The 288,358-nt window shown below is 47.5% G+C and overlaps 1 long non-coding RNA gene across 2 annotated transcripts; it reads right to left on the bottom strand.

The window, feature by feature from the left end:
- Positions 1-90,435: 90,435 nt before the first annotated feature.
- Positions 90,436-243,312, bottom strand: LOC119969653. 2 transcript variants are annotated; one of them, XR_005461439.1, is made up of 6 exons: positions 243,119-243,312; positions 242,094-242,273; positions 175,212-175,468; positions 172,444-172,606; positions 170,857-171,022; positions 90,436-91,759 (listed from the first exon to the last, which is right to left on the bottom strand). It is a non-coding gene; the product is annotated as an uncharacterized LOC119969653 (long non-coding RNA). The 2 variants fall into 2 exon arrangements; XR_005461438.1 differs by lacking the exon at positions 90,436-91,759 and adding an exon at positions 164,835-165,566.
- Positions 243,313-288,358: the final 45,046 nt, after the last annotated feature.

Below are 288,358 nucleotides of genomic sequence, written 5' to 3'. Positions count from 1 at the left end.
CGCCCATATGCTGAGGATGTCAGAGTCCCGACTGCCGAAGCAAATCTTCTTCACCCCACTCAAGGAACGATCCCAAACAAGAGGAGGACAAAGGAAGCTCTTCAAAGACACCTTGAAGGCTTACCTCAAGATATGGAACATAGACATCAATGCTGGGAGGCCCTTGCTCATAAGAGACCTACTTGGAGGAACATCTTGATTGAGGAGGCACAATTCTTCGAGAACACCCGACGGCAAGAGGAGGCCTGGAAAAGGAGCATCAGAAAGTAATACCCGTAACCTACAGTCCAAGGACCGATCCCACCTTTTGGAAAACTTGCCAAGTGAGTGATTGAAGAAGCGGCTCCAGGATCGTGCTCATCAGCCACGCAAGGACCCACAGTACGCATGACCAGTAACACAAAGGTATCTCAGGTGGACGATCATACCCGTTAGTGAGTGATGACCGAAGATTACATACACGTCAACCCTATTCTATCCATTACAGTTCCGTTAATGGAATTAGCATCCTCATGACAGACCAAAGCTTAAACATTTTTTATTTCATTTTCTGTGTCTCCAAACTCACTTTATACAGTAAAGTACCTTTTTAATGGATTTAACAGCCTTCATGACAAATCAAATTTTTAACAAAATAAAAAATATCTTCCTTTCACTTTATGTGCATAGGGGCTGGTTTAGCACACTGGGCTAAATCGCTGGCTTTGTAAGCAGACCAAGGCAGGCCAGCAGCACGGTTCAATTCCCGTACCAGCCTCCCCGAACAGGCGCCGGAATGTGGCGACTAGGGGCTTTTCACAGTAACTTCATTGAAGCCTACTTGTGACAATAAGCAATTTTAATTTTTAATTTTAAACAGATTTATAAACGCTAATCACTAATAAATTAAAGCATTAACCCACCAGACAAATGGCTCCTGATGTCTCCTGCCTCTGCTCGATGATTCTGGACCAAGAAAAAAAGCCCAAATTTTAAAGAACTCATCATCATCGGGGCAAGCCAGCCAAGTTTACGCTGTCCCTGGATTTTTCATTTGTCCGTTCAGTGCGTCGGTGGAAGGAAAGCAGGTGAACAAAATTGCACTGGGAGTTTAAACGTGATGCGCTTCCAGCGCGTATGCCCGTGCGTTTACACTACCGGCTGGTTGTGCCGTGCATGCGCGGCGAAAAATCAACTTATGTCCGAAAGCGGACAGGAGGCTAGGGACCTGATCTCAGGATTAGGGGTAGGCCATTTAAGACTGAGATGAGGAGGAATTTCTTCACTCAGAGGGTAGTGAATCTATAGAATTCTCCACCCCGGAGGACTTCGGAAGCTCAATTGTTGAGCATGTTCAAGACGGGAATTGAGAGGTTTCTCGAGACATATTACATCAGAAGATTTAAAGATAGTGCAGGAAAGTGGCACTGAGCGAATTCAACAGCAGAGTGGAACAACGGGCTGAATGGCCTACTCCTTTTCCTCTGTTCCTCCAAAATAGATATTTTGCAAGGTGAGCGAATGTTGTGCGCATTATGAAGATTTTGAATGAGGTAGTGATTGTAACTTTGCCATGCCGAGCGTCTCCATGTGAGGCAGTGAGTGCGTCTGCTCCAATATTCACAGGACAGGCAATGGTAGTCTGGTATAGTGGTTGTGGTACAAGACGAGAAACCCAGAGGTCGTAAGTTTAAATTGTGAAATTTAATTCGATAAATCTATTAATCTGTCGATTTGCACCAGAGGAAAAATGATCATAAAGCTGCCGGGTTGTTGTAAAAATCTAATTGGTTCACTAACATCTTTCACAGAAAGGAATATGCCATCCTAACCTCAGTTTAGTGACTCAAGTCCGGACTTGAGAAGGGAAAGCTGAATAATACAGGGCTACTGGATTAACTGCTCCTGATTGCCTTCTATCCATTATTAACATGGTCCAATTTGAGTCTGACTTTTCCCCATGGTGCAGGAAGTTAAAGCATAGATGCCCTTAATGAAAAGCTATTAATATGACTTAAGGTGTGTAAAAAAAGAATGCTTTCAGAACTGATTCCATAACTTGGCTACTGCTCCTCCCAATTCAGGAATACTTGTGTATTTCACCATTGATTCTTGAGTTACAATTTCATATTTTAAATGGGGGGGGACGGGGGGGGGGGGGGGACGCCGAGGCAGCCGAGGCTTCATATTTAAATGCCAGCCAGATCTCTCGACCTGCTACTGTGGCTTCCTGATACCCCAATGCACCAACTGGTATTTTAAAGGTGTTAATTGAATGTAAGTTAATGGTGCTATTTTGAAAATATAGATACGCACACTCGCTCTGATTTTTGAAGTTAACTCGAAATTGTACCATTGCTATTGTGAGACAGCACAGGCATTTCAGCACAAATGAGACACCAGTGCTCAATGTAATGTCCAATTGTTTAATTGTTCTGTGTTTGGCTATGTGAGTCTGGTAACTGATCTATGCTCACTATGCTTGATTAGGTATGCCTGGGTGTGGACTCAGAGCAAAGTAAATTGACACCATGGAAGCAACTAAAAACTGAAGCTGGGATAAGCATGGCGCAGGCATTTTTGTGATTGTGATTGCAGACATATTTTAAAACTCTTGCAAATAAACCTGTCAGACAGGAGAAATTAATGTCATCTCTGCGTAACTCTGACGAAGAGATATATAAAAGACACAACACTTAATGTGCCACTGATGCTGACTTTCTCTGTGTAAAAACAGCATAACAAACTGGATGCTGATGGTTCTCAATGTGGCCATGTACTATTGCTTCGATAATCAAATCCCAGTGGTTAGTGAAGCCTGCTTCTGTGGGTTCTCTCATTAAAAGAAGTGGCGGACAATCATGAGACCTCGGTGAGGCCTAACACTGTGTCTCTTATACAATCCTCTAATAAAAAAGCTGAGTTAGTGACAGGGCTGATGGTAAGTGCCATCCCTGCAGGCGTCATACTCAGACTGAAATGGATTCTCAGCAACTCAATTCAACTCCTAATGGACACAGCTTTGCACTTGAAAACTCCGCTGAATTTGTAAATATGCAGCTTAATTTATGACCCTCAGTTTATCAGAGAGAGAAGAGGGTGAGAAATAAATGTCACATTGGCTTCAATGGAGGGGGCTTTGAGTCTTCAGAGGTCACGTTTGAGTGCATTACTATGCTTTGCATTATTTCTGAGGACTAGGGGGGAATGTATTTCATTTCCCAGACTTCTGAGGCTTCGCACAAATGAGCAGTAAAACCGCATTCCCAGGTTGTTTTGTTGTTTGTTTATTTTACTAAGTAAAAGTCTGCCACGGTCGGCCACTTCTCAGAGAAATAATACTCCAGTAAATCAGTGATTTTACTGTCAACTAATTTCTTCATTTGTATTCCTCCTTTCAAAGATAAAGTGAGCAACTTAACGCCCCCCCCCCCCCCCCCCCCCCCCCAAAAAAAAGAGTCCAGTTTTGGACAGGTAGACTGGGACGTTTCTCGGCCGCTGCCGCCGACATATTTAAATGAGCCTAATGGTTCACTTAAATATGCAAATCTGGATCTCGCGAGCTCGCCGAGTCTCGTTGCGTCATCGAGTCGGGTGCAATGAGTGTTGCTCGATCGTGCCCAACGTGTGCCCGGTTTTTAACTCCGTCTGAACTGCCTGGACCGTCAGATCAGTCAGACTCCAATTCAGAATGAGTTGCCGTTAAATAAGTCAACGCCTGCTTGAATAAATGCAGGGGGCACAGCAGCAACTGTGCATTTTGTATGCCTGCGTTGCCACTATTTCCGAGGTGCCATTTGCATTGGGAAGTCTTTTTTAATTGACTTTCTTTAAAGTGTGCAGTTGATTAATGTTCGCAGTGCTAGCGTCTAAATAATTCAGCATGAACTTAACTGGGAGTATCGAAGTGGCAAATTTAGCAGGTTCTGACTTTCAGTTCAACACAACGTTAATTTGAAAGTCTCATTTGTTTTTTCTGGGAAATACAAAATTGATTTTGTTCTACTCAGCCTGTAAAAACGGAAAGCGAAACCTAACTTCAGTGCTTGCACAACCATGTTTCTTTCTAATCTTGGTTGTGTGATTCCGAGTAATTGTTATTGAGTAGAGGTGCGATGTCCTGCAAAGCCGAGGTTTTACAACTCCTGTTCCAAAACAGAGGAAATGATAAACTTTATTTACAGCTGCACAGGTTCATTTGGGGCCAATGACAGGCCGATATTTGCTGGCAGTGCCCAGGCCGTTATTCATACCAACCCTGACAGCTCCAGTACACACCTGAAAGTAATTAGCAAGAGCACATTTTCCTCACATTTCTATGCAGTGACCCGGAGCTGTGCACCATTATACTGGACACTTCATCATTCCCCTGTCATAACTGCTGTTTCAAACACTTCCCAGACTCGAGGCAAAACCAAACAAGCAAACAAGGGGCTGGGAACTTGCCTTGTGGTTTCAGTTCTAATTTGCTGCATTTTCTGCCTCTGTTTTGGTGGCTGGTACAGCACAGGCCACTTCAGAAATTATCTGAGTTCACGTTGCTTCATTCTTTTAGTCCTCGCCCTTTGAGAATGCAGTTGTTCTTTCCAATCTTGAAACAAAAATGCTTTTGATTCTTTTCAATGCAGCCCGAAGAAGAGAAAAACAACTTATAGTTTTTGACTTCCTTTGTAAATGAGCCGCCGGGCTTCCGGTCACAATTTAAAGAAGTTCCTTCGTGGGTGTTAATTCCAATGAATAAGGGCAGCTCGGTGGCCCAGTGCTGTCTCACGGCGCTGAGATCCCAGGTTTGATCCCGGCTCTGGGTCATTGTCCATGCGGAGCTTGCACATTCTCCCCGGGTTTGAGTGGGTTATGCCCCCACAACCAAAAGATGTGCAGGGTAGATGGATTGGCTATGCTAAATTGCCCCTTGATTGGAAAAAATGAATTGGATTCATTCTGATGAATACATATTATAGAAGAGCGAATCCAACACTAGGCTTTACCATATTTAGGTTTATTTTCAAACACTCCCAATTCATTCTCCTCCAAAAACACCAGGCAGGACAATCCTGGCTAACTCTTCCTTATGTACAGTTACAAATTAACATCAAGCACCTTGTTACCTTCAAGTACTGAGTGTTTGACATCCATTAAATAGATCCTCAGTAGATCCTATTCGATTCTAATTACTGAATGTGAGCAGGGGAGACATTGGACACAGGAGAGACCCAGAGCCATGCTCTGGGGGCCCAGGTTCAAATCCCACCCTGGCAGATGGTGAAATTTGAATTCAATAAGAACCATTGGCAATTGTCGTAAAAACCCATCTGGTTCACTAATGCCCTTTGGGAAAGGATCTGTCGTCCTTTCCTGGTCTGGCCTACATGTGACTCCAGATCCATAGCAGTGGTTGACTCTTAAGGGCCCTTAGGGGTGGGCAATAAATGTTGGCCCAGCCAGTAATGCCCACATCCCATGACTGAATAAAAAAAAGTGCTTCCATTTTAACAACAACCTGCATTTAGTAGTGCCTAAATTACCCAGGCCTGCCATCGCTACCAGTGAGAATGGCACCCCGCCAAAACTCTATTCGCTATAACGGGACTGGAGAAGGAATCCCACTGGCATGAACAGACAGAGAATTCCGGCCAAGATGCCCTGAGATGCTTCTCGGGAGTGTCACTGAATGATGAATTAACACTGAGCCATGAAAAGAGATATTGGGAGAGTGACCCAAAATGCAGTGAAAGAGGTAGGTTTAAAGAAGGAGTTTACAGAAAATATCTTTTTCTCCAACATGTTCCTTCCCTCCGCCCTTAGTTGGCACCCTTTCTTGACACGTTGGAGGCTAATTTTGTGATGTTCCCACAATACCTGGTCAATTATAGCGAACTTGAGATGATGTTTCATAAAAGTCGTCTTGCAGACATTCCCCAGCAACTCACTCAGACAATCTCTGCAATTGGGAATCTTGACACCCTGCTTCACCCGAGCCAGCTTCAAGTCGTGCATAGTACCCACCGTCACAATGATGTCTTTCTATCTTCACAAGAACCTATCCTTCTCTTAACTTACTTTGATCATTTCGAAAATTCTCATCCATGCCTGTCAACCTCACCAATGCCTCCCATACCAGTCACCAAGGTTCATCCAAAATAAACTTCAATTTATCCAAACTGGATAAACTGAACTGAACTGCTCCCTTATTAACCTCAGCTCTTGCGAACCACCATTGATTTCCCATTCTTCAACACATTGAATTTGAAATTCATGTTGCTGTTTTTATTTTTATTTATTGTTTCAGGGGATGTCAGGAACGGCCAGCATTTGGTGTCCATCCTTAATTGCCCTCAAGTAAGTGGCTTCTAGACCCTATCAGAGGGTAGTTAAGAGTCAAACACATTGCTCTGGCTCTGGAGAAACATGTTGGATTAATGAGCGAGGGAAAGTAGAATTCCTTCTCCAAAGGACGTTAGTGAATGAGATGGATTTTTACAACAATTGAAGATAATTTCATGGTCACCATAACTGAGGTGAAATTGTGGCTATTCACAAAGATGGACATCCCCTCCAATATTGCAAAATAGCATAAGAGGCCAAAGTTCACACCTGCTACTTTAGCAGGAGTGGGAATGGGAGTGGGTCAGCATGTGTGCATGTGTATTTCGCAGTGGCAACTGTCTGTGTAAAACAGCAGCAGACTCCAGTCATGTCTGATTTTGGTGAGCTAAGAGTGGGAAACATGATATGTACAGATTAGACTTGCTGGGAGCATAATAAGTGTATGAAATTGTTGAAACTATCAAAAACAACAGTCAAAAGTGTCAAAAGCAAATGTTAAGCTGTCAAGGCATTTAAAACCTCGGCACTTAAAGAACTGTTTGGAGTGTGAAATTTTTTTTAAAAATTGTTATTTCACTCTGTCTGTTAACATACGTGAGGAACATCATTGCTGGAGTAGTGCTGCATGACTGATTTCACAACCTTCTATTATCGCAGTGTGGTGCTGCTGTTTCATAGTTCGACTGCCAGCTGCAAATGGTATAGACACTTTTAAGTGGGACTATGAATGAAAATCAGAAAATACGAGAAAATCTCAGCAGATCTGGCAGCATCTGTGGAGCGAGAAACAACGTTGACACTTCAAGCCCGTATGACTTTTCTGAAGAGCCATAAAGACTAAAAACGTTAACCTCAATTTCTGCCTCCACAGATGCCGCCAGACCTGAGTTTTCCCTAGTATTTTCTGTTTTTTATTCAGATTTCCAGTATCCCTGATATTTTGCTGTTATTCTATGGATCCCAATATTTGCTTTTATAAGGGATTACGCACTTGAAACACATCATTGTATTTATAAGGGATTATGTAGTTGAAGAAAAATAAATGCAATGAATGGAGTTTTATGATTGTTTTGTTTTAATTAAAGCCTGTGAAAGACACTTACAACTTTATTTATTTAAATCCCAGAATGGATCTTGAGGTCTGCTCATGGTGGGTACTGCATTAGCTGTCATGGTAGGTGTAATGGTGGGTGAGGGGGCAAGGGTTGGCATTGTTTTGTACCTTTGACATAGGGGCTAAAAAGGACAATAGAGCAATGGATCATGGGCATTGGTTAGCATAGGGACAACAAAAGGTCATGGGGGTCCATACAGAGGCATAGGTTGGCATGGGGGCATGAGGGCTGTGTGGAGTGTGAGGGTCTTAAGGGTTTCTGTTGGTTTTAGTGCTCTTTTGAAAATCTTGGACAACATGTTGGTGCAATGAGACAGGCATTCCGCCCTACCAGCATCCGCACCTGACAGCTTCAACACTGTTTCCAGAATTGACCGCTATGGCTCCCATTTTCACCCAGTCACCTGGACAGGGCTGTTTCTCTTGGTTCACATTTGCAGTGCAAAGAATTGCCCTGATCCGGCACTCCTGACACGGGGCAAACTTTCGGCCTGGCTTTCAATTCCAGGTTTTATTAATAGAATTTAAATTCTGCACTGGGATTTGAATCCATTCTCCCAGAGGATTGGGCTGCACCTCTGGATCACTAGCCCAGTGGCTTTAAAATTACCCCACCATCACCCCCTAATCCTGTGTCACCCTTTCCCTACTTCTGCAAACTCCTTCAGCACTGCATTCCTCAAGCACCTTGCATTATTCTCACTCTGGTCTCTTTTGCACCCTCACCAATTGTGCACTTCATTTGGTAACTGAGGCTAGAATTTTCCAGCCCTTCACGCTGGCGGGATTTTCCAGTCCTGAATGTGTTCGCAGAAAGGTCGGCCAGCCATTGAAATCTCCGGTTACATCATAAGAATAATAATCTTAATTAGTGCCACGAGTAGGCTTACATTAACACTGCAATGAAGTTACTATGAAAATCCCCTAGTCGCCACATTCCGGCGCCTGTTCGGGTACACTGAGGGAAAATTCAGAATGTCCAATTCACCTAACAGCACATCTTTCAGGACATGTGGGAGGAAACCGAAATACCCAGAGGAAACCCACGCCGACACGGCGAGAACATGCAGACTCCACACAGACAGTGACCCAAGCCGGGAAGCGAACCCGGGACCCTGGCTAGCAACAGTGCTACCCATTGTGCTACCGTGCTGCCCAGCAGGATGCATGTAGTGCTGGAAAATTCCAGTTCAGTCTTTTGGTTATCTTGGGTGCGATTCTCTGGTCTCCCCTCTGCGTGATTCTCTGCAGTGGGAGGTGGCCTGCTGTTGCCCAGCGTCGGGATCTTCTGATAGGTTTTCCCATCGAATCCACCCCATACTGCCGGAAAACCTACAGCGGGGCTGCGGTGTCAGTGGAATCAGAAGACCCCGCTGGCGTGAGCAGCCAGGAGATCTCACCCGTCTCACGGTTCAATTCCTGTACCAGCCACCCGAACAGGCGCCGGAATGTGGCGACTAGGGGCTTTTCACAGTAACTTCATTGAAGCCGACTCGTGACAATAAGCGATTTTCATTTCATTCATTTCTTCAGCATTTCGCCTTACTGCTTTACTCCCTTACTTCTAAAACCTTCACAAGCCTTAACTCTTTCAACTTGCCCTTGGCTCCCTTCACTAATCCTTGCCGTCCCATTGCCCCTCACCAACCTCTGCAGCTGAGAAGTGACTTGGGATGTTTTACTATGTTATGAAAAGCAATAAAATGTTCCAGGTCGCTCCAACGAGACAAGCTGTTGTTGATATTTTTTGAGTGCAATCCAATCCATTGACAAGAAACATGAGGATTGAAATGATGTGCAGTATTAGTAATCTAGATCTTACTGTACTTGCGTGACATTCCTCCATTATAATAAATGGCTTGGTTAAAATAGCAGGGAAAGGAATTTCACATGAATGGGTCAATGGGATCATAGCTAATATTTTACAGTGCAATTACAACTCCAGAATTTGCATTAGTGGGCTGCTAAAGGTCAGGAATTCAGGGCTAAACGTATTTAAAGGATATTGCTTTGTAGGTTTAACAAAATTTGAGGCTGTCGGAGTATATTTAGGAAATTTCTCTTCTGACAAAAGGTTTTGCCGGCCAAAAATGCACACTGAGAATTTGAGTGTGTGGCCTCCCAATTTTCTGCACAATTGGATGAAAAATGGTCAAGCCGTGCACTCGAATCACTAATATGTAATCCTAGTGGGCGAGTCTGTGTGTCAGGGGTACCATTGTATAAAACTACCTCATATGTGTCTCTTGCCCCTTTCATGTGATTTAAGAGACTGCAGATCCTAACTTATAAATAACAGTTTAAGTTTCGGGTGTATTGAGAACAGCTTCTGACACAACATGGGCGGCATTCTCCCCTACCCGGCGTGACGGAGGGTCCCGGAGTAGGGGAGTGGCGCCAACCACTCAGGGGTCGGGCCTCCCCAAAGGGAATTCTCCCCACCTTTGGGGGCCAGCCCCGCGCCGGAGCGGTTGCCACCAGAAGACCGGCGCAAAAAACCGGCGCCCCCGGCAGCGGGGCTGGCAGAAAGGCTTTCGCCAGTCCGCGCATGCGCCGGCAGTGACGTCAGCGGCAGCTGGCCGCTGACGTCACTGTCGGCGCATGCGCAATAGAACATAGAACAGTACAGCACAGAACAGGCCCTTAGGCCCTCGATTTTGTGCCGAGCAATTATCACCCTGCTCAAACCCACGTATCCACCCTATACCCGTAACCCAACAACCCCCCCCCCCCCCCCAACCTTACTTTTAAGGACACTACGGGCAATTTAGCATGGCCAATCCACCTAACCCGCACATCTTTGGACTGTGGGAGGAAACCGGAGCGCCCGGAGGAAACCCACACACACACGGGGAGGACGTGCAGACTCCACACAGACAGTGACCCAGCCGGGAACCGAACCTGGGACCCTGGAGCTGTGAAGCATTTATGCTAACCACCATGCTACCGTGCTGCCAATGTGGGGTTCTCTTCCGCCTCCGCCATGGCGGAGGCCGCGGCGGATGCGGAAGAAAATAGAGCAGCCAGGGCACTGGCCCGGACTCTGAGGGGGGCCCCGATCGCGGGCCAGGCCGCCGTGGGGGCACCCCCCGGGGTTCGATCGCCCCCCGCCCCCCCAGGACCCCGGGGGCCTGCTCGCGCCGCTGAGCCTGCCGTTCCAGAGGTGGTTTAAACCTCGGCGGCGGGAGAGGCCTCCCAGCAGCGGGACTTCGGCCCATCCGGGCCGGAGAATCGCCGCAGGGGCCTCTCCGATCGGAGTGGTAAGATTCCTGCCCCCGCCACTTCCCGGGTGGCGATGAATCTCTGCCACGGCGGGGGCGGAATTTTAGGCGCCCCCAGGCGATTCTCCGACCCTGCTGGGAGTCGGAGAATTTCGCCCCTTATTCAAAAGGAAAGAGGAAAGAAAAACACTGGGATTTATAAAAATGTCCCAGATCTTCTGGCCTCTGGATCATCGGAGAATTGACATACTAAGCAAGATGCTTATCAAGAGCCTGTGCACGTCCTGGCACAGTGTCTCTGTGTGAGCTCCCCAGGAAGTCTGATCTTCTCTTGAGCAACTCTGCTGCTCCCTGCAGCTCCCTGGACCCATGTCAAGCGCAACACAATCACTGAATCGCATCCTAGGGTCCCAATTCTGATCGGAATTATCTTAAAGAGGCCTCTAAGAAATGTTGGCAATTATTCAACCCATAATAAATTACAGTTACAGTAGCTGTCGTTACGTGACTGTGGCAGGCATTTTGTGTGGTGAAAGACATGACAATCAGCATTGAAATAAATGATCCGTAAACTGTTTTTTGGTGATCTTAGCTGGGACAGCAGTGAGAACCCATTGTTCTTTTTCAACTGGTGACATGGGATTCGCATCTTCAAATTGGGATGTTACCCTTGGCTTGAACTGCTGGAACATATGTTTAAAGTCTGTGGAAGTCAATTGGAATCATTTATTTATCACCTTGGCCAGCGCCTATTCTTGGAGTACTGTTAATCTGCATTATATTTAAAGGGCTGGAAATACCTCGCTTTTGTTATTGCTGGAACATCACATTCACGCAGTGGGCAGAATTTCTACTCCCGGGGCGGAGAGCTGAAGTCGGGAAATCTCATGACTGGCAGACCTTCCACAGTTTAAATGGTCCTGTACGCCCTAATTTTCACTGCAGGGAAGAGTCTAGCTTACCGACCCAGAAGCAGACCTGAGTTAGCCACAGGGGCAGGCGACTGTCGCCTTGGGCTGGTTAGAAGGTCAGCTCAGTTCTCAGGGACGTCACCTCAGTTGTCTTCGAACCATTTGGGATCTCTAGTCCGACACCGCATCACACACCCATGCATCTTCATAGACCCTCCATGCCAATTAATTCCCCAACCCACCCCCAATGCTCGTTCATACACCCCACGCCACCCCCATAGCTATTCAACCAGTGCCCGAGCGCTGCCCCTGGAACACTGGCAGTGCCAACCTGGGACCCTGTCATTCTGCAGGGGTGGGCCAGGTTAACACAGCCCGGGCGTCAAGGGACATGCCCATGTGCCAAGGGGCACTACCAGGGTGCCAAGGGGCACTGTCAAGGGACAAGTCCTGAGGGTGCCATGTCCATGAAAGGGGGGTTGAAAGGGGTTATGTAGAGTAGGGAGGGTGATGGGTGGGATCAAGCGGGGATATGAATGGTGGAGGGTGGAGACAGCTGAAAGGGGGGTAACTGAAAGGGGGCCCTTAAGGTTGGAGGCCGTCAGAGACCCCATAGTGGGGTAAGTCCATTTGGGGCCGAGGTGATGCCCTCCGATGATGGGTGGTCGTGGGGCTGGGTTACCCTCATGTCTGGGTGTGGGGGGGGGGGGGGGGGGGGGGGGAGAGCGTGATGCGGATCTTTAGTGATGGGGGGTGGTAGTCGCTCCAGTGTCAAGGGGATGGGGTTCCCATGTCTGCGGGGAGGGGTCATGATGTCCATGGGTGGGGAGTGTGGGGGGCCCTCAACCTAACTTGAAGATGCGGGCACCCTTCAAAAAGGGGCTCTGATTTCTGAGGAGCTGGCCTTGCCAGCGCCTTTAGTTCCCCATTACAGAAAAAATATATAGGGGCGCGATTCTCGCAAAGGGGAATCCTCTAGTGCAGGGGTGGGCAAACTTTTCCGTGCAAGGGCCACATTCAGAAATTCACAATTTTAAAGGGCCGAATAGTATATTAAGTAAAATAATTACTTCACCCGGTTATGATTCTGGGCACCTCATATAGAACATAGAACATAGAACAGTACAGCACAGAACAGGCCCTTCGTCCCTCGATGTTGTGCCGGGCAATGATCACCCTACTCAAGTCAACGTATCCACCCTATACCAGTAAGTAACCCAACAGCCCCCCCCCCCCCCCCCCTCATAAAAAATTAAAAAAAATTTTTTTTTTTAAAGTCTTGGTGGGCCGCATAAAGACCTTTGGCGGGCCGAATGCGGCCCGCGGGCCGTAGTTTGCCCACCCCTGCTCTAGTGAGAGCGTTTACTCGTGTGTTTCCCAGCACTTGCTTGGAAAGGACCTGAATGGGGAACGCGTGGCCGAGGCCACACACAGCCCAGTCTTGAACTGTGGGGAGCTCTGCTCGCCAGAACTCCCCATTGTAGCGAGAGATTGGGGGGGGGGGGTATATTTAAATGGTGTCCCAATCTCTGAGGCCCTCGAAACAATCCCTGACCTCTCCAAACACAATATGGGAGGGCCCCCACCGCTCCCTATCCTTCCCAACACCCTCGCCAGGCAACCCCCGCCTCATCATGCATGAAACGAAAATAGCAGCCTGGCAGCGCCAACCTGGCAGCGCCAATTCCAGCTGGCACCAAGGCGGCACTGCCAGGGTGCCAGGCTGGCACTGCCAGGGTACCCAGGTGGCACCAGAAGTGCCAGGACACCACTCTGCCCAAAGGGTATGCAGTTGGTGGCCCCCGATCCCCGGGGCGATCCCCATGAGTGCCGATCCATCTGGTCCCAGTTTCTGGGAACCAGTGCTGAACGGCGCTTACCCCAGGTCTCTGAGGCAACAAGGTTAAATCTCAAAGCCTCAGGTACCTCAGGAATCTGCACATAAGAGTGAGGCTAGCTGCCTCACTCTAATATGCGGATTTGCTAAAAAGTGATTCCACCCATTGTCACATCACAACGTCTCACAAGCTTGTGTTGAATCTCGCGAGGCGTTGTGAGCCATGTAGATCCCGGGAGCGAGGACTCCTGGCTTTCAATAGCTATGCTGCACCGCAGCGAGCTGCTTTTCCGGCAGGAGCAGCACGGTAGCATAATGGTTAGCACAGTTGCTTCACAGCGCAAGGGTCCCAAGTTCGATACCCGGTTTGGGTCATTGTCTGTGTGGAGTCTGCACATTCTCCCCATGTCTGCGTGGGTTTCTTCCGGTTTCCTCCCACAAATCCCGAAAGACATGGGGCGGGAGTATCCCCGGGGGTCGGTGTGAATCCCACCCCGCCGCTCTGACACCGGCTGCCGTATTCTCCGGCGCCAGTTTTCGGGCGGGGATCACGCCATGCCACTAGAGGGCTGTTAGCAGCGGGCCCCACGGCAATTCTCCGGGCCCCGATGGGCCGAGCGGCCGTCGGTTTCTGGCCAGTCCCGCTGGCGTGGATTGGACAAGGTCCCACGGGGACCTGGCAGTTAAGTTGGCAGGTGCGGTCCACCGGGGGGGCGGGGGGATCCAACCCCGGGGGGGGGGGGCCCAAGGTGGCCTGGCCCGCGATCGGGGCCCACTGATCTGCACTTCTTCCTTCCGCGCCGGCCCCTGTAGGGCTCTTCAATGGCCGGCGGGGAGTAGACACTCCCCCCTGCGCATGTGCCAGAATACGCCTGCTGGTCTGCGCATGCGCTGATCCATGCGACAGTTCTGCGCATGTGCTAACTCACGTAGTCCCTTCGGCGCCAGCTGGCGTGGCGCCAACCCCTCAGTCGCTGGCCTAGCCCTCGGAAGTGCGGAGAATTCCGCAACTTCTGGTCGGCCCGACGCGGAGTAGTTCACGCCATTTTTTACGCAGGCGTCGGGCTATCGCGCCGGAATGGGAGATTCCGCTTATGCTGTTAGTTAATTTGGACATTCTGAATCCTCTCTCCATGTACCCGAACAGGCACCGGAATGTGGCGACGAGGGGATTTTCACAGTGACTTCATTGCACTGTTAATGTAAGCCTTCCTGTCACAATAAAGATTATTATTATGGCTGTTGGGTCACACCCTTGGTGTGTGATCTTTCTGTGAGAAACTCCCCAAGCTACAAAAACATGATTGAGGGGCTGAATATACATCTGGATTTTGCAAACACCAGGCGGAAATCACCCCGCAAAACCCACCCAAAATTACATTTAATCATTTTTTGGGTGAATTGCGCCTGGGTTTTGGGTTTTTTGGGTGAACTCTCACTGACAGTTGTCTTTTCTTAAGTTTAAAGAACAGGGGTTTTTAACAAAAACTTTAGATCATGACATTTAAACATGCCTTATCCACCCTCCGGGCATTTATATTCACTCCGTCAATTCGTGACTTCCACATTGAGGATTACATCCCTTGGAACAGGTAAAATGTGATCTGTTTGAACTCAGCACTAAGTTCAAATGTCCTGCTGATTTTGAGTTTACCATCGATGTGATCCATGGGCTGGGATTCTCCGACCCGTGTCGGCTTCCCCATTCTCTGGTGCCATTTTTCGGGCTCCCGCGGGATTCTCGCATTGCGGGTCGGGGGCTGTTGACAGCGGCCCCCTCGGCGATTCTCCGGGCCCTGATGGGCAAAGTGGCTGACGAGTTTGGCCGAGTCCTGCCGGCGTTGATTACTCAGCTCCCACACGGCGGGAAGAAGGGAACCCCTGCGCAGAAATACGCCGGCCGTGCCGCGCATGCGCGAACTCACGCGGGCCGGTCCGCGCCGGCTGGAGCTGCGGGGACCTCTCCGGTGCCAACCTAACTTCCTAGAGAGGGGAGAATTCATCACTTTCGGGGGCCATTGGCGCCGGTTTTCACACCGGCATGGGGACATAGCCCCATTATTGGGGCCTCACGGTAGCATGGTGGTTAGCATCAATGCTTCACAGCTCCAGGGTCCCAGGTTCGATTCTCGGCTGGGTCACTGTCTGTGTGGAGTCTGCACGTCCTCCCCGTGTGCGCGTGGGTTTCCTCCGGGTGCTCCGGTTTCCTCCCACAGTCCAAAGATGTGCGGGTTAGGTGGATTGGCCATGCTAAATTGCCCATAGTGTAAGGTTAATGGGGGGATTGTTGGGATACGGGTTACGTGGGTTTAAGTGGGGTGATCATTGTTCGGCACAACATCGAGGGCCGAAGGGCCTGTTCTGTGCTGTACTGTTCTATGTTCTATGTTCTAATCCTGCCCATGTTTTATCCCTTCCCCTTGCTGGCCAAAATGGTATCTGTTAGGAATGAGGTGGGACTTTGGCATCCAGGTCCTACTCACAATTTTAAAGGTTTGTGGTGGCTTCCTGATTCTGTCAATATCCTGCCGAATATCACCATGACCTTCATTAGCAAAGCAAATCCTCTTATAACTAACACATAATGAGACAGTTTGTAATCGTACAGTTGTCTTTATGCACTTCATGTACACTCTGCTAATCTTGCCAATTTAAAATAGGATTAAGCCGACAGGGTTCTAACCTGCCAGGAAGGGATCCCTTGAAGTTGTTTGTTAGTTGCTTTGCTGATATTCAATCGGGATTTCCTTCAGTGCTCCACTCTTAATGGATTTAATAAATGATGAAGACAAAGAGGAACGCATGGGGATAGCAGTGATGACAAATGGGTTCAGAATAGAACCACCTCTACTTTGCAGCAAGGAAAGAATGACATTGATGTGCCATCGGCTTTAAGCAAACCAACAGTGAAACACTGGGAGTGATTGGTTCAGTTGGCTGGGCAGTCAGTGTGGATCAAATTGGTGTCAACAGCATAGGGCTCAATTCCTGTTTTGCCAGGGGTGGAGAAACTCTATCCAAGGGGTTAATAATTGTGACAATGATACCATGACCCCCAAAGCTTTTGCTTCCGATGCATTTTAGGCTAGATTTGGCAGTATTTGCAATATCACCCGATGTTCTATCCATGGATCTATCCACCATCCGGTAGGACCAATAACCTTTCCCACTGAGGTGGACCAGTAGCATAGCAGGTCTTACCACTTAGACCCATACATACACATGGCATCTTGAAGCAGCATCACTAATATTTGGGAGGATTAGGAAGCACCTTAGAGGGCAGCCAAATTATCAGCGTCTTTCTGACCATCGGCATCTGAAACTTGCTCCATGACTTTGGAGCACAGAAGGGCCGAATTGGAGAGGAGAAATCCAACTAACAATCTTGCAATTAATGAGCAGAAGGAAAGCTGCAGCTGCCTCTACATCTGCATGGGGCACTGGTTTAGCATAGGCCGACGTCTGACCCTGGCTCCGGTGGAGCTACCAATCAATCTGGAATTGATTCAAAGGATTTTAAGTAACCTGGTGCTGCTCTGTCCACTGCCAGAACAAGGTTAGGCATGGTATTCTCTTAGTGCAGAATTATGCATTGATCCTAAGGCCTTCTCACCCACTTTCTGAGCTCTGCTCATCCAATCCACATCAGTATCATTGGTATCTCGCTAGAGGTCTGTCGGGTCAAATCTGATTTTGTGGTTGAGTGTATGCCTGTGAGTCACTAAGTAATTGGGAGTGAGGAAGGTGAAGGGGAAGATATGACAAGAACAGAATGGTACAGGCCTTCAACTTCACTCTTCCCCACATCCTTATTAGCTGCTAATGATTTGATCTTCAAAGGGATAAAGAGGTTAAAGCTATTTGCCCTTGTCTATTTTGTACCTCTTGTTTATTAGGCGCCACTTTACCCTTAATGCTAAATACCTTTGAGATGTTCAGGGTTTGGCAATATGCGCACATCCAAATTTCACTCTGTTCTACGTGTCACAATGACCTGCAATATGCAGCTTATTGTTCGGTTCTCCACCCACAGGCATGTCTGACCTACAGTGCCACCACCTCAGGTTGTGCAAAGAGGTAGGTCCTGAATGCACCCCGACCAGAACAGGGATGGACGCCCATGCTTTTGGCACCAATCTGATCCACAGTGGCTACTTAGCTAACTGAGTCAACCACTCCCAGAGTTTGAGTTGCTGTGGAAACACAGGGCGAGGTTTTCTTGGAAATCGGCAAAGGTCGATGGCGGGAAAAGAAAAGCAGCGTTCAAGGCGCCGACGGCCATGACGGATTCTCCACTGTATAGTGCAGTACTTGGATAAGGAATCTTCAAGGATTGTGTCACACAGTGTATCACTGGCAGGACAGGCTCTGATTTGCCCACCTTGCCAGCAACTCAAAAATAAGAGGATTGGGGCGCCATTTTTACCCCAGCGCACAACGACCAAACCAGTTAATGCTGGAAACCCCCTGGCAGCCCCTGGGCTGCCCCCGGCAATGTCCACTAGTACTCAGACATGACCCCTTGAGTGCTATACTCACCATGCTCCACTGGGAGGTCTGCTGGCCACGTGCACCCCTTTGGAGACCAGTCGAGCATTTATATGAGCACTTGAAATGCAATAGCATACAAGATTAGAATTAGAATAGAGAGGATCTCTGTCATGGCTGATGTGGATACGATGGGCCAAAGGGCCTCTTTTTGTGCTGTCAAACTCTATGACTCTATGATACCGCTCTGCCATCACACCAATATGGATGGATGTTTTGATGGTGGGAAGCATGGGTGAATCCAATATGATAGTGACATGTCAATTTATTACCATATTGTTCCTGCCGTTCACCCCCCATGAGTGATGAGCCGAGAGGACAATCATTCCATACATTTATGCCAATGCAAAGTGTGACTTTGTGCTCCTGGTGATATTTCCCACCCTCATCACCAAACTAGCCCAAACTGAACTGGAGCAGAAAATTCCGGCCAAACATTTTTATACGCATGTTGTAGCCTGGAGCGATGGATATTGATGGTAGAGGCTCCAATTTATTTCCATCGCATGGCTGAGCAGGAGTCGTTCCCGTTCTTACCAGCTGCCATTGGCGTGTGTTGGGAGGATTTACAAGTTGGGAATCAACCTGTTTGGCTCCATTCTGAATGCACCTTCCTTGGCCCCCAAGTCCCGCAGTGGGACTTGAACACAGAACGCCTGCTCAGAGGTAGGAACACTAACACTAACACTGCACCGCAAGATCTCCTGTCACGTACCTAACTTGCTTGAAGGACTTTCGATATGAAGTCCCCATAAGATATTAATATGAGTGCAGCTTGTGCTACACTGTGTTATCTGTTATATCTGTTATATGTGTTATATCTGTTCATGTTAAGTAGTGAAGGTTATCTCAATGATTTGTTTGAGGCATATGACGAAGAATAAGAGATTATGAGGAAACACCTTTTGGAAAACATCATTAAGAAAGCTACTCAAAACATTGAGGAATGTTACCTTTCGGTAAATATTTTCAAATCTGTCTTTCTTTTGAAATTGGTCTGTTGGGTGTTACTGATAGTGTTCACATTGTTGTGTATCGTTGCCAGTTCGTTGCACCAATCTGTTCTTTGTCAGTGCCATTTATTGCCAAGGTAGATAAGATTCCATGAGTGAACTCCAACAGCAGAAGGAGGGAGCTCCTGGTATGTTATAAAAAAAAGTCTACCTTTTATTCATGGGCTAGAAGCCTGAATTTTGAATAATAGCTGCTTTTGAGATCAAATTGATGCCAAGGCAGCTCTGGTCAGCTCGCTGGGTGGCTCAAATTGAATAGTTAAAATATGAGTTTGAGAGCAGATACACACAAGAATGGAGTCAGCAGAAAGCATTGCACCATATTCATACTCATGGCTTCATTGAGGTCTGCAGAACAGAAAAGGCCCTTCAGCCAATCGTGTATTCGATGGTCAAAAACAACCACCTAACTATTTTAATCCCATTTTCCAGCACTTCACCCATAGTCTTGAATGCCTTGGCATTGCAAGTGCACATCTAAAGACTTCTTCAATGTTATGTGGGTTTCCGCCCCCAGTAAGCTTTCAGGCAGTGGGTTTGAGACTCCCATCACCCTCTGGGTGAAAAGGTTTTTCATAGAATCATAGAATCCCTACAGTGCAGAAGAAGGCCATTCGGCCCATCGAGTCTGCACCGACCCTTGGAAATAGCAAGGCCCACAACCCCACCCTATCCTCGTAACCCAGTAAACCCACTTAACCTTTATGGACATTAAGGGACAATTAGAATGGCCAATCCTCCTGATCTGAACATCTTTGGACTGTGGGAGGAAGCCAGATCACCCGGAGGAAACCCTTGCAGTGACCCAAGGCCAGAATAAAGCATATAAGGAAGAATAAGAGATTATGACACAGACAGTGACCCAAGGTCAGAATTGAACATAGGTCACTGGCGCTGGTAGGCAGCAATGCCAACCACTGAGCCACCGTACTGCCCCTCATTCCCTCCAAACCTCCAGCCCTTACCTTAAATCTATGCCCCCCTCGTCATTGATCCCTCCACCAAGGGGAATGTTTCTTCCTGTCTACTCTCTCTATGCCCCTCATAATTTTATACATCTCAATCATATCCCCCCTAAGTCTCCTTTGCTCCAAGGAAAACAACCCCAGTCTATCCTCTGGTGATGTGCATCACTGTAGATACACAAGGGGTTAATGTAAATACATGTAGACTAGCTAGACACTAGAGAGAGCACCAGAGACATCACACACACACACTCAACCAATAGATTAGTTAGATAGGACACGACCAATGGGCATTCACGATACACACAGAGGTGACACGACCACAGGAGGGCATTACACCAACCCATATATAAAGGACATCACACACATGATCTGCCTCTTTCCAGTGGAGACAATCAGTGAGTACAGACACAGGGTTGATTGAACATCACACCCACCACGTGGATTGTAGCAGACTGGTTAGTCAGTCTGGGTAGCTACAGTAGGATTAACAGTAGTGTCGAACCCGAGTAATAGAAGTGTAAATAGTTTAAGAAACGTGTTGAAGTTATCTCCATGTCTGAACCTTCCTTTGTCAGAGTGCACCACAAGGAAGCCGCTTATGCTACACCTAGAGCATAACAAGACATATCCAAATTATCTTAGCTAAAACTCCCCAGCCCAGGCAACATCCTGGTAAATCTCCTCTGCACCCTTTCCAGTGCGATCACGTCCCTCCTGTAATGTGGATTCCAGAACTGCACACAATACTCTAGCTGTGGCCTAACCAACTATATTTATACTTCATCCCACCTGCAGCAGAGTTATCTTATATCCACATTTTTTAAACAGCACAACAGACAAATATATTTGCAACAGGAAGATTAATGAACACAAAGTCGGTGGATTATTTCCTCAGAAATGTGATTCCCTCATCACCTGATTATTCTTCCAGATATTTTTCAGATATTCCAGATTGCAAGACTCCACCTTTCAAAACTAAAACCCAAATAAAGGTTTGTAAAGTAGACAATTTTCTTTGAAAAGACCCGTTTGAAAGAAAGTGCTTGATCGGAGTTTATCCTCTCAGCATATTCAACTCTTCTTTCCAGGTTTTGTGCTTCCCTATTTCCAAACTCTATCTTTCTGAAATGAAAATGAAAATCGCTTATTGTCACGAGTAGGCTTCAATGAAGTTACTGTGAAAAGCCCCTCGTTGCCACATTCCGGCGCCTGTTCGGGGAGGCTGGTACAAGGCTGCTGGCCTGCCGTGGTCTTCTTTAAAAACCAGCGATTTAGCCCAGTGTGCTAAACCAGCCTCAGCACTCGGGCCTTCTGTCCATTTTCCTCAATCGGCTTCCTTCTTTTTCATCACAGCACTAAACTATTAATTGGAAATGGGTTGTTGTTGGCCAAAATAAGAGGCCAAGGTGCATCATACGAGCACTGCCATGCTAAGTCACCCAGCCTCCCCTTGTCTGATCAGTAATTCTCTGACTGTTCCAACTCTCTCATTCCCAGTGCTGAAAACGCCGTTTCTGAATGTGTTTCTGATTGTAGACTTTAATAATAATGTGGCCTGTACAAATACCTTCTTTGACTACTTCTGAAAAATCTATAATTCTAAAATTATAGGATTCTGAAAAGTATTAGTAGTATTTCCCGGGATATATGATAAGAGGACGGTAACTAAGGGAAACATTTTCTCATAAGTGTTCCTGAAAATTGCTGTATCCCTTTTCCTGGATCTCTTGTTATCAGCCTATTTGCAAATCTGTGGCACAACAAAAAAGCTTTCAGATTTTCCGTTAATTAATATCTTTTGGCTTTTCTTTTGAGGGCTTATCTCATATTTTGGTTTTTTGTTCATTTCCGCCCCAATTATTAATGATTTTCTTGCCTTGCAGAATTCCCAGCCATCGAGGCAGACAATCCTGCGGTCTCTGTCCTCTGTAATGCCACATCTGTATCCAACCTCCATTGGGAAATGTCGGAGATGGATTGTGATAGATTTTCTCTCCGATTTTTCCTCCTGACCTGTGGGAATTGGGGAATTGACTTGACGGGACAGCTGGAATTGTGAACCTGTTGTGCATTATAAAACACTTGATCCATTACTTGGGCACAATCAGCACACAGTGTCACACGGTACTGTTCTATTGATTATCCAGAGCTGAACAAATATTTCTGATCTAAACTGCTGCAGTCATATGAAGTTCTTATTTAGCTCTTACCCATCCTTCTGTAATGGAATCTCAACCCGTGCTAAAGGTTACGTTTGCTGCAATGAGATGTCTGCAATAATGAGTTTGCTCTGAAAGTAACCTTAGAATCAACAATGTCACTAACAATAAAATAAAGCAGAATATCTATTTGAGCAGGATTTTTTCCAATTCCTGTCGCTGGTGCTGTGTCACCTTAATGCCTGACCATATCTTCTTCCTGATTGTAAGATTGTCCCCTAGCTGCACCGAATATTTCAATACACTACCAGTGCCCACAACGCGTGATATTGATCTTTCTCTTTCTACGGGCTTGATGCATGAAATCATGAAAGGAGGTGGGAAGAGCAAGCAAAGGAGCCCCTGAAACATTGATACCAGGAAGCTTGTCAATTTCACGGCACCAATCCCGACAGCTGGAAGCAGGGGACAGGAAACCTGCTCTCCTCCCAATTGAGATCAGTGAAACTTGTTAAAGGCTTGTTTAGAGCATGTTAAAGTGAAAGGGTGGGATATTTCAAGGAACACAAGAGGTTTTGGAAGCTGTTAGTTTCAGAACAGATGAGGGGACTTGGGTACAGAATGGGGAGTCAACCTAGTCGGCTCCAAATGGGGCATCATCCCAACTCCATAAGAGGGTCAATGGAGGAATTGGGTTCTGGGCATTTGGTAATTGTATCAATTGAGGATGCTTATATACAGGTGGAACGCATTGATTCAATGTTACTTTTTTTTAAAATTTAGAGTACCCAATTATTTTTTCCAATTAAGGGGCAATTTAGAATGGCCAATCCACCTATCCTGCACATCTTTTGGGTTGTGGGGGTGAAACCCACGCAGACAGGGGGAGAATGTGCAAACTCCACACGGACAGTGACCCAGGGCCGGGATTCGAACCCGGGTCCTCAGCGCCGTAGGCAGTAATGCTAACCACTGTGCCACCGTGCTGCCCTGATTCAATGTTACTTGAGCACATATAAAGACTTACAAACGCAGGTTCTTCCTTCACCAACTTGATATTGTACAGGCAGTGAGAGTAGGCACTCACACCCAGGCTTTGAGTGGGGTCAACAGCCCCCTACTGACATCACGGTCACAGAAGAGCAGGAGACAAGATTACTAAGGAGAATAGAGCAGCCACAGAAAGACGGCTCTAGCTGACAATGGTGCATGACTGTCAGAATTTGGTACCTTGTGGAGGCAAGGGACAACACCTTTTCCAGGAAAGGCAGAACCACAGGCACCAAGAGGGCAAAGGAGGGAAAAGAAGAGCAGGAAGGCGACCAAAGCCAAATGCTCAATACGGAATCGACCACTAAATAGGGAACTACCTGGAGGGACTTTTGACAGTAACTTCATTTGAAGCCTACTTGTGACATTTCATGACTGACAGCCTTCAAAGCTGGGGTGGAAGGAGGGATAGATTCATAGAAGGGCCAGCATCAGAGCAAAGTGTGTAGAGCTGGATGATGTTGCAGAAAAAGGGAAGGAGAAGGGCATGAAAATATTTAAACATGGAGGTAAGAATGTTAATAGAATAGTACTGTATCAGTAACTTGAAGAATATGCTAGAGTTCCGAGGGGCAGCAATGTAGATATGACGTTCGTTGTTACTGAATGCAAGTGAGGTGGAATGCTACATACATCACACTCCCCCTGCCCCTCACCCCTTTCATCCCCCCCCCCCTCCCAGGGTTAGCTGGCAGGCTTAGGGTGCATACAATTGCATTCAATAACAGGGCTACTGTGCCCACCGCCTACTCATCTCAGTGTTTTACCAGCGGTGGAGCAGGTTTGCTTGGCCCATCTCCCCTTCCGGCCAATTGACACTCTTAAGTGGCTCTGCTGGTATCTTACCAGCAGTTGGAGTGCACCCACACCATATTCCTGATGGAAAGGCCACTCCTTCTTGAAGAATTCCTCCCTGACTCCTAGAATTCCACCTCACCCCCACCATCCCCTCCCAATCCTCCTTGCTGGGAACTGCCTGATTGGTCCTATTGTGTCTGCCCCACTGCGTACTTCTTCAGACTTCATTAATGCTCCTGATTATGGATTGGTTACACTTGCAGCATTGACCACCATGTCAGGTGACGCTGTCGGGGCTGAAACGTTATTGACTGACAGCTGGCGGCTCTGGGAGAGGGAGCATCCTGCCTCATGGAGGCAGAAGTCATGATTTCCAGCCGGCTAATTGCCTGAACCTGAAATTCAGTCATGGTTTCCAGGGCTGACGAAGGTGGGCACACCTCTGACTTTCCAGATGACGGGCAGAATCATCAAGTGCTAGGGCAGTAAAAAAGGGCATGTTTTAATTTGTTTTTATTCCCAGCCTCAAGCCACTGGATGGGAGATACAAATGAATCGAAGTATCATGTAGACATCAGCCTGAGTTAAAAAGAAAAATACACACTGTATGAATTGCCAAGGTTTTTGGGCCTAGTTAGGGGAGGCTGAACCATACTTGAAGATGTGTTCATATTGAAACAATTGTGAAGCTTAAACAATATTCTTTTTTTCCCTCTAATTTAGAGTACCCAATTCATTTTTCCAATTAAGGGGCAATTTAGCGTGGCCAATCCACCTACGCTGCACATCTTTGGGTTGTGGGGGCGAAACCCACGCAAACACGGGGAGAATGTGCAAACTCCACACGGACAGTGACCCAGAGCTGGGATTGAACCTGGGACCTCGGCGCCATGAGACTGCAGTGCTACCACTGCGCCACCATGCTGCCCTATAAACAATACTCTTAGCACTCAAAGAACATTGAAGTTTTAAGATTTGAAAATCCTGACTCAACAGGAAAAAACAAACCCATTTATATCCAACTCTATGGCTGTGAGGATGAAGTTAGTGAACATGAGAATAATATTAATGCTGGAAATGGAATGTTTCTTCACCTTTTGCTACGCATGTCAGCATTAAGTGCTCCCAGGTTCGTATCTAAGAAGGATTAGATGAAGAGCGTAGCTTCTTGTACTCTAGCCCCATAATGTGTCCTAACCCCAATCTCACAGGGGATTCCCTGCTGTACCAATACTACATTTAATTTCCTATGCAGCAATCCTGGGGCCTCCAGGCTGCAATATTAGTACAAAAATATGAGGAATGTTGTGTTGTGGACTTACTTCCCTCCAGGAGACTGTTCCAGCTCAATGGAGATGGGAGGGGGGGGGGGGGGGGGGGGGGGGGGGGAGAAAGAACTGAAAGTTTTGGAGAATTGAGAAGAAAAAGAAACTCCAGAAAATGAACAGTGACCCCATCGGTATCTGAAGAAGAAAACACAGCCTCAGGTCGGACCTGTTTGCTTACAGTCAGCAGTAAAATGTGACTTTATCTTATCCGAATGACCTAGGTTGGAATCTTGCCCAGGAGTGAAAGGTCATTGTTATAATGAAAAATAGCCTAGAAATAAGTTTTAATTATATTGGGTTATAAATGTTCACCTAAAATAAATAAGGTAACGCTTCTATCAAGAGAGGCGAGAGCGAAATGCCGTATAATACATTACATTCATGGGAACATAATTCACACACTGTCGATTGAGAAATGAGTAGTATTAACAGGCACGTGTGTCTGATATTCCCTTTTACAGGAAATGATCCCACACAGAGCAATGAAATGGGTATTCAAATACCAGAATTGGCATTCACTGCAGCACCGTGACTTATATGGAAATCTGGTGCAATTAGAAATTGTAATGAATTTTAAATAGGGTTAGCACCACTCCCCCCCTCACCCCCCCCACCCCCCCCCCCCCCCCCCACCCCCCCACCGCCCGCAACCAACTCCAATTGAGTACCCCCGCCTTTTCCTGTGCACAAATTATCATCAGAAGTGTTCTATTCCTGTTATTGCTATTTGATTGCTTAAAATTAGGACGCCAATTTCATGAGACAGTGTAACTGGCGTTGTTTCACTTCCCCCTGAGTCAGGCAATTTGAAAAAAAACTTCCCAAGGAGGTTCGATAGTGACGCAGTGAATCTCACAGCTTTGCATCATTTCATTATAAAAGAGGTGATTGCGTAAAGTTGTGGCAAATCTCAAATTATAGATTCAGTTTTGTTTTACTAGCATCACCCATCAGGGAATATGCTATTCCAATTTTTGGTGTTCTCCACTGTTTTGTTGTTGAACATAGGAACAGGTGAAGGCCATTCAACCTGCTGTGCCATCCAGTTAGAATATGGTAGGGCAGCACGATGGCGCAACGGTTAGCATTGCTGCCTCACGGCACCGAGGTCCCAGGTTCGATCCCGGCTCTGGGTCACTGTTTGTGTGTAGTTTGCACATTCTCCCCGTATTTGCTTGGGTATCACCCCCACAACCCAAAGATGTGCAGGGTAGGTGGATTGGCCACGCTATATTGCCCCTTAATTGGAAAAAATGAATTGGGTCCACTAACTTTTCCTCCTCATCTCAGACTTAAATGTCCTACCCTTTATCCTGAGACTGTGTCCCCTGATTTTACACTCACCAACCAGGGAAACACCTTATTTAAATCAACCCCATCACACCATTATGTGTTTCAATGATGGCATCACTCATTCATCAAAACTGTAGGGAATACAGACCCAATCTCTTCAATCTCTCCTCATAAAACAATCCCACCAGCCCAGGTATTAATCTGGTGAACTTCCATTGCATTGTCTCCATGGAAAGTATATTCTTCCTTCAATAAGAGGAATAAAACTGCACAATATTCCAGGTGGCATCTCACCTAGGCTTTATATAACTGTAACGGCTCAAGTCTTCTCAACCTTGCCCCTCGCGTGAGGTGTGGTGATCCTCAGGTTAAATCACCACCAGTCAATCCTTCCCCCCCTCAAAGGGGAAAACAGCCTATGGTCATCTGGGACTACGGCAACTTTACTAACATAAGTGTAGCAAGACATCCTTACTTCTGTGTGCAAATCCCGTAAAGACGAAGGGCAATATACCATTTGTCACTTGAATTCCTTGCTGCGGCTGCATGCTAACGTTGAGTGACTTATGAACAATGATACCCAGGTGTGTTTGGACACCTGCACTTCTCAACCTTTCACCATCGGAGAAATATTCTGCCTTTCTGTTTTTTCTACCAGAGTAAAAACAATGCCTTGCCCCCTCCTCCAAGCCTGGCCACATAGAGCACAGGGCAAAGGTCAATGGTCGAACCATTCAGAGCAACGTACACATGAGGAACTGGAGTCAGCCATTCAGACCCTAATACTGTTGCACCATTTAATTCCATCACGGCTGATTTGCATCTCAACTCCATTTCCCTCACTTTTCACAATGTCCTTTGGTACCCTTACTGAAAAAAATAAACCCCCCCCCCCCCGCAAACTGCTCTGCTACATTCTGATGCATTTTTGTTCTTTTGACAAAGAGTCATCTGCACTCAATGTTAGCTCTTTTCTCTCCCTACAGATGCTGCCAGACCTGCTGAGATTTTCCAGCATTTTCTCTTTCCTTTTTGTTCTATGATGTGAGAGGATAGGCAATCATTAAAATGGATAAGATTCCCTTCACTAGAAAGTGGGAGAAATTAAGGAAATGTCTCTCCCTTTGCCTCCTCCAATCCTGCATAATCTGTCAGCTTTATCTTCCATTTCCTGAAATAAAGGGTTGGATTTTCGCTGAAGCGGGATGAATTGAGTGCCTTCAAAGTAGTGGTCTGTCCTGATTTCAGGATTCCTGACCCCATTCCTGGGGTTCACCTTGCTGGGAGTGCAGTTAAAGGGCATGGGCTGATTCAAGTTACAATGTGTGGGCTCTCAACCAAGAGTACAGAATTTTTTTAAAAATGTTTTCCAATTAAGGGGCAATTTAGCAAGGCCAATCCACCTACCCAGTACATGGGTTGTGGGGGTGAGACCCTCGCAGATATGGGGAGAATGTGCAAACTCCACATGGACAGTGGCCCAGGGCCGGGATCAAACCCGGGTCCTTGGCACCATGAGGCAGCAGTGCTAACCACTGCTCCACCGTGCCGCCGACCAAGAATACAGAATAAGGCTTGGTTGAGAGCTCAGCAATCCATTAACCTTTTGAAACTCTTGAACCCCAGAGTAAACACTGCTTGATTGCTAACTCTGGCTCTCTGATCTATGCTGTCAATTTTACAAAGATTATTTAAAGAGGTAAAGGGGTTTTAAATGCTTGCAGTTTCAGCTTTTGATACATTAAAGTGTTTGGATGATTAACACTTTTATTGGCCTGTAGCAAAAAGGTCTTAAGAAAGTCAAGAAAGTCAAAAGGCAGTTAGCAATGAATAACAAAAGCAATATACTGTGGTTGGTTCCATATAATGTATAATGGGTAAATGGGCATGGAAGTGCCAGAGCCTGGCATGGGGCGCGTGCATATGGGAATACCTTGGCCTGGAGGTGATGTGGGGATGCAGGGGTTTGTGTGCCGGTAGAGGCAAAGATTGGCATGGTGAGGTATGGGGAGTGTGCAGAAGCTGAATGGGTGTGAGAATTTTTTTATTATAACTGGGACAGGTCCAGTGCATTACTGTAGGTCTTTTAAACAGTTTGCCTTGGCATCTGGATGAGCTGCAGCTGTCTCCAAACATTTTCACAGGCCGGGCTGGTCTGACTGCAGCTGCATCCACTCCCCCAACCTCACGCCCACCCCCACACCCACATCTCCCATGTCTACGCTGCCCCACCCCCACACTCCTCAATCCCCCTGCTCCCCCACCCCCACACTCCCCCATTCCCTCACCCTCCACACTTCCCAACACCACCTGCACACTCCCCACCTCCACATTCTCCCTCACCCAAACTCCCCCACCACCACCCCCACACTACCCCACCCCACCCCTCCACCCCTCCACCCCCCCCCCCCCCCTGCCCTCTGCCCCCCCCCCCCCCGCCTCACCAAATCCCCAGCGAGTTGCCAAGTTGAAAATCACCCTCATCGAGTTTATGGGAAATACTAGTTGATGAATGGAGGTAGGAAACAAATGCTCAATGAAGTTTCCAAATATAACTGGTTAACATTTAACAAACTGATTAATATCTGTTCCGTGTGGTGCTCCATAAGGCTTTCTGCCATAACCTCTATATTATAATCTGCCATGCTTTCTATGAATGCCCCCGTACTCAACACTGACATCCCATCCAAGAACTTGGCAGCTACCCTATCCAGCCGATTCTACCATCCTTCGCCAAGTTGTTAACCCGCAATTTCCTCTTCACTGGTGGATTGTTACCCTGTAGCCACTGACCTTTGTTTCCATTTTATAGCCCCTGTCTCGGCTCACCTTCCCCAATCAGGTCAGGTGAGACAGGAACGGTGAAGTAGCACCAGGGCTCCAGCAGTGAGGTTAATGGTTGGGGTGGCGGTGGGGGGGAATTGTCGTGGGGTCCTCTGAGGGGTCTGGGGTGATGGCGGTGTGGGGGCTCCCCTGGGTGGGCGGAATCAGGGATTGGGGATGTTGTCCCATGCAGGCTTGGTCTGGGTCTTTAAAATAGTTTCTCTGAAGTTAGAAATGCTTTTGTTCCTTCTAACGCTTTCAGAGTTACTGTGAATGTCGAACTGGCAGAACCATCTCAATATGCAATTTAATTTGCTTTGTCAGATGATTACCAGCCCAATGCAGTTGTCCAGGCAAGGTTAGCCCTCCTGGGCAATTGATGGGTAAACCGTTACGTGGGAACTCACAAGAGGGATTCCCCAGTGCATCATTAGGGCAGCCCCCAGGCACAATGCTGGGGAGCCAGGAAATGTAATATTGTTTTCTAATGTGACTAACATGCTGTGCTGTGTCTCACAGTGTGCACAGTGAGTAGACTTGTGTATTTCCTTGCCAACCAAAGTTCCTCCATCTCTTCCTCTTAGTCAGTCCCTCGGGATTGTTGTTTCTATTCCGGTTTGATGGATTCTGTGATGGCTGATAGCTCACATGTGTGGTCTACAGATTCTGCTACAGGCAGAGCCAATGGTGCTTGAAGGATCAAGCAGACAAGGGCCAGGATTCTCCAAAATCCTGACCAAGTGTTGATGCCGGCGTAAACACCACAGTGTTTCATGCCAGCATCAACAGGTCTCCTGGCCCAGCGATTCAGGGGGCCAGCACGGCGGCAGAGAGCTACGTGCTGCTCCGGCACCGATACGCAGCCCTGGACTGCCGGTGCGGGCCCGCGCATGCGCGTGGTGGCCGTTTCCACGCCGGAGCCGCACAACATGGCGGAGCCACACAGCGGGCCTGCGCGGAAGGAGGTAGGCCCCCTCCAGATCATGCACGCCCGCCGATCGTTAGCCCCCGATCGTGGGCCTGGTCGTCGTGCAAGACCCCCCCGTAGTCTGATCCCCCCAGTCCCTCCCACCAGGACGGCCGCTGCGGCTGCAGGTCCGAGCTCCTGCCGGGTGGTACCAGGTTGGAACCACGCCGGCGGAACTCGGCGTGAACTCGTGAGGTTGACCGCGGAGAATCGCCGCAGGGACTGTTTTCAACGGCCCCCAACTGGCGCCGCATCAATGGGGCGCACGTGACTGCCACCGATTCTCACGTCCTGGCGTCGGAGCGGAGTGACAGGAATTTCCGGCGTGACCGCCGATTCTCCGAGTTGACGCGAGCTCGGAGAATCCCGGCCAAGGTCTGGCTCTCTCTAATGCCTCTACCTTTCCTCAGAGTGCTCCTTACATCTTACACCTTCCTGGAAATGTCTTCTCCATTTTGGTTAATCCAGAGGCTCCCATGAGTCAGTGCGGTGTTTGATTACTTCAGAGATGCTCTGAAGACAATCCCAAAGTATTTCCACTGCCCCCCTGGGAGTTCCCTGCCACAACTGAGTTCCAAGTACAACAACCACTTTGGGGGGGGTCAATGACAGGCATACGAACAACAAGTCTAGTGCAGCGGAACGGTTTAGAGTGATTAGTGCCTTGATGCTGGGCATGTTGGGTAAATTGAGAATGTTATCATTCTGCCACCTGTACCATGTAATAATAATAATCTTTATTATTGTCATAAGTAGGCTTACATTAACACTGCAATGAAGTTACTGTGAAAGTCCCCTCGACGCCACACTCCGGTGCCTGTTCGCAAGAGGGAGAAAACAGAACGTCCAATTCACCTAACACGCACATCGGGACTTGTATTGGCCTCAGCAGATGGTGTTAACCTCCATCTGGTGCTTCTACTTCCCGTCAGAAAGCTAATTGATTTTTAATTTACTTAAGAACTATGTCGAGAACTTGTTGTCCACTAGTTTGTGCATTTTCTGATTAAAAAAATGAAAGTCATAAATATTTATGCGGCGCTATAAAAGCTTTTCTTCTGAATACCAGCTCACTTAAGATATGGAATCTGTTTGTGATTAGGATGGCAAATTCCAAAGGTCACAGAGAGGAAAGGACATCTTTCCAGCACCCATTGCGTCATAAATGGGCTGCGCTTTGAAGTACAATATAGGTGCGGGCTTTTCGCAGTAACTTCATTGAAGCCTACTATTGATAATAAGTTATTATTATTATTAACAGAAGCAGTGTACAGAAGCATCACAGTTGTTCAATGATCATCCCTAATGATATTTGAGCTTTGCTGCTGGTAAAACACTGGGTTCTTGTTCCTTTATCTCCTTTTTGTGTTACTAAGGTGCTGATTCTTGCTTTTCCTGTGCGCAGTTGGTGCCAACTGCACTCCAGTGCCTTAGCTGAATGCATATCTGGATAGGCAGTGTGACTTGGAAAGCTATTTATCTGCAGGGAAATAGGCAACAATCTTCCGTTGATGGAGCAGAATTTGTAAGGAGCATCCAGGAGAATATTTTTAGAGCAGTATGTAAATAGTCCAACTCGGGAGGGGGCCGTACTGGACCTGGTATTGGGGAATGATCCCGGCCAGGTGGTTGACGTTTCAGTCGGTGATTACTTTGGGAATAGCGATCACAATTCCGTAAGTTTTAGAATACTCATGGACAAAGACGAGAGTGGTCCTAAAGGAAGAGTGCTAAATTGGGGAAAGGCCAAGTATTACAAAATTCGGCAGGAGCTAGGGAATGTGGATTGGGAGCAGCTATTTAAGGATAAATCCACATTTGAAATGTGGGAGTCTTTTGAGGAAAGGTTGATTGGAGTGCAGGACAGACATGTCCCTGAGAAAATGAGGGATAGAAATGGCAAGATTAGGGAACCATGGATGACGGGTGGAATTGTGAGACTAGCTAAGATGAAAAAGGAAGCAGACATAAGATCTAGGCGACTTAAAACTGATGAAGCTTTGGAGGAATATCGGGAAAGTAGGATAAATCTCAAACGCGCAACAAAGAGGGCTAAAAGGGGTCATGAAATATCTTTGCTAAAGGTTAAGGAAAATCCCAAAGCCTTTTATTCGTATATAAGGAGCAAGAGGGTAACTAGAGAAAGGATTGGCCCACTCAAAGACAAAAGAGGGAATTTAAGCGTGGAGTCAGAGGAAATGGGTGAGATTCTTAATGAGTACTTTGCATCGGTATTCACCAAGGAGAGGGACATGATGGATGTTGAGGCTAGGGATGGATGTTTAAATACTCTAGGACAAGTTGGCATAAGGAAGGGGGAAGTTTTGGGTATTCTAAAAGGCATTAAGGTGGACAAGTCCCCAGGTCCAGATGGGATCTATCCCAGGTTACTGAGGGAAGCGAGGGACGAAATAGTTGGGGCCTTAACAGATATCTTCGCAGCATCCTTGAGCACAGGTGAGGTCCCAGAGGACTGGAGAATTGCTAATGTTGTCCCTTGTTTAAGAAGGGTAGCAGGGATAATCCAGGGAATTATAGACCTGTGAGCTTGACGTCAGTGGTAGGAAAACTGTTGGAGAAGATACTGAGGAATAGGATCTATTCACATTTGGATGAAAATAGACTTATCAGTGATAGGCAGCATGGTTTTGTGCAGGGAAGGTCATGTCTTACAAACCTAATTGAATTCTTTGAGGAAGTGACAAAGTTTATTGATGAGGGAAGGGCAGTAGATATCATATACATGGACTTCAATAAGGCGCTTGATAAAGTTTCCGATGGCAGGTTGATGGAAAAGGTGAAGTCGTATGGGGTTCAGGGTGTACTAGCTAGATGGATAAAGAACTGGCTGGGCAACAGGAGACAGAGAGTAGTGGTGGAAGGGAGTGTCTGAAAATGGAGAAAGGTGACTAGTGGTGTTCCACAGGGATCCGTGCTCGGACCACTGTTGTTTGTGATATACATAAATGATCTGGAAGAAGGTATAGGTGGTCTGATTAGCAAGTTTGCAGATGATACTAAGATTGGTGGAGTTGCAGATAGCGAGGAGGACTGTCTGAGAATACAGCAAAATATAAATAGATTGGAGAGCTGGGCAGAGAAATGGCAGATGGAGTTCAATCCAGGCAAATGCGAGGTGATAGATTTGGGAAGATCTCATTCAAGAGCGGGCTATACGGTCAATGGAAGAGTCCTGGGGAAAATTGATATACAGAGAGATCTTGGAGTTCAGGTCCATTGTACCCTGAAGGTGGCAACGCAGGTCGATAGAGTGGTCAAGAAGGCATACAGCATGCTTGCCTTCATTGGATGGGGTATTGAGTACAAGAGTCAGCAGATCATGGTACAGTTGTATATGACTTTGGTTAGGCCAAATTTGGAATATTACGTGCAGTTCTGGTCGCCACATTACCAGAAGGATGTGGATGAGGTAGAGAGGGTGCAGAGGCGGTTCACCAGGATGTTGCCTGGTATGGAGGGCGCTAGCTATGAAGAAAGGTTGAGTAGATTAGGATTGGTTTCGTTGGAAAGACGGAGGTTGAGGGGGAACCTGATTGATGTCTACAAAATTATGCCCCTCCTATCAACCAGGAGTGTTGAGTCGAATTGTCGTACACCTAATGCTGTTCCAACTAATATCAACTGATACAGGACTAAACTGAGGTCTACGCAGCTCTTTGCCATGATAGTCGACAAGCAAGTTTTATGTTAACCAGCTGGATTCCACTTGAACGCACCATATTGTGAAGTAGTGGTTAGGGAGAGAACGTACGACTGTGCAGAGAAAACAAATAGAGGTTAAAATTGTTTCAGTCAGCACTCTGAATGGTTTCTCCAATCCTCATTTTTAAAAAATGGATCATCAATTGCACCCTGGAAAATGATCAGCACCGGCTTTCCCAGGCCGGGATTTCCTTCCGCGGGGAAGACGGGCAGCAAGCCAAAAGTCCATTGACCTCTAGTAAGACCAGTTGATCACAGTGGCGGATAGGCCCAGGATGTCCTGCCCCCAGTCTTTCATCTAAAAGGACTATTTTCATCTGCCTTCTGAACAACACTGCCTTTCAATTTCTTTCCTTGAATCGATCCTTTGTTCCCTTTTCTCCTCAATTTTCTTTTAGCCTGCCCCCACTTTTCCTGATCCACTCGTCTGGCTTTGCTCCATTCCCACTGGCTAGTCCCTTTGCATCATTACCTTTTGTGCATACCCTTCATCCTTTCCCCCTATCCACGTGTTTGTATGTAATTTACCGTACTCTGTTCATCTGATTCTTTTTCTCAGTGACTGAAAGCTTTATTCATGCAAGTGTAAATCATCTGAAAATAACGACGGTCTTGTCACATCCAATTTCAGAAAGATACGTATTTGGTGTTATTGCGATTGGGTGAGGAGGGGGCAAGTGTCTCCTCCCTTTGCCCTTTTTTCATTTGACTGCAACAAGTTTGTTTTGTTTGAAGAGGATATATTTAACCATTTACACGCTGTGAGCATGGAAGGACCAATCAGACAGGTTTTCTTCAGTTTAACAAAGAAAGAGGCTAGCTTTATTATATTTAAACTAACCTAATGATGTGTTGGGTATGCTGGGTCTGTGATGACTGCGTTTGCCAGAGCAGCAGAAGAGACAGGCTACCAACACTTGTGGAAGTACAACTCTATTTTATTTAACTATGAGCTGTTGAACATACTTGCACTGTGGGTCGACACTATGTTAGGTTGACTGAAGACCTATGGCTAACCTGACCAGACTATACTGCTAGCACATGGCAGATGTTCGTGCTACTGATTATGGGCTCTGGCTGTCTCAGAGGCTGCATCCCGAATGAGCGGGAAAACTAGTGCCCTCTGGCTTTATAGTGACCACGCCCTTTCTGGTGATTTGCTGCTGTGTTCTGTGTGTTGATTGGTCTTACAGTGTGTCAGTCAGTGTGTGTCTATGCACCATCATATACTTGTGTGTATATTATGACACCTAAGTAACATAATAAAATGTGCGCTGACTTACACACATGCATATAAAATGGGGAAGCACAGGTTGGAAAAATTAAAGCAAAAATGAATTCACAGCCTGTAGTTTAGTGAGTTGGCCGGCTTCAGGCTGAATCCAGTGGTCTTCCTGCTTTCAGTCGGCGGTCTTTGCTTTCTCGTCTGGAGACACAGTTGAGTTCGGTGGAGGCTCGAGACATACACTGGCGTCTTCCAGGAGTTACCATGAAAGGCAAAGGCAGTTAAGTAACAAGGACAGAACTTTACAACAGGTCTTAACTCTTCGGCTCCCTGGTCCAAAGCACCCGGGGTCCTGCTTCCATGGTCCCACGCAAATTCCCCAATGGCGGGGGTTCACATGCTCCCGTGCGATTGGCCCTGAGCCTGTCACATGGCCTGTGGAGCCTGCCCCCTCTTAAAGGGGCCACAATACCACAAGTTCTTTTGTTGAAATCTTTGTCTGCTGCACATGGAGCGAGACATAACATAGCAGCGAGGGCCCAAAAACGTGACTGGTGAGAGAGAGGGAGCCGGAGAGAAAAAGAGAGAATCTCTCTCAGCTACTGGGCTTCACATCCTTCGTTTAGCTGAGAAAATAAGTGCTTGATACAGACAAAGTATTGGCTTGTATACGGCCTTGACAATTGAAGACGTGGCTGCCAATGACCAATATTTAGGGCAACAACAAGGAAAGGAGTTCACAGGCTTTCCTTCACTTCATATGAATACAATTTAAGTCAAGAAATCTTTAACATTTAATTCAACAAATATTCTGGGACATGTTCAAAAAAGGTAATCTTGTAGTTTCTTGCAATGCAACCTGATACATACTCACTGTTTACTGTCCTCCCAATGCATCACCTTTTATTGGACAGGCACTGAGTTTGGCTAATCTAGCCAATCTGAGTGGATAGACTAACCCAAGTACTACGAGTCCTTACTAATCAGCTAAAGGGGGAGTTTTTGCAGGAATAAATCCATGTGAAGATTTATATCACTTCCAAATCTAAACAAGGTTAACTAGATGCTGGAGCTTTCCAACTTCTGGCGCTATTTTACTGACAGATTGTTGTCCAGGGTATCATTATGCAGAATTTGAAATGAGTAGGTAGAGGTTTGTGAAATTAGACAATAAATATGCCAGCATTCAGTAATCATCAAGATAGCCATCTCTATTCTAGTGTTTAACAAGATTCCATATAACTGGATACCTGGGACAAGCTTGTAACGTAAACTAATGATTATTATAGAATAATAAAACTGAGTGCAGCTTCAGCACTTTGTGGAACAATGGGCAAAACGTTATGCTCCCTCCGATGTGGGTTCTGAGGTGGGGGGAAGGGCGGATTTGCCCCTGGGAACCTGCCCACCCCCAACCCAGATTCAATGGCACACTTATGCGGGCATGGCCTCAGGCAAGGAACCTGCCCATTGACCTATTAAGGCCCTTAAGTGCCTTATCCCACCCAGCCTAAATATTTAGGCAGGCGGGTGTGGGTGAGGTGGGAAAATAACATTTAAACGTTTCCATATCTCAGGCGGGAAAGGAGGGGGGCACGGCACTCTGAAGGCCCCCTTAGGGTCGGGGAGCCAAAACCCTGGGACGTTGGATTTCTGGAGCCCCCTACACCACCCGCCCAGCCTACACCCCAACTCAGCAATCGCTCCCCCCCTTCCAATCCTCCCCTACCCCCGGATGTCCCTATCCTCCTATCTTCAGGACCCCTGGAACTTAACTTTTCAAAGGTCCCCGGGACTTAGTTCCAGGCAGCACGGTAGCATTGTGGATAGCACAAATGCTTCACAGCTCCAGGGTCCCAGGTTTGATTCCGGCTTGGGTCACTGTCTGTGAGGAGTCTGCACATCCTTCCTGTGTGTGCGTGGGTTTCCTCCGGGTGCTCTGGTTCCCTCCCACAGTCCAAAGATGTGCAGGTTAGGTGGATTGGTCATGATAAATTGCCCTTAGTGTCCAAAATTGCCCTTAGTGTTGGGTGGGGTTACTGGGTTATGTGAATAGGGTGGAGGTGTTGACCTTGGATAGGGTGCTCTTTCCAAGAGCCGGTGCAGACTCGATGGGCTGAATGGCCTCCTTTTGCACTGTAAATTCTATGAAATCTATGAAGAGCACTTCATCTGGCTCGGATGAAGAGCTGTCAGCCAATCTCACGGACAGGACATCCTTCCAAAGGTGGACAGATGTTCCGTCCACTGCTAATCAACATACAAGTGAGTGTTAACTGCAGTGGGAGCTCGAGATTCGGCGGCTGCACATTAGGTGTCGATTCTCGGGATAGTGAGTGGAATGATTTTTAGAGACCCAAGGAGCTCCATTTGAATCCTGACATACAGGGACAAGAACCCGCTCCTTCTCTTCTCTCCTCTCTCTCCAGAAAGGCTGTGAGTTGAGGTTTTCCTTAACCTACAGAGACCTGAATGAATCTACAGTGAAAACCTCAAACTGAAAGCAAAGCTTGAAGAGGGAAAAGGTGATAGACCCAACCACCTGAAACAAAGACTCTTTTTTTCCTTTTACTTATGATTGTCACCCATCTCCTCCCCTCTGTGTTTGTCTGTCTTGTGTGTAGAGGGTGGGGGGCAAGTTAAAGTAGGGGATTAGGAATTAGATAATAGTTAACCAGTTGTATTTCTTCTGTGACAATGTTTGCTGCTGCACTCTTGTTTGTACGCTCTATCCCTTCATGTCGCACTCTGAATACCAATACCTGGGCGGTACAATGTTAGCATGTTGCCTCACAGCTCCAGAGTCCCAGGTTCGATTCCCGGCTTGGGTTACTGTCTGTGTGGAGTCTGCACGTTCTCCCCGTGTCTGCGTGGATTTTCTCCGGGTGCTCCGGTTTCCTCCCACAGGTTCCGAACGAGGTGCTGTTAGGTAATTTGGACATTCTGAATTCTCCCTCTGTGTACCCGAATAGGCACTGGAATGAGGCAACGAGGGGCTTTTACAGTAACTTGCAGTGTTAATGTAAGCCTACTTGTGACAATAAAGGTTATTATACTATATTTTTCATTATAGTTCCTGTTATAAATAAGAAATAATTGTGTTTAAATTTACAAACCCAGTGACTGTAATTATTTATTGGGACCAAGGATGACTTTCTTCCTGGGGTTGTGGGTCCTGAGCTGACTGAATAATCCAATGCTGGATCTGCACACTTTGCCACAGGTGGGCAGATAATGTTTGATGAGGGTGGGTGGGAAATTTGGATTTTGGTACTTTTCTCCAGCTTGGCCAGTCTCGAACAAGAGACCTGCACAGATTGGTGGGGATTTTGCATTTTTCAAGGATGTCCCTGAAACGTTTCCTCTGCCCTCTTGGTCACTGCTTGGCATGATAAAGATCGAAGGAGAGAGGTTTTTTTGGAGTATTGTGTCAGGAATGTGGATGGTGTGTGATATGGTCGCCCAACACAGCTGATTGACCATAACCAATGCCTCAATGTTGGAGATATTGGCCTGAGAGTGGATTCTGATAAAATAGAGACTTCTGATAAAACCTTCCGTTTGAATTTGCTGGATTTTGCAGAGGCAATCCTGGTGATATTTCCCCAGCGATTTAAGATGTGTGCTATGTATGGCTAACATCTCTGGCCCATACAAGAAGCCAGGTTGAACTGCAGCCCTGTAGACCATGAGCTTGGTGGTGGGTGTGAGATCCTTGTCATAACATACTCTTTTCCTCAGATGGTTTAAGTCTGCACTGGCACATTGGAGGTGAAGTCTTTGATGTCTGCCTTTACTGAGAGGAGCCTCCTAAAGTAGAAAAAGTGATCCACATTTTCCAATGATTCGTGTGGATGTTGGTAGTTGGGTGGTGGGTGTTGGGGGTGTCAGGGAAGATGGGGCTGGCAACATATGGGGCAGTGTTCTGCAGCGGGTGTTGGCTGGTAGAGGACCTTTAGTGGAGTAGACTGCCTATTGGCATGATGGCAGCACTTTTTATATTTCAGCGCTTGCAACCACCCTTTTGTGTGTTAATTAACTAAAGTATGCATGGATGGTATGTTGAAGCAGGCGATGTTTGTGTATTCGTACTGTATAACAATGTATGGTGTGTTATGATGTATATTGCATTATAATGGGCAATGTATCACCGCCAATGTATCACCGCCAATGATGTGCAAAATGCATATAGGCCTACAGTATGATATGTTGTGGTAGATATTCATTTAGGAGCTGCTGACTGATGGTGACTGAATCTTTCTGCCTCGTTCTTTTTACGGATATTAATAACATTGAATGGATTCATCTGACACTTGAATCTCTGTCAGTCTAATTGTTCAGGTAACATGTTGGCATCACTGATGCCGATTTATCTTTGGAGAAGCCAGTGTGAAATCAGATTTGTAATTGCTTCTGCACAGAATGCGCAAGTTCATCGTAAGAGCCCTCAGATGCATACGCGAGCTGCAGAGCGATAGGTTTTAGAAGGAGACTGAGGCGGTACAACAGTGAAAGGAACAGAGAGGGGTTTAAGCAGACATAGTCTTGAAGGTGGCAGCACAAGTTAATAAGGCTCTTAAAAATTCATATTGATTCTTATTATATTCAGTTCTGGTCATCACACTTTAAGAAGGATGTGCTGGCCCTTGAGCGGACGCAGAGGTAGTATCAACCTTCCAGGATTGGCCAGAAGTCTCCTGAAGTTGAAAATCACTTTCCAGGGCACTGCTCTGCACGACCCTGGAGAAAAATCATCACGAGATTAAAAATTGTTTTTTTTTGTCATGTTCTTGGAACATTCCCTGTTTGTCATGTTCTTGGAACCAAATATAAAGTTCTTGGGGGATGGAGAAATGGTTTACAGTCAAGCATCACCCAATTGTGTAATAAACTTGCTCTTCAAAATGATGGTGTAGGAAGGCAGTGCGTCACAATAATGGGTGTATTGGCCAACAAATGGTAAGAGCGTGGGGACAAACCATGTGACAAAACCTCCAGGAATACGTTCAGTCACAGTTGGCAACCTATTGCAGCAGGGAATTAACAGAATGGTTCTAGGGATGAGGGACTTTAGTTACAAGGTTAGGTTGGAGAAGCTGAGGCTGTTCCCCATGGAGCAAAGGAGGTTGAGGTGACATTTGTTTGAGATGAACATGACTACATATGAGGCAGACAAAGAAAAGCTATTCCCATTTGCTCATGGCACAAGGCCCAGAGACACAGATTTGGATGAGAGACACAGCGGAGGTGTGAGGAAAATCTTTTTGATGGGGTGAATGGTAATGAGCTGGAACTCGCTGCCTATGAGAGTGGGAGAAGCTGCGAAGAGGATCGGTGACTTCAAAAAGAAATGGGATTGAGGAAAATAAACTTGTCTGGCTGTGGGACTGAGCCTGTATGGACAGATCCTTCGAGTTCAAAAATAAGGACGGCATGCCAAATTTTCACAAACATAGTTTCCAAAGGTGGGGCAATGAATGAAGGAAAGCACAAGAGGCTGGAGACAGATGGATGGTGAGTTTGTGGGACAGTGATTGGAGAGCATTGCAGGATGGTTGACTTTCAATATGAGATTCTGCATTTTAAATTTGAGGTGTTGAGGTGGGGCGGAGGGAGGGTGCGTTGGGGCACAGGATGGTATACCAGAAGCCAGGTTACATCGGGGAGCGTAGGAGTGACAGACGTGTAGGATTTGATTTGTACAGGTTTATATTTGGAAGTAAGGGATTTGTAGTTCAGTTTGCAATTGAATAAGATGCTAAGGTTACAAAGCCATTGAGAACATAGCGAGGAAGAAGGTGGTGTGGTGACAAACAGAATGTTGCTTGTGGTAGGAGGACAAAGACATGGGTTTGGTCTTCCCTATCTTCGCCAGATTGACTTGAGCCTCCATCCAACACTGGCAGCTGAGAAAGCAGTCTGAATTAGCACAGAGGACATTTAAGGATGTACTGGCGCTGGAGGGTGTGCAGAGGAGATTCACTAGGTTAATCCCAGAGTTGAGGGGGTTGGATTACGTGGAGAGGTTGAGTAGACTGGGACTGTACTCATTGGAATTTAGAAGGATGCGGGGGTATCTTATAGAAACATATAAAATTATGAAGGAAATAGATAGGATAGATGTGGAGAGGTTGTTTCCAGTGGCGGGCGAAAGCAGAACGAGGGGGCATAGCCTCAAAATAAGGGGAAATAGATTTAGGACTGAGTTTAGGAGAAACTTCTTCACCCAAAGGGTTGTGAATCTATGGAATTCCTTGCCCAGTGAAGCAGTTGAGGCTCCTTCATGAAATGTTTTAAAGATAAAGATAGATGGTTTTTTGAAGAATAAAAGAATAAAGGATTATGGTGTTTGGGCAGGAAAGTGGAGCTGAGTCCACAAAGGCTGGTTTAGCTCACTGGGCTAAATCTCTGGCTTTTAAAGCAGGCCAGCAGCATGGTTCAATTCCCGTACCAGCCTCCCCGGACAGGTGCCGGAATGTGGCGACTAGGGGCTTTTCACAGTAACTTCATTGAAGCTTACTCGTGACAATAAGCGATTTTCATTTTCATTTCATTTCACAAAAGATCAGCCATGATCTCACTGAATTGCGGAGCAGGCTTGAAGGGCCAGATGGCCTACTCATGCTCCTAGTTCTTATGTTCTTATGTTTTTATGAGGACATTTGAGGATTCCAGGGCTAAGAGGAAGCTGGGCATATAATCAGCCTATATGTAGAAATTAATGGTGGGTCTTTGAAAGCTGCCACCGGCGTGAAATTGAGGAAGACAAAGAGAACAAAGATGGATGTTTTTTGGAGACCTCTTGACATAATGGTGTGGGCAGTGGGAAAGGAGTCTTTATTATGGATGCACTGGCTACAATTGGAGCAAGGATGAAATGAAGCAAAGACAATTAAATTAGGCTGGACAACAGCGGAGAAGCATTGGAGGGTTATCTGGCGAGAAAGGCCAGCGCTATAGCCTGCGAGCAGCAGGCCGGTGTTCTCGCCTCAGTGCGCACTCTGTGCAGAAAATGGAAAATTCATCTTCCCTTCATCATTTAGCACAAGTCTAACTTCTTATGGCTGTCTAAAGATTTCTGGAACAATGCAACCAATTTTCTCATTCATAAACTTTAGTCACCCACTTTTACATCTCATGTGGCTCGGCGTGGGTTTTATCCTACATCAGTGCTTTACTATTGTGCTTACTGTATTTTTTTCTTATTCCTTGGAAATCCAGCAGTCAGATGTGGGAGAGTCATTTCTTCCATGAATACTTGTTCCAAGAGTTCCACAAATTCTTTAATATCCAGAAACACATCGCTACTGATACCGTTCGAAGTCCAAACTAAAGTAAATTACATACTCCTGATGTAATTATAGAATTATTTTAAATCTTTTTGCAAGTTTCCTCCAATTCTGATCCCATTGCTTTCTCTGTTACGTGCATTTGTGGAGCTTGTACTTCTCTGGATTCCAGTTAATACACTAATTCTGAGTCAGACTTGGGGACACCTTCCAATGGCCATGATCCGGAATGGAGAAGTTACGCCAGCAGAAGTTTAGTCATGGGTCTGACAATACAGCTATCCAATGGAGATGGCAGACCAGAATTAGAAGAAACATCAAGAGCTGGGTGTTACAAGGGGTGAGGATTTGGAGGGGTGAGGGCAATGCTGGTGGTGGGTGGGCAGAGTGCCTGCCACAACCCCCCGTTGCAGGAGTCGATGACAGCTGCTGCATTTTTTTAAAAAGCCCACCCTGCAGCCACCTAGCAAAGAGTGAGACCTACGCACCCCCCCCCCCCCCCCCCACCCCAGTGGGAGAAAGTCCCACCCTTGACAGCTGCAGACCCAACTGTTCCAGCAGCGCCAGAGCTCAGCAGTGGGCGTTGCCGGGACTGCAGGCAGGCCCACGTAGAAGGCAGCCAAGGCTTTGAGATGCAGTTGTGCTTAGAATCCATAGAACCCCTACAGTGCAGAAAGAGGCCATTTAGCCCATTGAGTCTGTGCCGAGCCGCTGAAAGAGCATCACTCCCCCGCTCTATCCCTGTAAATCCTGAACCCCACCTAACCTACACATCTTTGGACACTAAGGGGTGATCTTGGCATGACCAATCCACATAACCTGCGCATCTTTGGAACGTGGGAGGAAACTGGAGCACCCGGAAGAAACCCACGCTGACACGGGGAGAGCTTTGCAAACTCCACACAGACAGGCACCCCAAGGTTGGAATTGAACCCGGATCCCTGGGAGGCAGCAGTGCTATCCACTGTGCCACCCAGGTTGGGGGTCTTGTGGGAAGGGATCGGACAGAACAAAAGGTGGGGTGGGGAGTGTGCACGAATGGGCGATGGCAAGGTGGTTGGAGGGTGGAATTTGGAAGTCAGAATTTGGAGGGAAAATAGAGGGGTAATATCTTGTGGCAGTCGGTGGAGGTGAGGGGTGGGGGGATGCTCCCGATGCACAAAGGGTACTCTCCAAAGGATATGCACACCTTCCCGTCTTTACATAATTCTTTTTAAAGACAGCCTGCCCCACACTTGTCCGCTTTCTCAAGCCAATCATATTATGACATGGGCAGTGTATTGTCTGATCAATTGGCTCATTAACAAGTTCAACTGACTCCTACTTAATGTTTAAAAATGGGCGGGGGGGGGGGGGGGGGGGGGGTGGTGGGATGGAGTGCCGATTCTGGCACCCTGTCTGCCTACCATGATATGGGGAAACAGTTTGGTGGTGGTGTGGGGGGGGGGGGGGGGGGGGGGGGATGTTGGGCTTTCCATTCCTCATTCCGAATGGGATTACAATTGGGAATCCCCTCAGTCTTGTTGGCAATGCAAATCAGCCTGAAAGCTGTGACTAACAGTCTGTTCTGATCAACTGTTCTACATTCTATTCATGATATTGGTATGTATGAAAGCAGTTCTTGTTAAAAGCTTTGGCAACATCTGTCCATTGGTTTAAGAAGCCACAATGCTAACAATTTGAACAGTCTAAGTCTGAGTGTTCCACGTTCAAAGAAGTTTTATGCACTGTAGGGTGTGCAGAGAAAATGGTTACGGTGAGTTACGAACGTGAAGTTCACTATTCCTTAGATGGAAGAATTTTGGTTGAGGAATTATCCAGATTTTTTAAATGGTTCAGGTGCAGTTTATTTAACTTATACTATAAGTGTGGACCTAAATATATAGCAACAAGCCTGAACCGATAGTATTTCCTAGAATCCCTGCCGTGTAGAAGGAGGTCATTCGGCCCATTGAGTCTGCACCGACCCACCCGTGCCCCACCTTATCCCGTCACCCAGTAACCCCGCCTAACCTTTTGGACATTTTACCACGGCTGTTCCACCTCGTTTTGGACTGTGGAGGAAAACAGAGCACCCAGAGGAAACCCACGCAGACACGGGAGAATGTGCAAACGCCACACAGTCACCCAAGGCTGGAATTGAACCCGGGTCCCTGGCGCTGCGAGGCAGCAGCGCTCAGCACTGGCTGTGGTTCTTGAGATTTCGTGCTCTCTCAGAGAAGGGTTGTAGCTCTGGACACCGGGACTAAGGAGTTAATGCCGTGTGAATTGGTACATTGAAATGAAGCATTCTACAGGAGCAAATGGCTGGACTGTGGGGAGTGGTACAAATCAGATAGCTCTTTCAAAGAGCTGGCACAGGACGTATGAGCCAAATGGCCACCTGCGCTGTATGCTTCCAAAGCTGGATAATTATCTGCTGAGGAAAAGTTATGGGGTTGGAAGTATAAGTGAAAGAGATAATCAAATCTGTACGGGATCACTGGAGATGTCACATCAAGGACAGGTACAAGGCTGGAATGTATAATATAGGACAATAAGGTTAGATGAGGATCTACCTAGGGAGGCAGGAGAAAAACTACAGAATTTTTTTAGGGCGATTAAATGGTAAGTGTAAAATTCATCATAAATCAAATCATAAAAGGGGCAGGTTTGACATCGAGCACATTTTATCAGATATGTTTTCTACAGTGCTATTTTCCAGGACACGGTCAAGCAATTAAAAAAAGAGAAAAGCCAAGACAACACCAGAAACAATGCATGGCTAAAAGCTGAGCTGCAGCAGGTATCATATCTACCAGGACCTGATTTTGCCCTGGGGCCATCAAATGAGATGGATTGTTTTCAGTCACATTTTGGAATACATTAAGTGAATAATTTGAGAAATGAAAAGTCATAAGTGCAGTGATATGCTTGGGGGTGGCGAGCGACATGTGACTTTGGTCCTAGAGGGCTGATCTCCAAGTATGTATAGGTTTTGCGTCGTGTCAGAGGTTTAAATGCTGAAGTTTGGAACATGAACCAAACAAACGTCCTCACTTAAAAATGTTCATGGAATTGGGATGAGGGGTCGTGGCCGAACTATTCATAATAATAAAATATTATAATGAGGCCGTGTGGCTTTATTTTCAGAGTAATTCTATTTTTCATCATGGGGGGGCTGGATTTCATAGAATCATAGAATTTACAGTGCAGAATTTACAGTTACAGGCCATTCGGCCCATCGATTCTGCAGCGGCCCTTGGAAAGAGCACTCAACCACACTATCCCTGTAACCCAATCCACACCTAACGGGCGAAATTCTCCGCCCCCCACGACGGGTGGGAGAATAGCGGGAGGGCCTTCCCGACATTTTTGCCGCCCTCCCGCTATTCTCCACCCCCCCCCCCCGCCGAAGTCCCGACCCGAATCGCTGCCGCCGTTTTTTTTACGGCCGGCAGCAATTCTCAGCTGTTAGATGGCCGAAGTCCCAGCCCTTTCCGCCGTTTTTACGAACGGCAAACACACCTGGTCTTGCCGTTCGTAAAAACGGCGTCACAAACTCGCTATTAATAACCATGGCACCGATTGGCACGGCCGTACCCGGCCGTGCCAAGGGTGCCATGGGCCCGCGATCGGTGGGCACCGATCACGGGCAGCTGGGCCCGATGCCCGCGCACTACTTGTCCTTCCGCCGCCCCGCAGTATCCATTCGCGGGGCGGCTGAGGGGCAACCCGGCCCGCGCATGCGCGGGTTTCGCGCAAAACGCGATGACGTCACCCGCGCATGCGCGGGTTGGAGTCTTCCAAACTGCGCATGCGCGGCTGACGTCATATGACGCGTCAGCCGGCGCTAACTCCGGCAAGCGGGCTTAACGATTTTCGTTAAGCCCGTCTTGCCGGAGCCTACGGTCTCGGGCTGCTAGCCCCGACCGGGGACCAGAATCGGTCCCCGGTCGGAAAGGGGCGCGCTGCCGTAAAACCCGCCCGGGTTTTACGGCAGCTTTACGATTTCTCCAGTTTTGGGAGAATCTCGCCCAACCTTTTTGGATACAAAGGTCAATTTACCATGGCCAATCCACCTAACCTGCGCCACTTTGGACTGTGGGAGGAAACCGGAGCATCCAGAGGAAACCCATGCAGACACGGGGAGAACGTGCAGACTCCGCACAGACAGTGACCCAAGCTGGGAATCGAACCTGGGAGCCTGACGCTGTGAAGCAACTGTGCCAACCACTGTGCTCCCGTGCTGCCCGGGCGTCGGGCTAATTGGCAACTTAATGGAGGAGGGAAGGGCTGAATCCATGAGCAAGTGGCTTCACAACACCGTTTCTGGGCCAGGAAGAATACGTGTGCTTTCTCAAGTATAAAAAATGACCAAGCAAAACACCTCGATCTCAATCTCTCTGATTCCCCCCCAACCCTCCTGATCGCCATCTGCACCCCTGACAACAATCGGACCTCCCATTAAGTAACATCCATATGCCCCCACCATCATTGGTTGCCCCCACTCTCCTCTGCCCACTGTCTGACTTCCCCAGGACCACCAGACTCTACCCCCCACAATCAGAATCAGCCGAACTACCATCGCAACTGTAACTACCCCCAGCGATTTGGATTCCAACCATCCCCCCCTCAGAGTTGGTTGGGAACACATCCCTACCAAATGCTACCATGGCAGCTGGGGAGTTTAAATTTAATTAAATAAGCAGGGGACGAAAAGCTGACATCAGTAATGGTGACCATGAAACTACTGGATTCTCATTAAATAAAACCCCATCTGCTTCACTGAAGTCCTTTAGGGCAGGGAATCTGCCATCCTTACACAGTCTGACCTACATGTGACTCCAGAGTCACTGTGAAGCAATTGGCTCTTCATTGCCCAGCAGTTGTATTCAACAAGGTGACTAAACACCACCTTCCCAAGGGCATTTGGGGATGGACAGCAGTAGCATTGGTCGACTACATACAGCATCGCACCTAAGCGATGTACTGACTTCACACAGCATGAACAAATGCACACTTTCTAACATTTAATTGTCATTAAACAACAATCAAGAACAGAAATTAAAGCTCCTTTTGTTCAGAGCAATAAAGGCAAAATACTGGAAATCCAAACTAAAAACTAAAAGAGCTGAAAAATCTCAACAGGTCTGCTAGTATTTGTGGAGAACGAAATGGAGTTGACGTTTCCAGTCCCTATAACTCTTCTGCCTCCCTTAGCAACCCCCTTTTAACATTGGGCACTCCCCCTGTAAGGTCTGGTCGCTGCAGGTCCTTCTTTCCCCTCCCCCACTCTCCCCCTCCCCCACCACCCTTGCTGGCCTCTGCACTGATATCCCAATACCTCCTCTCTCGACCCCCGCCTCCCCGAGCATCACCTACCTACCCCACCTTAAGACCATAAGATATAGAAGCAGAATTAGGCCATTTGGCCCATTGAAACTGTTTCCACATTGTATTCCATCTGCCACTTATTTGCCCACTCTACTAGCCTGTCCAAGTCTTTCTGAAGTCTGCCTGCTTTCTCAATACTACCTGCTCCTCTGCATATCTTTGTATAATCTGCAAATTTAGCAACAGTGCCCTCAGTTCCTTCTTCCAGACCATTAATGTATATTGTGAAAAGTTGAGGTGTCTATGCCGACTTCTGAGGCACACCACTAATCACTGGCTGACAACCTGAGATAGACCGCTTTATCCCCACTTTGTGCCTTCTGCCAATCAGCCAATTTCTATCCATGTCAGTACCTCACCATTAACACCGTGGGCTCTTAACTTATTTGACCGTTTCCTATGCGGCACCTTGTCAAAGGCCTTCTGGAAATCTAAATAGATCACATCCACTGGTTCTCCTTTGTCTAATTTTGTAACCTCCTCAAAGTTATGCGATTTTCCAGGACTCTGGTCCCAGCTTGATTCAGGTGAAGTCCATCCCATCGGAACAGGTCCCCCCCTTCTCCAGTGCTGGTGCCAATGTCCCATGAATTCAAACCCATTTTTCCCACACCGATCTTTGAGCCACAAAATGCCCACATTTTGCCTGGCCACTGCATGGACAGAATGGCCAATCAGATTGTTGGGCAGCTACCTGAAGTGGGGCTTCCTCACAAGTGAGGGGCGGAAGTCCCGCCGCCAGCCAATGAGTGCTCATTGAAGAGCTAAATGGCTGCAGGGGATGTGAACAAATACGTATGGAGGCAGATCACAGGTTTGAGCCACGTTCTGGGCTGAATCAACTGTGCGCAGCAGCACATTAGCTTCAGTGCCTCTGAGTTCATAGCCCCTATGCCAAATTCATGTTAACGCATGCCAACCCATGACCCCCACCCACAATCCCTTCCTCTTACCCCCATCATGCCAGCTCACCTGGTATTCTTTGACAGCTTTGACAGTTTCAATTAGTTTTTAACAAAATAAATTTAGAGTACCCAATTCATGTTTTGTTCCAATTAAGGGACAATTTAGTGTGGCCAATCCACCTACTCTGCACATCTTTGGGTTGTGGGGGTGAGACCCACGCAGACGCGGGGAGAATGTGCAAACGTCACACAGTCAGTGATCCGGGGCCGGGATCGAACCTGGGACCTCGTGCTGTGAGGCATCCGTGCTGGCCACTGCGCCATCGTGCCGCCCCAGTTTCAATGAGTTGATGCATTTTTTTATGCACAATCCTGTTTACTTTTAACATTCCCAAAGGATGCCTTACCTGTTTCAGAGAATACCTTATCTCTCCCAAAGATATCTCAGGACTATATCCAAAGGGGTACTTATCTCTCCAAAGGGGTGCGCTGGCCATCCAAGCGAATTCACCTGGTTTAGACGACTTCTCACCTGCACATTTCGCGTTTCACGCGGCTGACCTACCAAAATCACCGTCGTCAAGATTCAAATGGAGATTCAAATGGCCCTCTGCCGTTGTAAACCGCGTGTGCTCAAACGACAGCCCCACTTAAATCAGTCCCCTCCCCCACCATGAAAATAAGAAGCACTGAGGCTCTCCATCGCGGTGAAAATTAGGGCCTTGGTTTCAAGTTGAAATTTCAACAAAGAAATGAGGAATTGTTGCATAGCCAGAGGTGCTGAATTTCGAAGTGATTCAGCAGATCGTTAAAAATCCCATGGAACTATTCAAAGAAGAGCAGGAATTTGTCCCAGTGTCCTGGATAATAATCATCCCTCAACCACCACCACCACCATAAAGAAATTGAACTGTCATTCATCTTATTGTTTGTGGGAGCCGACTGTGTGCAAAATGGTTGTCATGTTAGCCATAATAACAGTCACTACATTTCAAAGTGACTCATTACGGGGTGAAGTGCTTTGAGGGATTTCTGAGAGACCCAATAAGATGCAATTTAAATGCAAGTGCTTTCTACTTTTTGGTACAGCTCAGCTCTTCACTGAACAGTTTTTGAGCTATCAAGAGAGCTTTCCATTTTCCCTTCTATAAATATTTCATATTAAAATAAAACAGTCACTGAACACCCTGTTGCTCATTCCTTTGTGTATAAAGACAATTTAGGAAATGACAATATATGTTTAAGCGAGGTAGCTGGCACGGGGAGAAAAGTGATGAGAATACTAAAATGTTTTCTCCTGACGTTGGACAGCTCCAGGTCACTTGATCGAAAATGGTGACATTCTCCCCCCCCCCCCACTGATGTGAATAACACCACTCCAGGACGCTCCTCTCCACTGGGGAAGTCACCAGCAGAGCTCTAGCTGCAGTCTTTTTAAAGGTAACATTGCCGTTGAATAAAAAGCATGTTCCACGGCCACTTCTTTTCACCTCGGAACATATACCTAGTGAAGTTCTGTGGCGATTTTGCTTACTTCCCAGGAAAGATCGAAGACAGGCTGGTGATACTGTTTCTCCAAGGTTTTCACAGCTTGTCCTTTAACATCAAAGCGGTCATGTAGGCAGTGGCACGGCGGAGCAGTTGTTAGCACTGCTGCCTCACGGCGCCGAGGACCCGGGGTCGAGCCCAGCCCCGGGTCACCGTCCATGTGGAGTTTGCACATTCTCCCCGTATCTCCGTGGGTCTCACCCCCACAACCCAAAGATGTGCAGGGTAGGTGGATGGGCCACGCTAAATTGCCCGTAATTGGAAAAATATTTTAAATAAATAAATGCGGCCATGCAAGAAAATTCTGGTGAAAGCTCTCCTCCCTTGTAGCTTTTATGCCTGTGAAGGGGCCATTCAACCTAGCATTGCGGTGGCAGATAAGAGGGAGTTTCAAAATGGAACTGGCTCTTATACACTGGAGGGCTTAAAACTGGCAACGAGGAGGAATAAAAGCTATTGAGCACCTCGGAATGTCTTCAGATCAACACAAAGTGCTTCGCAACCCATAAACATCTCAGGCGGGATTCTCCGACCCCCCGCCGGGTGGGAGAATCGCCGGGGGTTGGTGCGAATCCCGCCCCCGCCGTCCTCCCAATTCTCCCGCTCCCCCCCAAAAACCGACCCGGCTTGAGTCGCCCCGACCGCCTCGGAGAATGGCAGGGTCCGGCGCGACTCAATAGGCCCCGGGGCTGTCCGGATTCTCCGGCCCATGATGGGCCGAAGTCCCGCCCGTTCTATGCCAGTTCCGCCGGCGTAAATTAGAGTTGGTCCCTTCCCGGCGGGACCTGTCAGCATGGGCGGGCTCCGGAGTTCTTGGGGGTGTCGTGGGGGGATCTGGCCCCGGGAGGTGCCCCCACAGTGGCCTGGCCCACGGTTGGGGCCCACCAATCCGCAGGCGGGCCTGTGTCATTGGTGCACTCTATGCCTTTCGCGCCGGAGGCCGTGGTCATCCGCCATTCCCGGTGCGGAAGTGAATCCCTCTGCGCATGCGCGGGGATGATGCCAGCACACGCTGGCGCTCCCGCGCATGCACCAACTCGCGCTGTCCGGCGGAGGCCCCCCCGCCCCGAAGGGTACGGGAGAATCCCGCCCCTCGTTTTTGAAGTGGAATCACAATGAAACACAACAAAAGCTTTTGTGGGAGATAATAGGAATGTTGGACAGTGTAAATTGGGAGATATCAGATTGGCCAATGTTATAAATGTTTTCCGATTTTCACCTACAATGAAGAGAATGAGAATTAAGAGAGTTCTATAACGAGTGGTTGATCCAACATCGCCCATTTAATGTTTTCATCTCAAGTCCAAATTACCCCACTCTCTTCATGGAATAGAATCATATCATATTACAGTGCAGAAGAAGGCCATTCAGCCCATCGAGTCTGCACCAACCTTCTGACAGAGCATCCTACCCAGGCCCACTCCCCCACCCTATTTCTGTACCCCCACCTAACTTTTAGACACTAAGGGGCAATTTAGCATAGCCAATCCACCTAACCTGTACATATTTGAACTGTGGGAGGAAACTGGAGAACTCCGAGGAAACGGGGGGGAATGTGCAGAATCCCCACAGACAGTCACCCAAGGTCAGAATTGAACCCGGGTCCCTGGTGCTGTGAGGCGGCAGTGCTAACCACTGTGCCAACACGCTGCCACCTTCAATGTCTCATAAACAGTAAATGAGGTGATCAGTTAATTTTCCTCTGGTGATGTGTGTTAAGGGAGGAATGTTGGTCAAGGCACCTTTTAACTCATCGCATAACCTGTACCACTGGAAGAAATTGGCAGCACGGTAGAATTGTGGATAGCACAATGGCTTCACAGCTCCAGGGTCCCAGGTTCAATTCCGGCTTGGGTCACTGTCTGTGTGGAGTCTGCACATCCTCCCCGTGTGTGCGTGGGTTTCCTCCGGGTGCTCCGGTTTCCTCCCACAGTCCAAAGATGTGCAGGTTAGGTGGATTGGCCATGATAAATTGCCCTTAGTGTCCAAAATTGCCCTGAGTGTTGGGTGGGGTTACTGAGTTATAGGGATAGGGTGGAGGTGTTGACCTTGGGTAGGGTGCTCTTTCCAAGAGCCGGTGCAGACTCGATGGGCCGAATGGCCTCCTTCTGCACTGTAAATTCTATCTATAAATGGACAGGAACTTAGCTTACTCAAAAGGTGGCACTGAAAAACAATACAATACATCTGCCAAAGCCACACCTTTCTGTCTCCAGGGCAAGGTAAACCTAGATAGAAACCTATTTCCTGCTCAAGATCTTACATTGAGTAGAAAGCACTCCCCTCCTCAAAAACAAAGCTACATAGTCAAAACTTCCCAATTTAGTGCAGTGGTGAATACTTACCAAATCATTACAGAAATAGATTATCTGTCCCATCACATCTGTGTGCAACATTTGTACCTAAAAGAATCTGAATTTGGAAATGAGATGAAATGTCGATAATAAAGACTTGGATGATATAAACAGCAATTCAATTGAAAGATCTAAATTTGAATTGTCGATCCATCCTCTGTCTTTGGTTTCCCAGTAATTGCTTACTTTTTATATATTTGTTTAATTTGGTGACAATTGAACGACAGAAGCAGGAAAAGGATATTAGCCTCTTGAGCTACTGTTCAACGAGATCATGGTCGATCTGTACCTGAATTACGTACTCGACCTGTCCCCCTATTCTTTAATATCCTTTCCAAACAAAAATTTATCACTTTCAGCTTTGAAAATTTCAGCTGGGACCCAGCTTCCTTGGGAAAGAACATTCCAGTCTTCCAGTGTATTTTGTGTGAAGGCAGGCTTCAACATCCCTGGATGGGCCTAGCTCTGATTTAAGGTTATGTCCCCTCACTCTGGACCTGGGGTATGAATAAATAGCACAGGTTTGTTCTTTCATAATCAGCGATGCTCCTGTCAGTCCAAACATGAGTAGTGTCCAGTATGGGATGCCATACCGTATGGACGGGAGATGGGATATGGAAGTCTTTTTCAACCAATCAGTGTTTTCCTTATAGCTCTTCAGAGTGAATTATTTATCTTTGTTTTTGTCTTTGAAGTGTTGACAGATTGCTGATCAAAACCAAGAAGTACGTCAAAGCTATAACCCATCGGGCAAGCAGCCACTGGAGTATAGACATTAAAGGGAGCTGCGGCTACCCTTTTCTGCTAAAGCCTAGCCTCTGGGCCTTGTTTCTTTTCATTTCCTGTGGTTTCTTTTCCACAACCAGTTGTCACTACCTTTCTTTACTGCAAGGCCATGGTACGACATCGTCAGATTCCCTGTTTCCCTTGGCTCGTTTGATAAGTTGGGATCAAGGGTCGCTCAGTAGGAGATTTGAAAGATTGGAGGCTCATGGCACAAACTTTATTACTTTTTTCCTACACATTCCATTTTTGGAGATGCACTACTTGTCCCAGTGGAGATCTGCTATTGTCAGGTAACTGAGGTTTAATATAACATTTGACAGGGCTATTTTTCACAAAAATATGCATTAATTAGCCCCGCGCAAGTGAATACATCATGATATAATTTCTCTCTTGTCCCTGTTACAGCTACCATCCCAACATAGAGACAGCAGAAAATGAAACTTCCTACTTTCAGTGCCAGTGTGTGCAGACAACCTTCCTGTAGGGGTTCTGCTCTCTTTTGTTCAGAGTGCTTGTCAGTTTAATTAAGTATAAATGCATTCCTTCACTTTGTTTGCCTCCTCGTGATTATGTAAAAAAAAAAGGTTCTCTCAGCGAATGTTCATTTTTAATCAAGGATGCGCTGCACAGTGATTCGATGCACTAGCTCTTCCAACTTTTAATCCCATTCTGAGAAATGGTGCTTCTTTTTTTTCCCCTCAATGAATTATTTATTGTTCTGCTTCTCCTATTTTTAATGGAGCACTTTTAGCCACAAGTAATTTTAAATATGTCAGTTTATAAGTGGATCACTGTTTGGCAGTCCATTTAATGCATGCAGAGTGTAAATGACTGGGGAAAAGAGGTTTAGATTGATTAGAAAGTTAGAACCTGGAGCTTGATCACGCATGCATGCCAACTCCGACACACTGGGTGTTAAAGTAAAAGTGAGGCCATTAGTCTAACACAAAATATATTAGAAGTGAAATCTATTACTTTTTTTTGCAGAGAGGGCAAGCTAAAATGTGAGCAATGTCTTTGTAGTTTTTTACACCGAGGCAATGTATCATCGCCCACTGCATTTTAATATTTTTATTTAAGGTATTGATTTGCAGCATGTAAGCACCGCATGCCCCAGTTCATTATACACGTGCACCTCACATCGTAGCCCGACACTCTGCTTAGCGACTCCAGGAATGCAGTAAAACAGTCGTCTATGAAATCTTCTACAGAGGGGTCAGCGAAGTACTTTCTAGGTTCATTGAGAGGAGGCGTCATGGGATGAGGTGACTGAATAGTTACATTTTCATTGAGCATTAAAATATGCATCCCCTGCACTTTAGACTTGCATTTTTTGTAAGATACAAGATTAGGTTTTGTGACCTGCTCTGCTAACTCTCACTGCAGACACGGCAGAATGGAATGTTCTCTCTTCTCCTTCATCTTTTGTCATGAAGACAGCAGCAATGAAGAAGAAGATCGCTTATTGTCACGAGTAGGCTTCAATGAAGTTACTCTGAAAAGCCCCTAGTCGCCATATTCCAGCACCTGGCCGGGGAGGCTGGTACGGGAATCGAACCGTGCTGCTGGCCTGCAAATGGCAAAACAAGACAGCATCTCAGACTAAAGGGACGATCCTTTAACACTGAGATGAGGAGGAATTTCTTCAGCCAGAGGGTGGTGAATCTTTGGAACTCTTTACCGCGGAAGACTGTGGAGGCCAAATCATTGAGTGTCTTTAAGACAGAGTAAGAAGTCTTACAACACCAGGTTAAAGTCCAACAGATATGTTTCAAACACGAGCTTTCAGAGCGCAGCTCCTTCCTCAGGTGAGGAATCACTGTCCTTCACCTGAGGAAGGAGCTGCGCTCCGAAAGCGCGTGTTTGAAACAAACCTGTTGGACTTTAACCTGGTGTTGTAAGACTTCTTACTGTGTTCACCCCAGTCCAACGCCGGCATCTCCACATCATGGCTTTAAGACAGAGTTAGATAGGTTTTTGATTAATAAGGGGATCAGTGGTTATGGGGAGAAGGCAGGAGAATGGGGATGAGAAAATATCAGCCATGATTGAATGGCGGAGCAGATTCGATGGGCCGAGTGGCCAAATTCTGCTCCTCTGTTTTATGGTCTTATGGTCTTATGAATATGTGCGATCGAATCCAGTGAAAATGAACGATTCGTCCTTATTTATTCATTCTTATGGGGCTGAAACTGATGCAAAGGAGCGTTGAAAGTCTTCTCCTTGTGGGCTTATGTTGAGTATCGCTCAATCTAATTATAAGGCAAGATATTGATCACCAGCAGTGGATGAATCTGCGGAACTAAACTGGTCCAATCCTATGACTCAGTTCAATAGTACGAGCTCTGAAAGTATAATGGAAATAGAAATATAATTAAATGGGCAGCATGGTGGCAGAGTCATTGGCACTGCTGCCTCACAGCTCCAGGGCCCCGGGTTCAATTCCCGCCTCGGGTGACTGTCTGTGTGGCGTTTGCACTTTCTCCCTGTGTCTGCGTGGGTTTCCTCCGGATGCTACGGTTTCCTCCGACTGTCCAAAACGACGTGCAGGTTAGGTGGATAGGCCATGCTAAATTGTGCCTCAGTGTCCAAAAGGTTAGGTGGGGTTACTGGGTTATGGGGATAGGATGGAGGCGTGGGCTTGGGTAGGGTAGGGTGCTGGAGAAGAGAGAGGTTTTCTGCAAAGGAAAAGTGTTGTGGATAAGTTTATCAAGGTTTTTAATCACAGTTAACAGCCATTTTGCCCTGATCCTGCTGATGACTCACTAAGTTGTGGTGATCTTCGTGTTGCTTATTTCAGGATGGTTGGCGTAGTGTTCAGAAAGACCACAGAATAGCTTTTACATTAACCAATGCTATGATTTTATTTGCACTACTAAACTGGGATTCGACACTTAGTCCTTAAGAATACACAACTGATCAATAACATCTAACTATGCTAATCTCACTACTGGTATAAACTATAATCTAACCTTGCTCACACTATCTGCTCTTATGACCTTCTCTAGCTATCTCCTGCATAAATATCTCCCCTAAGGTCTAGCATCACTGCCTTATAGAGTTGTATTTATCGCTCCCTCTAGTGGCTACTCTCAACACTACATTAACCCTTGAAATGCTGATAGTTATTATATTACCAAATAGGTGATTGTACTATTTGCTACATTACTGAGCTATACAGTGAGTATAACACCTGGTCAGAGTTGAAATAACCGATCTCGGTCTGGATGGGCTCTGGCCTGCTGTCGCATGGTTCCTTTGTCAGAACATAGAACATGCAGTGCAGAAGGAAGCCATTTGGCCCATCGAGTCTGCACCGACCCACTTAAGCCCTCACCTCCCCCCTATCCCCGTAACCCAATAATCCCTCCTAACCTTTTTGGTCACAAGGGCAATTTATCATGGCCAATCCACCTAACCTGCATGTTTTTGGACTGTGGGAGGAAACCGGAGCACCTGGAGGAAACCCACGCAGACACGGGGAGAACGTGCAGACTCCGTGCAGACAGTGATCCAGCGGGGAATTGAACCTGGGACCCTGTGGCCGCTGTGAAGCCACAGTGCTAACCACTTGTGCAACCGTGAAGTCAGCTAAGCTTGGATATCAGACATAGGGCAGGATTCTCCGACCCCCCGCCGGGGGTCGGCGTGAATCCCGCCCCCGCTATCCGCCGAATTCTGTGGCCATCCACAAATCAACCCGGCGTGAGTCGCGCCGCCCGCCCCAGAGAATGACAGGGACCGGAGCGACTCAATGGGCCCCGGGGCTGCCCGAAGTCTCCGGCCCACGATGGTCCGAAGGCCCGCTGGTTTTTTGCGACTCCCGCCGGCGAGGATCAGACTAGGTCCCTTACCGGCGTGACCTGGCGGCGTGAGTGGGCTCCGAGGTCCTGGGGGGGGGCGCAGGGCAATCTGGCCCCGGGTGTGCCCCCACGGTGGCCTGGCCTGCGATCGGGGCCCACCGATCCGCGAGCGAGCCTGTGCCATGGGGGCACTCTTTTCCGACACGTCGTCTGTGTCAGCCTCCGCGATGGCCGACGCGTAGGAGAACCCCCCCCCCCCCGCATGCGCGGGGATGGCGTCAGCAGCCGCTGACGCACCTGCGCGGACTGTCGCCGGCCAGCGGAGTCCCTTCGGCCCCGGTTGGCGTGGCGCCAAAGGCCTTCTACGCCGGCCTGCAGGGTTAAAACCACTCCGGCGCTGGCCTAGCCCCTGCAGGTGCGGAGGATTCCGCACCTTTGGGGCGGGCCGACGCCGGAGTGGTTCACGCCACTCCGTCCCGCTAGGACCCCCCGCCCTACCGGGTACGGAAGAATCCCGCCCATAGTTCTGATGCACACTTGGAGAATAGTCAAACAACTTTGCTCAACAATAAAGAACACCCGGTTGACTGAGGTACTGGACAGATGGCACCCCTTCCTGAGCTCCATCCCAATATCACTGACTATAGGCTCAGAAGAAAGGGGAAATTAACGGGTGAAGCAATCTTGCCATTTCAAAAGCAGAGGGAAAATAGGTGAGTCACAGAACCAGAAGGTTTTGCTTTCAAGAAAAACAGTTGGAAAAATAACAAGACATTCTGAATAGAGTCATCATTAATCTACTGCAGATCTGACATTTCATTTAATACGGATTTTAAAATCAGAGTTAACTGCAAAAAAATTTGTAAATGTCCGTGGAAAAAATGAATGCCTGTACATTTAGTACGGGACTTGGTCAGTAATAGGCAGACACCGCAGCCTTTTCAAGAGGAAATTAAAGCCACAATGCATCGTTGTAAATCATCATATTGCCGGATTACATTTTTGATATCCTTATTTCATCCATAAATGTTGCATTAGAAACACAAAAATGCATAATTTTCCTGGGGGAAAGGTTCTGAACATTACAGTCCTATGTCCAGGGACATCCGGGGCTGGATTCTCCGCACCCCAAAATCGCATTCGGCGATGGGGCGGAGAATCGGGACTGGCGGCGGTTCCGCGATTCTCCGCCTCCAAAAAGTGGCGTACGGGGAGTACGCCGCGGCGTGTATCCACCGTCTCAGGCGATAGCCTGAGGCCCACCCCATTATTCTCCATCCCCGACCGGCCAAATTCCCGGCTGCAAATTTCTTTTAAAATTTTGTTTTTAGAGTATCCAATTCATTTTTTCCAATTAAGGGGCAATTTAGTGTGGCCAATCCACTTACTCTGCACATCTTATCTTATAGAAATTGCAGTGCAGAAGGAGCCTATTTGTCCCATCAAGTCTGCATCGGCCCTTAGGAAAGAGCACCCTACTACAGCCCACGCCTCCACCCTATCCCCATAACCCCATTTGGACACTTGGGGCAATTAATCATGGCAAATCCACCTAACCTGCACATCTTTGGACTGTGGGAGGAAATCGGAGCACCCGGAGGAAACCCATCCACACACGGGGAGAACGCGCAGACTCCGCACAGACAGTGACCCATGCCGGGAATTGAACCTGGGACCCTGGAGCTTTGAAGCAACTGTGCTAACCAGTGTGCTACTGTGCTGTCCAAGAGGAAGAGCTGAGTGGTGGTGACCAACCTGAGGGGTTAACACATCTCAGGCGATGAGCAAGGTTGAGAAGACAGGCCTTCATGAATAATTTCAGCCAGTACGGGAATGAACCTGCGTTGTTGGCCTCTCTCTGCGCAGACCAGTTGTCCAGCTAACGCAGCTGAACCGGCCCAACTGAGCTAAACCGGGTTGTGGGGCTGAAACCCACGCAAACATGGGGAAAATGCCATGAGGCAGCAGTGCTATCCACTGTGCCACCGTGCTGCCCCCTATGGCGTATTTCTAATGTGTTCCTGCCGTTCGGGAAACTCTCAAGGCGGCTGCGGACTCAGTCTGAGTCTGCCAGTCGGGCCGATCAGAGGGCAGAGGGGTCCTCATTCAGGACTGGGGCTATGTGTGCGGGCAGTCCGGGGCGGGGCATGCGGCCGACCGGGGGCACTATTTCGGCGGTCCAGGTCCGTGGGCTGAGTCCGTCATGGAGCATGGCTCTACCACTGGAGGCCACAGCTGTGCACCTGCGCAGCCTCTGAATCGGACGTGTGGGGGGCCGTTTCGGCAGCTGGAGCTCCACAGCAGCTGCCTGTTAGCCCCCAGCAAGACGGTGAATCTGTGGCCTTTTGACGCCAGTTTTCCTGTCGTAAGAGACCACAGTTTTCACGATGATGTGGGGACACGGTCCAAAAAACGGAGAATCCAGCCCTTGAGGGGTGTCAGAATTGTGTGAATAAAAGAACTTGGGATGGACTTTTGGTTCTCGGTCCGGGGTGCAGAATTGGGACATTTCCCCACTCCGTAAACCCAAACCAACAAAAAGCGGCCTGGAAGTTAGGATTTCCGCTGTCAGGTGACGGGGTTCCCTGGGAGTCAGACCAGCTGCTCCTGGTATGGGTGTGGAAGCTGCCAGGTGCGGAGGCAGACTGGGTGGACGGCCTGTCATTGCGCTCCGGCATTGTTTCCAAAATTTTGAAAAGAGCAATCTAGTAAAAAAAAAAGACCTCCAGCCCTCACCTCCACAACCTCCATAGATGCCCATGCTCCATGCATCCCAATCCATGCCGCTCATACGCCTCACCCCCATGGCTCCTCAAAACCTCCATGCAAATCTATGCCCCTCCATCCGCTCCACATGACCCCTCGTATCCTCCATGCTGACCAATGCCTCCACACCTACCCCATCATGCTGACCTGTGCATCCATCCCCACCCTCCTCAATGTCCCTTTCTAGCCCTATATGACAACTTTGTGCCAGCTCAGAATGAACTCATGGTACTCAACAAAATATGCCCCACCCATCACCCGTTGCCCTTGCACCAACTAAGGCAACCAGCCCAGCATCCACTGTGGGCAGACCTCAGGATCCATGCTGAGATAACATAAAATAAATGCCCGCTTTACAAAAAAAAACTCTCATACATAAAACCCTATTTATTACGGGCGCAATTTAACGGGAAATAAATAGACCCGTTTTGGGTGCATTTACCGAGATGTTTTTCTGCGCCTGCAGTGCCATGAATGACCCCGCTATCAAATAGGACTCTTTTTTTATGGCTTTGGCGAGGCCTCACTTACCTTCATCTCCTGCATTGACGAGCTTCAATTTAAAATGGCGGCTCCGATCTCTGAATCCACCGACACCGCAGTCTCCAGTCACCTCCAATGCCCCAATGTAAATGTTACACCCCCCTCACCGCATCTCAAAAGGGCAGGGCACCCCCGGGCCTGATCCCTGGCAGTGCCACCCTGGCATCTTGGGAACTTGGCACTGCCAGCCTGGCACACTGGCAATGCCCTTGGCCGTTCGATTGAGCCCTTTATTTACATCCCTTCAACTACATTTTTATAAAAACAAGCACATCGCCAATCCTTTTAAAAACAGACATTGCAAGTCCCTATAGACTTCAAAGAGCCTACAGTCACTTGGAGCTGTCAATCAAACTGTGAAATGGAAGGCATCCTACTGTGATAACGGAAGGTTGTGAACTCAGTCATGCAGCACTAATCCAGCATTGGCAGCCCTCAAGGTTATGTCAACGTACAGTAAAATACAAAAAAATAATTTTCAAACATTTTGTTTGGGGTTTTCACATCACGTTGCACCTGATGCTGATCGCACTATTCCTGTTGAATAGTGGGAGAGGCCAAAAATGTTTCTTGTGGCAGGTGCTGACCCGAGTGCGATGTACCCGACCTGCTATACCCGATGTGATCTGGAGTATGCCCTTGTTGGGCGTGATCCAGATCAGCATATTTAAGGCCCAGGAGTTTTAAATGTCTTGACAGCTTGATAATTGCCTTTGACTGTTCATTTTGACACTTTGACATTTCCAATGAGTATAACTGTTAATAAGTTTCTGCATTTTTACCCACATTCATGCCTACTTTGAACAATCCCAAGCAGCATCTTACTTCTCTCAAGGAGCATGTTATCTCTCCCAAAGATGTCTAGGGATCATATCCAAAGAGGTACCCTACCTCTCCAAAAGGGTACTTCACCTTTCGAAAGGACTCCACAAAGTTCCGACCTGCTTCTCCCCCCATCTGATGCGCCCAGGCTTAACTAATGAAAAAAATTTAATTTAGGTCGGCTGCTGGGTTAACATTCAGCAGCAAGAGTCAGCACCTCGAGAAGAGGAGGAAAGAAATTTGGAAGAAAAATCATAGGACCCTATGAGTCAATTTACAGTGAAGTCTTGGAATACAGTCAGAAATATGTGAGCTTCAAGCTCCACTTATAATCTTACCCAATATTTTGGAGGTTAAAAGAGTAAATTACCACAAAGAAACATTAAATTGAAGTCCTCATCACAGCATAGCATTTTCAAAGAAACCAAAGCTTTATGCAACCACTAATCCAAGTTCTATTTTACACGATACAGAGAACAGATGTCTTAAATTACTGAGTCAATAGATACACCTTGTGCTGGAAAACAGAACAAGTCGAAACAAACTCATGCTGTTTATGTAATACTTTAGGAAAACAATTTCTGGTAGGTTACAAGTGAAAAGGAAAGCTGAGAACAGAGATCTTTGAAACACCTTTCGTTATTATAAGAATTTTAGAAGCATACTTTGATCTTGTGGCACTGCCTTGTTACTACTGCAGCCTGTTAAGTGATAATATATATAATTAGAAAAGATAAAATTGGTAACAAATTGCCCCTCTGTTAACAATTGGAAAAAATACCCATGTTCGTGGTTCCATTGTCTGCTGAACACTGTTGAAAAAGACTTGCATTAATTATTATTTCATGTTCTCAGCATATCCCAAAATGCTTCACAGCCAACAATGCATTGTTAAAGCACATTCACTGTTGTAACATAGACAATGTGGCAGTCAATGATTGCACGCAGCAAGGCCCCATGATGCAATAACGACCAGAACATTTGCTTTTAGGTGTAGGTTGGGGGGGGGGGGGGGGGGGTAAAGACAGGGCCTTGGTTTTACATTTCAAGCAAAAGATAACACCTCGGGTGGTGTAACGCGCTCTCAGTCACTAGATTTTGTACGCAAGTCCCTGCAGTGAGTTTTGAATGCACAACCTCCTGACTCAGAGGCAAGAAGGCTGTCAACTGAGTCACAAGTGACACACTCCTGGATGCAGACAGTATACAGATACAGTTCTGATGAAAGGTCATCGAACGGAAGAAAGCCATAGTCCATAGAATCCCCACAGTACAGAAGGAGGCCATTTGGCCCATCGAGTGTGCGTCGATTCTCTGAAAGAGCATCCTTCCTTGACCCACTCCCCCATCCTATCCCCGTAACCCCACCTACCCTGCACATCTTTGGATACTAAGGGGCATTTTTAGCATGGCCAATCCACCTAACCTGCACATCTTTGGAATGTGGAAGGAAGCTGGAGCACCGGAGGTAACCCACGCAGACATGTGCAAATTTCACACAAACGGTCTCCCAAGTCACTGGCGTTGTGAGGCAGCAATGCTAACCACTGTGCCACAGTACCACCTTTCCTCTTTCCACAGATGGTGCCAGATCTGCTTAGTTTTTCCAGCATTTTCAGTTTTTATTTTATTACATAGATACACATCTGGGTATGCTAGTAATGACAATAACTTTGGAACTTATTAAACAGGAGCAAACCACAGGTTGGATCACAGTTGCAATTCTTCATCGATTCCACTTTTGTCTCCTTGCTCAATTCCCTTAATCCTTAAAATCCATTGACCTCAGTTTGGAATATACTCAACAACTGACTGTCCACATCCCTCGAGGGTGGAGATTTTCAAAGGTTCACAACACTTTGAATGAAGAAATTCCGTCACCTCAGTCCTAAATGGTGGACACCTATTCTGAGGCTGTGCCCCTAATTCTAGGAGAAACAACCGCTGAGTCTCTGCCTTGTCAAGCTCCGAAAAATGTCATGGCCGGGATTCTCCCTTCTGGGGACTAAGTTCCCATGCCAGCGGTAAAACCGGCATCAATGACTCCACCGTCAATGGGCCCCCAAGGTGAGGAATTCTCACCTGTCTCGGGGCTAGGTGGACGCCAGAGGAGTTGGCGCCGCTCCAGCCGGTGCCGAAGGGACTGCGTGAGTTTGCGCATGCGCAGAACCACTGTCATGATTCCGCGCATGCACAGACCGGCCTTCGTATTTTGCCGTATGCACAGGGGGTTCTCTTCTCCGCAACGGCCATGGTGAAGCCCTACAGGGGCTGGCACAGAAGGAAGAAGTGCCCCCACGGAACAGGCCCGCCAGGTTTCAGGGGTGGGGCGGGGGAGGTTGGTGTCTGCACACTCATGCTGCCCAGTTTAGGTCATGAACCTTCTTGCTGCACTGGAGGCCAGTCCTCCTGGTCATACTCCCGGAGCTCATCACCTCGTCCCAGGCAGCACTGGCTACCTTTGCCTAACCCTCCCGGACTCTTGGGGGACCAGGACATCCCTCCCGGCCTCCACTATGTCTACCAGCCTCCCCGGGTCAGCATCCCCAAATCTTGGGGCTGGTCTCCTTGGCGCCATTATTGCAAGCTGGCTGGGGTTGGCTCAGCAATTGCTGCTCAAGTGCTGCCCGACCTTGTTAGCGGGGGGGCTGGCGAGCGTGATGCCAGTGAATCAGCTGGTGAGCCTTCACTTGCGGCGAGAAGCCTGTGAGGCCTCATTTCGAGGACCAATTAACATTGAATAATGTTGCCGGCCTCGCTGGGCCGAGCGCCGTGAAGCTTACGGCAATTCCCGTTCCCTAACACACTTAGAAATCTTTCCAGACGATTGCGCCCTGTGAGTGACACATAATGCCACATTTGTTTGCCAGTAACGCAAATGCTTGTAGTCTTGTGAAATAATCTTTGTTGTATCTGCTATTCCATGTGAAACTTACAGTTTGCACCAACTGTAATTTGCCTGTTAATTCATTTTATTTAATATTGATTCTGCTTTCTGTTGAAGTAAAAATTGCAAAAAGTAAATCATGTTGCCAATTTCATCATTTGGGGGGCCATTTGGTAAATTTGGTTATTTTGGTTCACAGTTCCCTATGGCATTTATACCAGGATATTCAGAAGCTAGGGGAATCCAAAAAGTGATAGCTAGAATTCTATGTCAGTAAGGGTTAGAAGATGTATTTTGGTTTAAAAAAGCAGCAGTGATAATTGATAGAATTGGTGCTGATAAAGAACAGAGAGATTTGGTTCTTGACGCATCTCATCGACACGGTGACAGTCAGAATGTATCCTTTCAAAACTGCTGAGTTCCCTTTAACAACATACCTGAGTGTCATTGCTGACAATGCAGTAGCCAAATATTTTCCTTATCCAATCTGGATAGTAGCTCTTCAGATAAAATCATTGCATCTCATCCGTTTTGGAACACTTATCATGTTGTAATCCATCATAATTTATGCATTGGAAGACTAAACATGCATCTTTAGTTGCCAGAATAAACATCTATATGAAGAGAATTTACTTCACCCTGGGGTCAAAATTCTTAATAATGAAAAAATAGTTGATGACAAACGTAGCATTAGTCAAATAGCCAATTTACTGTGGTTGGTTAATCTGAGATCATGAGGTTTTATAAACAACTTAATATATAAAAACATATTTAATGAAGTAAACCTTTTAAGGGACTAATTCTTAAAGAAAATCAGTGCATGTCATGTATTAGAAGCAAAGTTTAGGGAAGTGGCCAAGACATTGTTTAAGATAGTTCATTGAATTCATAGAATTTACAATGCAGAAGGAGGCAATTGAGCCCATCGAGTCTGCACTGGACCTTAGAAGGACCACCCTACTTAAGCTCATGCCTCAACTCTAACCCCTTAACCCAGTAACCCCACCTGAGCCTTTGGGGCAATTTAGCATGGCCAATCCACCTAACCTGCACAACTTTGGATTGTGGGAGGAAACTGGAGCACCCGGAGGAAACCCACGCAGGCACGGAGAGAACGTGCAAACTCCACACAGACAGGAAGGCTGGAATTGAACCCGGGTCCCTAGAGCTGTGAGGTAGCAGTGCTAAACACTGTGCCACTGTGCCGTCCAAAACTGTGCTGGCTCAAAGCACATCAATTACTGGGCCGTGGGCTTCATTAACACTGAACTAGCATGTTGTGGCCACCTAATATAATTCCCATTCAGCTCGCCGGGGAAGAGGCCCTGAAGATCATTTCACTGCATTTTCACCATGGTGGCATTTATCCTTACAGGAGATTATGACAGTGAGTTGATTAGGCAAGGTAGTGATCAAGGACGGAAGTGATTGGGAAATGGGGAAATTGGAAGGGGGAGCGATCAGGAGATTGCGATGATTGGGAATGAGAACAATCTGGAAGGGGGATAGCGTTGATTGGAAGAGTGGACGCCGCGATAGATGGGAGTCTCTGACTGTTCCGCCATTTGTGGTTGGACCTTTAGTTACATAGGTGCCATGCTCTGGAATTCCTCCTGGCTCCCCATCCCACACTATTCCATCTCCCTAGCTTGGATTCCTCCTTTAAGCCACTTCTTAAAACCTTTGACCAAGCTTGGTCATGTGACCTAATATCTCCTTATGCGTCATACTTTGTTTTGTAGTACTCTTGTGAAGCACCTTCAGATGTTTCATTAGGTTGATGGTGCTATATGTATATCAGTTGATGTTGTTTGCTACGATCAGGGAAGGTGAGTGAGTGGAGTGCGTAGCGGCTGCCTGTAGCTCAGTCCTTCAATATTGGTCTGACTTCTGTTCAATGCACAGGTGAGGGCATTAGTCTCACGAACCATGGGCGGGATTCTCCCCTACCCAGCGGGGCGGGGAGTCCCGGCGCCGAGGAGTGGCATGAACTACTATGGTGTCGGGCCGCCCCAAAGGTGCGGAATCCTCCGCACCACGCCAACCGGCGCCGAAGGGCCTCTGCCAGCCGGGGCTAGTTGCCACATGCGCGGGAGCGCCAGCGTGTGCTGGTGTCATCCCAGCGCATGTGCAGGGGGCCATCGTGGAGGTCCACAGCAGCCGACGCGGAGGAGTAGAGTGCCCCCACGGCATAGGCCCGCTCGCAGATCGGTGGGTCCCGATTGCGGGCCAGGCCACCGTAGGGACACCTCCAGGGGCCAGATCCCTCCGCACCCCCACAAGGACCCCGGAGGCCGCCCGCGCCACCAGGTCCCGCCACTAAGTACCTATTCTAATTTACGCCAGCGAGACCAGCCGAAAACGGGCGGCCACTCGGCCCATCATGGGCCGGAGAATCGCCGGGGGGGGCCGGCTGCCAGCGTCGCGATTCCCGCCCCTGCCAAATCCTCGGCGGCGGAGAATTCGGCAGCCAGCGGGGGCGGGATTCATTCTGCCCCCCGACGATTCTCCAACCCAGCGGGGGGTCGGAGAATCCCGCCCCACATTCCTTTTTTATTCTTTTCAAATCAAAAGTAGATTAAAGGCTTTGAATTCTGTGGTGAGTAACCCATCTCCTGACTCCCCAAAGCCTGTCACAGAATTCCTCCAGTGCAGAAGGCGGCAATTCGGCCCATTGAGTCAGCACCCACCCTTCGAAAGAGCAGTCTAACCATGTCCATTCACCCCGTCCACCACGCGCTATCCCTGTAACCCCAGAACAAAACCCTAGACACTAAGAGGCATAACCACCCAAACCAAACATCTTTGGACTGTGGGAGGAAACTGCAGCAGTCGGAGGAAACCCCGCCGACATGGGGAGAACGTACAAACTCCACACAGAAAGTTACCCAAGACCGGATTAACCTGGGTCCCTAGCGCTGTGACACAGCAGTGCTAACCACTGTGCCACCATGCTGCCCTGTCCAACATCTACAAGGCACAAATCAGGAGAGTGATAGAACATTATTCACTTGCCTGGATGAGTGCAACTCCGACAACACTCAAGGTGCATGACACTGTCCAGGATGAAGCAGCCCACTTGAAGTGTACCCCATTCACCCACTTAAGCATTCACTCCCTCTACTGCAGGCACACAGTGGCCACAGTGGCAGCAGGGGGTAAAATGTCCTGCAGCAACTCACCAACGCTCTTTCAACAGCACCTTCAAAGTTCATAACCTCTATCTAGAAGGACAAGGGCAGAAGATGCCTGGGAACACTTGCAAGTTCCCCTTGAAGCCACACACCATCCTGCTCCTTCGCTGTTGCTTGGTCAAAAACCTGGAACTTCCTTACTAACTGCACTCTGTGTGTACGTACACCAGATAGACTCCCTACAGTTCAAGCAAGTGGCTCAATATCGCTTTCTCAAGGGAGTAATTAGGGTTGGACAATAAATGCTGAGCTAGCCAGCGACACCCCGTATCCAATGCTAGAACAATAAAAGAATCTGTCCACTGTTAACTTTACCCCTCAATACATCTTAACTCTCCAAAAATACATCTTGTTGGCTCCTTAAACTGACTCACTCCAATTACATATGGCAGATGGGGAATAGATCTATTTTGTTTTTTGGTCAATTGTCCCTTTAAATCATGTGAGAATTTAAAACTCCAGCCTTGCCTGCATTGCTGCACGTGTTGCAAAATTTGTACTTATTGTTCTGTGAGTAACAGGCTGGAGAAGTGTGACACATGACCACAGATAAATACATCCCAAGGGACTTGTCATGCCTGAGTGCCGACTCACAGTGGAAGGGTGCACATTGCATGTGTGGCCACATTAAGATGATTCAGGCCTGCAGTCAGCACGCTAGTCAATGTCAGTGAGTCTGTTTGGGTCCTGCATCCTCAATAGTGGCATACTTTCCCTCAGCTAGGTTGTGGCTTCAAGTCCCATCTGTCCCTTGTCATACTGCATTGATGGAGGTGTCTTTCATAATGAGGCCATCTCAAGGCGGGTGTGAATCATACTGTGGCAACTATTTGAGGCAACTATCCCCAATGAATATTTATCCCTCAACCAATGTCAAATAAAACAGATTATCTGGTCCTTGCTTCATTGCTGTTTGCAGCAGTTTGCTGTGTCAAAATTGGCTGCTCCTACATGAGAACAGTGGCTGCATTTCAAAATTGCTTAATTCTTTCTGTAAAATGTCTACCAGTCCTGAAAAGCTTCTTTGGATTGAAGGATTTGTCCTTTATTTGAACATGAAACCTCTTGTTCTATTTCAACACAGCTATTAACCTACTTATTTTGAAGAGCGACAAACACCACACACACGGGAAATTAAGCTCCGGCGTGGTTCGTACCTTTCATGTTATGTTGCAACTTGGATTGAAACTTTTACGAAGATCATGAAATTGGTGTTTGATGACCACCTGTTTTCCATAATTTCAATTCAAAGTGATCAACCTTGCCTCAGTTCAGCTTGATCCTTGTTTTCCAATTCAGCTCCTAAGTGCCTCAAACCACATGGATCCCAGAAGTCTGTACTGAGCCCTGTCGGCATCATTGGAAAACCAGATGTTTCTGATTGCTCATCCCAGCCCACTGGAGCTTGCGTGTACGTCCCAGGAATTACAGTAATTCTGGGGCCGTGGCTGCTTCATACTGCATTTGCAACTGAAGTGAGTAGGAAGCAAGGACAGGAGAGCATTGGAACCCCTGCTGCTTCTGCACAGGCCAAGAGTTCTTTCTTGGCCAGCTGCTATTATTATTTCTATTATTCAGAATAATTTATTGGTTTTAATAAACTGAATACATAAGAAGACGATCCAGCCAGAATGAGAACATAATACTGGCTTAATTTAAAACAGAAAACTTGAAAAGCCTGTTGTTTTGACATGCACATTGAAGATAGTTCAGTGGGTTAGTAGCCGTGGCGAAGTGTTCTCAACTCTCAGTCAGGAGGTTGTGGGTTCAGCTAAGTTCATTAACAAAGCTAACATTTATTCACACTACTTAATTAAAGCTCAACCACTTACTCCTTTAGTAAACAATAATCTAATAATCTACAATCTACAATCAACCAACACTAGTCTCTACACTCTATCTATAACTGTTCTCTCTAGCTCTTCTCCAGCTCTCTCCCAGAAGTTTCATAGAATTTACAGTGCAGAAGGAGGCTATTCGGCCCATCGAGAATGCACCAGCTCTTGGAAAGAACACCCTACCCAAGGTCAACACCTCCACTCTATCCCCATAACCCAGTAACCCCACCCAACACTAAGGGCAATTTTGGACACTAAGGGCAATTTATCATGGCCAATCCACCTAACCTGCACATCTTTGGATTGTGGGAGGAAACCGGAGCACCCGGAGGAAACCCACGCACACACGGGGAGGATGTGCAGACTCCGCACAGACAGTGATTCAAGCCGGAATCGAACTTGGGACCCTGGAGCTGTGAAGCAATTGTGCTATCCACAATGCTACCATGCTGCCCAAGTTTGTGAGTCAATGCTTTATATAGTTCTGCATCTAGCTCCATCTAGTGGTTAATTAAGATATGACATTAACCCTTTGTATTCTGAACATTTCCCATAATGTCACAGTCATTTCCTACATGTTTGTGGAAGCTTGCTGTGCACAACATGGCTGCTGCATCTCTTACAATACAACACTTCAAAAGTACTTCATTGGTTGGTAAGTCCTCCTATCATAAAAGGTACTATATCAATGCAGGGTTTTCTTGGTTTTAATTTACAAATTCTGCCTTCCTGATAGAGCCAGTGTGTGGCATGAAGAGTGGTCTGAACCAACCCTGTACCAAATTGGCAATGTTTTTTTCCCCCCTATTCATTCATGGGATGTTGGCGTCACTGGCTGGGTCAGCATTTATTGCCCATCCTGAAGGCATTTAAGAGTCAGCCAAATTACTGTGGGTCTGGAGTCACATGTAGGCCAGACCAGCCCAGGTAAGGTCGACAGATTTCCTTCCCTAAAGTGAGCGAGGTGGGTTTTTGCATTACAATCACTAATGGTTTAATGGTCATCATTGGACTCTTAATCCCAGATTTTTATTGGATTCATTTTTCCCCATCTGCTGTGGCGGGATTTGAACCCAGCTCCCAGAGCATTACCCTGGACTCTGGATTAGCAGTCCAGCGACAATAATAATAATAATGATAATACTCCTCCTCCTCCTCCAATAAAAATAGGGAAAGAGCAGCACATGCTTGGCAGTCCTGACGGCCATTGGTGGAGAGGCAGACAGAATTAACATCTCAAGTCAAAGACCTTTCATTAGTTTTGCAAAAAAATGTCAAGGACCTGAAACAATGACTATTTCTCTCCCCACAAAGACCGCCTGCTGACCTGCTGAGTATTTCCAACACTTTCTGCTTTTAATTCTTTAATTCCGCCCTTGTTTTGCATAAAAGGTTCAGTGGCTTGACAAGCAGCAGATTTAACCAATGTGGCTGTGATTTCCCTTCGAAAGGCAACAACATTCTTGAATTTTGCTGCGAGAAGTGAAAAAGAGGGAGACACGTCCGTGCCGTAATTTTGCCCAGGCTGTATTTCTAAAATGTATTTAGTTTCCACTCCACCTCTATCTTCGGCCATTAAGGGAGACATTTAAAGCGGAAATCTGGTAGTAAGAGGTCCTGTCGATCTGAACTCACAGATGTTGTTCCAACAAGTGTTGCTGAAGGAAAGGAAATGCTGTTGAAGCTATTTCAGAAGCCAGGCAGTAGGTTATTTTTGCCTGTGTGATTCCATTGGGGGAATGCTGCCATTGGGAGAACCTGGTGGACAACAGTTCAAGTCATAAAGTGCAGAAGCAAACATAAAATCACCTCCGCTTGGATTGTCTCCCATGAAACAGATATGGGAAAGCATTACGCTTCCTAGAATGGAACCGTCAACCCCTTTCATGTGTCATTCATTGCACACTTGCCTCTGAATCGTAAGGTCCTGGTTTCAAGCTCCTCTCCAGCGATATGATGACATTGTCGACAGTATATTTTCAGTGCAGTACTGAGGGAGCACTGCATTGTTGAAACTGCTTTTTAATGAGATGGTGAATCCAGGATATGTCTGGATGCAGAAGATTCCATCGCACTATCCTTCTTTGAACAATAAAGTGCTGGGGTTGGTTTGGCACAGTGGGCTAAACATCTGGCTTGTAAAGAAAAACAAGGCTAGCAGTGCAGCTTCAATTCCCGTACCAGCCTCCCCGAACAGGCGCCAGAATGTGGCGACTAGGGGCTTTTCACAGTAACTTCATTTGAAGCCTACTTGTGACAATAAGCGACTTTCATTTCATTCAAGTTCTCCCTCATGCCCGAGCCAAAATTTATTCATCGGCAAATGCCTGAAACATTTATTATTACTAGTGGGGAGCTTCCTGTGTATAAATTGGCTGTCTCATTTCCTATATACAATAGCAAACGCAATTTGAAAGTGCTTAATTGGCCGTAAATTACTTTGGCGTGTTCTGAGGTTGTGAAATTGGCTATATAAATTAAGTCACGCTTTTGTTTCTTTTCTTGGAATGGTGCAAAATGTTTCACGACCTGTGAATTAGTCTGGGAGCGTGCAGCCGCTCTGACTTTATAGGTAAATGTATCAGCTAATGGATGCATAGTGAGGGGTCACACATGCCGAATGCGATGAACAAATAATTAATCTTCATCTTTTTTGTATGTTCAGCAGGTTTAATCCTTTTTGAAACAACAGGGCTTAGCCGCAAGCCTGTATGAAATGTTACAAAGCATTTCCAAAGTACTCTGAAGTATTTACAGCATACTTGCCGGTCATTCAACCCAACAGGTCAACATTTATTCTCCGTGTGAGCATCCTCCCACCTCTCTTCATCTAACCTTCTCAATATATCCTTTCATTCTTTTCTCCCTATGTGCTTATTCAGCTTCCCTATGAATACATGTGTGCAATTCGCCTCAATGATGTTGTTACGACTGAGCAAGGTCGCCCAATTTGTTAAGATGCAATCAGATGCAATATCTCCAAATTGTTGAGCTCCCGGGTGAGGAAGGATAAACTGGCTCCCCTTCTTTATTCAACCCCATCGGTTATTCGCAGCAAGGTTCATCTAAAAATGATCCCTTCCCTCGTGGATACCTTTCCCCAGTCTAAATGTATTTATGTTTTAAAAGAAGCCAATTTAACCAGTCTGTCTTGAGTTAAAGAAAGAGTGAGCTTATTGCTTACTGAAACGTGAGCACACGTAGTTGGTTTGGATATTCTTTGCGCTGCAGGTTCGCTGAAAGGAATTGTTCTGTTTCCTTTTTTTTTGAAGTTGGATTTGCTGATATGTGATTTGTTTGCAGTAATCAGACAGAGAGAGAGAGAGAGATTTTTTTAGCTGCAAGCACAGGATGGCCTTGTGGATGTCCGTAGCTGTGACCTTCACAGCACACATGAGCACAGTAGTAAACCGGCGAGTAAACAGAGGCCTGGGTTTCAGTTGGTTTTTAACCCCTTTTCTTGTGTATTCCTGATGTGGAGATGGCGGCGTTGGACTGGGGTGAGCACAGTAAGAAGTCTTACAACACCAGGTTAAAGTCCAACATGTTTGTTTCAAACACTAGCTTTCGGAGCACTGCTCCTTCTTCAGGTGAATGAAGAGGTATGTTCCAGAAACATATACATAGACAAATTCAAAGATGCCAGACAATGCTTAGAATGTGAGCATTTGCAGGTAATTCAGATCCAGAGATAGAGGTAATCTCAGGTTAAAGAGTTGTGAATTGTCTCAAGCCAGGACAGTTGATTGATTTCGCAAGCCTAGGCCAGATGGTGGGGGATGTATGTAACGAGACATGAATCCCAGGTCCCGGTTGAGGCCGCACTCACGTGTGCGGAACTTGGCTATAAGTTTCTGCTCAGTGATTCTGCGTTGTCGCGCATCCTGAAGGATGCCTTGGAGAACGCTTACCCGGAGATCAGAGGCTGAATGCCCTTGACTGCTGAAGTGTTCCCTGACTGGAAGGGAACATTCCTGCCTGGTGATTGTTGCGCGATGTCAGTTCATTCGTTGTCGCAGTGTCTGCATGGTCTTGCCAATGTACCACGCTTCGAGACATCCTTTCCTGCAGTGTATGAGGTAGATAACGTTGACCGAGTCGCACAAGTATGTACCGCGTGCCTGGTGGGTGGTGTTCTCACGTGTAATGGTTACACGTTACATGTGAGAACACCACCCACGAGGTACGCGACGTGGCCAACGTTGCCTACCTCATACACTGCAGAAAAGGATGTCCCGAAGCGTGGTATATAGGCGAGACCATGCAGACGGTGCGACAACAAATGAACGGACATCGCGCGACAATCACCAGGCAGGAATGTTCCCTTCCAATCGGGGAACACTTCAGCAGTCAAGGGCATTCAGCTTCTGATCTCCGGGTAAGCGTTCTCCAAGGCGGCCTTCAGGACGCGTGACAACACAGAATCGCCGAGCAGAAACCTATAACCAAGTTCCGCACACATGAGTGCGGCCTCAACCGGGACCTGGGATTCATGTCGCATTACATTCATCCCCCACCATCTGGCCTGGGCTTGCAAAATCCTACCAACTGTCCTGGCTTGAGACAATTCACAACTCTTTAACCTAGGATTACCCCTATCTCTGGATCTGTAAAGACTGAATTACCTGCAAATGCTTGCACTCTAAGCATTGTCCGGCATCTTTGAATTTGTCGATATATATGTTTCTGGAACATACCTCTTCATTCACCTGAGGAAGGAGCAGCGCTCCGAAAGCTAATGTTTGAAACGAACATGTTGGACTTTAACCTGGTGTTGTAAGACTTCTTATTGTGTTTTCCTGGAAGGGGAAAAACACAAACAAGTGTTTCAACTGGCACCATGTGCACAGTCTGAGATAAAACTCACAGGAGATGGTGTCTGCTGAGATGGCAATTAGTTTCCATTATCTCTGCAAACACAGGAGATTACAGTTCAGTTTTTGCATTGCATCTCTTCCATTCATAGAATCATTGAATTTACAGTGCAGAAGGAGGCCATTCAGCCCATCGAGTCTGCACCCACCCCTACAAAGAGCACTCAATTCACGCCCATGTATTTACCCTATCACCGTAACCCAGTAACCTCCACTTAACCTTTTTTGGACACTAAGGGCAATTTAGCATGGCCAATCCACCTAACCCACACATCTTTGGACTATGGGAGGAAACCGGAGCACCCGAAGGAAACCCATGCAGACACGGGGTGAACGTGCAGACTCCCCACAGACAGTGACCCAGCTGGGAATCAAACCTGGGACCTTGGAGCTGTTAAGCAACTGTGCTTACCACTATGCTACCGGGCTGCCTTTGTGAAGTGCCTCTGTCTAAAGTTCCTTGACACCCTCCAGGTGTGACACTCCATGGTCTCTCGCTCGAGACTGAGTATAATCCACTCAGAAACCTTCCAGACAATTACTGAATTACATTCTCAGAAGTTACATTAACAGTAATCATTGGCTTGCACTTCTGTTTTTAAAAACACATGTCTTACTCAAAACTTCAAAACGTCTGTGAGTAATTTGGGGCTTCGATCCATTGTCATGACAGTAGTTCTAAATGCTAAGGGTTCTGTCTGTAAAGACATTAGTCACAATTTTCATCACTGGCAAAACATGGAGAGAAGATTTGTATTCATTGTCACGGATTTTACATGAAAATCAAAGTTAGAAAATGCCCATCACTTAAGCTAAGGTACCAAAAGTCAATTTCACCATCAAATGTGACTGCTACAAAGCTCAGGTTTGTTTTGTAATTGATCCAAACAGCTTAGGTTCAGGATAATGTCCATATTGCTCAATATCTGATTATAGAATTATTATAGAATTATAGAATTATAGAATTATTATAGAATTTTTTATAGAATTATAGAATTTACAGTGCAGAAGGAGGCCATTCAGCCCATCGAGTCTGCACCGGCTCTTGGAAAGAGCACCCTACCCAAGGTCAACACCTCCACCTTATGCCCAGAACCCAGTAACCCCACCCAACACTAAGGGCAATTTTGGACACTAAGGGAAATTTATCATGGCCAATCCTCCTAACCTGCACATCTTTGGACTGTGGGAGGAAACCGGAGCACCTGGAGGAAACCCACGCACACACGGGGAGGATGTGCAGACTCCGCACAGACAGTGACTCAAGCCGGAATCGAACCTGGGACCCTGGAGCTGTGAAGCCATTGTGCTACCGTGCTGCCATATTATATTATATTATAGCGTTTCCAAACTTGGATCCCTTGTGATCTGATTGGGATATTAAACCAGTTTGTGGCAGGGCAGGAGGTGGTAATGAGATTAAAATTACAATGCAAAACGTACCATCTTTGCACGAACATAAAAAAAATGGCAAAGACTCATGTGAGAAGCAGTCATGAGTGTAATGATGTACATAGGATCCTGGTGAAGATTTGATACGTATACGTGTATATATGTGTATATCTATATGTATATATTTATGGGTGGCATGGTAGCGCAGTGGTTAGTACAATTGCTTCACAACTCCAGGGTCCCAGATTTGATTCCCGGCTTGGCTCTGTGCAGAGTTTGCACATTCTTCCCGTGTCTGCGTATGCTTCCTCTGGGTGCTCCGGTTTCCTCCCACAAGTCACAAAAGATGTGCTGTTAGGTAATTTGGACATTCTGAAATCTCCCTCTGTGTACCCGAACAGGTGCCGGAATGTGGTGACTGGGGGCTTTTCACAGTAACTTCATTGCAGTGTTAATGTAAGCCTACTTGTGACAATACAGATTGTTATTATTACACAGTTCCGATGCTGTGCATATCACACAGAATAGCAGAATGTAACCAAAACAAAATCGCTTAACAGAAACACTGCTGCTTACTGACGCACTAGTTCCCTCTGCCTATAGCCCACCTCCCAACCCCCACTCCCAGTAGGTCTAACCCTCTATGTTATAAATGCCAACTCAACAGCATAGATTGACCAGATCTCAGATTTATTGATCTCTCCCAGCTAGAAAATTATCCACTAGAGTTTGGGTTGCATGAAGAGCTCACCAGTCAAAGCCACAGAACACCACCAAAGGAGTCCCTCGTTCCTTTGTCTTTCTGCCTGCCTCCTGTCAGAGCAATGACAAACTTATCACATTGTCTTATTCCCTTCCCATAAGCATCTTCTTTTTAAATTATTTCTTACATTTTTTCTTAAAAGTTGCAATATCTGTTCGTCTCAATGTCACGCAATCAGCTAAGCATTCCATGCTCCGACAGCCCCCAATGTGATGTTGTTTTAATCCATACTCTCCACATTAGCAGGCTTACTTAACTTTTTCAGGTCAGTCTCCTGATACTTAGGGTTGGGTTTGAAATGAGTTTCCATTCGCTATTCCAAAGTTTCTGCCCACATTTATTTGACTGACCATATGATGCTATGACATTTTGTCTTCAGCCAATTGTGCCCTGTACTGAGGTACCACCTCGGATTATGTGTGCACACTTGTGTGATATGTCCCATTTTGTCTCAGTGGCAAGAGTGATGATTGCTGATCGCTATTAACTTACTGATTCAGTGATGGTGGAGCACGCCGCGCGACTGGGGCCCATTGATAGAGGCCGCCCAGCGATCCTCCGCTCCCGATCTGCGGAGTTCCCGACGGCATAGAGCTAACCGAGTATTGCCCGTCGGGATGATGGAGTGGTGGTTGCGGACTCACTCCGCGACCTGGTAGGGGGCGGGGCCTTATAGACGGCGGAGGGTTAGATGCTCGGGCGTACAGCCGATCAAGGGGGTCTAATTTTTATGTCTGCCTCGGGTGGTCCGTGTCCGCCATGGAGCTCGGCGCGGCTGCTAGAGGCTGCCGCCGTGCGCACGCGCGGACTCAAAACCAGAAGTGCGGGGGCCCGTATCCACAGCTAAAACTGCATGAATTACTCTGGGTCTCTGCTAGCCCCCTGCAGGGCATTGAATTAGCTGTACTGTTTTCCAGGAATCTCTCGAGTAAAACGCCAGCGTTTTTAATGCTGGCGTGGGGACGTAGTCCCATTTTGGGAGAACCAGCCCATGATTCTATGGTAAAGTGAATTGCCCCTCCCATCAGGAAGCAATCCATTGTCCTTCGCCATGGAAATTTATGCATGGCAATGATTACGAGGAAATCCCGCTATCGGGACGCCATTTTGAGCAGGCAGCTCGCTAGCGAGGTCCCGCGGCTCGCCACGCCCCACATCGCAAATCAGCCCACCACCCCTTCTCCCCACTGCATCGCAAATCAGCCACGCACCCCAGGATATTTTGGGTCCCCCCTTCCCCCAAGGTGGTGGCCCACCCCGCCAGCCACCACAGAGACGCCCTACATCGGGAAAATCCCTCAGGAAAGAGCCTCTTATCACAAAGCCCCCTCAGAAAAGAGACCCTGTCAGGAAGACCCTAAGAAAGAAACCCCTGTTTGGAAGCTAGAGAGCAGACAAAGGCAGTGGGAAAAAATGACTGCTTTAACACTCACCTGGGCAATACACCTGCTGGCTCAGACAGAGGAAGCACCACATGTCAATTCCTCGAAAGAGAAAGCAATGACCTGTATTTAAACCCCCCAGATCCTTGAGCTGCAAGCCATTCATTCATTTCCCTTACCGGGCTGTGATTGACAGCTTCCACACACATAGCTGTGAGCCTTGCTTCATTCATCTTCCTGCATGGTTCAGTAACTCTGAAGTTCTGACCACAATGTTTACAAACATCAACCACTTCAAAAAGAGTTAAGTGCTGTAAATTTCCAGTTGAGCACTTCAAAATCACTCAAGTGTGAAGGAGGGTGATTGGAATGCACTTAACCCTCTTTCAAGGAATTGGCACGTGGTCCTTCCTCTGTGCCAGCAGGTGTATTGCCCAGAGTGTGACAACAATGCTTTTTTTCACTGCCTCTGTCTGAACTGTTCTCCAGCTTCCAGACAGGGGTCTATTTTCTGGGGGTCTCTGGGAGTGAGTCCTTTTCTTTAGGGAGTCTCTATGGGGGTCCCCCTATTTAGGGGTCTCCAGGGTGTCTCTGTATTTAGGGTGTTTCTTGGGGGAGGCTGTGGGGAGTGTCTTCTGGGGGTGGGGTGGGCAGGTCTAGCATTGTGGGGGGAGTGTGACCCGCGGATGGACTTTGGGAGCAACTCTCTTCCCACCGTGAAGTCCACTGCATCAGGGCCACGTTGGGAAACACCAGTAATAAATTACTCGGGCCTGGAGAATATGGTGCCCAGCCCGCTAAGTGAATGCAAATGGCTCAGTGAGACCCATTTGCATCCCCCCGTTGGTGCACTGGTGCGAACCCCGAAACTGCCGCCAGCGGGGAACCAAAGCCAATCCCGTGTTTACCCCAGACGCCCGATTCTTCGCCACAGTGGGAACCCTGCTCCCAGCGGTGGGCGGGCGGAGGAGTATCCAGGCCATTGAGTCCAGCAAAGGGGATAACAGGGAACTGAAGCATCATTTTCTAAAATGATGATTTCCACAAACCCTTTTTGATTGCTGGTCATATATATGTACTATACATATACTACTAATCCTTCATATATCCTGTGAATAGGCAAGCATATTTGTATCAATTAATCCACAAGTTGATTCATCTAGTTTTAATCCACAACCTCAGTTCCTACAATTTGTTAATTTTAAGCCAATGTTAATTCACACACAGTAATTTTGACTTTCGGTGCTCATGTGAAATGGACATTATCATATCAGCTGCGCTTTATACATCTCTCCGGCTTATCCCTTCCTGTGACTATGGGCACGATCTAACTGAATTGCAACAGAGTCCCTTGTTGAGCACGTTTATCTGGGTGTTTCCCGGTGCTTGCAGCGCCGAGAAAGACCACTCTATCGAATGGGAAGTTGTTGCAATCTGGGACCTCAGTGGGAAATGCCACGCCAAGGCCGCATTTACTCCCGTTTCCTGCACTGAGGAGTTCTGCTCGCCTCTCCCAACCCCAACCCTCACTTATAAGGGGGTTCTCAGGCCCCTACCCCCCCCCCCCCCCCCCCCCCCCCACTCCACCACATACGGGCAAGACAATCCTAGGCCTGATACCCAGTGTGGGCACAATGCCAGCCTGGCACCTTGGCATTGACAGCCTGGCAGTGCACCTGTCAGTGCCACCTGGGTGCCTTGGCAGTGTCAGGCTGGCACTCAGGTGGCATTGCCAGGGTTCCAGGCTGGCAGTGCCAAGTTCCCAGGTGGTAAGAGCAGTGCCAGGGTTCCACCTTGCCCAGAGGGCAATCACCTGGGGGCCTCTGACCCCTGGGAGACCCCCCCCCCCAAGTGCCGTCCCATCTGGTCCCCATTTGTGGGGACCAGTGCTGAATGGCGCTTGCCAAAATTCTCCAAAATGAAAGGGTTCGATCCCAGCGCTTCGGATGGAGCAGATGAGCTGCAGATTGGAGTGAGACTAGCTGTGCAGATTTGCCAAATACTGATCCCACCCACAATGGGCGGGATTCAGATTGCTATGTCTTGCGGGATCACGTCAGATCGAGCTTGGGTGGCAAGCCGGGTAGATCCCGGAAGAGGGTTCTCCCGGTATCTACCGGCCACGGTGCAATGCGGCCGGTAGATAGTGCCGTATAGTACAGGTGCAAATCAGCAGGGATATAAAAGGTTGCTTAAATACATCTCCACTTCGTTGTAAAACACCACTTGTAAATATTATTGGCAAGGACAAAAAAAATGCAAATATTCCAAAATACTGATATAGTATTTGTTCTCCTTTAAAACCTTACTGAAACAGAAAATGACATTAATTGTTGTATAAGTTACATACACCAAATGGATATTTGACTAACAACTAAAATTATCATTACTGTCAGCTGCATGTGTTAATAAATATAAAGCCTTCAATGTTTTTCAATGTAAATCTGTCTAGGTTATAATTTCTTCCATTTATAATCCTCAATCATCTTCATTAGCCCCCTTTAGGTTTCGGTTGCTGGGCTAATTTGGTTCAAGCACACTAAAATACTCAAGCAAGACTCATCTCATTAACGTAACTTATTTTGATTGACAGCCACACTGACTTAAACCTATTCATGATTTCTTCACCCTCTTTAGGGGCTGATTTAGCACAGGGCTAAAGAGCAGGCATTTAAAGCAGACCAAGGCAGGCCAGCAGCACAGTTCAATTCCCGTACCAGCCTCCCTGAACAGGCGCCGGAATGTGGCGACTAGTGGCTTTTCACAGTAAATTCATTTGAAGCCTACTTGTGACAATAAGCGATTCTCATTCTCTCTCTCTATCAGCACATTTTTTATGTCAGCCATATTCTGCTTGATACTTGCCCCATTGTTACAGAAATGTATCCCACAGTGACTTCCAACAAATTGGTCACCCATACTCGGTATTTGTTTTTTTCCATTTTACAAGATGTGGGCATTGCTGGCTAGGCCAGCATTTTTTGTACATTGCTAATTGTCCTTGAGAAGGTGGTTATGAGCTACCTCCTTAACCGCTGCAGTCCCTGTGGTGTAGATACACCTACGGTACTGTTCGCGAGGATGTTCCAGGACTTTGAACCAGCAACAGTGAAGGAATGATGATATATTTCCAGGTCAGGATGGTGAGTGATTTAGAGGGGTCCCCATGTATCTCTGCCCTTGTCCTTCTAGTTAGAAGTCTTACAACACCAGGTTAAAGTCCAACAGGTTTGTTTCAAACACTAGCTTTCGGAGCACTGCTCCTTCCTCAGGTGAAGGAGCAGTGCTCCAAAAGCTAGTGTTTGAAACAAACCTGTTGGACTTTAACCTGGTGTTGTAAGGCTTCTTACTGTGCTCATCCCAGTCCAACGCCGGCATCTCCACATCTTGTCCTTCTAGATAGTAGTCGTTGTGGGTTTGAATGGTGCTGCCTAAGGAACATAGAAACATAGAAAATAAGAGCAGGAGGAGGCTATTTGGTCCTTCGAGCCTGCTCTGCCATTCATTATGATCATGGCTGATCATCCGACTCAATAGCCTAATCCCATCTTCGTCCCATATCCTTTAATCCCCTTTGCCCCAGTGCTATCTCTAACTGCTTCTTGAAAACATAGTCGACGCAATTCCACTAAATAGGAACAAAGTCCCAGAGCAAACGCCTTTAGCGACGTGTTTCCCTGTGCTCGCAGCAGTGAGAAACATATGGCTAGAAACGTCACTTGCGTTAAATAAGGGGCCTCAATGGAGAACATATGGCCGAGACCACACAGAGCCCCGTTTTCTACACCGAGGAGTTATGCTCGCCGGAACTCCTCAGTATAACGAGAGATTGAGATGCCATTTTAAAATGGAGTCCCAATCTCCAAGGCCCCCGACGCGACCCACCAACCCCCCAAGCTCCAATGCACTATAGGAGGGTCCTCCGCCCCATCCCCGCATACCTCAAACACTTGCGCAAGACACCCCCGGCCTGATCTTCAGCACACAAAAAATGCCAGCTTGGCAGTGCCAACCTGGCACCCTGGCTGTGCCCATGCATGCTGGCAGTGCCACTCAGGCACATTGGCAGTGCCAGGCAGGCACACAGGTGGCACTTCCAGGGTGCAGCGATGGCAGTGCTTGGGTGCCCAGGTGGCACCAGCAGTGCCAGGGCACCACCCTGCCCAAAGGGCATGAACCTGGGATCCTCTGATCCCCTGGGAGACCCCCACGAGTGTCCTTTCATCTGGTCCCCATTGTGGATACCAGTGCTGAACGGCACTTGTCTGTCTTCTGAGGCAGACGAGTTATATCCCATGCCTCGGGTAACTATGGTAAGGCTAGTTGTCTCATTCTAATATGTAGATTTGCTAAAACGTGATCCCTCCCACAATGCGCGGGATTTACATTGCAACGTCTCACGAGATCACGATAGATCTCGCGCCGCGTTGCCAGCAGGTAGGGCCCGGGGGCGGGGGTCTCCCAGCTTTTATTGGCCACGTTGTGCTGCGGTGAACTGCTTTTTGGGTGCAGCATGGGTGTTGGATCGTGCCCACAATGTTTTGGCCTCAACTACTTTCTATGGCAATGAGTTCCACAGGCTCACCACTCTCTGGGTGAAGTTATTTCTCCTCATCTCTGTCCTAAATGGTCTACCCCGTATCCTCAGACTGTGACCCCTGGTTCTGGACACCCCCACCATCAGGAACATCCTTCTTGCACCTACCTTGCGTAGTTTGGGTTGAATTTTATAAGTTTCAATGAGATCCTCCCTCGTTCTTCTGAACGTCAGCAAGTACAATCCCAACCGATTCAATCTTTCCTCATATGCTAGTCCTGCCATCCTACCTTGGTAAGTTCCTGCAGTTAACCTTGTAGATGGTACATATGACTGCTACTGTTGATGGTGATGGTTGATGGTGGACTGTTTGTGGAAAGGGTGCCAATCAAAAGGGCTGCTTTGTCCTGGAATGTGTCAAATTTCTTGAGTGTTGTTTCAGCTGCACTCATCCAGGCAAGTGAAGAGTACTCCATCACACTCCTGATTTGTGCCTTGTAGATGGTGGACTAACTTTAAGGAGTCAGTAGCCATGAATTGCAGGTGAGATCTGATGATAGTGCATGTGCATGGAAAAGCATGCTACAGTGCGTGGTGTAGCCACCTGGGGTGGCCACGTCCCAATTACAAAATGGACACTTTGCAAAGAATGCAGGGAAAATGGACAATACTGAGAAAGCAAGCAGGTGCAAGGTTTGTCTGTTGATTGGAGCTGTAGCTCCCAGACAAGACCGATACTGCAAAGCCATTACCATACTAATGAGCCATCTCCGGGGACAAAAGAGAAACATTTAGGTAAACGATACTAAAGCAGACACCCCGGCGCCAGAGGAGACGAGAACAAAGCAGGCCAACGGCCACCTAGGACACGCCCAGCAATCAGGGCACCCACCCCTTTATTGGAGGAAATCGATACCGATGATCAAGATGCAGTCCAATTAATTGGGCCCAAGTTCAAGGCCCGCCCAAAAGCGTGCAAAGCCCCATTTGGGTATAAGAAGAAGCCCCCAAGAGAGAATCGCTCTCTTGACCTTGGCTCTCAGCGACGAGAGGCCTGCCTAGCAGCTGCACCAGAACAAGTAAGTCCAAAGTCACCACACGCTACGAGATAGGCGCTCCTAGCTACCATTCCATACCAGCTCGACCCCAGAAGCCTCAGAACCGGGCAACAGCCATTGTTCCTCTGACTGAGTGGGCGCCCGAAGCTAAGTATAGGCTTTAGTAGTAGTGATAGTTTAGTTGGTAGAGGTTGTGCATGAGTATAATTGACTGTGTGTGTAAATAAATGAGCATTGATTTCGAACTTACTAACTGGTGTATCGAGTCTTTGATCAGTATTTGGTTTTGAACCTTGTGGCAGTATCGAAAGATACCCGGCGACTCTTGAGCAAACGTAATTAGAATTAAGGAAGGCGAGCATATTAACCGCCATAAACAGAGCCAAATAAAGAGCGAACACAACGAGCAACAGTGGACAATAACTTACCATCGGCATAGCCATAGGATTCCTAGCATCTGCCCTGCTCTTGTAGCCACAGTATTTATGTAGCTAGTTCAGTTCATTTTCTCATCAATGGTAACCCCCAGGATGTTGATGGTAAGTTATTGCCCACACAATGCAGGACACTTTGGCACGCACATGCGCTGTCACCAAATCCTATCTGCAATTCATGGTCACTGAATCAGACCCATTGCTTTCTGCATTTTTGCTCTGCACTGCTCAGAGAACGTGCAGTCCAGGGATGGACTGGCCCCTAGATAACTCTGAACCATAAATGGCAATTTAATTGTTGGCGCGTATGATGTACCATCAATTGGTCGCGAGACACGATGAAGGTCCAAACTTAGGCTTTAATCAGCTAGATGTTAGCCCGGTGGTCGACTACAGTGAAAGGCCGACCGCCGGGAACTCTGGGTACTTATACCCCACCTCGGAGGAGGGGTCTACTTGCCTCTCGACCAATTGGTGAGCAGTCACATGACTAGTCCCAGCCAATCAGCCAGGAGGCACATGACCAGCCAGAGACAATGGGAAACCAGTGCTCTGCACCAATGGCAGTGCTTGTATTCATACCACCACAGCGTACACTTGGACTGACCACCCAAATGTCTGTCTCCTTAAAGGTCACTGGGTTTACAGAGACCATATGGAAGGACGTGCATTCCTGCAAGCGCATGTAAAATTCCCCTTTAACGGAACAAGGAATTTAAGCCCCTATCCCTCTCTGCTGGGGCAGAAAATCAGTGAAACCTACAGCACAGGTGGAAGCCATTCCACGTGTTATATCGATACTGACTCTCAGGGACAGCAGTTGTGCTTCAGTCCATATTCTGTCTGTTGTCTGTAAACACACGACTCAATCAGACTGACCTGCGGAAGAAGAATGGAACTCACAGCTTCTCAATACAAGAGCATTCTTACAACTCTGATGCTGCAGTTACGAGGGCTCCTGAATTATACCAGCAATTTATTGTGATCCAGATACTCCCTGTAAAAAAAGGCCAGTATCTCGTTGAGTTTCTTTTGATGTGGAAAAAAATACTTAATTCACACCATACTTCTGATCTTCACTACAATTTAAATTACTAGACCACTTACCAGTGAAAATTATTTTTTTGTTCCATCCTATTTACTTTTAATGTTATATTGATGGTAGTGTATTACAGAATTATTAAAGATTGCTTTAGAGAGCAGATAATTTATTTTACATAAACCGACTGACACTTATTAATATTCATAAAGCTAACCCAACTATTATTGTTAGGGTGTTCAGACAAGCATGTAACGACATTAATAATCTCAGCAACAAAAAATTGTGCCATTAATATTCATAGGATTTGTAATTCATGGATTTGCTAAAGTCTCAGTCTGGCCTTTTATTTTTCTAATTTGTCTCTAACATGTTCCCTTCGGCAAGCTGCAGCTTAAACCCTCAGACACATCTTGGATCCTAGTTATGCTGCCACGAGGAAGCAAAGGCGATAACATTAGGCAGAAAACACAATAGGATCAGGTGGGCCTCTAGTTTTACACCTCGACAGAATGACGCTCGTCACAGAGAGTAAAATTGGACAGGGATATAAAACCAGCGTTGCACCTGATCTTGGAATTTTCCAGATAGGCGACTCAGGTTAAATTTGCCTCTTAAGTCTCGATTAAAAATTTATTTTCCTGCCCGCCCCTCCTGCCCACACCCAGAAGCTTTGCCCTCGCTGCCTCCTCCCACCAATCCAACTCATGTGTCCCATTGTATTCATCTATAAGCCAATTTTATGATCGTTTTCCAGGCACCAAGGCATGTGTCCGATGCCAGTTTAACGAGAAAGGTTTAATTCTGGGTTAAACGAAAATAATCCAGAGAAAAAAGTGGATCTCTCTCAGGATAATAACTCGAGTCAGTCATCCAAAGCTTGATCCTCAGAGCGCTATGTAGAAGGTGACACCAGGCCACTCACCCACAAGCTTTGGAGATGCAACCAGCAATACCTTCTCTTTGCACCCAGGAAACCTCTTCCTATCAGAAGAAGGTGACCTTAGAGCATGAATCCTATAAGGTGCCAACCTCCTCTTGTGATCATGACCTTTGTACCCTCTTCCCTACCCTCTTCATTCTTCATTTCCTCCATAAATGTAGCGCCGTATGCATTATTAACTGGCTTTTTAATCATATTACCGTCAAACATTTGTTGACAAGCTCCCCCAGGCCCCTCTCTTGTTGCATTCTCTTCAAAGTTGGATCACTTAGCTTGCACTGCCTGTCCTCATTCTTTTCACTAAAATGTAGCATCAGTACTCTGCGGCATTGATTTTCATCTGCCATGCGCCCACTCCACCAAACTATGCCCTCTTAAACATTATTACTAGTTTTCGTAGACCACAAATGAACCGAGTAGATTTAAGAAAACTTGGTTCATTAACACGAAGAGCAGGATTCTCCAAACCTGTGGCAGAGTTCACACGCCGTCGTAAACGCTGTCGCGTTTTACGATGGCGTGAATGGTCCGCTCCCACAACTAATTCTGGCCCCTCCAGGGGGCCAGCACGGCACTGGAACGGTTCGCACCTCTCCAGCTGCAGATCCCGGCGCGAACTGTGCGCCGCGGGATCCGCACATGCGCAGTTGCGCCGCTGCCAAGGAGGACATGCGCAATGGCACCGGCGTCAACCCGCGTATGTGCAGTGGCCTCCTTCAACGCACCGGCCCCGACGCAACATGGCGCAGGGCTACAGGCTACAGGTAGGAAAGGAGGCACCCAGCCACAGAGGCCGGCCCGCCGATTGGTGGGCCTCCATCATGGCCCAGGCCACAAGAGAAGCCCCCCCCAGGGTAGGATCCCCCCCCCCCACCCCACAAAGGCTGCCACCAACCCTTCAACGCTGAGGTCCCACCGGCCCAGAGCAGGTTAGAACGGCGCCGGCGGGACTCGGCTTTTTTCTTACGGCCGCTCGGCCCATCCGGCTGGAGAATCGGTGAGCCGGCTGCATAGAGCGGCCCGCGACCGGCGTTGCGCCAACCACACCAGCGCCAATGGCGCCGATTCTCCGCTCTGTGGAGAATCGTGTGCCGCCGTCGGGGCGATGTGGCCCGATTCGCCCGGCCCGCCGGCAATTCTCCAACCCCGCGCGGGGTCGGAGAATCCCGCCCACAATATTATTTACAGTATACACCAGATCACAGGTGGGTCTGAACCGTCGGTGCTATATCTGGCCGACTTTCATAGGGTAAGCCGTCCCTTAGCGGGGGAACCCGTATTCAGCAAGACTCACATGGAGGTTGATTCAGTGTCGGGGTGGAGAATCCGTTTTGGCGCCAAAATTGGGAGCGGCGCCGGTTTTTAAATTCTCCGCCCCCTGAAAAGCGACGTACTCTAGGAGTACGCTGCGCCGATTATCCACCGCCTCAGGCCGTTGCCTGAGGCCCGGCCCGCACTGCTCCGTCCCTGACCGGCCAAACTCCTGATAGCGCGGGTTATGTGCGCTCACATCATCCGGGAAGCTCATGTGGCAGTTGCGAACTCAGTCCGGGTCGGGCGGGGGGGTGGGGGGGGGGGGGGGGGGGGGGGGGGGGGGGTCGGGGGGGGTGGGGGGGTCTTAATCTGGGGCTTGAGGCAATGTGGGCGGGTGGTCCAGGGCGCACGAGCGGCCAATGGGGCGCACTACTTTGGCGGTCCAGGTCCGCGGGCTGAGTCCGCCATGGAGCACGGCCTTACAGCGTGGACATGTGCGACCTCTGAACCGCGTAAAAGACCACCATTTTCATGCCGGTGTGGACTTAGTCTCCAAAATAAAGAATTCAGTCCCTAATTCTCTATAAAGTATACCAGTCACCTCCTTAATATATGCTCCAATTGCAGCCTGGGTATTACAGAGGCCCTTGAACACGGTTGGGTCTTTCACAGCCACAGAGGGAGCAGCTATGAATTATATGAAGAGGGTAGTTTACGGTGGCGGGGTGGCACAGTGACACAATTGTTAGCACTGCTGCCCCACGGCGCCGAGGATCCAGGTTCAATCCCGGCCCCGGGTCACTGTCCATGTGGAGTTTTCACATTCCCCCATGTCCACGTGGATCTCACCTACCCAAAGATGTCAGTGTACGTGGATTGGCCATTCTAAATTGCCCCGTAATTGGAAAAATTAGAAAGAAATGATACAATCTGTGGTGACAGGTCTGTTATTGCTTCTTTGGTGAAGTCTCCATCTACGCATCTTTTAACTAATGTCCTCACTGGATGTGTGTTGGGGGGGTGCAGGGAAGTGCAAATATTTGGTGGAATCTACCTCCATAAGTGCTCCTTTGATGTTCTTCCTCTTCCATGATCATGGCCAAACAGGCATATCCACAGGGAATGTCACAGTTCATAGAATCCCTACCATCCGTGCAGAATGAGGCCATGCAGCCCATCGCATCTACACTGTTCCGCCGAAAGAACGCCATACCCATGCCCACTCCCCCGTCCTACCCCTGTGACCCCATAACCCCACCTAACCTTTGGACGTTGAGAGGCAATTTTCTAGCATGAACAGCCCACCTAACCTTCACACCTTTGGACGGCTGGGTGGAAGGAAAAGCTCCCAGTGCTCTCCCACATCCACAGACAATCAGAAGCAAGTCCCAGACCATGTAGACAGAATACAGAAAAAGGAAATCACTCCAAATAACTCCATTGGCTGCTGTCCCAATCATTGCTCAGCCAGTCAGCAATTTTCAGATTCAAGAAGTCATCACTTTCGCCAGGCTCGGCTTTTCTCGGGAAAAGCTGCTTTCTACCTTTATATCATTCCAACCTAACCCTTGTGCATTATAAGCATAAAGCCAGGAAATTCATTTCATTAGCATTGATCTTCATTAGCATATATTTAAATACAGCATCCCAGTTGGCAGCTTCTTTCGAACAGAGAGCAATAAACAAGATAATTGGCAAAGAGGTGTGGGCCAAAAATGAAATAGAAGACAATAAAACACACCATTCCAAATCAGCTGAAAAGCAACATTTCATAGAAATGCCAAACATTTTATTCACCAACCCTTACTGCAATATAGGAAAAAAGAATTGTCTGGTATTTATAACGGATAGGCTTGCAGACCGCGAAGGTGCAAACAAACAAGAGCTTTATTGGAAAGGTGTTCACTACAGACTGTTAGGCCAGGCTGCCCGTTTGCCTGTGCAAATGGCCGATGACACCATCAATATGTAATGTGGTCGAGCTCTAAAAGTGACCTTGTCCCCACTTGGAACAAACATGAATACGAGATACCCCCCTCCACCTTTACATTTGAGGTTCCTGCAGTGAAACACAATATAACATTAACAATCAAAATTTACAATATGAACAATCAGAGCCAGGTCCCGCCGGTACAGACTTTGTCTAATTCATGCTGGCAGGACTGGCCGAAAACGGGCGGGCGGCCGCACGGCCCATCGGGGACCGTAGAACCGCCGGGGGGGGGGGGAGGGGTACTGCCAGCGGCCCCCGACCGGCGCGGCACGATCCCCACCCCCGCCAAAACACCGGTGCCGGAGAATTCGGCAGCCGGCGTTGGCGGGACGGGATTCATGCCGCCCCCCCCCCCCCCCCCCGCGATTCTCCGACCCGGCAGGAGGTCGGAGAATCCCGCGCCAGGTGTCTGCGTTTTCGTGTTGACTGCAACAGCTGGGGCGGGATTCTCCGCCGGCGTAATTCTTCATTCTGCCGGTGCCCAGGGATTTCCTGACGGGCGGGGCTGCCCCACAATGGGAAACCCCATTGACCGACCGGCATAGCCGAGAATCCCGCCAGCGGGTAGGGGCAGAAATGTGGCGCGGCGGGGCAGAGAACCCAGCCCTTGGTGTTTTTGGTTTAGTTTTGCCGCCGTCCGTAGTTGTCTCAACCGGAGTCAGCGTGGTGTTTGGAGGTTGCCTCAGAGTTGAAGTGTCTTCAACTGGGGTACAGTCTTCCACAGTTGTTTCTGGTATTGTCAGCTTCCCAGGAATGTCTAGGTCTTCATTTGGCACAGTTTGTTGCGGATTCTCGGTTGACTCTGTCTCTGACAAGCTAGTTGTAGTTGCTAAAAGTTGATCAGCGTGTCTCCTACACATAACATCATGTCGAGTGTGAAGAGTGTAGAAGACAGATCCTGTGTGTGCCAAGACGATGGCAAGCATCCACTTCTCACTGGTGATACTGCTCCTTGCCAATACTTCCTGACCTTTCTGAAAACACGGCATTTAGCCCTGCTCTCACGTAGCAAAACTTGACATTACTTTCTTCTCAACAATTTCTCGTAGATGGTTTCAACAAATCAAACACTGTGCATAACTGACCTTTTACTATGAATGATGTCGGGCAACTTTGGGTTGTCGAATGTGTTGTACCTGTATGTCATCAGGAATTGTCCTAGTTGGCAGGAACCCCCAGGCGAGACAGCAGTCGGAGGGCTGCAGGATGCCAGGACCCATCTGGGTCCCAGCCTGATGCTGAGCCTGTGGAAGAGGTCATTCCGGAACTGATGGAGATGTTAGCAGCTGGGACATTCAGAGGGAGATGTCAGCGACACTCCAGCAGATCCATAGCTACTTGTTTGAGTCCCAGAGGCTACAGGTGCAGGGGATGGTGCCGGCAATGAGGCAAACACTGCTAGGGTGGCGACATCAGTGGAGAGCCTGGTGCGTGACGTCGGCACCATGAATGAAGGTGTCCAAGGCATTGCGCAGTCAGTAACGGCCATGGCTGTGGGTCTCGGCAGTATGTCTGTCTCACTGGGGGACGTTACCCAGCACCAGGCCAACCGGATGAGGTTCTGGGGACATGTCCAGCTCTCAGATGGGCATGGCCAAGGCGCTGTGGCTTGTCACGGTCACTGAGGAGCACCGCTGAGAGCGTTAACACCATAGTGCAGACCATCGGGACCATGGGGTGGCAATGGTGGCCATCAACACTCCCGAGTTCTACCCCTCTGATGAGGCTGCATCGCGCAGTCAGCACACGGGACAGGCTGGCACGGCTATGCATGTGCTGTCGACAAGTGAGCCGGGGCCCTTTGGCTCAGAGTCCCCAGAGGATGCCTGCCAGGGGCATCGAGGGCCAGGGGACGAGTTAAGCAGCTGACTGCCTCCACCTAAGATGTACATCCATTGGTGCCAGCTCTTAGCCGCTTGAGCGGAGAATTCCACCCCAGAGCTTTATTGGAAAGGTGTTTACTCTATAAGCTGTTCGGATAGACTGCCCATTTGCCTGTGCAAATGGCCGATGACTCTCAAAATGACCTTGTTCCAACAAGGCACAAGCATGATTACACAACTTCTACTTAGCTAGTACTTCACAACTACAAGTATGCAAAAGAGGTTTACATCGAATAAAATGCTTTTGAAGTGTAGTCACTGTTGTAAGGTTACTGTAATAACTGTTGAGTGACACCATTCACATTTTAATTCTACAACTGGATACCCAATTGCACAATTCATTGGAATCAAGCACTCTGATTGGACACACGGAGCTTAAAATTTTCAAAGTTGGCCCAAAATCTGAATGTTCATGAAATCCCGACTTTGATCCCTCAACCTTTTCGGGAAACAAATGGCACTTGACATTCGGGAACTGTTGTTTCTTCCCTGATGTATGGCAGCATTTGGAAATCGCAGCAAACATTTTGTGGCTTGGTGTCAGCAGAAGTCGTATTGACTGGAAGTGGTAGGTCGGAGCCTGTTTTTTATTAATGTTATTTTCTTTGCCAGCAGTGGATGGGCAAGGTCTGCTTCAATATTGCTCGGCATCTGTCTATTTCCAATGCCATGTCGTGGAGGTTTGGTCTGTGTTGGGTGGTGCTTTTGGCTAAAGACTGTCTCCACAACCTCCAGTGAGATTAAATGTTCTGCAGTAGCTGTGGGACTGGCAAGATATTCCAAAGCTTCTGAACAATGGATCAGTTAATGATCTAAATAAAAAGAAATGCTTATGGTTATTTGGATGTTTGTTTGTTTAATATTTAATATTTGAATTAAATTTATTCTGTTTGCTGTCAGTCATCTGTTGCCAATGCAGGATAGTGTGAAGTCTAATGGATTTTGATATTAAGTGGTAGAGAACATACGTTAGCTTCCAAATGAGCCTTCTCTGAAGTCACCATTTGGACATTGTTGGTTGCAGGCAGGATGTAGGTCGAATCACTCAGAGTCACTTTTGCTAGTGACAGTATCATAAGAACATAAGAACAAGGAGTAGGAGTTGGAAATTCAGCTCCTCAAGCCCTCTCCTAGCCATTCAATACGATCAGGGCTGATCTCCACCTGGCCTCAACTCCACTTTCCTGCCCGTTCTCCATAACCCTTCAACCCACAACTAATTAAAAATCTGTCCATCTCCTCCTTCGGTTTACTCAAAGTCCCGGGATCCAATGCACTCTGGGGTAGTGAATTCTACCGATTCAGGGCCCTTTGAGAGAAGTGGTTTCTCCCCATCTCTGTTTTAAATCTGTTACCCCTTATCTTAAAACTATGATGTCTTGTTCTAGATTGCCCCACAAGAAGAAGCATCTGCTCTAAGTCGACTTTGTCGATCCCCTTTAGCATCGTTATGGCTCAAATATTCGCATTCCTTTAAACTCGAGAGAGTATGGGCCTAAACTGCTCAATCTCTCTTCATAAGGCAACCCATTCATCTCTGGAATCAATCTAATGAATCCCCTGAATTACTTCATCCTTCCTCAAATAAGGGGACCAAAACTATACGCAGTACTCCAGGTACGGTCTCACCAATGCCTTGTAGAGTTGCAGCAGCACGTTCCTACTTTTATTCTCTATTCCTTTAGCAGTAAATGCCCGAATTCCATTTGCCTTCCTCATTCCCTGCTGTCCCTGTATGCTTTATTTCTGTGATTCATGCGCGAGGACACCCAGATCCCTCTGCACTGAAACACTCTAAAGTTTCTCTCCATTTTTCCAACCAAAATGGATAACCTCACACTTATCCACCTTAAACTCCATCTGCCAAATTTTGGCCCACTCCTTACTTCCTTATTTTGTCATTGCAACAAAAGTATCAAAAAAAAAATCAACCCTGGATCTCCCAGGTAGTTCACCTTATCCATACATGCCCTCCCGACCAGAATGCAATAAATGGCCCAGGGTGGCAAAGAACACCAAAACTATTTACAATAATAGCTTCAAATAAAAATGAGACAGATCATGTCAAATAAAAGGCCAAACAAGGTTTTATTATTTAATTTGCATGCAGAATCAGGAACATTCAGTGCGTTAAGTCCCACTCTTGATGCCGGCCTCACATACAATTACTTAAAGCCATGATATCAAATAAAACCTCTGAATAAAGCCCTTGTAATGACTTCGGCAGAACGATAATTCAGTTTTCCAAACCCGGCTCCAATGGAATACTAATGACAAGCTCCCACATGCACATACACGTAAGAGGATGGAGATGGGTGAGAAAGAGTTATTACTGGAAAACTAATGTTTGTTTCCAAGTAGGAACATGGCTTGACGTGACATCCCATGACATGTCCTACAGACTTGTGAACCTATTACACATACTGGGATTCAATGTCAAAGTAATGTAACTTTGTACAAATGGTCAAGTGTCAGTGAAAATACTGAGCAGATCTGAGTGAGAACAATTAATTTCTCCCCGAAGTCATGTATCCTACCCAGTTATATTTCCTTTTTATCTAATTCTTTTTGAGTACCCAACAAGGATTCTGCAAAGAAAATGCACAAGGCAAATTTTGAAATGGGATGTTCGAGGCCTTCTGAATCAAAGGTGTCACTAATTGGTTGTACTGACCACAAACCATGGTTCCTGTGAATGAAACCCTTCTGGTAAAATGTAACCTATGTAATACACTTCCAGTATACATAACGTTCACCATCCCTATTCACTGCCAGAGGTCTTCATCCAAAGAAAAGGCGAGAAGAACGCTTATTAGTATTCAACAATATCTTCAAAGACAATGTTGGTTACATATCCTTCATTAAAAATTCACTCATTGTTGAAATCAAAGGTCCTGAAATTAAGCCAGATGACAAGATTATGAAAATATTTAATACATTCATCTGAAATTTTTCCCACCGCTACATTAACCAGCTTCAGGTAGTCCACAGAAATAGGAGAAAGAGGACATCAAGAAGACATCAAGATGCTAGTATTTCACTATATCACTAACTCCTACCGCAAAACTCTTTTGCCAGAAGCATTTCAACCTATGTCACATCCTTTGACAACTCATTGGTATGCCATAAGCAACAACAAGTTAAATGACCAGTTTTAGTCTGAGAAAGGGGTGAGGTTGGCCTTAAACATGCTCCGAAGCCAGCTTAACAGGACCATGGTTTAACACTGGGCTGGTTTAGCACAGGGCTAAATAGCTGGATTTTAAAGCAGACCAAGGCAGGCCAGCAGCGCGGGTTCAATTCCCGTACCAGCCTCCCCGAACAGAATGTGGCGACTGGGGGCTTTTCACAGTAACTTCATTTGAAGCCTACATGAAATGAAATGAACATCGCTTATTGTCACAAGTAGGCTTCAAATGAAGTTACTGTGAAAAGCCCCCAGTCGCCACATTCCGGCGCCTATTCGGGGAGGCTGGTACGGGAATTGAACTGTGCTGCTGGCCTGCCTGGGTCTGCTTTCAAAGCCAGCGATTTAGCCCTGTGCTAAACCAGCCCCAGTGTTAAACCATGATCCTGTTAAGCTGGCTTCGGAGCATGTGTGACAATAAGCGATTTTTATTTCATTCATTTTCATAGCGTGTGAGTAACAACATGCCGTGGGTGCTCCACTGAAGTGCCAGTTCTATGCTATGTTGGTCTGATGTGAGATTGACTTTGACTTCGCATAAACCCATATTCCAGTGAATTAAACTGCAATTTCAGAGCCGATGTTTTCGTTCAGATGCAAATGTTCAGAAGATGTGACCCATTGTTTAGGAGTATTTAAAGAAACTGCAATCGAGAAAAGTTATGCAAATCAACAAATGCGTCAAACTTCAACTTCGTGGGGTAATTCTCCGCCCCCCCAATGGGTCGGAGAATCGATGCCATCAGTGCCGGCGTGGTCAGCATGGTGCCGGTCGAGGTATGCGCCGACTCTCCCGCCTGGGTCGGCACAGGGCAGTGCGCCGATTCTCCGGCCCGGGCCGACACAGGGCGGTGCGTCGACTCTCCGGCCCGGGCCGACACAGGGCGGTGCGCCGACTCTCCGGGCCAGGCCGACACAAGGCGGTGCGCCGACTCTCCGGGCCAGGCCGACACAAGGCGGTGCGCCGACTCTCCGGGCCAGGCCGACACAGGGCAGTGCGCCTATTCTCCGGGCCGGGCCGACACAGGGCGGTGCGCCGATTCTCTGGCCCGGGCCGACACAAGGCGGTGCGCCGACTCTCCGGCCCGGGCCGACACAGGGCGGTGCGCCGATTCTCCGGCCCAGATGTGCTGAGGAGCCGTCACAAAAACTCCGAGTCCCGCCGCCGCCGTTCTAACATCCTCTGAGGGGCAGGACCTCGGCGTTGAAGGGTCTGGGGGCAGCCTGTGTGGTGTCCGACCGCGGGGGTGGAGTGGGGGGGGGGGCTCCGTAATGGCCTGTTCCGCAATCAAGGCCCACCGATCGGCGGGCCGGCCTCTCTGGCTGGGGGCCTCCTTTCCTCCGCGCCGGCTCCTATAGCCCTGCGCCATTTGGCGTCGGGACCGGTGGGGGGAAGAAGGCCACTACACATGGCGCCGGTCCAACTGCACATGCTTGGACCCCGCGGCACCGGGTTCACGTCGGGATCGGCAGCTAGAGCGGCATGGGCCGCTCCAGCACCATGCTAGCCCCCTGTGGGCTGGAGAATGGGGTCCCAGAAGGGCGCCGACGCCGGAGTAAAACACTCCCATTTTTACGCCGCCATCGACACTTAGCCGCCCAATAAGAGAACGTTTTTATCATTCTAACTCAAGAGACTCTACAGATATCCATTAGGTCATTGGACAAGGCTGGACATCATTGACATTCATTCCCATTGCTCGAGATAAACAGTGCCTCGGAAAGCAGCAATCATTGTGAATTACACCACACCAGCGGGATTTGGATAGGCTGAGTGAGTGGGCATGTTCATGGCAGATGCAGTATTATGTGGCGGGCCGGTGGCACAGTGGTTAGCACTGCTGCTTCACAGAGGCAGGGAACCGGGTTCGATTCCCGGCTTGGGTCACTGTCTGCGCTGAGTCTGCACGTTCTCCCCGTGTCTGCGTGGGTTTTCTCCGGGTGCTCCGGTTTCTTCCCACAAGTCCCAAAAGATGTGCTTGTTAGGTGAATTGGACATTCTGAATTCTCCCTCAATGTGCCGGAGTGTGGCGACTTGGTGATTTTCACAGTAACTTCATTGCAGTGTTAATGTAAGCCCACGTGTGACACCAATGAAGATTATTATTATTTAATTATTATAAATGTGAGGTTCTCCGCTTTGGTAGCAAAAATAGGAAGGCAGATTATTATTTGAATGGGTGTAAGCTCGAAGGTACAGCAGATAATAAAGAAGGCAAATAGTATGTTGACCTTCAGAGTGAGAGGATTTGAGTTTAGGAACAGAGATATTTTACTGCAGTTGTACAGGGCATTGATGAGCCCACACCTGGTGTATTGTGTGCAGTTTTGCTGTCCTTAACTGAAGAAAGATGCCCTTTCTATGGAGGGAGTGCAGCAAAATTTACCAGGCTGATTCCTGGGATGGCGGGACTGTTATATGAGGAGAGACTACATCGGTTAGAATTATATTCATTGGAGTTTAGAAGAGTGAGAGGGAATCTCATACAAAACGTACAAAATTCTAACAGGATTGGACACGGTAGATTCAGAAAGAATGTTCCTGATGGTGAGGGCATCCAGAACTAAGGGCCATAGTTTGAGGTTGAGGGATAAACCTTTTAGCACTTAGGTGAGGAGAAATTTCTTCACCCAGAGAGTGGTGAATCTGTGGAATTCACTATCACAGAAAGTAGTTGAGGCCATGTGGCGCTAACAATTGCAGTCAAAGATGAGAGACAAGTTCAATCGAGGCTTTATTGCTGTGTGATGCTATTCCTCCGGCTGCAACTGTAGACTAGGGTCTGAGTGACTCACACCCATTTTTATACACAAGCTCCCTGTGGGCGGAGCTAGCCGGCAGGGGCTTACCGGAGGAACCTGTATTACAGGTACAGCCATACATCCCCCTACTGCAAGTACACATCACTACAGTGGTTATCACCACATTCACCCCCTGTAAAAATGAGTCCGGCGGGGGTGACGTGTAACTATAATACAAAGCATGATACATTTACAAAAGGGTTCAAACAAAGAAAACCAAGAGTCCATCCGGTTAGCAGGTTACAGGTTGAGCCAAACCGGCAGTCGAACGTTCCGCTGTGATCGGCGTAGCTGTGGTGGTGACGTCGGTGCAGGTGCTGGCGGTGTTGGTGCTGGCTGCTGGCGGGATGACTCCGAGAGCGAGCCGAAATCTTCCGTGTCCTCCAGTGTGGGCAGGGGGACGAGTGATGGACCTGGTGGGGACGAATAGGGGGGCGCCGGGAAAAAGGCGGGTGGCCCAGGGGGAAATAGGGGCGTGGGCGTGGGTACGGCACCTGAGGGAGCCAGGTCCCAGAGCGAGACTGTGTCCTGGCGGCCGTCGGGGAATTCCACGTAAGCATACTGAGGATTGGCATGGAGAAGGCGTACTTTGTCCACCAGGTGTTACGCCTTGTGGTGCCGGACATGCCTACAGAGAAGGGCTGGGCCCGGAGTTGTAAGCCACGTCGGGAGAGACACCCCGGATGTCGACTTCCTAGTGAAAGCAAAAACACGTTCATGGGGTGTACTGTTAGTTGCGGTGCACAGTAGTGACCGAATGGAATGGAGCGCGTCAGGGAGGACCTGCTGCCAGCGAGCGGCTGGGAGGTCCCTGGACCGTAGGGCCAGCTGGACGGCCCTCCATACCGTCCCGTTCTCCCTCTCTACCTGCCCGTTTCCCCGGGGATTGTAGCTGGTCGTCCTGCTGGAGGCGATACCCCTACTGAGCAGGAAATGACGCAGCTCATCACTCATGAACGAGGATCCCCTGTCACTGTGGATGTAGTCGGGGAAACCGAACAGGGCGAAAATGGAATCCAGGGCCTTGATGACGGTGGCAGGCGTCATATCCGGGTATGGGATAGCGAAGAGGAACCTAGAAAATTCATCGACCACACTAAGGATGTAGGTGTTGCAGTTGGTGGAGGGGAGGGGCCCTTTGAAGTCCATGCTGAGGCGTTCAAAGGGGCGGGACGCTTTCACCAGGCGCGCGCGATCTGGCCGGTAGAAGTGCGGCTTGCACTCAGCACAGACCTGGCAGTCTCTGGTGACTGTCTGTACTTCCTCGACTGAGTAGGGCAGATTGCGGGCTTTGATTAGATGGTACAAGCGAGTGACCCCCGGATGGCAAAGGCTCTGGTTCACTTGTGCGCTGGCACATGTACCTCGGGAGAGGGCGTCTGGGGGCTCGTTGAGCTTGCCGGGGCAGTACAAGATCTCGTAGTTAAAGGTGGAGAGCTCGATTCTCCACCGCAAGATTTTGTCAATCTTGATCTCGCCCCGCTGCGTGTTGTTGAACATGAAGGCTACCGACCATTGGTCAGTGAGGAGAGTGAATCTCCTGCTGGCCAGGTAATGCCTCCAGTGCCGCACCGCTTCAACGATTGCCTGGGCCTCCTTTTCAACAGAGGAATGCCGAATTTCGGAGGCGTGGAGGGTGCGTGAAAAGAATGCCACGGGTCTGCCTGCCTGATTCAGCGTGGCGGCAAGTGCGACATCTGAAGCGTCGCTTTCTACTTGGACAGGCAGTGTCTCGTCTACGGCGTGCATCCCGGCCTTGGCTATGTCAGATCGAATGCGGGCGATGGCCTGTTGTGCCTCGGCCGAGAGGGGAAAATGTGTGGACTGGATAAGTGGGCGGGCCTTGTCCGTAAATTGTGGGACCCACTGGGCGTAATAAGAAAAGAACCCAAGGCAGCGTTTGAGGGCCTTGGGGCAGTGGGGGAGTGGAAGCTCTATGAGGGGACGCATGCGGTCGGGGTTGGGCCCCAGTAGTCCGTTTTGGACTACGTAGCCGAGGATGGCTAAGCGGTCTGTGCGGAACATGCACTTCTCCTTGTTGTACGTGAGATTAAGGAGAGATGCGGTGTGGAGGAATTTAGAAAGGTTGGCGTCATGGTCCTGCTGGTCATGGCCGCAGATGGTGACATTGTCGAGGTACGGGAAGGTGGCCTGCAGTCCGTACCGGTCAACCATTCGGTCCATTTCTCATTGAGATACCGAGACTCCATTCGTGACGCCGAAGGGAACCCGAAGAAATTGATACAGACGATCGTCTGCCTCGAAGGCAGTGTAGGGACGGTCCGATTTACAGATGGGGAGCTGGTGGTAGGCGGATTTCAGGTCAATAGTAGAGAAGACCCGGTACTGTGCAATCTGATTGACCATATCAGAAATGCGGGGGAGGGGGTACGCGTCGAGCTGCGTGTACCGATTGATGGTCTGGCTGTAGTCCACGACCATCCTGTGCTTCTCCCCGGTCTTAACCACTACTATCTGGGCTCTCCAAGGGCTGTTGCTGGCCTCGATGATACCCTCCCGAAGAAGCCGCTGGACTTCGGATGTAATGAAGGCCTTGTGCTGTACCCTCTGCTCCTGGTGGCGTCGGGCTTGCAATCTGCGGACAGATTGGCAAAGAGTGAGGGAGGCTCGACCTTGAGGGTCGCGAGGCCGCAAACGGTGAGGGGAGGTAGGGGTCCGCCGAATTTGAGGGTGAGGCTCTGGAGATTGCACTGGAAATCCAGGCCTAGTAAGAGTGAAGCGCAGAGGTTGGGGAGAATGTAAAGACAGAAACGGTCGAATTCCATGCCCTGTACAGTAAGTTTAACCAGGCAGAAACCCCGGATTGGGACAGAGTGGGAACCGGAGGCGAGAGAGATCTGCCGTTTGGCAGGATGGACCGCAAGGGAATAGCGCCTTACCGTGTCCAGGTGGACGAAGCTCTCGGTGCTCCCGGAGTCGATGAGGCAGGAGGTCACGTGGCCGTTGACCAGCACCGATGTGGAAGAGGGTGCCAGGTTGCGAGGGCGCGACTGGTCGAGCGTAATCGAGTTCAATCGAGGCTTTATTGCTGTGTGATGCTATTCCTCCGGCTGCAACTGTAGACTAGGGTCTGAGTGACTCACACGCATATTTAAACACAAGCTCCCTGTGGGCAGAGCTAGCCGGCAGGGGCTTACCGGAGGAACCTGTATTACAGGCACAGCCATACATCCCCCTACTGCAAGTACGCATATCTATAGTGGTTATCACCACAGGCCAAAACATTGTGTGATTTCAAGAAGGAGTTAGATATAGCTCTTGGGGCTGAAGGGATCAAGGGATATGGGGGGAAGGCGGGATCAGGGTATTGAGCTTGACCATCAGCCATGATCATCATGAATGGCGGGGCAGGCTCGAAGGGCCAAAGGACCTCCTCCTGATTCTATTTTTTATATTTCTATGTTTGAGACCCTAACGCAGATGTCACCCATGCGAATGTGAAGGCTGGTAACATCAGGTCCTGTATCCCATTCCTGACATCTGTCTTTGCTTAGTGGCGGACTTCACAAATGCAAATAGATTCCTCACTTCTCCACTTCGGCATTTGACTGCCTTTGCAAGGTGAATGTTTGCCTCCACTCCATGTAATAGGTAACTAACTGATATACATCTCAAATCTAGTTTAAATATCAAAGCTTCCAATGAGTAGTACGAGTTTGATACAATTGCACAATACATGGACATTTTAATATAGCAATTTAAAGCAGCAATAAGTGCAAAAGGAATAATTCTACTTATAACAAGAACAGGCAGCTTGATAAAATATCAGATCCAGTTCTGATCAACTTTATGACTTGGAAAAGAATAACATTCTTTTTTTTTCCATTTTGTAGCTTTTCCTTTACATCTGCTGGTTTGGAATCGATCATTTGGGTAAGATGGAGATTTGCAGTGGTTGGAGATTGTCGTATTAAACGGTAGCTGTGTTATTGTCATTGGGCACTTATTATAACGGGGCTGGTTTAGCACAGAGCTAAATAGCTGGCTTTTAAAGCAGACCAAGGCAGGCCAACAGCGCGGGTTCAATTCCCGTACCAGCCTCCCCGAACAGAATGTGGCGACTGGGGGCTTTTCACAGTAACTTCATTTGAAGCCTACTTGTGACAATAAGCGATTTTCATTTTCATTTTTCATTATTGGAGCTTTCTTGCAACAGCTCTGAGAAAAAATATTACCAGAAAAATTGAGATAATTACCACGATCACTGGCTCCAACTAGGCAGAGTTTCCTCAAGTATTTCTCCGTGGCATGTAATTTACAGAGTCCACGGTACTCTGCTGCTGCTAATTCATGCTATGCCTGTGCCAACTTTCTCAATTTCACGGAGCATTGTGGCAATTTGGCACTGAGAGGATTCCATCCATGTGAAATACATGGTTGCAGTGACTTCACAACAGAACCTTAGAGATTGGGGAGGGACTGCAGCGAGGGCCCGACAGGGAAATAAAGAGCATCAGATTCCGTTCAAAACTGTGGCGAGGCTAATTCATTTAAAGGAGCAGGGATTTTTATGGTTCCCCGCGTCAAGCGTTCCTAATTTTACCCATGCCAAGCTAATAGTGCTGAACAGAGGCTAGATGTTGAAAGGTGGTAGGATAAATCAGAGGGGAATGTAACCCCTGCCCTTTATTGTTTTTGTGATGTACATAAATAGTCAAGTCAGGGGGGCGTTGGCGGTGGATTCTGAAAAGGTCACGCATCCATATCTCAGAAGGATTGCAATGCTCGATGCAAGAAGACCCATAAACGGGGCAACAGGTGAAATTATAAATGGTCAATGCAAGATGTAGGGGGACCTGTTGATGTGGCAACGGGGCTTCCTACGCAAGTACCATGGCCATTTCCCATCTCACTTTGAAACGCTAATAGTGGTAATTTTATTGAATGGTCCATTGCTGTGTAATCAATTAGTCAACATTTAGCAAGACTACTGTTTCCAAGTAGCTACGCCAGACTGGCTGGGAACCTCATTAGCAGTTTTTTTTTTCACACCATGACAGCTTTCTTGGACTCAGGGATGGTAAGAAATAATAAGGCACTGTGAGCTTCCTGTGCACGTTTAGCAAAAGCCAGATGGCTCTTTGTACTTGGGGCTGTTTGATGTGTCACAGGTGCCTTATGTGTGTGTTAGTGGATGGAACTGCTTTAACTGCCAACACCAAAGTACCTTCCTGCAATTATGAACGCACTCTTTGTGAACGTGCTTCTCTGCGTCTGAAGCCTGAGGATGTGACCCTGGGAGGAGTGCTGGCAGCAATATTTATTTATTTATTTTTAAAAGACTTATATTTGACCTTTCCATTAGAACTTTCACATACTTTAGAGGATTAAAGACTTTGCTGCTTCGAAGTTCTGCAGTACATCACTCAACGTTCAAACAAAGCCTGATAATTATTCCGTGTGGGAGACCACAGGTAGACCCTAAATAGTTATACATTGTTTTGTAACATGCTGCAATTCATAGTCTTCATTTAAAAAAGTATATATTCTTTATTCACCTCTCCCCTCTTTTCCCAGTTGCTTCTGACTTTCATGTTGCAGGCTTCCCTCCCCCAATGCCTCAGTCCCGAGCTGAGAGAGAGCATACAGATGACCTTCTAGGCTTTCTGCCAAAGCCGCTCTAATCAGTTGCTAGGAGGTGTGCAAGACGGCCTCAAGTTGACTCGTCTCCAAATTCTTTTCCTGCCTCCCTCAGGAAAAGCACTGTATCTCCATCCAACACCTCTCCAAAATAACACAAGCAAGATGGTAATCTGACAGTGGGGCAAACACAACGGACAGAACTGTGGGTTTTTCCCCCCCCCCCATTATATTCTGCTTCAGCCAAGCAACAATTTCAAATTTATTTCAAGCAATGGATCGTTAGTTATTTTCAAGACTACCTTGGCTCAGTGATACCACTTTTACATCTATGAGAAGGTTGTGGGTTTAAACTTAATCCCTGCCACAAGCGTCATTAATATAGGCCACTGGTTTGCAAACTGGAGTCTGCTGACCCTTTGGGGTGTGAGGAGGCCTTCCACAAGGTCTGTCAATGAATGAGTGGGGGCTGGAGATAACTTGTAACGGCTCGGTAAAGATCATGGGGTGGCACAGTGGCACAGTGGTTGGCACAGCTGTCTCACAGCACCAGGGACCCAGGTTCAATTCCGTCCTCAGGTGACTGTCTGTGTGGAGTTTTCAAATTCTCCCCGTGTCTGCGTAGCTTTCCTCCGGGTGCTCCGTTTTCCTTCCACAGTCCAAAGATGTGCAGCTTAGGTGGATTGGCCATGATAAAATTGCCCCTTAGTGTCCAGGGATGTATAGGTTAAATAGGGTTTTGGGATAGGATGGGGGAGTGGACTGAGATGGACCTTTCAGAATGTCGGTGCTGACTCGATGCGCCAAATGGCCTCTTCTGCATTGTATGGATTCTATGATTCTATGTCGGTCATTAGCAACACGTGTGGAATCCTGTGGGTTAATACTGATAATCCTGAGCAAATCAGCAACTCCCCATCACTGCCAGGTATGCTGCACTCAATTCCAACCATTATCACACTCATATAGGACTTTTACAAATGCTCACGAACATGCTGCTGATGACTGATGTGATCCTCACCCAGTGCCTGTTCAATGAACCACACTTACATTTAATGATTAGTACTTGAATTTAGATGGAAGCAGGGAGGAGGGCATAATTTCCAGTCCATTGAAAAGGGGCCCTTCAAAACAATTTAGAACCACTGATCTAGACTGCCGCTTCAGTGCAGTACTGAGGGAATGGTGCACTGCAACGTCAGGTGAGCCATTAAAACAAAGACCTGCCTGTCCTCTCAGATGGATGTAAAGCATCCTGTGGTATTATTTTAAAGAAGTACAGGGGCGCCCTTTTTAGTGTCTTGACCATTGTTTATCCCTTAACCAACATGAATGAAACAGTTCATCAGCCTGTTTTCACACTGCCTTTTGTAGGAACATGTTGAGCACAAATCATTGGTTTACGAGACTAGCACCAGGAACGAACCGGTTGCCCTATGAGGTTGGAGAGGTTAGCTTTGTATCCACTAGAGTCGAGAAGAGTAAGAGGTGAATTGATTGAAACCTTTAAGATCCTGAGGGATGGATGTGGAGCAGATGTTTCTTCTTGTGAGAAATCTAGAAAGGCTCCTAATTCTGTATTTGGACGTATTCCCCATTGCAACAGCAATAAGGCCTCAAATGTGCTTCATTGTCTGAAATGTGCTTATCAATGCTCAGAGGTAATAAAAATGCAGTTTATTTAATTATTTATTTACAGTTTAATGGTAACAGCTAAATGGTAACAGGTAAATGTTACAACCAAGTTCCATACTCCATGAGCTGTAAAAAATAGATTTATTTTCACAATTTGTGAGTCAGTCAGTTTTTCCATAGCTTCTATAGAATTCCTACAGTGCAGAAGGAGGCCATTTGGCCCATCAAGTCTGCACCGACCCCCTCAAAGGGCAACCTATCATGGCCCACTCCCCCACCCTAACCCCCATAACCCAGTAACCTCATCTAATCTTTGGACACTAAGGGGCAATTCACCTAAGCTGCACATCTTTGGGCTGTGGGAGGAAACCGAAGCACCCGGAGAAAACCCAGGCAGACACAGGGAGAAAGTGCAAACTCCACACAGTCACCCGAGGCCAGAATTGAACCCGGATCCCTGGCGCTGTGAGGCAGCAGTGTTAACCACTGTACCACTCTGTTGCAAAGATAGTTATGTATTTGAAGGGTAAAAAACAAGTTGGCTCCTGCAATTGCAGTTGAACCATTTTTCCTTTCAAATGGCTCATAATCTGGTGAAGGTTACCAAAATATTAAAATGTGGAGGTTTCATCGAAACAGCAAAGAGTTGGATGTGGAATTCCTGTTTCTCAAGAAGGTAAACTGTGTTTAAACTGAACTCACGGGTTAGGTGGATTGGCCATGTTAAATTGCCCGTAGTGTCCTAAAAAAAGTAAGGTTAATGGGGGGGGTTGTTGGGTTACGGGTATAGGGTGGATACGTGGGTTTGAGTAGGGTGATCATGGCTCGGCACAACATCGAGGGCCGAAGGGCCTGTTCTGTGCTGTACTGTTCTATCTATTCTATCACCATCCCGTTAAATGTAAGGGAGAGAAGATTAAGCTGGGCCTTCAATGTTAAGCTAGATGTACCTCTATCTATTAGCATCAAACTGGAATCAAGAAGGTAATACGAAGATGGATAAGCCTTTTACATAGAATTACATAGAATTTACAGTGCAGAAGGAGGCCATTCGGCCCATCGAGTCTGCACCGGCTCTTGGAAAGAGCATCCTACCCAAGGTCAACACCTCCACCCTATCCCCATAACCCAGTAATCCCACCCAACACTAAGGGCAATTTTGGACACTAAGGGCAATTTAGCATGGCCAATCCACCCAACCTGCACATCTTTGGACTGTGGGAGGAAACTGGAATACCCGGAGGAAACCCACGCACACACGGGGAGGATGTGCAGACTCCGCACAGACAGTGACCCAAGCCGGAATCGAACCTGGGACCCTGGAGCTGTGAAGCGATTGTGCTATCCACAATGCTACCGTGCTGCCTTTTGTATATGTCCAAGAGAAATGCCAAAATTCAACGGATCTTTTACTTACCGAGATGCCAGTTGCTTATTTTATGAAAAGGGTCCATCTCAGTCTTTGTTTCCTGAACAAGATGCAATTAAAACCAATGCATTGTTGTGCCTGTCTCTGGGGTGTCATTTCTCGTGTTTGTTAAGTTACCTGTTAAACTCAAGGAGACCAGCCAATGTAATGAGGTTGATTTCTGAACCCTTCTCATATTCCACCAATCTTTCTCTGCTTTCACTAAATTGCAAAAAAAAATTGCTTGTTCATCTCAAGGTCTGTGTCTCAAAGTCGACAACACCTCACAATATCGATCATATTAATATGTATTACTAGACCTGCCTTCACCAGTCCAATTACATTCTATTTTGTTCATATATTGGGCACTGTTGGAGGCAACTGGGGTCTTTCTCACCGGCTGAAGCTGGCAAGAGTCGAGTGTCGCCTCGTTTTAGGAAGTGCCAAAATGGTACTTAACTGCACAGCAGCAAGCCACCTCTGGATCAAGGAACCGGGGGGCTGAGGTCCTGCCCACCAAGAACTTCAGGCCTATCAAATTGGCCAGCAGCACTTTATTGCTTGGCAGTGCCACTGGGGAGGCGGTGGCTGTTGCTGGTATTACACATACCCATGCTCTCAGATCACCATGAGCCCAGCATATGTGAAAGATGCCGGGTGGGTGGGTCTCTGGGCAAGATCATGGAGGAGGGACATTTAAATCAGCAGCAAAGGAAGGTTGCAGGCACTCAGTGGCCCTCACTTCCCAGCACTTAAACCAAACCCTTAGTTAAGCACTGTATACCTTTGAATGACGGACCTCTCTCCATGGGATCTCAGAAGCAACAACCCAGAACTTGCTTTTCAAGATTTCTGTATTGTGAGTCCCTCGCCTGCTGCTCGGTAAATCAATGAGGGGCTGGGGGAGGGAGGGGGTGGCGTGAGGCCCCTTACTGGCCATTAATTTGCATCCTAAGGTTATAAATGTGTTGGAAGCAGTTCAGAGAAGGTTTAGCAGACTAATACCTGGAATGGGTGGGTTGTGTTATGAAGAAAGGCTGGACAGTCTAGACTTGTATCTGCTACAGTTTAGAAGAGTAAGACGCAATTTGATGTAAAAACCCACCTACAATCGACAATGGTTTTTGTGGACATCGTTACTGGGGCTAGCTCTTTTCTGAATTCAAATTTCGCCAGCTGCCGGGGTTGGGTTTGAACCCATGTTCTCCAAATAAACTAGACCTTGATCGAGTCTGAAATGGCACCTTTTCTGTGTGTGTGTGTGTTCAGTTTAGTCCTGGAATAAGGGGTTGGTCATTTCAGACTGAGAGTTGCGAATCTTTGGAATTCTCCATCCCAGAACTCTGTGGAAGTTCGGTTTTCGCGTATATTCGGAAGTGAGATCAATAGATGTTTGGGATTCCAGGAAAATCAAGTGATATGTATGGAGACAGAGCAGGAAAGTGCAATTAAGATAAAAGATATCTTAGTCAAAATCATAACAAATGGCAGAACATATGAACATACAAAATAAGAACATAGTAGGTCATTCAGCTTCTCGAGCTATGCAATAATATCATAGTTGATCTGTTTGTTTTTCAAATTCCTCATTCCAGTCTATCCCCACCTCCCACTAACCTTTGATTTGCTTGGCTAATAAGAACCTATCTATCTCCACCTTAGCGAACAGTAGCACAGTGGTTATCACTGTTGTTTCACAGCGCCAGGGTCCCAGGTTCGATTCCCAGTTTGGGTCACTGTCCGAGCGGAGTCTGCACGTTCTTCCTGTGTCTGTGTGGCTTTCCACCGGGTGCTCCAGCTTCCTCCCACAAGTCCCGAAAGACGTGTCTGTTAAGTGAATTGAACATTCTGAATTCTCCCTCCGTGTACCCGAATGGGTGCCGGAATGTGGCGACTAGGGGATTTTCACAGTAACTTCATTGCAGTGTTAATGTAAGCCTACTTGTGACAATAAAGATTATTATTATTAAAAACATTCAATGGCCCTGCCTCCAAAGACTTCTGAGGCAAAGTTCCAAAGTTGCACAAGCCTAGAGAAGAAGTGCCCCTCAGCTCTGTCCTAAAAGGGCAACCGTTAATTTTAAAACTGTGCCTCCCTAGTTCTGGCCTCATCCACAAGAGGAAACATTTTTCCACATCCACCTTGTTAACGCCGTTGAGGATCTTCTATACCTCAATCGAGTCACTCCTCACTCTTTTAAACTCCAGCGGAAACAAGTCCAGTCTGTCCAATCTTTCCTCACAAGACAACCCGTTCAGTCCAGGTATCAATCCGGCATCCTCTGAATCTTCTCCAATGCATTTACGTCCTTCCTTACATGAGGAGACCAAAACAATAGAAGACACCTGAGGGACGGGACTTACCGGCTGTCCACGCTGGAGGGAAATTCCGGTCCCACGCCGGCGCACGGGTTTCCCGGCGAAGAGGGGTGCTATCGCCGGGAAATCCCATTGACAACGGCGGGATCGGTCGGTAAATCCCGCAGGCGGGCAGCCTCCGCCACCGAAAAACACGCAACAGGTTGGACGGTCAATCCCACCCGAGGAATCATAGTCTTGTTCCTATTTTCTTATACAAAATGCTTGCACAATCTACTGGATTAACAGCACTCCACACAGTGACGGATGCCTATACAAACCATTATTCCATACTGAATTTTGCAATGAGAAAAGTGGGTCATTTATGTTAAAGTCAGTGGGCGGGATTTTCTGCGCAACCCGCTGCATGTTTTGTGGCGGTGCAGGTGGCCCGCCATTGGCTGGCGACGGGATCGCCTAGTGCCGCCATTGTCAAGGTGGTTTTCCATTGAATGTGCTCCTCACTCTGAATGGCGGCAGAGTTCTGGCCATTGTTTATACATTGAGCAAAGGATGAACCTGGAGCCAGTCTTTTCCTTAATATGGGTTTTATTCACAAGAGCACAGGCATCATCGCCCCCTTTTCCTCCCCCCCAACACTGGTGTGAGCCAGTTCTCATGTACGTAAGAATAATTCCCTAGTCTTTCCCCTATTATTAACAGCTGCTCTCACTTACAAACTAAAGCATGCACTTCATTCTAACAGGTTTCCAACATTAACAATTTACGCTATCTGTTTCCTCTAAGAACCTGAGTATAGTAAAGACTTTCTTTCAGGCCGTATGGCTATCTTAATAAGCCCTACTGTAGAGCCTCGTAATGTGGGGGGATGCAGTGACAGAATCATTGCTAAAGCATTAGCATTCTTTCCCCAACCCAAACTCACAACCACCAGGCTTACAAAATTATTCTAGTCCACAATAAGGGTCCATCTCTGTGTGTGTGCGTGGGGGGGGGGGTGGTTGCGGCGGGGTGCGGTAGACTGCTGGGGGGAGGGCGGGGTGGGGGGGGGCTTTATAAGTAACCTCCAAAATCATGCACTTTACAGCAGCAGCTGCAAATCCCTCCACTACTAGGGCGTAAAGTTTACTTAAATTTTAAACTTTGCTCTTTATTTTAGTTCTGCTAGAAATGACCATGAACCACCAAAATCAACGTCAACATTTTGCTTGATATTCTCTGCAGCGAGATAAGTATTCAAGTAAACTCTTCAACCTAGCACACAAAGGTAATTGAAACTATTGCAAATGCAGATAACTTGACTGAGCAGCATAATAGAAACCCTTTCAAACCTGCCCCCAAATTTTAAAAAAACATGTCTGTCTTAATGTAAGATTATTATATGTGTATCATTATAAATTAAAAAGTAACTGTTTGCAGCATCTTATATAATATTGCTCCTGTACAAAGAGCGTGACCTTGGTTTGATAAATATTATCCTAGCTACACTCTTGTTACACTCATAACCAATGAAAACTCTGCAGATTATCTTCCGAAGTAGGCTGTTGAAACAGTTCATATTAGCTCAGCTGAAGGATAGAGATTGGATTGTACAGCAGAGATTGATGTTATTAACCCTTTGAAGCTTCAAAGAAGGGTTGGCTCAGCCTATGAATAGCAGGACAGGACTGGAATAAGTTCATTGAATCAAATCTTAGAAGTAGCCCGACCTTCTTGTACACTCTGTTGGAGTCCACACAGTTAGCTTTTTCTCAGTTCTGAAATGTGCACTAGCTAACCCCTACACTTGCTAACAACCACCAGTGCCCCCCTGCACACCCTCTCCATGTGCCACTCCCATCCCATGCATGACCCCCACTCCCTATATGCCCCCCAATCGGTGCATTCCCCCCCACCCTGAATGCTCATCCCACTCCCTTGCTCACACCTCACATGCCCCCCCCCACTCCCCTGCATTCTCCCCCCACCTCTCTGCATGCCCTGCACACCTTTCATGCACCTCCAACCCTTTAACATGCCCCCACCAACCCTGCACCCCCCCCACATCCTTCAAACACCCCACACCCCTGCATGCCCACCCCACCCCTCACACCCCCCTGCACACCTCCTCAACCCACTACACATATTCTCCCATACCAATCACACCCCCTTAAATAACCCCAACCCCCTGCATGCACCCATCGGCTGCACCCCCTCACCCCCTGAAATCCCCCCTACGCCATGTACACCCCCCATGCTCTGCATGTCCCCTACCTTCCTGCACATCCCCATGCCACCTGCACAACATCCACCCCTTGCAAGTACTCCCACCTCCCTGAATGCCCCAATACTACCCCCTTACACCCGCTCCCACCCCTGTACCCCCTGAATGCCTCCCACACGCCCCCCCCACAACCCCACAACAGCCCCCACCTCCCCGCATGCCCCCATCACCCTGCACTCCCCAACCCCTGCACACACCTCACCATCTGCATGTCCCCCGCCTTGCTGCACCCCCCCCAAATCCCCTCTGCACCTTCACCTTGCTTCCCCCCCCCCCCAAACACCACTCACTTCTCACAGGCAAATAGTTGCTCCCATGGTCATTAATATCAGGCACCAGGTTCACTTGATTTCAGTTCCAATTCGGTCTCAATTGTGAATTACACTCAATTCTTCTCCATCTTTTTAAACTGGAATCAGCCACTTGCCCCATTTTAAATTCTGTGTTGTCGTTTCACTTTCAGATATTATTCATTCGCTGTAATGCTTCCAAAACACTTAAGAACTGCCATTCCAATTGCTTTAAATCATGGGGGTGGTTGGGTTACGGGTATGGGGTGGATACATGGGTTTGAGTAGGGTGATCATGGCTCGGCACAACATTGAGGGCCGAAGGGCCTGTTCTGTGCTGTACTGTTCTATGTTCTATGTTCTATACCACATCCAGGAGGAAACATAGCCGTCCAACAACAAAGTTGTCTGGAAATAATGGCCTCCATTCTCTAATGAGTGATAATGGTCCCTGAAGTTCCAATCACAATGATCATTCTATGTGAATGACAATAACTCACCAACCTGAGTAATGGGACACGGTGTTAGCATCACCAAGATTCGATGCAGCAGCACTAAGGGCAGAAAGAACGTTACTCTTACCAAAGAGTTTACTTTGGCATTGACATTCTCCTCAGCCCATGGAGTTCTTCGTCCAATGGTTGAAGGATGCACAGTTACATTTCACCAGAATCTGAAGTGGGCTGAGCAGTGGAAGAGAATGGGTCACTTAAAGATTCGACGTTCAACTTACCAGGCAGGAAATTTCTCTTTTCCATTATTACAAGTGTCAACCATGTCCATGCTGGAAAAGTGTATCTTTGGTTGCTATGTGTAGTGACATTGTCAGTCCATTCAATAGGAATATGTTTGCAGCTGTGGAGCATGTAGTGACCTGGGCCATTCCCCTTCCACCATTCGTATCAGAGAATGGTTGCTATGGTACAGTGAGTTGGCAGTTTGCCCATCCAACCCATCGCAAAGAAAATTCGGATCAAAATGTCTTAAAATTGGCAACAGCACAATAGTTTTTTGACTGTGCATATATCACCACCGTACAAGATAGTGAGTCAATCCAAGCGCATTCCCAGTGTGAGCATAGCACACTCCTTTTATATCACTGGTGTTGATAAAGCCAAACATCCCCACCAACTGTTCAACATCATCCATGGCAAAGAGGAGCAGGAATTCTGACCTGTTTACGGATCTGTAATTTGGAAAATTAAGACAACAGTTTTGGATTATTTCAGAAACTGTTTAATCTTCTTGGCTGGATAACCATCGGAACGCTCACAGGACACAACCGACAGGGACTGCAGCCAAGAACCTCAGATCAAAAAGGGCCTCAGCGAAGGATACGGTGCAGCCTGCTGTGCGTGACCAATGGCGATGATGATAATGAAACCTTTCAATTGTATGTTGCTGAATGCTTGGAAATTTTCTAACTTACTTAACACTTAAAGGAGCTTACATATTATTCCAGATCAGTTGGCAACAAGTGAATAAGTAACTTAATGAGAAATCAATTGGGGGAAAAAAAGTGTTATATTTCAAAGGGTGCACAAAAAATACACAGGCTCTGTAGTTGGAAGTCTTTGATTTACTATTCTTCAAAGGAGAATGAATGGGCGACTTATTTCAGCATTACCTTTAATTGTTGGTATATCCATCAGTGAGATGCTAAGCAAACCTTTTACATTTTAACAATTATTGGGATAGGCACATTCACTGCACTGTATAAAGGCCAACCTTTAGAAGAAAACAGGGAACATATTTGTTGGAGAATAAAATATTGCGGCAATATACCGATTGATAACTCACTCACTCCGCCCTGTTTGACTTAACAGCACGAGCGGTACATGGGCCTGTCAGTATCAGTGATGTGGAGATGCTGGTGTTGGACTGGGGTGAGCACAGTAAGAAGTCTTACAACACCAGGTTAAAGTCCAACAGGTTTGTTTCAAACACGAGCTTTCGGAGCACTGCTCCTTCCTCAGGTGAATGGAGAGGTACGTTCCAGAAACATTTATATAGACAAAGTCAGAGATGCCAGACAATGCTTGGAATGCGAGCATTTGCGGGTAATCAAATCATTACAAATCCAGAGATAGGGGGTGATCCCAGGTTAAAGAGGTGTGAATTGTCTCAAGCCAGGACAGTTGGTAGGATTTTGCAAGTCCAGGCCAGATGGTGGGTGGTGAATGTAATGCGACATGAATCCAACTTTAACCTGGTGTTGTAAGACTTGTTATTGTGTCAGTTTCAGGCAATGCGTAGTCATTTAGGAAAGTTAGAAAAAAATCATATACAAAGAAAGGTCATGCCCAAAACTTCATATCTTCATACTTGGGATAAACTCACCTGCGCGATTATGTGATTCAGACACTAATACCAGCGCCAAATGGTCTTAGTCCACAAATTGTTGCAGTTATCATATAAATGCAGTCACAATCTAGAGTCATGGCCTGATGTAAAACAGGACCAAAGTGGATTGGGACTTCTGCACCAATTTCACTTTCGGTCAGGCTATAAGTCTTGACTTACACTGCATATTTTCAGTATTGGGGAAAAGCCACAACTGTTCCGCATTAATATTAAACTCCCCAAATCATTATCTTTCATATTGTTATTTGTTTCTCAATTTTTTGCATATTAAGGTGAAGTATATGTGAAAGTGGGGTCATCCAATGGCATAAATTTTACAACCCCTTAGGGGTGGGTTGGCAGCCATGGAGGGTGATGGTGGTAGCTGTAAAACTTGGGCACCATATCAGTTTACCACCCTGCCCACCGCTGTTGCGCTTAGACCCGTGGTTTGGACGGGTAGGTGGGGCCACTGCAATGACGTTCAATTTTCACCCCCTTCATTAACCAATTAATGGCCATTTAAGGGCCTCCTCCCAACACCGCTGGAATTTTATCCATGGTAGGTGAGTTTGGCATCCAGCTCACCAGGTGATATCTGCCGGAATGTCGACCGGACAAGTGGGGGAAGGATGCCTTCTTTTCAGGTCCCTGTGCCCATCTGAGGCCCGTGATAAGGTCTGAACACCCTCCTATCAAGAAATTGCATGTGTCTCCAAGATTTCCATGATTTTTTAAATGAGGACGCCACCGGAAGTATAACTTTGGAAAATTGGTCCTTCATGTTAGGGTAGGAAATAGTTAGCAGTCAAGGAGCATTTAAGTTCATAATTGTAGGTCAATTGGTTAAGCACATCTCTGGGTGTACATAAGGGTATAATGTGGGGGGCACTTATGTCAGCTCTGTGGAAGAAGACAGGACATGGTTTCTGTCTTTATTTACCTATTTAACACACCAGATTATAAAGATGAAAGGACATTCTAAATCAATGTGTCACTTGTCGTCCAAATCCTAATTCAGACCTTAAAGAGTTAATTGTTTTCTCAAGATTAATTTAGTTAAATGTACAACTAGTCTTCAATGCTTAAATCTAAATTGCTTTTTAATAAAAATAGCTCAAAGTGGTCTTGAGTAGGTAGAAATATTCAAACAGCATAATGAAACTTTAGACATAATTAGAACTTGCTGAGTGAAGTCTTTCCTTGATGTAATTTTAGCTTTTAAAAAAATGAGAAGAGGATCTTAATATCTGTGTTAAAATTCTTTCATTTGTCCAAGGTTTAATTCTAAAGCTGGTATAATGTTTCAATAGTCGCTAGGTTTCAATGCGGCGAGGTTAAATGGCACTATTAAAGATCACACCTGGAATACTGTGAAAATATTTGGTCCCCTTATCTAAGCAAAGATATGCTGGCAATGGAAGCAATCTAGAGAAGTTTCACTAGGTTGATCCCAGTTATGGAGGGACTCTCTTATAATAAATTTAATAATCTTTATTATTGTCACAAATAGGCTTATATTAACACTGCAATGAACTTACTGTGAAAATCCCCTCTCCACACTCCGGCGCCTGCTTGGGTACATTGAGGGAGAATTCAAAAAGTTCAATTCACCTAACAAGTACATCTATCGGGACTTGTCGGAGGAAGCCGGAGCGTCTGGAGGAAACCCACGCAAGCATAGGGAGACTCCGCACGGACAGTGACCCAAGCGGGAATCGAACTGGGTCCCTGGCGCTGTGAAGCAACAATGAGAACCACTGTGCTACCATGCCGTCCTGAGGGAAGGTTGAGTAGGTTGGGCTACTCAATGGAGTTTAGAAGAATGAGAGGCAACCTTATTGAGCCATAGACGATCCTCAGGGGGCTTGACAGGGTTGATGCTAAGAGGTTGTTTCCCCTTGTGGGAAAAACTACGACCAGAGGGCATAATCTCAGAGTAAGGGGTCACCCATTTAAGACGGAGATGAGGAGGAATTCCTTCTCTCAGAGGGGAATGAATCTAAGGAATTGTTTGCAGATGGATGTAGAGGCTCTGTTGTTAAGTACGTTCAAGGTTGAGATACGCAGAATTTTAATCAGTAAAGGAATCTAGGGATAAGGCAGGAAAGTGGAGTTGAGGGTTACCATTTCTGATCAGTCAGAACTCGTTGAATGGCAGAGCAGTCTCGATGGGCCGAATGGACTAATTCTGCCCCTCACAGCTTGTGTTCTTAAAGCTGTGGATGATAACAAAAATTATTCTGAGTGTTTAAGAAAATGACATCAACTTCAACAGACTTGGGAGACGATGAACTTACAGGGAGAAATTTCTTAACCATTACTCTTACACTCAATCTCAACTGTGCATCAAAATTAAACTTGCAATAAGCCTTTGCTTATGATCTCTAGTTCTCATGAAAGGTCATCAAGCTGACAATTTAACTTTGTTTCTTTCTCCACGGCTGCTGCCTGACCTGCAAATTGTTTCCAGCATCCTCGGTATTTTGCTTCAATTGTATTTGTTTTCCAAATCAACAGTAACAGCACAGTCATCTGCATTTAGCTCGATAAGATTTTCCTTCCCAGAGTGAAGGATGTCCGAGCAGATGACATATTCGCCGAATGCTGCAAGGTGCTGTGAGGTCAGACAATTGAAATGGTTCCCAGCCTAGCTGGCACCTGGCAGGAGGACCTGCGTGGCTTTCCTCCGGGTGCTCCGGTTTAGTTACCTCTGTAACTAAAGGTCCAACCGCAAATGGTGGAACAGTCAGAGACTCCCATCGATCGCTGCCTCCACTCTTCCAATCAACACTATCCCCCTTCCAGATTGCTCTCATTCCCAATTATCGCCATCTCCTGATCGCTCCCCCTTCCAATTTCCCCACTTCCCAATCACTTCCCTCCTTGATCACTACCTTGCCTAATCAACTCACTGTCATAATCTCCTGTAAGGATAAATGCCACCATGGTGAAAATGCAGTGAAATGATTTTCAGGGCCTCTTCCCCGGCGAGCTGAATGGGAATTATATTAGGTGGCCACAACATGCTAGTTCAGTGTTAATGAAGCCCAAGGCCCAGTAATTGATGTGCTTTGAGCCAGCACAGTTTTGGATGGCACAGTGGTTAGCACTGCTGCCTCACAGTTCCAGGGACCCGGGTTCAATTCCAGCCTTCCTGTCTGTGTGGAGTTTGCACGTTCTCCCCGTGCCTGCGTGGCTTTCCTCCGGGTGCTCCGGTTTCCTCCCAAAGTCCAAAGATGTGCAGGTTAGGTGGATTGGCCATGCTAAATTGTCCCTTGGTGTCCAGGGATGTGTAGGTGAGGTGGGGTTACGGGGATAGGGCAGGGGAGTGTGCCAAGGCAGGGTTCTCCTTCAGACGGTCAGTACAGAATCGATGGGCCGAATGGCCTCCTTCTGTACTCTAGAAATTCTATGATTGTGTGGATCCATGAGCAAAGGACAATGTGAATATTGGAAGGCATGTTCAAAAGGGCTGGACCTCAAATCTATAAGGATGCAACTAGTTAAAGGTAAGGTCGCTCAGACGGAATAAAATATCAAAATTGATTTTAAACACTTTGTAGTCTTAGCAAATTACTATTTTTGAAGGGAATCTATGGTTGAAACTTACAGTTTTTCACCATCCATTATCTGGGTATTGAGCGCTGCTCAGTGGGAGCACAGAGAGGAAAACCTGGCAGAAAAGATTGCACGCTCCGTACTGAAACATCAACATTTTCTTTAAATGAAAATTGAGCAGGTTCCATTATCACTGTCGTTGAAGTGAATGCCTCGCTAAGAAGGGACATGCGTTGCCCAAATTGAGCTGAAGAAATCTGGACTGGAGGGGAGATTTGCTTAAGTTAAAAAGCATTAATAAGATGTGAATATGAAAGTCACTGCTACATGGAGTTGGTCAGGCAAATAGGATAGATATATTTAAGGGGAAGATCAATAAAAGTATAATGGAGAAAGGAAATTTAAGAAGGCTTTGTTGATTTTTATTTGTTCTTGCGATGCTCATATCACTGATAGGTGTGCATTTATTACCATCCCTAATTGTCCTGATGCAAGTGGAGATGAACCACCTCCCATTGAGTTGTTTGCCCAGGCATTTCAGAGGCAGTTAAGAGTCAACCATATTTGTGTGGCTCTGGTAGACCAAATCAGGGAAGGACAGCAGATTCCTCCCCTGGAAGATCATCAGTAAATCAGATTTTTTTAACAAGTGAGAGAAACCAAGGGCTAGGTTCAAAAGGGCCACAGTACCTTAATGCGTGGAGCATTCGTAATAAAGCGGATGAACTAACCGTGCAAATAGGTGCAAGCTACAAATGCGTGTATGATATAATCGGATATGCGGAGACATGGCTGCAGGGTGACCAGGGCGACCAGGGATGGGAACTGAACATCCAGTATTTTGGAAGGACAGACAAAAACGAAAAGGCGGTGGAGTTGCATTGCCGGTTGAAGAGGATTTTAACACAATATGGATGCCATGGTAGCACAGTGGTTAGTACTGTTGCTTCACAGCGCCAGGGTCCCAGGTTCAATTCCCGGCTTGGGTCACTGTCTGTGTGCAGTCTGAGCGTTCTCCCCATGTCTGCGTGGGTCTCCGGGTGCTCCTGTTTCCTCCCATAAGTCCCAAAAGACGTGCTTATTAGATAATTTGGACATCCTGAATTCTCCCTCTGTGTACCCGAACAGGCGCCAGAATGTGGCGACGAGGGGCTTTTCACGGTAACATAATTGCAGTGTTAATGTAAGCCCGCTTGTGACAATAAAGATTATTAAATTAATGAGGAAGGACATTAGCCCAAACAATGTGAAATTTGGATAGGTTGAACTGAGAAACACCAAGGGGCAGAAAATGTTAGTGGGCGTTGTATATAGACCCCCAAACCGTAGTAGTGATGTTGAGAATGACAAACAGGAAATTAGTGACGCATGTAATAAAGAAACAGCTGTAACTCCAGGTGATTTTAATCTGCATATAGATTGGACAAATCAATTTCGTCACAAAACCAAAGAGGAGAAATTCCTAGAGTGTATATGGAATGGTTTTCTGGACCAATACATTGAGAAAGCAAGTAGAGAACAGGCCATCCTAGACTGGGGACTGTTTAATGAGAACGGAATCATTGGCAATCTAGTTGTGCAAGGTCCCTTAGGGATGAGCGACCATAATATGATAGAATTTTTCATCAAGGTGGAGAGAGACGTAGTTGATTCTGAGACTTGGATCCTGAATCTTAAGACAGGAAAATACGATGATGTGATGTGATAGTTGGCTATGATCGATTTGGAAATGTTACTTCAAGGGATGACTGTGAATAGGCAATGGCAAACATTCAAGGAGTGCATGTGGGAACTCCAACAATTGTTTATTCCTGTCTGGCACAAAAGTAAAACAGGAAAGGTAGCCAAACCATGGCTTACAGGGCAACTTGGAGATAGTATTAGATCCAAGGAAGGGGATGCAAATTGGCTGAGAAAAACAACAGGTCTAAGGGGGAGGGGGGGGGGGTGGATTGCAGGGGTGGAGGGGTGGGGGCATCTATATGGCCAGTGTCACTCTGTGCAACCACAAGCCACAGTGGGTGATCAATGGGGTGTGCAGCAAAATGGCTGCTTTCCAGGCCGCGGCAATGGCGGTCTGTACCTGCACACCCTGGTCCCGGGGGGGGGGGGTCAGCCCAACCCCATGGCCCATCCCCTGGTCACCCCCCTTCACCACCCACTGCTCCACACCCCGGCCCTGGCAGACAGTCCCCCCCCCCACACCCTCCCCACCCAGCTCTGCCAGCGGCATGACCGGCAGCCCACGGTCACCCCTCTGCATGTCCTCCATCCTCTCTCTCCCTTTTCAGCCACGGCACCTGGTTCCCAATTTTGAGGACGAGGAACATCCGTGGGCAATCCGTGGGCTTGTGTGCGCTGTTGGTGAAGTGGAGAATCCAGCCCCCCCCCCCCCCCGACTTTTCTTTCGCCCCTCTTATGCCTGTCACCAAAGATTTTAGAAATGACATTGCTACACAAATGGTTGCAGAAGCATGGGAGATTATTTTACAGCACTAGTGATTGAGGCTTTTCAACCAGAGAATGTCAATCTAAATCGCACCACAGCAGTTTGAGAATTGGTGCCGTGAAGTGATTCATTTTGGTAGGAAGAACGCAGAGAAACAACATAAAATAAAGGGTACAATTCTAAAGGACTAGAGGAACCTCAATGCATATGTGCAAAACTAATTGAAGGTGGCAGGATATGTCGGGAGAGTGGTTAATAAAGTGTACGGTATCTTAGGCTTTGTTAATAGTGCTAATCGTAGAGCAAGGAAGTTATATTAAGCTCATATAAAACACCGAATCAGCCTCAACTACGTTACCGTGTCCAGCTCTGGAGGTCACACTTTAGGAAAGATGGGAAGACAATAGAAAGAGTGCAGAAAAGATTCAAGAGAATGGTTCCAGGAATGAGGGATGAGCTTGAGGAGTTGCCACTGGGTGGGGTAGAAGGAATTGGGTGGTCACACGGCTGGCATTAAAAGCACTTTGCTCTTTGGGAAACTCAGCAGCGGGGTGAAGTTAAGTTGCCACATAAAGGTCAACTTCCCAGTGGGAAAGGGGTGAAAAATGCTGGTGATGCTGGTTAATGAATCAGTCAACCTGTTTGAGCAGCACACCAGCTATTCAAACATGTGGTGATCCACTGTGTAATTGTGTGTGTGCCTGTATTAGGAGATGTACAGCAGTACCTGTACTACAGGTTCGCCGGTAGCCCCTGCCGGCTATCTCCGCCCACAAGGAGCCGTATAAATATGTATGAGTTCTCCTGAGCAGCCATTCTACCAGCTGCAGTCGGAGGACAAACATCTAACTGTAATAAAGCCTCTCTTGTACCCATTCGTGTCTTTAGTACAATTGATAGCGCATCAATACAACCCCAGGATGGTAAAAAGTTGAAGTCACTGCTGACCTTGAATACCATTGGTAGAGCTGTCCCTATTCTGCAGGTTGGCTGCAGGTCTTTGGAGCAGGCAGCAAAATTCTGTGACTCGTGCCATGCTGACTTAGCCTGGGGAGGGCCAATGCTCTCAGCCATTGGCTGGTAGCGTATGAAGAACCTCAGAAATGCTTGGCAGTATAACGGCAGTTAGGCAGAAAGAGAATGGTGCTCACTGATCCCCCTGAAAATGCTTTCTTTCATTTTATATTACTTCAGTAACAAAATACTGTATCTGGCCTGCATCAAAATCACCCCTGTAATTAACGTTACCTTGACTTGTCTACTCTTATAGAACTCTATAGCTTCCACTTATGATGCCTTGTGGCTCCCTTAGCTCCAATGAATGTTGGCAATGGAACAGCTCCTTTTTCCTGTGTTCCTAATCTAATGAAGTCCTATAAATGTTTCACTTACAGCCCACTTTCTTGGGCATAATTGACTTTTATTCATTTTGTGTGAAAATTACCAATCGTCCCAGGGAAATAAACCTTATTAAGTGCAAAAATATATGTTGAAGAAAACAAATCTGATAAATGGAAATGGGAAAGTCAAGGAAAAGAACACAACATGAACCAAATAGCTGGCGGAAAAACGAGGGGAAAGGGATTTGGGGACCACCATGTATGATGGAGCTCTCAAAGGAGCAGGGGCTTGGAATGGAAGCCCCGGCTCCTTTGAGAGCTCCATCATACATGGAAGGTTCCTATACACATCCAATTAAAACATCTGGAAAGACAAACAGGGCAATCCCTCCAAGCAAAATGAAGATAATGCCGGGCATTCTGTTAAATATATTTTATATAAATTCTGTGCCTCTAATGAAGCAGTCATGCTAAAGGACTGGTTTTCGGAATGTGCGCTGTGAATACATTGCAGGGAAATTGTGGGTAGCAGAGTTGAGGATCCCCACGTGTAACATTTTCCCTCCAATGGTTAAGTGTGATAGATCGCCCACTGATAACAGTCTTACCTTCAAGGGCAAAGTTTGTGCATTCAAGCCCAACTGCAGAGGTTCGTGTACATGATCAAGACAGGCATTTTGGTGCAATACTAAGGGACTTCTGCGGGATCCTCCATTTCGCCGGCAGCGCATCCACGGCTGGAATTTCCCGACGGCGTGGGGGTGCCCACAATGGGAAACCCCATTGGTCGGCTTCCAGGACAGAGGATCCCGCTGCCCGCGAGGGCGCGCCGCACCAGAAAACGGGTGAGACAGGACAGAGAATCCCGCCCTCTGTATTCAAGATGAGATGTAGAACAGGGGCCTCTCATACTACATTGGGTGGGCACAAAAGACCCTACAGCACCATTTGAAGAAGAGCAAGGAATCATCCCGACAACCTTGCCAACATTAATTCCATGACCAAATGATGATTTATCTTATTGCCATTTGTGAGACCTTGCTGTGTACAAATAGGCTGCTGTGCTTGTTTCCAATAAATCAATGACTGTACTTCAAAAGTATTCCAATGTCAACAAAGTGCCCTAGATGGTAATGCCATATAAATGTTATTTCTTTAAATATATGAAAGAATTGCTGAACCCAAACTCCAGCAAGCTTTGAATCACAAAGACAATGGGCTGGACTTTACCATTAAGTCGGAAGGCCTGCCGTTGGGACCAAAAGCGGGTCCTGAGCCCACGCAGTCACGTGGGAAGAATTCCGCGTCGAGCCACTGTTGTGATAGTGGCACCAATAGAGCGGGCCACTGCTGAGGCTGTAGGGAGAATGAGAGGGTGTCACTCTGCGGCTAAGAATTTTTTTCAATATGCTGGGATGAGCAAGCAGTCCCCAGCCACCAGAGACCCCCTCAATGAGTCAGAGAGTGGGCGGAAAGGAAAGCCCCTCCCCTAACCCTAACAATCCCTCATCCACCCTCACAAAGCCATTGAGAGGCCACCAGAGTGATGAGAGGATGATTTTCACTGGACCCATGTGCTCCAAGATTGAAGATTGGGCACCAAATTAGTCTGAGAGAACGGTTTGGCCGCACAATCTATTGCAGGCCATGCTGGATGTAGCTGGAAACCATTTTGAGTGTGGCCACATGAAAGTGTCCATTTTGAGAGATTTTAGCTTCCATCGGACCAACTCCGGCAGCATTAAAACCAAATTGCGCTTTATCACATCACTTACTGCCACTTTTCCTAAATGTATCACTTCAATCTTTATACTTCCATTTTCTCTCACCCTCTGTCTATCTCTTGCTTACATTTTTTCATATCTTTCTTTCATTCATTTCGATTTTAATGCTTTTCAAAATTCCTTGCTACTGGTAAACCGACTGAAAAGTTTGTAGATGTAAAAAAAAAAATTCCATCAACCTATAAGATTTTGTTTAACGCCGACCGCCCCATATTTGACCTCCTGCACTTTCCTCTTTGACCCACCTGAGTGTCCCACAAGTTAGGAAACACCGGTGGTCTGTGCACCGCCTGTAAACTCCAACATGGCTTGTTTCCACTGCAAACCATTTAAGGTTTAGTTTGTCGCAAGTTGAGAGTGACTAAAAGATTCCCCCCCCAAGATCACCAAGTCCTTAACGTAGAAACAAAATTTCCTTCAGACAGAGGGAAGGACAACTATCAGATGTTAAACCAAGCAGCAATTATTAATCCAACGGTTATAATTTTTGGTTAATAATTCCTGAGTAAACTGTTCATTTCAGAATGATTGATTGATCATAACTGACAACTTTTCGTTCGCCTTAATCTGTTCAATAATGAGTCAGATTGGTTGAAATGCTTCAATGTTTAAATGTTTCTGATTGCAATATGAATGCAAACAGGGAAAAAAAACCATAATGTATGTTTTATACCATTCCTCATAATGAAAATGTAAACGGTTGCAAATCCCATCATAATCAAGCCTTATCGTTCTCTCAAGTGAGAGCTTGGAAATGCTCACGCTGATTGATTTTTTTATGGTGTTTGGGGAGAGAATTAGTTCAGAGAAAGCAAGAAAAAAAAAACAAGCAGTAAAACCCTTAACTGCACAACCCTTGAGCCACACTTATTACAAACCTATGATAATGTTCCCCAGTAGGGTCACTGACGCATTCTGGGATGGATTGCCCATCAGATAAAGCTGGGGCCTCTGCCAACGTTCACAACTGTTCTGGAGCAAAGGCAAAATGTGGCACGGACTTTCACTGAAATAGGTTGATATATAATCCAGAGCCTGGAACCATTGTTCCATGCAGTCACAGATCCCAGGCAAGGAGCCTTGTACTATCACTGATCGCAAACAGAAAATAAAATTATTCCAAACTCTCTAATACATAAGCCATAAAACTGCTTGCCTGGTAGCTATGAGCACAAAGTGGCAAAGTTGTTGAAAGGCTAACCTTTCATTTCTGGAACTCCAGTTCAAATCCAGTTTGTACTCAAGGAACAATAAATTCTTCCCTCTGCCAATTCTAATACTATAGTTCCAAATTTCTAAAGGGTTCTCTCAATTTGTCCCTGTGGCTTCAATGGACGATTGGCAGCAAACCCGCCAAAATGGCACAAATGGTCATTATTAGTTGTTGACCCGATTACGCCCTTGGCAATGTTGTTCTGCTGATCTCCCATTGGGGAAACCTTGTGGAAATTCCAGGCAAATGACTTTGAAGCTTTATATTTTCTAATTTCAGGAGCTGTCATTCTCTGGTGAAAGCCCTTTCACCTCCGAGTCAGAGGTTGTGGGTCTTAAGTTTCATTCCAGAAATTTGATCACATTTGGGCTCGATTCAACTAAATGGGAACAGAGTCCCATAGCCAGCGCATAAGCCACGTATTTCCTGGTGCTCGCAGTGTCGAGAAACATTAGCTATTCAACACAGCTCGCATTGTATCGGGGCCTCAGTGGGGACCACACGATGGAGGCCGCACATAGCCCCATTTTGTACACTGGGAAGCTCTGCTCGCCAGAACGCCTCAGTATAGCGAGAGGTTGGGATGTATTTTTAAATGGTGTCCTGATCTCTGAGGCCCCTATTAACACACTATAGGACGATCACCGCAAACACCCACATAGGGGACTCCAGCCCGATCACACATGCACTAAAAATGCCAGCTTGGCACCTTTGCAATGCTCATGCCAGTTGCCAGTGCCACCTTGGCAGTGCCAGGATGGCAGGCTAATACTGCCGAGCTGCTCAGTGACACCAGCAGTGCCAAAAGGTCATGCAGCTGGGGGCCTGCAATCCTCCGGGGGACCCCCATGAGTGCCGTTCATCTGGTCCCTGTTTGCGTGGACCAGTGCTGAACAGCACTCGCCCGAGATCTCTGAGGCGAAGGGATGAATCCCAAAGCCTCAGAACAAGAACAAAGAACAAAGCAAAGTACAGCACAGGGACAGGCCCTTCGGCCCTCCAAGCCTGTGCCGACCATGCTGCCTGTCTAAACTAAAATCTTCTCCACTTCCTGGGTCCGTATCCCTCTATTCCCATCCTATTCATGTATTTGTCAAGATGCCCCTTAAATGTCACTACCGTCCCTGCTTCCATCACCTCCTCCGGCAGCGAGTTCCAGGCACCCACTACCCTCTGTGTAAAAAACTTGCCTCGTACATCTAAAAACCTTGCCCCTCTCACCTTAAACCTATGCCCCCTAGTAATTGACCCCTCTATCCTGGAAAAAAGTCTCTGACTATCCACCCTGTCGATGCCCCTCATAATTTAGTAGACCTCTATCAGGTCGCCCCTCAACCTCTGTCGTTCCAGTGAGAACAAACCGAGTTTATTCAACCTCTCCTCATAGCTAATGCCCTCCATACCAGGCAATATCCTGGTAAATCTCTTCTGCCCCCTCTCTAAAGCCTGCACATCCTCTAATAGTGTGGCAACCAGAATTGAACACTATACTCCAAGTGTGGCCGAACTAAGGTTCTGTACAGCTGCAACGTGACTTGCCAATTTTTATACTCAGGTACCTCAGGAATCTGCACATTAGAATGAGACTAACTGTCTCGCTGTAATATGCAGATTTGCCAAAAAGTGACCCTGCCCCCAATGGGCTGGATTTACATCACAACATGCAACACAATCTTGCATGGCATTGCGAGCCGGGTAGATCCTGAGCTGACCTTCGGGCGCAGTATGGCAATTGGATCACGTTCAATTATCTGGGCTGATATGCAGCACTCAGGGAGTGCCCTAGCTGCTTGCTCTTTCAAGTGAATTTAAAAGATCTCATGCTATGTTTTGAAGGAGCTCAGGCATGTTTCCCCAATGTCCTGGTGAATATTTATCCCTTAGCCGACATCACTAAAACAGATTATTTAGTAATTTTCACATTTCCCTTTGTGCTATGCACAAATTGGCTGTTGCATTTCTGACAATACAACAATAACTACACTACAGATGTGCTTCATTGTCTGTAAAGCTCTCTGGTGTCCTGAGATCATGAAAGGTGCATTCTAAATGCAAGTTATTTCTTGATCGAGAAAGGTGGTCATTGTGATGAGCAGAATCTCATCTTCCGATTTGGCGCGTGACAGCCCTCAGGACTCAACATTGAGTTTGTCAACTTTGAACTGTGACCTTTCCCCTCCATCCCAAACCCTTTATTTTAATATCCCATACATTTATTGTCTCAATGCAAAAACCCTCCCAACACCCCCACGCTCCATCCCACACCGGACCATCTGTCTCTTGTTTTAAAGTTTTTAAAAATAAATTTAGAGTAACCCAATTATTTTTTTTCCAATTAAGGGGCAATTTAGCGTGGCTAATCCTCCTCCCCTGCACATCTTTGGGTTGGGGGGGGGGCAAAACCCACGCAAACGCGGGGAGAATGTGCAAACTCCACACGGGCAGTAACCCAGAGCCGGGATCGAACCTGGGACCTCGGCGCCGTGAGGCACCAGAGCTAACCACTGCGCCACCATGCTGCCCTCCTTGTTTTTGTTGCTACATCATGTTGCAATCTCAACCCCTCTCAGCTACAGTTTAATATGCAACACATTTCTCCCTCTCTTTAGTTCTGATGAAGAGTCGGACGGACTCAAAATTTTAACTCTGTTTCCTCTGCTTCCACATGCTGCCAGTCCTGCTGAATTTTCCCAACAATCCCTGTTCATGATCTTCAATGTCAGGCTTGCATCTCCTTTTATGTCTGCAAAAAATAGTCTTGATTTTCCGCTATACACTGGTCTCTCTAAACCTGGAACATAGCATGCTGACGGTTATTCAAGTTAAAACCGTTAACCGATATTTTGACAAAGAAATACATGCAAAAACATGTTAAATCAACAGCACAGTTGGGATAAACTTCTTAGGTTACTGTTGGAGCAGGGTTGGTTTAACATTTGCTACACCTGACCTGGGAGTACGTAATTTAGACATTGCAAACCAAAAATAGAAAAATGCTGTATCACTTTTCTTCTCTTCCTCAGATTTTTAACATGGCCTTGACCCAACCACCCCCAATCCCAGTCTTTTCAGTGCCACACATACTTCCATGGTTAGGGTCTGTTTCTAGGTCCCTGTCAGTATTGTCATGATATGCAAACATGCAGCCAATGAACACTCAGAATAGGGACACAACCAATGGGCAGTCAGGACACTCAGAGGTGGCATCACCACAAGGGGGCATGACATAAACACTATAAAAGGGATGAGGCACTCACACCCTGCCTCTTTCCACAGACAGACAGCTAGACAGTTAGACAGGGTTGATCAGCAGCATCACACCCCAGCACGCCAAGGGCACACGGTAGCATAGTGGTTAGCACAATTGCTTCACAGCTCCAGATTCGATTCTCGGCTTGGGTCACTGTCTGTGCAAAGTCTGCACATTCTCCCCGTGTGTGCATGGGTTTCCTCTGGGTGCTCCAGTTTCCTCCCACAGTCTAAAGATGTGCAGGTTAGGTGGATTCGCCATGCTAAATTGCCCTCAGTGTCCAAAATTGCCCTGAGTATTGGGTGGGGTTACTGGATTATGGGGATAGGGTTTGAGATGTGGGCCTGGGTAGGCTGCTCTTTCCAAGAGCTGGTGCAGATTCGATGGGCCAAATGGCCTCCTTCTGTACTGTAAATTCTACGATTACCGTGGCTTAGAGCAAGCTGGTACAGTTAGACTGAGTTACTACAGTTAGATTAGCAGAGAGTCAAACTCATTTGAGAACTGTGTCAATGGTTCAATAAACACGTTGAACTAATTTCAGAGTCTGGAGCATCCTTTAGTTAAGACTGCGCCAAGTAGCAGCCTGTGTTATCCGAAGCAGCATAACACAAGTATCACTTGTAATGCAGGCACTGTGAGGTATTCAGAAGTGACCTTGAATTAATGGATCACTGTCTTCCTGTCCAGAGCACTGCTGATCATCCTTGATGAATGCCATTGACATTATTAAGATCAGGGAATTGAAAATGCATGAGGCTGACAGCCCCTGGTAATCTCCACTGCCTGTCTCACTAGGGTATTTGGGGATAGGGAGGAGTTCACCAAATTTATATATCGACAGTGGGCATGCATACCACTGAGGCACTGCTTGCGTGCCCAGCTAACTGGCTGTTGTTGCAAAGGATGTCACCCAGACTCCCTTAAAACTGATTAATTTTTGCAGCCTGCACTCCACCCACCCCCCTGCCATTTGATGAAGATACTGTCAAATTTGAACAGCCTCACCTTTTTCTCCATTTCAAAAGCCAGGTTAGGATCCCAGTGGGACTCTGCATATGCCCTCCAGCTCTTGCTATTCCAGTCAGCAATGAGGAAAACAACCTTCCGGCATATCCCACTATTGACCAAAATCTTTGAACTTCCACCACTTTACTATCGAGCTTTGGCCATAAGGCACTTAATCTGATGCTCCGAGTTACTCCCACAGATAGACTCGTGCTGTGGTTTCCCTGTCATATATTGCACACAGAGAGCAGACTAGGACATTATCCTGTGACGTGGCCAAGGGTTTGTGCTGTAACTCTGGCGTGATCTGTTGTGTCCCCATCTGCAGTGAAACCGTACACATGACAGGCTAGCTTTGTTACCCTTCCAGTTCCCCGGCTAACACGTTTACACAAAGCTCGTTAGTAAGTTCTAGTGCCGGGGCGTCACAGAGCCGATGGTGATTTATCTTTCGTTATGAAAAAGCATGATTGAGATTAGAATTTTGACTCACCTTTAAGACTCACCTTAAGTTGAGGATTGGGGGGATCACCCTAATATTTTTGACAATGTTGTATAACTTATTTAAATGGAGGATGTCAGAACTTTGCTTATTTAGAATATAAGCCTCAAAATTTCTCTGTTCGATAGTCGTGTATGCACTCTTAGGCCCAGATTTTCGGTGGGGCGAAAATAGTTGACATGGGCAAAAATCCTAAGTCCCGTCCCTGAACACAGCGCTTCTTATTTTCCTTGGGGCTTGAATGGAGTCAGGCCAGGGTTCCTGCATGCGTGATTAACGGAGGAAGCTGACCTTCACTGAAGTGGGAATTTTGCACGGCAGGAGTGTGAAACCCGAATGGTGCAGATTGGACCTGGTAAGAGCAGGCCTGAACTTTGTGGGTTCATTTGGATAGGCGGGTGTAATAACCCGAACCGAGGCAATGGGGTCTGCAACAGCAGAGTTCCAGTGGCCTCACCTGAATATGATCTCCCCAGGCGAGGGGCGGAGCTACACCCTTAAGCAAGGGTTCATTGGGACATCAATACCTTGGCCCAAGTGTGGCCGGGCGCGGAAGGCCCTGCCGGGTGTAGGCTTTGCATTCTCGTAGGTAAAATAAATATTGAGTTTTCTAGCAGTCATCGCTTCTGTGTAGTCGCTCACCTGGAACTTTACAGCAGGGCAGCCCTTTGAAGAGGTAAGGTATATATTCCCAACTTCCCAAAGTCAGCACGTTCATCCTCATCGCAGAACCCAGGCAATGAGCAAGAAAGGACCGATCAAAACAGGGTGAAGGGTGACTTTTTTACCGTGAAGGCCAGTTAGGAACCCTAGAAATACGCAGCAGATGGGGGCCTTGCAGACAAGTCCTCAGCAGCAGTACACTTGGAGGAAGATATACCATATTGGATATCTTACCAGTTGTTCGGATGAATAGCAGAACAAAACCTCCAATTGTCCTGGTTTTCTTGTCGTAGATCAAGGTTTTGTTCTGTCACGTGTGGAAGCTGGTGTGCAATGGATAACATCTATCCATCTTATAGATGTCAAGGACAGGTGTGTCACACCCATAAGTGAAAGCAAGCGTGTTGCACTGCATTTGTCACCTGAGATCTCTGGCAATGTGACATTCACATCGCCACACTGAGTGAGACCCAATGAGCTGGAGAGGGATGGCTCATAGAACTCCGACGTGGCTATACTTTCTTCTGGAAAAGGAAATCAGGTGAAGAATGCAGAGCTCACGGAGTTGGATTTGCCATCAATTATGGAACGGCTTCATGAGTTCATTCTTGGCAGAAATGGATCCCTCATGACTCTTCATGACTCACATTGGCAAGGAGTCAATTCGCCATCATGGTCAGTGCAAATGCACCAACATGGACACCGAGGATGAAACCAAGGAAGATTTCTATGCCAAACATGACCAAGTTCTGAAGAAGAATCATACCAACTCAAAAAGTTAACTCTGCTTCTCTCTCCACAGATACTATCAGACCTGCTGATTTTTCAAGCAATTTCTGTTTTTATTATCTGATTTACAGCATCTGCAGTATTTTACTTTTATTGGCCAAGTTTTCTGTGAGGTTACGAAGGAGGACAGACTCATTCATCCACAGACTTTGATGCCAGAATCAAAAGAAATTTCAATCTCTGGAATGGAATTATTGGAAGGGAAGGAATTGGAAACATCAACTCCAGCAGCATTGATGCCCTTACCAAATGAGCAGAACATGGGCTTATCATCACCAATACCTTGTTCCAGTAGAAGAACAAATTCAAAACACCATGGCAAAACGAATGGTCCAAGCACTGCACCTGATCGATCACATGAACATTTGTGCCCGGAATTGCAACCATCAGAGCGATAACAGGGGCTTATGTCTGCTGGACCCATCACCCACTTATTGGTTCAATTATCTCCATTAAACTGACTCCCAAATGACGGGTGCAACAGAAGAGGTGCCCATTAAGAATTAACGTCAAAGCTCTGACGGATCCAATCAAAAAGATTCATTCTGACAATCGATCAAACTTCAATCAGGAACAGAAGTGTCCACAGAACCTGGGATGCCCTGAAGTCCAATATCATCAATACCTGCAAAAAGACACTTTGGATTTTCTGTCAGGAAACATCACGATTAGTTTGATGAAAATTGCCTGCACATGATGGGCCGAATGGCTTATTTCTCTGCTATGAATGTCTGTGAAATGATTGATTATAAGTGCAAGACTTTCTCTGTCTGCAGGAATGACCTAAATGCAAAGATAAAGGGCGAGATTCTCCCAAACCGGGAGAAATCGTAAGGCTGGCGTCAAAAACGTGCGGGTTTGACGCCAGCCTCCGCCCCCCCGACCGGGAACCGATTCTGGTCCCCGGTCGGGGCTAGCATGCCGTGGCCGTGAACTCCGGCATCGCGGGCTTAACGAATTTCGTTAAGCCCGCTTGCCAGAGTTTGCGATGGCTGACGCGTCACATGACGTCAGCCGCGCATGCGCGGATTGGAGGACTCCAACCCGCGCATGCGCGGATGACGTCATCGCGCATTTGCGCGAAACCCGCGCATGCGTGGGCTGGGATGCCCCTCAGCCGCCCCGCGAATGGATACAGCGGGGCGGCGGAAGGACAAAGAGTGCGCGGGGTAAGTACCCGCTGCCACCGATCGCGGGCCCATGGCACTCTTGGCATGGCCGTGGTACTGCCATGCCAATTGGTGCCATGGTTCCCAAGATCCGAACTTTACGGCCGTTTTTACGAACGGTCAGACCAGGTGTGTTTGACGTTCCTAAAAACGGTCGTAAAGGGCTTGGACTTCGGCCCATCGGCCAGCTGAGAATCGCTGCTTGCCGTAAAAAAACGGCGGGCAGCGATTCGTGTTGGGAGGCGGGCGTGGGGGGGGGGGGGGGGGGAATAGCGGGAGGGCATCAGACTAGCGTGGCCGTAAAAATTTACGACCCCCGCTATTCTCCGCACCGTCGTGAGTGCGGAGAATCGCCCCCAAAGAAACTGGCTTATCAACAAGTAAAGGACAAGGTACAAAGTTTCACCCACGACATGAAGAAGATGTGGGCAGACAAGGCAAAGGAAATTCAATATCGCACTGACATGAATGATATCCATGGCTTCTTCACAGCTATAACGACCATTTATGACCCACAAGTACTCAAGCACCAGCTCCTCTGAGGCCTAGGACACAGGATCTAGGAAAGGGAAACTATCAATGCCAGTTGGAGGGAGCATTTCTAAGATCTTTTCAATCAAGAGTCAATTATTGACGTCCGCTGTTCTGGGACGGAGTTGAAAAAACTCTCGTCAATAATTGACTCTTGATTGAGGTGACTCCAGTTAGAGGTGAGCTCAGGACTCCGCCCATGTCTATGGAGGTGGTGAAAGATATCACACAAATGAAGAACAACAAAGCAGTCGGAGGTGATGGAATATGCATTTGTAATCTTGAAGAATGGCGAGGAAGAAACATTGCAGCTCCATGCTCTTATCCTACAGATCTGGAATGAAGAAGAAGTCCCCAATGATCTCAAGGGTGCCATGGTTGGGACAATCTTCAAGAAAGGTGCCAAATCCAACTGTGGAAATTACAGAAACATTGCTCTGCTTTCAATGGCAGGAAAGATTATTTCTTTCTGATTTCCTCAAAAATTGTTCTGAATGGTCTCATTACACTTGTTGAAGAGTTACTCCCCAAATCATAATGTCGGTTTAAGCCATCAAGAGGCACAGTTGACGTGGTTTCTATAGCTCACCAATAATAAGAAACCTGTTGTGAAGAATGTCAATCTCTCAACGTGGCATTCTTTGACTTGACAAAGGACTCCGACACTGCACATGGTGAAGCAATCTGGAAGATTCTGCTGAAGTATATATGTCCTCCAAAATTTGATACCATCCATCTTCTGCTTCTTGATGATATGCGAGCAATGATCCTTAATAATGGATCCATTGTGGACATTTTGAGGTTAAGACAGGAATCAGTCAACGCTGTCATTTTCCCAATGCTTTCTTTTATTTTCCTTGTTGCCATGCTCCGTCTGAGTGGAGACAAGTTCCCCGCTGGAGTGCAGCTTATTTATCAAATGGGCAGGGTGGTACGCTGGCACTCCTGCTGCCCACTGGCACCTTGACACTGCCAGCCTGGCAGCTTGGCACTGCCATCCAGGCATCCTGGCACTGCCCATGCCAGGGATCAGGCCTGAGGGTGCCCGGCCCTTACGAGGTGGGGTGAGGGCGGGGGCTCAAAGACCTCTGAACAGGTAAATTGGGGAATTGTGGGGGGATCCAGAGGCCGCAGTAGGGATGTCTGTGGGACCGAGAGATTGGGCGGCATTTAAAAATAGCACTCCAGCTCGTCAGTACAGGAAATGAGGTAAGTGCATAAAAAAGAGTCCTGTTTGATAACGTTTGATACACGCCACGCAATATATTGCACCCAATGTATTTACTGACGTACACCAGAAAATGTGATTTACACTCAATGTTCAAAAGACCAGAATGGTCCATCAGAAATCTCCAAATGCACACGCACCAGCCCCATAGATTAGGATTCATGATGCATGCCTGCAAAATATGGAGCAATTTCAGTACCTTGGAAGTTATCTCTCACAGAAGGCTAACATTGACAAAAAGTCGAGCATTGCATGAAATCTGCTGGTTCGGCCTTTGGTCACCAAAGGAAGTGAGCATTTTGAAGATCACAATGTCAAAACTGAAATCAAGCTCATGGTCGGCCATGTGGTTGTGATCCAGTCTTTACTGTATGTGGATGAAACATAGACAGTGTACTGGGGGCACCTTAACACAGGGCTAAATTGCTGGCTTTGAAAGCAGACCAAGGCAGGCCAGCAGCACGGTTCAATTCCCATATCAGCCTCCCTGAACAGGCGCCGGAATGTGGCGACTAGGGGCTTTTCACAGTAACTTCAATTGAAGCCTACTCGTGACAATAAGCGGTTTTCATTTCATTTTATTTCATTCATTTCATTTCATTTCATTTCAAGGCACTGGAGTCATACCATCAACCCTGCTTGTGGAAGATCTTACATATGAAGTGAGAGGATAAATGCACCACTAGTGTCGTCAGTCAAGCAGGCGCCACAAACATCGAGGTTATGATCTTCCCCCATCAGCTCCAGTGAGTTAGAGAGAGAATTCCAGGATTTTGACACAGCAATGATGGAGGAACAGGGATATATTTCCAACTCAGGATGGCGAGTGACATGGAGGGGAACCTCCAACTGGTGGGGTTCCCAGATGTCTGCTGCTCTTGTCCTTCCAGATGGTTAGTTGTTGAGGGTTTGGAAAGTGCTGCCTCAGGTACCTTGGTGAGTTCCTGTAGTGCAGGTGGTATGCACCACTGCCTACTGTTCGTTGGTGGTGGAGGGAGTGAATGTCTGTAGAAGAGGTTTCAATGAAGCGGGCTGCTATGTCCTAGATTGTGTTGAGCTTCTTGAGTGTTGTTGGAGCTGCACTCATCCAGGCAAGTGGAGTGTATTCCATCACACTCCTGACTTGTAGATGATAGACGGGCTTTGGGTTGTCAGGAGATTAGTTACTCAACGCAGTATTCTTAGCTTTTGACCTGCCTACATTCTTATCAATCTCACACAGGACTAGTGTACTAAAGGTAGTTTCAGGTTTTTTGAAGATGTAGTACAGGATTATTCAGCAGACAGATTTACCATAAAGATTGAACAGCTATTGTTAACAGGAAAGTATAGCTGCAATTCCTTCACACCACCTTCACAACTGAAAGCTCCTCTGAACAATGTCTGCAGGTCACGTGATTCATAGCCTGACTACTTACTCATTAGCATATTTTGTTTTAAAACCATATGACAAAACACATTTTCTCAAAGAATCTCTTCAGTCACTAATGCACATTGTGGACACCTGTGGGAAGAATATTCTGATTGGAGTGTGTTTAAGCTGGGCAAATCTTTACTGAGATGTCGGTTGCCATTGCAGACTATTTTAAATCAAAGTTGTCTTCTAACCATAATTTAAATTTATCAACAATCTTTTTTTAACTTGGAACATTATTACTGCCTTGTGCAATGTACTTTGGCCTTCAGAGTATTCAGCAGATATAGCGGGGAATATTTTGTCACTCCATTCCTGCCGACATTATGGCTGCCCCTATCACCTCCAGGATCCAGCACTGAGCAGCATAATCACCTGTCTGAGTTGGGAATTAGGCCTTTTATGATGCAAGCTGGAATATATCGGACCCTGAGGACAGCTCTGGACACTGTGTCTGCTCCACGCGGTATCAACTGGCAGAAAAGCTGAGGAGACAATCTAGTAAGTTTTAATTTATTGTTGTGGGGGCTGAATGGGAGCAATAGGAGTGTGTCTCCGGGCTTCACAAGCACAAGCTGGGTGGCTGCCATGCCAGGTTAATGCATCAATCCTACACCGAGATGGATGCTGCCCCCTCCTCACACCTACCCTTTTTGGTTTGGAGGCTAGTCAGGCTACATGTTTCCGGCTACGATCTTGAGCTAACCAGGCAGCCCCAGGGTGCTTGTTGTAATGAGATGCAGACAGGCAGATAATGATATACAGACAGGCTCAGACAAGCAGCTAATGAACACAGAGGACAGGACATGACCAATGAGCAGGCCGGACACTCAGGGGTGGTATCTCACTATAAAAGGCACGAGGCACTCACACTCCACCTCTTTCCACTGATAAACATCTACAGAGTGAGTCAGGTGTATGTACAGTATCGCACCTCCAGCACATGGCAAAGAGCTAGTCTGGTTCAGTCAGACAGAGTAACCACACTTAGGTTAGCAGAGAGTCGAACTCATAGAGAACTGTGCTAACTGTGCAACTGGTTCAATAAATCAGATTGAACTAACTTCAAGGTCTGGAGTATCATTTGGTTAAAGCTGCATCCAGTTGCAGCCTGTGTTATCCCAGAGTACATAACACATCACTTGTTTTCCACACATACAGCCTGTCAATTAATGAGGTCCAGGCCTCAAAGTGAATCAGTCCTTCCCTTGGGACCTCAGGGTAGCCAGCTGTCTGAAACTTATCCACTGTCAAAATCTACAGTTATAAAGATTCTTTAATACTTCTGATTTACTGATCTGTTTTGTTCCTTCTCTCAGCTCAGAATAGTTTTGGCTGAGGGGAGACACATTTCATGAGCCAGAAATTCTATGTTACCTTTAGAAATGAATACTTTTCCTTCCAAAGTTTTCTTTTCATTTCACAAGACTCCAATTGGCGTGTTTCTGGTTCCATTCCTCTCGATTTGCATTGGAGAAATAGAAGCCGTACAGCATCCAATCAGCGCCCTTACAGCATCCAATCAGCATCCTTACAGCATCCAATCAGCACCCTTACAGCATCCAATCAGCACCCTTACAGCATCCAACCAGCATCCTTACAGCATCCAATCAGCACCCTTACAGCATCCAACCAGCACCCTTACAGCATCCAATCAGCACTCTTACAGCATCCAATCAGTACCCTTACAGCATCCAATCAGCACCCTTACAGCATCCAATCAGCACCCTTACAGCATCCAACCAGCACCCTTACAGCATCCAACCAGCACCCTTACAGCATCCAATCAGCACCCTTACAGCATCCAACCAGCACCCTTACAGCATCCAATCAGCACTCTTACAGCATCCAATCAGTACCCTTACAGCATCCAATCAGCACCCTTACAGCATCCAATCAGCACCCTTACAGCATCCAACCAGCATCCTTACAGCATCGAATCAGCACCCTTACAGCATCCAACCAGCATCCTTACAGCATCGAATCAGCACCCCTTACAGCATCCAATCAGCACCCTTACAGCATCCAACCAGCACCCTTACAGCATCCAATCAGCACCCTTACAGCATCCAACCAGCATCCTTACAGCATCGAATCAGCACCCTTACAACATCGAATCAGCACCCTTACAGCATCCAATCAGCACCCTTACAGCATCCAACCAGCACCCTTACAGCATCCAATCAGCACCCTTACAGCATCCAATCAGCACCCTTACAGCATCCAATCAGCATCCTTACAGCATCCAATCAGCACCCCTTACAGCATCCAATCAGCACCCCTTACAGCATCCAACCAGCATCCTTACAGCATCCAATCAGCACCCTTACAGCATCCAATCAGCACCCTTACAGCATCCAATCAGCACCCTTACAGCATCCAACCAGCACCCTTACAGCATCCAATCAGCACCCTTACAGCATCCAATCAGCACCCTTACAGCATCCAACCAGCACCCTTACAGCATCCAATCAGCACCCTTACAGCATCCAATCAGCACCCTTACAACATCGAATCAGTACCCTTACAGAATCCAACCAGCACCCTTACAGCATCCAATCAGCACCCTTACAGCATCCAATCAGCACCCTTACAGCATCCAACCAGCACCCTTACAGCATCCAATCAGCACCCTTACAGCATCAAATCAGCACCCTTACAGCATCCAATCAGCACCCTTACAGCATCCAACCAGCACCCTTACAGCATCCAATCAGCACCCTTACAGCATCCAATCAGCACCCTTACAGCATCCAACCAGCACCCTTACAGCATCCAATCAGCACCCTTACAGCATCCAATCAGCACCCTTACAACATCGAATCAGTACCCTTACAGCATCCAACCAGCACCCTTACAGCATCCAATCAGCACCCTTACAGCATCCAATCAGCACCCTTACAGCATCGAATCAGCACCCTTACAGCATCCAACCAGCATCCTTACAACATCGAATCAGCATCCTTACAGCATCCAATCAGCATCCTTACAGCATCCAATCAGCACCCTTACAGCATCCAATCAGCACTCTTACAGCATCCAACCAGCACCCTTACAGCATCCAATCAGCACCCTTACAGCATCCAATCAGCACCCTTACAGCATCCAATCAGCATCCTTACAGCATCCAATCAGCACCCTTACAGCATCGAATCAGCATCCTTACAGCATCCAATCAGCACCCTTACAGCATCCAACCAGCATCCTTACAGCATCCAATCAGCACCCTTACAGCATCCAATCAGCACCCTTACAGCATCCAATCAGCACCCTTACAGCATCCAATCAGCACCCTTACAGCATCCAACCAGCACCCTTACAGCATCCAATCAGCACCCTTACAGCATCCAATCAGCACCCTTACAGCATCCAACCAGCACCCTTACAGCATCCAATCAGCACCCTTACAGCATCCAATCAGCACCCTTACAGCATCCAACCAGCACCCTTACAGCATCCAATCAGCACCCTTACAGCATCCAATCAGCACCCTTACAGCATCCAATCAGCATCCTTACAGCATCCAATCAGCACCCTTACAGCATCCAATCAGCACCCTTACAGCACCCAATCAGCACCCTTACAGCATCCAATCAGCACTCTTACAGCATCCAATCAGCATCCTTACAGCATCCAATCAGCACCCTTACAGCATCCAACCAGCACCCTTACAGCATCCAATCAGCACCCTTACAGCATCCAATCAGCACCCTTACAGCATCCAACCAGCACCCTTACAGCATCCAACCAGCACCCTTACAGAATCCAATCAGCACCCTTACAGCATCCAATCAGCACCCTTACAGCATCCAACCAGCACCCTTACAGCATCCAACCAGCATCCTTACAGCATCCAATCAGCACTCTTATAGCATCCAATCAGCACCCTTACAGCATCCAATCAGTACCCTTACAGAATCCAATCAGCACCCTTACAGCATCCAATCAGCACCCTTACAGCATCCAACCAGCATCTTTACAGCATCCAACCAGCATCCTTACAGCATCCAACCAGCACCCTTACAGCATCCAATCAGCACCCTTACAGCATCCAATCAGCATCCTTACAGCATCCAATCAGCATCCTTACAGCATCCAATCAGCATCCTTACAGCATCGAATCAGCACCCTTACAGCATCCAACCAGCACCCTTACAGCATCCAACCAGCACCCTTACAGCATCCAATCAGCACCCCTTACAGCATCCAACCAGCACCCTTACAGCATCCAACCAGCACCCTTACAGCATCCAATCAGCACCCCTTACAGCATCCAATCAGCACCCTTACAGCATCCAATCAGCACCCTTACAGCATCCAACCAGCATCCTTACAGCATCCAATCAGTACCCTTACAGCATCCAATCAGCACCCTTACAGCATCCAATCAGCACCCTTACAGCATCCAATCAGCACCCTTACAGCATCCAATCAGCACCCTTACAGCATCCAATTAGCACCCTTACAGCATCCAATCAGCACCCTTACAGCATCCAATCAGCATCCTTACAGCATCCAATCAGCACCCTTACAGCATCCAACCAGCATCCTTACAGCATTCAACCAGCATCCTTACAGCATCCAATCAGCACCCTGACAGCATCCAATCAGCACCCTTACAGCATCCAACCAGCACCCTTACAGCATCCAACCAGCACCCTTACAGCATCCAACCAGCACCCTTACAGCATCCAATCAGCACCCTTACAGCATCCAATCAGCACCCTGACAGCATCCAATCAGCACCCCTTACAGCATCGAATCAGCACCCTTACAGCATCCAACCAGCACAACACTCAGTCACTGACCCGAAACATTAACTCGATTTCTCTGTTCACAGATGCTGACAGACCTGCTGAATATGTCCAGTATTTTCTGTTTTTGGGCGCAGTTTAACCAAAGGTTTTCTGGTCATTTTGTGTGAGTGTGCTCATTGGCCTTTTTAGTTTGACCCACGCCAGTATTTACCCACAGTTAGGGCATCATTTAACGGAAATGCTTGATTCTCTGGCCTCGTTACGCTCACGCTCAAGCGAAACGAGGCCGGTAAATAGCGAGAGAGGCCAAAACCGAGAATCGCACTCAGCGGCAAACAGTTTGTGATGCAATCGGCCTGCTCCCGTTGCCGAAATCGAGATCTCACCGTAGCGTGGCGAGAAACCAATTATCACCACTTAAGCCCAATTTCCATACAATTAACGGGAGCCACCCCATATCCGACGGCCTCCTGTCATTCAGTGGCCTCCCAAGCAAGTGTTCATGCTGCCGCCGATTAGTACTCGTTTTGAAAGACGTGAACCTGAAGGACTTCTGTGGGGAGCCGACGAGGTGAGTAGCCATCTTCGCTCACAGGCAAAGAGGCCGGGGCGCTTGGATTGCCACGCTAATGCTTGGCGAGGGGGTGAGGGACACTCGGCTTTGGATGGGGGGCTCTCTTCAGGGGTGAGCCATCATAGGAGGGTGGGGGGAGGCGTTGGGGGGGACAACCGGCTGGAAACTGTTCACAGCACCACCATGCCAATCCCTGTATCATGTGTACCCATTCTGGGGGCAACCTTTGCCCCTGCCTGTCTGCCCCAACGACCACCCCTAATCCCCATTGGCTGCTGAGGCCTCTGGCCTTGCGGCTGAAGGCTACTGTGAATAGGGAATTGCAATCGTGGTTAAGTGAACACTTCACACATCCCAAGTATCTCCCTTGGGTGGGCGAGCCATGTAGCATGTGGGAGTCATTGCCTAGCATCCCAATTACATCTTGATGCCTGGATACTGTGCCTTAACACTGCAGGAGGCAACACCACACATGCAGCAGCCAACATCCGAACACCCAGGGGGATGGGACACAGCTCCGGGGGCATGTCCACGGCCAGAGGGTGGGTGGGTGAGGGAGGGGGGAAAGCCTGGAGAGATGGACAAAGGGTTCGGAGGTCAGCCCGCATTGCGGAAGAAAGCAACAGAGGCGTCATAATTGTTGTACAAAAAAAGTATTTAATGTGTTTTACAATCCTCCGCTCCCGATGGTGCTGCCCCCCAACCCCTGATCCCCACTCCCCACCCCCTACCCACACACTCCCCCCCCCCCCCACCACATACCCCTACCCCCCTACCCTGCTGCTCTTAGTGAACCTCAACTTGCTTTGCCATCCAGCACTACTGCTATGTCTAGGTTTTTCCACAGGATGCATAGCTGAGGTGCAAGCAGCCAACTGCGTATCTTGTCACATGGCCCTCGATGCCCCTGGCGGGCAACCTCTGGGGGGGGTCTGAGGCCAGAGGGCCCACTCACTTGTCAGCGGTACATGCACAGCCGTGCCGCCCTATCCTGTGTGCTGACATTGAGAAGCAGCCCCATCAGATGGGGGGAACTCTGGAGAGCTGGTGACCACTGTCGCCACTCCATGGGACGAGTCCAGACTGGCACTCAGCGCCCCCTCCTCCTGCTCGGTGATCACAGGGCTCTGGGGTTCACATTAGGATGGAGGGGCAGCTGGTTTGAGCCCTGGTTGTCCCTGCATCATCTCGCCCTGGCATCATCTCCTTGGCGCCATTATTGTGAGCTGGCTGGTGTTGGCTGAACAAGTGCAGCTTAAGTGTTGCTCGACCTTGTTAGCAGGGTGCTGCAAGCGTGGTACCGGCGAATTAGCTGGCAAGCCTTCATTTGCGGTGAGAACCCCACGAGGCCTTGTTCGGTGGACCAATCAACGTTGAATTGCATTGCCGGCCTCGTTGGACCGAGCGCCGGGAAGCTTGTGGCAATTCCCACTCGCTACCATACTTGGACGTTTTTCCGATGAATCGTGCCCAGAGTCCCGTGTCGAGGGCTTTTAGCCGGGTGCTTCCCAGTGCTCGGAGCACCGAGAAAGATCCTGCTACCTAACAGGACTCTGTTTTATTTCAGGGCTTCAGCTGGGAATGTCACGACAAGGCCGCGCTTAAGGCGCGATTCTCTTGCTGTGTTGTGTCAAGCGAGAATCCCGGCCTCCTCCAGCGGACCTCCCGATAGCCTCCGTGCCTAGTGGGATATACCGACGTCCAGCGAGATGTCGGAGTCAGAATTCCGCGCAAAAGGGGTGGGACTAAACAATGCTCGCGGAATTAGGTCAAAAACCTACTTAAGACCTACCTACCTAGGAACCATCGGCCTCCATCGATTCTCCGGCACCCAGGGAGGTTGCAGCTGGGCGCCGATCAGTGCTGGTCCACACAAACGTGAACCAGGCGGAACTGCACCCGGGGGGGGGGGGGGGGGGGGGGGGGGGGGGGTCTCCCGGGCCATTGGAGACTCCTGAATTGTCAGGGTAATGCAGGGTGGTTTCCTGGCCCTCCCCCTGGAATTCGGGTACCTTCACACGACCAGGCTGGCACCTTGGCACTGCCACCCTGGCACTGTCAAGGTGTCCAGATGGCATTGCTAAGCAGGCAGGAGCACTGCCTGGGTGCCAGAGTGGCAGTGAATGGGTGCCTAGGTGCCAGGGTGGCATTGCCAAGGATCTGGGGGCGAGGGGGGCCATGCCCACGAAATGAGGGTGGATGGGGATTTGAAGGGCGGGGGAGTGCAGGGCAGGTAAGTAGGGGCCTCTGGAAGGTTCGGGGTGGAAGGTTGGGGGGTGACAGGACGGGGTGCTGGAAGGGAGGGTGTTCTGACAGAGTGCTTGAGGGGCCTGAATAGGGGGTCTCCCAGGGACTCCCTCCCTAGCAGGGTGTCCTCACTAGGAGGGTGTGGGGTAGTGCCCTTGTGTGTGTGGGGGGGGTGATTGCCCGTGTGTGTGGAGGGTGACCCACAAGCTCACTTAGAGATCGGGGCACCCTTTCAAAATGGCGGCCTGATCTCTGAGTTCAGCTCCCCAACATTAAAAAATGTGTGATGAACCGGTGAGAAACTCCCCAGTGCCCAAAAAAATGACTAAGTATCATTGAATGGCAGGGGGGAACCTACCGGCAAAGTGGCGGGAAACTCCCTGAAAAACAAATGAACTTAGAAATGTTTCGGGAGAAGAGCACCCTTAGTCTCATTTCTTGCACTGAGGATCTCGAGGACCCCCATCTCGACCCCCCCCAAATTAACTATAAGGGGGTTATCTAACCTCCAACACCCCACTTAATAAGGACAGACACCCTGGATCTGATCCCCAACAAAATGGCACCTGGGCATCACCAGCCAGACCCCCTCCCTGCCAGAGTGCCACGCTAGTAGTGTCAGGGTGCCCAAGTGGCATCAGGGGTACTAGAGTACCACCCTGTCCAAAGCCCAACACCCCAGGGGCCCTCCATCCCCTGGGAGATCAGTCCCCACAAACTGCTGGTATGCCTGGTCCCCCTTTGTGGAGACCAGTACTAACCAGCACTCACTTAGGGTCCCCAAGGTGCAGGGGTTAGATCCCGTGCCTTGGGTAACACTAGCAAGTGCACATTAAAGTGTGCCTTATTTTAACATATTGTGATTTTTGTCTTCGTGTTCAGAGATAGTTCACTATATGTATAAGTACATATATTAATAATCTTTATTAGTGTCACAAGTAAACTTACATTGACACTGCAATGACGTTACTGTGAAAATCCCCTAGTTGCCACATTCAGGCACCTATTCAGGTGCACTGAAGGAGAATTCAGAATTCCCAATTCATCGAACAGCACGTCATTTGGGACTTGTGAGAGGAAACCGGAACACCCGGAGGAAACCCATGCAGACACGGGGAGAACGTGCAGACTCCGCACAGACAGTGTCCCAAGCCGGGAATCAAACCCGAGTCCCTGGCACTGTGAAACAGCAGTGCTACCCACTGTGCTACTGTGCCGCCCATATACAAACTCACCTTTGAATGGTACCTTTCAAAATCTCGGACATCCCAACGTGCTTTACAACCAATGAGGTACTTTTAAAGTGTACTGACTGTTGTAAGGTCGGAAACGCAATGACCAATCTGCACACAGCAAGATCCCACGAACAGTAATAGGGTCAGTGAATTTTTAAACAACTTTAAGGCTAAATTAGATTATCCGCCCATTACGTGCGCTGTTTTTTCTTCCTTCTGTTCAAGCCTCTCGGATGAAGTGACTGCTCACTTCCAGCTACCAAATCGAAATTCAGTAAAGCAACATGAATGGCTGACTGCTTCTCCTGAACACTAATGGGGCTGGATTCTCCCATACCCGGCAGGGCGGGGGGTCCCGGCGGGACGGAGTGGCATGAACCACTCCGGCGTCGGGCCGCCCCAAAGGTGCAGAATCCTCGGTCCTCAGCCTCCTGATTCTCTCCGGTCTCCATCTTGTTCCAAGCCCACGGGCAGTTTCATTTATTTTGAATAGGTGAACACTCCCCGTTCAAATCGCAGACAGGGAAATGTAATGTGGATGTGATAAGTGCTCAGGCGTAACATCAGCTGGTTTGTTTTGGCTGATGTTAAAGAAATGTTTCATTAGAAAGCACTAAATTATTGTGAGCTGGTTGCTGCCAGACAGTGGTCAAAGGTAACGTTGGATTACAACTCGTTGCCTTCCTGCTGGTTTGCCACCCTGTGACAAAGTAGCAGCCACATGCCAGATTGCCTGCTGTGTCTACGGTTGGATTCCAGGCTGGAGTCTGGGATCAGTGATAATTACATGACTGGAAGCAGGGGACTAACTACGTTTCGGTGTCAGACTGCCAGGTATGAATTACGGCTGGATGCCAGCTTGGCAGCCACACACCAGCACTGGTTATTAGCTGGGGACCACAGCTAGATGCTAGACTGTGCAGCAGGAGCCGAAGCCAGGTACACTCGCTTACTCTCCAGCCAACCAGTTAGCAACGTTCCACATCCAAGTGCTAATGGTTTAGTTGATCTCTTGAGGTTGACTGCGCTTAGAAAAATGACAAATTGCAAGAGCGTATTCAGTGGCTGTAGTCCTGGAGGAACCGTTTCTATGCTCAATTTAACCTTGTAGCAAAGAATCTTCCAGTGAGCAGAGATAGCTGGGGATTGCCTGTTGTCCTGTTCATTATTTCCTCATGATACGGGTGACTGAAGCATGACTTGTACAAGCAGGGGAATATGACAGAAATGCTGTCATCTGAGCTTCTCACTAATATAAAAGCGAAACTGAGAGCAGGAGTAATCCTGTATCAAGGCAGCACCAAACATGTCTAATTTGCAAGTTACCCCCACAACTGACCTGAAACAGTATGGAAGCAGAATAGTGCTAAATCGATTGAATCATGTTCATCTTTAGGAGGCCACAGATATGGATTTGCTTCGCAAAAAACATTAATATTATCATGAAGGTTGCTTCCAAACCTTCAGTTTAAATTGGGTCACAATTAAGTCTGATTTGCACTGAAGACATACTCTCTGCTCCTTGAAAGCTTTAGATTTGACATCCATGCCATGCAATAATTGGGGCAGCACGGTAGCATTGTGGATAGCACAATTGCTTCACAGCTCCAGGGTCCCAGGTTCGATTCCGGCTTGGGTCACTGTCTGTGCGGAGCCTGCACATCCTCCCCGTGTGTGCGTGGGTTTCCTCCGAGTGCTCCGGTTTCCTCCCACAGTCCAAAGATGTGCAGGTTAGGTGGGATTGGCCATGATAAATTGCCCTTAGTGTCCATAATTGCCCTTAGTGTTGGGTGGGGTTACTGGGTTATGGGGATCGGGTGGAGGTGTTGACCTTGGGTAGGGTGCTCTTTCCAGGAGCCGGTGCAGACTCGATGGGCAGAGTGGCCTCCTTCTGCACTGTAAATTCTATGATATGATTATATTCTATGATAATAACCTTCTCTGTATATAGGCACCATTTTCTTTATCGCTTATGGTTTTCCTTTTCATCATAGGGGATACTGGTAATTAGGAGTGAGCTCTCGCGTATAATCATAGAACCATATAACCCATTGCGATGGTAATGACTCTTTTAAAGAATCTTCCATAAGACCATAAGATATATGAGCAAAATTAGGCCACTCGGCCCATCGAGGCTGCTCTGCCATTCGATCATGGCTGATCTGCTTCTCATCCCCATTTTCCTGCCTTCTCCTCGCAACCCTTGATCCCCTTTTTAATCAAGAACCTATCTAACTCTTTCTTAAAGACACTCAGTGATTTGGCCTCCACAGCCCTCTACGGCAATGAGTTCCACAGATTCACCACCCTCTGGCTGAAGAAATTCCTCCTCATCGCAGTTTTAAAGGATCGTCCCTTCAGTCTGAAGTTGTGCCCTCGGGTTGTAGTTTCTCCTACTAGTGGAAACATCCTCTCCACGTCCACTCTATCTAGGCCTCTCTGTAATCTGTAAGTTTCGATGAGATCCCCCCCCCCTCATCCTTCTAAACTCAATCGAGTAAAGACCCAGAGTCCTCAATCGCTCCTCCACTTAAACTCACTGCATTCACTCTTAAAGCACAAGTAATATTAGACTATCTTGCTAACCCTTGTTGCGATCAACAATGTACCATTTTATTCCATCCTAGCCATTTTGTTAATCATTTTAGTTATTCTCAGGCTTTAGATGACTTCTAATTCTTGTTAGAATTCATGGACAACGATGGACAGACACTCTGATCGATCTTTGTGTTCCATGATTTTGTTGCTCCCTATCTCTTTAATCTCCTCCTCCCGCCCTATAGACTGGACTCTGTAATCCTCTCATTCTGCTCTCTAGTTTCCCACCCACATCTTTTTGCCTCATTGATGGCAATGCGTTCAGTGTTTTGGGTCTTATATTCTCGAACTTTCTCCTGCCAACTTGCACTCCTCCTTTACAATATTCCTGAAAACTTAAATCTTTCGCCAAACTTGTAGTCACCTCTCCTTCTTCAGCTCATTGCTAATTTCTATTTGATTGCACTTTGTTGGATTTGGATTTGATGGTTTATTGTCATGTGTACCGAGGTACAGTGGAAAATATTTTTCTGCAAGTAGCTCAAACAGATCATTTAGTACATGAAAAGAAAATACATAATAGGGCAATGCAAGGTGCACAATGTAAATACTTAGACACCGGCATCGGGTGAAGCATACAGGGGTGTAATGTTAAACGGGTCAGTCCATAAGAGGGTGGTTTAGGAGTCTGGTAACAGCGGGGAAGAAGCTGTTTTTGAGTCTGTTCGTGCATGTTCTCAGAATTTTGTATCTCCTGCCCGATTGAAGAAATTGGAAGAGTGAGTCAGTCGGGTGGGAGGGGTCTTTGATTATGCTGCCCGCTTTCCCAGGCAGCGGGAGTATTCTGTATATTTTGTGACTTTATAGGTGTTGCATAAATGCAAATTGTTTGCTATTTTCTGGCAATGAGACATGAAATAAGGAGAGAGTCAGACGCTGCTGCAATGTTTCCTGAGATAACCAAACACTTGCTGATGCTTAAGCCCAGACTTTGGCACCCAGGGGGCCCTCCATCATGGCAGAAATCCTGGAAATGGCCAAATACTCTAAGTTCCACCCCCGACCTCAGAATTTCCGATCCTCAAGGGGGCAGGAGTGGAGTTGGGCCAGGTCCGCACATACACAGTTTACCGAGGCAGTAGAACATTTAAATCAACTGCTGCCTCCATTGAAGTGTGATTTTGATAGGCCAGGAGTGTGAAACCCAGAGTTCGCAGATTCGACCAGGTAAGAAGAGACCTGAACTTGGTTGAACTGTCCAGGAAGTATCAAAGCTGTCAAGGAATTTTCCAAGGGTACTAGGTGAGTTACCATGAGGAGGGAAAGGGCCAATGGTGATGGATGGGGGCATAGGCTGGCATAGGGGGTATGAGGAGTCACGGGTTGGAATATGTTGGCATAGATCAAAGAACAAAGAAAATTACAGCACAGGAACAGGCCCTTCGGCCCTTCCAGCCTGCGCCGATCCAGATCCTTTATCTAAACCTGTCTCCTATTTTCCAAGGTCTACTTCCCTCTGTTCCCACCCATTCATATACCTGTCTAGATGCTTCTTAAATGATGCTATCGTGCCCGCCTCTACCACCTCCGCTGGTAAAGCGTTCCAGGCACCCACCACCCTCTGCGTAAAAAACTTTCCACGCACATCTCCCTTAAACTTTCCCCCTCAAACTTTTAAATCATGACCCCTTGTAACTGACACCCCCACTCTTGCAAAAAGCTTGTTGCTATCCACCCTGTCCATACCTCTCATAATTTTGTAGACCTCAATCAGGTCCCCCCTCAACCTCCGTCTTTCCAATGAAAACAATCCTAATCTACTCAAACTTTCTTCATAGCTAGCACCCTCCGTACCAGGCAACATCCTGGTGAACCTCCTCTGCACCCTCTCCAAAGCATCCACATCCTTCTGGTAATGTGGCGACCAGAACTGCATGCAGTATTCCAAATGTGGCCAAACCAAAGTCCTATACAACTGTAACATGACTTGCCAACTCTTGTACTCAATACCCCGTCCGATGAAGGCAAGCATGCTGTATGCCTTCTTGACCACTCTATCAACCTGCGTTGCCACCTTCAGGGTACAACGGACCTGAACTCCCAGATCTCTCTGCACATCAATTTTCCCCAAGACCCTTCCATTGACCATATAGTCCGTTCTTGAATTTGATCTTCCAAAATGCATCACCTCGCATGGATGGGACACAGGGAGTGTGGGGGTGGTTGATGAGGGAGGGTGAAGGGTAAGGGTTGATTTTTTTTGTCTCAAACATTTCTTTCATTTATTTAACACAATGCTGGTGCACAGAGGCAGGTTTTCCAGCTAGCCCATCTTTGCATACGGCAGCCTCGGCACTCATTCTGGAATTGCCTGGCCTGACTCCCATTTCAGCCCACAATCCCTGGCTGAAATTCTAACCTGCAGGCGCGCACTTTTAAAGGTCAGATTCACAGGGTCAGAAAATCTGCAGAGTTGACTCAGGGAAATAAATGTGGGCTGCACCCTCCAAGATCACTATAAAAATGGCAATATATGAAGAACATGTAAAGGCACAGAAAATACTCAAAAAGGATTAATAGAATGCTGGCCTTTATATCTGGAGTGCTAGAATGCAAGAGCGTAGAAGCCATGCTTCAGTTATACAAACGCCTGATTAGACCACGTATGACATAGCGTGAAGAATTCCGCCTTAAGTGCAGCATAGGTTTAGCATAACAATACCAGGACTCGGAGGGTTAAATTATGAGGGGAGATTGCACAAATTAGGATATATTCCCTGGAATTCAGAAGGTGAATAGGTGATTTGGTTGTTTTCAAGCTATTTCAATATACCCAAGATAAGGTAGATAGAGAGAAACTATTTCTACTAGTTAGCACGGAGCGAGTCTACGATGAAGGTGCATAATGTAAAAATTAAAACCAGACTCCTCCGGAGTGGAATTAGGAAGCACCCCTTCATGCAATGGTCGAAGGTGAATCCACACATGATAACTGATGCTAGATCAATTCTTCATTTTAACATTGGGATTGTTTGATCGGGTTTTGTTTAAAAAAAAGATTTTAAGGGATATGGAAAAGGCGGGTGTATGGAGTTAAAATCATTGAATCACTACAGTGCAGAAGGTGGCTGTTCGGATCATCACATCTGCACTGCCCATCTGAAAGGATGCCTTACATAGGGTCAGACCTCCGCCCTATCCCCTTAACCCAGTAACCCAACCTAACCACTAAACATTTTGACACTAAGGGGCAATTGATCATGGCCAATCCACATAACCTGCACATCTTTGGACTGTGGGAGGAAACCAGAGCACCCGGAGGAAACCCACGTAGACACAGAAAGAAAGTGAAAACTCCACACAGACATTCACCTGAGGCTGGAATTGAACCCGGGACTCTGGAGCTGTGAGGCAGCAGTGCTAACCACTGTGCCGCCGTGCAGTTTGGCCATGATGAATGGCAGAGCAGGCTTGAGGGCTAAGTGGCATAGTTCTTTTCCTATGTCCCTGGAGAACTGATGTGTGAAAATATACCAGAAACAAGTACTAATGCTTTCAGGGAAGAAACCATGGAACCGAGGAAATTCTGTAGAAAATGAAGAAAGGAAAAACACTTTTCAAAAAGTTCTAAATAATAAATAAAATAATTAATAAAATAAATAACCTTTCTTGTCACAAGTAGGCTTACATTAACACTGCAATGAAGTTACTGTGAAAAGCCCCTAGTCGCCACATTCCGGCACCAGTTCAGGTACACAGAGGGAGAATTCAGAATTCTCAGCTGGCACGGGAATTGAATACCCGCTGCTGATCTTGTTCTGCATCACAAACTAGCTGTCTATCCCACTGAACTAAATATTTTAATTAGCCTTGAGGTAATTCTTGAACTCCCTTTAAAATGTCGCTCCGACCTGGCTTTCTGAGATGATGGCCGACAGTTACTGACGTGGACAGGCTGGAAGATGGGGCGAATGATGCCATAGTTTCATGTGGCACTTTTCCACCTTTATTTGGTCGCTGAACCAAATTCTGTAGCATGCCTAATATTCTCAAGGATTTTAAAGTCAGCAGGATAGAGCTACTTGATCACTTTGGGGACTGTCAAAACATCCTGATACTATAATACTGAAGGAGATCGCGGAATAAAAGCTGGCATGACCCTGCATTTCCTCGGAGTTAGCGATGGTAATTTACAACATTGTTCAAGACAAGAAGCAAACAAACATAGCACCTACACTTAAAAGAGTGACAAATGCAAACCAGACAACCGCAGACCATTCAGAATAACATTAGTAAGAGGTGAATTAACAGAGTGTATAGCAAGGAGAAGGTTGGAAGGGTTCCTGTGTAACACCAACACTATAAGAAATAGCCAGCATGGATCATGAAGGGAAAGAACCTGCTTGACAGATCATTTTGACTTCTTCGAAAGCATTGCAGGCTCAGTAGAAAGCGGAATTTGTTAAGATTTAGACTTTAAGAAAAATATTGACCAAGTTTCACATGCCAGAGTGATTCAAAACCCAAGGAATTCCGGGCTGGAGCACAGAAAGATAAACCTTCTGGAAAACAAAGAACGCTCATGAGCTGTACAATGTCAAGATTGGCCAAGTGAATGAATTGAGCTCCACAGGGGCCATAGATAGGGCCTAATTGTTTCTAATTTACAGGAATGACCTGGATGCCAGAGTTGAAAGCTGGCCAAGTCTAAAATGGAAAGAAAGTAGAGACAAAGGATGGCAGCTGAAAGTCTGTAAAGTGATTTATATCAATTGTATACTTGACTGATAAATGGGAAATTACATACTAAATGTAAGAGTAAAATATGATAATGTTGTCGTCCTATCTCAGTCCCACATTCTTGTTCAGTGAGGTTATGTGGTGTGTGCCTTTTCTCTTAAAGGGAATTGTTCCTAACACCTGGGATGATCCCGGGATTGTTAGATGTATTTGTCTATAAAAAGGGAGGAATGTCAATGGTCACCCTAGATCTGATGGTGATTTTTTTGAAAATTCTTATGGGATATGCAATTGCAGGCAGGATCAGCATTTGTTGCCCATCTCTAGTTACCCTTGAAATTAGCGGCTTGCTAGGCCACTTCAGAGGGCAGATATTGATGTGGGTCGGGAGTCACATGTAGGCCAGACCAGAAAAGGAAAAGATGGCGGATTTCCTTTGTTAAAGGACATAGTGAACCAGATGGGTCTTCGCAGCAAATGACAATGGTTGCATGGCTACTATTACTGAGAACGGCTTTTAATTCCAGACTTTATAATCAAATTTAGATTCCACCAGCTGCACTGGGGAAATTTGAACACATGTTTCCAGAGGATTACTAGTCCAGTGACGTTACCACTGTGCCACTGTCTCCCTCAGTGGTAGCAAGACCCATACCCATTGCTCCCCCCTCCCCGCCCCCGCAACTCCACTACCCCACTCCCATTTCCAGGGGACGGGAATGGTGGAGGGGGTAGACAGTAAGCAAGAGTCCCAAAACTCTTTTATGCTGGCGGGATTGCTCTGATCAATTATTCCTGCCCCCTGCCAATGACGTAACAGGAATTTCGACTTAATAAGTCAGGATTCCAATTTACATAAATTTAAATATCATTACCGTGACTTTATACTGATCGTCACCCCACGTTAAATTTGTCCGTTCAAGTCAGCGTAAGGCCAACGTGAACCACGACAGATACCCCACAACCAGAGGACAGTGCCTGACCAGTGCCAGGGGAGTGTTGCATGGGGAGGAGGGGGATGGGAGTCTGCTGTTGTGGTGATGGGGGTGGTTAGAGTTCTGTAAGTGAAGTGTCGGGGGGATTCTGTTGGGGGAAGGAATTCCATGGGGCCCTGTCGGAGATTTCTATGTTTCCATCTTTCCTGGATGGCATCGAGCTTCTGAGAGTTGTTGGAACTCCACTCTTCCAGCCAAGTCCTCCATCACACTCTTGACTTGAGTTTTGTAAATGGTGGACCTGCTTTGGGGAGTCAGGAGATGAGGCACTGTCTGCAGAATTCCCAGCCTTTGACCTGCTCTTGGAGCTACAGTATTTTTATGGCTGGTCCAGTTCAGTGTCTGGTCAATGGGTAACCCCAGAATGTTGGAAGTGGGGGTTGAGTGTGATAATGCCATTGAATATCAAGTGGAGATGGTTAGATTGTCTTGTTGGAGATAGTCATTGCCTCGCACAAATGTTATTATTACTTATACACCAAAGCCTGAATATTATCCAGACCTTGCTACATATGAGCACAGACAGTTCCTGTTGTAATCTTCGGACTTTAGGGTGAAAAGGTTTGAATCATACCAGAGGAATGGCAGGAGCCAAGCATGATTTGTCATTTAACTAATTTGGTACAGCAATATTATGAATACCGGAGCTCAAGCATTGCAATGCTGGCAATTTAACATTAAGATAATATGCTGTCTGCCTGTTCATATGGAATTAAAATATTCCTTGACACAAGTCAAAAAGTAGTGAATTCTCCCAGTGATCTGACTAGTTTTGTGCAAATTGTCTGTCACTATTTTCTACTCAACAGCCAAATGAGTCATTGGACATAGGTAAGGCACTTGGGCGCATCGCAAGGATTTTAAAATGTGCTACATAAATTCAACCATAGGAGCCAATGATTGGCTTCAACTGATTGAGGGTACAGGGAAGCGTTAAAACATTTGGGATAGAATATTTAGAGATTAGGAGGAAAGAGAAAGAAAAAGAAAATCAGCTTAGTAAAAAAAATCAGTACAGTATCAAGAAATATTGCAATTATGGAAGAGAGTTTGGTGGCTCATGGGAGATCACTGTTTCGGCAATAAACTTTATCTTGCATCATGCCCAATTTGAATTGGAAGCAGTTCCCGCAATCTTAGGGCTTTAAATTAATTAGTGGGGAGGGGGATTTGGTTGTATGGAAAATTAGAAAATCAAATTTAAAGGAGAACGTAGGGGTGCAGCTTAATGATGAGGTGGATTGTTACCAGAAAATAAAAGGAAGTGACAGAACGTTTGAAAGTGATATTGCACCAAGGAATCAGACAAGAGTCGGGTAATTTGATAATAGAAAAAAGTTCAAGAATTTGTGGCTGATTGCACAGTGCATTCGGAACAAAATTAATGAGTTAACAGCACAAATAAAGACAAGCGGGTATGATTTGGTGGCGATTACTGAGACATGCAAGAGGACCAGGACTGAGAATTAAATATCGGAGGGTACTCAGCATTTTGGAAGGATAGGCTGAAAGATAAAGGTGGGTGTGTAGCTTTGCTGGTAAAAGAAGGGATTAGTGCTGTTGTGAGAAATGAGATCAAGAAATAAAAAATAGTTAAAGAACAAAGTCCCTCTTGGGAGTAATTAATAGATCCCCAAACAATAGTTGCACAATGGAGCACAGTATAAGCCAAGACATATTAGAGACTTGTAGGAAATGTACGACAATAATCATGGATGATTTTAATATGCATTTAGATTGGTTTAATCAAATTGTCAAGGGTAGCCTCGAAGGAGATTTTGTTGAATGTGTCAGAGATTGTTCCTTGGAGCAATATGTTGTGCAACCAACAAGGGAGCAGGCTATTTTGGATTTGGTATTATGCAATAAGGAGGGGTTAATTAATGACCACATAGTGAAGGGTCCTCTAAGGAAGAGTGATCATAGTATGATAGAATTTAAAATTCTGTTTGAGAGTGAGAAACTGGAGTCCCACATTTGTGTTCTGGAGTCCCACACCCACGTTCCCAAGTTAAATAAAGGTAATTATGTTGGCATGAGGACAGATTTGACCCTAGTGGACTAGGCAGGAAGACTAAAAGGTAACATAGTTGATGAGCCGTGGCAGTTGTAAGGAGCTGTTCAATTTATCCCAACTAAAATATATTCCAGAGGAAAAAATATTGTACGAGTGGGAAAAACATCCATGGCTGAGCAACTGAGTTAAAGATAACATAAACACAAAAAAATACATACCAAATTGCAAAGGCCAGTGTCAGGCTGGAAGATTGGGAAACTTTTAAAGATCAACAAAGGGTTACTAAAAATATAATAAAAAGTGCAAAGGAAAATTTTGAAAGAAAACAAGCACAAAGTGTAAAGAGAATAACAAAAGCTTCTGTAAGTATACAAAAAGGAAGAGAGTAGCTAAAGTGAATGTTGGTCTGTTGGTAGATGAGACCAGGGAATTAATAGTGGGGAACACAGAAATGACAGAGATGCTAAATCAATATTTTGCCTCAGTCTTTATGGTGGAGGACACTAATATTATCCCAATATTAACAGGTAATGCAGATGTAATAGAAAGAGAGGGACTTCGAAAAATGATTATCGATAGGGAAAAAGTATGAAACAAACTATTGGGATTGAAGGCAGACATGTCCCCAGGACCTGATGGCCTACATCTTATGATCTTAAAGGAAGTGGCAGTGGAGATAATGAATCCATTGGTAATAATATTCCAAAATTCCCTGGATGCAGGAAAGATTCCAGTGGATTAGAAACATGCTAATGTAACACCCGTATTTAAAAAGGGAAGGAGACAGAAAATAAGAAATCATCGACCAGTTAGTTTAACATCTGTCATTGGGAATTGTTACAATCCATTATTAAGGAAATAACAACAGGACATTTGGAACATCAAAACGCAATCCATCAGAGCCAGCATGGTTTGATGAAGAATATATTTGTGTTTGACTAATTTGCTAGAGTTCTTCGAATATGTAACAAGCCAAGTGGATAATGTAATATGTCTGGATTTCCAGAAGACATTTGATGAGATGTTGCACAAAAGGTTAATACACAAGGTAAGATCACATGGAATTAAAGGTAAATTATTTTCTTGGATAGAAGATTGGCTAATTGACAGAAGACAGAGAGTTGGGATAAATGGGTATTTTTCTAGTTGGCAATATGTAACTAGTGGGGTGCTATAGGGTTTGATCTGTGGGCCCCAACTATTTACAATCTATATTAATGACTTGGATGTAGGGATAGAAGGTACTATAACCAGATTTGCAGATTACACAAAAATAGGTGGGACAGTAATTTCCAATGAGGAAATAAGAAATTTACAAATGGATGTAGATAGGTTCAGTGAGTGGGCCAAAATGTGGCAAACGGAGTTTCATGTGGATGAGTGTGAGGTTATCTATTTTAGTCAGAAAAATAGAAAGGCAACTTATTATCTAAATGGTGAGAATCGTCAGAGTGTTTCGGTGCAGAGGGATCTGGGTGTCCTTGTGCATGAATCACAGAAAGCTAGTATGCAGGTACAGCAGGTAACAAGGAGGGCAAATGGAATTTTGGACTTTAAAGCTGAAGGGATAGAGTATAGCAGTGGGGAAATGTTGCTTTGGTGGGTGAGACCGCATCTGGAGTACTGTGTACAATTCTGGTCCCCTTATTTGAGGAGGGATGTAGATGCATTCGAGGCAGTTCAGAGGAGGTTCAGCAGATTGATTCTAGAGATGAGGGGCTTGTCTTACGAAGAGAGATTAGAACAGTTTAGGCCTATACTCTCTCCAGTTTAGAAGAATGAGAGGAGATCTAATTGAGGTATATAAGATGATAAAAGATATTGACAAAGTAGAGGTTGAGTGGATGCTTCCTCTTGTGGGGAAATCTCGAACGAGAGGTCATAGTTTTAGGATAAAGGGTAGCCGATTTAAAACAGAGATGGGGAGAAATGACTTCTCTTAAAGGGCCGGGAATCTATAGAATTCATTACCCCAGAGTGCAATGGTTGCAGGGGACATGGAGTAAATTTAAGGAGATAGACAGATTTTTAATCCATGATGGGTTGAAAGATTATAGAAAACGGGCAGGAAAGTGGGGTTGAGGCCGAGAGGCGATCAGCCATGATCGTATTGAATGACGGAGCCGGTTCGACGGGCTGAATTGCCGATTCCTGCTCCTAGTTCTTACGTTCAAATGTCCAAATGTGTTTCCCGAGCTGGCTGACTGAGAAATGGGTATGTTGATAGTGAATGGTTAAATGTCCAGAAAATATTACAAATTCAATCTGCATTTGAATAGGAAGAAACCAAGAGAAAGGAAATGATGGTTAGCATAAAAAGCAAGGAGGAAGGAGTGAATATCTGGTGTAAACAAGGAAACCAAAGTAAGCATGAAATTGTCAGTGACAAGGAACAGAGAGAGGGAGACAATGAATTGTAAAGCAGGTGAATGTATGAGTGACAGAAAATAAGAAAGACTGAGGAAGAGACCCAGAACAGACAGATCAATAAAAGCACTTGAGGATAATGGTGCTTCCTGTGTCAATACAAAAATGGTTTCCAGTTTACTTCAGTCAGTGCTGGGAAGTGTTCCATTTCTAGCATGAAGTGCTTAATATGACATGTCAGAAGGGCGATGTTAAACGATCTGTGTACAGCACTGGCTCTGTGTACTGATTTCATTTTCCCAGTCTGTAACTTTTGCTCGGTGATGAAATATCTCAGTAATCCTACATGCCATTTCCTATATCCTACCTTCAACTGCCTATTGTAAATACTTCTGACTGCCAGAGTGTCAAGATCCCCCAGTTGTCACAGTTTGCAGCTCAGCTTATGAATGTGGATAGGTTTAACCTTTTATTTGCACATACAACGCTTTCCTTGTACTCTACTGCTTGCTTCCACTGGTAGGGCCCAATTCAAAGGTCCTCTAAGATTAAAAGTTTCAATGAAGAGCTAAATATATACAAAGCTGCTTCCAAAGTTGCCATATCATTAGAGAGGTGTGTGTTGTAACAGTGTGAGTTAATGCAGTAGAATTGTGTTGTAATTCCAGTTGTCTGGCAGTCATATTATCAATCTGTCATATATGCAGCTCACATCAGGGTGAGTCACTTTTCCAGTATCATCACACTTTTACTCACATAATCCATAGCATTTAACTGAGTCCCACAATCCAGTATTACTGTGATTTATATAATCCAGTGTCAGTGCAATGCATGTTGCATAATCCAATGTCACTCACTGCAGTGTGAGCCACTTCATTGAACATCACTACAGTGTGGCACAAACACCATCTGGTGCACTGACACTGAATTGTGAGCAGTTGTGGGGATCTCTGGCATTATTGCCCTTGAGGAGGCGGTGTTCAGCTTTCCGCTTGAACTGCTGCACTCTTTGTGGTGAACTTCCAATATCGGGAATTCCAGTACCCAGCAATGATGACGGAACGTTGATACGGGTCCAGGTCAGCGTGGTGTGTGATTTGGAGGTGAACTTGAACGTGTATCTGCTGCCCAGTATCTCTGTGGTAAAGGCCACTGGTTTGGCAGATGCTGCAAAGAAATCCTTGGCAGTGCTAAAAAGCCCACTCATGTTAAATCTGAGAGTATCCAAAAACCCAGAAGGGTGACTTGGAACGCTGGTTTGTAGTGGTGTATATTTTCAATTTGGTATACGGTGAGAAAAATATGTGCACCAGGGAGGAATAGCCCAGGCATTGCGTGAACAATTAATAAAGGATATTTATTAACTTGAAATTGAAAAAATACACAACAAGAAGGGCTATGATAAACTACAATACTTAAGTGCACTGATGGCTATACTCACACAGTATTCCCTGAAATTACCTTTTGGTTCCCAACTGCTTACGCTCTCTGAACTTTGAGATGTCACTTTATTCCCAAACAACATCCAGTGTAATATAACTCTACAGGCTAAATCCAGAAAATAATTACCACACTCAGGTTATGGGACACATTTTGGAAAAACGTCTTCAGTTTCAGCGAAGGTAAAATTTGCTCATTTCGGGTTCTGATCTTAACCAGCTGCCTGTTTAGCAATAACTTGTTTTCGGAGACTGTTTCTGCAGCTGGGTGTGGCTGATGGTACCTGTACTTGTCTCCCTCTTCCCCCAGTCATTGTGTTATGGATATGCCATTCTTTCCATTTGATGTTACCCGCCATGTGGAGTCGGCTATCAGCATATTCGTCAGTTTCCTTGTCTCTCCATTTTGAAGTTATCTTTTCTATACCCCCATTGTTTTCCTCTCATCACCTAGGTCGACAGCTGCTTTTCTCACTGATATGCTTATTCGCATCTCAACATCTTTCCAGACGTCTCCCTGCTTTATTTCCTTTATCCCAATTTCATTTTTCAATCTTAATTTTCTCCAATTCTTAACAGCAAGTTGTTCAGTTTAACCTGTAGATAATACACATTGCAGCCATAATATGCAGTGGTGGAGGGATTGGCTCTTTAGATGAGTGGATGGTGTGTCTGTCAAGGGAGTAACTTTGTCCTGGATGGTGTTGTCTCCTGAATGCTGTTGCATTCTTACAGATAAGTGGTGAGTATTCCATCAGACTCCTGACGATATATTGCCTTAAAGATGGTGGAAATTGTTGATGGTCAGGAGGTGCAGTCACTTGCTGCACACTACCCAGCCTCTGACTAGCTCTCACCCGGAACAAGCAACAAGGCAACCAGGAAGCAAATGTTAAGGCAGAGATATAGAATTCAAGTGACAAAATAATTACACTTTCTTTATTTTGTTGATTTATTAGCCAAAGGGACTTCCGAAGTGTGCAGCTGAATGGTAATATAGGCACTGGTGATTAGGCCGTACATATTGTTACTGGGACCATTATATTATGGAGAAGATCAGAGAAAGAATGAAACATCTGAATTTAAAATGTGCCTTTCATGACCTCAAGATGTCCCAAAGCACTTTACAATCAATGAGGTGTGGTCACGATTGTAATGTCGGGAAAGAGGTGGCCATAAGTATAGAAACACTTGTCCTGTCAATCACATACTGAGACATCCCATTCTGAGCTCCGTATTTGTTTATTTTTCATTTCTCCACCTTCTTTCTACAGTTTTGACTGCTCCATCTCTCCTAAGGTTGCTGACTAATATTCCTGGTCTCCATAAGGAGGATATGAAGGATACTGAAGAGGCTGTTCACTTGGCTTCGCTAGGAAATCAGATCAGCACCCAACCCGAGTGGAATTTCTGTTCTGAGCAGCCCAATTGCACATTTCACCAGGTAGAGGCTTGAACATCATTGTGTTTGCTTTTGGCTTCTGCTCGATGGTTCTTCACTGCTGTTAATAGCCTTGGCTCCGCAGGTAGCTCTACTTCCCTAGCCAGACTGTCTGCTTCTTGAATTTGAGCTGGCACAGTGGACTGCCATAAAATTAAGGGATTGTGGCTGTTGCCAGGGCTTCATGCGTTCCTTTAACTTTCTTTCCTTAATCCTCCTGCCTACATTAATGAGCCTAATGAATGGCTGGGTTTCTCCCGTGGGCCCGTTCCCACCTCTAACCTACTCACGGAAGGTTTACCTGCCACCAGGTGACTGACGTGCAGCCTTTCCCATGATTCAGTGGGCCTGGCTGCTGTGTTGTGCACCGCCATAGGCTGCATGTAACCCTAAGAATCCTCGAATGGTTACAGAACAGAAGGAGGCCACCTGCTCCACCAGGTCCTTGCTTGCTCTCTGCAACAGTAATTTAGCTCGCCCACTCTTCCTCTCTGGAACCCTGCATTTTGTTGCCTTTGGGCGCTTCTTCAAATGCCCTTTGAAAGACCGAATCTGCCTTCCTCACACTGAGTGTGTCTCAAATCGGAACCACTCATTTTGTAAAAATGATTTCCTTCATGGCACATTTCATTTCTTTGCCATTCACTTTAAGTAGGTGGTCTTCCTAAGTCGTCCATCTATTTCACTCTCTCTACCTACTCTCTATTCCCCTCATGATCTTGAACACCTCGATCAAATCTCCTGTCAATCTTCTCTTTTCTCTAAGGAGAACAGCCCGCGTTTCTCCAATCCACCCACGTAGCTGACGTCCCTTAGCCCAGGAACTATTCCCATCAATCATATCTGCACCCTCACTAAAAGCCTTCACTTCCTTCTTACAGTGTGGTGCAGAAATGGTCACAGCATACCAGTTGGGGCCAAATCAATGTTTTCAAACATTCACCATAACTCCCCTGTTTTTGTACTCCAAATTTCTATTTGTAAAGCCCAGGATTGTGTAAGCCCTTTAAACCACTCTCCCATCCTGTCCTGACACCTTCTCTGATATCTCTGTATATCCACCACCCCCTGGTCTCTCTGTTCCTGCACCCCATTTAGATTTGTACCCTCTAGACTCGCAGACCCAGCCTGACCCCCTGTAACCAGCCTCGCCACCCCTGGACCATCCCCCCCACCAGTCCCCCCAGTCCCGCCAAAGCCCCCCCTGCCAGCAGAATGACTCCCCCCCCCCCCCCCCCCCCCCCCCCCCCCCCCCCCCCCACCTTCGACTGTGGCGGTGTTGGATTCAGTCCACAGCCGCCATGCAAAGTCCCCGAAGGGTGTGAGTACCACGCGTGCAATGCCGTCGGGGACTCGGCCCATCGGAGGCGGAACATCGGGGGAGGGCCTCAGGTGATGTCCTGAGGCCGTCCATACACTGTGCGGTGTGCTCCCCAAGTACGCCGTTTCTGAGGGGGGCGGAGCATCGCAAAAACTGCGGCGCCCCCTATTCTGGCGTAAACAGGGATTCTCCGGCCGATCGCCGAACACGATTATAGCGTCGCCGATCGGAGAATCCAGCCCCTAAACTCCTCCCATCAGCATCAAAATTTAGGTCAGGCGGGAATCAGCCCTTAAGTGGCCAATAATTAGCCTTTAAGGGCCTAACTTGGTGCGAAGGTGGCCAGGTAGGCAGCAGGAAGGCCAGGCCACCAGGTCCCCCTGCGCCCCTCCCCCCCCCCCCCCCCCCCCCCCCCCCCCCCGAGGACTCCGCAGGCCACCTGCAGAGCCAGGTCCCGCCGGTAAGGACCTTGTTTGATTTGCGCGTGGGACGGGCCAAAAATGGGTGGCCATTCGATCCATCGCGGAGCAGAGAATTGCCGGGGGGGGCCACCGCCAACGCCCCCCACTGGCATGACGCGATTCCTGCCCCCACTGAAAAACCGGCGCTGGAGAAGCCCCCGGCGATTCTCCGGCCTGGCGGGGGGGACAGTCGGAGAATCCCGCCCCTGCTCTTTATTTAATGTGAGAACTGTGCATGAAGTTGCCAGGATGCTTATATCTTTTTAGTGCATCATGTAAGGCAGTGTTTTCTCATTGTTCCATTCAGCTTCCAGTAGAAATTCTCTGTTCACATGGCACTGAGGGTTGCTAATGTTAACAGTGCAGTTAGCATTGGGGAAGGTGAAGGAGAGACAGACGATGATGAATAGTTTGGAACTTTACTGATGCTTGGCAGCTCAGGGTTTTTGACAGCCAACACAAATGAACAAGGAGGATGACAACTGCATTTTCCACACAGGAAGAAGAAATGCCAAAACTTAATAACCTCTGCAGTTTATCCTTTATCTCAGAAATCTTGTATTGTTTTTAAAATAAAGTTAGCCTGCTCAATGACAGATGGGAAAGAGAAGCAATGTTCACAAGTGTCCATTGTTTCCAAGCTGAGCTGGCATTCCAGGAAGCTTCTGCTCCAGTGCTCTGCGTTTGGGAAGAGCTGCCGGAATTGTCCTCAGATTCGTCGCTATTTAAATGGGAGACTTTTGAGTCGGATGGAGAAGCTGTCTCTTCCTGCAGATAAGCTCAATTGATCTTAATAATACCTCAAAAGTAGACAGGTTTCAAAAGGAGCCATAACACCCAAGCTCTCTGACTGAAAAGTTAACCCTCTCATCCCCACCAAGCCAAAACCTGATATTATTCACAGTGTAACAACTGCTGATGGTGCTAACTTCTTGTTATTTGAAGACATGAGCCATTCAAAATATTGACCCCCATGGAGAGTACGTTTATTAGTCTGTGATGTGCAGTTGACTAAACTATTAAATTGGAATATTCATTCAAAGTAAACCCAGTTTACATATAGCTTATAGACTGGGTAGTCATGCGGATGCTGGGATGACGTGGATACAAATGGCGGCACGGTGGCACAGTGGTTAGCACTGCAGCCTCACAGGTCCAGGGACCCAGGTTCAATTCTCGCCTTGGGTGACTGCCTGTGTGGAGCTTGCACGTTCTCCCCATGTGTGTGTGTGTGTGTGTGTGGGTGTCCGCCAGTTGCTCCAGTTTCAAAGATGTGCAGGCTAGGTGGATTGGCCATGATAAATTGTCCCTTCATGTCCAAAAGGGTCAGGAGAGGTTGCTAGGTTTACAGGGATAGGGTGGAGGAGTGGCCTTAAGTAGGGTGTTCTTTCCAAGGGCCGTTGAGGACTCGATGGGCTGAATGACCTCCTTCTGCACTGTAAATTCTATGATTCTAAGAAGTCACAAGTCTGCAGCATGGGCAATCTACCCTGAGCGCGAACAGACACACATCATATAAAAGTATCTCAATACTGTTAATAAAATTTCATTGTTGTTCATCCCTTGTCATCAATTATTGTAACCCGAGGGCAGCATGGTGGCGCAGTGGGTTAGCACTGATGCCTCACGGCGCCGAGGTCCCAGGGAGCTCTGTGGTCGTAGGGCCCTGGTGCACTTGTTGACGGCACAAGCATTGCCATGCCGCCCTGTCCCGTGTGCTGACTGCGTGATGGGGCCTCATCAGAGGGGTGGAACTCGGGAGTGCTGGTGGACACCATCCCTACTCCGTAGGACGGGTCCGGGTTGGCACCAAGTGCCCCCTCCTCCCGGTCGATGCCCATAGGGCCCTGTGTTTCACCTTGGGCTGCCCCTGCGTCATCTGGCTCTGCCAACCCTGGTGGCTGTACCATGGTGTCAACACCCTCGGTGAAGCTCCTCAGTGGCTGAGCCATGCTCTGCAGCACCTCGGTAATGTCCACTTACGACTGGGACAAGCTCCGCAGCGAATCGGCCATGCTCATCTGAGAGCGGGGCATGTTCCGCAGAAGCTCATTAAGGTCGGCCTGGTACTGGGTCACATCCCCCAATATGTTGGACATTCTGCCAAAACCCTCAGCCGTGGCCATCACCGACTGCGCGCCGCCTTGGACACCTTCACTAATCGCGCCGACATCGTGCATCAGGGTCTCCATTGTGGTCATCACCTCAGCAGTATTGGCCTCGGTGCCACGCATTGACGGCAACACCTCCTGCACCCGTAGCCTCTGGGCTCCTCCAAGCAGCTTTTGATCTGCTGGAGTGAAGCTGACATCTCCCTCTGAATGGCCCGGCTGCTCCCTATTGTCTCCATCAGCTCTGAGTACCTGTATACCACAGGCTCAGCATATGACTGGGACCAGCTGGGTTCTGGGATCCAGCAGCCCCCTGACTGCTGTCTCGCCTGGGAGTTCCTGCCTCCACCTGATGTGCATCAGCAGCAGAGTGGTGCTCACCACATTGTGTCCCCGAAGCCTGTCAACTAGCATGTCCCACCGAGGTGTGTGTATCTGCGCTGGTGGAGGGTGGGGATGACAGCTGTGCCATGACTATAACTCTCCTCCAAGATGTTGTGGTGGGAGTCAGGAGAGGGAGCCACTAGGATGGGCCGGCGCCGTCGGCTGGCGGACCTGTGGGAGAATGGACATGTGATCAGTAGAGGATTGGGTCAGTCAGTAAGGCAATAACAACTCACGTTTGACAGGTCCTCCAGATGGAGGCCGGTGGTTCCTCACCTCTGCGGTGTCTGCCAACCTCCGCGTGGGTGACCGCCCTATCCTTAGCCACCCCAGTCACTTCCAGAGTATGTTCCTCGAAGGAGGTGAAGATTCTTAAGTCCAGCACACCTCCGCCAGTCTGGGTCCTCTCCTGACGACTATGGGAGAGCTTTTCCTGAGAAGGTGTTTGCTACATGCGTGGTTCACAATGGTGGGAGAGGTGGGAAAGGAGGGTTGGGGGATTTGAATGTAGAGAGCTTGGAGGGAGGGTCGGAGAGTGGAGGCTCACTTGCGGCATGGGGTCGTTGGTATCTATTCACTCTTGCTACCCAGTATAGGTCATTGATGTTTCTCCGGCACTGAAGGCCAGTCCTCCTGATCACACTCCCTGAGTTCACAGCTGCCACCACATCATCCCAGGCAGCACTGGCTGCCCTATGGCTGATTCTCCTGAACCCTCGGAGGAACAGGACATCCCTCCTGTCCTCCATGGTGTCTAGCAGCCTCCCCAGATCTGCATCCCCGAATCTTGGGCTTACTCCTCGGCTCCATTATTGTGAGTTGGCTGGGGTTGTCTGAGCAAGTGCAGCTTAAGTGCTGCTTGACCTTGTTAGCGGGGGGGGGCTGGTATGCGAGGTCCCGGCAAATCAGCTGATGAGCCATCAATTGCGGTGAGAAGCCCGTGCGGCCTCGTTAAGTGGACCAATTAATGTTGAATTGCGTTGCCGGCCTCACTGGGCCAAGCGCCGTGAAGCTTGCGGCAATTCCCTCTCCCTATCACACTTGGAAAGTTTTCCGGAGAATCGTGTCCACTGTTTGCTGGAAGGCAAAGTATTATACATCTAATCTCTACTCTGCTGTTTGACAACTGGCTGCAAGTCATGGGGCTAATACGTCACAAAACGTCAAGGTGGTAATGAGTGACAGTTGTTCCCAAAACACACCCTGCAAGGTGCTTGCACATCACACTGCAGCACACTGCAATGGTGCAATCCTAGATCTTGTACTTAAGTTTCTAGAGGAGGACTTAAACCCACTACCTTTCAGCTCAAAGATGGGAGTGCTGAACCGTGGCTGGCATCTTTTCTGAGATACTTATTGATAGCGCAGAATCACACGAATGGCGAATGGAGAATTAGGACTATATCATCAATGCCCCATTGATAATAAGGCACAGAGAAGGAAAACCTCACAGAATCATATTGAATATGAACATTACAAATGACGTACATTGTATGTGTGGACTGAGGGTAATGTGTTTACCACCATCCATTCTCATCGATGATCAAAACCTATTGTTTCAAGTTGCGTTTGCCTGTGTGTTACCAGTTTACTTCATACAGTGAATGAGAATGACATTGGATTAAATATCTGGCTGCTTTTCCGACTTGCGGTCCAGGAGAAGAGTTAAGTGGGAGCTGATTTTAAGTCATCGTGAGGAGGCAAAGATGAGCTTGAGCCAACCAAATGACAAAACAGGTCATTCATGCCCTGCGAGAGTTTGGGTCATTTTGATTTGTGACAGAATCCACAATAAGTAAGAATTCAATGTATTGCTGCCAACAGGTTCAAGTAGGGCTTTTCAAGCTTAGAGGTAGTAGAGCCACTTGTCCTGTAGTGAGCCAGAATTGCCCAACTCCTGCTCAGTCCCACCTCTCCTAAGCCATTAAAATGGCCTGGTGCCACAAGGCCGGGTCAAGCTTGGAGTAATAAAGTCAGGCTCTCCTCTCAGACCTACAACTCTTGCTCTGGCTATTAAAAAAAGGGGCTGATCGAATTGCATCAGGTCCCCACTGAGTGAGTTAGGTTAAAATTACACCCAGGGCATTATGTCTATATAGGTCCATGCTACAAGAAAACATCCCAAAAGAGCTTTATGCATCAAACTATTTTTGGAGAGCAGTAATCGCTGTTGCGTAAGAATATCCATCAATCATTTGCCGAGTAACGTTCCACAAACAGCTACAAGATAAGTGGTTCAACTTTCTTGCATTGATCGTGCAGATTGAAGGAAGAATATTAGAACATAGAACATACAGTGCAGAAGGAGGCCATTCAGCCCATCGAGTCTGCACCGACCCACGTAAGCCCTCACTTCCACCCTAACCCCGTAACCCAATAACCCCACCTAACCTTTTTTGCACACTAAGGGCAATTTTTTAGATTGCCCAATCCACCTAACCTGCACGTCTTTGGACTGTGGGAGGAAACCGGAGCACCCGGAGGATACCCACGCAGACACGGGGAGAACGTGCAGACTCCGCACAGACAGTGACCCAGCGGGGAATTGAACCTGGGACCGTGACGCTGTGAAGCCACAGTGCTAACCACTGTGCTACTGTGCTGCCCAAATTCGCTTATTCTAATAAGAGAACTCCTGTTCCTCTTTAAATCATACTGCTGGATCTGTAATGATCAAACAAACAGGAAAATGCAGTTGCAGATTGAAATCGCCTCCAAATAAATGACATCTTCAACAGTGCGGCACCGTCTCAGTAATGCGTTATTAATCCGATTCTGTGCTCAAGTCCTGGTGTGGTGCCTGAAGTAACAATTTTCTGACCCAAACACGAATATATCAGTATTACGAGACAAACTGAGCAAGGTATGGCCTTGTGGCACCAGGCCATTTAAATATGGGCTCGAAACGTTCGCTCTTTTCTCTCCTCACAGATGCTGCCAGACCTGCTGAGATTTTCCAGCATTTTCTCTTTTGGTTTCAGATTCCAGCATCCGCAGTGATCTGCTTTTATTTTGAGCAAGGTATTGATGGCACGATGGCTTGTTGAATGGCGTCTTAAACATTCTAGGCTTCTCTCATAAAATAGAGACACCGGAATGGCATTACCCACCGTGCTGCTATATCTGGATGCCCACCACGCTCACTGGTGCCCAGCAGTGGCAATGTCGTGCAGGATTAAATGCGGTCACTTACTTTGCTCTTTGCAAGAAAGACAATAGATGGTGAACAAAGTTTTCAAAAGCCTTGTGAAAGAGAGAGAGCCGAATCAATAAATCATTGTAACAGGATGTAAGATCAGAGTGAAACAGCAAAAAGTGCTGATAACGTATTAATTATATTGATTGAAAACCAATGTGCAACACTAGAAGAGATAAGCAGAAAGGTGGCGCTTACTGAGTTGCATTATTTCCTCAGTTGGCTGTTATTTGGTGAACCATCAGCAGCCCTGCGATTGAAAGATTGACATGATTGGGAATTTGATTTGCGTTGCTGTTTGTCCCGAAATGCTCCATGGCCTCTTTATCCAGGGTGCAGACCCTCTTAAATCCCAACTTACTTGGCTTTGTGCCACACACCTTTCTTCCCAGCACTTTCACTGTGGAGCAGGGTGAATATGTTTCCTCTGCGACTCACAGCCGGATACATTGGGGAAGAGCCAAAGACGGTACTTCAGGAGGAAGGCTATGCTGCTGAGAATCGAGTGTCTGAAGGTTTATATTTCACGGGCGGGTTCGTAAATAAAGCTTGCTTTAATTACGCAAAAGGCGCCTTACTCTCTTACTTTGTCAGGAACTAGGCCCTTTCACTTGACATTACTTTTGTGTCACTCTGAATAAAGCAATTTTCAAAATGAAAAAAAAGCGCAACAAACAAAATGGAACTTGAAAGCAGTGTTATGATGGTTGCTTATGTTTCCTAGTGGACATACTTAAAAATAAAATCACCTAAATGAACCTTGCACGCAACAAAAAAGCAGGAAACACAATACATCATTAGTATCCTTGGCTGTTTGCAATCGGAGGATGTGGAGTGGTGAAAGTGGGAGAGGGGTGGGGTGATGGGGGGGGAGAGGAGTTGAGATGCTGCAGTAGGCTACAAAGGTGATGGATGTATCCAAATAAAAAGAGCGGCAGGAAATGAACAAAACTGATAAGAGTGTCAACAAATGCCAGGCTCCTTGTGTTTCCTCTCAATAAAGATGTGAAGTAACTTCAGCTCAAGTGACTTGCTGAGTGGAAGCTCCCAGCTCTTATCCAAACACAGGCTCGCTCAAGTGAGAACTTAATGCTTTAATATCATGGACATTTTTGTAAAAGGGCAAGAGCTCGCTAACTCTGAAGTAAAGAGTCGTCACTACATAGAGAGGCAAAAGGATCTCACTGCCATTTTGTTAAAACAAAACCTCAGTGACTACATGTCAAAACACAAGTTCATTAATTTTAATTTGGAGAAACGGCTGATCAATTAGCGCGGGGTTCGTTAAATTGGAGAAGGTGAAATTTGCCCTGAGGGGATCAGTACAAGGGTTCTTTAGGCAGTGGCAGCCTTTCCTGGACTTCCTAGCGGAACGGTAGGGAAATAGGCCGGCAGCAGCAGCAACCCGGGGGGGGGGTTTGGTTCGGTGGGAGGGAGAACTGTGTGCATGGGTTTGTGGGATGTGGTGGGTGTTATCTCTTTCCCTTTTGTTGTTTGGGTGTTTTTTTGTTTTTTCTTTTGTTTGCAGTCGTTTTTGAAGTTGGGTGAGTATTGTTTTTGGGGTGTTACCGCAGTTGTTTTGTTAATAGAGTTGAGATGTTTATATTTTGTAAAAATTTCAATAAAAATTATTTTTTAAAAAAAATTATTGGCTCGCCGTCTTATTGAAAAACAGATCCCGCTAATTCTATTCAGAAGCAAGCCTCACACAACTTCTGTTGACATAAGTTTGTTGCCTTTAAGTTAAAACAAGAGCTTATTGACGACATGTTAAAACGAGAGATCATCAGCCTCGTGCTGAAACAAGGTTCCGTTGACCTTGCAATCCAACCTGCCACAAATCGTGTGTTGAAATGAAGGCTCACTGTCAGGTTGAAACAAAGATTCACTAACTTCATGCCAAAACAAGGAACAAAGAGATTTATAGGAAAAGATAATTACATTCTGTTATGAACTATTAAATTAAGCCTTTAACACACATACTGATGATGTAACCTCTTGCTAAACGTTGCCTTTGTCATATAAATACAGGTGTTAAGTGTGATCTCACCATTAACCTTTTGGACCTCTTTGGGTTTCTTCAGTTCCCTACCTGAAGGCAAGTCCACCCCACAGAGCCATCGCCTCCAGCAAGGGTAAGGCAAGGAAACTGGTCCATACCAGCTGGACCCTGCTCCACACAGGCCATCCAGCAAACTGAGCACACCAAACCCCCAGGGAGCCTGAGTTGCAACAAGGAGTCCAGGAAGTCTGAGTGTGTGGCAACATACACTTTTGCATGCATGTTGTAGTCTCAAGTTATGAATAGTGATGATAGAGAGTCCAGTTTTCTTTCCATCCCGTGCTAACCAGGAATATCTCCGGCTCTTACAACCTGCTTTAATTTGGAAGCATTTACAGGATGATTATGAATGTACTTTCCTTTATCATCATGTCTTGGAGTGGAACTTGAGTCTCTGCTTCAGAGTCAAGGACAATGCCCTACACCCCACAAGACTTCTCCCCGGTCTTATTAAAGCCACTTTTCCCCTCTGGACACCCAGTGGGTGTCCCACATGCACAGGCGAGCTCAGGTGTGCTACACGTCTGAAGCAATCATTCTGACTCTACTAGACTGTGCATATGGCTCAAGGGAATCAGAACGACTGGTCTGTCCCTGGCTGTGCCTTGCAACTGCAGGTTGGCAGCAGCTTTGAATGCTGGCTGCACAAGCCAAGAGTTATGAGTCAGGCCTCTAAGTGTTGGGCCTTCTGGATAGTGTTGGAGATCCACAGTCAGTAGATCACGACTACAACATGAAGGAATAAAACTGAACAGAGAACTGAGGGTAGACCGGAGATATTCGGTGGCAATGGGGGAGGCGTTATTAAAGGAGAGGCAGAGGCTCCAGATGGAGTTTGGGCTGTTAGCCACTGGAAAGGCAGTAGGGCAGCAGCAGAGAGCCAGATGGGAGGTCTATGAGTATGGGGAGAAAGCAAACAGGATGCTTGCGCATCAGTTGAGGAAGCAGGCAGCGGCGGAGAGACTGAAAGGGTGGAGGATAAAAGGGGCCCAGTGGTATCGAAGCCGGATGGGGGAAAGGAGTTTTTGAGGCCTTCTATTGGAGGTTGTCTGAGTCAGAGCCTCTGGTGGGGGATGAAAGGATGAGGCGGTTCTTGGACGGGTTGGAGATCCCGAATGTTGAGGAGATGAAGGTGTAGGGATTGGGGGCCCCGATTGGGCTGAGAAAGGTGATAGACTGTGTGCATTCGATGCAGTGGGGTAAGGCCCCGTGTCTGGATGGGTTTCCAGCCAGGTTTATGTCAGAAATTTGGGGTGGAGCTATGGCTATAGGGGTTGGTTTAGCACACTGGGCTAAATCGCTGGCTTTTAAAGCAGACCAAAGCAGGCCAGCAGCACGGTTCAATTCCAGTACCAGCCTCCCCGAACAGGCGCCGGAATGTGGTGACTAGGGGCTTTTCCCAGTAACTTCATTGAAGCCTACTCGTGACAACAAGCGATTTTCATTTTCATTTTTCATTGGCTCCTGATGGTTGGGATGTACAATGAGTCAATGGTAAGGTGGACAATGGAAGAGCGAGGAAATAAACTTGCTGTCAGAACCCCCAGTGACATAGAGAATAAGGGAGGGGAGAATCAGACTGGAGGCCAAAGGCGGTTTCCTCCCACAAGCCCTGAAAGACGTGCTTGTTAGGTGAATTGGACATTCTGAATTCTCCCTCAGTGTATCTGAACAGGCGCTGGAATGTGGCGACTAGGGGCTTTTCACAGTAACTTCATTGCAGTGTTAATGTAAGCCTACTTCTGACAATAAAGATTATTATTATCCTTATTATTATTACAGCACTGGAGGAACACAGACTCCAGCAGCAGTGCCACCCCAGGATCTTCTGACCCTCGCTGGGAGAAATATTTGGCATGGACAATCCACCGAACCTGCTCATCTTTGGATACGAAGGGGCAATTTAGCATGTCCAATCCACCTAACCTGCACATCTTTGGACTGTGGGAGGAAACCGGAGCACCTGGAGGAAACTCATGCAGACACGGGGAGGAACTGCAAACTCTACACTGTCACCCGAGGCAAGAATTGAACCCGGGTCCCTGATGCTGTGAGGGCTAAGCACTGTGCTACCGTGCCATCTGTGCTACCCACCTACCCATCTACAACTTGGATAACATATTTAGACAACTGGTACTGTATAGATTGAAGAAACATTTCCATAAAATGATTAAGACATTTTTAGGAAATTATTTGAAAATTCAACAAAGAGGCCAGCACAGTGGGCTGAATGGCCTCCTCTGTGCTGTGTCATAAACATTTCTTGGGAGAAGGAAGGCAGAAGAAGATTGCATCCGACCATATGATGGGATTATGGTAGGGATAGAAAGATTGTCACAGACAGGATGGGGGGTTAGTTGAAACAGCACTAATTTTGCCTCACATCACCACCTATCATAAACAGAAAGGTGTTTCGGTTCATTTTCCCCTTCAGAAGCGGTGATGCATTTCCGAACCCCTTGGTTTTTGTGTGATCCAATTTTTTATTAATAACCCCATGGCAAACTCGAGATAGGATGATCTCAATGAGTTAGTTTATTTTCACACACTGTTATAGACGCCTGGTCAGATCCCGAACAGGCGGCGGAATGTGGCGACTAGGGGCTTTTCACAGTAACTTCATTTGAAGCCTACTTGTGACAATAAGCGATTTTCATTTCAGTGGCTAAGATACTGGACCAGAACTGCAACTATTTTTAATTTTTAAGACTGTCCAGAAAGATCGATTCACTCTGGGAGTGATTGCATAAGAAATGGGGCTCGGTTACAGTGCAGAAGGATCCATGCGGCCCATTGAGTCTGCATCGGCCCTTGAATAGAGCACCCTACTTAAGCCCATGCCTCCACCCTATCCGTGCAACCCAGTAACCCCACCTAACCTTTTTGGACACGAAGGGCAATTTATCATGGCCAATCCACCAAAGCTGCACATCTTTGGACTGTGGGAGGAAACCGGAGCACCCGGAGGAAACCCACGCAGACATGGGGAGAACATGCAGACTCTGCACAGACAGTGACCCAAGCCGGCAATCAAACCTGGGACTTGGAGCTGTGAAGCAACTATGCTAACCACTGTGCCACCGTGTTGCCCAGTAAAAAATACAAACATTTTTCAGCATGTCACACATAAAATTATATAATAATATTGAACAGATTTATATTGTTTCACTTATAAATAATCACCTTTAATCATAATAAAATTAAAAATTACTTTAAAAGAATCAACAACAGCAGTAACAGCTGTCTAAAAGGAAGAGCAAAAAATGTCTACATACCTTTAGAACACTTGTGAAAATAATTCCCTGTTGTTTTCTATCTGTTGAAATGCGTGCTCTCTATGTGTGTTCCCAAGTTGGCCATGGCATAAGGGGGCAGGCCAGGGTTTCACTCCTCCTGTGTCTGGTTGGAGCCTGCACAGACTGGAGCACTGGAGGCCCCAGACTGCTGAAGAGAAAGGAAGGTTTGTTGCAACATTAGAACGCAGGTAAGTGCGCACATTTCTCTTTCAAAATCGGCGACCCGTGGCTCCCCGTGGCTCCCCGTCGCTAGTTGTAAGTTAATGGTCAGCATTTCTAATATAATAACTTTCCGGTACACACTCAGATTCCATTTCCATATATCCATTCTGATGTATCTGCTTTACCCCTGAATCTTTTTGTTGCAATTCAACCAACTTGCTTGAACTAAAGACATCTGCTTCATCCACCACTTGCTCTGCTTCTTTACTACCTATCTGATCAAACTTGGTTCCTGACAATTCATCCATCACTTGCTCTTGTTCTTGACTAACAATCTGATCGAACATAGCTTCTGACAATTGAACCTAGGCCTCCCTATTGCCACTCCTCAAGTTCTCTTCCTCCTGTCACAACCTGAGACTTTGCGATTGGGTTACCACACAATCAGGAAACAGTTCTGGGTATATTTCTTTCAACACCTCAGTTGTTTGACTTTCCACTGGCTTTTCAACCACAGTAGGCTGCATTCCCATCCATGATCCAGCTATATCATTCCCTAGGGTAAATTCTACCCCTGAAGACTGGTATTTTTCTAATACTCCAACTGCCACTTTCTCATTTGCCAATTTCTGTCCTTCATTGATTTAAATTGATGTCGAACACCAAACTTTGTTTTATGAACCAATTGAAAATCGTCAGCCATTTCTGCAGCCCGTCTAACCATTTTAACTTTCTGCTCTTCCACATGAGTTCTCACTCCTGCGGGAAAAGAATCTTTAATTTCTTCCAAAATAATTATTTCCTACTAAGCTGTTGACTAAGAAGTATATTTTCTTCCTCTAGACCCTCCTCAGCTCCTGCCTTGAACTTCAACCCTTTAAATCGTTTGTCTCCTTACAATGCCAGTTTCCGGAGTTCAAATTCTCACTCTTCCTTTTGTTTCTGCCGTTGTCAATTTCTCTATCTCTCTTTTCCTTTGCTAATCTTTCCCATTCCATTTCCCTTCAAATAAAATCTTTTTCTTCTCACTCTATTTCTTTTTCTTCTCGCCTCCTTACCATTTCCATTCCTTACAGTTTTCGCTGCATTTCCAATTGTTTTATTTGTAATTGGATTTGAGCTCATTTTAATGGGTCAGGCTGCACCACTGGCAGGTTTAAATATTGAGCTATGGTTTCTATTATCTCTGCCTTCTTCGCCCCTTTAGACAGTTTCTCTGCCAAACTCAAAAGCTTTGTTTTTTGATTCCCCTTGTAAATCATCCCGAGTAATTCCTTCCACATCCAGGAAATCCTTTGCAACTGAACGCACCATCTCCAGTCATTCCCTATTCAATTTTCAAACCCGGAAATAATGCAATCGCTTCACACACATTCACCAAGCCAAATCAAGGATTATACGTACGAATCCAGCAACGAGTCCTCAATTTTTTGAGGACGCCTAGTCAGATCCCAAAAGTGGTTAAGGTACTGGACCAAAACCGCAACATTTTTTTCATTTGTAAGATTGTCTGGAAAGATCGATTCGCTCCAGGAGTATTTCTCCAGGCTATTTTGTACAAGCAAAACTTCATTAAAACAAAAGGAAAACAATATTTAAACTTTTAAACTTCAAACCTTCCAAGGCAGATTATATGTACCTCTTAACCCTAACACACAATTTAACATTAAACAGCACGTCAAATGAGCATACAGCTCTCAGCTCCACTTATGCAGGCAGACAAAAACGGCACTTGCATTTACAGAATATATTCCTATTTTCAGTGCAGCTCCTTCCCCTTTCCGAAAGCCTGTCTCTGTGGCAGCTTTTCATGACCTCTCCCGGTGGCTTTCCAAATCCTTCTTCCCCCACCTGTTTAAGCAGGATTCTTTTGTCACTCTCAGCTCCACCCAGCCCCTCAAAGTTGGTTCTGTCCCGGCGTGTCCAGACTTGAATTCATCATCGCTATTTTAGTTTTTGGTTACTCACTCCCTTTTACACAAAATAACAGGGCCATGCTATGAATATGCAACTAACCTCCAATTTATATAAAAAGGAGGCCATCAGACTCTGGAATGGGCTAATGGATGTCCATACAAGAGTGCCCCCGAGGACAATGGATCTTGAGTGCATCACCGCAACTGAAAAGGGGCATCTTGTTCATTCCCCTTGACAGGTTTGTCTGAATGGCACCATTTGGTACTGGCTTCCACAAATGTGGACCAGTCATAATGGCACCTGGGAATCTCCCAGGCCAGTTGAGGTCCCTGGGTCATCAGGGATAGGACAGGATTGTATTCTGTCAGTCCCTCTATTACCTGAGCTCCTTGACAGTGTTAGGGTGCTCGGATGCCAGGTTGACATTACCAGGGATTAGGCCTGGGGGGCCTTACTAGGTGGAGGGGGGGGGGATGATGGTATGAGGGTGTGCTCCCGGGGGCCACCCCGAGGTTGGGGGGGGGGGAAGATGTGGGGGACCAAAAACCGGGGAGGGGGTCTACAAAGGGGAGGGAGATTGCGGCAGCCAGATAAAATGATGCCAGACAAAATGGCAGGAAATGACTCTAAGTGCGGTGTCTGCAAAGAGCCCAAGGCACACAAAAAAAATAACTGTGGAGCAATTACTTTTGAGCAGCAATTTCTGCATAATGTGCCCATGTTGGTCCTCCTTCTTTGTTTGATTGGCTTGTTTCACTGAGAACTGAAGGCCTGGACCAACCTCAGAGAAATCACTGGGCCCACATTCATCCTCAGTTTTCCCTTCCTTTCCATTGAATAAACCTGGCCTACAGTCAGTGCCTCCCCACACTGGCATGGATGACTTTGGAACCTGAAATGCAGGGTATCGTGAACCATACACCTCCCCTACTCATGAAGGTAGATTTTCCACATCATGCCTAATTTTTTTATTTTTGTTGAGGTCAATGAAAAGAATAGTCAACTGGGACATATAATGGGCGATTCACTATTGTTTGTTTTCTGCCCCTGTTTGAAGTAAAATTCTACACTGTGGTATTCCCATGTGCCTTGTTTCATCACAAATGCTAACATATGTGACAAGACTTCCATTTATATTTCAAAATTCAAGTTTAAGCCTTGGATAGTGAACATAATGAACACTCCAACAATAATGTTTTAAAGTTGGTAAAAGAAACTTTATCCCTCAATGAAGTACAAGGTACACTGGTACTTGACCCCAATGCAGTGCATGCTGAATCAACAACAACTTGCATCTTGTATAGCACCATGAATGGAGAGGAATATCACAAGGTTCCTCGCAGGAGTGTTATCAAATTAAATTTGACACGTGGGAAGGCCCCCGGGAGTTTATTGGAACTGACCAATCTAGAGGCATCAAAGGCAGGCAGGAGGGTGGCAGCAGCAGATGAGTTCAGGCAGGGACAGCTGCTATTTTATGGGCCAGGGCTTAGAGAACTCCAAAGTGTATCATGGAGATCACCTGACCCACGACTTTTACTAGATTATGGTATGGGGAGCGCACGGCCCACTCTACAGGTGTGGTACAGCAGAAATCTAAAAATATTTTTTAAAGCAAAACAATGTTTATTCTATGAACTCAGTTAACCTTTTTAAAACATACAGTGAACATCTTAACACCCATCAATTCAAATACAACCCCCAAAGAATACAGCACTCTAAGTAATCCTTGGACCTTCCTTTTAACATCCATAAGACAAAAACCCTTTTTACAGAAGCACGTCAGGTTTAAATTCTCTACTGAGAGCAGTTATCCCTCTGAAGTCACCAAATGATCAAGAGATAATCTTTAGATGTCAGAGAGATCAAAATTACACCTTCTTTGGCTGGCTGCAGCTTCAACATTAAAACGAAACTGAAAAACAGACATACCCAAGCTTTTCCTCAAAGTGAAACTAAAAAGCAGAGCCAGAGCTCAGCTCCACCAACACTCTGACATCACTGCAGCCAATTAGCAGACAAACATTTCTTAAAGTGACATTCGCTACAGATATTTTTATAAACACCCATTTCTTAAAGGTGCTCTCACATGACAGTTAGAACTGCATGAAAAACATGTATCTTAAACCCGAGACAGATACATTCTGTGCAATTGATCAGACATTCAGTATCTCTTACCATGTTTAATAGTAATGGACCGTGCTCGCAGAGACACAATATACAGACTTCTGGGTAAAAGGGGGGAAGAAACTTACCCAACATCACCCATGACATATGTGGCTGCATCCAGCTGTGTGTAGTTCCTTGGTACACAAACACCAAGTGTCACTAAGTGCTGAGGTCCTACCTGTCCCCAGTGTTGCGAAGGATAGGTCTGGCCACATTGCTATGGAATGGTCCAAAGAGCTGGACTGTGCCGTACCACCTATCCCTCGTGGAAAGGTTTATGCAGCGAAACGATTTTGATCAGGTGTCCATCAGGCAGTCGCCTGCACGTGACATCCCAGATGTCCTGTGGGAACAGGAGATGGTTCACCGAGCAGACTGTCAAAGTCATTTGGCAGAACTTTCAAGCAAGCAGCAAGACAGCTAGCATGTTGGTGTGTAAGGCACTCCCTGTCAGACCTTTCCCACGCACCTGGAGTCTCACCACCCCCCCCCCCCCCTCCCCCCCTGCATGTTGCCTCTGAGGTGGCTGTGACGGGGAAGTTAGCACAGGGCTAAATCGCTGGCTTTGAAACAGACCAAGGCAGGCCAGCGGCACAGTTCAATTCCCGTACCAACCTCCCTGAACAGGCACCGGAATGTGGCGACTAGGGGCTTTTCACAGTAACTTCATTTGAAGCCTGCTTGTGGCAATAAGCGATTTTCATTTCAAGTGACCATTGTTCACCTCCACCTGAAATCTGCCTCATGGTCTGATCTGAGATCGACAGATTTTTAATCAGTAAGGAAATGAAGGAATGTTGGGATAAGGTGGGAAAGTGGAGTTGAAGATTATCATATCAAATCAGTTGTGATCTCACTTATGGCAAAGCACTCGATGGGCTGAACGGCCTACTTCTGTTCTGACATCTTATGGTCTTGCACAGGTTCATTTCTGCCCAACACATATCAGTGTTTTTTTTCAATTCTTTCATGCACTGTGAGCATCGCTGGCTAGGCCAGCCTGGATTGCGCCTCCATAATTGTCCTTGAGGAGGGATGTTGTAAGGCAGCACGGTGGCGTAATGGTTAGCACTACTGCCTCACGGCGTCGAGTCCCAGGTTTGATCCCGGCTCTGGGTCACTGTCCGTGTGGAGTTTGCACATTCTCCCCATATTTGCGTGGGTTTTGCCCCCACAACCCAAAGATGTGCAGGGTAGGTGGATTGGCCACGCTAAATCCACCTACCCTACCCGCTAAATTATTTTTATTTTTCAGTAGTTGGGAAGTTAGTTCAGTGGGAATGGAGGCTAGGGTAGTTGAATGTTCCTCCTGCAGACTGTGGGAGGAAAGGGTCACCTCTAGTGTCCCTTCTGACTACATCTGCGGGAAGTGCACCCAACTCCAGCTCCTCGAGAGCCGCGTTAGGGACCTGGAGCTGGAGCTGGATGAACTTCGGGTCATTCGGGAGGCGGAGGAGGTTATTGAGAGGAGTTATAGGGAGGTAGTCACACCTCAGGTAAAAGAAGAAGGTAGATGGGTTACCGTCAGGGGAGGGAGAGGGAACCGGCAGGCAGTGCAGGGATCCCCTGTGGTCATTCCCCTCTATAACAAGTATACCGTTTTGGATACTGTTGCGGGGGACGACTTACCAGGGGTAAGCAATAGGGCACAGGTCTCTGGCACAGAGTCTGTCCCTGTTGCTCAGAAGGGAAGGGAGAAGAGGAACAGAGCACTTGTCATTGGGGACTCCATAGTTAGAGGAACAGACAGGAGGTTCTGTGGGAACGAAAGAGACTCACGGTTGGTGTGTTGCCTCCCAGGTGCCAGGGTTCGTGATGTCTCTGATCGTGTTTTTGGGATCCTTAAGGGGGAGGGGGAGCAGCCCCAAGTCGTGGTCCACATAGGTACCAACGACATAGGTAGGAAGAGAGATGGGGATTTGAGACAGAAATTCAGGGAGCTAGGGTGGAAGCTGAGAGCTAGAACAAACAGAGTTATTATCTCTGGGTTGTTACCCGTGCCACGTGCTAGTGAAGTGAGAAATAAGGAGAGAGAGGAGTTGAACACGTGGCTACAGGGATGGTGCAGGAGGGAGGGTTTTGGTTTCCTGGATAATTGGGGCTCATTCTGGGGTAGGTGGGACCTCTACAAACAGGATGGTCTTCACCTGAACCAGAGGGGTACCAATATCCTGGGGGGGAGGTTTGCTAGTGCTCTTCGGGGGGGTTTAAACTAATTCAGCAGTGGGATGGGAACCTAAATTCTAGTCCCAGTGTACAGGATGTTGAGAGTAGTGAGGTCAGGGATAGGGTTAAAAGTTCGAAAGAGGGCACCGGCAAGCAGGACGCTGGTTTGAAGTGTGTCTACTTCAACCCCAGGAGCATCCGGAATAAGGTGGGTGAGCTTGCAGCATGGGTTGGTACCTGGGATCTCGATGTTGTGGTGATTTCGGAGACATGGGTAGAGCAGGGACAGGAATGGTTGTTGCAGGTTCCAGGATTTAGATGTTTCTGTAAGAACAGAGAAGATGGTAAAAGAGGGGGGTTGTGGCATTGTTAATCAAGGAAAGTATTACGGCGGTAGAAAGGACGCTTGAGGACTCGTCTACTGAGGTAGTATGGGCCGAGGTTAGGAACAGTAGAGGAGAGGTCACCCTGTTGGGAGTTGTCTATAGACCTTCGAATAGTTCCAGAGATGTAGAGGAAAGGATTGCAAAGATGATTCTCGACAGGAGCGAGAGTAACAGGGTAGTTGTTATGGGGGACTTTAACTTTCCAAATATTGACTGGAAATACTATAGTTTGAGTACTATAGATTGGTCAGTTTTTGTGCAGTGTGTGCAGGAGGGTTTTCTGACACAGTATGTAGACAGGCCAACAAGGGGCGAGGCCACATTGGATTTGGTACTAGGTAATGAACCCAGCCAGGTGTTAGATTTAGATGTAGGTGAGCACTTTGGTGATAGTGATCACAACTCGGTTATGTTTACTTTAGCAATGGGCAGGGATAGGTATATACCGCAAGGCAAGAATTATAGCTGGGGGAAAGGCAATTATGATGCTATTCGGCAAGATTTAGGATGTATAGGATGGGGAAGGAAACTGCAGGGGATGGGTACAATCGAAATGTGGAGCTTTTTCAAGGAACAGCTACTGCGTGTCCTTGATAAGTATGTACCTGTCAGGCAGGGAGGAAGTTGTCGAGCAAGGGAACCGTGGTTTACTAAGGAAGTTGAAGCACTTGTCAAGAGGAAGAAGAAGGCTTATGTCAGGATGAGACATGAAGGCTCAGTTAGGGCACTTAAAAGTTACAAGTTAGCCAGGAAGGACCTAAAGGGAGAGTTAAGAAGAGCGAGGAGAGGGCATGAAAAGTCGTTGGCGGATAGGATCAAGGAAAACCCTAAGGCTTTCTATAGGTATATCAAGAACAAAAGAATGACTCGAGTAAGATTAGGGCCAATCAAGGATAGTAGTGGAAAGTTGTGTGTGGAATCAGAGGAGATAGGGGAAGCGTTAAATGGATATTTTTCGTCAGTGTTTACACTGGAGAAAGACAATGTTGTCGAGGAGAACACTCAGGTTCAGTCGACCAGGCTAGATGGAATTGAGGTTCAAAAGGAGGAGGTGTTAGCAATTTTGGAAAATGTCAAAATAGATAAGTCCCCTGGGCCAGATGGGATTTATCCGAGGATTCTCTGGGAAGCCAGGGAGGAGATTGCAGAGCCTTTGTCCTTGATCTTTATGTCGTCTTTGTCGACAGGAATAGTGCCGAAAGACTGGAGGATAGCAAATGTTGTCCCCTTGTTCAAGAAGGGGAGTAGAGACAACCCTGGTAATTATAGACCTGTGAGCCTTACTTCGGTTGTGGGTAAAATGTTGGAAAAGGTTATAAGAGATAGGGTTTATAATCATCTTGAAAAGAACAAGTTGATTAGTGATAGTCAACACGGTTTTGTGAAGGGTAGGTCATGCCTCACAAACCTTATTGAGTTTTTTGAGAAGGTGACCAAACAGGTGGATCAGGGTAAAGCTGTTGATGTGGTGTATATGGATTTCAGTAAGGCGTTTGATAAGGTTCCCCACGGTAGGCTATTGCAGAAAATAAGGAAGTATGGAATTGAAGGTAATTTAGCGGTTTGGATCAGTAATTGGCTAGCTGAAAGAAGACAGAGGGTGGTGGTGGATGGCAAATGTTCATCCTGGAGTTCAGTTACTAGTGGTGTACCGCAAGGATCTGTTTTGGGGCCACTGCTGTTTGTCATTTTTATAAATGACCTGAAAGAGGGTGTAGAAGGACGGGTTAGTAAATTTGCAGATGACACGAAGGCCGGTGGAGTTGTGGATAGTGCTGAAGGATGTTATAGGATACAGAGGGACATAGATAAGCTGCAGAGCTGGGCTGAGAGGTGGCAGATGGAGTTTAATGCGGAAAAGTGTGAGGTGGTTCACTTTGGAAGGAGTAACAGGAATGCAGAGTATCTGGGCTAATGGCAAGATTCTTGGTAGTGTAGATGAACAGAGAGATCTCGGCATCCAGGTACATAAATCCCTGAAAGTTGCCACCCAGGTTAATAGGGCTGTTAAGAAGGCATATGGTGTGCTAGCCTTTATAAGCAGGGGGATTGAGTTTCGGAACCACAAGGTCATGCTGCAGCTGTACATAACTCTGGTGCGGCCGCACCTGGAGTACTGCGTGCAGTTCTGGTCACCACATTATAGGAAGGATGTGGAAGCTTTGGAAAGGGTTCAGAGGAGATTTACTAGGATGTTGCCTGGTATGGAGGGGAGGTCTTACGAGGAAAGGCTCAGGGAATTGAGGTTGTTTTCGTTAGAGAGGAGAAGGCTGAGAGGTGACTCAATAGAGACATATAAGATAGTCAGAGGGTTAGATAGGGTGGACAGTGAGAGTCTTTTTTCTCGGATGGTGATGACCAACACGAGGGGACACAGCTTTAAATTGAGGGGTGATAGATATAGGACAGATGTCAGAGGCAGTTTCTTTACTCAGAGAGTAGTAGGGGTGTGGAATGCCCTGCCTGCAACAGTAGTAGACTCGCCAACTTTAAGGGCATTTAAGTGGTCACTGGATAGACATATGGATGAAAATGGAATAGTGTAGGTCAGATAGGCTTCAGATGGTTTCACAGGTCGGCGCAACATCGAGGGCCGAAGGGCCCGTACTGCGCTGTAGTGTTCTATGTTCTATGTTCTAAATTGCCCCTTAATTTGACAAAATGAATTGGGTGCTCTAAATTTATTGAAAAAAAGAGAAGGGATCGTGAGAGAATTCCAAAGGTGCTGACACCAGTGGCAACATCTTTATAAAATGTGTCTGCAGCTCAAAACGTTTCAAATCATTGTTGTGGTATTTTGTTCAGAAAAAGCTTTGCAAAGCATGCAATCGTCCGTGGATAAGAAATTTATTTAATGACTGGAGTGTAAATTTAGAACATGATTGCAGAACAGCCCCAGTGAACTCTGAACAGTTAAAGTGGGCTGCATGCATGTCCACACAAGCATGGCCTTATCAGCATGTGGTAATCCATTTAATTAAAATGTCCGAAGGCAGGATGATTGCATTACTCCCACATTATGTGTTTAAAGTTAATATCAATAAGGACAATACACGGTACAGACAACTCCCGTTAAAAATAAGTCACAAAAACAACAAAATCTTCTCGGAAATTGTACTGCAAAACTAGGAGAATGCAAAAGACATCCTCCTACTTTTTCCCTAGGAAGCCTTGGGCCTCTAGCCAATGCACTCCTCCCCCCCACTGTTGCCTAGAGACTGCCCAAGAGCTTTGCCATGGTAACATCTGGATTAAAGGTGGATGGGACCAGAGCCAGGCAGAGTTAAACTAGGGCAAAGCTATCTACAAACCCAAGGAAAAATAAATCATTCTGAGTAACTCAACCCTGCTCCCCCTCAAAAATAAAACAGAAACTCAAAGAGGTTTTTTTATATTTTAAAAGTACACTGACCACACAAACAAATTGCTACTGACTTGGTACATTCAGCCCTTGTGAAATTTAAACCTTTGACCAACATAACGATCAAGAACATGGAGACTGGAGAATCAGACGTGGTCTCCCTGTGGTATTGGCGCTATACTTTTAATGGCTGTCTTATATATACGATTCTGTGTCATTTCACAGGATAACATCTAAGGGAAGAAAAAAAAGGATCAAAAGAGACCATTTTAAAGCTGTGCAAAGTTTTTTTTTAAAGTATCTTTCTGTAGAACTTTAGAGAAACATGTGCACTTAAATTGTGCCTGCAGTCTGGAGCAGAATGAAGGGTGAACTTCAATTTCCATGTTGCCACTTGAGGGTTAACATCACTTTTGAAAGTTTAATGAATGTTCTTGATAATTTATCTATATAATATTTATATACTCACACACACACACACACACACATACAATTGGCAAAACAGAAGCTCGAAACAGCCCTGTATTGCAGGAGCACAGTAAGCCCATTAAGCATGGAAGTCATATCAGGCTCTAGGGCTCTGCAAGTGGTACTGAGTTTGCAGTACTTTTCATTTCAATTTGAAACACTACAGATTTAATTCTGGCATGCACATGTGCTGGGACAGGACCTGGAAAACATTTTGTGTAATGTCTGGCACTCTGATTTTTGCAAAACAATTGTATGACTTTGGAACACTCTAACATCCACTAATGCTGATAGCGTCCAAAATGTTTTTTTTTAATTGACACAAAAGTACATTTTTGATTTGCGAACATTTGGCTGTATGATACGCACAAATATATCCCAAACCCTTAATTACCAAGGGTGACTTAACCCTTAATATCGGGCTAAGCCGAGCAGCCTGTTTTGAAGTTCTCACTGTTAGCATCAGCACTTTCCTCACCCATATATCTCTCCCTCGTCCCCCATAGGTACTGACCAGTGCTGGGGTACAGTTAACTAAAGATTTCTTTATTCTCCACTTCACTCAAGTGATCTTTTAAGGCTAGACACAGAGATGGACAAGGGTTATCACAGCTGGGCAAGATTCCTAACATGTTTGAATGCTCATTTTTCAGCAGGTATCACTGGATACAATCAGGAGCGGGAACCGTGGTTAATTTTCCCCTCCCCTCACCGGTGGGTGCTGAGGCCATTGTGACAGACCCATGGGATCTAATGACAATTTTCAACACCCGTACTGCCACTTGGCTGAATTCAACTAGTATTACAGACCACATATTGACTCTGGGACCTCCCTGGTCCATGTGGCTCATTGTGACACTGCTTTAATCAACTTTATCATCTCAAAGAGTTGGCCAGCATCAGTTTCATATGTAGGTGGCGTCAATAGTTAGCGCATTTACTGTTTTTTGTGGTGAGTTGGAGATGAAAATCCTGCACCGATTTCATCTCGTAGATTCCAAATTACTCCAAACAAATATTGATTTTTGTAACTTATGTTGGGACTCATGCTCACGCTAACCAACACATCTTGCTTAATTTCTCTAGGCTTCTATTCAACTTTTATACAGTTTGGGAACACTTCCCAACCCATCCATCCTTCAACTGGAACTTCAATCTGGATAGAAATAAAACATCTGTCTCGAGTATTTTGAAAAGATATCCGTTGCTAATTTAAATTCCAGCCCCCATCCAGCAAGGTCTGCCCGTCATAGAATCAGATTACATACAGGATTGTGAAAATACTACCAGCGCACTGTTAAAAAAAAAAATCTCTTGCTCCCCACACCTCTTCCTGTCATGTTATGACATTTGACACTGCAATGTTACACTACGCGCCTCATCCTTCCTGCTTACCAACTTTGCAGTCCCTTTGTCAATGTCAAAGAGAGTGGGTACTGAAAGAGAACAATGCTGTAAAACATTAGTTTTGCCGTTAACAAGAAAATTCTTCTACTTTATGTGGTCCATCTATTCCTTTCTGCTCCCAAAGGTAAAAGTAATGTTTAATTACCCAGTAACTATGTTTTAATCTAAATTTAGAGTACCCAATTCATTTTTTCCAATTAAGGGGCAATTTAGCGTGGCCAATCCACCCACCCTGCACATCTTTGGGTTGTGGGGGTGAAACCCACGCAAACACGGGGAGAATGTGCAAACTCCACACGGACAGTGACCCAAAGCCGGAATCGAACCTGGTACCTCGGCGCCGTGAGACTGCAGTGCTAACCACTACACCACCATTCTACTGGACTGTCCCAAACTGTAAAGATAACTTTTGACTGGGAACTGCAACAGACGTCCTCCTTCATCTTTTGAAGAACCAGAGACTGTTACTTCTGGTTGTTGTCTCTTCCTCCTTGACGTCCTCCAAGCCATTTGCTGCAATGCAGAGGAAGTCATGGAGATAGTTACATGGAAATTATAGCATGGAAACAGGGTGCTGGGCCCGACCAGTCCTTTCTGGTAGTTATCTTCCAAATAAGTCTTCTCCCTGTGTGCCTGCCTTGTTCCCATTTTCTTTATTCTCCCTATCCTTCAACAACCTATTTAACCAGTTCTTAAATGTCCACATGGCCTCTGCGTCAACCACTCACTCTGGTAGTGCAGTTCACACCTGCAACTCTCTGTATAGAAACATTTCTATTTTAGAGTCCAGAATCGCTTACATTTTGCGTCCCTTCATTCTAGACCCCTCATTCTTTAATCATTTTGAATATGTCGACCAAATCCGGCCCCCTCTTCTGATGAAAATCAATGCTAGTGATAAAGTTTAGCTTGCAGGAGTTGAATGGAGGGCTTTGATTGCAAGGGCAACTATGACAATGTCACCTTTAATTTGAACTCACCCTTTAATAGAGTGAAGCATCCGAGAGGGGGTTCACTGAAGCGTTCTCCAACAGAATTTGACACCAGGTCACAGAAGGAAATATTAGAAAGGTGGCCAACAGGTTTGCCAAAGAGAAGCGGGAAAGAGAGGTAGAGAGGTTGAGGGAATTTGAGAGTTAAGCAGTTGAGGACAATGCTAGAACCAACAATGGTGGGATGGCAATTTGGATGAGGGAGAGGGCAGATCTGGAGGAGCACAGAGATCTCAGAGAATTTTAGGGTTGGAGGACGTTACAAAGATAGGGAGGACATAGGTTATGGATGGGTTTGAAAACAAGGATTTTAAATTGGGTCATTTTTGTGCACTCATATATTATCAAAATAACTTATATAAATTATTGTTACATCTGACAGCAATAACATTTTCCAAGACACCAATCATTCATGTATCAAAATAAATATAGCATATTTGTATTTCTCTTCTGAATGTATCAAAAGGGATCAAAAGTGACTACTTGTTCAGTATCTTGGTTGTTCTTGTAGAATCTCTGTATCGAAAAGGAGCCTAAAAATTAAGGGTCACCGAATCTGATCACTGCCCAATAGGATAAACGATGACATTCCATTTGTGGCTTCCAGGGGAATTCACAGTATTTATAATTCTTGTGTATGCAAGTAAAAGCTTAAATTATGGGCCAAAGCCAACAGCCATGTCACACTTTACTCGGGTTGCAAGGCCTCTTGTGAGATTTACGCAGCACGCTATGCCTCGCGAGACCGAAAGGGAACTTGCGAGACATAGCGATCTGGATCCCGGCCACATGGGCAGGACCCAAATCTGCATATTAAAGTGGGCAGTAAGTGTGCATTTGCCGGAGTCACCCAAGGCGTGTGATCCAACCCCTGAGCCTCGGAGACCCCGAGTTAGTACTGGTCTCCACTAATATGGACAGGCGTACGGGCACTTGGGGTTAGTCCTGGGGGGAGGGGGAGGGGTGGTTGGGCTCTCACAGGGTGGTGGCACCCTGGCACTGAAAGCCTCGCTTGCCAGTGCACAAAGTGATTGGGTGCCCGGGTGGTATCATGGCACCGAGGTGGGTTTTGGGGCCATGATGACCCCCTTATAGGTGTGTTGGGAAGGGTCTGGAGGCCGCGGTGGGGTGGGGGTCTCGTTAGTTCAGGAAATGAGATTGATTGCAGGCTCGGCAGGGTGTTCCTGGCCGAGGCCCAAAAATGAAGCACAGTCGCGCTCGATAGCAGGGTTGTTCTCAGTGCCGCCAGCAACTGGAAAACACCTGGCTTAACACGCTCAACACAGGACTCTGCCTGCTTCATTTTCATTCGATCACCCTCTATATTTATTTAAGTCCATTTAATTTCTAAGTCAGGTGCAGAGCTTAGCCTGTTCCTTTGTGCCTTCTACATCTTTATGAAAACGGAAAATCCAACCTTGCACATGTAGGTCAACATGAAGGACAATAGCAACAAAATGCATGTTTTACTCAGCACTGGATACACCTGGGAGATGCTACACCAGAATGCTGACAGTCCCATGGGCTTTTGGCATGTTTTTAATGTGGTATCACAGGTCAGCTACAGCAATGTTGTCTTTTAATTTGGAGACAGCTGTAAAATAATAACAAGGGTATCAAGCTCAAAAGGAATTTTGCACCCACCACTTCTCTTTCAAAATCTGAAGCTTCTCCTCTCCCTTTCCATTACTTCCCGGATTGTAACACACAAGGGTGTTGCATCCTTATTGGCATTTGCACAATTGACAAAACCATACCTCAAGAAATAATCTTTATACCGCTTTGTTCCCCAGTTACGTTTCTTCTTTGTAGGCTGTGAACCAGAAGCCCTGGAGCTCTGTGCAGAGCTAACACCAGCTCTGCTCTGTCCTGCCCTGGACTCTCCTGCGGAGCTCTCTCCAGCATATTCTGTTGTTCGATCCTGTTCAAAAGGTAAACTGCCTATTTGAGTCTCTGGCCACCTCTTACTTTTGAGAAAACCACTCATCAATGCAGTTCACTTGCCTTGCTTGCCAGCAGCTGAAAAATGACCCAAAAGCTCATATCTGGGGGGCATTTTACACCAAGTATGCGTGCACGATGTGTGACCTGATCTCTGCTGCCACTTCTGGGCAGAAGACTCCACAGACTCATTTATGTTCATTTAGAAGGTGGCAGCAGCCATCATTCTCAAATGTTAAAGCCAGCAGCAGCCATTGGGTGCTCCTCCCACGATCGGGACCACTGCAGGAACGGTGTGACTGATTGCTCAACGGCCCGCCCACGGGTCATGACCCACACTTTGATAAACCCTGTTCTAGTGCACATCGTGCACTCACACAGAAACAGTTTGCATTTATATAGTGCCTTTAATGTAGTAAGACATCCCAAGGCACTTCTCATGAGTATTATCAAGCCAGATAAAGAGATGTTTGTGCAGCATTATGGGTTAATAATGATGGTAATAAGTTAGTGATGTATATCATGCAACTGCAGCACCAACAATCTTGTGCTAGAGACCCCGCAGAGCAGAGGGAATGGTTTATAGTCAAGGGGCATGGGGCTGGATTTTCTGGTTACCCGGCCGCGTGTTTCTCGGCAATGCACGGTTCACTGGCGGTGGTATTCTCTACCCCCGCTGCTTGTCAATGGGATTTCCCATTGAAGCCAGCCCACGCCACCGGGAAACCCATGGGCGGTGGGGGGGAAGGGGGGGGGCGCTGCTGCCAGCGGGAATGGAAAATCCCAACGGCCAAATTATTCTGGCCATGTTGTCTACCTAGTAGCTCTTCCTGTATATACGTAAATAAAGCAGTTTGAAGCAACTACTTGAGTCAGACCAGTGTTACTCTAGATAAAATAGACCACGGGCGGGATTCTCCGACCCCCCGCCGGGCCGGAGAATCGCCCGGGGCCGGCGTCAATCCTTCCCCCGCCGTGTCCCGAATTCTCCGCCACCCAAGATTCGGCAGGGGCGGGAATCGCACCGCGCCGGTCGGCGGGCCCCCCGCGGTGATTCTCCGGCCCGCGATGGGCCGAAGTCCCGCCGCTGACAAGCCTCTCCCACCAGCGGGAATCAAAACACCTCCCTGACCGGTGGGATTGGCGGCACGGGTGGGTGCCGGGGTCCTGGGGGGGAGGGCGTGGGGCGATCTGACCCCGGGGGGTGCCCCCACAGTGGCCTGGCCTGCGATCGGGGCCCACCGATCGGCCGGCCGGCCTGTGCCATGGAACTGCTCTTTTTCTTCCGCCTTCGCCATGGTCTTCACCATGGCGGAGGCGGAAGAGACCCCCTCCCCTGTGCATGCGCCGGGACGACGTCGCATCCCGTCATCACGGACATACGCCGGCCGGCGAAGTCCTTTCGGCCCCAGCTGACATGGCACCAAAGGCCGTTCACGCCAGCCGGCGGAGCGGGAACCACTCCGGCATGGGCCTAGCCCCTCAATGTGAGGGTTTGGCCCCTAAAGGTGTGGTGAATTCCGCACCTTTGGGGCGGCCCGACGCCGGAGTGGTTCACACCACTCCAACACGCCGGGACCCCCCGCCCCACCGGGTAGGGGAGAATCCCGGTCCAGACTACTAACAAACAAAACAATTCGAACAAGCGACCAAAAGCATGGTGGTCAACGGTGGAACAATGGAAATTGGCGATAAGGTTAGAATTGTTGCACCTGGGAAAAGGAGGGAGTAGTGAAATTTGATTATTTAAAATAGTTTAATGAGGCTTTTGTGCAGTTTCTGAAGACATTCCCACCGACACTGCCTGGCTCCAGCCATCTCACACACAAATGAATATCAGTTGGCTGCAGGCTGAACGTTCGCCCTCACTTGGGAAGAGGTCCCACCTAAGAGAGCCACCGGCCAATTTGATTGACCGCCAGACCTCTCATCCCTGCAGAGACAGAGGCTGCACTTGGACAGAAGTGGAATTTCATGAACGGGCAGTGCCTTAGCCTCGGAAGTGTGTGAACAGATCCACCTTCGGGGTCTCAGAATGGGGAAGGGATTGGGTTTGATATTGGGAGATTGGGGTGCCGGGGGTGTGGCTGGGGGGGGGGGGGGGCGGTGGCGATATGGGAGGGGCGGGTGATACATATTGGTGGTGGTGCGGAGGGCAGGACCTGCAGCCATTGGACATGAAGGAGTTTGTGCCCGAAATTAGTAACGGTCTTCTGAAGGAGGTGCCAACCCCCCCACCCCCCCCTCCCCCACCCCCCACCACCACCACATTTCTGGCCTACGGCCTAAGCCTGATCATTTTCAGGCTTTTGCCATGCCTGGGAAATCCTGTCGCCAGCCTAGCAATTGAGGTTGGATGGGATATGGCCCTTAAGTGGTCAGCAATTATCCACTACAAGGCCTCAACTGGGGCAAGGGCAGGCAGCCCCTCTGAGGCCTCACCCACCCCAGCATAAAATGGCTGAGATGACATGGCGGTCGAGAACCCAGCAGGCAGCCAATTAGCCCCTATTTCATACCCCTCCCCTGCCTAAAAACCCAGCAATGGGGTAGTGTGAAATTCAGGCCATGGTATATTTCTTCACCAATATATGAATTGTGCTGTGAAACAATCGTGTCAGAGCATAGTACCCGAGTGTTTTTGGTCCTAAATAAATAGGCCAAAGCCTATTTGTGCAAAAGTCAAGATTGTAAATTATAAAACAGAAAAAATAGGTCCATATGAGTTGGCAAATTGTTATTTAAAACACGATTTATTCATTAATGTTTTCAAAGAGGGTAGCTGGAATCCCTACTCGGACAGGCCTATATGTGACCCCTGTCCCCCACCACGCGACTGATTTTTAACAATGCCACGAGGGAGAGGCAGTACTTGACAATGACACCACATTCCGAGAACAAATTTAGTAAAATGCCTGTGCCCAATTCCATAGCCCGCTCTCAACCCCGGCGAGGATCCACGCTGTCGATGGAGTCTTCTAAAATCTGCTGACTACGCAGACCTGACATTGATTCCCAGCACTCCTCCATGTTGTGCCAGGAATAACTTGTTCTTAACCAACATGCCCACCCTCCACAGAATGTCTTGCGCTCCTGAATATACTGGCTGATGCCAGAGCAGTTCTACAGGTGCTGCCTGCTTTTTTGATCCCTTGCCCATTTTGTTTCTCAACTTTCAGGGGCTTTTCATGCACAGGCGGGCACAGGAAATGTTGACAGTCTGCACGCTTGCTAAGATCGTTATCATTGAGTCCGCTCCTCTTCTTCTCCAACATCAACACTCACGAACTTTGTAGCAGTGCCCTGGCATATTGATCAAAAGCAGGAACCAAGCTTGATATTGTTCTTCCATCAGGGCCAATACTAATTGAAGGAGCCAATGCAGCAGGGTACCGGAGTTAAACTGGGAACCTCTCTGTCGTGCAGCAATAATGCACATATTTGTTGAGCCACTAGGGAAAATTGAGAAGAACCATTTAAAGAATCTGAAGAAACATAACTTTGGAAACTCAGATCTTCAATTATTTAACTCGATGTAAGGTGTGGCTGAATTGGTGGCACACCCATCTCTAGACCAGAAGTTTACAGATTCAGGTTCCACATCAGGACCGCCAGATAAAAATCAAAGAATAAAGCTGGCTCTCTGGTGCAGTACCGAGGGAGTGTTGCACTGTCACAGGCAGCAGATGAGGGGCTGGATTCACTGTCAGGGAGACTAAGTTCTCCGGCCAGAGTAGAATTGCTCCTGGTCTGCACTAGAAGCAGCGCCCAGGATTCATTCTTCCTTGCCATACAAATTTATTTTGTAGGTGGGGTGCTCGTAGGATTCAGTTTGGAATCCCACTATCGGGATTTTGAGCAGGTTTCCCGATACCAAAGTCTGGAGGCTGGTACCCCTCCCCCCCGCAATGCAAACCCTGACCCCACCCACCCACCCCCCTCCCCCACTGACAAGTAGAGGCATTCTCCCCCCCCCCCCCCCCCACCACCATGGACGGGAATTCCCACCCCCACCCCCCCACAACATGCAGGAATGAGGGTGACCAAACCCAGCCCCCTCCAACCGAGCCCCATTGTGACCGCCAACAGAGACCCCCCATTGGATGCCCCATCAGAAACTCCCATCAGACCCCCAACAAAGACTGCCCATCAGATTCCCCCATCAGAACCCCAATAGAGACCACCCATCAGACCCCCCCCTCCCATCAGAGACCCCCGTCAGACCCCCCCCCCCCCCCTGTCAGAGACTACCATCTCAGAGATTGGCTGCTGCACTTCCCATGTTACAACAGCTACCATACACTTCAATAGTACCTTGTTAGCTGTAAAGTGCTCTGGGACATCTCGTGGTTGTGAAAGGTGCTGTACAAATGTAAGTCTTTTGTTCTATTTCAAGTAGCAGTAGACTAGATGGTTAGCATATTGCTTCTTTGGGGCCTTCAGTTGGCCAAGAATGCAGTGCTGCCTTCCCTCAGCAGGCAAAATCCACTACGTCTTTTATGGATGAGGCGATGGAATTTCTGGGAGAGGTGGGAACTCTGCAAAATATGCTCCAAAACTGGTTGTGGATATAACAATGTGAAATCGAGAGGCAGCCATTGGTGAATTATTGTGGAGGAGTTTAGTTGAGTCATAAATATAGCAGCTCTGAGTTAGCTTTGCTTCTCTCACCAGTATCCCACTGTTGTTTTCCCTCAACTAGAATTTCAAGCCTTAGATATCTGTAAGTTAATAGTTAAAAGGGATTGAAATCGAGTAAAGCATATTAGCAGTATTTGAGGTGGTTAGCATGCATTAATTCCAACCGATTCATTATCACATATCCAATGCTCAAAGTACATTGCAAAGGATCGTAAGAGTTAATTCTTTGACTCAATCTGTGCCAAAATAATACATCAACAAAAACTCCCTCTGGCATCCTTTCCAGTTCTTACAGTAATAAAATATTACAGAACAATTCAGAATGCTGTAACAGACTTCCTTGTGTATATTTCATTGTCATTTATGAGAAAGTTTCAATAAAAGATATGGTCAATGAGCAATGCCATTCAAATCACATCAATGCCGCACCATATCTCCAACTTTTAAATACAGTAATATGTCAGTTTGTAACTGGAACAGATCACGCTCACTGTTGGGGCTTAACCAGCTACAAAAGAGTTCAAGGAACAACTTGGCTGTTCAAATCTCCTGGACTGGAGTTCACTTTTAACAGGACGGGAATGGATCGAACACAATTTCGTTTCAGTTTTTGGGACTAATTTTTTCTTAAAGACTTCATGAGTTTCCTACTTAGTTATCCATGTTTCAATTAAAGAACAAATACGTTCTACTGAGCTGTCTCGTAGCCTCGATTGTTGTGCCAATGCGACATTTATATACACAAATGCACAGGCTTCTCTCAGTCGCCTCCTGTCACAACATTCAGTATAGCAGGAGTGTTGCAGCCAACAAGCAGGCAGGTTGCACAGGATTTCGTAATGTCATGGAGCAAGTTTCACGCAAATGGGGTCCATTCTGAATGTACCGGAGGGGGTACGATGGTTGAGGGCGAGTTGGCAGCGACGGCCAGTTTTACATAATCGCACAAAACCAAGATCTACTCCAATGTGTGATTGCTTTTAATGTGAAGCGATAGGATCCAACAGTGAGAAATCTCCCTCCATTATGTTTAGCACTGTAGCCCAATGCAATAGGAGGGGTTTCCTCCTTGAGCTCGAAAATATCAATCATTGGCGTTAGTGTGCCATTTTAGAGCAGGGCTTGTGGCAGGATTAGCCTGGACTGATTTAGAGATATTTGGGCGTGAATAGCAGAATAGGTTGGGTAACAGGGTCCTTGCCCACTTTTAGTACACAATTTATTTTTACCCACATGCTGGAGGCACCCAGCCAGATGTGGTGATATTGGCAGAATGATGTCTCCAATGATTGTTGCCTCAGTAATATTGGTTCACACACATGGCCCCCTCCCCACCCCCACAGGCCGCCCCCGCACCCTTCAACGCTGAGGTCCCACCGGCTCAGAGGATGTTAGACGGTGGGACTCTGCTTTTTGGTGACGGGCGCTCGGCCCATCCGGGCCGGAGAATCGGCGCATACCCGACCGGCACCGCGCTGACCATGCCGGCCCCAGTGGCGCCGATTCTCCGCTCTGCAGAGAATCGCGTCCCGGCATCGGGGCGGCGTAGCGCGATTCACGCAGCCCACCGGCGATTCTCCGACCGGGCGGGGGGTCGAAGGATTCCGCCCAATGTATTTGCTGGTGGCATGGCCCTGGAAGTGGCAGGAATGATGGTTGATGGTCCATTCAAATAGAGGCTGGTGGGATACATAGGAATAGGAGGAGGCCTTTTGGCCCTTCGAGCCTGCTCCGCAGGATGTAATGAGAAGACGAGGGGAACCGTATTGTGACTGTGGAGGGGAGGAGGTGCAGGGGTGAGAACATGAGTGCATGAAATAGTGTGGACAAGGACACTGTCAACATAAAGGAGGGGAAACCCCAACTGAGGGAAAAGGACAGACATCATAGAAACACGATATCTGGAAAGTGGCATCATCAGAACAGATGCGATGGAGATAGAGAAACTAGGAAATTATAATGGGGTGCTTATAGGCAATTGGGTTGGAGGAAATATAATTATGGTATCCATAGAAGCCAAAGGGTTTCGAACAAATATTGGTTGACAGCATGAAGATAGGGAAATGAAGGAATGAGTCAGAGATGGAGGTGAGGGAGGGATTGAAATTGGAAGTAAAGTTGAGGAACTTTTCCAGGTAAGGGGAAGAGCAGGACGCAGGACCAATGTGCCAGAAAACGAGGTGAAGGAGGGAGAGAGACACAGAATGAAAGATTATGCAGCACAGACAAAACAATGGAGTTGAGACACCAATCAAACCATCCACGATCGTACTGAATGGTGGGGCAGGTTGCAACGGCTGCAAGGCATGTTCCTGATCCAAAGTCCTGTGTTCCTAACCTGATTAAGACTGGCACAAGAGTATGTTCCATGTATCCAACAAAAAGGCAGGTGTGGCTAATGACACAGTGACAAATTTTGGTGGTGCACATCACACGTGAAAGATCAAGAGAGGGTAAGAGGCCAGAAGAAGGAACATTCTGAAATTTAAACAGAAAGTGCTGGAAAACTCAGCAGGTGGCTGAATCTGTGGAGTTTTAGAACTCCAAAGAGAATGTGTCCTGAGGAACAGTCATACCAGACATGAAATGTTAACTCTGCTTCTCTCTCCACAGATGTTGCCAGACCTGCCGAGTTTTAACAATACATTCTGTTTTAGATCTTTAGCATCTGCAACATTTTGTTTTTAAATCTAGGAGAATTCTGAGGATGGGTCCACTGTGCTGGAAGAAGATTCTGGGCCAAAGAGGCTGAATGGATGCGAAGGCAGTGGAAAGAACCCTCAACATTGTGTGGAACTCAAAATTCATTGAGGTGAGCTGTAAGAAGATAAAGCTGAAGTTTTGTTGAGGACTGCATTTGAGATCAATGAGGGAGGTCAGAGGGCATAGTTAAAACAGGATGAAGAGTTAGACCAGAAGGAGAGACGGGGTTAGTGAAGTGAAAGAAGAATCAGAGACATTGTCAACGGGAGCGAACTTCTTAATCCAGTGGAGTAACAGTTTTGACTTCATTTTTGCATCCCTACTCCAAACTCAGTTCTGACAGCATCACTTTCTTTGGCAATTGTTGGAGACTAAACCAGACTGTTCATGGTCTTGGTGCTATATTTGACGAAGAGGAGAACTTCCAACCACATACATTACCATGACTAAGATCACCTATTTTCTCACTAAAGTCCATCAGTGCTGAAACCCTCCCCTTTTGCCTTTCTTACCTCTAGACCTGAGTATTCCAATGCACTCTGACTGGTCTCCCACATCCCACCCTCCATAAGCATGAGATCATCCAAAGTTCTGCTGCCTGTATCTTAACTCACACCAAGTCCCATTGCCCTATCAACCCTGTACTCATTGACCTACGCAGGTTCCCGTTAATTGTTTATTTCTTAAAATACTCATCCTTGTTTTCAATTCCTCTCATGGCCTTGTCCCTCCCTATCTCTGCAGTCTCCTCCGGCCCCATGATCTTGCAAGATATCTGTATTCACCTAATTCTCCCCTCTTATGCATTCCTGCAGTTCATTATTGGTGGCCATGTCTTCATCGCCAAGGACCTAAATTCTGGAATGCACCATTTTCACTGGGAGAGAGGGAATGAGGTAGACGTAGGAGGAGGAGTAATTTCATGCATCTGCAGTTTATGGAAGCAACAACACATTTAAAAGTATATTTGACTTCAATCATAAGCAAATTCCATTAACCAGGATTTCCAAAACACCACTTATGGGCTTTACACATTTGAGGAAAAGGTCTAAACCTACTCGAATTCTCCGGAAATGTCAGGTGCCCTATGGGTGAGGTCCAGGTATCCCTTTGGGAGGGGTCGTGTACCCCTTTGGAATTGTTAAGAGTAGATGTGTATGTGCATAAAATGTGGATAAGGTGTTGTGGAACTGTCAAGTCATTTAAATACCCTGCTCTTTAAATTTTGAACAACATTTGAAAAAAAAATCGGCACTTGCAATTTCAATAGATATTGTTGACATAAGCCTGGGTGCTATCATTACATTATTATTTCTGCTTGACTTCTTCCAAAGCCTATCATTAACATGGTTGGGGGGATGGGGGTGTAAGTTCACAGTTTGACTGACAGCTCCAATTTGTCATGAATAGATCAGTTGTCTTTGATGTGGAGCTATGAATCCAAATGTTTACATATTTATAAAGGAGTAAGGATGTGAAATAAATGTTTGTTTTTATATAGGATTACGTACTTGATGGGGTTTAAACAGATTGAATGGGCTTTTATCAATGAGATTCTTTTATGAACATAGTGATGTCTGCAACAGATACGTAGAATTCTATTTTATTTTATCTCAGAATGGCTCCTGAAGTCTGCCCAAAGTGGATACTGGGTGAATTGGCAATGGAGGGGGTAAGAGTATGAGTTGGCACTAAGTTGGCATAGGAGTTATAAAGAGCCATGGAGATGAGTGGGGTGTCAGGAATTGGTACTAATCTGACATTTGGGCAATTGCGGGGTCATGGGGAATGAATTGTAGGAAGTTAGATTAGCATGGAGAGTATGAGGGACAATGGGAGGGGTGACTAGAAAGTGTGGTAGAGATTGATATGGAGGGTATGATAGAATCATAGAATCATCGAATTTACAGTGCAGAAGGAAGCCATACAGACCATTGAGTCTGCACTGGCCCTCGGAAAGAGCACCCTACTTAAGCCCACATCTCCACCCCATCCCTGCAACCCAGTAACCCCACCTAACCTTCTTGGACTCCAAGGGGCAATTCAGCACGGCCAATCCACCTAACCAGCACATCTTTGGACTGTGGCAGGCAACCGGAGCACCCGGAGGAAACCCACGCAGACACGGGGGAAATGTGGAAACTCCACACAGACAGTGATTCCCAAGCCGGGAATCAAACCTGGGACCCTGGAACTGTGAAACAACAGTGCTAACCACTGTGCTACCGTGCCGCCCCATAAAAAGGACTATGGGAGCAGGCCCCGAGTCCAATGGCAAGTATAGGAGTTATTTTTTATTAAATGGAGTAAGCATTGCCAATAGCTGGATTGGAATCATTAGTCGAGGAATTAAAAGTTTAAGCCTCCTACTCACTATTGCCTGTTGCAGTACTGGTTCGGGGTGGATTGTGGATTTTACACCCCCCCCCCCAGTTTTAACCGTGATTGTCACTTTTAAAGATCCTATGCAATTCCAAAGCGTTTCTAATAGGAATCAGACTTCAGCATTCCTCACATTGTAATGTTTGTGTTTATCTGTGATTGTTTGTGTTGCTAATTGCTCTGGTGAAACTAGATATTTTAACAGGTTTGTGCGGTGAATGAACCAGTTAATGAATAGTTTTAACATTTGGTTTACTATAGGCACCAACGTAAGACTGTAATCAAACAATCACGTGCTCCAGTTGGGCTGATTAAATGCAAGATGACATCTGTTTTCCTACTTGCATGCAAGAAAATACATTAACTGGTAAATGCTACTGCCCAAACAGTCAGAAAGGTGGCGACATGCCAATTGAACTCCTTGTGTATTTTGCAACAAACATCATCTTTGAATCTTCAACTGGCTGCTATAAAGGGCTTGCCTTTGCGAATAGTCAAATTGTTATTTAGTATAAATTTGCAGAAGGCTTGATCTGCCTGTCACCTTCTTTACTGAACAAAGCAAGCTGCTCCATCGGCAGCAGAGACCTGACATGCTGGGCTGCTGTCAGCAGGATCTTCCTGCTTCAAATCAAACCTCTGACAGTACAAGACCTTGAAATGTTCATTCCAGACACAATCCTACAAAAAAAATATTGTTGCGTATACACACTTGGGAACAGTAGAATATGAAGGATGTACACTGGGGAAGAATGAGATTAGTTTTACTGGGGCAGTGTGTTCATGGACTTAGTCAAAGAGGTCTGCAGCACAGAAAAGTCTCTGCGCCGGTCAAAAACAACCACCTAAGTATTCTAATCCTATTTCCCTGCACTTGGCCCATAGCCCTTTATGCCTTGAGATTGCAACTGCACACCTAAATATTTCTTCAATGTAATAAGGGTCTCTGCCTCCACCACCCTTTCAGTCAGTGAGCCTTATTTACATCCCCTCTAAACCTTCTGCCCTTTACCTTAAACATATGCCCCCTGGTCGCTGATCCCTCCACCAAGAGGAAATGTTTCTTCCTGTCTACTCTATCTATGCCCCTCATAATTTTATACATCTCAACCATGTGTGTCCACCCCCCCCCCCCCCCCCCCCCCGCCCCACATCAGTCTCCTCTGCTCCAAGGAAAATGCGTGTTTTGGATTTTGGATATGTGTTGGGTTGTCTTGGGGTATGTACACATGGGTAAAACACGCATCTTCTCGAATTACCTTCTGCTCTCATGATCAGTGACTGCTGATGGTGATCTACTATCTTGGACAACTCCTGCATTAATACCAGATCAGGTTCCTCTTCGATCTAGTAAAGCTGAGGAACTCGGTGTAATCGCAAATATGGCGTTGCAATATGTCGCCAAGAAACTGTTTAAGTGGCGATGTAATCAACCATGGTCCTTGGAAGTTTTCACTGCACGCTTCAAGAACAGGACACACCTTTTGGTTAAACCATTTGAGGAGTGGTGGAAAGGCGCTGATTTTATGTGTTGGATCCCTCTGATCCTGAGCCATGAACTATGGGCCCATGTCACTCACGATTTTTTCTGGTTTCCCAAATATGGAAAAAAGCTCATCCAGATTCACGATGGTCTATTCCGTGGTTAACTTCAAAAGGACCACCTTAGGCCACTTGGCCTGTGTGTCTACTACGAGCATGAATATGTGATCCTTGGACGGACCAGCAAAGTCAATGTGTAGATATTGCCAAGACATTTTAGGCCACTCCCATGGATGCTATGAGGACAGTGGTGGTGTGTTCCTTACCCGTGCACGTGACTACCACAGTCCTGCTTTTTCCTTTATCTGGGCATCGATTCCTGCCCACCAGACCATAGAAATAAAGCCGTTGCTGATGTTATTCCAAAAGCTAACCTCTTATAGTGGAAAAGACCTTTATGTGGGATAATGGTGAGCAGGTGTTGCAATTCAGCTGAAACATTCATTTTCAGATAGGCCTACGAGAGGTTGATCTTGCTGAACTTCTGTCCTGCTAGGCCTGTGAATAAATCCTCAATCAATGGTAGCGGTTGTTCTGTGCATAGAACCAGATTGATGGTTGTTTTAAAATCTCCGCAGATGTGAATTATTCTGTCCTGCTTTCTTACAGGCACAATAGGGGTTGCCCAGTCATTAGTAGTGATAAGTTCTAAAACTTCTGTATCCATAAATCTCATTAGTTCAGATTCTACCTTGGGACCTATAGCGTTGGGTACAGCTCTAGCATTCAGACACTTAGCTCTGGCTATTTAGCTTGATTTTTAATGACAGTTGTAATCCTTTAATGGACCCGGTGTGTCCTCAAATACACTGCTGTACACTTTTAGGATGGCCTGTAAATCCATCTTTGAATCAACTAAGCTGATTACAGCATTCCAGTTCAATTTATTATTGCCAGCCAAGAGCAGTCAAAGAGAGCTGGAAAACCTCCTTGGGTAACATGGAGTGGCAGCTCCACAGTTTTCTGACTTAACTCCACTTTGACTATGATGCATTATTTTAGAGGCACAATGCCCTCAGCGTAGGTCCCCGGGATTACACCTGCTGACTGGAATGGCAGGTCGTTCCATTTTTGTTCATAGTTGGTCTTGGGAATTAAGGAGATGGCAGCAACCACCCCCCCCCCCCCCCCAACCTCCATTTTGTCAGGTTGTCCATTCAGTTTTGGAACTACCCAGAGCCGATGTGATTCACCTTGAACTGAAAGTACATTCAACTTTAATTTGTTGTTTTTTATTTTTCCCACATTGCTGAATGTTCTGAGTTGAATTCAGTTTGTTTCGCCTTTTAGAAGTGTTCTATGTTCCTCCTTGAGTGATCTTCTCTGCTGTTTTACTCCAGGAAACACCCGCTGTGTGGCCAGTTCTGCCACATTTTTTGCAGTGGCTATCCTTGCTCCAGTAACCAGCCTGTGAATGGCTATGGCTCATTTTTGCACAGCGACGACACGCCTGTTGTTGGGTAGACCTTTTCTGGGCAGAAGCCAGTTTATGGATCCTCGTGCCTGCTCCAAGCTGAGAAGCCTCTTTAGCTGCAAGCTCCATTGAAGAGGCTGTATCCAATGCTGTTTTCAGAGTTTGATTTCATTCGGTTAATCATCTCCTTTGAATGGTCTCATTTCTCAACTCACAAACCAAACGATCTCTACTTGTATCATCTAGCGAGTGACCAAATTTTCAAAACTCCCCGAGGCCCTTTCGGTTGCCACAGTTATGCTGTGTTTTCCCTTTCTAGCTGAGTACTTTGGTGAAATCAAAACCTCACAAGTTAATGAATGGCTTTGGTACATCGTGGTCATCCAATATTTTGACCAATTCTTGGTGAGTTTTCTCATCAGGTTTATCGGGTTGGACCAAACTTCTAAGTGAATTACAAGTTTTGCTTCCAATAATACTTAGGAAAGCAGGGATCATAATATCTTCTGAAATTGTACTGGTTAGGATAGAACAGTGAAATCTCTCTGAATATAATTTCCAATTTTCTGCATTTTCTGAGTCTTTCTCAAATGGACCCATAGCGCCAGATTTTCCTGCTCTCACAACTTACTTCATATTAATAGCTATTGGTGGTGAATAAGCCAATTGTAGCAACTTGAGATGCCAGAATTTTTTCTCTTTGCCCCCTCTACCTTTGTGTCTTACTCTACTGCCGGTGGTGAGCTCTGCAGTGGGAACTGGATTAACTTTAAGGTATGGACCCTTTTCTTTTTAATTTGTACCCGACAGCCTTACCAAGCTGATGCCAGGTGCGAGATGCGATTGTTGACCTAGAGCTGATCTGCCTCAACGCCGACCGTTCTAAGCTTTAATTTTCTTTTTCACTTTAGAATAAAAAGATTTTCTGATCTGTCCCTCGTCAGCAATTTTCATTTTTTCCTGTGTGTGTGTACTTTCAGGGTAAAGATCAGTGGGCTAGACAGCTGGTTTGAAATGCAAAACAAGGCCAGCAGCGCGGGTTTAATTCCCATACCGGCCTCCCCGAACAGGCGCTGAATTTGGCAACTAGGGGCTTTTCACAGTAACTTCATACTTGTGACAATAAAAGATTATTATTATTATTATAATAAGAATGTAATGCTGAAGCACATGGACTGAACGCAATAATAAACAGAGGGTTATTAGATGATTAAAAATTGTACAAAGGCTTGGTCTAGACTGAGAGAAAGCCCGCAATGTAACCAATGACATCGTGGACTGTGACGTAACTTAACTCTTAATGTGACCATTCAACAACACAGCAATAACATAGATAACAGTGGGTTTCCTGGGTTCTGTGTTGATGGATTTGTGAGTGATGTGCATTGGTGGGATTGCTGGGGATATGGTTTCATGTGTTCGTGGGTTAGTTGGGATTGTGTGTTCATAGGTTTTCAGCGGTTGTGTGTTGGCTTGTCCGTTGCCATTATATATCGACGCTACTGCTTCCAGATGGGCTGCCAATTGCTTTGCCACATCTGCCCAGGCGGTAAAACTGAGCCCTTATGGGATTGAGAAAATGATGAGGTAAGATTTATTATCTATAAAACCATAAGACACAGAAGCAGATGTAGACCCATCGGGTTCGGTCCATCATTCAATGAGATCATGAGTGATCTGAAATGATAATCCCCAAATCCACATTCCCACTTTATCCGCATTCCTTTACGTAAAAAATGTGTCACTCTCCCAGCCTTGAACATAACATAACTAACAACCCAGCCTCTACAGGCTACTGTGGTAAAGAGTTCCACAGATTCACTATTCTCTGACAGAAGAAATCCCCCCTCATCTCTGTTTTAAATGAGCCACCTCTTACTCTGAGATTATCTAGTCCTAGAAGCTCCCACAAGGAGAAAATACCTCTCAGCATCTACCCTGTCAAGCCCTCTGAAAATCCTCTATGTGTCAATAAGGTCACTTCTCATTCTTCTAAACTACAGGCCCAATCTACTCAACCTCTCTTCATAAGAAAATCCCTCCATACCCAGGATCAACCTTGTGAACCTTCTCTGGATTCCCTCCAATGCCAGTATATATTTCCTTCGAGAAGGGGACCATAACTTCATAGTATTCCAGGTGTGGTCTAACTAGTGCCTTCTATTATTTTAACACGATCAATCCAAATAGGCATTTTGCTATGGATAAAGACGATTTCCTATTCTGGACCATTCTTTAAAGATTTCCATTGGGTTTGCTGAGACGCTACCTGACTTTAACTCTGAGGCAGCTTTCGGCATCTATTTTAACTTATCCAGCATCATTTAAATCTCACCTGACCTCCAACCATCTTCAGCAGCAGGTAAGTGGTGGGACTGGCTATTAGACCGAATTGTGGGTCCCTTGAGTTCACAGAAGAGATGGAGAGTAAGCAATCTGACAGCAGCAGAGTCTTCAGTTTTCCCTGTGGGGTCCTCATTAAATCTCACTACAATTCCTCCTTTCCCATGATGTGGAGATGCTGGCGTTGGACTGGATGAGCACAGTAAGAAGCCTTACAACAATATGTTAAAGTCCAACAGGTTTGTTTCAAATACTAGCTTTCAGAGCATTGCTCCTTCCTCAGGTGAATGAAGAGGTATGTTCCAGAAACATATATATAGACAAATTCAAAGATGCCAGACAACGCTTAGAATGCGAGCATTTGCAGGTAATGAAGTCTTTACAGATCCAGAGATGGGGGTAACCCCGGCTTTAAGGTGTGTGAATTGCCTCAAGCTAGGACAGTTGGTAGGATTTCACAAGCCCAGGCCAGATGGTGGGGGATGAATGTAATGCGACATGAATCCAAGGTCCCGGTTGAGGCCGCACTCATCTGTGCGGAACTTGGCTATACGTTTCTGCTCGGCGATTCTGCATTGTCACGTGAACATACCTTTTCTGGAACATACCTCTTCATTCACCTGAGGAAGGAGCAGTGCTAGTGTTTGAAACAAACCTGTTGGACTTTAACCTGGTGTTGTAAGACTGATGCACTATCAATTACGATGAGACGAGAGTAGAGAGTAATCGAGCCTTTATTAAGCAGAGATTTGTAGCCTCCTGCAGCTGCTGCTGAAATGGCTGCAGCTCGGTGTGCACACACATTTATACTCCGCCTACAGGGCGGAGCCAGCAGGCAGGGATCTACCCCCGTACCTGTAGTACAGGAGCCTTACCGTATTACCTCTAACACAAGTATGATACAAACAGTGGTGATTACCACATGTCCCAATTCTCTGTATTGGCTTGGTGGGTAACTCGCTGACACTTCACTCACAGACCGTCGATTGTCAAAGTTAGTCCCGAGGCCTGGTCCTCTATTAATTAGATTGGGCAAGCTGTGGGACCAAACAGATTGAGCTTCCTGGATGCAGGATGTATTCAACAGCTGGTTCAGTGCAGCTGCCCAGTTGGTGGTACGGTAAAACATGGGGGTGAAGAGGAAGGTCACCCTCATAGAGGTGGAGACTCCACTGCGACAGATTTCCCAGCTCCGCTCGGCCCCACATACAAATAATTGCAAACATAGCCTTTTTCGACACCTCTATGGCTGTACCATCAATAAAACTGTACAGAGTGTGAGCAGTCGGCGAGGTAATGTTAACTGAACACTAAATCTACCGAACCCCAGTTTTGGGCGCATTTGCCACCCTCACCCTGAAATTTCAATGAGTTACAAACAAGCTCAATGAATTCTGTGCCTACATTCTTTATTCATTTACCTCAAAAATGATTTTGAAAATTGTGGTTGCCAGGATCATGAATATCTGAAAACCCACAAAGGAAATAGGAGTAAAATATAGTAAGAGTTCAAGCATATTGCACAAGAGACCCCATTTCCACATGCCTATTTATTTCCATTTATTTATCCCTGTCTTTTGATTCGAAGAACTGTTGGCTTTAGTGGAATTATAATTCTATGATTCCTTCCATTTCCTTATCGACCACTAGTTCATGTCATATATTGTAGCTCCCTGACACCTCATAATATATCTGGGACTAGGTGGCCTTATGTCGCCTTCTATTGTTTGTTTTTCCAGTTATTCAATTCACCTCCACCTTCTTGAGAGTAATGAGGGCTGAACAGCAAATGCTGGCCTAGCCAGCGATACCCACATCCCATGACAGAATAAAAACAATGATATTATAAATGGTGACTGGTATGTAATATCCTTACAACTCCTCACTTGCTGGTATGAACTTGAATGGAGCAACAATTAATTTGGAATGTACATGACATGCAAATATTAAACTTAACTTACATTTTAAACACATCATTCTGGACTTAGTCATAGCTATTCCTGTTCTTTTTTTTCCTGAACCGTACCTGTGGTACATGTTGACGTGATTGCTCGAAGTACGTATTTTCTTCCTAGCTTGTCAATTTTGCTGAAGAACTCGCATTTGTCGCCATTATATTTTCATGTCAGTTTGCAAGCTCACAGAGTTTTGCTTGCTGATTTGAAGACCCGAGTTGTGCTTTTGACTCAGAAGGTTGGAAGTTCAAACCCCGCCCCAGGTATTTGAGCCGATAATCTAGGTTGATACTTCAGTGCAGCATTAACGCAGTGCTGTGCTGTCAGCGATGCTATTTTTCAAATGAGATGTGAGACAAAGGTCCTGACAACGTTCTCAGGTAGATGTATATGATCCCATGGCCGAATTTTGAAGAGGAGCAGGGGAGTTCTCCCTTCTGGGCTAGTCAATGTTTATCTGTCACCCTGCCACAGAAAATAAGTAGATTATCACATTGCTGTGTTTGAGTGACCTTGCTATAAGTGCTTCACTCTATGAGTGCTTCACTGTAAAATGGATGTCTTATGTTTGTGAAAGGCGTGACATTTCGTTAATGGGATGCGAACATCACTGCAAGACTTGCATATTTTGCCCATCTGTAATGACCTTTGAGCAAAGTGGCTTGCAAGGTCAATTTAGCCACATTGCTGTGTGTCTGGTGTCACATGTAGGTCATACCTGGTAAGGATGGCAGATTTCCTTCCCTAAACGGGTATTGTTGAACCAGATGGACAGCAAGGTGGCACAGTGGTTAGTAATGCTGCATCACAGCGCCAGGAACTTGGGTTTGATTCTGACCTCGGGTAACTGTGTGGAGTCTGCACATCCTCCCCGTGTTTGCGTGGGTTTCCTCCAGGTGCTCCGGTTCCAGCCACCGTCCAAAGGTATGCCGGTTACGTGGATTGGCCATGCTAAATTGCCCCTCAGTGTCCAGAGATTAGGTGGGGATGGGCAGGATGCTCTTTCGGAGAGTCGGTGCAGGCTCGTGGGCTGAATGGCCTCCTTCTGCACTGCAGGGATTCTATGGCAATCAATGATAGTGGTTTAATGATTACTGAGGCTATTTGAGATTTATTAATTGAATTTAAATTTCGCCAATCAGCATGATGGGATTTGAACCCATAACCAGAGCATTAGCCTGGGCCACTGGGTTACTAGTCCAGTCACATTATCATTATGCCACTAGCTTGCAAATGGACAGATTTGCACTGACAGTGAATGGAAGGATGTTGTTGCATTGGATAAGAATTCTGAGCAAATCACTTCTTACACATTGCATTCGTAAGCACCACCACGTTAACCCAAAGGCCAGTGCTAAGAAATTAACATAAAACACATTATAAATCATTAAACAGCCTTTTTATTCCAATGTGCCGTACCAAGATTTTTTTAATTACTGGTGCTCAAAGCTTCCCTTTGATGCAGGATTTTTATTGGGTTCTACTGGGCTTAGTCAGTCTCATTAACAGAACTTGTATTTCATGGCGTTATTTTAAAATTGAGTGCAGCCAGCAAACAATAGGGGGAAAGGATCGGAAACACTCAAATGGTATTTGTGGAGAACATTATTTGCAATCAACAGAAATGTGGGAGGCACATGATAAAACTGTGCTTTCGAAAGGAAGAAGTTATTTTGAAAATCATGTTCAATTATAGCTTGTGCCCTCTTTATTAGTTCGACTCAATGGAAGTGAAGGGCCCGGGTGTCAGGATGAGGCCGGGATCGGGATGAGGACGCAACAATCAAAACGTCTCGTGTTTTGAGCCTTGTGAGACGTCGCGATCTAGATCTCACTCTCGCTGGACGAGATCCAGGCACGCATATTTAAATAATCCATTCGGCTCATTTAAATATGCGCTCACCCAATTCACCCGGGGTCTGGGATTCACTGGCCTCGCCAGCAAGGCCTCAACCGACGCCATTTGGTACTGCTTAATAAAGTCATAAACCAGTCGCAATGTCACCTCTTGGGCTCTTGCTGGGGGAGCTGAGACCCTTGTGCGGTCGGGCATTGGGCAGGGTAGTACCCTGGCCTGCTGCCTGGCTCCTGGGCACATAATAATAACAATAATCTTTACCAGTGTCGCAAGTAGGCTTACATTAACACTGCAATAAAGTTACTGTGAAAATCCCCTAGTCTCCACATTCCGGCGCCTGTTCAGGTACAGAGAGGGAGAATTCAGAATGTGCAATTCACCTAACAAGCACATCTTTCGGGACTTGTGGGAGGAAACCGGAGCACCCGGAGGAAACCCACGCAGAGACGGGGAGGACGTGCAGACTCTGCACGGACAGTGACCTAAGCTGGGATTCGAACCTGGGACCCTGCTGCTGTTAAGCAACAGTGCTAACCACTGTGCTACTGTGTAGCCCTTATTGGAACTATCAGTCAGGATGGCACTCCCAGGGTGCCCAGGTGGCACTCAGGGGCACTGCCAGGGCACCAGGCTGACAGTGCCAAGTACCCAGGTGCCAAGTTGCCTGTGCTAGGGGTCGGGCCCCGGAGGAGTGGGTGGGGGAGGAGGCCTTGTCTGCAAGAGGTGGGGCGAGGGGTTGTCTTGAGGAACCCAGAAATTGTACATTGGGTGAAGTGGGGGAGGGTGGTTGCTCAAACGATTGGGGTTGTCTTTAAAAATGGCGCCCCTATCCGCGAGTAAGCTTGCTGCTGTGGTGAGCTCAGCCTGCTAGTGCAGGAAATGACATGAAGAATGGCCTTGAAAGGCCAAAAAAAAGGCAAAGTGCTGTCGGGTAGCGGGCTCTTTCCCAGCGTGCAGGCATTGCGAAACACTCTGCTACATGCGCCGTTCAGTGGGTTCAAACTTGAGTCCGCTGAATCGCGTCTGTTATAACGACAAGTAAGGGATACATTTAGAGAATGGGGACAATTCTTTCCTGTTGTTTCTTGCTCACAAGATGATGGGCTTGTGCAATTTTGATAGAGGGGGTGATCCACACAAATAAAATAATGTTAACGGTAATGATAACAATGTGGCCAATCACGATATAACTCTCCTGAACGCAAGCATGAAGGTGTTAGCTGTGGTTCATTGGGTAGCATTCTTGCCTCTGAGTCAGAACGTGGTGGGTTCACGACCCACTCCAGAGATTTGAGTGTGAAAATCTCGGCTGACACTCCAGTGCAGTAAGTGTTGAAATGTCGGAACTGTAATTTTTCTGATGAGATGCTGAACCAAGACCTTGCCTGCCCTCTCAAGTGGATGCAAAGATCCTGTGGGGCTATTTTGTCGAAGAAGAGGGGAGTGATTCCTGCTCTACTGGTCAATATTAATTCCTCAATCAACATTACAAGCGATAGATCATCTGGTCATTTTCACATTGCTGTTCGTGGGAGTTTGTTATGTGTGAATTTATTGCTGTAGTTTGGCACATTAGAACAGGGGCTATACTTCAAAATTAGCTATAAAGTGTTGGGGGACTTCTTGAGCTTGTGAAAGACACTATATTAAGGCATGTTCGTCTTTCTTTCATTTTCCAGGCATTGAACAGCATAAAGGTCGGATCTAGTCAAACTATTGCAAAATAGCAGATAGAAAAATGCAATTTTACCCAGAGGTTGATGCAATTCCAGGCACACATTAGGTCAGGAGTGAATGTTTGGATACCGTCACAGTTGTTAACACAGCGTCACAGTCCACTCTCAGAGAATAGTTTAAAGCATGGAAAGATTTACAGATGGAGTCTGGCAGATCACAATGGGAGGGGCGTTACGCCTGGTGAAGACACCTGTCAGAGCTCAACCTTCCTTTCCCACTCCTTGCTGGTTTAGCACAGGGCTAAAGAGCTGGCTTTTAAAGCAGACCAAGGCAGGCCAGCAGCACGGTTCAATTCCCGTACCAGCCTCCCCGAACAGGTGCCGGAATGTGGCGACTAGGGGCTTTTCACAGTAACTTCATTTGAAGCCTACTTGTGACATTAAGCGATTTTCATTTAATTGATGGTCATGGCAGATTATTTTTGTAATTTTTAAGGATGAAGGTATCAATTCAGTCTCTGTATTTAACCATCTACGCGCTGAGTGCAAATAACTCAGTCCGACGGGGTTTCTTGAGTTTAAACACAAAGGATTTGTTTTTATTCGCTGAAAAACACCCAGGTAAAGATATAAAAATATTTTAAAAATTAAACACCTCTGCACCAGGCGCCTGCACGCACACACACACAGGGTCAAAATCCTGGAACTCCCTCCCTGACAGCACAGTGGGTGTACCTACACCACATGGACTGCAGCGGTTCAGGAAGGCAGCTCATCACCACCTTCTCAAGGGCAATTAGGGGTGGGCAGCGAAGCCCACATTCTGTTTAAATAAAACACACGCAAAATTACAAGGTTTGCAATGGAAGAGGCTCCTTTTTACGCAAATTTAAGTTGCAATGATAAAAGGTAAAAGAAATAGTGGGTAGGATTTAGCGGGCCCGTTAGTCATGAGCACAAATCCTTTAATGGCCACAAAAAATTGTGAGGGGCCAAAAACGGGATTTGCGTCAGCGAGATATCAGAACATGATCCTTCCAAGCCCTCCCTGATGATGTGATCAGGTGCAGGCCCCGAGATGGGCGCGAACTTGATTTGCATCAATTTAAATTCAAGCGGTTATTGGATAGGCACATGGAGCACACCGGAATGACAGGGAATGGGATAGCTTGATCTTGGTTTCAGACAAGTCTCGGCACAACATGGAGGGCTGAAGGGCCTGTTCTGTGCTGTATTGTTCTGTTCTAAATGCCCTATAATGTACTTAGCCAAATCTTCAGACCTCTTAGAGATCTTAGAACAGTACAGCACAGAACAGGCCCTTCGGCCCTCGATGTTGTGCCGAGCAATGATCACCCTACTTAAATCCACGTAACCCGTATACCCGTAACCCAACAATCCCTCCATTAACCTTACACTACGGGCAATTTAGCATGGCCAATCCACCTAACCCGCACATCTTTGGACTGTGGGAGGAAACCGGAGCACCCGGAGGAAACCCACGCACACACGGGGAGGACGTGCAGACTCCACACAGACAGTGACCCAGCCGGGAATCGAACCTGGGACCACTGGAGCTGTGAAGCATTGATGCTAACCACCATGCTACCGTGAGGCCTCATTGAATCTTTATACACACCAGGTGCATGAAGTCACACAGGCCTGAATTACTACTGCTTTTTAAAAACAGGAACCAGACGCCATGACCACTGAGAGGGAGGAAGCGGGCCTAGTGGTCTGGGTGCATGAGACCCTGAAAGGGAAGGCATTGTGCCCAGCCTGCGGGGTTAGGGGAGGGACATGCGTGAAGATTAATGGAGTGGCTGTCCACGAGTCTTAAATGTACACGCCTGACAGCAATGGGATCTCAGAATGATGCAACCTGAGTTAGAAGGGTGCCTTTAGTCTTGCTTATCCCTGAAGCAATTATGCCCTCTAACATTCCTGAGGTTCATGCTTGTCAAACTCATTGTCCACAAAAAGTTAACCCTTATCAATGTCAGCTGCCCACAGTTCCAAAGTCAAGATAAATGCCTGGGTACACTGATCAAGAGAGACTGTGTCTGCATGTGTGCTGGACCCCAGTGCCTGTCACAGCAGATCCACTAGTCCCCAAGGCGGACATCGCTGTCCAGTTGATCCTGCCCATGAAAGATGGGCGACAATAGGAACCTCCTGTCGGAAGCCCCAGCGATGTAAAGAATAAGGGAGGGGGCAACTAGGTGGGAGGCAAGGGGCAGCTCTGACGGGGAAAGAGCATTGACCAGGGTGAGTCATGCAATGAAGATGGGAAGGCACCTGAGATATGAGTGAGCTGCAGCTGCCAAATGGCTGTGTCCAGGACCGGGAGGCCAATGGTTAAGGGGAGGTACTGAGGTGAAGCGACTGTGACACCAACCTGACTGTGCCTCTCATCCCTTGCAGTTTACTGAAAGATATTGGTATGGAGACAGCGGAGCTGGCAATTCTGCTTATTACAGCATTGGAGGAGAGCAGACTTCAGCAGCAACAAACAACGGCACCCAAGAATCATCCAGCGCCAAGAGAGCAAGGGGCCACAGGACAGGCTCAAGGGCCTGAGCCAACCATATTGGGGACTCAAAGGCAAGGAAGGAGACCAAGGGTGTGCAGGACCCATGAGTCCTTCTTGGAGCTGTCACTGTGCCACAGGGGATTCTGCCCCACCAGTGTTCCTGTGCCACATTCTTCCCAGCTTTGCACCACATAGAGGCAGAGGCCATCCACTCCCTGTGGCCGTGAAGGTCACGGAGCCCTCAATCTAGCACAGGGCTAAATCGCTGGCTTTGAAAGCAGACCAAGCCGGGCAGCAGCACGGTTCGATTCTCGTAACAGCCTCCCTGAACAGACACCGGAATGTGGCGACTAGGGGCTTTTCACAGTAACTTCATTTGAAGCCTACTCGTGGCTGTTGGAACCAACAATTCAATGGACACGTGCTTGTAGGATTAGAATAGCGGTTTTAATATACTTACAACAGAGCCAGCCTGTTAGCCGTGGAACTTTCGGTGAACTGGCCGGCTGACCCTGTGGCACTGATCTTTGTACAGCATCTCCTGGGGGAGGAGTCCTGGGCGGAACCAAAGGAGAAGCACAGTTCAACTCTCGAGCATTCCCAGAGCTACTCCCCCTGGTGGTCGGGTAGTACAACTGCACTTACAATATAGACACATGTATATACAGATTATAATCCGGTGTGAATCACATTCACCACAGTGACAATAAGCGATTTTCATTTCATTCAAACTTTCTGTGACAGATTCATGCCAGGGCTCCACGGGTGGCCTCTGTGACATTTCGCAGTCATCCATCCAAAAATGCCTCCGTGGTGTCACAGATGCCCTCCAGGCGAGGGCACCAGACTTCATTCATTTCAACCTGGAACGGTTCCAGCAGGATGAGGGGGCGACAGGATTCGGCAGCAAAGCTGGTCTGCCACAGATACAGGGGGCAATCAACTGCACCCATGTCACTCGATGCGCCCCCGTTGCACCAGGGGGTCCCATTCATCAACAGAAACGTGTTCCACTCCCCCAAAATCCAGCTGGTGTGTTATCACCAGAGGAGCTCCATGCACATGTGTGCACATTTTCCAGGGAGTGTGCATGATAGCTACATCCTTGGGCAACACAAATCCCTGGAATTTTCGAGAGTCACCGCAGACTGCATGGATGGCTTAGAACATAGAACATAGAACAGTACAGCACAGAACAGGCCCTTCGGCCCTCAATGTTGTGCCGAGCAATGATCACCCTACTCAAACCAACGTATCCACCCTATACCCGTAACCCAACAACCCCCCCCCCCCTTTTAAGCTTACGTTTTAGGACACTACGGGCAATTTAGCATGGCCAATCCACCTAACCCGCACATCTTTGGACTGTGGGAGGAAACCGGAGCACCCGGAGGAAACCCACGCACACACGGGGAGGACGTGCAGACTCCACACAGACAGTGACCCAGCCGGGAATTGAACCTGGGACCCTGGAGCTGTGAAGCATTTATGCTAACCACCATGCTACCGTGCTGGCTTGTTGGGGACAAAGCCTATCCATTGAGGTCTTGGCTGTTGCCGTCAGTGCGGAGACCTGAGACCGAAGCAGAGGCCCGATACAATAAGGTTCTCAATGCCACCCAGTTCTCAATGCCACCTGGTCTGTGATAGAGTGGTGCATCGGCCTCCTAAACATGAGCTTCTGCTGCCTCGACTGTGCCGGTGGGGCCCGACAAGTCAATCCCCAAAGGGCATCGTGGTCTGCTGAGGCCTACATAGCCTGGCTCAGCAGTGGGATGACTTATCGATGAAGACCGGGAGGAGTGGAATGTCTCCTCTGATGAAGAGGAAGTGCAGGTGGGGGTAAAGTAAGAGGTTGAGGCCGAATCAGAGGATGCGGGCCACGCAGGGGAAAGCATTTGCATGGGCAGGAGGACAGGGAATCCCTTATTGCTTCCCTCTTCGTGCTATAGGTCCAGCATGTTGTCTAACAGCTCAACAAGCACCACCCCCCAGACCATTGTGATCCCTCTGCGACCATGGGAGGGGAGGGGGCGGGTCACATGAAACCTCAGTCATCAGAGTACCGGACCTGGGGAGTTCTTGTGCTTGCTGATCAGTCAATGTAGGAGGGCAATGATGACTCATAGTGAGGAAAGCTCACTGAGTGAGGTGCTCACAGCGAGGTCCTCACACAGTGAGGTGCTCCTCAGCTATTGCTCATGTCTGAATCCTGTCTGTCTTTTGCCAGCACGCTGACTTCCCGGCTCGCGTGTGAGTGAGGTTCAACCCGAGATCACTTTGCACGAGAGGGGGATTAGGGGTGAGGGTCTCGAGCTCACTTATTAATGTCCAAATCCTTTCAGTATTTATGTAACTTTCGATTTGAGTGGGCCTGTTTGTTTGACAGTGAGGGCCTGTGAGAAGAGCTGTGTCCAGGTGGGAAGCTGCGCTATCCCACCGGGAGGAAGGTTAATGAGAGTGAGGCCTTAAGGTTGCGAAGACCAAAGAGTTTTTAATATAGTGACATGTGTGGGGACTTCCGGTGACGGCGGGCAGGAGGCAGCCGCACACTGGAGGGCTCCCGCTCGGGAATACGAATTTCGGAGTTTTAATGGTCTTGGAGGCAACGGAGACTGAAAAAGCTGTAAGAAGGCACAGGGAGGAGAAATGTCCGAGTTTGGGAAAAAAATGGCCGTGAAAAAGGGAGTTAACGGAAGTCCGCCGGTGAGTGAAAAAGCCAGCGCAGGAACTGTAAGGAAAGCGGAGGCTGGAGCACCAGGGCAGGCCGCATCGCTCACAGCAGAAGGAATGGCCAAGGTGATGGCTGTGGAACTTGAAAAACAGTTCACAAAGCACATGGAAGCGATGAAGAAGGAGATGGGGGCGGTATTGAAAGTGCTGGTGGAGGAGGCGATTGCCCCGGTGAGGGCGGCGGTATCTAGCGCAGCGGCGGAGGTGCGGGAGCAAGGTGAGACACTGAAGGGAGTGGAAGAGGCATTATTGCAGCACAATGATCAACTCACCTCGATGGGGAAGGAATTGCGGAAGGTGATAAAGAACAACAAGGGTCTGCGAGCCAAAATGGAAGACCTGGAGAACAGATCCAGGCGGCAGAATCTGAGAATCGTGGGTCTGCCCGAAGGGTGGAAGGCCCGAGGCTGACAGAGTATTTTGCCATGACGTTGGCGAAGCTATTGGGGGAGGGGGACAATCCCTCTCAATATGAACTGGATTGGGCTCATCAGTCGTGGAGACCAATACCAAAGGCGAATGAGCCGCCAAGAATAGTAGCTGTGTGTTTCCGTAGGTATAGTGTGAAGGAGAAGGTCCTGTGCTGGGCAAAGCAGAAGCGGGTGGAGCAGTGAGCTGGAGCTGGTATACACGTATACCAGGACTTTACGGTGGAGCTGGCGGGGAGGCGGGCTGCCTTCAGCCGGGTGAAGAAGGCACTGTACATCAGCAAGATGCAGTGCGGCATAGTATATCCAGCTAAGTTGAGGGTGACCTACAAATGCAAGGACTTTTATTTTGGGACGGTGGAAGCAGCGGAGGCGTTTGCGAAAGCAGAAGGACTGTGGCAGAATTGAGAAATGGGACTGAGAGCGGGTCGTGTACCAATGTCGCCTCATGTAACTTTATTTTTTCACTGTGTGTTGGTGTGTGTACTAAATGAGTCAACACTGTATATTTGGACAAGGGAAGAGGTGGGACTTTCATTTGCAATGATGGTTCTTTGGAGCTTGGGTGTGTATGTTGGGGTTGTGTGCTGAAGGGGATTTCTTGGTTTCCCTGGGACCGGGCAAGGGGGAAGGAGACCAGGGCAGGGGCCTCCACGTTGTCCGGTTTAAGCCGGTCAGTGAACGAGAGTGAGGTGGGCGAAGGGGCTGCAGACATCGGAGCCTGGTAGAACAGGTTTTGGTGAGTCTCGTCGGGTGAAATGTTGGGGGGAAGGAACCGAGTTTGGGGGGAGGAGTTTACAAGAGGAAGTGGAGGGGAGGAATCTGGGAGGGGGGGTGGGGGGGTTGTCTACAATTCATGGGTGTCATTCACGGTGCTCTTTTGGGGATTGGATGGAGTTGAATATTAGGGCAGGGTTGGGGGGAATGGACTATATACGTCAATGGTGACCATAGGCGATTCCTGATTCCTTTTTCTTTTTTTGTTTTTATTCCTCCTTGGAAGGTTTCATTTTATTTGCTGCTTATATTGTCATGCGGGCCGTTGTTTGGGGGTTGGTGGGAGGATGGGATCGTTGTTGTTAATAAGGGGATTGACATTGTATTCGCTATCGTTTACTGTTTGTTGGTGGGGTGTAAATTCTGAAGAAAATGTGAAAATGGAGAATAAAAATATTGGAAAAAAAAATAGTGACATGTGCATTTGTAACATTTGATAAAGACCTCCAACTATCTGTGCCTAACGTCACCGTGCCCACACTCCGCCCCTACAATTCCTTAGTCTTGAGAACCCTCCCACTTTGTTGAGGTGTATTCCCATGGTGAAAATAAGAAGTGGAGGTGGCAGGCTGCCTTTCCCGCCCTGTTGCTTGAGATGCTTTGGCAGGCGTCCTCTGGGGAGCAAGAACCTCAAGGGGGTTGGCCCACCTTTGGATGGCACTGATGTTGCTGCATCACTTTGTTCTGCCTTATACCCCTGAGGAGCGCTGGTATCAGGAAGGGAGGATTCAGCTAGGTTGACCACGCACAGGCTCTCCTGTGTGGAAAGCCCCTCAACGTCATCTGGCGCTGCCAATCCTGGAGACCAAGCATGATCTGCACCATGGTGATGAACCCCTCAGCCGTGGTCCTCAGAGACTGAGTCATGCTTCGGAGTTCTCCCATCATGGATCTGACATCTTACCAAGCTTTCACTGCAGATGCCACCTTGCAGTGTGGGCCTGGGTGCAGTGCAATGCCGACAACATCTCATGCGACAGAAGGCTTTGCCCCTCCCCTGATATATAAAAATTCCCCAAGGCCCTTAACAAACAAAATTTGACAAGACCCGTAAAGAAATATTAAGACAAATGCCCAGCTTGGCCAAAGAGCTACGTTTAAAAGCAGGATCTTCAGGAAAGAGGAGAATAGGAAATTATAATTCCAGATCTTAGGATCAAGGCAACTGATGTTGGAACGATTTCCAAAGAATGTTTTGCAAAGGCTGGACATTCATTTTGAGCGGGTTGGTAAATGCACCTATAATTATGCACACGTTCTTCATCAATACCATCGACAAGACTTAACAAGCAAAAATTGTTCTTTAACTTTGTGGTTTGTAATGGATTTGAGTCTGTTTCTTGGGACGGGTTGTGATGATCAGAATATCAGCAAACAGCAATTAAAAACTCTGTCAAATTATGGAGCTTTGACAAATATCAGTATGGATTTGCTAAAATTTAGGCTTCTCTTTTGAGTTTTGTCCACTGCAGGCTATCTTAATCTTATAATATTGTCGGAAATTTTCATTTCAGGGCAACAACTCTGAATACCACTTGTTCAGTTGAAGAAGAGAAATCTGCAGGTTTATGGGGAAAGGGTAACTTACTGGGACAAATTGACAAGCTCTTACAAGGAATTGGAGCAGCCATGAGGGACAAAAACATAGAGGCATTTCAAAGAGTTTAGAAGGATGAGAGGGGATCTGATCGAGGTGTATAAAATACTAAAAGGGATTGATAAAGTAAATGTAGACCAAATGTTCCCCCTTGTGGGGCAATCTAGAACGAGAGGTCACAGATATAGGTTGAGAGGCGGTAGATTTAAAACTGAGATGAGGAGGAACTACTTCTCGGAGGGTGGTGAAATTATGGAACTTGCTGCCCCATAGTGCAGCGGAGTCCGAATCTTTAAATGGTTTAAGAGGGGGATTGATATATTTCTGCTTTTAAAAACGGGTTAAAGGGATATGAGGAACAGATAGGGAGGTGGATTTGAGACCAGGAAGAGATCAACCACGATCTGATTGAATGGCGGAGCAGGCTCAAAGGGCTGAATTGCGTACTTCTGCTCCGAATTTCTATGTTCCTAAAGAGCAATGCAATTAATCCCACATCACTCCCTGACCCCCATTGATCTGTGATATTTTCCTTCACATATTTATATAGTTCACTTCAAATTTTGGTGTTGAATTTGTCTTTATTGCTGTTTCTCTCAGTGTATTCTCAATCAAAACTCACCACTAATTCTTTTGTCAATCATCTTACGCAGGGGTAATAGGTGGTGCGGTGGTAATTCCACTGGACTAGTAATTCAGAGGTCCAGGGATTAAAACTCTGGGGATCATGGGTTCATACTCCCACCATAGCAACTGGTGGAATTTAATTTCAATTTATTCACCTGGAATTGAAAACTAGTCTCAGTATGGTGACCATGGCAACTATCATCCATTGTTGTAAAAAAAAAACCCATCTGGTTCACTGATGTCCTTGAGGGGAGGAAATCTGTCATCCTTAACTGGTCTGCCCTACCTATGACTCCAGATTCACAGGAAGATTACCGACTCTTCACAACCCTCTGAAATGGCTGAGCAAGTCATTCAGTTCAAGTCCATTTAGGGATGGCATTAAATGCTAGCTTTGCCAGCAACACCCACATTACATGACAGAATTAAAAACTCTACTTCTGCCCTTGGGAACAGTTTCTCCTTATTTACTCTGTTGAAGCCATTCATGATTTTTGAGCATCCCTATCAAAGTCATAAGCTTCTTTACTCTAAGAAGAACAACCCCAGCTTCTCCCAGTCTATCCACATAATTGAATTTACTAATCCCGGGTACTATTTGAGTAAATCTCTTCTGCACCCTCTACAATGCCTTGACAAGGGAAGATGGTGGCACTGTTGAATAGTTCTATTGCCACTGGATAGTAATACAGAGACCCAGGGCAAGATCTAGGGCCGCAGGTTCGAATCCCACAATGGTAGATGGTGAAATGTGAATTCAATGCAAATCTGGAATTAAAAATCAAATGATAGCCATGAAACCATTATCGATTGTTGTAAAAACCCATCTGGTCTGGCCTACATGTGACTCCAGATCCACAACAGTGTGGGTTGACTCTCAATAGTCCTCTGCAATGGAGGGAATTTCGGGATGGCCAACAAATGCCGGCACAGTCAGCGATGCCTCCATCCCGGAAATGAATTTTGAAAAATCTAAAAAGTATGCAGTGGGATTCTCCGCCAGAAGGATTCTCCATTGCACCGACAGCGCACTCACGCTCGTGGGTTACCTGGCAGCATAGGGTGGCCACAATGGGAAATCCCATTGGCAGGCAGCGGGAATCCCGCTCTGGTGAGGGCATGCCACCCAGGAAATCCCGGCTGGCAGACTGGAGAATCCCATCCCTGGGGCGGAATTCTCCGCTCCCCATACCAGGTGGGAGAATCGCGGGAGGGCCGGGCGACTCACGACACTCCTGGCACCCCCCGCGATTCTCCCACCTCCTGCTCGCAGAATCGGCGCTCGCCGTTTTTCACGCCGACCGCCAATTCTCCGGCCCGGATGGGCCGAGCGGCCTGACGTTCCTGACCTGTTCACGCCGGCGGCAACCACACCTGGTCGCTGCCATCGTGAACATGGCGCCAAATCTTCATTTGTGGCTTGTGGGGGGCGGAGAGGGGAATGAGCACCACGGCCGTTCTCGGGAGGGGTCTGGCCCGCGATCGGTGCCCACCGATCGTCGGGCCGGCATCTCCAAGCAACACACTCTTTCCTATCTGCCGCCCCGCAAGATCAAGCCGCCACGTCTTGCGGGGCAGCGGAGGGGAAGACGGCAACCGCGCATGTGCGGGTTGGAGCCGGCAGCCGTCGTGACATCAGCCGTGCATGCACGGGTTAGAGCCGGCCAAACTGCGCATGCGCGGTGGATGTCACTTAGGCGCTGCCGTCACGTCATTCTCGGCGCGCCGCCTTGACGCAAGCATCAAGGCCCAGCAGCCGAGATTTACGGAGCGCCGCTCCTAGCCCCCTGGGGGGATGGGGTGAATAGGGTGCGAGGAGCGGCTTCCGAGGTCGTTGTGAAACTCGGCCGAGTTCACGACGGCCTTCCTGATGCCGCGCGGGAGCGGAGAATTCCGCCCCTGGTGTCTACAATACTCCAGCTGAGGTCAAGCTAGTGTTTCTTAAAAGTTTAACATGGCCTCCCTGCTTTTGTATCCTATGCCTCTATTAATAAAGCCAAGGCTTCATATGATTTCATTTAAACAGTGTTCTCAACTGGTTCCCCTACTTTCAAAGTATTGTATGCAGACTCCTGCAGGTCTTTGTTCCTGCACCTTTAAAGTTGTCTCATTTTCTTTATAATTGTTTCTCCTCATCTTTCTCTCATAACATGTCACTTCACATTCCTCTGAGATGAGTTACATCTGCCATGTGTCTGCCCACTGGTCTCTGGTCTTGCCTCAGACAAATGGCCTCTTTCTGTGCTGTATCATTCAACAATTGTCTGATGTGGAATGTGTGTGGAAACAGAGGTAGTTTTAAATAATCTATATTTGTATTTCTGGATATTAGAAATAAGGCATAGCTTGATGTAAGTTTAATTTTTGTGGTCTGAATTTGAAAGGGTTGATAGCCTCGATTTGATTTAGATGCATTGTAATTAAAGGTTTTATGACATGAAAACAAATAGGGTTTAAAGAAAGACCAGGCTGGTGCTCAGCAACCAGGGGCCGTACTAGGTCAGAAAGAACTTTTGAGTTTCATTTTTTTTAGATTTATAGTACCCAATTATTTTTTTCCAATTGAGGGGCAATTTAGCATGGCCAATCCAGCTGCCCTGCACATCTTTGGGTTGTGGGGGCGAAACCCACGCAGACACGGGGAGAATGTGCAAACTCCACAAGGACAGTGACCCAGAGCCGGGATTGAACCTGGGATCTTGGCATCGTGAGGGAGCAGAGCTAACCACTGCGCTGCTGTGCTGCCTTACAACATCTCTTCTCAAGGGTAATTATGGAGGCCAAGGACAAGGAAGCTGCAGGAAGCAGATACCCCCAAGGAAAAGAAAGTCCAGAAACCAGGAAATTCTGAAAAAGTGGCCGGGATTCTCGCCTACCCGGCGGGGTGGGAGGTCCCGGCGTACCGGAGTGGCGAGAACCACTCCGGTGTCAGGCCTCCCCAAAGGTGTGGAATTCTCCGCACCTTTAGGGGCGAGGCCCGCGCCGGAGTGGCTCCCGCTCCGCCGACTGGTGCAAACGGCCTTTGGCGCCCCGCTGGCCAGCGTCGGGGCTGGCCAAAAGGCTTTCGCCGTTCGGCATGTGTCCACGCATGCGCCGGAGCATCAGCGGCTGCTGATGTCACCACCGGCGCATGCGCGGTGGAGGGGGTCTCTTCCACCTCCGCCATGGTGGAGGCCGTGGCAGTGGCTGAAGATAAAGTGTGCCCCCACGGCACAGGCCCGCCCGCCGATCAGTGGGCCCCGATCGCGGGCCAGGCCACTGTGAGGGCACCCCCCGGGGTCCGACCGACCTGCCCAGGACCCCGGGCCTCGCTCGCACTGCCTGCTCCCATCGGCACAAGAGGTAGTTTAAACCACGTCAGTGGGAGAGGCCTGACAGCGGTGGGACTTCGGCCCATCGCGGGCTGGAGAATCACCGCGGGGGGCCCGCCGATCGGCGCGGGGTGCAATTCCTGCCCCCGCCGATTCCCGGGTGGCGGAGAATTCCGGCTACGGCGGGGGTGGGACTTACGAAGGCCCCGGGCGATTCCCCAACCCATGCTGGGGGTCGGAGAATTCCGCCCAGTATGTCTCAGGAAGACAGTTAAGTTAAAGGAACAAAGGACAAGAAGTTGAAACTTAGAGAGATTGAAATCCTGGAAGTAGATCCTTGGTGAAGGCATCCAAGAAAAAGCATTGTTTTGGAGAAGATTATAAGGTGTTTTTTTCGAGAATAAAGTTTGAATACACTGATGTGGAATTCCAATGAGACCAGTTGGCTTTCAGTGTGACAAGCATCATTTGATGAGAAAACCACAGAAACGTTGTTGGGTGGCATCTGTCACTTGGTTTCAGACTGTGGTGTGTCTGACCACATTATGTCAATGGGTTCACATGGACTGTGTACTTATTGAGGGCATTAGAATTTAAGGTATTTTATAACTTGTGTGATTGTTATAAATCTGTACACACCTGTAAAAGTGTGATGGGAGTGAGGGAGTAGTGTATTATAATTAATCTTTTCTTGTTTAATAAAAGTGTTATTTGTTTGTTCAAAGTTAATAGGGAGTTCTGTAACCCTGTACGTCCATGCCTCTAAACAATAAATAAAAGTTACAATCCAGCAAGCCAGGTTTTAATTGTGGGACCTGACTGTTCAGTAGTAACATCAGCTGAGAGTATAACAGCTGTGAGGTGGGGAAAGGGAAGAGTAAAGGTTTGAAAGTCAAAAATAGCTCTCATTGCAGCTCAGCATGAAGTAAACTTAACAACCCAGTGGTAACAAATCCTTTCTGCTTACTATGCACCAGAAAAAAATGCATGAAAAATTCCTGTTGCCATTCGTTTCGAGCAGGTGATTTAATGTTTGAAGTTGGGTTTGACAGAAAGGGTATGTCTCCCTGGATGTGCACTTGATCTCTGTCTTAGCTACGGCCTTGATGAAACAAACTGATTTCTTTTCCGTTCTCTGCTGCGATGATAAATAAACTCATAACAGGACAGCGCTCCGAGAAGTGCCAGCTGACACTGACTGAACACTCTGACCTCCAAATGTAGAGAATTGAGAGCTGCTGTCACTACTGAATGAAAGCAGCAGCGAGTGTCACCAGGAAACACCAGTTAGAGTGCCCCCGGGCACCAAGCCAAGACGGCCAGTAACAGATTGACACAAACTGGCAGCAAGCACGGGGGATGTCAACACATGTAACCGTGAGATGTGATCTAGGCTGACCTGGTCACCTTGCCAAGATGTCCAGGTCAACTGTGACAGGAAAATTCTTCTGGGAGCACAGGGTACAAGTTTCAAAGATGACAACGAGCAATGTGAAATGGTTTGTGTGGCTGTGACAGAACAATGGAGCGTTTTGAGGTTGGTTTACCAATGGGACGGTATTTGTTCTTAAGGAGGCTTGGAAAGAATAAACTGGCCTCTTTCAGTGTTTTTCAAGGTCATAAAGTCACACAGCAGAGCAAGAGGCTATTGGTCACATTGTGCCTGTGCTATCTCCTTGGAAGAGCTATCTCGTTCATTAAAAAAAAGATTCTAATTGGAACAGCAGTTTCCGGAAAACAATCTCAAGAAATGTTAAATAATCAGCATGATCAGAAGGATAACAGTAACATTATTGGAATGAAATCCTGATTGGTTTACATAGAGAGTACACAACCGCACCATGTGTTTAAAGAGGAAGTGGACAATCTCCTGAAGGAGGCTGAAAATGTGGATGAGATGTTGAATAATGTATCTCATGGTTAATCCTGCCTCCTGTGCTTGCTTTGAGTCAGTGGTTGCATGGAAGGACAATATATATGCGCCAGACAATAAGATGTAAGAGCAATAAAATAGGCGATTCGGCCCATTGAATGAGATCATGGCTAATCTGATATGATAATCCTCAACTCCATTTTCCCACCTTATGCCCATTGCCCTTGATTCCTTTACTGATTATAAATCTGTCTGTCTCAGCTTTGAACATGCTCAACAACCCAGCCTCGACAGCCCTCTGCAGTCAAGAATTCCACAGATTCATTACTCTCTGAGAGAAGAAATTCCTCCTCATCTCTCCCTTTTATGGGTGACCCCTTACTCTGAGATTTTTCCCTCTAGTCCTAGACTCTCCCACAAGGAGAAACAACTTTGCAGCATCTCTGTCAAGCTCCGGGAGAATCCTATCTGTCTTAACAAGGTCACCTCTCATTCTTTTAAACTTGAATGAGTACAGGCCCAACCGACTCAACCTCTCCTCATAAGAAAATCCCTGTGATGAATGTAAGAAATTGTTATATTTCATATTTGTTGCAGTAATGTTATTACAAATAGGTTTAAGATGCATACAACCAGTATGTCTGCTAAAGCTGTGATTAAAGGGTCAGAAAAATGAGGCAATCCTTCATTTTTCATGGAGAGTGTTTGGCTGATAGATTTGAGAAGTATTTACTTGTTTACAGGTAGTAGGCTAATAGAATATTGTTTTGGGTTTTGGAGAATCCCTTGGGTGTAGACAATTTATGACAGGGTGCTTTAGATCCTGTCTGATCAGGTCATGGGACATCTTGCGGTGGGAGAATGCTTTATGCTTAGGGTAGAGATGATGTAATTAAAGGAAGGAGCCAGTAGTTTCAGTGTGCCATAGGATTTTAAGTTGAACAAAAGCTCAGTTGACTCCCTTCAAAATCCCTGCACAGAGAAAAGCAAGTCGACCTGATTGTTAACTTTATTTATCAGTGGTCTTTGAACTATGTTGGTTTGCTTAACTGGAATATATATAGTTGCAGGTGGAGGGAGTAAGTTAAAGTTTTTCCTTTTATTGATGAACCGTTTTAACTGATAACTGTAAAGCTATTTCTTTGTTGCTGGTGTGATTGATTCAATGTTTAAATTTATGTTTGTGTTAAGACAGCGATATTATTCCTGTGGTGCAGTCACCCTTTCTCACAGTTTTAGAAATTACAAATTGTTTGGTTCTCATCTGGGATCCTAATAATACCCAGGATCAACCCAGGCAACCTTCTCTGGATTGCCTCCAATGCCAGTACATGTATCACTAGAACAGGGGAGCAAAACTGTTAACAGTATTGGTCGAACTAATGCCTTGTATAGATTCAGCAAGACTTCCCTATTTTTATTTCCCTTTGAAATAAAGGCCGACATTCCATTTGCTTTCCCTATTACCTGCTGTAGCTGCATGCTGGATGTTTGTGACTTGGGACTTCCGGTTGCGGCTATGCGGAGCCAAGCCGCACGTTCGGCAGCTCCCGCCAGGAACGGACTTTTGGGCTCTTTTAAGGGCCCCCAGCGGTACTTGCTCGATGGTTCCCAACGTGGGAAGGTGTCTGCAGCGGATCCCCAGTGGTCTGTGGTCTGGACCAGGAGTGGGGCCAGCAAAATAGCGGTGGCAGCGCCTAAGAAAAAGCGGGGGAAGAAAATCAAGATGGCGGCCGGCAGAGGCCTCAAGGAATGGAGGCAATGGGCGCAGGAGCAGCAGGAGACTCTCCAACGCTGTTTTCGGGAGCTAAAAGTGGAGCTGCTAGACTCACTGAAGGCTGGTACGGACGGGCTGCTGGCGGCGTGGACGGCCTGGGGGGTGGAGGTCCGGGAGCTCCGACGGCAAGACTCCGAGAGAGAGGATGGGGCCGTGGCCCTCGCAGTGAGGGTGGAGATGCATGGGGCGCTCCGTGGGAGGTGGCGGGAGCGGTTCGGGGGGGATGGAGAACCGGTCGGGCGGAGGAGTTTGCGGGTCCTGGGCCTCGCGGAGGGGCTGGAGGGGTCAGACCTGGGGGATGTTTGTGATTTATGTACAAGGACCCCCAAACCCCTCGGTGTTGCATCTTTCTGCAGCCTTACCCCATTGAAATAATATTCAGCCTTATGCAGCGTTCATAAAGAGTGAAAAAAAGGTTTTAAAATATTTTTCAGTCTTTGTCAGGTGAGGAAATAAATAGCAGAAAAAGGACCGAAAGAGGCGTGAAACTAATTGATGGGCGGGGGGGGGGGGGGGGGGGGGGGGAATTGCACAGGCTCAAAACACATGTTTGATGGCTGGTGTAATCAAATTACTGACACATGAGGCAGGTAAGGTGAACCTTGACCCAAACAGTATTCCTGGGCACCCTCCATACAAGGCAGCACTGTATCTTTCCTGGCAGGAGAATGATAACAGCCAGACTGAGTACTTTCTTAGATACCTAAAGGCAGATTCAGGAGAAGGCAATAGTCATAAGGGATCGAGCAAGATGTCTCTGAGGATCGATAGAATGTCCTTTTTTGGCAACTTTTGAAGCCTTGCCTGACCAGGTGACACGCTAGAATATAAACTGACCAAATCTGTTTGATGTTTTAGGAACAGCACAGGGCATTACAGCTTAACTACTGTGGTATCTGGTCTATGAGGCCACGTCATATAAACTGAAATGCTTGGAGAGCAGGTGCACAATTGGCACAGAGGAAGGGCTGATTTTGGAAAATAGTCAGTCTGCCAATGCATTTTTGGCTTGCAATTGTGTACTATTTTATATTTATTGAGCTAAAGTGCTTTATCCAATTTTCTACACAAATTATGCCCAAATTTCATGCAAAAGTACTTTAAAATACCACAGCCAGTATTTTTATATTTATTGCCCAGTGAACAGCAATGTTAGCACATTGGGAGATTTCTCAATGACTGTTGGGTGACGTAATATTGTCTAATCTTCCAATTGCAGAGAGGCTATCGGTTCACCTAGGTATGCAATAGCTACTTCACGATTTCATGAGGACTGACATTGGGGGGAGCAGTGATTTTGGAACAACATTGACAGACTACACTTTATGGCATGTGTCATCAACTTAGTCCATCATGCTGTTGCATAGTCTTATCTCAGTGTATTGCCACAATGTGGAGATACTGGCGTTGGACTGGGGTGGGCACAGTAAGAAGTCTTACAATACCAGGTTAAAGTCGACAGGTTTTTGGAATCACTAGCTTTCGGAGTGTTGCTCCTTCATCGGGTGAATGTAGAGATAGTTAACACAAACACGTATATAGACAAAGCCAATGATTCAAGATGATATTTTGAATGCGAGTCGTTGCAGGTAATTAAGTCCTTACAGGTCCAGACACTGCGGCTGGAGGGAGGGATAATTACAGCAGGTTAAAGAGGTGTGAATTGTCTCAAGCCTGGACCTTTGATACGATTTTGCAAGCCCAGGCCAGATGGTGGGGGGGTTAATGTAGTGAGACATGACTCCAAGGTCCCAGTGGAGGCCGTACTCATGCGTGCAGAACTTGGCTATCAGATTCTGGTCGGTGATCCTGCGTTGCCGTGCATCCTGAAGGCCGCCTTGGAGAACGCTTACCCGAAGATCAGAGACTGAATGCCCTTGACTTCTGAAGTGTTCCCCGAATGGAAGGGAACATTCCTGCCTGTTAATTATTGTGCGATGTCATTCATTCATCCGTTGTCAAAGAAAAGTACAGCACAGGACCAGGCCCTTCACCGATCATGCTGCCCATCTAAACTAAAATCTTCTTCACTTCCGCCGTCCATATCCCTCTATTCCCATCCTATTCATGTATTTGTCAAGATGCCCCTTAAACGTCACCCTCGTCCCTACTTCCACCACCTCCTCCGGTAGTGAGTTCCAGGCACCCACTACCCTCTGTGTAAAAACTTGCCTCGTACATCTCCTTTGAACCTTGCCCCTCGCACCTTAAACCTATGCCCCCCCCTAGTAATTGACCCTTTACCCTGGGCAAACGTCTCTGACCATCCATTCTGTCCATGCCCTCATAATTTTGTAGACCTCTATCAGGTCGCCCCTCAATCTCTGTCGTTCCAGTGAGAACAAACCGAGTTTATTCAACCTCTCCTCATAGCTAATGCCCTCCATACCAGGCAACATCCTGGTAAATCTCTTCTGCACCCTCTCTAAAGCCTCCACATCCTTCTGGTAGAGTGGCAACCAGAATTGAACACTATACTCCAAGTGTGGCCTAACTAAGGTTCTATACAACTGCAACATGACTTGCCAATTTTTATACTCAATGTCCCGGCCAATGAAGGCAAGCATGCCATATGCCTTCTTGACTACCTTCTCCACCTGTGTTGCCCCTTTCAGTGACCTGTGGACCTGTACACCTCGATCTCTCTGACTGTCAATACTCTTGAGGGTTCTACCATTCACTGTATATTCCCAACCTGTATTAGACCTTCCAAAATACATTACCTCACATTTGTCCGGATTAAACTCCACCTGCCATCTCTCCAGCCAAGTCTCCAAACGATCTAAATCCTGCTGTATCTTCTGACAGTCCTCATCGCTATCCGCAATTCCACCAACTTTTGTGTCGTCCGCAAACTTACTAATCAAGTTGTCGCATGGTCTCGCCAATGTATCACACTTTGGGACATCCTTTCCTGCAGCGTATGAGGTAGACAACGTTAGCCGAGTCGCACGACTATATACCGCATACGTGGTGGGTGGTGTTCTCGTGTGTAATGGTGGTATCCATGTTGATGATCTGGCATGTCTTGCAGAGGTTGCCATGGCAGGGTTGTGTGGTGTCGTGGTCGCCGTTCTCCTGATAGCTGGGTGGTTTGCTGCAAACAATGGTCTGAGGTTGCACGGTTATTTGAAGGCTAGTAGTGGGGGTGTGGCGATGGCCATGGCAAGATGTTCGTCTTCATTGATGACATGTTGAAGGCTCTGAAGAAAATGTCGTCGTTTTTCCGCTCCGTGGAAGTATTGGACGACGAAGGGTACTCTCAGTTGTGCCCGTGTTTGTCTTCTGAGGAGGTTCCCGTACCAGCCTCCCCGGACAGGCGCCGGAATGTGGCGACTAGGGGCTTTTCACAGTAACTTCATTGAAGCCTACTCGTGACAATAAGCGATTTTCATTTCATTTCATTTCATTGTTGCCGTTTTGTGCCACAAGCTTGACTCTGATGTCCTGTGAGGAAGCACTGTTAACTGTGGAAATACCAAACAGGCTATGGGCGTGATTCAACCACCGCATAGTGCCCAGCGCATATCCGGGCAAGCTGGGTGAATAGTGGAAGAGGGCAAAATCGAGACTTGCGTCAGGCGCGAACCATTTTATGATTCACCCGTCCCGCTCCCGATGCTGAATTTCCGATCTCGCCCAAAAATGGTGAGAATATTATTGACCCTATTCTGCATTCATTTCAATTTCATTAATGAGGTCGAAGACGAATGTAGTGGCCTCCTGGGAATTACCTGCCACACCAACGGGAAGTCATGCGGGCGTTGTTCAGTACTCCTTTTCAAAAATGTGAAGTCAGGAGGTGAGCTGTCAGTTCCACTTTCAGTCACTGCCTTTTGAGTGTCTTGTCCTTCTGCCGCAGTGCTCGGAGGGAGTGGGGGATCTCTCAGGGGGGATGGGCTTGGTCGCGGGGCTGAAGCGTTCGAGGTAGAGAGTCACCCCTGGGCTGGTAAGGGGAGGGGGAGGGGTTTTGTGTCCGTGAGGCCTTCAAGCCATCTTTAAACAATGTGGAGACCCATACCAGGGGTGACCACAGCTTCAGCCTGCCTGTCCTACCAAACACATGACAGACAGAGCCCTGCTGTGGACTCTATCCTGGAAGTCAATTTCACTTCCTTTGACTGTGAGTAGTCTCTAGCTTCACAGCTACAAGCTTTACAGATACAAGCTGACCGTAGCCATTCAGACTGCTCCGCGGCTCTCTGAGTCCCTGGAGCAGATGAGGCAGAAAACAATAACCGAGAGAGGCGGCAAACAGTTTGCGATGTAACCGGCCCACTCCAGTAGGCAAAATGGAGATCTTGCCATAGTGTGGGGAGAAACCAATTATCACCACTTAAACCCTTTTTCCATACAATTAACGCAAGCAACCCCATATCCAACGGCCTCCCGTCATTTAGCGGCCTCCCCAGCAGGTGGTCACGCTGGCGCCGATTAGTGCTACTTTTGAAAAATGTGAACCTGGTGGAAGGGCTTCTGTGGGGAGCCGAGGAGGTGAGTGGCCATCTTCGCTCACAGGCAGAGAGCACGAGAGCGCTGGACCTTACACCCCAGTGATCGATGGGGGGGTGGGCTCCCTTGGATAGGTGTGGGGGATCCTCTGCAGGTGTGGGCTGCCATTAGCAGGTTGTGGGGGGGGGGGGGGCGCTGCGGGACAACCACATACAGCACCAACATGCCAACCCCTGCAATGTGTTTACCCATTCCTGGTGCCTGTCTGACCCACCGAGCACCCATAACCCCCAGCGACTCCCGAAGCCTCTGGCCGTACGGCTGAAGGCTATTGCTAATAGGGAATTGGCAATCGGTTAAGTGAGGACTTCATACAACTCAAGTGGATTCCCGTGGGTGGGCGAGCCATGTAACATGTGGGAGTCATTGCCTAGCATTGATGCCTGGACACTGTGCCTGAACACTGCGGGAGGCAATACCACACACGCAGCAGCCAACATCCGAACACCCAGGAGATGGGACACAGCTCTGGGGACATGTCCACAGCCGGAGGGTGAGCGGGTGCCATGGAGAGGGGGGAGATACCTGGAGAGATGGTCCAGGGGTTCGAAGGTCAGCCCGCATTGCGGAAGAAAGTGACAGAGGCATCATACTAGTTGTGCACAAAGGTGTTTATAGTGTTTGACAATTCCCCAACCTCCCCATGGTGCTGCACCCTCCCCCACCCCCAGCCTCCTCACCCCCTGCCTACCCCCTCCACCACCTCCCCCGGTTCCCTCAGCGATCCTCGATGTGCTTGGCCCTCCTCGCTCTACCACTACTTCCTGGGTGCACGTCTGATGTGGAGACAGCTAACAATGCTCTGTGGCTTTCAATGCCCCTGGCGGGCATCCTGTTGGGGCTCTGAGGCCGGAGGGCCCCGGACATCTCTTGGGCAGCACACTCACAGCCAACCTGTCCCGATATTTGGCTGTGAGACATGGCCTCATCAGAGGGGTGGAACCTGGGGGAGCTGGTAGCCACCATCCCCACTCCATGGGACGAGTTTAGGTTGGCCATTGGCGATGTTCCTCAATGACTGGGCCATGCTCCGCAGCGCCTCAGCAATGCCCACCTGCAACTGGGACAATCTTCGCAGCGCCTTGATCACTCCCATCTGAGAGCGGGACATGTCCCGTAGAACCTCATCCAGGTCAGCCTGGTACTGGGTGACATTCCCCCAGCAAGGCTGATATTCTGTCGAGACCCTCAGCCATGGTCATCACTGACTGCGCAACACCTTGGACATCTTCACTAATGGTGCCAACATATTTCACCAGGCTCTCCACTACGGATGCCACCCTTGCAGTGTTGGCCTTGGTGCCATCATTGCCGGCAACATCTCTGCATTGTCGCCTCTGGATTCCTCCAAGCGGCAATGGATCTGCTGCCCTTTCCCTTTGAATGTCCGGGCTACACTCTAATGGCACCATCAGCTCCAGGATGGCCTCTTCCACAGGCTCAGCATCAGGCTGGGACCCAGCTGGGTGTTGGGGATCCAGTAGACCTCCGACTACTGTCTCGCCTGGGGGTTCCTGCCTCCATCTGATGTACATCAGCAACTGTGTGGCGCTCAACAGATTGTGCCCCAGAGGCCTGACCACTAATATGTCCTACCGATGTGTGTACCTGTGCTGGTGGAGGGTGGGGATGACAGCTGTGATGCGACTATTATGGTGGCATTCACAGAGCTCTCCTCCCAGGTGGTCTCCTGGGAAGCTGGAGAGGGTGCCGCCCAGAATGGCCAGCAGCATCGGCTGGAGGACCTGCAGGAGAATGGACATGAGGGAGGGATGGGTCAGTCAGTAAGCCAATAACAACTCATGTTCGACAGGTACTTCAGGAGGAACCCGATGGTTCCTCACCTCTGACATCCATCAGCCTCCGCATTGGTGACCACCCTGTCCGCGGCCACACTGGTCAGCTCCAGGGCCCGCTCCTCCAAGGCAGCGAGGATCCTGATGCCTGGCACACCACTGCTCGTCTGGGCCCTCTCCCAGCGATTGTGGGAAAACTTTTCCTGAGGAGACACAGAGAGGGCATCGTTAGCCACACATGTGATTCACAGTGGTGGGGTGGGTGTGTGAAGGAAGGGTTGGAAGGGGTTGAGGGGTGGAGGAGATGTTGTGGGGGGTTGAAGGGGGAGGGGGTGGACGCTCGCGCAGGGTGGGGGGGGGGGGGGGCAGGGGGGGAGGTCTCCAAGGCGGGAAGGGCGAAGAAACGATTTAGCGTCTACTCACTCCTGCTGCCCTGTGTAGATCACGCTCCCTGACCTCACAGCTGCCGCCCCCTCGTTCCAGGCAGCACTGCCTGCCTTGTGGCTCATTCTCCAGGACCCTTGGGGTAACAGGACGTCCCTCCTGGCCTGCACAGCGTCTAGCAGCCTCCGCAAGCCTGCGCCCCTGAATCTTGGGGCTGGTCTCCTCAGCGCCATTCCTGCGAGCTGACTGGGGTTGGCTGAGCAAGTGCGGCTTAAGTGCTGCTCGACCTTTTTAGCGGGGGGCTGGCAAGCGTGGTGCCAGCAAATCAGCTGGTGAGCCTTCATTTGCGGTGAGAAGCCTATAAGGCCTCGTTAAGTGGACCAATTAATGTTGAATAGTGTTGCTGGCCTCACAGGGCCGAGCACCGAGAAGCCAGCGGCAATTCCCGCTCGCTGCAACACTTAGAAATCCTGCCGGAGAATCAAGCCCATGGTTTATTTTGCATAGGCCCATCCAGCCCAGTCCAGTAACACTAATTTGCTTCCCAGAAATGCATTATTTGCAATCGTTCCACTGCCGGACACGCTTCACATGCAGCTCTGGGTCATTTTAATTTCTGATTGCAATGCTACCACACTTTGGATGTGAACGAAAATAGCAACCTTGTCAAAATGCGGAGCTGGCAAAATTTGCGTTACATTAGTGCTGAAAATGGTGATTGAAATGCAAGAAAGTAAAATGGGCTCCAATTAGCGTGATAGCTTCCGTTGAGCAAGCTGTCACAACAGCTTTGTGTGGGACATCTCAACCCCAGATCGTTATCTGATGAACATTAAAGAACACCTCGCAACATTCACACAGTATTTCAAAGGTTACGCTTCAAGTATTTCGAAGGTTACGTATCATCAAACTTCAAAGTGATTGTAAGAAGAAAACAGAAGTCCATTCTGGATTTCAATTTCTATTCCACCTTTTAACGTCATAAGATAAGGGACTCCAACACATCCAAGCCTTTGGATTTTTCTCAGTTTTGGATACGACTAAAAATCATTTTGAGGAGCAGTTTTAATTGCTTTTCCTTTGTCTGTCTCAACATTGTATTTTTGCACAGCAGCACATCGAAGCTAAAAAAAAATGGACGGTTTACAAATCTTTGTGAACTTAATTGTTTTGTTGCTGTCGCCTTTCCAAGGCCGAGTAATCTTTAAGCATCCTGCATTAGAAGGCCAATGGCTCTGATAAAGTAGTCCTGTATTCTTTTCTGGATAGAATGAGTATGTGTAGACGGCAGTGATAAACAGTCCTAGGAGACCACAAACATTCCAGACTCACTATTAATGTCTGGATACGCATTCAGTAAAGCCCTGCAGGAACTTTGGGGAGTTTAGCTTCAGTAAAACAAAATGGTCAGTAAAACGGGATAATAGATGCGAGCTAATAAAGAATAATGGGTCCTGTGACCTTCGGATCTGTTTAGCGTGTGTCGTGCAACATGAGGTCAAGTATTTATTTAATCAAAGTGGAACTTCAATCTTCTCCACCGTCTTCTGCCCTGCACCCACCCCCTCCACAACACCGAAGAAACTAATAGCACAGAGCAATAAACACGATACATTCAGAAGCTCACTGGTTTCAGTGGGTTGTGGGGGAGCAGAGGAGGACATTGGTTCGCAAATCTTGCTGGTGACGGTGCAGACTCAATGAATAATGAGGTGCATACATGTGACCGCAAAATAATAAAATAGCTGGTTTTTAAATAGCCCAGAGACGCAGTAATAGTTAATCCCCACACAAGTCACTGCAGCAGAGTAACAGCAGCTATAATCATGGTCGCAGAGTCGGCCATGGTGAGTACGCTGCAGGGGCCTGTCGCCTCTGGGTGAGTTCCACCTTTGCCAGCCATGCCCGGGCCCTTACCTTTGACACCTGGGCACCCAGGAGCCTCCTACTTTCTGCTCTCTCCGGCAGGTGGTCGCACGTCGACTCCTGTTACCTTGAGTCAGGCCGACCACTAGATGTGGCCAGATATCCCACCCCTATCAGCACCTGACACAATAACACTCCTGACCGATTTTCCAAGGAACCTCCCAATCCATTTTGACTTTGTTTCAAAGGGAGAATTGCCCACATGGGCTGCCACATGCTCGAAAGGCAGCCGTACTCATGGATAAGTTGCAGTCTCCGGGGCCATTTTCTGGTGACAATGTGGGTGCTTGTGTCTCGATGACTCTGGCCATTCAGACTGTACTAGCTGCTGATCTCCCCAATCGTCGCATGTGTACTGCGTGAGAAAAGTGCCATTGATTGGAATGGTTCTGAGGAAGTATGCAGTGTTAAGGTGAGTCAGGGCTTTGCATATCTATCATCCAGCCTGCTGTTCGTTTGCAAGTAGGAACTTCTTCGTGCACTAATTCTCTCCCAATTCAGCAAGGACAGGCACATTTGTCTGCAGATGTAGGTATGAGTTTATTGGTGGATGCCACGTCTGAGGCAGACTTTTTTCAAATTAATTTACGGGATATGGGCTTTGCTGGCTAAGCCAGCATTTATTGCCTATCTGTAGTTGCCGTTGAGAAGGCGGTGATGAGCTGCCTTCATGAACCACTGCAGTCCATGTGGCATCAGAACACCCACATTGCTGTTGGAGAAGACGTTCCAGGATTTTGATCTAGCTTCAATGAAGGGAGATTCAGTATTTCCAGGTCAGGATGGTGTGTGACCTCCAGGTGGTGGGGTTCCCCACCAGCAGGTATCTGCTGCTCTTGTCCTTCTAGATGGTAGTGGTCATGGGTTTTGAATGAGCTGTCAAAGAAGCGTTTGTGAGTTCCTGATGGTACACACAACTGCTAGTGTGTATCAGTGGTGGAGGGATTGAATGTTTATGGAAGAGGAAGCAATCAAGCGGACTACTTTGTCCTGGATGGTGTCAAACTTCTTGAGTTTTGGAGCTGCGTTCTTCCAGGCAGGTTGATGAGTTCAGACAGAATTGCCTGGAATGTCTGCTTTGAATTTTTCTCTTCAGAGAAGGGAGATTCTCATTGGGAAATATTTCAATAATAATTCAACATTATTATTCAAAACAAAAAGGTAATAAATTTGCATTTAAGTAATTAATCAATCCCTCTGTTGACCTGTTGCAGTCAATGAGGCAAGTTTTGCAGGATACAATTAAACAGAGGAAGGGACACTTACTAACTTGTCCTCTTCATCCAAAGCTTCAACCAGCAGTGCATCTGTCAGGAGTGGGGGTCTGTAATTTGAATAGTTTGTGGCACACGAGCAGCTAATACATGATAATGAGGTTCATTAATGAGAGTTACATTTGGCAATGCTGGCTCATTATTCGGCTGGAACAGGATTTGGGCAACACACAGGTTCGTTAGCCGTCTCTGAATTGGCCATATGGCCTCTGAATAGAGATGCAGTAGTAGGTAGCAACACAAACAGATAGCTAACATTCCCTGCAAAACGAAGAAAGTAATCAAGAATACTGAAGCTAATTAGTCGTGCTTTTTAAGGGTAATTGTGCGGTTGTGATACAATGCCCGGAGAAAGAAAGTTGTACAGGGATGGAGTATGAGTTGGGGATAGGGCTGCAAGATTAAAGCCCCGAATCATTATGTTGAATCCAGTCCCTGTAGGTGCAGCCCCTCTTGAAAGTCATGTATACTTAGCCAATCAAGGAATGCCAATATCTAATTGATAATTATTAAGTCTAGTCCTATTAAACTGCAAAGGTGGCAAATAATTCTCCGTGCTGATTGTTTTGAGGATTCAGTTCCTGAAAAGGAATTTATCATTACAGGAGCAATAGCAATTAGTTGTAACAATGAAGCTCTTTCTAGACATCAGGCGAGATGTTCCAATTTGATGGGAACTGGCTGCATTTGCTGGGGTAAGTCCGTCACTGTCCATCTATTAGTCACAGTGCTGACCCCCAGACACTTCGCAAGGTTAGCCAAATTTTGGCCGGCATCTGTCGGAATTTTAGCATGTTCTGGGGAAATCCCATGTCAGGGATAGGGAAGGAAATTCTCTGAAGCAGGCGGCGGACAAAAAGCTGGCTACCTCTGTGGCAGGTGAAGCGGATTCAGGTTTCCCCTTAGGTTTTCAAATGCCGCTGAGTTCAGAAGTGTGCAGTCAATCGCCCTGTCATTGACCAGCACATTCTTGACAGGGGTTTAACTTTTAAAACCTTCCCACCCAACTAAACAACAGTAACAGTTTGGTGCCCCGTCTGTGCCCAGACACGACTGTGATAATGCCAGGAAATACGCTCATATCATTACTGTTTATTTCAGATAGACGTGCACATATTTGGATGGATGATCACGTTGGCTACTGTTTTCTCTGGTGGGAAATCCCGTAAGTGACCAAAGTCAGTGGAACTGTCCCGGAAAGAGGTTCCTCCCCTGACGAGCCCCAGATTCACCAGAACTCAGGAGAATTCGAGTAAACAGTTGTCCTTACGCTGTTAAAGCAGCAAAGGAAACTTTTTGCACAAAACTTCAGTCCGAGGGTATTTCCTCTGTAACGTTCAAGGCAGAAAACAAATAACTACTCATATATTTAGGAGCAACTTTTTTCAAAAACCAGAAATTAACTTCATTGGTGGGATTCTCGGTTCCTGAGACTAAGTGTTAACGCCCAGCGCAGGATTCGTGGACTTCCATGACAGCAAAACTGGCACCGTCCCTGGACCGATTCAGCGACTGTTAAGGGGTTAGCCTGGCGCCACGTGGAACACGATCGATTCAAATGAGAAATGATGCCATATTCGCGATTGACACTCAGGAGGTTGACAAGTTGCAGCCACTTATACACACTTCACTCCCCACACACACCATCCCAGCCAATGGAATGGCACTGGTCATGCTGGGGCATGCCCATCCCGTTGAAGGGTCAGCTGGGACCAGAGGGAAGCTCAGGGGGTGGGTTGGGGGGACACCCATACGACCTGTGGCCTTAAGTTCAGAGTGGGCAGTCAGCGGTGTGCGCAGCTGCATGGCTGCCTTGTAGGTTGTGGCAATGCTGTTCTGTGCCCGTCCATCCCAACCCCAAAGCCCACCTCCTGGCCACACCTTGCTACTCCCCAGCACTGGCTTAAGCCCACCCAGCCAGCAGCACGACTGTCAGTAAACGATGGCGACGTTGGACACTCTCCATAACCCCACTCTCTCTCTCAGCAGCCACGACGCCTGTTTCACGATTTTTAAAAGCACAATGTACCTCGTCGTCAGGAATTTGCCCCAGTGGATGTGGAGAATCGCGGTGGCCCTGGAGAATACCCGGTCAGGCCCGCTAACGATATGCCAAGGATGTTTACTGTACGTGCGTTCTGGAATGCATTGACGCCACTGTCGAAGCACCAGAGAATTACGATTTGGTGTGAAACCGGCGTTCACCACGATTTCGGTGTCAAAACCAATTCTCCGCCCAATCGCGTTTCCCAATTCCGGCATCAGCCGACGAAGCATCCCACCCCATATTTTGGGTAGGAATTACTTAACTCTTCCAAATCCTCGGAATACATGCTGCAATCTGTACCTTCTTCAGAGCCACTACTTTCCCTCAGCCCGAAGATCAGGTTGGATTGAATTCAGTCTGGAATCATGGTGGTTGGGCCCACTTAATCACTGGAGGGAGCCCGTGTCAGCCTCCTGGAGGTGAGATAACATCCCATGGTTAAGGTGGAGGGGGGGGAGGGTTTGCTGACAACTTTATGTCAATTAGGCTCATTAATGAGCCAACTGACATCCATTATCCCCGAGCCCACTGCAATCCAACAGTGCCTCAGGGATTTAATGGGAACCGCATTGCCTTCCCATGTCTCATGGAAGGCCGCCTAGCAAACCTGGCAACATCCCCAGTGAGGAGGGTCCCTTGTTATCAGACACTCTGTTCCCGATCAAGTGACCTGGCATTAGGAGGAGACCTGTCCTGGTCCCCTGCACCCTTTGTCCCCCACCTTGCCCTTGTGACACTCAGCTCATCTCCATTCACCTTTGATCCGGGGTGTTGTTGGGCCTCTGGAGGGTGCAACTCTATCAACTGTCATCACGCTCACTGGTGTTGACAAATAGCTGCCAGCCTCAGATCGACCAATAGCTTTTGACAGATGGGACCTCTGCCCCTGGGGACCTTAATTGCGATAGAGGCCCCCAATGGTGGCCACTTGAATGCCTGATGAACAATTGCACTTGATTCCACAGTCCACCTCCAATTCTACGACTGGCGGGTGAGACCCTCATCCGCCCCTCAAAAGCCAGCCACCAGGTTACAATAAAAGCTTCTCCTTTATGACAATTTCAGTAACTTGCTAATCACTGCATTTCTGCGAGTTGTCAAGGGCCGAGGAAGTCGATGTATGATTTTAAAAGCTGTGGAAGACAAACAAATAAAGGATTTGGAAGTTAAGGACTGGGACTTGGATGAGTTTACTACCCTTTGCTCCCTTTATCTGAAGTGCTGACATTGAACCTTTTGCGTATTAGGTAGGCCACTTGGCTACTGAATCTTGTCAGTAAGTTGGTTACGTCGAAAGCACACACTCTGCTTAGTGTCCATAGAACCCACTTGTCTTTAAAAGCATTCGGACCCTTTTGGCAAGTTGTGCTGCCTGCTCTTAGCATATCTATCACAAAACAACTATGGAGAGTCTGGAACTTTGCCAACATTTCCCTCTGGTCTTTGACGCCATAGAGATTCTCTGTTGTTATAGCAACGGGACGTTATGCACAACCTCTAGGCACAGGGCAGAGATGACAAACCGTGGGGCAATAAATCAGAGAACACTCGCCTGAACCCCACCCCAAGTACAAATCCATATCCCATTCAACCATATCCCCCGATGTTTTGAGTTAGGCTCGGGCAACATCTCAGTGATATATGCAAATCAGAAGAATTACTGGAGAGGATACTGGCTTAAATGTTTGGAATTGTTTGATAAGACGTTTGCAGAATTGGCTGCTGAGAGATGCCAAGTCGTTTAACTCGGAAAGAGCATTCAGTTAGAAGGAAGGAATTCATTCTCGTTGAGCCCCAAATAGCATTGGCCATTAATCTGCTTCACCAATTATTGAATGTGGTTTAAGGAGGATTAATTTTCTCTTTTTTAAAAAGCAAAATACTGGAAATCTGAAACAAAAATACAGAAAATGCAGCAAACACTCAGAAGGTCGCTTAGCAACTGTGGTCAGAAGAGATAAGTTAAAGTTTTAACGTAGACTTCTTTGAGAGAACAGTGAGGGTAAAACCTGGGACACCATTTTCAGAAGCTTAAATTATCCAGTGCCAGGGCAATTAAAAATAATTACTAGGTGGAAATGATTTGAAAAAAATTGACTTGCATTTCTATGAGGCGGAATTTTCCACGCAACCCGCTGCATGTTTTGTGGCGGCGGTGGGGTCTCTGGTCCCACTATTGTCAATGAGGTTTCCCATTGGATACACTCTTTGCCACTCGGAAGTCCGCGGCGGGGGTGCGCCATCGGCAGGACGGCAAATCAGAGCCTGAAAATTCCAGCCTTTCACAACCTTGGGTTCCCCACAGACTCCTAGAGCCAATGAACTACTTTTGAGGTGTACTCACTGTTATATTACATTTTGTGGCAATATGTCATTATTCTTTGCCTTGAGATCCAGAATGGTCGGATGAGTTGATGACAAAGAAACCACCAATCTTTAGATTGAAGCAAAACTATTGAATGACGATTAAATTAAATAGAGTTCGCACACACTACAGAGCTATAACAACTAATAAAGTAAGACTGAGTCTGTTAAACAGTAATATATAATCTAATATTAACTAATGATGTCCTCGTGCTACCTCTCTCTAATCTAAACTACGCATGCTGTGATCAATATTTCTCATCTGCTAACACGTACTAAGATACTACCCAAGATTCCCTGAGGTCTGATATTTGTACTGGGAACTGGTGGTTCCCTCTAGTGTTTGAATTACACTGAGATGTAATAATTAACCCATCACTAGTATACCTATATATTTATCATTACACTCACTGGGTGGAATCTTGTGCCCTTCCCTGTCACAGATTTTGTGGCATGTGTGGCATTTAACCTTGTGGGGACCCTGCTACCAGTCTCTGATTGGCCAGCACCTCTGACGGGTGGTACGTCTACCCATAGGGTCCTTGATCCCGAGGGAAGGGCTGCTGCTGGCCTGATATGTGCTTGCGCGGCGCATGGTGTGTTGGGCTGTCCCTAAAAGAGATGGTGTAGGGCTCCGGCTGGCTCATGGGCAGCTGAGACCCAACCGTCACTTGCACGAGATTCCACCCACTTTTGTAAAGTAGGAATCATTGCAATCAATCTGCACAGCAAGCTCCGACAAATAGTCAAGAGTTAACGGTGATATAGACTGTTGTAGTGATGTTGGCTGAAGGATAATTGGGGGGCGGGGGGGGGGGGGGTCTTTACTCCACATAATCACAGAAATGTTACAGTGCAGGAGGAGGCCATTCCTTTATTCCATCATGTCTTCACCCGGCTGTCCGAATGAGCAATTAACCTAGTACCGATCCCCCATCTTCTCCCTGTAACCTTGCACACCCTTGCATTTCAAATAACAATCCAATTCCTCTTTGAATGCTTCAATTGTACCTGCCTCCATCACGCTCCCAGGCAGTGCATTCTGGACCTTAACCACTCACTGCGTGAAAAAGCCTTCCTTCTTGTTGCTTTTGTTTCTTTTGCCAACTGCTTTAAACCTGTACCCTTTTATTCTTGATCCTTTGCCGTTTGGGAGCGCTTTCTCCCTATCTACTCTGTGCAGACCTCTCGTGACTTTGAATGCCGCTTTCTAGTCTCCTCTCAGCCACCTTTTGTTCAAGGAAATCAGACGCGACTTCTCCAATTTGTCTTCATAACTTCCTCATCCCTGGAACCATCGTTTCTGCAATGTTATGACCCGCACGAGACCGAGGGCGTCGGATCAATTAGTCGCCCCATGAGTCTCGAGGGGCGTGAGATTCATCAGTGGAGCAACGGACACGATGTATAAAAGCTCGGCCTGAGTGGGAGATGAACAGGGTAGTCCCGACTGGGCTCTGTGTATGTCGTGTGCGTTTATTTATGCCTCTCGTGTGGACTACTGTGTGGTCACAATCTGCACTCTCTCTGATTTCGTCACACTCTCCCTGAGTGTCATGTCCAGAACTACAGGCTACACTCCAACTGAGGTCCAACTAGTGTCTTATACAAGTCCGACATAACCTCCTTTCTCTTGAAACCTATACTTCCACGAATAAAGACAAGGGGTGGGATTCTCCACCCTGCCGTATCAGTTTTCTGGTGTAGCGGTCCGGCGCCGGGATTCTCTGTCCCGCAAGCCGGCAAATGGGATTTCCCATTGTGGGCAGCCCCACGCTGTCGGGATATCCCTTGGCGTGGGTGCACTGCTGACACAACGGAGAATCCCAACAGTGGAGAATCCAGCCCAAAGCCTTTGTTTCGATTAGTGCCATGGGATCGTTCACATTTAACAAAGTTGTTTAATGTCTCATCGGAAAGAAGCTCCCCTCAATCAATACTGCAGAAGAGGATTGATGTGTTAAGTGAATTAGTTCAACGTTGACTGCAACTGGATGCAGTGAAACTAGAAACAGGCTTCCGACACAGGAGATGGTCCAACACTGTTTTATTGAACTTGCTGATTGCTGTACATAATCTGCTGTGGGTTGATGTTAATCTAACTGATAACCTCCCACTGGCTTGACCAGACTAGCTCTCTCCCACATGGAGATGATGCTCACTGGCTTGTGCACTCTAGCTATCTCAATAGCTGTGCCCTGTGAGAGAGGGAAAGTCTTAATACCTTAATGGGCTTTATAGTGGTGGTGTCCTGTCTGGTGATTGGTTGTTCTGTGTCGTGTGTGTTCATTGGTTATCCTATGTGTCAATCACTGCCTGCCTGCAACTCATAATATACATGAGTGGATATTATGACAGGGATCTGCTTAGATTTTGTCCTCAAGGTGCTGATTGGGACTACCATTTTCCTGTAGAGTTCAAACTTTGATCTTATTTGGGAAAACTTAAGTGTCTGCCAACGACAACGTTCCAAAGATTGGGAGAGGTGATGGGATCAAGCAAATTTCAGTTAAGCGACATCCACCATTGGAGCGCAAAAATGAAATGATGCTGGGGTCAGTTCTGGGAGTCGCACAGTTTGGGGGACTTGCTGAAGAAGACAGGTGAATCACTGAATTATGGAATGTTTACAGCACCGAAGGAGCCCATTCAGTCTGTCAAGCCTGTGCAGCTCTCTGCAAGAGCAATTTAGTTAGGCTCACTCTCCTGCCCTTTCCCCAGGCCCTGCAAATTTTCCTTTCCTTTCAGGTGCTTATCCAATTGGTTTTGAAAGCCATGATTGAATCTGCCTCCACTGCGCTCCCGGACAGTGCATTCCAGATCACAACCACTCGCTGAGAGAAAAAAACATTTCTGCCCCATGGGGACTGAAACGATCTGTAAATATCCCAAGATGAGACTCCAGCCTCCGGCAGCCACATTTTTATAGATTACATGCAAAATGTGGTTTGTGAAAGCATTTTTATTTTGTTTACAGCACTTTCTCCTCTGCTGGTGACACCAACAGGCTGGACACTCTATTATTAAGCAGTCCAGTTTGCATTGAAGGATTAACAATTGTGACATGATCATTGTAAATTTAATCGAACGATAACCACAGCTGAAAAATTATATTAATACCACCGTCAGCGCATATTATACCGAATGCAACAACTTATGTCCTAAACTTGAAGGTAGAAATCTATAAGGGACTTTGTGTTATAATGTAAACAGTCGTAAAGCAACAAGGGGCTGGCTAAGAAGACAGAAATCCTGTCACTGGGTAGAGAGTTCTCAGAGCAAATTGGATACCATAAAGCCAGTTGAGAGTTAAGATAATAAAATCCACTATTATTTGTGTTTGCCGAGTAAGAAAAATTGTTTGCTGGCAATTTTACCCCAACTGCAGGATCATTCTCAAGGGAATAGACATAAGCCAGTTGAAACCTCAGTGATATGAATAGTCCCTTGAGCATGGTCAAGAAATTAGAATCCAAACTGCTGGGAAATAATGCTTCTGTCACTGGCAATTTTCGAAGTCTCAGATATCTATTTATAACATCTTATGGTTTTCTGATTATTTCAGACTGTAATAAAAAGTTTACCTAAAGAGGGGGGGAAAAACCCTCTCTAATAAAACTGTCATCTAACTGAAACAAGCAGAGGCCACAAGACCTGCCTTGAAATGAAAACCAGCTGAACTTCAAACATTTCTCATCCACAGAACCATTTCCATTCTTTGCAACGTAACGTCTCCTGATTAAAATCAACTCTATGGGAGCAACATGCCATTGAGTTAAAAAAAAATAACATCAATGTTGTAATTTTAGTCTACGGTCATTTTAAAATAGAGATTCTCAGCCCCTCTACCCTGTCCCACAATGTAAAAAAGAATTAGCATGGCCACTGTAGCCCTTACACAATAGCCTTGCCTTTACTTTGATTCAAACTGGCTGACTCCCATAGTTTTGTCTTCACCGCTAACTTAAGCTGCTAGGAGCTATGGAACTGAGTACACGCTCAAGCAAACAATCCCAGATGGTAGATTATGAGGAGAAGAGGATAATGTGTAGACGGGATTTCAGATTATTGTCAATTGCTTCAGACACATTAATTTGCTCAAGTGTCAACAAATACTTCATCCTAATTGCAAACAGCATTGGGAAGACTTTTAAAACAGGCACAGCAGGCAGCGAGACACCCCGATACCTTTTAAATGGTTAATTGTTCACAAGGACCTCCATTAAAACTTTAACCGGCATTTGGATGTTAGCCAGCGACTGGCCAGAGAGGGCTTTGGAGTTGGCAGTATAACTCAGTATCATTAAATTGACACAAGTTTCAAAGTACTTGTGATACAATAATGGAGAGTGATTTGATTTTTTAAAAATCTACAACTCTCCCCGCTCTATTCCATGTTTCAGCAACTTTCTATTGCAATGCCTCAACTGCTGACTGATACCCAGTATCTTTGTTAATGCACATCTGCTCCCCCTTTCATAGCGTTAAAATAGAATGAATCATTTGCCATAGAGCTCCACAGGGTCAACCAGCTTTCATGTATTTATATTAAATGACAGGAGACAACATGGACTTACATAGAACATACAGTGCAGAAGGAGGCCATGCAGTTCATCGAGTCTGCGCTGACCCACTTAAGCCCTCACTACCACCCTAACTGGGTTACGGGGATAGGGTGGAGGGTGCTCTTTCCAAGGGCCAGTGCAGGCTTGATGGGCCAAAAGGCCTCCTTCTGCACTGTAAATTCTATGATCTATCCCCGTAACGCAATAACCCCTCCCAACCTTTTTGGTCACTAATGGGCAATTTAGCATGGCCAATCCACCTAACCTGCACGTCTTTGGACTGTGGGAGGGACCGGAGCACCCGGAGGAAACCCACACAGACACGGGGAGAACGTGCAGACTCCGCACAGACAGTGACCCAGCGGGGAATTGAACCTGGGACGCTGGCGCTGTGAAGCCACAGTGCGATCCACTTGTGCTACCCTTCATTGGGTGGAGTGTTGTGCCCAGGCCCCATGGGGAGTTTGTCGGTGTGAGATTTAATAAACCAGGGTGGGAAAATGGGAAACCAACCACTTTCCCACCACCACTCCGATTAAGTGTGTGACGGGAAGGCCCATCGACGGCCTTCTATCCTGTCACCAACTGAGCCCTTCAGTCAGCAATTAATGCCTGCTTAAGAACCTGATCCCACTACCACCGGGGGGGGTGGGGGGGGGAGAGAGAGTTTGGGGGCATGTTGGGAGTGGGAGTACAGTGGGGGAGGCGTAAAGGGAGAGAGGGCTGGGGAGAAGAATGTGGTGGGGTGTGAGGGTTTGGGGGTGCAGTGAGAGGATGGGTGGTAGGACAGGGATGGGGAGGTGGGGAGATGGAGGGGAGAGGGGAAGTTGGAAGAGTGGGATGAGGACTTGGGGGAGTGGGGAGGAGGGGTGAGGCGTGCGGAGGAAGGATGGGGGAGGAGAGGTGGGGGGTTGGGGGAGTGCCGGGGTGGGGGTGTAGTGGGAGTGAGGGGGACGGGAGAGTGCAGGGGCGGAGTGGGAGAGAGAGTTTGCTAGGACAGGAAGAATGGGGGAAGAGTGGGGTGGAAGGGTTTGGGCAAAGTTTGGGAGAGAGTAAGGGGGGAGTAAGTGGGTGAGTGAGGGGTGAGCGGTCCCCAACTCAAAGGTACTCAGTGCCTGAATGAGCAACCCAACATCCCCCTGCCCTTACCGCTGACCCTCCCTCTCCCTTGTCCCTGCAACCCACAACTCCATTCTAAGCATTACTCACCTGTGCCTGGGCCCCTGGTCAGTCCAGGCCCTCGGGTTGTAATGGCAGCACCCATCTTCTCCCCGGTGGCGCCGTTGGGTATGGAAGAGTTGTCAGCCTCTGATTGGCTGGCAGCTGTTGGCAGGAGCGATTTTCCGCCCTCAGGGTCCTTCCTCCCGGGGAAGGCTGGTCTGTTTTCGCCTGAGTGTCAGAGATAAAAGAGGCAGCACTGGAGTATGGCAGGCTCTCCCGTAGGTGGCCAAGACGCCCGTCACCTACATTCCGGCCATTGTCTCATACCTGACAATGAACTGCGGAAAGCTGACATGTGGAATTCCTATTCCGACAAAGGAGTTAGTACGTTTCAAATAAATGGATGGCTATCTTTGTTAAAACAGATATCCATGTTAAAAGAGATTTTCACATGAATCAGATTAAAATTCAAATGCCAATTTGAACGAATATTTCAGGCTTTTATTTTCGACAAACAATCCAGTTGCTCTTTAACTTCCAACTTGCATCATATCTGTTCTACAAAGCCCAGGCAGTTGCCTCTTGTTTTACAGGTTATAAGACTAAACCAGGGAATCACAGATTCCTATTAAATACATTTCTGCGATGCGTCAAACAAAATCACTTGGCTTGGATCAAAACCGCATCAAATTCAGTTAGAGGAACGTCACACCTTCTTTTGTGCCTGGTCGTACCCCCTGGCAGTTATTTTCTTCCTCTTCTCTTCTACCCCCCTCACACCCCACCATCCCTCTCACCATCCCTCTCACACCAGCCCCCAACTCCCCCCCCCCCCCCCCCCCAACCCCCCAGCACTCTCATCCCACCACCGACCCCTCCAGCCCTCCCCATCCCTCCAGCCTGCCACTGCAGCCAGGTAAATTAAGATGAAAGCGTTGGGGGGGGGGGGGGGGGGGGGGTTATATTAGGACACGGGTTGAGCGGGATCACATCAAAGTCCTCTCGATGGTATTCTAACACTCTGAAGAAAAAGGATGAGGGAACCTCGTTAAAATTCAATTTCTGGGCCTTACCAGGCTAAACGAGCAGAAGAGTCACCTACTGCATCTGCTGGAAAAATGCAGCTCTCTGTGATCGGGAATGTTTGCTGATGTTCCTCCTAGAAAATCCAACAGTACAACTGCTGCCAGCTTGGTATAGATCATCCCACAGCCTTAATCCATAAATCCAGTGGGAAGCAATTACTTCACTAATAGGTAATTTTCATAGCACACTGTAGCTATAATCTAAAGCCTATAATTAAGTTACAGACCTTCCACTAACAATTGTCTCAGATTCATTTCCACCCACCTGGTGTGGCTCACAATCTGCTGTCTGGCTCGATGTCATTGTATTATTGCACTGTCGGCTCTGGCCCAGTCAGAAGTATGTTTGCCTCTTGTTGTTAGATGTTCCTGGGTTCAGGTCCTGCTTCAGAGGCAGTACTGAGGGATTGCTGGGTTGCCATCTTTAAGGTGAGATATTAAATCGAGGCCCTGCCTGCTCTCGTAACTGGATGTAGAAGTCCCTTGGGCGCTATTTTGAAGAATTGCTGGTGTCCTGGGCCAATCTTCATCCTTCAAAGAGCATCACAAAACCTGATTATCTGATTGCTGTCACGTTGCTGTTTATAGGAGTTTCCAGGCTGGCACTGCCAGGGTGCCACCCTGCTCAGAGGGCAAGCACCTGGGGGCCTCGGGTCCCTGAGAAACTCACACAACTGCCGTTCCGCCAGGGAAAAGGCCCAAATCAGGATTCACGCCGAGAGGGAATCAGTTGGCTATCTTATCGGCCTACCCGATGGCAAGTTCCGGATTGGCCCAAATTTTGGCAAGTACATAATGACTCCAAATGCATCAATTTCCATCTCGTTAGCGAGACTGAAGTCGAATGTAACGACCTTCTGGGACTTAACAGGCTCCCCAGCGAGAAATCACGCAGGCACAGTTTAGAACACCTTTTCAAAAATGTGAAGCTGGCACAACCGCTGCTGAGGGCAATGAGGAGGTGAGCAGCCATTTTCTTTTTTCTGGCATGCAGCTCAAGGGCACCGGAGCTACTTGATCAGTGCTCAGGGGGTTGGTGGGGGAACCCCTCAGGAGGGTTGGGCTTGATCGGGGTGGCTGAAGCGTTCCTGGTTGGGGGATGTCCCTGAGCTGAGGGTGGGGGGGATGCGGGGGGGGGGGGGGGGGGAGGCGGAGTGGTGGAGGGGCTTTTCACCTCTGAGTCCTTCGAGCCACCTTTAAATAACAGAGGCAACCACAGCAGCTGCCTCTCTGTCCTCTCAAAAACTCCCAGGACAGAGACCTGTTAGTGGTTATGTGCTGATGGTCGCTTTAACTCCCTTTTACTGTGAGCAGCCTCTAGCTTCACAGCTGAAGGCAATTGCTAATAAGGAATTTTCCGTGTCAGTTGTGAGAGCACTTCACAGCTGCAGGTTGCGTTTGCTGCTTGCTTCTGCTGCTACCTGCAAATGCCTGGAGACGACTTTTGCTGTTTCCTTCCTATTCTGTAGGCGGAAAGAAGGACAATTACCTGGGTCCTGGAACACCGGGCTCATCAAACCGGATGTATGAGTCCAGAAGGCAATCCGGTGTGAAGAAAGAAGACGCTGCGGTACCTGGTACGCGACATTGATGCGAATGGGCCAGCTGATGACGCCAATGAAGAAATGCTTTCACAGATTGCTTATGCTTTTCTTGCCGGTGTGGTGAGCGCTGCCCGTAACTGGCGTGTCACCGAGGGTTAAACACGCTGGAAGTCAAGGATGTTCAACTGCAGCTTGAGCGCCAGTGGAATATGTGGATGCCAGGATGTGGTGTCAGTGAGATTGGGCCGTATGGGAGGGGCCTGCACAGCTGCGGCTCCTGGATGGAGAATGGCACTGATACGTGGAACAAGTCACACATTGATGGACAGATCATTTCTACAACAAAGTTCTGTCCGTGATGACACATTCTCAAGCTGATCCTCCATTTATGTTGAGGAATCTGTGAGGGATGATGCCGTGTGTTTGCTTTTTGTAAAAATGTGCTGATACAGCTTTGTATTGGTGCCAATATGGAAAGGTGAGATTTCCTTGTCATTTAATGGTTAGCGTGTGGATGTGGAATGTTACATCGTTGATTTTAAAGTCTCTAAATATTGTCAAGTAGCTTCTCATGGGTACAACATGTCTCAGACGATGATTATTATTATCGTATTTCAATCAAACTTTGAAACCAGAACACTTTGCCCGAACTCCAGAAGCATCAGCACCATCGAGACAGCAGCCAACAATCAAACACGCAAGAGCTGGTCTTCAGCACTGGGGATATCCTTGCGACCAAAGGGTGAATGTGTGCGGAGGAGATGGTTCCAGATAGCCTGGTCCCATCAGATGGTGATCCTGCAAGACAATGGACATGGGTTCAGTGAAAGGGAAGGATAATTGTCTGGGACAGTTGAGACAAGTGACACATGTCACTTGAGACAGGTCATTTGGGCAAAGGGACAGTTGATCCTCACATCTCTGGAGCAGACCAACTTCACCGTCGGTCACTGCATTCTCCTCGATCAACCCTGCAATCTCCAGGGCCCGTTCCTCATAGGGGTTGAGGGCTTGGATCTCTGGTACTCTGCCCACCCCCCCCGTTTTGGCCCTTTCCCGCTTATTATGGGTTATCATCACCTGCGCAAATGAAGAGAGAGCATTGTGAGCCGCATGCTTGATGACGTTGGATTTAGATTTGTTTTTATTGACATGTGTACCGAGGTACAGTGAAAACTATTGTTCTGCGTACAGCTCAGACAGATCATTCCTTACATGAAAAATGAAAAAAAAAAACATAGGGCATACATAAATACACAATGTTAATACATAGACTCAGGCACTGGATGAAGCATACAGAAGTGCAGTACTACTCAGTAGAGAAGATGTATGAAGAGATCAGGTCAGTCCATGAAAGGGTCATTCAACAGTCTGGTGACAGCGGGGAAGAAGATGTTTTTGAATCAGTTAGTCTGTGTTCTCAGATTTTTCTATATCCTGCCCGATGAAAGAAGTTGGAAAAGTGGATAAGCTGGCTGGGAGAGTCTTTGATTATGCTGCCCGCTTTCCCAAGGCTGCGGGAGGTGTAGACAGAGTCATTGGATGGGAGGTGGGTTTGTGTGATGGACTGGGTGGTGTTCACAACTCTCTGTAGTTTCCTCCAGTGGCTGACCAGTTGCCAGGCTGTGATGTGGGCAGATAGGATGCTTTCTGTGGTGCATCTGTAAAAGTTGTAGGTGTCAGTGTGGACATGCCGAATTTCCTTAGTTTCCTGAGGAAGTATAGGCGTGTTGTGCTCTCTTGGTCATCGAGTCAACGTGGGTGGACCAGGACAGATTATTGGTAATGTGCACACCTAGGAATTTGAAGCTGTCAACCATCTCCACCTCGGCCCCGTTAATACAGACTGGGGTGTGTACGGTACTTTGCTTCCTGAAGTCAATGATCAACTCTTTAGTTTTGGTGACATTGGGGGAGAGATTGTTGTTGTTACACCACTCCACGAGGATTGCTAACTTCCTCCTGTACTCACTTTTTAGAACTGTGCTACATATGATCATAATCAGGAGCAGGAGTAGGCCATTCAGTCCTCCAGCCTGCACTACTCAATAAGATCATGGCCAACCTGATTGTGGCCTCAATTCCATATTCCACCAGGCAGAAACCTGGCACGGCGGGACGGAGAATCCAGCCCAATGTCTTCTATCTCCATCTTCTGTGGGATTCTCCGTTGGCGGGATTCTCCAATTCACCAGCGGCGCGTTCATGACCGGGGGCTTCCCAACAGTGTGTGGTGGCCACTGTGGGAAACCCCATTGGCCGGCTGCGGGAATGGAAGATCCCACTGCTGGCGGGGGCACGCCACGCCAGAAAACAGGGCTGGCGGGACGGAGAATCACGCCCCTTATTTTTAAATTGTATCCTTTGCTTCTAGTCTCTTCCACAAGGTGCTATGACCATAACTCTTTTCTGCCAAAATGCATTAGCATTCACTTCTTTGTATTAAATCCCATGTAGTAAAAATTGTGCAGGGTCAGAGGAACCTGGAGGTCCATATATCATAGAATTTACAGTGCAAAAGGAGGCCATTTGGCCCATCGAGTCTGCACTGGCTCTTGGAAAGAGCACTCTACCCGAGGTCAACACCTCCATCCGATCCCCATAACCCAGTAACCCCACCCAACACTAAGGGCAATTTTGGACACTATGGGCAATTTATCATGGCCAATCCACCTAACCTACACATCTTTGGACTGTGGGAGGAAACTGGAGCACCCGGAGGAAACTCACGCACACACGAGGAGAACGTGCAGACTCTGCACAGACAGTGACCCAAGCTGGAATCGAACCTGGGACCCTGGAGCTGTGAAGCAATTGTGTTATCCACAATGCTACCGTGCTGCCCTTAATATATTTACATCTTTGTAGATGACAGGACACACAGAGAATATTCAGCAAAGTGTATTTGATCTTGGACTTCATAAATAGAGTTATTTGTACATACCACGTGCCTGTTGATGTCCTATTGATAAGTATGATTCTAACTCTCGATCACACAGTTTGGGATCATCGGCATATTTTGAAATTTTACTCTGTGTTCCAATGTTCAAGTCATTTCCATGAATCAGAAAAACTAAGTGATCTGAGCACTGACGCATGGGGAGCCTTACTGTCCACCATCCACCAGTCCAAGAAACAACCATTTCCCCCCACTTGCTGTTTTGTGTCCTTAGGTCATGCTCTAATGCAAGTAGACATTGACCCTGCTATTCCATGACCAAAACCTTCTGCTACCTCCGCACCCCCGAACAACCTCTGGTGGGTTCTGAGGTAGGGGGGGGGGGGGGGGAAGTAAAATAGCATGGACAGGATTCCCTCCAGAATTCCACCTGCCCTGACCCAGATGTGATTTTAGGGTGGCACGGACAGGGTCTTGGACAGGAATCCAGCCCATCTCCCTATTACGGTTCATGAGTGGCCATTTGATGGGCCATTTCTGCCCAGCCTCAAGTAATAATAATAATAATAATAATCTTTATTATTGTCACAAGTAGGCTTACATCAACACTGCAATGAAGTTACTGCGAAAAGCCCCTAGTCGCCACATTCTGGCAACCTGTTTGGGAAAACCTAGAGAATTTAGAATGTCTAATTCACCTAACAGGTCCGTCTTTCGCGACTTGTGGGAGGAAAGTGGAGCGCCCGGAGGAAACCCACGCAGGAGAACATGCAGACTCTGCACAGACAGTGACCCAAGGTGGGAATCGAACCTGGGACCCTGGTGCTGTGAAGCAACAGTGCTAACCACCGTGCTACCATGCCAGCGAGACCAATGACTGAGTGTGAGAAACAAAAAAAGTTTTCACCCTGAATATGGGACGGGAAGTCGGGACGGGGGAGTGTGTGTGTGTGTGTGTGTGTGTGTGCGTGCGTGCGTGGGGGGTGGTGGGGGTGGAGGAGGGGTGGTGGGGAGGGGGGGTGGTAAGGGGTGCCTCAATTAGAAATGGCCCTTCAGGCTGGGTATGCCCTCCCCTCAGGGGTCAGAGATGTCCGACCCTCCTTCCTACCCCAGCCTACGCCCAGAAAGCGAAATCGCCCCATTGGGATTCCCCCAGGACATCCCCTATCCTACTCTCCCCTCCCCAGGACCGCTGATACTTACTACAGTACCTGGACTTACGGCTCAGGCACCAGGCTGTAGTACCTCTTCCGGCCACTGCAGCACTGTGCCTGGATAGGCTGGAGAGCTGTCTGTCAATCTGATTGACCGACAGCTATCCGAGGGAGTCCTCTGTCCAAGTGCAGACGAAAGTCCGGCCTGCTGCCAAACAATGCTCAATTTAGCGTGAAATGGCAGTGGGCCTGTTGAAGTAGGTGGGGACACCAAGCACGTGCCATCCTGAAAATTCAGGCCCATGAGTTTCATGTGACATTTTGTCATTCTTGCAACCATTAATAAGAAGCTTTCAGATGTGGCAGCTGTGTTTTTCAGAATGTTGAAGCAATAAACTTAGTTAAATCAACAGTGTACAAGAGAATAAACATCTCCTATACACAGAATGAACAGAGAGAGAGACAGAGAGAGAGAATTAAATATTGGCTTGAACGTTATAAACCCCAATTTGTGTATTCAGTTTTTGGATCACCAAAACCTGTGAAAATATGCTAAATTACAATGGTTATAGACCCCTGACATTCTTTTAAATCTCGGGGATCTCCCCTCTTCTCTTGACCTGTTCAGATAACTGATGCTATCTTTGATCAATGGATTCGACGGGGGAACGACTGAAAGCCTCTGAGTGCCAGTAAAATTTTAATGTACAGCAATGTTTGCCCAAAAAGCCGAAACAAAATCAACTTAAGTTGCTGCGTGATGAACAAAAATATAATTGGGTGTCTTTTAGAATAACCCCAGGCAGTATTTGTTTCCAGAGGGGCCACATTTGGGAGAGGCACTTTGACACTGACGTACCTGAGCTGGAGAAAGTAACGTGGAGCAACAGAGTTTATCCAAAGTGAGAACAGAAGCTCTAAGTAATGCAGAGGGTGAAAGAATGAACCTGATTCTAACCCAGGCCTGGTCTTGATGGAGAAAACTAAGACTCTCCTTACCTCAGACCTGAAAGCTGTCAGTCTCACTCCCGTGCCTCTCCTCAAATACTGTCATGCAAGCAACCGCCAAGGTCCAGATTTTACGCAACTGATTTTACGCACCTGGGTTAGGGTCGCATTTCCTGACTCTGAAACCCAGACCCAGGACGAAGTTGGGATTTTCCTTCCAGGATTGTAGGGTTCTCTGGCATCCAGGAGGGGCGACCCTGGAACGAGTGTGGAGGCAGGCAAATGAGCTATCCCTGCGTTTTGCACTGTTTCCAAGATTTTTTTGAAGATGTAATAAAAGAAAGTTATCTACCCCAATGCTCACCCCTCACACCCCACCCCCACACAGTGCCCATGCCCCATTCATGCCAAACCATACTAACTGATGCCATCTACTCACCCATCTGTGGCGGGTAACGATGGGGTCAGGAGTGCGAAGATGGGGGGGAAATGCAAGGGTGGAGCTCGCAGTACCAAGCAGGAACTCCATGTAACCCGGTGAACTTTGTCGGGCACAGGGGTATGCACCATGCTAACATGTCAGCCTTTCACCTGCTGTAGATGATGGATATTGGAATACAACCAGAAAGGTGGCTAGTCGCAGGAAATACCCTGCAGCTGTATGAGTTGGAGCTTCTCGAGGAGGAGTAAGAAGCTGCAGCGGAGTGTGCAGCAGTGGAACGTGCCACAGAGGAACAGCCAGGATGGAGAGCCGGCCTCCCAACAGACCGAGGAGGTGCCAATGAGACATCGCATGAGGCCTCCTGTGTACCGGCAGCGCCTGTCATTCGATGACCTGCTGGACGGGGCATGCCGTTGAAGACTCCGGCTGAAGGGGGAGACAGTGCAACATATCTGCCAGATGCTGGCACACCTAGCACCGTGGGGGTATGGGGGAGGGTACCCACTCCCGGTGGCCAACAAGGTGATGGTTAACCTGAACCTATACGCGACGCGGTCCTTCCAGTTGCCGAGTTGGGACCTGTCCGAGATCTCACAGACCCCATTACACCACCACCTCCCTTTCATCTCAGCATTGAGATGTGGCACCTGTGAGTCACGTATCCATGGAGAAGTCTTTATCCTAGCAATACCATGTCAACACTCTGCTTGGTTCCCACTGTTCAGACTAAATACAATTTGCTCTCCTCTCCTGGCTTAAAGAGCAGCCATCTATGACCTCTCTGATCCAATAGTGTTAGCAAACTAACAGATGTTAGAGGTGGTCACCATCCTAAAAGGTTTCAGAAATATTCAGGGCAGTGGTCACCCTCACAGCCACAAGCATTGCTGTCCTTTCCCTGCTCTGAGGTGAAAGGTCTGGTGCAAGAGCTGGCAGAGCACTGTGGGTACCTCCATTGTAAAGCATATGTGATGCAGATACTGTCCTGGCTTAGGCTGAGGTGAGAAATGCCTCAGAGGATCCTAGATGTATAAGGCTTCCAGATGAGAACACTTCACCCCTCCTAGCTCTTCCCTCTGTGAGCAGCTTTTCCTCTTCATTGTTGCCTCTGCTCCAACTCCCTCTCATTTTGCAAGTCAAGAGAAATGGTAACTGTCGCACCCATGACTGGGAGCAAGCGGTGTGCCTAGAACCCTTGAAGTCAGAACCAAGGCCTTCTCCACTTGCCACATCACCCCCCAGTGGACTTCACCAAATGTAAATAACTCTGTGAATCCCCTAACCCTTCTACAAACGCAAACAGAGCCAGTAGAGATTAACTAATCTGAAAGCGGGCGGTGATCCCTTTTAATGGCACTGGTAGAGGGTTCCAGCTGGATGTAAATTCAGTTATGCATCTTCGAGAGTGTAGTAGGTGGAGTGACAGGGTTGAAAATGGTAGTGCTGACAACACATCAGCGTTACACACTGACTGACATACATTGAAACACAAGACCAAAGCTATGGGTGCTGCTGAGCCCAATTCTGTGGCCATGGTCTTTTTCCGATGTACTGTGATTATATAGAATTGCAATGTGCTTCCCTTTGACTTTGTATCGAACTCCAATGTTGCTAAACATTTCCTTTTCACTCCTACTCTACAGAATCCCAGTCAATGGAACCATTTTCCAATCCATTGGACCAAATCATTAGCATTCAAACCAAGTACTGAACTCCAAAGTAGCACCAGTTCATAGTCACTCTTGTATAAAATGTCAATGTGCCAAACCACTTCCCTTTCACTTTCGTAATATAGTATTCCAATAGATTAAGTGATTTCCATTCATTCTTATTGTCCAAAATTGCATTCAACCAAACAAATCTCATGCAGTCGTATATAGCCAATAAAATTGCAGTGCTCTTATCATTCGGTACAGACTCATGCAACACATTCAGCTTTGTCCCTTGTTGTGTCATCTGATGTTTATGAAATTCCTAATTGAGGGTGGCGCGGTAGCACAGTGGCTAGCACTGTTGCTTCACAGCACCAGGGACCTGGGTTTGATTCCCAGCTTGGGTCACTTCCTGTGCGGAGTCTGCTCGTTCTCCCCATGTCTGCGTAGGTTTCCTGTGGGTGCTCCGGTTTCCTCCCACAAGTCCCGAAAGACATGCTTGTTAGGTGAATTGGACATTCTGAATTCTCCATCCGTGTACCCGAACAGGCGCCGGAGTGTGGTGACTAGGAGATTTTCACGGTACCTTCATTGCAGTGATAATATAAGCTTACTTGTGACACTAATAAAGATCATTATCATTATTAACGTTTGGTAGACCAGTTCAGTATTTATTATTTAACAAGATACATTTGTCAGGAAACAGAGGGGGCGATTCTCCGAAATGGAGACCAAGTGTTCGTGCCGTCATTAATGGCATCGCGTTTCACGACGGCGCGAAACGGGCATGGGGACGACCGATTTTGTCCCCCACAGGGGACCAGCACGGCGCTGGAGCGGTTCACGCCGCTCCAGCCTCCCTTCCCGGAGCCAAATGGGCGCCGCGCCAACCCGTGCATGCGCAGTTGGGCCGCGCCAACCTGCACATGCGCGGGGGACTTCTTCAGCGCACCCAACTCAACATGGCGTCGGTGTTCAGGGACCGGCCGCGCAACAAAGTAGGCCCGGGGGGGGGGGGGGGGGGAGAGGCTGCCCCCCCCCTCCGTTGAAGGAGCGCTTTTCCCCGCCCCACAGGCTGCCCCCTGACCTTTCGCGCAGAGTTCCCGCCGGCAGCGACCACGGGTGAACGGCGCCGGCGGGACTCTGTCGTATCCGCGCGGCCGCTCGGCCCATCCGGGCCAGAGAATCGGCGGCGCCGCTGATTCCAGCGGCCCACGGCTGGCGGCACGTCAAACGCACCGGCGCAAATGGCACCGATTCTACGCACCTCGGCGAATCGCGCGCCAGCGTCGGGGCATCGTGGCGCGGTTGCGCCGATTCTCCGGCCCGGTGCGGGGCTCGGAGAATCGTCCCCAGAAACCCTTCAACCTGATTTAAAGGTGAGAACCTTCAACAACCCAGTTAGGAGATTTTTTTCCAAGTTATTCAATCCTTAACTATTAGTTTATTAGATACAATCGTTAAAAGTGGTGGCACTCTTGTCTTCAACATTAGGATGTCATATCAGTCACTGCTCGGGAGACTGGAGCACAGCACCTTGACCAGTGGTTTTCAAAGTGGGGTGGGTCACGTGGAGGGGAAGTTAAAAAATGGGTCACCAGAATTGATTTTGCGAAGATTCCCCTTCCTTTTATACTGTATACTGTATACTGTATACTGTATACTGCAGAAAGTCAGCACCGATTTTCTATCGCTTATTGGTCAATTGATTCACTCTTTCTGTGCTACATGACATGCCATGACAAGCTGCATGTAACCCATGGATTGTTGTGTCATCCGAAAGCGAAGGCCAGTGACGCCAACAGCCAACAAACCTACTGGCCAGGATCTCACACCTGAATCTGCCAGGGCGAACATTAACTGCTCTGGCGAGTCCACGACAGGACAGAGCAGCACTAATGCTGGCTGTCAACAGAGAGGCAGGAGCGCCAGTGAACAGCCTGCAAATATTGGGTCGTGTGGGCGAACCATTTGGTTAAAGTGGGTCGCCTGAAGAAAGGTTTGGTTTGAAAACCACTGACCTAGACGGATACTCCATTGCATCGCTTCCCTATTAGATGAGAGGCTTAACCGAGGTTCTGTCTGCCATCTCAGGTGAACAGCCTGTTCACGTCTCGGCCAATTTACCCACAATCAGCATCATTCAAACACTTCATTTGGTCATTTATGTTATTGCTGTTTGTGGGATCTTCGTTTGCACGAATTGGCTGCCACATTTCCCCAGATGGTCACGTTGGTCAAACCTGCACTTGGATTATCATCAAATCATAGAATCTACAGTGCAGAACGAGGTAATTCGGCCCATCGGAAAGAGCACCCTACTTAAACCCACGCTTGCACCCTAGTAACCAAGTAGAACATAGAACTTAGAACATACAGTGCAGAAGGAGGCCATTCGGCCCATCGAGTCTGCACTGACCCACTTAAGCCCTCACTTCCACCCTATCCCCGTGACCCAATAATCCCTCCTAACCATTTTGGACGCTAAGGGCAATTTATCATGGCCAATCCACCTAACCTGCACGTCTTTAGACTGTGGGAGGAAACCGGAGCACCCGGAGGAAACCCACGCAGAGACGGGGAGAACGTGCAGACTCCGCACAGACAGTGACCCAGCGGGGAATCGAACCTGGAACCCTGATGCTGTGAAGCCACAGTGCTAGCCACTTGTGCTACCGTGCTGCTCTACCTAACCTTTTTATGGACACTAATGGCAATTTAGCATGGCCAATCCACCTAACCTGCACATTTTTGGACTGTGGGAGGAAACCGAAGCACCCGGAGGAAACCCATGCACACATGGGGAGAACGTGCAGACTCCGCACAGACAGTGACCCAGCGGGGAATCGAACCTGAGACCCTGGAGCTGTGAAGCGACAGTGCTAACCACTGTGCTACCATGCCACCCTTGACTCCACTTCCAAACTGCTTTCTCAGCTGTACACAGCTTTGCAGTGTCTTGAGATCATAAAAGACGAGAGCAATTCTTTCTTATGTTTTGAAGTATTCAGTGGGATGTTTATATGTTTTGTTCTGAATATTTGTATTGTTGGGGCAATTAATATCAAGTTATGTCGATTTTCATGCACATGGTAAGCTCTGGCAAAACACAAGCAAGATGAACTCTTTCTGATCTAGAAAAATCTGTCAGTGCAGTCCCTCTCCTTCCTGCTCCTCTTCATAACAAACAAAAAAAAAAGTGACCACAATTGCAGAGTCCCATTTAAAGTATCCAGAATCTTAGGTTAGTAAGTCACACCAATTGCACCACATAGTGTGCCGGATGATAAAAGTTACATTCATCACGGTGTACAAAGAAAGTTAACCTGTAAAGACATGACTTAAGGTGCCCCAATGTCAACATTGTTTGAAACAGTAGACTGATGCAGGTGTGCAACAATGAACTTCGGAGGAAACAACCTGCTTAACCTTTCAACCAGATTCCAGTCAGTTGTGCAAAGGAGGTCACATTAGGAATAAAAGTCCTTTCCGATGTACCACAGAGATCAATGCTTGGTCCATTTACCCCTGTCTAAAAAGCAACTTAAGATAGTTTCCAGACAACAGGCTACCTTAGTGAAATGGGTGGTTCTCATCTAACATTCTGAAGTGATTTGCTCGTACAGAACTTGAGAGTTCCTGGGGAAAGACACGCCGTCAAAGCTTTTAATCTTGCACTCATCAGAACAGATTCGCAAAAATACCAATTGTAAAAGGAACAACAATTTAACTGCATGAGAAGCGAGTGCTGATTGGTTGGCAAGTGGACTCTGATTGGTAGAGGCGTTGCCATAAATCATGCATTCTCACTTGGTAGGTTTGCACATCTGTCCTGCTGAGTGGATGATGAAAAGCTTTGACGGCATGTCTTTTTTAGCAACAATATTTTGAAGTGAGAACGATTTTGTCCTTTAGCCTTAAGACCCATCTCTCTGAATCCCAACCTTAGTGAATGGCTTGCAACCAGTGCTTTCAAATTTTAGATATATGGCATCAATATAGCATCTATCAAGACCTCAGGGTATCCCAAAGGGGTCTAGGACAACTCATCGCCGCCGACTCATCGCCGCCGACTCATCGCCGCTGACTCATTGCCAGCCCAACTCATCGCCAGCCCAACTCATCGCCAGCCCAACTCATCGCCAGCCCAACTCATTGCCAGCCCAACTAAAAATTGAAATTCATGGAGTGCTCAATAAAATTTGGTGGATATTAAAAACATCTTTATTCAAAATCAAAGTCTCAAAAATTAATGGAGGTGAAAAGACTTATTTTATGTTATGAGAAATACCGCGTAAATATTCAATAGGAATCCTTTCATTAAAGTTTTGGACTATCCTAAGAATGCTGTTATCAGTATCTAGGTATCTTTCTAATTTTGCTGTCGTTATTATAACGAGAAGTTAGACCCGAAGCCGCAATGTGCTTCTGCATATTTTGACTAAGGTGAAAGAAGCACCCTTTTAATTCTACGTTTGGAAATATTTCTTTGATTGCACTAAATTCCGCGAGTTCAAAATCACATACAATTGATTTCGGGTTTACGGTGGGCTCAATTTCTTTTATCATTTCAAATAACCTGGCGATGAGTTGGGCTGGCGATGAGTTGGGCTGGTGATGAGTTGGGCTGGCGATGAGTTGGGCTGGCGATGAGTTGGGCTGGCGATGAGTTGGGCTGGCGATGAGTTGGGCTGGCGATGAGTTGGGCTGGCGATGAGTTGGGCTGGCGATGAGTTGGGCTGGGCTGGCGATGAGTTGGGCTGGCGATGAGTTGGGCTGGCGATGACTCGGCGGCGATGAGTCAGCGGCGATGAGTCGGCGGCGATGAGTTGTCCCATTCCCTCCCAAAGTCCTTTACAGCCAAAGATGCAGCTTTGAAGTGGGGTCACTGTGACAATGTGGGGAAATGTGGCTGCCAATTTGTGCACAGCAAGGTGGCCCAAAATGTAGTGGGATAAATAACCAGATAATCTATATATATTTTCAGTGTTGTTGGTTGAAAGATAGACATCGGCCCAGAAATCGGGTGAATTTGCTTTTCTGTGACTGGGTCCGTGCAATGTACATTCACCTAAGTTCACAGCATGGCCTTGATTAAACACCTCCCCCCAAAGGCTGCATCTCGAGACATGTCAGTACTGAGATACCTGGCTGGATGATGCACCCATGATCTGGAATGGTCTGAAGTCCAAGGCCTTCTCACTCAGAGATGAGAGTGCAAGCACTGAGTCAAACCGATTGTTTTTACACAAGAAAGAAGACTCCAAGACACAAGAGTGCTTAAAGATGGGTTATACTCCTCTGCTGACCATAAGAGTTTTCTCTGATATGAGCTTGGACAGTCTCAACCCAATTCCTAGTGAACATGAGCCAATGACACAAAACTTTCCGCTATTTGTATTAGTTGACAGTACTATTCAGTCAGGGCTCGGCATAGTTAGTGTGTTAGCAGGAAACACTGTCACATTGGGCAATAAAACATGCTGTTCTGAAGTTATGACTGAGGCGTATTTTTGGGACATGATGCTTTACTCTGAAACTTGCTGAGTTATAGCTGGCTAATGATTGCTTGATGCTGACACTGGAAACCTAACATTGAAAATGTTCCATTCCAGAACATCTAAAACACATACCGGGATAAACCAAAACAAAAAAAACAAATCAAATAATAAAGCAAAAGGTGCAGGTTGCCAAGTATTCTGCCCACAGGGGCATAAAAACTCATTCAGTGCAACTCTCTCCAAAGAATTCAACATCTGGCTTGTCCTTATTAATTTTGCCTTTGGAAAGACACTTGAATATCAGCTGCGATTTATTCACCAATGGATCTGCTTCTCAATTAGCCAGGGAAGCATTGGTTTGGAGTGTGTTGTGTGGGAATACCAAATGGGTTATGAGAGGGGAAGATAGGGATAGGGGTGGGACAGGGGTGGTGGGACTATCCAATGGCTTCTATTATGGGAATGTAATATAAATATATATATATTATAGCTTGCTAGAGTAATCTATACACATAGAATGAATGGAATAATGTTTGTTTTCTTTCAATGTTAAAAAACACTGAGTCCTGCCGGTTTCCCCTTGTTGATTTAGTTACAGCTAGCTCAGGTTAAAGTTGTCCTGATCGTACATCCAGATTGACAACTTCCTTCCTCTCAAACAGGCATTTAACACTTGAAAAATATTGGCAAAATCATGACAATTAGTTTGGGAAAGTTAACAGGGTTCCCTATCGAACTAATTGTTTTAGACAATGCAAGCAGTTCTCTGACAACATCTATTCCTTCAAACTGTTGCGAAGGAATCACGGAATGTTGCATGTTTGCCATTTTTTGCTCTATTTCGTAGAATAACAAGGTAAAATTACAAGTGGCCATATTACAGGCATCGCCCCATACCTCATTCCAATGAAATAATCTGGTGTGCTCTCTTGATTCTCTTCCAAGAGGGTCAAAGGTGCTCAGCTCCTTGCTCATCCTAAATATTCCCTCACCACCACAGTGCCAGATTTCACATTTCTCCGAGATGGAATCCCTTGCCCCCATGTGCCTCTTAAATGACAGGAATCCGGCACGGTTTGCCAATATTCACAAAGAACCCAACTGAGAAATAGGTAACTGCAAGAAAGAGGTTATCCAGAAAGGACCATGTACTGGGCTTGAACCTTTGCCTGTATTCAAATGAGGAAAGCGGGTTTCAGTGAAGGATAACGTCTAGATAAACTCCACTGTTGTCAGTGACTGGTAGCCCAGATCAAGCAACTCAAGCAAATCTACGTCTGAGACAATGTTTGGGCAATAGCTCACAAAATTTATTTTTGAACGTCTGGCACCAAAACTGCTCGAGCTTCTGGTAAACCAATTACCGTCTCTTCTGAACTATTAAATTACAAAGAGTTTTCCGAACTTTTGATATTGACTGTGGAGTCAAGGTCATATGTAACGATAGTTTAAAAGAAGATGGAGGACTTTGATCAGCTGTCCCTTGACAGAGGAGAGGACAGTTCCGAAAGATTACAAACTCACATGACACTTAATTAGAGACAAAATTTAAGAACCAGACCTGGGGCCCAATTTCAACATTTTCCATACAATTCTGCAAAGACATTTGCAAAGGATTTCGTTTTTTATTTATATATGCTAGGAAAAGATATAGAAACTGACCTTTCATGGCAATGCGCAAGTTTATAAAAGTTCTGCAATGCTGTTAAAAATAGTGACCTGATAAAGTTCTGCCAAAAATCCACTACTTGGAATTATTACTGTGGAAAAAGTAGCTTCGGAAAATCTCAGGACAGTTAGAGAAATATTAAGTGCTGTATGACAGTCTATAATTAGTTGAATAAACCACATTCCAAAATAGAGGAACCAGGCACAACGGGAAGGAACTGGAGACGATATTAGTGAATTAATCTTTTACAAGTGAGTATGACATTCCTCTGACTGGACTTTTAACTGAGAATAGGAAGAACCTGCAATTATATAGTGCCTCTCACATCCTTTGGAAGTGTCAAAGTATTTCACAGTCAATTAGTTACACTTGAAATGCAGTCACAGTTGCATTTTAAGCAAATATGGCAGCTGAATTGAATACAGTAAGATCCCACCAATACCAAATTAGATAAATGGGCAATTAAATCATTTTTATGGTAGTGGTTGAGAGATAATAAATGTTAGCCTGGACTGGGAGAACTCTCCATTCTAATTTTGATAGGGCCATGGGATCTTTTATGTCCACATAATGAGGCAGACATAAATTTGACTTAATATCGAAACTGAAAGACATTTAACTATGTTATGACTGCTGGATGTTACAAGATAGTTATGTTTTAAACTGTCTATTTTAATTTATGCTAAAATAGTGTAGTGTAGGATCAAGGATATCACCTCGTATGAAAGGAGACAAACCCATGTGACCTGGTTGCCACAGAGATAGGGTCCCATGTGAAGGCTCACTGAAAGTAAGGTGCAGGTTTTGCTCGTACTAAAGCTGAGAGGAAATTGAGACTTTAAACAAGACTATTTCTGCTGAGAGTGAAATGTAATGTATAAATGTGGTGTGGAGTGTTAGCTTTTGTTAAATCATATTAGATGCCAACCAAGTAATGCTCAGTCTCTGTTGATTTTAATGGGTGGAATTTTCCAAATCTTCCAGCCAACATAACAGGTCACGGGGATAGGTTGGAGGTGTGGGCTTACGTAGGGTGGTCTTTCCAAGGGCTGGTGCAGACTCGATGGGCCAAATGGCCTCCTTCTGCACTGTAAATTCTATGATTCTATGAACGTAATCTTCCGGTTCCACTAAAGGCAACCCCCTCCCCCCACAATGGGGGAGCCATGCAAAACATCATAGACTTTGGCTGGTCCGGAAGATCTAGCCAGTAGCCAATGATGAGCCATTTCCATCTCCCGAAAACACACCGCGCGGGGAGCTAGAAAACCCGGCCCCATGTGTAAAAGCCTTAAGCCATGAAGTTTTACTGTGCAATTCTTTGAATTGGTCACTGGGAAATTCTCCTTTTAAACGTTATCAGTCTGTACAGGCATCGTAACAACTATGGGGGGAATTTTCCACCACCCCGTGGCATGTTCTGCAATGGTGAAGGCAGCCCGCCATTGGCCAGCGATGGGATCTTCCGGTCTGCCAATGTCAACGGGTTTTCCCGTTGATTTTACCCTCCGCTACCGGGAGGCCCGTGGTGGGAAGGTCACCATCGACGGGACCTGAAGATACCGCCAGCAGGAACAACCGGAAAAATTAGGCCAGATGTTTAATAGCTTCAGCATGCCCATCTGCTTGTATGAGGAACAGTTATTTCTAGATTAAGATCTCATGGAAGGGTTGCTTATCCAGGTAGGATATCAGGGTAAGAGACAATTAGGAGTGACTGCAGCGATGACAACATTTCAGTTTTAATCGGAGAGAGCAAAATATTCTTCGTATTTGGCAGGTTTATATTAGACGGTGGTGATTTTGAACATAGAAACATTGAAAATAGGGGCAGAAGGAGGCCATTCAACACGACGAGACTGCTTCACCATTCATTCTGATCATGGCTAATTATCCAGCTCAATAGCCTTTTCCCGCCTTTCCCCATATCCTTTGATCCTTATCACTGCAAGAGCTATATCCAACTCCTTCTTTAAAACATATAGGGTTGGATTCTCCATTTGAAAGATCTCGGGCGGGATTCTCCATTCCCCGACTCCGATTTCATAATCAGCGATCGGGTGGAGAATCCCTTTTTATGATGGAATCAGGGGACGGCATCTGTTTTCACAAGCTCCGCCCCCTTCAAAATGGCATTGTCGCGGCGCGCGCCGCACACCATTGGGACGGCCTAAGGAAGTCACCTGAAGTCCCTCCCCCGATGCTCAGCCCTCGATGGCCGAATTCCCGACCGCGCGGTTGACACATGGTCTCAGTGGTCAGCAACCCGGCATGGCGGCTGCAGACTGTGTCCAATGGCACCACAGTCGGGCGGGGGCCACGCTGCTGGCTAGGAGGGGATTCGGCGAGGGCTGGGGGGGGGGACAGGTGGGGGGCAGCCAGGGATTGGCGAAGGGGTGTCCAGGGGGTACTATCTGGACGGCCGGCACCATGTTGTTAGACGCGACCGTTGCAGGTTGTCGCCGTGCGCATGCGAAGCCAGGGCCCCGCAATTCTCCGGCCATTTTTGTCGTGGAGGCCGGGGGCCTTACGTGCGGGAAGACCGTGCGTTTTGTGTGGCGCGGCTGCTCGGCCGTCACCGGTCTGAGGATCGGTACTGGAGCGTCGTCGATTTTTTGTAACATGCCACGGACCCTCTGGACCTGGCCTGAAAATCGGAGAATGCAGCCCTATGTTCTCCCGTCGGAGTAGAGTCACTCCTGGTCTGCGCTGGAGGTAGGGGGCTGGATTCTCCGATTTTGAGCTTTGCCTGGAGGATGCGGCTGGTATTAAGATGAAAAAGTTGGCGTCGATGCACCAATCCTCCAACTGGTGAGGGGCTAGCAGCCGCAACTCATAAAACGCATGGCCTTCCCAATATAAACAATTACGATATCGCCGTCAGGCAACGGGAAATCCTGCCCAGGAATTGTGCCCAAGAGCAATTCACTCTCCCTTGTCATGCAAATGTATCCATGGTGGGGAGTGCCTAGGGTCATTTCATTTTCAATGGGCAGTCTGATACCAAGGCTCGACAGCTAGCCCCACCCCCTCCCACCCCCTACCCACTCACAAGTATGGGCTGCCTCTCTCACAACACCTATGGGAGTTTCCGAGCCACCCCTCCCTCCGCACCCTATGAGGGTGACCCAATCCCCCACCAGACCCCTATCAGAGACCTCCCCATTCAAGCGTCCATATCAGAGACCCCCATCAGTCACCCCATCAGATCTCCATCAGAGCCCCCATCAGAGACCACCATCAGACCTTCCCATCAGAGCCCCCATCAGAGGCTGCCATCAGAACCCCCCACCAGAGCCCCCATCAGAACCCCCATCAGAGACCACAATGAGAGACTCCCATCAGACCCCCATATCAGAGACTCCCCATATCAGAGATCCTCTATAACAGAGATTCCCCGTATCACAGACCCCCCATATCATAGACCCCCCCCAATATCACAGACACCCAGATCACAGATCTCCCATATCACAGACACCTATATAAGTGACCCCCATATCAGAAACTGCCACATATCAGAGGCCCCCAAATATGAGAGAGCCCCCCATCAGCTTTCCTGCCTTACAACTAAACTTGTACCTACTTGACTGCATCTCAAGTACCCTGCTGTGATAGTAACCACAATGTTTGCAAACATCTAGGAATAAGTGCTTTCACTTCCTACTTTTCTCAGCAGAAAGGACTTAAATGCTTTTGATGTGGCGATGACCTGACAACCAGAGCTCAATGTTGATAAACATTGTGGTTAGGCTAACATCAGAGATGCATTCAAGCACGAAGGGAAAGAAAAATAAGCAATCCCGATGTCTGACTGTCTGGAAATTATTATCAAATCAATTGTAGCCCCTAACTTTGCAACCCCAGTGATTGGTTACCACAAATGTGCATAATAACTTTATGCATATTGCCTCCTGGTAGCACAACATACCAGGGCATGTTTGGCACCACCTGGGCGTACCTCGGTGCTGTTGATGTGGTTGCACACCTGTGCTTCCTTGTCCTTTGCCCCCTCTGGAACCCCTGTCTTGTTGCCTGTCCTGGATTGTGTCTGCCCACTCTCCTTCAACCTCCCCCACCCTCCCCACCTCCCCACGCTATCAATTCTTCTTCCATTATCCATTTTGGTCATGGTCCTCCCTCCGTATCGCTCTCCACCCCCCAACCTCACTTATTGGTCACTGGTCACAAACAGGTCTTGGAACAAGCTGGTGAATTGCTTCCATATGTTGTGGAAGCCTTCCTCCCGTGCTCGAATGGATAACTTTATTTTTTGCAATTTAAGTAATTCCGCTAAGTCGGACAGCCAGTCCACTGCCTTGGGTGGCACTACTGATCTCCAGTCGATCAGGGGTCTCCGGTGGATGTCAGAGAGGCAAAGGATAGGTTGTTCACCCCTCTCCCTGTAAAAAGTTCTGGCTGTTCCAATAGCCCGAAGACCGACATTAGTGGGCATGGTTCAACTCTCCCCCCCCCCCCCCTTCAAACCTTGGGCATGGGCTCTGGCAGTGTTCACATTTGTCCTCCACCTCTGGGGAGAACCCGCTTATGGTGAATGTAATATATGAAAGTATATAATAATTCACACTGTTATTGTAAGCACAGTAGCGCCATCCTACCACTAGGGGGAGTACTGAGGAACTTGTACTGGGCTCCACCTTTGGTTCTGCCCACGACTCCTCCCCCTAGTGCAGCTGTATAAGTATCCGTGTCCAGAGTCAGCCTGAGTCACTTCGAGTTCATCAACAGGTAACAGGCTGGCTCTGAAGTAAGTCAATTAAAGCCTAGATTCACTTCGGAAACACGTGTCTGATGAATTGATGGTTCCATAAATTTAATCGACTTAAGAACAGTAAAGATCGATTATGGAATCGGCCCTCAAGCCTGGACGCCTGGAACTCGACCCGCAGGATGCAGAGGCTAAATAAATCTTCTCCCACTGGATCCGGTACTTCAAGGCCTACCTGGCCGAAGCGAGCACAGCCGAAACGACAGAGGATCAGAAGCTAAGTCTACTGCACGCGAGGGTGAGCCATAGAATCTCAACACAACTAAACTCGGCCAGTTCATATACTGCGGCGCTAGCAGTTCTCGAAAAAATGTATGTAAGGCCAATTAATGAAGTTTACGCTCGCCATGTGTTTACAACTCCCCGTCAGCGGCCTACGGAATCGCTCGCAGAATTCCTAAGAGAACTTAACAATTTATCCAATGACTGTAATTACCAAGCGGTTACCGCGGCTGAACACATGGAATTGGCGGTACGTGATGTTTTTGTAGCGGGCCTCAGGTCTAACTATGTGCGCCAACGACTGCTGGAAAAGGGGGCCCAGGACTTAGAAAAGATTGTGGAAGAAGCGACCACGATGGAGGTCTCTTTCCGCAGCCTTAACTTGTTCCCCGCGGACCCCGCGACCCCATCATGGGCCCCTGACCAGCGACTCCCTCAGGCCTGTGCTACGCGGCTGCCCATCCACCACGCTGCCCCAGCCAGCCACTATGCTGCCCCAGCAAGCCACTATCCTACTCCAGCCTGCCATTTCTGCGGCCAGAACCAGCACCTGCGGCAGCACTGCCCGGCCCGCAACACGACCTGCAGCAGCTGCGGGCGGAAAGGCCACTACGCTAGAGTGTGCCTCGCAAAAAGGGCCCCAGCTTCCAACTCCCCAGTGACTCGCAGTAACCGCTCCCCTCGCTCTCAGCCCCGCGGGGTCCAAAACGCTACGGCCTATGCCCCGACTCCGCCCTCTCCAGCCACGTGCGATCCATGGGGGCCGCCATCTTGGAAAACCTCCACCATGCGGCCGGCCACGTGCGACTCATGGGGGCCGCCATCTTGGACGCCATCTTCCTCGCCGCCCACCACGTGCGACTCATGGGGGCCGCCATCTTGGACGCCATCCTCCGCCACATGCGATCCACGGGCCCGATCGCCATCTCCGCGCTCGGACAACTCAGCGGAGGAATTCGAACAAGGCTACGAACTCAGAGGGCAGTCATCACGGGGCCACTCCAGCACAGCTGATCGAGCTGCCGACTACCCGCACTCAGTGGGTCATCCTAGACCAATCCAGACCAAAGAACCTACGAAACTTGATGGCAGAGGTCCATATCAATGGGTACAAAACGCCATGCCTCTTCGACTCCGGGAGCACAGGGAGCTTCATACACCCAGACCTGGTAAGACGCTGTTCGCTCTCCGTTTTGCCCGCGCAGCAAACTATCGCGCTCGCTTCAGGCTCCCACTCGGTCCAAATCCAGGGGCGCACCGCCGCGACACTCACAATCCGAGGCACTAATTACTCGAAGTTTAAACTCTACGTTTTGCCTGAACTCTGCGCGCCACTCTTATTAGGCCTAGACTTCCAGTATAGACTTCCTCAGCTTTGAAGGGCCCCTGCCCCCACTCATGATCTGCAGCCTCGCTACGCTGCAAATCCCTCCCCCTCCTCTCTTCGCCAATCTCACTAAGGACTGTAAACCCGTAGCCGCTCGTAGCAGGCGGTATAGCCTGCAGGATAGGGTATTTATCAGAGCAGAGGCCTGAAGGCTACTCAGTGAGGGGGTTACAGTGAGAGGGCCAGCAATAGTCCCTGGAGAGCTCAGGTGGTGGTCGTTAAGACCAGAGAAAAATTCTGTATGGTGGTCGACTACATTCAGACTATAAATAGATTTACGCTCCTCGACGCCTATCCCCTCCCCAGGATTGCAGACATGGTAAACCAGATCGCCCAGTACCGGCTCTTCTCCACGGCGGATCTGAGGTCTGCATACCACCAGCTCCCAATCCGCCCAGAGGACCACCACTACACAGCTTTCGAGGCCGATGGCCGCCTCTGCCATTTCCTCCGGGTCCCCTTTGGCGTCACTAATGGGTTCTCGGTGTTCCAACGAGCAATGGACCGAATGGTGGACCAGTACGGGCTGCGGGCCACGTTTCCGTACTTGGACAATGTCACCATCTGCGGCTATGACCAGCAGGACCACGATGCCAATCTCCACCGTTTTCTCCAAACGGCACAGAAACTCAACCTAACGTACAACAAGGAGAAATGCGTTTTCTGCACATCCAGACTAGCCATCCTCGGCTATGCCGTGGAAAACGGAGTCCTGGGCCCCGACCCGGACCGTATGCGCCCCCTCTTAGAACTCCCTCCCCCTCATTGTCCCAAGGCCCTCAAACGGTGCTTGGGATTTTTCTCTTACTACGCCCAGTGGGTCCCTCAATATGCGGACAAAGCCCGCCCACTCTTTAAGGCCACACGATTTCCCCTGTCAGCTGAGGCGCGCCAGGCCTTCGACGGCATCAAGGAGGACATCGCCAAAACGGCCATGCGGGCGGTGGATGAATCCACCGCATTCCAGGTAGAGAGCAACGCCTCAGAGGTAGCTCTTGCAGCCATGTTAAACCAGGCAGGGAGACCCGTTGCATTTTTCTCCTGTACCCTCTCCGCTTCAGAACTCCGACACTCCTCAGTCGAGAAAGAAGCACAAGCCATTGTGGAGGCTATCCGTCACTGGAGGCACTACCTCGCAGGTAGGAGGTTCACCCTCATCACCGACCAAAGATTGGTTGCCTTCATGTTTGACAACTCGCAAAGGGGCAAAATAAAAAACAATAAAATTCTGAGGTGGAGGATCGAACTCTCCACCTACAATTACGATATCAAATATCGACCCGGGAAGCTCAACGAGTCTCCCGATTCCCTATCCCGCGGGACATGCGCCAGCGCGCAGATCGACCGATTAAAAAGTATCCACAATGACCTCTGCCACCCGGGGGTCACCCGGCTCGCCCACTACATCAGGGCCCGAAACCTGCCTTTCTCCAACGAGGAGGTAAAAGCGGTCACCAGGGGCTGCCCGATCTGTGCGGAGTGCAAACCGCACTTCTATAGACCAGACAGGGCCCACCTGGTCAAGGCTTCTAGGCCCTTTGAACGCCTCGCGATCGATTTCAAAGGGCCACTCCCCTCAACTAACAAGAACATCTACTTCTTAAACGTCGTAGACGGGTTCTCCCGCTTTCCATTCGCTATCCCGTGCCCCGACATGACCTCCCACACAGTCATTAGGGCCCTGCATAGCATCTTCACTCTGTTTGGTTTCTCCAGCTACGTGCACAGCGACTGGGGTTCGTCCTTCATGAGCGATGAGCTGCATCAGTACCTGCTCGAAAAGGGCATTGCCTCGAGCAGGACTACCGGCTACAACCCCAGGGGGAACGGGCAGGTGGAAAGGGAGAACGCGACGGTCTGGAAGACCATCCTACTGACCCTCCGGTCTAGAAAGCTCCAAGTCTCCCAGTGGCAGGGAGTCCTCCCAGACGCGCTCCACGCTATTAGGTCCCTCTTGTGTACGTCGACCAACCAGACCCCTCACGAGAGGCTCTTCATTTTTTCCAGGGGCACTACCACGGGGGTCTCACTTCCGGCATGGCTGAGGACGCCGGGCCCCGTATTCCTGAGGAAACATGTCAGGGGGCACAAAACCGACCCCCTTGTTGAGAAGGTGCGCCTGCTCCACTCCAACCCCCAGTACGCCTTCGTCGAGTTCCCTGTCGGCCGTCAGGACACTGTATCCCTCCGGGACCTGGCACCCGCCGGATCCAGCGCCCCCTCTACCCCCACAGAAGGACCTCTCACCCTACACCCCATGCTGCCGCCCCCTTGCGCTCCCGAGCCCACGCGCTCGCTCCACCAGTCCCGCGCACCCGCGCCGGCCAGCCCCCAGCGCCCCAGTCCCCGGTCGAACCAGGAGAGTGTGAAGCTCGAAGACAACCCTCCCTGGAGTCCACCATCGTACCCCAACACACTACACCCATCCAGCCACCACAAGAGGCTGCAACCCCGGTGCTCCGCAGGTCTCAGCGGACAATCCGACCGCCGGACAGACTGACGTTATAGATGAGACCACCACCCCCACCGGACTTGATATTTTTTGCAGTGGGTGAATGTGGTGAATGTAATATATGAATGTATATAATAATTCACACTGTTATTGTAAGTGCAGTAGCGCCATCCTACCACTAGGGGAGTAGCGCTGGGAGCACTGAGGAACTTTTACTGGGCTCCACCTTTGGTTCCGCCCATGACTCCTCCCCCTAGTGCAGCTGTATAAGTATCCGTGTCCAGAGTCAGCCTGGGTCACTTCGAGTTCATCAACAGGTAACATGCTGGCTCTGAAGTAAGTCGATTAAAGCCTAGATTCACTTCGGAAACACGTGTCTGATGAATTGATGGTTCCATCACCGCTCATGTAGGTTCTGGTCAAGTGCACCCTTTGCAATACCTTTAGCTGTGTTTGGCTCAGCCCTATGAGGAGGTGGAGTTCACCCTATGCAATGCTGCGATCCAGAGTTCTCCCCCATCTCTATGTCCAGCTCTTCCTCCCATGTCTCGTCCAGCGGTGACTGTACCTTTTGCAGTATCATACGTATATGTCAGTGCAGTTACCGTCCCCGAGCTCGCCGTCAGTTAGAAGTCTGTACAGTCGGGCGCATCCTGGTAGCTGGGGGAGTGTTCCTGTCTCATACGGAGGAAGTTTCTTATTTGCATGTATCGGTGCTCATTCCCTTTCGGGAGCTGAAGCGTGTCTGTTAGTTCCCCCAGGGTCGCTAATCTGCCGTCTACATGTAGATCCCCCACCATCAGTACTCCTGCGCCCTGAGTCCTCCTTTCAAAGTAGTCATCTATCATCGCAGGGGTAAACCTTTGGTTCTTGCAGATGGGGGCCATGGTGGACATTGCAACCAGACCGAAGTGTTGCCTGTGATGATTCCACATTCTCAGCATGGCCACTACCACTGGGCTTCATGAGTACCTGGCTGGGGGGGAATGGGAGTGGGGCCGTGGCCGGTGTTCGGAGGATGCCCCCGTACAGGAGCTCTCCTCCGTTTCTACCCATTCCACTCCCGGCTCTTTGACCCATTCCCGTACTCTTTCTGCAGTGGCTGCCCACTGGGTAGAATCAAAGATTTGGAAGGACTAGTGTGTGTTATCTCAATTGAAAGTGTATAAATTTACGAGGACCACCGGTGCCCCTTCCTGGACACCGCTGAGCATGACATCCTGTCCCCCCAGGTCTGAACAGGATGGCCACCCTACTTGCTCTTATATTGTAGCATGTCTGGTAGGTCTGTCCTATCCAGCTTTTTCTTACCCTCAGTTGGTCCTTCTCCCTCAAGGGTGTCTCCTGGAGGAAAACTGTGTTGATCCTCTGGCTTTTCAGATAGGCCAAGGCTCTGGATCTATTGACTGGGCCATTAAGTTCTAGGTGGCTATTCTGATCGGGGGTTTCTATCGACCTCCCACCCTACGGGGTGAGCCATACTTGCCAAGTGGACGTGCCCCTGCACGCTGGGGTTTCCCTTTGTTTGAGGGCAATCCAAGATGGCTAGCATTGTCCTCTTTGTTATGGCTGCCTCCACGCGCAACCTGTTGTGACCAGCATTCTACCCTCCACAACATCTCTCCCCCCAACCTAATCCCTGATCCCCCGTGAGCCCATCTGCCCTCGCCATCCCCCTTTTGCCGTATCCCTGATGCTTTCCCCCCTCCCCTCCCCTCCCTTAACCTTTTTGTTGCTTTGTCCCTCCCTTCTGCCAGGTGCTCCATCCCTTTTGGGAGCTGCACCCCAACGCCCTCCCCCCCATTACTTCCCAGCACTCGGATACTCGCCAGCATGGTGGCTCCCCCCTGGCAGTAGCTCCCCCACCCCCCCCCCTCAACTCGGATACTCGCCAGCATGGTGGCCCCCCCCTGGCAGTAGCTCTCCCCCCCCCCCCCACTCGGATACTCGCCAGCATGGTGGATCCCCCCTGACAGTAGCTCCCCCCCCACTCGGATACTCGCCAGCATGGTGGCTCCCCCCTGGCAGTAGCTCCCCCCCCCCACCCTCCCCCGTTTTGTTCTCCCCCCTCCCTTCTCATTTGAAATGAAAAATGAAAATTGCTTATTGTCACGAGTAGGCTTCAATGAAGTTACTGTGAAAAGCCCCTAGTCGCCACATTCCGCGCCTATCCGGGGAGGCTGGTATGGGAATCGAACCGTGTTGCTGACCTGCTTGGTCTGCTTTAAAAGCCAGCGATTTAGCTCAGTGAGCTAAAACCTCAGCCTTAAATCTTCAGGTTCAGGCAGAGAGACCTGTTCTCTTCTTCGCCTTCCCCTTGAGCGCTCTCTGGCTTGTTACCAACATTGAAACTTCTGCCTCGAGTGAGGCGATGTGTTTGCTCTGATCTGTGGCCACTTCTTCCAGTCTCTGTTCCGTTCTTTCCAGCCCCTCTTTGAAGGGGGCCAACACGATTTCCACGGTCGACATGAAATCCTCCTTGATGGAGCCCCCTGTGATTATGGAACTCTCTGTAAGAAGCACCATCCATTGCCCTGTAGCAGGGTGGGCCAGCATTGGCGTTGGTGATCCACTCGGTCCGCAATACATTGCTCCGCTTCGTTCCACCTGTTTGAGATTTGGATCTTCCTCTCCTCACTTTTACCACCCTTACTATTCTTCTGGCTCTGTGGCTGGTTTCAGGGCATTTCCTCGGGTGGTTGTTAGTTTCGGGTGAAATCCCATCAACTTCCCCAATACTATTTCCCTTCCAATATTGATTTCCTTCAGTTCTTCCCTTTCACTTAACCCTTTATTCCCCAACATTTCTGGTACGTTATTTGTGTCATCCTTTTTGAAGACACGCCCAAAGGATAGATTTAGTTGGCTATTTCTTTGTTCCCCATTATAAATTCTCTTGTTTCTGGCTGTAAGAGACCTTAATTTGTCTTCCCCAATGTTTTGATCTTCACATACCTATAAAAACATTTACGGTCAGTTTTTATTTTCCCCCCAAGTTTATTTGCATACCCTATTTAGACATAGACATAGAATTTACAGTGCAGGAGGCCATTTGGCCCATCGAGTCTGCACTAGCTCCTGGAAAGAGCACCCTACCCAAGGTTAACACCTCCACCCTATCCCCATAACCCAGTAACCCCACCCAGCACTAAGGGCAATTTTGGACACTAAGGACAATTGACCATGGCCAATCCACCGAACCTGCACATCTTTGGACTGTGGGAGGAAACCGGAGCACCCGGAGGAAACCCACGCACACACGGGGAGGATGTGCAGACTCCGCACAGACAGTGACGCAAGCCGGAATTGAACCTGGGACCCTGGAGCTGTGAACCGATTGTGCTATCCACAATGCTACCGTGCTGCCACATTCTCGGAACCAATATGCTTCCTCACAATTGTGTTAATTTTGTCTTTAACCAGCAATGCAACTCTACAGCCTTCTCCTTTTTGTCTTTCCTTTCTAAATGCTGAATACCCCTGGATGATGAGTTCCCATCCCTGGTCACCCTGCAGCTATATCGCCATAATCCTGACTATATTGTACCATTTTACATCTGTTTGCACAATTAATTCATCCACTTTATTACGAATGCTCCGCACAATAAGGCACAAAGCTTGAAGGATTGTCTTTTTAACATTACTTATCCCCCGCTCCCACTATTTTTCACTGTGGCCCTGTTTGATTCTGGCCCTTGATTACTCCCTATCACTTTTCTCATTCCCCTTTCTATCTTTTGCTCTTGTCCTTGATTCACTCTCCTCGGACTCTTTGCATGGGTTCCCATCCCCCTGCCATTTTAGTTCAAACCTTCCCCAACCACTCGAGCAAATGCTCCCCCCAGCACATCAGTCCCAGTCCTGCCCAGGTGTAACCCATCCAGTCTGCACTGGTCCCACTTCACCCAGAACTGGTCCCAATGTCCCAGGAATCTGCTGCAGTGAACTGTTTGTGGAGAGCTGCGGGGCGGGGTGGGGGGGGGGGGGGGGGGGGGGGGGGATTATTGTGAATGGGCTGACAGCGAAGGCATCTGTGAGTAAGATACCATGCGTGTCTTGAGGATTTCACGGAATTTACTCAAATACTAAAAATTGTCGCCTCCTAATCATTTGGGAATGATACAAGAGTTTTTAGTAATCTCTCATTTATGTTTTTTTTCTTTTCAACTCTGTCATCATAACAATCATCTATTTCACATTTGCAAACCCCATGGTAACCTACTCCTCGGAGGGTTAATTCTCTAATGAGAAGGGATATGACTTGTGACAGGAAAACTGGCAAACAGCTGCTTCTTAATGGAAAGCATATGCGGGTTAGCAACACAGGCACACACCTGCAAATTCAGTATCAAACAATGTAATTAAATTAATAACGATGCATAAAAGCCTCTTCGTTTAGCTCAGAGCTTTACTTGAGAATTGGCTTCAGTGCTTAGCACAGACATTTGCAACAATATAAAATCATATTTGCTGTAAATTATTTTTCTCTCACCCATCTCTTAATCAGTCCCATGCCTGGAGTGCACCACACAGCCTGGCCCAATCTCTTCCTATGCACGCCTGCCAATGTTGCTTTGCAACTGTGTTCCAAGAATTGCAGAGGTTGACACATAGGATGGATTCATCTTTCAGTCTTCCCCTCCCTTCCTCTGAGGGATTGTGTCTTCTCTGCTCAATATTTTATTGTAGTGAAATACATGGAACAGATACCACCAAATAGCCATTGATAATCTCAAATGTACCTCATAATCCAGGAATAAGTAACTTCACTTGTAGTCAACACTTAGAACCATAGAATCCCTACAATGCAGGAGGAGGCCATTTGGCCCACTGAGTCCGCACTGACCCTCTTGAAAGAGCACACTGCCGAGGCCCAATCCCCTTCCCTATCCCCGTAACCCCACCTAACCTTTGGACACTAAGGGGCGATTTAGCATGGCCAAACCAACTAACCTGCTCATTTCTTTGGACTGTGGAAAGAAATCGGAGCGCCTGGAGGAAACCCATGCAGATGCAGGGAGAACGTGCAAACTCCACACAGACAGTCACCCAAGGATGGAATCGGCCTCTGGTCCCTGGCACTATGAGGCAGCAGTGCTAGCCATCGTGCCACCGTATCGCCCAGTTAATCTTGTCCACCTCTGTGTAATTTCTAGCAATGTAATTGAGAGCAGCATCACCAAAGACAACAGGTCAGTACACTTTAGGAAGGCGTAAAGACCTTGGTGAGAATGTAGAGGAGATATGTTCGGATGTCGGACTTCAGTTACACTGAGTGACTCGAGAAGCTGAGGTTATTAGTCTTGGCATAGAATTCCTACATTGCAGAAGGAGGCCATTCAGCCCATAGAGTCTGCACCAACCCTTCGAAAGAGCACTCTACCCATGTCCATTCTCCATCCACCCCGTGCTGTCCCTGTAACCCTATAACCATAACATCCCTGGACACTCGGGGCAATTTTAGCATGGCCAATCCACCTAACCTGCACATCTTTGGACTGTGGGAGGAAACCAAAGCACCCAGAGAAAACCTATGCACACAGAGGAAGAGCTTGGAAACTCCCCACAGGCAGTCACCCAAAGTCAGAATTGAACATGGGTCCCTGGCGGCGTGAAGCAACAGTGCTCACCATTGTGCCACTGTGCCGCCCCTTGGGTATGTAATAAGAGTTTTCCTGTACATCTAAATTCATTGAGATACAATGTGAGTGTATGTAGTAGTTCGATAATTCAGATCTGTAAAATACTTGCCTGGTATATATTTCTCTTAGTAGATTACGCAGCCCTGTGCTACAGCAAGTAGTTAATCTGCTTTTGAATACAGTAGCTTTGTGTTTTTTCTTCTACAATAGGTAGTTGCCGTGGCAAAATAATGGATTTTAGTTTATGATGTAGTTACCCTGATATATTAAACAATTCCTTCTCCCCTGGTCTTATCTCTATACTTGCCTATATTTGGTTCTTGATAAAAGAGTGTTTCATTTCATGATGCAACATGAATTTATTTAATGGAGAAAGAAAATATAAGTATATGGTATTGGAGTTTCAATGAAGAGTGAGAGGTAACTTGTGATGAGCATAAACAGCAGCATGGACTTGTTCATGGCCTATTTCTTTTTTCTTAAAATAAATTTAGAGTACCCTATTCATTTTTCCAATTAAGGGGCAACCTAGCGTGGCCAATCCACCTACTCTGCACATCTCTGGGTTGTGGAGGCGAAATTCACGCAAACACGGAGAGAATGTGCAAACTCCACACGGACAGTGACCCAGGGCCGGGATCGAACCTGGAACCTCGGCGCCGCGAGGCAGCAATGCTAACCACTGTGTCACCGGGCTGCCTGTTCATGGTCTATTTCTCGCCTGTAAATACTGAGGGGGAAAGGTCAATTTGTGCACCATGAGGTGTTTCTTTATGTTAAAAACCCCATAATCACACAGATATGTGAGGGGAAATTTTCTATGCATCACGTTTCTTCAAGCAGCACTACACAAACTAGGTAGGTTCCCTGCGGACAGACAGTGCCACTGGCAGCTATCTGTGTGCTCCACACACCATTTGCGATCACTATTATTGAAAAATACTTACAGGCAACAAAGATAAGGGCTAGTTACACTGTCTATCCCAGGCAACCTATGTAGTCCGCACAATACGGCTTTGAAGTGATACTGGGCAAAAACTTTTTTCCCCTATGTATCTAGATATTATGGAACTTTTGACAGAGAGAAGCATCTCGTGGTGCTCAGGAGAATCATGGATTTATGGCTAAAGATGAAATGATTGAAAGGAGTAACCAAAAGCCTGGGCCAACACACAAAATTATAGAAGAGTCTGTGGAGGAGAAGGGGGTGGAGAGGGACTGGTGTTTCAGGAGAGAATTTTAGAATGTCGAATCTAGATGGTTGAAAAATTGACTATACCATTGGCGGGGTAAAGAAAAGGAGGACTCAGCAAACAAGGAATAGAAAATGAAATGAAAATCGCTTATTGTCACAAGTAGGCTTCAAATTAAGCTACTGTGAAAAGCCCCTAGTCGCCACATTCCACCGTCTGTTTGGGAGGCTGGTACGGGAGAGTATTCAGGGAAAAAATATTTCCAAGATGGTGGGTGGTGGAGACACAGGCGAATTTAAAGGCAAAAAACACGATTTTCAGACAAGTCTTTTGAGGATCCGCGAACCAATGTAAGTCAGTAAGGAGAGAGCGTAAGTGCAAGTGGAGGGCAGAGTAAGGGCAGCAACAGTTTGGGTGACTATAAGTTGAGAGTGGTGCTGGGAGGAATTGTGATAGAAATAGTGTCTATGTGTTGAACTTATGGTGAGCGCAGTAAGAAGTCTTACAACACCAGGTTGAAGTCCAACAGGTTTGTTTCAAATCACTAGCTTTCCAAGCAGTGGCTCCTAAAGCTCGTGTTTGAAACAAACCTGTTGGACTTTTACTTGGTGTTGTAAGACTTCTTACTGTGCTCACCCCAGTCCAACGCCGGCATCTCCACATCAGGAACTTTGCAGCCATTAACTTGTTTCTCAGTGACTGTTTCCATGAACATTCGGTTAAGCCTAAAGATTTCATACATAACTAGCAAAGCTTACTATTCAATGAATTATCTATGACACTACAGGTGAAAATGATTTTAATTGAAGCTGAATACCAATATTTTATGATAAAGGTTTATATATTTCAACAGATTTGCTGAAGTGAATAGGCTATTCCCCCCATTGACTCAGAAAGTTATGGATTGTAGCCCCACTTCAGACAGTGAGTGGAGATGAATTTTGGTATGTGAATACTGGGCTGACATCCCATGGAATCTTGTATCCGACTTTGCTGACCCTCATCACACCTAGCTGATTCTCCTGATGTTGAATTGTGAATCAAGCTAATAGCCTCGCGATGGAAAAAGAGAACTCATTATGGAGACAACACAGAGTCGAATGAAAAGCAGTGGGAGAAAAAGGTTGCCTCATCTTTATGTAAATTCATTTACGGGATGTGGGCGTCGCTGGTTAGGCCAGCATTAATTTCCCATCCTGAGTTGCCCTTCAGAAGGTGGTGTTGAGCTACCTTCTTGAACCGCTGCTGTCACCAACGTGTATGTACACCCACAGTGCTGTTAGGGAGGGATTTCCAGGATGGTGCCCTCGCAGCGTTGAAGGAATGGCGATATATTTCCAAGTCGGGGTGGTGAGTGACTTGGAGGGGAACCTCCAGGTGGTGGTGTTCCCAATCTGCTGCCCTTGTCCTTCTAAATGGTAGCGGTGGTGGGTTTGGAAGGTGCTGTCAAAGGAACCTTGGCGAGTTACTACAGTGCATTTTTCAGATGGTGCACACGGCTGCCATTCTTCGTCAGTGGTCTGAGACACGGGTAAAGTGAAGAATAGCGTCTGCATTTATACTGGATTTTCACTGAGAAGGATCCATAGGAGAAACCTCATAAAAAAGTACAATAACATTCCACAATTTATTGACAATAAAATAACTGAGAAATGGTCCCCAGTTGAAGAACATTGAGAAATTTATGAAAATGCAATCTTTATATTAGAAATGATGAAAATAGAAAACAATCAGATGTAAATGTCACATTGTAAACTACTGCAATAATGCATGTTTAATGCAATAAAATAAACCTTTTGCCTCCCAGCCGAAATCCAGCTTGCATTCCCCAACCAAACAATTGCGCATTTGCTGAGTTCCATTCACCAGGATAGAAGGAGCGGGATCAGAAGATCAGAACTGAAAATTGTGCCATAGTGGCTGATCTCCTGGTTGGTGTTACCAATTACTAATGCAATTGCAAAAAGCGGGTACAGTATCATCGGGGAAAATCTTGACATCCTGCTGTCCCATACGCAGGAAAGCATGCCTTCGGCTGGTCCATCTATGAAACAGCATTGAAGCCTGAAACAGTGAAGAACTCCAACCACTCTGTGCACTTCATTCTCTAGAGGCTGCTGTTAGATGGGGTCAAGGTCAATTATTACAAAGAGCTGAGGAGGCAAATAAAAATAAACCTCCTGATACAAAAAAAAAAATCAGGAGTAGCTGCACTGAGCTTACGATCCTGGTTCGAATTTTTCTTAATATATTATTATGGAGTTGGAATGGGATGAAGAATTTGTAGCTCGAAGCCATATTTCTTATAACAAATATTATGTGACTTGGCATACTACTATTATTAATGAGGCCAGCAGCATGCATCCAACAGAATGTGTACATATTTTTTTTCACCTTTTATACAGCAGCTTTCAAATAAAAATACGACACCACTTGAGATATTGAGGACATGCCAAAAGCTTTGATGGATTTGATTGTTTTATGTAGTGAGTGAGGATCTCATTTCCTGAAACAGTCCACATCTCCACTGCCAGATCGAAATGGAAACCTGTTAGAGCTACATCCAAACACTCCTTTCAGCCAATACATGTTCGGAAGGATGGATGGGCTGGGTCAAAAATGGCAAGGTCCCCAGTTTGGTCAGGGACGTAGCAAGGTCCCAATGCATGTGGAAGCACTTTAGAAGTGATAAATGATTGCAATCTTCACTGTGTCTTGGGGGCTTTTACCCACAAAGCCTCTAAAGCAAACAAGTGCTAACGGATGCAAGCTGAAACAATTCGCAGCCTTTTGTTAAGAATACATTTTGCATGCATTTCACTCCCCAAGGCTGTTTGTTGTACTTGGTGGAGTTGACAGAACCACGCAGAGTCTGACAAACCTCATGGCTCTTTTGTGCCAGTATTATAACACATATGTTTGAACCCAGGGTAAAGGTTGCAGCTAAGGGCAGTTCAGTACTAAGCGCGTGCTGTACTCAGGAGTACACATCCATTAACCCAAGCCAGAAAAAAGTGCTGTTGTCAGATTGGAGAAAATAGCACGGTTTTGTGAATAAAATTGGGCTTAATATGACCAATTTATATTCATTGTAATTTTAATCTTGATTGTGTGAATTTATACAGGTCCGGAACTCCACACATACAGGCCTGGGTCTCTGGCAAGGGTTCCATGCAATCAAAATTATTGGCCTGTAACTAAGCAGTTCTTGGTATTTCGGAACAAGCAAGCACTATTTCAACATTTGCAAATTCAGGTGAATCTATTTGTTTTTTTCATAATTCATTTTTTCTGGAACAGACGATAAGGAGGATACTGAAGAGATGGGACATGGAAATTGCCTTGGAATGAGGCGAGGAGGGGGGCAGGAGGTGGGAACATTTATAAATGTTCTGAAGAAAGATCTAAATGATGGACGGCATTGTGTGTTCTGAATGACTTCTCTTTCATTGTGTCATGGAATGGGCGCCATTTTCATGACACTGCGCTGCCAGAGATGAGATAGACATGTTTAATTCATGAGAATTCTTTGGGGTGCTTGATTTTGGTTGATGTGATTGAGTTGCGCCAGCTCAGTATATCACATTCCTGAAGTTTCCAGACAGTTTAATGGGTTAGTTGGTACATCCAATTCCCAAAGATCTCAGTCTGCACAGTTCAATAGGGCTGCTTTACTTCTGACCATAAAGGGCTGGTTTAGCACACTGGGCTAAATCGCTGGCTTTTAAAGCAGACGAAGGCAGGCCAGCAGCACGGTTCAATTCCCGTACCAGCCTCCCCAAACAGGTGCCGAAATGTGGCGACTAGGGGCTTTTCACAGTAACTTCATTGAAGCCTACTCGTGACAATAAGCGATTTTCATTTCATAAGGTGCAAAAGTCTTATTCCTAACATCGAAGATATCTGGTCACACATTGCATGAGTAGTATACTAAAGTGTAACCTTTCTTTATTCAGTGCTTACCATGTGCATTCCATTGTACACTATGAAAAAGGACAGTTATTTCTTTCATTTACTCATCTGGGTAGCATCGTCGACAAGCAATATTGAACACGGATCCCTTCTGTTTCAATGTGCTTAACCAAGTGTCACTTCTTCAGAAACACAGATTACATGAGAACCATTTCCGAGGAGAAAGATTGCATTACAATAATCGCTTTTGAGCATCTTGACCAGGTTGAGGGCTCTAACCCTATTTCTTAGATCGGCTAAGTTTGTGCATGTATTGGCCAGCTGATGAGAAATATGCAGTACACATGTATCCAAAACAGCAACAGAGAACCCAAGGGAGCAGAAGTACCAATTTAAAGCGGGGTGTACTAAGGGAAGAAAATAGTTGAGTGACAGTAAGGTCTACTGAAAGAATGATGTGTATCCCACAGCAATTCTTTCGGTTGTCACTGAGCTTTACCTTTTGGGAGTGATGGGAGTGATGGGGAAGCTGCCAGCAGGAACGGGAACCTCCGCACCGCAGGCTACATATAGAGGTTGAAGAAACCAACCTGGAGCAGTCAGGAATGAGAAGGTCCGCCATAATCAGCAATCGGTGTTGGGACTGGGGCAGTGGTTAGGGGAGATTGATGCACGGGAGCCTCAAGATTTTCCTGCAAGTCCTGCTCCCATCCTATCAACTCTCTTCAGGGATTACTCCAGCTTGGAGCCAGGATTCCCTGATGAACTGCCACCAGCCGCCAAATACACGACTGCACAATAAAATCTCATCAGCATCAGGGTTGACTCCAATGTTGCCCCATGTGCCTTGTTCTCATTGTGTCGAGTGAGGAACAGCCAGTTCCAGCTGAATGGCAGTGTTCCATCATTGCATTTATAATCCTAAAACCTGGACTAATAATCCAAAGAATGCTAATTCAAATCCCAAAATGACAGATTGTGAATTTGAATACAGTTTTTAAAAAAAATCCCCTGGAAAGTTTCCCGTGCCCACTGCTCCTTCTTTGGCCCATGGAGTTATGCCTCTAGAGCTGCCGCTGGGGGGTGGGGGTGCGTCAGTTCTCATTTAGCTGGTGACCGCCTAACATGGCTGGTGCTCAGAATGCTGATGGCAGTGTAAAATGGCCCCTAATCGATTGTGGGAATTGATTGCCTGCCTTCTCAGACTGGGCAGCTTGCCTGCTTCTGCTCCCAAGATCAGTAAAATGCCTTGATGGCAGAACTGCCTCAGAGAGCCAATTCAACACAGTTCCCTGGGATTTTAGCGCCCTTCACTGCTCCTAACCCACCCCCAGGAGCCAGTAAAACACAACCCGTGATTTCAGAAATAAAAATATTGAAAGCTCTTGACTATTCATTTTACTTGCTGGACGTCATGTTCAAATGTTTTGTGTTGGATGATATGTGTCGTTTTCCTGTCGGTGCCCGCTGTGCTTGATTGGTTTAGCCTGAGTGCGGATTCAGAGAAAGGTAAACCGAGCCGGAGCAAGGCCTGCAAGCCGAAGAAGACTGAAGACATTTTGAACTGGATTTTCATCCTGAAAGCAGACAGTGGGAATTGGGATAATTACCAGCTCAGCCCACTCGCCTTGGAAGAATTTGCCCTTCGTTACTGGGGGTGGGGATGGGTTGGAGTCAATACAACCTTACTGGGGGTGGGGATGGGTTGGAGTCAATACAACCGACCTCGGAAAAAGTTTGGAAGCAGCCACAGGGACTGTTGGGTGCGGAGACAGGCTGTTTAAAAGGCCCATTTCAGTGCTGTGGGGTTTAATCCCAGTTAAAATAAAAACACAAACGTGCTCAGCTCTCACATCAGCTCAAACACTCCAGAAGCACCATCAATGCCACATCATGTCCCCCTCCCCCACCACTTATGGCCCCTGATATGCCTATGTCAAGCTCTGCCCTTCACCCACTCCCTTTGGCCCTCCATGCCCTCTATGCAGGTATTTCATGAAGGGTAATAATTACCTGGGCTGTCAGCCAATCCTCATTATGTATGCTTGGTTGAGAGCCCAAACATTAATAAACTTGTTGAAGTATCGGCACTCCTGAGAAAACATTGTTTGATTCACAGCTCCGGCTCTGTGATCTCTGCTGTCAATCTCATAATGTTTGCATGCAGTGAAGTGGTTTCAAGGGATTGTGATCTTTGTTATTGATACTTTAAAGTGCCTTTTATTAGTTTCTGGTAAAATGACCTTTTTTTTCAACATAAGGGAATGTTGTGAATGAATTACTTTTTTAAAGCACTTTGTTTACATATCCTACTGTCACTACAGGGATTATTTGTTCTATGTGGTGTTCAGCGGGTTAACCAACATGGAGTGCCCTATCTTGGCATGGGGCAATGAGGGGCCATAAGGGGTGGGTGGAAGGGGAGAACTTGGCAAATGGGGCATGAGGGCTGTAGGTTGGGGAAGAGCAATGTTTGGCACAGAGATCATGAGGGACCATAGGAGGTAGATGGAAGGGCAGGGCTTAGCATGGGAGCTCATGAGGGGAACGTTTGAACTTGACCCTATGAAAGGTCTCCTCATGCAGACAAATCCTCTGAGGGGCCGTGACTCTTTAAAAAGCTGGCCCACGTCCCTGACAGTTGCAGAGGGGTAAGGTAATTCTCTCTCTGGAGCTGGCCAGGTTAGGAGTGCCGGATGAGGGTTTTTAACAGGAACCAGCCCACGCCCTCTAAAGGCGCTCCTGAAAATCAGACAGCCTAGGAATGGGGTTGGGAATCCCAGAATTGGGACCCGCCCAACATTTATAAAGCTCTCCCGAGTCATTCTGACTCTCTGAACATCCACACTTTTGTGACTGCAGAGATGTTGAAAGCACTGTGGGCGGGAATTTTAGCCCTTCCCGCCTGCAGGATCTTCCTATGCGTCCAAAGGCGACATTCCGCCCACCCCATGGCGATTTCCCCAGTGAGCAATGTAAATCTCCATTGACTTCGCAGGACTGGAAAGATCCCTTGGCAGCCAATGGGAAGCCAACCACATCATGGGAAAACACGCAGTCGTTTCAGTGTGTATGCATATCATGCTGTAAATGAAACTATGTTTCTTTATTTTACTTGGTGTGGACTCCCCATGTCCTTATTAACGCCATGTCCCCTCTCTAACTGCACCAGCTGCCGCAAAACGAGTACGTTTAAAGGGCCCAGTGAAATTGACAGGCCAGAGAGAGGGTAAGTGTGCAAGATAAGTGGATGGGATATGGGTGGTCGGGAGGGTCAGAGGTCAGGGAGGGTTCTGGGTGGAGCAGAGGTCAAGGGGCAAGGGGGGCATTGTGGGGAGGGTTGAGGGGGTTGGAGGTCGCAGGAATGGGTTGGTGTTGGGTTAGGTCCGTGGGGTGGGGAGGAGGGGGTCAGGATGGGGGGGGGGGCGGTGGGTCAGGTGCACAGATTGGGTCAGATCTACAGTTGGGAGGAGGTTATTGGATCGAGTGGGTTTGGGTCCACAGGTTGGGGAATCCTTGCTGCATTGGGGAGGTGGGCAAAACCGTGGGGGATGGGGGGGTGGAGGCTGTCATTGGGGTGTGGGAGAATCACCTGTAGTGTCGGGGGGGGGGGTTTCCTGGGGGGATCTGTCTGGGTGCTTACATTATTTACTCAGAAGTTAGAAGAGTTTTAAAATACTTCTATTCTTTTCTGAGTAACTATCAGTGTAACCCTGGCGTAACCATCCAAAGTTAACGATTGAAATCACATTTATGTATGGTTCCCACCACACGGCAATTGCCCCAGAGGTAGTTAGCTTTTCTGGGCAATTGCTGTGCAAAGTCTTACTTGTAAAGCTCCGCGAGGACTTTCCCACTGCATCTCTGGGGTGACCCCCAATCTGTGCTGGGGATTCAGAAGTTACAGCCAATGATATGCAGCTTTACCAAACTGGAAAACTCCATTGCCTTTTTCCATTTCAAACAACTTGCGGTTATACAAATGAATTAATCAGCCAGGATGGTTTATTGGTTAGTCACGAACTCAAATCATTAAAGGCGGCAGGGTAGCACAGTGGTTAGCACTATGACTTCACAGCACCAGGGTCCCAGGTTCGATTCCCGGCTTGGGTCACTATCTGTGTGGAGTCTGCACGTTCTCCCCGTGTCTGCGTGGGTTTCCTCCGGGTACTCCGGTTTCCTCACACAAGTCCTGAAAGACATGCTGTTAGGTAATTTGGACATTCTGAGGGCGAGATTCTCCCATATGGGGAGATATCGTAAGGCTGGCGTCAAATCCGGGCGGGTTTGACGCCAGCCCCCCCCCTTCCCGACCGGGAACCGATTCTGGTCCCCGGTCGGGGCTAGCAGCCCGACGCCGTAAGCTCCGGCATCATGGGCTTAACAAATTTCGTTAAGCCCGCTTGCCCGAGTTAGCGCCGGCTGACGCGTCATATGACGTCAGCCGCGCATGCGCGGATTGGAAGACTCCAACCTGCGCATGCGCGGATGACGTCATCGCGTATTTGCGCGAAACCCGCGCATGCGCGGGCCGGGATGCCCCTCAGCCACCCCGCGAATGGATACTGCGGGGCGGCGGAAGGACAAATAGTGCGCGGGCATCGGGCCCGCTGCCCGCGATCGGTGCCCACCGATCGCGGGCCCATGGCACCCTTGGCACGGCCGTGGTACTGCCGTGCCAATCGGTGCCATGGTTATAAAATGCGAGTGTTTACGGCCGTTTTTACGAACGGCCAGACCAGGTGTGTTTGCCGTTCGTAAAAGCAGCCGTAAAGGGCTGGGAACTCGGCCCATCTATCAGCTGTGAATCGCTGCCGGCCGTAAAAAAACGGCGGCAGCGATTCGTGTCGGGAGTTGGGCGTGGGGGGGGGGGGGGGGAGAATAGCGGGAGGGCGTAGGAACAGCGTGGCCGTAAAATTTTACAAGCCACGCTATTCTCCGCACCGTCGGGAGTGCGGAGAATCTCGCCCTGAATTCTTACTCAGTGTACCCGAACAGGTGCCGGAGTGTGGCATCTCGGGGCTTTTCACAGTAACTTTATTGCGGTGTTAATGTAAGCCTACTTGTGACAATGAAGATTATTATTATTATTATCTTCCACATACCCAATGATAGTTTTTGGGTAACCTAACTATAGGGAACCAAACCTTCTTGCAGAGTGGAAGCTCCTATATTTCTGTTGGAGGTTCCATCCTAAGTAGCAACATTCCTTTGAGACTATCAGCAAAATCAGGATGCAGAAACAAAAAGTATTTGGGCGCAGACATTTCTTTTTGTAAGAGAACAACATTCTTCTGAGTGCAACCGTTTCTGTTTTTGATAGCTAACACCATTCTATCCTGTTCTTCACACTGTGCAGTGTTTTCACTGTCACTTTGGACTAGTAACATGTCTTAGAATATAGTTAGGAGTATTCAGCTAAATTGTTGGGAATATGGAGATTGATGATATTTATTTAATTGGAGCTGCGAATAAACCCAATCACAAACTGCTATAATGTTTATCATTACTGTAAACAAAGGGGAAAGAATAGTAAGATTTGAACTTGCTTCAGAAATTTTACTCTATTTGACAGGAGATATTGCATTTAGGCATTGTCCTCCACTTGCAAGCATGCCATTCATTCAAGTGTTGCATGTTCCAGTGGTAGTCGTTCCTCCACCTGGGTTCTTCCCTATCTACCTGTTAATAGAATGCTGCACTTGTGAACCATTTGCCTGGGAGGAACCCCTCAGAGCTCTACAGGGTTATTAAAGCTTGCAAGGGCGAAACAGGGGACACAATGTTACTGGACTAGCAATATTGAGCCAGCGGCAGTACACGCGGTCTGGCAGCTCCTCAAAGGAGAGGCTACGTCAATTACATACGTGGCCTGATGCAGCACCTCCTTCACACCTCTGCCTCGGCCTGGTGGACGGCCTGCACTTGAGCCTCACCGACTAGCGCTTCTCGTTTGGGGCAGGCTTCTCTTGTGCAGGGTCCTCCCTGGGCTGGACCTGGCACTCTCACCATCGTGAAACCAGGATGGCAGCAGCGTCCATGTAGATAGCGAACATAGTTGGCTGCAGTCTAAAATCCATGGGGGAGATCCATCGGTCGCGTTACACCTAAAAAGCGCAGTAGCCGATAGATGCCGGGAGATCCCCCTTCCGGGATCCTGTCGGCTAACTATGCCACAAGACATCTGGTAAATCTGCATATTAGAGTGAGGCAGGTAGTCTCGCTCCAATATGTATTCCCGAGATCTAACCAATGCAGGGGATCTAACCCCCTCGCCTTGGAAGCCTCAGATGAGTGCCATTTAACGCTAGTCTCCACAAATGGGGACCAGGCAGAACGGCACTCATGGGGGTCTTCCAGGAGACTGGAGGCCCTGCCCTGAGGAGTTCTGGCGAGTGGAGCTCCTCAGGGCAGAAAACAGGACTAAGTGCGCTCTCCGCCGCACATTGGCCGCTGAGGCCCCTATCGACCCATATGGGCATTCAATAGTGTGGTATTTCTCAGTGCTCTGGGCACGGGAAGCACCCAGATTATCGCATGCGCTGCAGGACCCTGTTCCCCTTCGGGTAGATAGGGCAGCACAGTAGCACAGTGGAGGGCAGCACAGCAGCATAGTGGTTAGCACTGTTGCTTCACAGCTCCAGGGTCCCAGGTTCGATTCCTTGCTAGGTCACTGTCTGTGCGGAGTCTGCACATTCTCCCCGTGTCTGCGTGGGTTTCCTCCAGGCGCTCCGGTTTCCTCCCACAGTCGAAAGGTGAGCAGGTTAGGTAGTTTAGCCACGGTAAATTGTCCCTTAGGGTGGGGTTGCAGGACTCGGGCAGAGATTAGGCCTAGGTCTTTCAAAGAGGTGGTGTAGAGTCCCACAGTCCAAAGATGTGCCATTTAGGTGGATTGGCCATGCTAAATTGCCCTTAGTGTCCATAAAGGTTAAGTCGGGGTTACGGGAATCGGGTAGATACGTGGGCTTGAGTAGGGTGCTCTTTGTAAGGGCCGGTGCAGATGGGCCGGGTGGCCTCCTTCTGCACTGTAAATTTGATGAACTATGATCTGTGATCATCTTCCATGTCTCTGTGAGGGGAAAGGAAAGGGACAGAGGATGTCAGAAAGATGAGGGTTCCCTCGACCATCTAATGCCACCAGTTGCATGGTCATAACATGCCGACAGTGGAGAAGGAATGCCATCAAGTCTACACCACCTCTTTGAAAGACCACCCTACCTAGGCCCAATCTCTGCCTTAGTCCTGTTACCCCACCCAAAGGGACAATTTACCGTGGCTAAACTACCTAACGTGCTCACCTTTTGACTATGGGAGGAAACCGGAGCGCCTGGAGATAACCCACGCAGACACAGGGGGAATGTGCAAACCCCACACGGGCAGTTACCCGAGGTCGGAATGGAACCCGGGTCCCTGGAGCTGTGAGGCAGCAGTGCTAATCACTGTGCCACTACGCCACTGTCAACTGCCCCCACCCGTGGTCCTTTCGAGATTATATAGTTCACACTACATCCCTGTCCCTATCAGTGACTGGCACCCAGCCTGTGATGTGGGGAACCTTTATCCTCGCCACCTGCCCCTGCCAACAGGGGTATCAGTGGCTGCCACTACCGGTGTTAGCGATGGGCTCCATGGCCCCAGTCTCGTTTCTCGCAGTGTGGTCTACTGTGGGTCTCCTCACTGGATGAGCTTTGTGCTCTCCTGCCAGGAAGCAGGCAACTAGTTGTGTGGTGGAGACGTTCACACAGTGCAGCTATTTATCTCCATGGTGAGAGCCTGGTGTGCGGGAAGATAGGAGTGAACAAAGGTGTGCGTGTTTGCTGGGAACTTAGCTGCAGTGTTAGTGGGGGGCTCGGAGACATCACGTGATCCTCAGGGGTGGGCTAGCTGATGGTGCCATTGGTGAAGGATTCGCTATGAGAGGGAGCTGTGTGCCAGGGAGAGTTCCAGCGACACTGGTGCATGTGCCCTTTGTTTGGGGTGAACTCTGTCAATCCTCTGCTTCCCCTGCAGTAGGGCCGTGCTTCTGAGGAGTGCACCAATTCATGCCTGCATGACTCCCGGCTGAGCGGCCTGGAGAATCGCGGAAGGTGCAGCATTGGGCTTCCAGCCAGTTAATCATATTAAAATCCATGCGAATTGTGGTTTTGCATGGTTCCTCCGGCCCGGGGCATGTAGCTCGCTGCCACCGCCGGCTGGGGACCGGAGCATTGGAACAGGTTTTACAACCAGCATTGATCCCAGGACCGGGCAGCAGTGCCGAAAGGAGCTGCACGATTTCCTAAGGGCAGCCAGAGTGAGTAGGCAGCACCTGACCCTTGGCACCAACCCCCGTCCCACACACCAGTAACCCACACCCCCACCCGGAGGGCGGCCAACACCCCCCGCCAGCAGTACACGCACACCCCACCCTGCACCACATCCCAGCACCCATATCGGCAACCATGGCCGCGTGACTTGGCCACGAAGGCGATCAGCTGCCCACCGTCAGTGCTGTCCACTTCCGACTGTCGAACTCTATCTGTCTCCACCCCCCTCTCCCAGGGGTAGGTGGCACATAACCGCAGGGAGAGAAAGAATACCGGAGGGGGGCTGCCGGATATACGGTCCCTCACCGCTGCGGATTGACGGGCACTGGACCTGGTCGGCGGGCCCGGAGAGAGGTCAGTCTCCGAGGCAGAGGTCACCATCGGGCAACCAAGTGAGACATCCGCTGCGCTGTGGTTTCCCATGCCAGGCGTGGTCTGACCCCCACCCCACACCCCACCCACACACCACCCCCACACCACCCCAATGCCATCTCCTCGCCACCCCTTCACCGCCACGCACCATCCCAACCTGAGGTCCAATCAAGCGCCTAGCTTGTGTCTTGCAAGATCACCTGGCGATGAGGCAGGCCCTTTTGGTGTCCGCCATCCCTGACCCCAACCTCAAGCAGGTTACAGCGGCGAGGAGGCGACAGATAGCGAAGGGAACCACCAAATGCCAGATCGTGACACCCCGGATACCATTCCAGGGAAGATACTGACTCCCCAAGACAGCTGTCTCCAAAACCCTCCACCATCCCAGAGACACTCATCTCGGTCGGGCACTTCAGTGAAGAGGCTCCTGGAGCGCTATGTGGTCCGCACCACACATGTTCAACTACTGCAGGTGACAATAAGAAGGATATATTAAAGACTTCATGTGTTGTGAAGGATTCTGGGGACATTGCCTAACTTCATCCCACTTGCCTGAACTCATCTCCTGCTGAAACGCTCATCATGCCTTCATCTCAAGACTCATCTATTTCTATATACTATTGACTTGTCTCCTACATTCTATCCTTTGTAAACTTGAGATCAATCCATGTCAACAGTCCATGCCATTACCGACAACAAATCCCATTCCCCTGTCACCTTTTGCCTGCTGACATTCATTGGCTTTGGATCAAGCACCATCTTGGCTTGAATATTCTCATCCTTGTTGTCAAATCCCTACATGGCCTCACCCCGTCCTATTTTTTGGTGGCTGTGGCTTCAGCTGCCGAGACTCCCAAGCTCTGCAGCACGATGGCTCAGCGGTTAACACTGCTGTCTCACAGTGTCAGGGATCCGGGCTCAATTCCCGCCTTGGGTCACTGTCTGTGAGGAATTTCTACCTTCTCCCCGTGGCTGCGTGGGTTTCCTCTCGGTGCTCCGGTTTCCTCCCACAGTCCAAAGATGTGCAGGTTAGGTGAATTGGCGATGATAAATTGCCTCTTCGTGTCCAGGGACGTGCAGGTTAGGTTATGGGGTTATGGAGGTAGGGCAGAGTGGACAGGAGCGTGGACCTGGGTAGAATGCTCTT

This window comes from Scyliorhinus canicula, chromosome 7 (genome assembly GCF_902713615.1).
Source record: "Scyliorhinus canicula chromosome 7, sScyCan1.1, whole genome shotgun sequence".
NCBI classification, from domain to species: Eukaryota; Metazoa; Chordata; class Chondrichthyes; order Carcharhiniformes; family Scyliorhinidae; genus Scyliorhinus; species Scyliorhinus canicula.
The sequence above is the reverse complement of the archived record's forward strand: the minus strand, read 5'-3'. Positions and strand labels throughout refer to the sequence as shown.